This window comes from Rhamphochromis longiceps, linkage group LG20 (assembly GCF_057381845.1).
Source record: "Rhamphochromis longiceps isolate RC_006_pf linkage group LG20, R_longiceps_female_GT1.1, whole genome shotgun sequence".
Taxonomy (NCBI): Eukaryota; Metazoa; Chordata; class Actinopteri; order Cichliformes; family Cichlidae; genus Rhamphochromis; species Rhamphochromis longiceps.
Window position 1 is genome coordinate 29,162,974 of NC_140576.1, and position 288,358 is coordinate 29,451,331.

General features: G+C 44.0%; 6 protein-coding genes, 2 non-coding genes and 1 pseudogene across 17 annotated transcripts; 8 read left to right on the forward strand and 1 right to left on the reverse strand.

Moving 5' to 3' along the window:
• Positions 1 to 4,164: 4,164 nt before the first annotated feature.
• Positions 4,165 to 7,904, forward strand: rpl10 (ribosomal protein L10). Its single transcript, XM_085394036.1, has 6 exons — positions 4,165 to 4,292; positions 5,276 to 5,334; positions 6,043 to 6,150; positions 7,051 to 7,189; positions 7,273 to 7,435; positions 7,695 to 7,904. Exons 1-6 carry the CDS (start codon positions 4,270 to 4,272, stop codon positions 7,848 to 7,850), a joined length of 648 nt encoding a protein of 215 aa, XP_085250162.1. The 5' UTR covers positions 4,165 to 4,269; the 3' UTR covers positions 7,851 to 7,904.
• LOC146645570 (small nucleolar RNA SNORA70) lies at positions 5,447 to 5,579 on the forward strand. The gene has a single exon (XR_014909195.1). It is a non-coding gene; the product is annotated as a small nucleolar RNA SNORA70 (small nucleolar RNA).
• Positions 7,488 to 7,620, forward strand: LOC146645571 (small nucleolar RNA SNORA70). Its single transcript, XR_014909196.1, has one exon. It is a non-coding gene; the product is annotated as a small nucleolar RNA SNORA70 (small nucleolar RNA).
• A 2,033-nt stretch (positions 7,905 to 9,937) lies between the features above and the next one.
• dnase1l1 (deoxyribonuclease I-like 1) lies at positions 9,938 to 21,963 on the forward strand. 4 transcript variants are annotated; one of them, XR_014909088.1, is made up of 11 exons: positions 9,938 to 10,038; positions 10,141 to 10,270; positions 18,377 to 18,535; positions 19,056 to 19,144; positions 19,385 to 19,474; positions 19,557 to 19,669; positions 19,757 to 19,869; positions 19,954 to 20,111; positions 20,311 to 20,407; positions 20,572 to 21,075; positions 21,181 to 21,963. XR_014909088.1 is itself a non-coding variant. In XM_085394134.1 (11 exons), the coding sequence occupies exons 3-11, from the start codon at positions 18,386 to 18,388 to the stop codon at positions 21,185 to 21,187; spliced, it is 966 nt and encodes a 321-aa protein (XP_085250260.1). In that variant the 5' UTR covers positions 9,938 to 10,038; positions 10,141 to 10,270; positions 18,377 to 18,385; the 3' UTR covers positions 21,188 to 21,963. The 4 variants fall into 4 exon arrangements, 3 of the variants coding, with proteins under 3 accessions (XP_085250260.1, XP_085250262.1, XP_085250261.1); XM_085394134.1 differs by having other exon boundaries at positions 20,572 to 20,720; XM_085394136.1 differs by having other exon boundaries at positions 20,572 to 21,963.
• A 2,394-nt stretch (positions 21,964 to 24,357) lies between these two features.
• On the forward strand, positions 24,358 to 27,600 carry LOC146645573 (L-rhamnose-binding lectin SML-like). The gene is made up of 9 exons (XM_085394123.1): positions 24,358 to 24,471; positions 24,615 to 24,647; positions 24,733 to 24,783; positions 25,495 to 25,630; positions 26,340 to 26,446; positions 26,519 to 26,563; positions 26,666 to 26,798; positions 27,224 to 27,327; positions 27,530 to 27,600. The coding sequence occupies exons 1-9, from the start codon at positions 24,396 to 24,398 to the stop codon at positions 27,544 to 27,546; spliced, it is 702 nt and encodes a 233-aa protein (XP_085250249.1). The 5' UTR covers positions 24,358 to 24,395; the 3' UTR covers positions 27,547 to 27,600.
• A 5,388-nt stretch (positions 27,601 to 32,988) lies between these two features.
• prkcz (protein kinase C, zeta) lies at positions 32,989 to 132,431 on the forward strand. 5 transcript variants are annotated; one of them, XM_085392708.1, is made up of 19 exons: positions 33,228 to 33,527; positions 40,506 to 40,627; positions 45,510 to 45,599; positions 47,976 to 48,026; positions 85,662 to 85,747; positions 93,676 to 93,807; positions 95,207 to 95,297; positions 96,217 to 96,269; positions 96,399 to 96,593; positions 100,117 to 100,214; positions 102,673 to 102,759; positions 105,352 to 105,487; positions 105,603 to 105,690; positions 106,122 to 106,241; positions 110,660 to 110,739; positions 112,920 to 113,009; positions 118,103 to 118,255; positions 118,375 to 118,490; positions 129,466 to 132,431. In XM_085392708.1, the coding sequence occupies exons 1-19, from the start codon at positions 33,451 to 33,453 to the stop codon at positions 129,551 to 129,553; spliced, it is 1,953 nt and encodes a 650-aa protein (XP_085248834.1). In that variant the 5' UTR covers positions 33,228 to 33,450; the 3' UTR covers positions 129,554 to 132,431. The 5 variants fall into 5 exon arrangements, with proteins under 5 accessions (XP_085248831.1, XP_085248834.1, XP_085248830.1 ...); XM_085392705.1 differs by lacking the exons at positions 118,103 to 118,255; positions 118,375 to 118,490; positions 129,466 to 132,431 and adding exons at positions 114,887 to 114,954; positions 115,157 to 116,030 and having other exon boundaries at positions 32,989 to 33,527; XM_085392704.1 differs by lacking the exon at positions 118,103 to 118,255 and having other exon boundaries at positions 33,235 to 33,527.
• Positions 132,432 to 132,573: 142 nt separating this feature from the next.
• LOC146645575 (uncharacterized) lies at positions 132,574 to 142,845 on the reverse strand. 2 transcript variants are annotated; one of them, XM_085392709.1, is made up of 4 exons: positions 142,656 to 142,845; positions 138,168 to 138,315; positions 134,155 to 134,678; positions 132,574 to 133,307 (listed from the first exon to the last, which is right to left on the reverse strand). In XM_085392709.1, the coding sequence occupies exons 1-4, from the start codon at positions 142,772 to 142,774 to the stop codon at positions 133,235 to 133,237; spliced, it is 864 nt and encodes a 287-aa protein (XP_085248835.1). In that variant the 5' UTR covers positions 142,775 to 142,845; the 3' UTR covers positions 132,574 to 133,234. The 2 variants fall into 2 exon arrangements, with proteins under 2 accessions (XP_085248835.1, XP_085248837.1); XM_085392711.1 differs by lacking the exon at positions 142,656 to 142,845 and adding an exon at positions 140,667 to 140,716.
• An 8,965-nt stretch (positions 142,846 to 151,810) lies between these two features.
• Positions 151,811 to 218,317, forward strand: skia (SKI proto-oncogene a). Its single transcript, XM_085393742.1, is given in 8 exon segments — positions 151,811 to 153,111; positions 208,918 to 209,034; positions 211,874 to 211,989; positions 212,489 to 212,793; positions 212,919 to 213,253; positions 214,392 to 214,622; positions 215,278 to 215,399; positions 215,401 to 218,317. Coding segments are annotated over 8 exon segments (2,190 nt in total). The 5' UTR covers positions 151,811 to 152,205; the 3' UTR covers positions 215,459 to 218,317.
• Positions 218,318 to 262,965: 44,648 nt separating this feature from the next.
• LOC146645577 (uncharacterized) lies at positions 262,966 to 264,705 on the forward strand (annotated as a pseudogene). The gene is made up of 3 exons (XR_014909139.1): positions 262,966 to 263,215; positions 263,460 to 263,556; positions 263,806 to 264,705. The product of XR_014909139.1 is annotated as an uncharacterized LOC146645577 (transcript).
• The last annotated feature ends 23,653 nt before the right edge of the window (positions 264,706 to 288,358 follow it).

Sequence of the window (288,358 nt, forward strand, 5' to 3'; positions counted from 1 at the left end):
AACATCAGCACACAGTGTGTCACCTACCACACCCTACAGCAGCCACACCGATCAGTGTGTAATTTTGTGTGTGTGTGTGTATATTTGTATTGGGCATGTTGTGGGGACATACTTTATTTTTACACAGTCACACTGTGGGCGCTAAAATCCCTTTTATAGACAAACACCTAGTGGAGTGTTAGAGTGAAGCATGTGGGAGTCAGGGCCAGGGTCGGTTTTTATAAAAGAAGTCGTTCAGTATTTTCTGTAGTGATGGAAACATAACTGTGTCAGTGTGCGAGGGTGTGGTTGGCAGAATGAACAACTCGATAGTGTATTTCTTTATTTGGGTTGCCAAGAGAGCAGCATGTAGCCACGAAACCACAGAAAAAGCAATTGTTTTGACAACATGATTGTTGCCGTCTTCTGCTTGTTGCACAGTCCTCCTTATGTATTCTAATACAAACACACTAATAATTCACTGTATTTCTTCAGACTTTAAGCTTTTTACCTTTGGAGGAGTAGACAGAGAGAATGATCTGACTCTTGTGTCTGAAGATATGAGGCGGGAAACAGCATGAAAACAGAATTCATAGACAGAATATAAAGGACGAGCTGTGGCATCATGTTGGTTTGCATCTGAAGTTCAGTTTGCAGTGTGCAAGCTGCGACTTGCAATGTCCCTTGTGGTGATTGTGGCATCTTTAGCATATCGAAGGAACCATGAGGACTGTTGAATTCAGAAAATTGATTTGCAGTTTGCAAGCAGAGACATTATAGAAGAAACACACAGCACTCAAGGAATCCTGATTTAGAATCAACGGGGAATTCCACAACCGCAGACGGGGGTAGAATTACTCTGAAAGTAAGGTTTAACACGTCCCTTAGCTGAGGTACAAAGTCAACTTTTAAACATTTGTGCGTTTTTAATCATATGGCACAATCGTCTCCGAAGGGGTCGGAATAATATCTGGAATAATAAGATTAGTTTACTGGTAACTTGGTTGGTCAGTTAGTGGTCAAAGGCTTCACAGACTTCTGAACCTATCAGAACAGCAGTAATTCCTAAAATGACCCAGATTCAGCCAATGAATTTAGTTAAATGTCTGAGTTAGTTCCTCTTGTTGAGATATTTGAATAACATCTGATGCTTTGAAGCAAGTATGCAGTGGTGCCATCAGTGGTACGTTGCACTGGCTTTAGTCTTGAGACACTTCATGAGGTGACAAAGTGGCAACTTTTGAAAAATGAAGCCAGAGCAAAAATTATAGCAGAAATGATCATGCCTACAGCCTGCTCCAAAAAGAAGAAAAAGGATCTCTAGATATTTTCTCTGTTCATCATGGTAAATGGACTAATATTTATGTAGCACGTTTTACTACAAGCCTCAACACCTCAATCCACGGTGAGGCAGTTTATCTAACGTTCACACTCACACCCACGGGGAGATATTGGTCATGTTGGGGATCAGTTTACCGACCTTCTAATTCATAGATGACCCACAGCTATCCATAGCAGAACAACAGTAGGTTTCATTAATAACTTTCCAAAAGTTTCTCACACATGTGTGTCCACTCTTTAAATTAAATCTGTGCACACAGTTGGCTATTGTCACTGGAAGCATCATTTGCTTTGCATCTCGTTGGAAACTACGCCTCAGTGTGAGAGGCCAGGAGCTTTGTTTCTGATTGTTAGCACATATGTGCAAACTGATGATTGACCAGCATGGAAGGCAACCTGCTGCTGGCTGTGGTTTCTGTGCATTGTGTGTACACAGAGTTAGCATTAGCAAGTAAGCAAGCTACTGTGATTGATCATGGCAGCTAATGCTTCCTCTTATTAACCTCCTTGTTGGCCAGCTTTGATGCAAAACATGTTTTTGATAAGCCTGCTAGCATGTTAGAAAGAAAAGTCTCACTAACATGCTAATGAGATAGAAAGGATATCAGCTAGCACTTTCAAATTAGCATCTATGAGAAATCAGACTTTCAGATACTAATGGGAGCGAAGGCCGATGCTGGCATATGAACAGCCTGTTTAACTCACAAACATCATCTGTGGGTAATACAAAGAGTCGTCTTAGAACAGGACCATCAGTTGTATCAGTACTTGTACTAAAACAGAAGCACCTTTTTTATTTTGCAACCTGGGATGCCTTAAAGCCTGAAAACGACTGGTCTATTTCTGTTACAGTGTGTGTGTGTGTGTGTGTGTGTGTGTGTGTGTGTGTGTGTGTGTGTGTGTGTGTGTCATTTGTCACCAGAACGGGCACATACTGTAGCACCATTTTTGGTCCTTGCTCCTTTTCCATCGTCCCGCCGTCATCACTGGCCTTTAGCTCCGCCAGAGTCAGGAGCAAATTCAGACAAAACAGAATCAACATACAAGATAGAGAACTCATAGCTGACCTTCACACGAGGCTATAGGGGGATATCAGAAAGAGTTCATGGGCGTTTTTGAAAGAGTCACAAGGGAGTGGCAGTGTTTTGCCACTTCCTAAATACATCTACTTGCAAAAGGATAAAACTTTAACAAACGCCGTGTGCACATGATGAGTCAGGAATCTCACAGGCATGTGATAATGCCTGTACTAGCCTGTACGAGCCAGACCCAAGCATGACCAACCTTCAGCTGGTCCTGCACTGCTGAACACTCCTTGTTATGTCGAGTTATGTTGGAGTAAGACAAAAGCTCGGATTCCTCACATGCTTTAGCAACAGAACATTTGTTCTCTATTAACAAAACTTCAGATATGAGCTCATTGTTCCTTTTAGGAATTAGCCAAAGAAGGGTACAGTGAAGGAGACTCGAGACATATGGTATGATAGCGCCCCCTATTGGCCAACCGGCGGAATGGCCTTGGAACGTGCTGATTTTCACTACACACTGAGCTAACAGAATTATTGTTGCAGGTAAAGGATGTGCACGCCTTTTCACTGCTGATACATGTAAATAGATAATCTGTCTAGTTTTGTTAGTGCAGCGGATGTGATGTTGCACAGCTTCACTGGAAATGAAAACAGTTATTCCACTCTGTAGGTAAGTCTGTGACCTACTCACTGGCTGTGTTTACATTTAGATTTACTTCTGAATAAGTTTGAGATATTAACTGAAAATTTTTAACTTGTGAATTGCAAGAAAACATTTGTTCAGTGGCAGAAAAGTAAGTGAAAAAGTTGTAAGCTGTAGTTACTGACACTGGAAAGAATGCGTGTGAATGTGAGTGCCAGTGGTTGTCTGTGTTGACACACTGGAGGGTGCCACAGCCTGCCCTGGATGCAGTGGCTGCCCCAGAGGCCACCTCAGGCTGTCACGGATCCAGAGGCTGCTCCAGTGGTGCTCCAACAGCCGCCCCAGCTGGAGGCTGCCCCAGGTTGCCACGGAGCCTTTGCTAATTTCGTTTCTGTGCCAGCCTCAGACAGTATGAATTCTGTTTCTGCCAGGTCTCCAGAAACCTGATCTGTGTGCTTCCCAGTTCTCCAGGGCCGGGCCTTGTGTTTCCCAGCCAGCTTATTCAAAGACAGTTTAAATACTAAGAGTAGCAGAGTAACACTGTCAGACTTCCTTGAGACTTTTGCCCTGTATTTTGAATTTGATGGCAACAACATTTGAGAAAAAGTTTGCTACTGTGTAGCGTCTCCTCTTCTTCTAACAAAAGTCAGCAAATGTCTGTGAACTGAGATCAGCTGCTAGACTTTTGGAAGAGGACCACACTGATACCAAGTCAGACAATAGGCTGTGATTCTACAAATATTATATTTTCTCTGAGCACAGATAGATTTCTTGTTTAATCCTAATGTAATGTATTCCTGGCCTGTAAATCTTCTCTGATTCCATTTTAAATGAGTCTGGGCTCAGAGAAGATTTACAGTATGTTCTACTAAATAAAATTATGTTTGAATTAAATGTAGCTAACCCGCCTCATTGACGTTGCATACAACTACACTTCCCAGCATTCACTTGGTGTTCGTTAAGAGCCCTTAAATGAATTTTTACAACTGTGTTTTTAAATAAAATCCATATAGTAATCATTTATTGTTGTAATAAAACTACGCTGAAGCAAAAATAACGCGTACATGAATATAAAAATTTCCCTCGTGAACCATTCTGTCCATATGACAAAGCGGAAGTGACGTCTTCTTCCTTTCCTCCATTAGGTGAGTGCGTGGTGAGGTCGCGTTTTCTTCGGCTCTCCATCATACCGGTTAATTTAAAGCTGTTTTTTGACTTATCTTTGTCCAGATTAAGTTTAGTAACTTGTTTTTATTCGTTAATTTCCAGATTGCAACCATGGGCCGCCGACCAGCCCGCTGGTAAGTCATTTTCTGACCCCGTTTGAGCGAAGGGCCGAGCGAGTGTTTCAGAGGAAAATGGCAGCGGCTCCTGCTCGGCGCCATGTGCACGGTGCTGGCCTGCCCCAGGCCTGAGGAATAAGAATAAAAATAATAATATGTGCTATAAAACCCGGCGTTTCTGTCGTCCTACACTGTGAAGTCCATTTAAATGTTGTGTTCACAACGAGCGCCGTAAAGCAGTCCGTTCACGGGGCACGCTAGCACGGTGCGATAACAGTACAAGCTAAATGCTACTACTTTCAGCCCCAGCCAGAGTCTGTTTGGAGCCGTGAAGAGACTTAAAAGCTCCGAGTCACAGTTTATTGTGGTATAAAATAATTCCGTCACCAAATATTCTGACCCTGTTATAAGCCCACGAAGGTCACCTGACTGTGAGAGTCCTCACTGCGCGGTTTCTTTTATAAATAAATTGTTGGTTTTGATTTAACGTCTGTAAAACAGGAAATGTCCTGATCGTCGGTGTGAATCAGTTTGTGTTACTGACTCAAGGATAGGCTGCCGTATGTTCTCCTGTTTGTCCTGCTTTAAAACACCCGCTGGGAGAAGACACTTTTATATTTAGCTGTTAGTTTTAAATAGACGTGGTTGGGGTCAGACACACGTTGTTGCTATGCTTCAAGCAGGTTTCGCTGATGAACAATCAGATAAAAGGGATAATTGTCGTTTTATGAAGAATACTTGGTTACAGCGGTCTCACAGTCCCTGACAGGTCAGACATCACAGGATAAATGTGTGTCTGAACAGACTCTGGCTTTTTTAGTTTTTGTCTCATCTTTCCTGCTCTGACATCATAAACTCTGTGATTACAGTCAATCAGATGGTGTTACAGCTGCGTAGCCAGCATGTGATTGATGTGGTCCAGCGTGCTGGCTGAAGGGTTGTTAGATTGTCCACCTCTTACACTAAGATTCAGTGTTGGTGACGTGTGTTTCCTCTCACAGCTACAGGTACTGCAAGAACAAGCCGTACCCCAAGTCCCGCTTCTGCAGGGGTGTGCCTGGTACGTTCTCCATGTTTCCTGTTTCAGTCTGTAACACTTCAGTGGGACCATGTTCAGGTGACATCACGGTCACCCCTCTGGACCGAACTGTCACAGTGGGCTGCTGTGACTCCTGCAGCTTATTAAGCCGACCGGTCTCGCTGTGGTGCGGTTCTGGTGTGCAAAGGCTGCAGACACTGACTCTTTGGTTGTGTATGTCCTCAGCTGGGAGGTGCTGAGTGCTTTAAGGGACCACTGAGACAAAATGCTGCTGCTGTGTGGCTCACAATTAATTAGTTGGTCATCATTGTTTCATTTTTAAAGCTGCTTTTCCATTGGTACCTACTCAGATCGGCTCAGCGCGTTTTTCCATTAGGTCATAGTAGTACCAGGTACTATAAAGGTACCTTTATCGTACCTGCTTGGCCCGGGTTTCAAACGATCCGAGCAGGCAGTAAAATGTGATGTCATCAGACTGCAGGCCGCCGATTGGCTGGGCAGTAGCATCACGAGAGCGTCTCGTTCCCCGAGTCTGACGACGTGCCACAGGCCGAGCAGCAGGTATGTTCTCCACATCCACCTTTGTTGGAGTGTTCGTGTCACACGTTTATTCGGGACGTGTTGCTATGACGACAGCTGCGTCAGGTGACTCCAGTCGATCCGAGTAGGCTCTGATGGAAAAGCCCATGAGTTTCAGTGTTCTTATCCTTCCTCTTCTGTTCTCATCAGACCCCAAGATCAGGATCTTTGACCTGGGCAGGAAGAAGGCCAAGGTGGATGAGTTCCCCCTGTGCGGCCACATGGTCTCTGATGAGTACGAGCAGCTGTCATCAGAAGGTGAGGAGACCAGGAGCCACGACTAACACACCTGTTGGTAACGTGTGTGCTTCTTTGTAGGAGCACACTTTGGCCCGTGAGTGCAGTTTACTGATAAAGACAGTGAGACGATGGCCTCTGTGGTTAAAAGACCAGGTTGCTTTAAACGTTTTGTTAGAGGTGTTATAGCTGAATGAGCCAGTCTCGTTTTCCAGTTTAGATCACTGGCTGTTCCCAGTGTTTGTTCGGGGGGGGGGGGGGGGGGTACTGATTACTACTGTGGGAAACTATTGTATAGCTGTGAGATGTTTGTAACCTAATGTAACAGCTTGTATATTAAATATAAAAACTATCCTAGTATACAGCACACACACTCTCTGCGAGCTTTAAAGCTGCTCCATAAAGACTCGTGTATATGAGGAAGGAGCCAGTTAAACTGGGCCACAGCTGCTTACTGGCACCAGGAACGTTAAACTGGGCTCGTCACAGGTTCAGTGCATCAGGCAGATAGACTTGGTGCTAACGTGTGACTCGTCTGTGGAGGGTCTGCTGTATCACAGTGGGTAACAGGAGGAAGGCTGCTCAGCCACACCCTGAGCACGTTACTCAGTAAGGAAGCATGCACTGCTGCCTGCATGAGTACGTTACTGTTAGAGGATGCACTGAGCCTGGTAGCTGCAGTGTTGGGTCTTAGGGGAAAGTAAAGGTTCCAGGTTAGAACAGTAAAGTTTGTCTTGACTGCGTTCGAGTCCTGGGTTCAGAGAGACGTCAGAGCACAGCTCTCACTCGTGTGATGACCTCAGTAAGCCCCTCCTCCTCAGTTTGTCTGGCTCGTGTTAATGCTGCAGTCAGTCAGGGTTGTTGGCAAACACAAACAGCGGTGCCTATAACTTCATGCATGTTGTGCTTCAACCCCTGTAGCTCTGGAAGCTGCCCGTATCTGTGCTAACAAGTACATGGTGAAGACCTGCGGTAAGGACGGTTTCCACATCCGCATGCGTCTGCACCCCTTCCACGTCATCCGCATCAACAAAATGTTGTCCTGTGCTGGAGCTGACAGGTGAGAGGCTGACTGACCCGTAGCCCTGCTGCACTGAGCGCAGTCTGGCTCATCCTGTAATCCTCTTGTTTTGTGTCGGGCAGGCTCCAGACTGGAATGCGTGGTGCTTTTGGTAAACCCCAGGGCACCGTGGCCCGCGTGCACATCGGTCAGGTGATCATGTCCGTGCGTACCAAGGCCCAAAACAAGGAGCACGTGGTGGAGGCTCTGCGCAGAGCCAAGTTCAAGTTCCCTGGTCGTCAGAAGGTAAATGCTCCCAAAGCTTCTGCTGTAATAAATGTAAAGTGACGTGAGTCCTCTGCAGCTTATTAAGCCGACCGGTCTCGCTGTGGTGCGGTTCTGGTGTGCAAAGGCTGCAGACACTGACTCTTTGGTTGTGTATGTCCTCAGCTGGGAGGTGCTGAGTGCTTTAAGGGACCACTGAGACAAAATGTGTCTTCATCAGGGACTTAGTGTAAGTAAGTGTACTGAAAGGCTGAACCCATGTCTGTGCTCTCGCCCTCAGATCCACATTTCCAAGAAGTACGGCTTCACCAAGTTCAACGCCTGTGACTTTGATGACATGATGGCCGAGAAGCGTCTGATTCCTGATGGCTGTGGGGTCAAATACATCCCCAACAGAGGCCCTCTGGCCCGCTGGAGGGCCCTGCACGCAGTCTGAGGCTGCTCTCTGTGCCCACATAATCAATAAAGATGGCTTTGATTACAAAAGTGATGAGAGCGTGGCTTTGTCTTCATTGAACATGAAATCGCACATCAAGTCTGGGGGAGGTTTTCTAACGTGGTGTCCAGTTGCACTTGAGACTGGACACATTAATCTTACCACAGGTGTTAGGAGTTATACTGAAGTGTGAGCAGTGTGTGTGAGGATCGTTACAGATCCTAACCTCTATAACTGCATACAGTCCCACACTAACAGCTGATGGTCTCCTTCATGGGGCTCAAAGTATTCAGCCTTTAATTCTGTTAATTTACAGCTGAGGAAACACTGAACACGCTTTGGACTGTAAAGGTAACATGCTGAAAGCCTCGTCTGTCTTCTCTCTGCTGTCCCACAAATGACGTGAACAGGTATCCACATTCATTGATACTGAACACAGGTGGATGTTACCTTCTGACAGGTAACAGTCACGTGGAGCTGCAGCTGTACTGTAAACACCAGTTTAACCAAAATAAGAACAAAGTTGTAACATTAAAGAACAGCGGCTGAGTAGGATGAGTGCTCTGCAGTGATCAGACCTGTGACGTGTCCATGCTCTCAGCTCAGTTTGACTTGTTGCTGCGTTTCAGGTAAAGATCTTTAAATGAACTTGCGTCTGTGTTCTTATTGACGAGCTGCTGAAGCATCGGGAACAGCTGACAGCTAAACGTGTTGGCAAATCAGGATTAGAAGATAATCAAACACATTATTGCTGCCATCGCTGTTCACCCGTTGCCTACTGGTGGTGGTCAGAGGGCCCGGTGGCGCCAGTGTCCGGCAGCCTCACCTCTGTCAGTGCGCCCCAGGGTGGCTGTGGCTACAATGTAGCTTGCCATCACCAGTGTGTGAATGTGTGTGTGAATGGGTGGATGACTGGATATGTAAAGCGCTTTGGGGTCCTTAGGGACTAGTAAAGCACTATATAAATACAGGAAATTTACCATTTATTTATTTTTGGTTAACTTAGGGATATAATGTCCAGTAGGTGGAGCTACTGTTTCTGTTTTTAAGGAGACCAAATGAAGGTCCTGGTTCAGCGTCTGCAGCTCCCACCATAGCACCAGCTGTACTGCTGTATGTAGTTCAGTGCTCACTGTTGCGCTTCTCGTGGGACATTTCTGTGAGAAACAGTTTTTGCAGTACGTTTGGAGTCCGTAACGTTTGTTTTCATCCATCTGTTTGGCACCGGTGTGTCCCTGCTTCATCCAGGCCGACCTGTCCGCTGGAGACAGGAGGACAGTCTGCAGGTTCTCCCGTGTTTTCCTGGCTGGCTTCCTCCTACGGTCCAGAGACATCTGTTAGTGGGTGGGGCTAACTGGTGATTCTAGATTTCCTGTTGGAATCACTGGCAAGAAGATTACAAAGAAATGAAATCTAGTATGAAAGTTTGGACAGCGGTGGGAGTGGACACTTCCTTGCATTCAGGTGATGGCTGGTTTCACCTGTGTCTTTGTATGCCACAGCGTAGCTTGTGCCAGGTGTTGGACACTGGCTGTGAGACACAGTTCACAGATCCGGACTTGTGAGTGGGAGGACACCGTGTGATTATTCCACAGCTGGACTCCAGGTGTCATCCCAGATTCCCAGCAGGACACTGATCCGAGTTAGAAACGCTGAGGAGTGAACCACGTCAGGTGCCTCCACCTGTAAAGCTGTTCCTGTTTCAGGTTCCTCAGTGTTGCCCCCTGCTGTTAGTTTAACAGCCCTTTCTGCTAACTGACCAGATCAATATCTCTGAAGTGTAACTGACACGGTCCTAAGCTCTGATGAACAAGTCTTCTTTGAATGTTTTGGAGCAGTGTACACGTCTTTAACCTGCAGGCTGTCTTAAACTTCCCACACCTGATCTGTTCATCTGTGGACTGTTTGCCTCCTCACAGTAAATACTTAAGTCATATATGTGTAACCAGGCAGGTTTGTGGTTTTTTACTTTGAAGTATTCAAATGTTAATGTCTGCAATGATTTTCCTGATAAAGACTTGATCTCTGACAAACAGAAGAAAGTTTTTCACAGCAGCAGATCTCCTGCTGCTTCCTCCTTGTAGTCCCTCCTACAGGAAACAGAGTGGCGGGGGTAGCTTTGAGTTTCAGTCGAGAGACAGGAGTAAGAAGCGAACACACCCTACAACTCCAAGAAGTCCCAGAGCTGGTAAGCTGTAGTTTGACGACCCACAGAAGGAGCGAGCGAAGGAAAAGCCGTCTCAGTGGAGCGTGTGACCTGTAATCTGCTGCTGTGTGTTTATGACTACAGAGCTGCACTCTCCTACACACTAAGCTGTGTGTCTGGGTTCAAGACCTGACAGCTGGAGCTCACATTACAGCAGCTGGTACAGCCTGCTAGTACCAGAGGTGGGACCAAGTCATTGTCTTGCAAGTCTCAAGTAAGTCTCAAGTCTTTATCCTCAAGTCTCAAGTCAAGTCTCAAGTAATGTCAGGCAAGTCAGAGTCGAGTCTCAAGTCACTGGTGTAAAAGTCCGAGTCAAGTCACAAGTCTGAAACTTTGAATTTCAAGTCCTTTCGAGTCTTTAAAAAAAAAAACGAAAAAATAATGTTGCAGTTATGCTAAATGTAAATATTAGACCATGTAATTTTAAAATCTGTGTTTTTCTCAACACATGACAAAATAGTGAACTTAGAAAATATACACAAATTGTAAAATTGCACCTCTTTAAAATGCAGCTCAATTAAACCTAGCTCCAAGAATAATTTTCACCGACAGTTCTGAGATACGCTGCATGTTATTCTTGGATGCGGTTGTAGGACCAGCTTTAAAATCGCATGACAAAAATATCATACACATTAAAAAAAAACTGCATCACCAACGTAGCCTGGACAACATTTGCTAGTTAGATGAAGTTAGCTATCTCATCTTAGCATATTTATTTCAATTCAATTCAATTCAATCTTTTTTTTTTATTTTATAAATTTTATTTTCAGTCACAGCAGCATGTTAACAACAAAACATTGAACATACAGTAGTTTGCTGTTCAGTATTTACAATACCCCAAAAGATAACAGAAATAGAGAAGGAAAAAACAAACAAACAAACCAAAGAAACCCCTACAAAACAACAAAAAACAAACAAACAACAACAAACAAATAGAAAAATAAAATGTATAAGGGACATTCAGCGTACAGTTAGCTATGATAGCGATATAGAGATATGGTATCTGGTCATGATAAGGTGGTCATTTTAAATGTTTCCATGTACATCAAGAATGGCTGCCATGCCCTAAGAAATTTGGTGGTTGAACCTGCCAGTGTATATCTCATCTTTTCTAAATGTAAAAACCTCATGAGCTCCGCAAGCCACTGTTCATGTGTGGGAGGAGCTTCCTGCTTCCATCTTAAAAGTATAAGGCGCCTTGCGATAAGTGAAGCAAAGGCAATAGAATTCGAATAGCATTTTGGCAAAGTGATGTCTTGAGGTATCACCCCAAAGATAGCCGTTAGAGCAGAAGGCTCATATTTAACGTTATACATCTCTGACAGAGTGTTAAATATAGACACCCAATAGGTATGAAGATTGGGGCATGTCCAAAAGGTATGAAGGAGCGAACCTGTTTCTGCTTTACATCTGTTACACAGAGGGTCAGCTCCTGGATAGAACTTGGCTAACTTTTCCTTGGAGATATGTAATCGGTGTAGGACCTTAAATTGAAGGAGCCCATGCCTGGCACATATCGAAGAAGAGTGTACCCTCTGGAGAAAAGATTGCCAGAGCTCATCTGTTATAGTCATCCCAAGGTCTTTCTCCCACTGTGCTTTAAGGATGAAGAGAGAAGGAGATTGAAGATCTAATAGTATAGCATAGATTTCTTTAATCGCCCCTCTCTTATGAACGTTTATATTAATAATTTTATCCAAAGAAGTTTCCTCAGGTAGTTCCGGAAATGAAGGAAATCGACTCGTTACAAAGTGACGAATTTGTAAATAGCGGAAAAAATGTTGCAGAGGAACATTAAACTGCTTCAGGAGCTGCGTGAATGAGGCAAAAATCCCATCTACAAAAAGGTCTTTGATATTTCTAAGGCCATTACTTTCCCATATTTTAAAGGCAGAGTCCATCATGGAGGGTGGGAACATATGGTTTGAGCAGATAGGTGCTTTAATTGACATTAAGTGTAACCCCAACCTTTTCCTACATTGCACCCAGATTCTGAGCGAGTCATACAACAAAGGGTTACGTTTATAGGTGTATAGTTCTAATGGGAGAGCTGAACTCAACAAAGCTGATAGGCAAATTTTGCCACAATTGGATGACTCAATTTGGAGCCAAGCTGGAGTCTCTGTAGTAACATTACTCATCCAGTACAGCATATTACGAATATTTTCTGCCCAATAATAAGACTGAAAGTTTGGCAAGGCTAATCCACCCATTGGCCTAGTCCTCTGCATGAAATCTTTACGAATTCGTGGACTTTTGCCATTCCAAATAAATGCAGAGATATGCTTATTCAGTGTTATAAAATACTTATTGGGTAAGTAGCATGGGATACATTGAAATAAGTAAAGGAACTTGGGAAGTATGTTCATTTTGATAGAATTGACGCGGCCAATTAATGACAGTGGTAAATTGTTCCACCTCTGAAGATCTGTCTCAGTATTTTTAAGCAGCGGGACAAAGTTTCTTTCATAAAGATCTTTGTATGAGTGGGTAACCTTAACCCCCAGATAGGTCACATACCCTGATTTAACGCTAAATTGAAAACCTGAAAATGAAATCTTTCTGGCTATAGAGTTGACACAGAGAAGTTCACTTTTATGCAGATTTAACTTGTAACCTGAAATATTACCAAAACATTCAAAAATGGCAAGAGCACGGGGAAGAGAGCATAAAGGCTCTGACATATACAGCAGGAGGTCGTCAGCATATAAGGATATTTTGTGCTCCTGGTCACCTCTGAAGATGCCCTTAATGCAACTGTCAGCTCGCAGTTTAATCGCCAGTGGTTCAATTGATAATGCAAAAAGAAGAGGGGATAAGGGACAACCTTGTCTCGTACCACGGAGAAGTGGGAAATAAGAAGAGAATAACGAATTTGTTCTAACACGTGCCATAGGTGAGGAGTAAAGTAACTGAATCCATGAAATGAAATTAGGGCCAAATCCAAATTTATGCAGAGTATAAAACAGATAATCCCACTCCACCCGGTCAAATGCCTTCTCAGCATCGAGTAATAAGGCAATTTCAGGGGTTGTAGTTGACTTGGTGTGTAATATGTTCAAAAACCTGCGCAGGTTGAAAAAACCATGCCTACCCTTCACGAAACCTGTCTGATCTGGAGAAATTAACAATGGTAGATGTTGCTCTAGCCTGAGAGCAAGTGTTTTTGACAGTATTTTTAAATCTACATTTAAGAGTGATATAGGACGATATGATGAACACTCTAATGGATCTTTATAATTCAATTCAATCTTAATTGGCAGACTTCATGTCCATAAAAACAAGACAAAAAAAAAAACAAAACACACACACACAACACTCCCCCCCCCCCCCCCCCCAACACAAGGTATACACCATTAAATATATATATGTATATAAATAAGTATCTAAAACATTTGTAAAAACATAAAACCATAATATACATAAAACACAATTACTTAAAATAAATCAATAAATACACAAACACTTTAACCAGTGCTTTCTGAGACTGGATGAGTAACGGGAACCACTCACTGTCGGATCTGTGAGTGCTAAAATTATACTGTTACTCGAACCATCCAGTTGTTCTCTAAAATTGAACATTAGCTTCCTTAAAAGTGCTTTAAAAGTCCAAACACCCACAGCTACAAACATCTGGCTGGCACTACCACTTCTAGGTATCCTGCAAAGGATTCTCATCGCATCATTATATGCAACATGCAGCTTCTGCATGCTACATTGTTTGTAGGATGACCACAAGGGGGCAGTATATAGCGGTGTGCAATACGCTTTAAACAAAGCCACTTTAACTGGAAGTGAACAAAAGCTGAATTTGCGTGCAATAGTATTTGCCTGCACATAGAGCTTACACCGTTGTCTGTATATGTCATCATCATCATTCATTTGCTCAGTAATAAAGTGACCGAGGTATTTCACCTTTTTATGAACTTCAAGAGTTTTTTGTGCCAGTTTAAACAAAGGGAAATTTAGCTGTTTATCCTGCTTGGTTCTACATATCAAAACAGCACTTTTAGCAGCATTGTACTCAATGTCATATTGCACACCATATTCAGTACAGACATTAAGAAGATCCTGTAACCCAGCACTGCTTGGACTAAAAACAACCAGGTCATCTGCATACATAAGATGATTTATCAGTGCTTTACCTAATATACACCCAGTGTTACAGGCTCTCAGTTGTATGGACAAATCATCAACATACAAATTAAATAAAATTGGAGACAAAATCCCACCCCGTCTAACACCATTGCTGACACCAAAGGGGGCAGAAATACTGCTTCCCCATTTAACCTGCATGTTCTGATGAGCGTACCAGTAAGAGAGAATCCTCACGATGTACTGAGGAACTCCCCATCTCTTCATTTTATCAAAAAGTTTTCTGTGGTTCACTCGATCAAAAGCCTTAGAGGCATCAATGAAAGACATGAGGACAGATGAATTTTTAGCCCTGTACAAACTGACTATTTCCTTGAGTGCATATATGCACATGTCAGTGCCGTGCTTTGGTTTGACGCCAAACTGATTATCCAGAGAAGAGATGAACACACTAACTCTGTCAAACAAGATTCTTTCTAACACCTTAGATAAAATACTGGCTAGTGCAATCGGCCTGTAATTATCCAAGCAGCTCACTTTTGCAGCTTTGTCCTTCATAACTGGTACCAGTAAAATACACAGCATTGAGTCTGGTAATATGCCATGAATCATAAACCCAGTGAAACAGAGTGCTAAAAGAGGAGCTAGCCTTACACTAGCATGTTTTAAATGTTCTGCAGTGATGTGATCCAAACCAGAGGATTTATTATCAGACAACCTATGAATGGCTTCATATACTTCATGTGTCCTTACACTTATTGTGTCATTACTCATGTCAAGATTGTCCTCATATGGTTCACTTTTTATACAGTTAAACAACGCACTGTAATGCTGTCTCCATAATGCTGCAATGTTATCTGCCCCAGAAACACCTTCAACAGTTGATGGTAGAGATGGTTTACAGTTATTAAGAGCTTTCACCTCTTTCCAAAAATCTGCCGTATTATTACACAGCATTTTCCTGGCCAAAGAATCTGCTCTTAGCATTTGCTCATTTTTAGTTATAAAGCGAACAGCGTACTTATATCTGGCATTCGCACATTTTTTCTGTTCAAATTCTGGGCCTTGTTTAGGTCTTCCAGCCATGGCCCAACATTTATAAGCTATGCGAGCTTCATCATGGTACATGGATACATGTTCTTTCCAGCCAGGTCTGATGTTAGGTTTCTTATGCTTATATTGTTTATCAAGCAGTGTGCCACTTTTATACAGAGCAGTCACTATATCATCATACATGGAGCAGAGTAAATGTTTATGCACAGCATTCTTACAGTTGACATCTTTGCACAAAATAGCTTCTTTATTTATATGCATATTAATAATCATACGGTTCTTGGAGTGAGTGCATACACTCATGAAGTTTAGTAACTTCCGGTCACTGCAACAAGCCCAGGTACAGTTTACCGACGGATGGGTGCAGGACCTTGAAATGCACCGTGTAGAACGAAAGACCATCGTACGTATCATAAGTTTACCAATCTCACAAATCGTCGTCATAAATACACATTCCTTAACCGTTTATTAATATAACCTTTGAGCTCAACGGTAATTAATTAGTAGTGGAAATAATTTCTGGTTCATCACAGAAATGTAGCAGTGACAATAATACTGTATGCTGTAATCGTACTGGGCAATTAGTGATACAAAAAAACCTGTTTTATCCTGTGAATAAACGTATATGTTTTTGTCAATGTACCATAATAACATAAGCGAAACGCAATATTGTGTCAGGACAATTCACTATTTATGCACAATAAACACAATAAATAAAGGAGCATAGCGCCACAATTTCTGTTCAGCGCCAGACTTGCTTGTAACCTATATCACCAATTATGTTATGAAAATGACGTATTAACTACTAAAAAACACTGACCTTCGTGTAAATGCTTGGAGCAGACTAACCTGTGAGCTGGAGTGTTCTGGGACGTTATATTTGATCTTTGAATGGCTGCAATCCAGTCGCGTCTTTGTTACTTCGGAAACATGGTTTGAACAATTTCTCTTCAACGACGTAATCCGATAACAACCGATCTCTTTACCCGTCGGCTTCCCGTGGCTGTCATGTGACCGGCTATTGCAGTTAATAATACAACAGCATCTTGACATTTTTGTGTTTCTTTTTATCGCTGTGTGACTGATTTTAATTGAAAGCCTGCGTGCGCTAGTACCGCTTGCCACGAGTTTCCAGAATCCTTTGCGGTTCTACCCGTGAATGACGTCACATTTTCAATCTCTATATAATATGCATGTTAAATTTTATATTTGGGGTAAAATATCAAGTCTTTTCAAGTAAACCGGTTCAAGTCCAATTCAAGTCCCAAGTCATTGGTGTAAAAGTCCAAGTCAAGTCACAAGTCTTAGAACATTTTTTCAAGTCAAGTCTAAAGTCATAAAATTAATGACTCGAGTCTGACTCGAGTCCAAGTCATGTGACTCGAGTCCACACCTCTGCCTGCTACACACACGCTGTAGTTTCATGTGTTGTGCTGAAAGTAGACGTGTAACAGCTTTAGAGCTAACAGAGCTGAACTAGAGTCATTTCTCCATGTTTCCCATGACGTCAGGATCATTCCTGCGATGGTCACTGCTCCGTGTTTTCTGTTTGATTTTAGGATTTTATCATCTTGTTTTCTGGAGTTTCGCTTCTTGTTTTCCACGTTAGTTTCAGATGTGTGCCGTGGGTTTTCCATGATTGTTTCCGTGTGTCCTGTTTCATACTGACTGGACTGTTATGTTTGTTTGTTTTCCTTCATATTTCTCCTGTTTGGGTTTCTGGACATTGTTCTCCAGGCCCTGAGGAAATGATGTGGTTACAGTCGCTGCAAGACACTAAGAGCAGTGACAGACTGAAGTAACTGAACACCGTGGTCTTCCTGTCAGGGACTCATCAGTCCACAGATGTGATTGCACTCATTAATGCAAAACATCTGTGGCTGAGGGGGGACCTTGGACAGATCTGGACTAGTTTGGTTTCCTGAAGACGTGTCAGCTCTATCTTCAGCTCTAAGAACCTGAGTGGATTTGTCCCTTAAGAGGAACCACTACTGATCATGTGCATCATCTCGTGAGCCAAAGTGTGAATGTGTGGGTCATCATCAGCAGGGGTTTCGGGTGAAACCATCGTGACCAACAGACTGAAAGCTAACTGGCTATGTTATTTTGTCTGAAAGTAAATATGAGTGGACATTTTTTAATGAACACACTATTAATTATTTATGTGAGAACATTTTTAAGGAGCTGAAATGGTAACAAATTTAAGAAACACAGACAGAGGACACGGAGCAAACATCATCTCTGTGGGCAACAAGTGTTTACATGTGGACGGTTTTATACATACACACGATTGAACTCAGTTTGACCCTTTTTATGCTAGTGGGTTTTAAATAGATAATGATGCAGGGCAGCACTGTGGTGCCAGGGTTAGCACTGTTGCCTCACCAGCAGAAGGCCCTGGGTGGCAGTCCATCATCTGACCGAGGTCGCTGTGTGTTCTAGCTGTGCCTTCCTGGGTTCCCTCTGGCTCCCTCAGTCCAAAGACATGCGGCTTTAGCTTAACTGGAGACTGTAAATTGCCCATAGAACGGGTAAATGTGAGCCTCTGCATTGGCCCTGTGACAGGGTGGTGACGTGTTCAGGGTGGAACCCCCCCTCCCAGGTCACCTGACCTTAGATAAGGGGGAGAACAAATATGTGGTTCATGTCTAAGATTTATGCTAAAGCTATTGTTGGTCATCAGGAGGAATTGGAGAAGTGAATAATTTAAATTTCACAAGAAACAGGAAGAAACAGGAAGTTTCACTGCTGAGTCAAACCACGAGAAACAGGAATAATCACAGTTCATGTTTATGCACAAGCAACAACAGCCATTAGATTTGTGCTGGTTTGCTGTTTACTTCTTTTTATCAATTAAAATCATTCAAATTAAAAACCTTTTAGTTATACAACCCCAGCTCCAAAAATGTTGTTCCCAAATCAAACAGACGGTGAAACACCATTAGAGGAAAATATTCTGGATTTGATGGCAGCAACAAACTCCCGTCTTCTTTGCACCATCAGAGATGCAGTGGTCTGTCTCCTCTTTAGTCCACGTCTCAGTTATGTTCACATCAAAGCTTCCATCAAAAGTGTTTTTTTAAAACACCAAACAAAGCTGAATTTGTCCCGTAGCAGCCCTCAGCTCATGTGTTTCATCATGTTTCTCGATGGGGACTGTGCTTCCTTCCAGCTGTTGGCCATGAGTCTGTCTCTCCTCCTGCTGCTTGCCGTCCTCGTGGATGTGACCGATACTAAAGCTGGTTCAGATTTTAGGATCTGTGCCTTCAACACACAACACTTTGGTGAATCCAAGTCGAAGAAGAGTGACGTTATGGGGATTCTTGCCAGGGTAAGGTAAAAAGAAAGACTGGGTAAGAGTGCTTGTGTTCTTGTATTTGTCTCAAACAGCTGAGGGACAGTGTCGTGGTTCTTTAGTGGACGATAGTCACTACATGGCTGTAGCTAGTGGGGCCACTAACAAACTGACAGAATTACTCAGTGAATCAGTAAAAATGATTTGTTTAGAGAAACTTGTTTCCTGTTTGAAAATTTGTTCACCACATTGTGAAATTAACCAAAGCAACCAAACAAAGGCTATGAAGACACTTCCATGCATTATCATTTAGCACCACAAGGTGGCGCAGAGTCAATGCCAACGCGTTCCTTACTACATCAGTCGGAATGAACACGTTCTAATTTGCGCGGTGGTCTGGGAAAAGGACCAAAAAGAACAAATATAACAAATATTTTTAGGGATGCAGGACATTTTTATTTTATTGCAGGTGACCAGCGGGGCGAATAATGAGTGGCTCCTCTGTGTGTCCCACTCCCACTCACCTTTTCATGGCTGTGCTGTGTCTCCATTTCAGATCATCACACGCTGTGATGTGTGTTTGCTCCAGGAAGTGAGAGACAGTAGAGGAAAAGCTTTACCACTTCTGCTCGACTCCCTAAAACAGTGATTATTCATTTGCTTACACACACACACACACACACACACACACACACACACACACACACACACACACACACACACACACACACACACACAGACCAACCCCCACCCCCACAGACACCCACAGACACATGTTATTGCATCAGTTTGGAGGTGAGTGGTTTGGACTCTAAATGCTCAAACTTAGCGACTGACACATGCAGTGACTGCATCCCCGTCCCATCTGTGCTGTTTCACCCTCAGGTTTGACACCAAGTATAAATATGAGACTGTGGCCAGCGAGAGACTGGGCAGGTCTGTGACATACCAGGAGCAGTACGTGTTTGTGTACAGGTGAGCTACACCTCTGTGCACAGGACATCTAAGTGCAGGTATAGTGACGGAGTCTGGCTTCACTGAACCTGAATGTGTTCAGGAAGGAGACGGTGAGGGTCATGGACCAGTATCAGTACCCTGATAATAAACCAGGAGACGTCGACGCTTTCTCCAGAGAGCCATTTGTTGTCCGCTTCAGAGCGGACCGCACAGGTCGGTCCCCGATGCTTCCCTGTGACAGAATGGAAATATTGGTGTTGTTGGATGGATTCTCCCTCTAACCCTCATTTCCATCCTCAGCTATAAAGGAGTTTGTTCTCATACCTCAGCACACCACGCCCTCCAACACCACCAAGGAGCTCGATGCCCTCTATGATGTTCTACAGCATGTGAGAAACATGTGGAAAACTGAGGTAAAGACTATTTTGGCATTCATCAAACAGACAAGAAGTCAATACCACAGGTGTACATGGTGACCGCTGTGCTGTAATGGGCAGAATGTGATGCTTCTTGGAGACTTTAATGCGGGCTGTGGCTACCTCGCTAAGAAGAACAGGAAGAATGTGCGCCTAATCACAGACACGAATCTTATTTGGCTCATCCCAGACGACGCTGACACCACCGTGCGATCGACCACATCCTGCCCCTACGACAGGTAAACGCACAAAGCTTTGATTCAGGAGAGTTCCCAAGATTTTAGGATCCCTGGAACTTTTCAAGAAACAAAGTTTCCTTTGATAAAAGCTGATATGCAATATGTAAATGTAAGCAGACTATAGCAGACTTAAATGTGACCGTGTGAATGAAATAAGAGACATGAGTAAATGTGTGCTGCTCTCTGCTTGTGCCAACAGGATTGTTGTGAATGGGGAAACCTTTCACAGAGCCATCGTGCCTGCTTCAGCCAAACCGTTTAACTTTCAAGAGCATTACGGACTGACGGAGGAGCAGGTAACAGTCCACGCTCTGCATGTCTGTACCAGTGTGTGTGAACTGTACAGAAACACACACCTACAGAGTGTGTTAAACACGGTGTGCTGTGATTTTGTTACTGAAACAGATCAAACTCTGTTCATTTGTTGACACTGGCTGTTCTTCCTGTGTTTTTTATTCAGGCGCTGGATGTCAGCGACCATTACCCGGTGGAGGTCCTGCTAAAGGTCAAGGATTCCAGAGCCTTTCTTGGGGGCTCATCTATTACCAGTGGAAGCCAGTTTATGACTTTGTTTGTCCTAAGCCATGTTGCCTTTCAAATATTGACAAGGTAGTTAAATAATAAACCTGGAGGATGAGATAGGTCTGTGTTATAGCCAAGTTCATGAACTGATGAGGACATGCGGAGCTGAACTTTCCAAACATCCCTGATGTTGGTCTGCAGGTTAAAAAAGATAAAATTACACAACTATTTACCTTCAACAATATGGCTTTGACTGCAGTGTACAATGGCCGAGCTGTGTGTGGATGTGTATGCGTGACTTCACTGTTAGGCTGCAGATTCGCTCAGTTTATGGCAGCTGGACCCAAAGTGTTCAAAGATCAAATACACATGATTTCATCCACAGCACACAAAACTGTGCACACAACTGACAATGAAAGTTTCTCACCTGCTGTAAATATTTGTGAGTGTGTTTATGGTGTAAAAATCATCTGAGGCCAGGTTTGTTTTCAGTGCAGAGGTATGTGTAAACTTCATGTTTCGCTGTTTTCTATTTGTTTTTTTTCAGCCTTTAGTGCGACAGGACAGAAAGACGAGGAGTAAGACATGCTGCTCACGGCTGCAGGCTCGATTCAAACACAGGCCTAAAGGCCGTAAACTTTAGTGTGTTCCCAGGATGAGCGGGGGAGTTTCTAAATACGATCGAGGACACGCTAACCTCCTTTCCTTTCTTGTTTCTGATTGGACAGCCAAATTGGACTTTTCTGCTCCTGCACACACTATTAAACTATCATTGATTCCCATTATTGTGTCATGACCAGCTTCTTGAGATGTCTTCATGGACAGTTTGCAGATCATCATGTGTCAGACTGGACACTGTGGACGACTGCTCTGTGGGCTTAGATCCTGCCTGTGTTCTTACCTAGTGTCAGAATCCTCGGCTGTGCAGCAGAAGACTGTTTGACGAATTCTGAGTGAGAAGTTTACAACAGAGGTGCACAGCTTTGGTCTGCGTACAGAGAGCGTCTGTATGTGCTGCTGCTGCTCTGATCGTCCACATGTCAGCCACAGAGACAAAGTGAAAAAAGTGTGAAAACCTGAAAACTGTAACAGCTGAACTTCCTGCTGAACTCCGCTCCTTTCCCAATCGATCAGTATTAGACAGACACAGTGTGTCATACACGCCGAGCACAACCCAAACAGACATGCTTCATTTTTCTTGCTTAATATACAAAACAAAGCCTCCCAGTCTTTGTTTTATTGCAGCTACAGAGCTTGTCGTTTGTTACTCTGACATGAAAGTGTTGGCACTACATGAATCTGAAGTCGTAACTCTGATAGACCCTCACCATCATGTTGTACTGAAGCACACACAGCACCTCACTCTCTCTCTAAATCACACGTGCAAAATAAAATTAATCAGCACCATGGAGGACAACAGCAATCCCAGGCTGTGGGACACGTACACGTCATATAAGGTCACACCACGATGTCTGTAATCATGGAACAAAGGAGAAGTGTCCACAAACCCACTGTGTGCGTCACCTCATCCTCGGTCTGTGTTACTTTACAGTGGAACAGACACTCATATTACAGTAAGAGCACATATTATAACAACAGTAGTAACAATGTTTCAGACTGTATCTTTTGTGCCTTGCGGGTCGTTGTACTCATCCTGCTCTCTTCTCTCTCTCCTCTTTTGAGCACCATTTTTCGCTTTGCTCGCTCAACATGAAATAAAATGCTGCTGTGCTGTTTAACTCTATAAGACAAAACTGTCGCATGGTTGACGTCAGCAGGTCTGCAGGGATTTAGTCAAATTCTCAGGCAAAATTCTTTGAGGATCTAATTGTTTGAGGACCAGGCAGCAAGTTTAGAAGGTACCAGTACTATATTTCCCAGCATGCATCTGTGCCATCACAGCTTTCCCGAATAGGTGTATACTTTAATCAGTGTAGTGTAAAATATGTAAGGACAGATTTGAAAATAATCCTGATCAGAACAACGTGTGCTGTAAAAACTATGACACAGAGCAGAACTCTTATGATGTGGTCACTTTGCATTACACACTTATATTAACTGTGTTACGTCAGAGTCAGGCCTGGGAGTGCCCGGCTGACCTGTGGGATGTCGCTTGCAGCTGTAGCTGTGACAGTATCATCGTCATACCCTCCAAGCCTGGAGCTGTAACATAGATATTACAGCTGTGTTGACCTTTGGAAATAAGAAATACTTTTTGTATTTCTGTTGGCGTAAACATTAGAAGATAAGAAGAAGAAGACATTTTGTGTGTCTGCTGCATGAGTTTGATTTGTCCAGACTTTTGCATGGAGCTGAATGTCTCAAGTCAGATCAAAGGAAACGACCTCTATTTTTAAAATATCTGATTTATTTTTCTGCACATCAAACTGCCCTGAAGCAGTGCTGGCATGCACGCATTGCACAGTATCAGGGTTACAATTCCATGTTATTCAGCACATAGTGCAGACTGTGTGTTGCAAGGATCAGATTTACTGTCAGTGATGCTTGCGTGTGGTGGCAGCGTGCCTGTGTTTGTGCTGAGTTATCTGCTATTTGTGTCCTATTTGTCTTGTCTGTTTGCTCTTCTTCTTCTCTGTTTATTCTGGTATGCAATCCTAACGGCGTTATCTGTGACAGAAACAGAAGCACACAGATAACAGAAACAAACCTGCACACTTACATTTGGAAAATCTGCAGGTTTGTCTTTTTTCACTTTGTAAATTGTGTGTCAGCTAGTTCAGTATTTCCTGATTCACTGAAACCATGTGTCCTCAAAGATTCAAGATTCAAAGATTCAAGCGTTTATTGTCACGTGTACAAAGAAAAGCATTTCTCTGTGCAATGAAAGTCTTTCTCTGCTGTCCACACACAGATGCAGGTTAATATGTACAAACAGATCAAATAAAAAAAGCATAAATAAATACAACAGAATAAAACTGAGGTAGATATCAATTTCTCTACTTTGTGCAGACAATCAAACAGCATAAAGAGTAGTTTAGCTGTTGGCCATGAAATAAAAGCACAGCTTCTTCAGTGGAAACAGTATTTTATGGAGCCCATCAGCAAAAAGGGAATTAGGGCATCGTGAGCAGACTGATGTCAGGTTAATATATCAGAAGATAACATGTGAGTTCATTACACAGTTTCAGTTCTGAAATAAATGACTTTTTGAAGTTACAGTGAGCCAAGTGTCTTTGTTACACAGACCTGTCGGTCTATCCTTCAGGCCTGGGCCCTCTAACACATAGGGGTCCTTAGGGACTAGTAAAGCGCTATATAAATACAGGCCATTTACCACAAGAAAAATGACTAAATCCTGTTTTGCATGGTTGGATCTGAACAAGGTTCCAGGTCGAGCTTCAACATGCAACAAGAAGAAATGTTACTGAGACAAAACATTTTGCTGAGCATGCAATTTATTGAAAACAACATTTAAACTGAAACAGGCTGTTTGACAGGACCACACCTCCAGAAACCCTATAACCCCCCCCCCCCCCCTCCCCCCCAAAAAAACAAAGCAAAGGTCCAAACATGAACTCAGTAAAGAGCTCTACTGTTATCGATCACTTCAAAAATTCATTGCAGCACGTTTGATCCAAGCAGGACTGTATGTTCTTTGCATGTGTGTATAATCATGTCAAATCCTTCACTGGGCGAGCACCTGGCCACATGTTTGGGCACGTATCCAGCTGAACAAAAGTCTGGGGGGTAAGGTTTGTTTAGCACGATAAGATGAGACTGCAAACAGACTCAAAGCTATAAATGCTGCGTGTTTCTGCTGCAAGCATCAGTCTCACTGGGTCCCCTGAAACCATGCTCCGCCTCAGCAGCACGCTCTGTGAGTACAGTCAGCATTTTCTCATTCATGTTGTTTTCTAGCTGAAGAAGATTTCTTCAGTTCATGTATTTAAGGGTAAAGTATCACGTGTTTTCATATTTGGCCACATTATAAATTGAGAGTGCTGCTCCTTTGTTTTTCAGTGTTGGCAGCAGCCTGTCTGCTTGTTAGCACAGGTAAGTGTCTGCTAGTCTGATTGTTTCTCAGTGTGCTTAGTTTTAATATGTGAGTTAGACTAATTGCTCCATGTGTGCTTTAAAGGTGCGCAGAGAGTCATCACGTGTGGGAACCACGTCCACCGGCTGAGCTGTGGTAAGACCCAACCACTCATGTTTCTCAGCGCTGCAGTGTTTCTACGTGTTATTGTTATTTATTTATTGGGGACGAATGTCGAACACAGATCACATCATAGACACACAGTGAGGTACGAGAGCAGAAACACTCAGGACCGACTTTAAACCATGAGTACAGAACTCCACATGCTGATATCCAGCAGAAGCTTTACACCATAGTGTCCTATTCCTCCAGTTTTTATTCACATCTCTTCAGCTGCCTTAGAAAAAGTGTCCATACAGAAAGCCACAGTGGTCGTATAGAGCCAGGAGCCACACACGGTGGTACATTACCCCCACACTCTGAGGATAGGCGGGAGAGAATGGACGGGTGGATTTTAAACCCTGTGAAGTGTTTCAGCAAACATACACCGTCATTTACCGCCTGGAAGAACCTCCACACAACATTGCATCAAAACTAAATAAGTGGCACACATGAGTTTAATATAATCACCACTAAGTTAGATTTGGAAAACACGCCCGTTTCTTTAAGGGATCCTTGATTTGGTTCTATGAGTACAGAGTATGTAAGACAGGAATGACATTTGTGTTTGGGAAGCATACAAAGCAGCGAGTGAGCATCTCTGCAGTTTGTGTTTGTGAGTTTGTGAGGCTGACGGCAGCTGCAGACGTCCCTGGTTGGTAAGCTCTGTCGTTGCGTTTGAATACCTGCCTCTGTGATGTCCAACAGAAACTGGAGTGATTCGTGTCCAGGAGTCCATGTATGGACGAAGAGACCGGGACACGTGCAGTGGAGAGAAAGCTGAAGAGGTGGCCATCAATACTGCGTGCTCTCTGGAGGGTGCTGAAGACACCATCAGGACAAGGTATACGTCCCAATAACACACTGGTATTTGTTATCAATGGATGTCACTGCTGCTGATTACCACATATAGATATTTCTAAGTGTTATAGAAGATTACCAAAAAAGGAATTATGTCTGTTCTAACTGTAACTGATGCATGTTATGTTATCTGCCTGCGCATGAAGGAGCGTTAACCCTGACATATGAAACTGTGTATCTAAGTGCTTCCTCTTGAGATCGACACAGAAGGTGGTATTGTGTACATCGCCACATGCATGTGCTTAATAAATGATTGTTGATTGACTGGACCTGCTCTGAGTTTGTTTCTCAGCCCAACATCAAAGAAGTCGGGACAGGTCCTGTAGAATAACAGGGGATGAAATGTGCTGCATGTATAGTGTGAAACTTCAGTGATGTGAGAGATCATGTCTGGAAGACGAGATGCTTTTTGAAAAGTGAATATAAAAGAATCAGAGTGCCTTCTTGCTTTCATGGATAATGATCGTGGAGTAAGAAATGCCAGGTTATCAGATCCAGTGCAAAGCTGGGACTGCGAGCCTTTCGCCTCAGACAAAACAGACGATTTCACTTTGATGATATTTGTGGGGAATTCCTTTTACCTTACAAGACCCCATAATCACGTAGAACCCAATGAAAGACTGTTCTTCTCAGCGTTGGTGGGATTTCCCATGGTGCTTCACTGCTGACTCTACTTTCTATTATCTGTTCAGCTGTGACGGCAAGAAGGTGTGTGAAGTAACCCCGGCCATCTTTGCAAGAGATCCCTGCAATGACACCTTTAAATACATCCAGACCACCTACACCTGTATACCAGCAAGTGAGTCACGCACCTGCTTTAAACAGTAGGCTCTGAGTGCTCCACCTAATCTGACTGATGTTACTTTGGCAGTTCACCTGATAACCTGCGAGCAGTCTATGGTCGAACTGCAGTGCGGTAAGATCACGTGTGACCCGACAAACTTTGACGTGTCCTGATAACTGCCTCTCCAAGCACCCTTCTTCAGTTTTCAACAGCACGCACTGCTTTCTTTGACAGACCAGGGCCACGTCATCCACGTGTACCATGCTGATTTTGGGCGCCGTGATCCACACATATGCTCCTTCAGACGGGAGGCCTCACACATGGAAAACATCAAGTGTTCAAACCCCACTAGCAAAGTTGCTGAAAGGTACAGCTTTAACATTAATGTGACTTTTTACTGTGAGTGACCAACGAGATCTTAAACATGACTATGAAGTCTTTGGTCTTTGGCACTTTCCTCTCGTAGCTAACGACATATATTTCTGAAGCTAGCGGAGCTGAAAGTATGATTTGGGTGAGCTGGGACGTGCAACCATCACTTTGTGTTCACAGCGTTTGCTGTCCCCACACAGCCAGGGGTTATAGCCTGGGTTTGATCAGTGTTATTAATCACCAGTATTTGGATTTACATAATTAGTGTTGTACTTCTTTTGCACATCCACATCATTCATACACATCGTCTAGTATGAGAAAACAACAAACAAATGTGTCTTTAATTTGCATTGTCAGCTGGGGATCTTTACTACCTGCCTTTAAGTGTTTCATCTGCACTGTGCTGCTCTGCATCCACAGGTGTAATGGGAAACGCACCTGTTCTATGAGAGCAAGCAGTGGAATGCTTGGCGACACCTGTCCGCGTATGTACAAATACCTGGAGCTGACCTACAACTGTCTGAGTAAGTAGCTCAAAGGATGAAGAGTATGTGAACGGTTCATGACACAAGGGGAAGGAAAACCAGCAGCAGAGCCAAACAGGTGCTCAGTGATCCACCTGTGATGCCAACAATAACAGGCTGCTTTATTTAGCTTCCATCTTCATGTGAACTGTTACAGTGAACAGCCAACCACGTCTGACTGTGTGTGTTTGATCTGTTGCAGAATCTGTAGGTGCTTGAGAGGATTAAAGATCCTGCAGTAACAGTATCCTTCACTAAATAAAATACATGAAAAACAACAAGTTTCTGTGTGTTTGTGACTCGTCAGTGTTTTCATGTGTCCTCACATCTGTACAGAGCTTTCACTCACTGGGCCCACGTCCTCATTTAAGAACGAGAACAAACAGCTTGTAGAACTGGGGGAACGTATAGAGATGAGAACTAGAGGGGGTGTGTTTGGAGGCGTGGTCCCGCTCCTGAAATTCAGATACTTTATCTCCAATTTCTATTCTTACTGATCGCTCAGGTCAGAGGCGACAAGAGGATCAAAGTGAAGACATGAAATGAAAGTGAATCTTTAGTGCAACAACATGACATTTATAAAAATACTAGTTTTTCCTTAGCAGGAGAAATGATTTCTATTTACACGCAAAAAACTAAAATGAATAAAAAAAGTTGACCTTTTTTGAGCTATGACACAAGCAAACTGCTGCTGAGCACTCAATCAAGTTCAAACTACAAAAGAAACAGACGGGAGAAAAAGAGGCGATTCTCACAAAGCAGGTTTGATACAAACTTATCACAGTGTGTCAGCAGCTGGACTGAAAGTCAAAGAGAAGCACAGAGAGCGAGTCTGGGAGATCTGTCTGAGGACCCCAGAGGTGCCACGAGACCCGAGGACCTCAGTCTCAAATAAGACAATCGCTAGAACCCTGAACAGGAGCGGACGTGACAGACCAACAGGAGCTCTGACAGACTCGAGCATGCTGGACAAGCTGGAATACGGGGACGGTTGACTACCATGGCAGTGTTACACAGAAGTCTAAAGGTAATACTACCAGTAATAGCACTAGTACTAGAAGTTGATAATAATTGCCTTGGCCTTTGGTCATTATTTACAGGTATGTAAAAAACAACCCACAAGCAACAAAGTGCTAAAAATTTAAATTAAATGAACAAAATAAATGTATGCAAAGAAAACAAAATCCTAGCAAGGTTTCTGTGAGGGGTCAGCGGCTCCGCCCTTCACCCGTTTGCTTCCTTTTCTTCTGTCTCCTGGTCTTTGTCATATCCACTTTCATTAGAAACCATCAGATTCATGAAAAGAAAATTAGCTGAAATAAGTAAGTGATGAACATTATGTCACGATGAATGCAGAAATACAGACTCACAGCTGAGTTACACAAAGCTGGAGCCTTGTCAGTGGCTTTTCACTGAATAATAAAGAATGTGTGAGTCGGCACCCTGAGGTGCTCCTCATCAGGACCAACAACACTACACATATAACATACAATAAGATTTCCTTCTCTCACTGTTGGCTGGTACGTTTAGGAATATTAGTGAAATACATGAGATTAACAGAACGGAAACACAATCAGATCCATGTAGATTCTACCAAAACTCACAAACACCTGGATCACAGAGTCACCTTTTAAATTTGAATCCATATTTTAACCTTTGAAAAGTCTAAAACAGTCTGTTCTGCTTGTGTTTATCAGTGACATAATCAGTGGACAAAGCGCAAATAAAACATGCTGATCTATAATCTTTGTAAAAAAATCTGAAAAATGATAAAGTGAAACTGATTTGATGGGTGATCTATTAGTTTATTTCTAGTGTCTAAACAACATACTAACATTTTATTTCCTTTCTTTTCCCTTCATGAAATGTAACATGAATGCTGTTTGCAGATGTTTAATAATCAGTTCTTGTCGTCGTCATTCGTCCAGGTTTTACAGCATAAATAATTGATCCATACTGCAGACACCAGGTCCAGGTCTCAGCACCATCTGATAACAGAGCAGCCGTCTCACTGATGAAAAGTGAATCATCAGCTGAGGAGAAATGCTAACTAGCTAACAGCAGGCTAACAGTGTGTGTGCTAACTGCTAATCTACAGTGGGGCAAAAAAGTATTTAGTCAGCCACCGATTGTGCAAGTTCCCCCACCTAAAATGATGACAGAGGTCAGTAATTTGCACCAGAGGTACACTTCAACTATGAGAGACAGAATGTGAAAAAAAAATCCATGAATCCACATGGTAGGATTTGTAAAGAATTTATTCGTAAATCAGGGTGGAAAATAAGTATTTGGTCAATAACAAAAATACAAGTCAATACTTTGTAACATAACCTTTGTTGGCAATAACAGAGGTCAAACGTTTACTATAGGTCTTTACCAGGTTTGCACACACAGTAGCTGGTATTTTGGCCCATTCCTCCATGCAGCTCTTCTCGAGAGCAGTGATGTTTTGGGGCTGTCGCCGAGCAACACGGACTTTCAACTCCCGCCACAGATTTTCTATGGGGTTGAGGTCTGGAGACTGGCTAGGCCACTCCAGGACTTTCAAATGCTTCTTACGGAGCCGCTCCTTTGTTGCCCGGGCGGTGTGTTTTGGATCATTGTCATGTTGGAAGACCCAGCCTCGTTTCATCTTCAAAGTTCTCACTGATTGAAGGAGGTTTTGGCTCAAAATCTCACGATACATGGCCCCATTCATTCTGTCCTTAACACGGATCAGTCGTCCTGTCCCCTTGGCAGAAAAACAGCCCCATAGCATGATGTTTCCACCCCCATGCTTCATAGTAGGTATGGTGTTCTTGGGATGCAACTCAGTATTCTTCTTCCTCCAAACACGACGAGTTGAGTTTATACCAAAAAGTTCTACTTTGGTTTCATCTGACCACATGACATTCTCCCAATCCTCTGCTGTATCATCCATGTGCTCTCTGGCAAACTTCAGACGGGCCTGGACATGCACTGGCTTCAGCAGCGGAACACGTCTGGCACTGCGGGATTTGATTCCCTGCCGTTGTAGTGTGTTACTGATGGTGACCTTTGTTACTTTGGTCCCAGCTCTCTGCAGGTCATTCACCAGGTCCCCCCGTGTGGTTCTGGGATCTTTGCTCACCGTTCTCATGATCATTTTGACCCCACGGGATGAGATCTTGCGTGGAGCCCCAGATGGAGGGAGATTATCAGTGGTCTTGTATGTCTTCCATTTTCTGATGATTGCTCCCACAGTTGATTTTTTCACACCAAGCTGCTTGCCTATTGTAGACTCACTCTTCCCAGTCTGGTGCAGGTCTACAATACTTTTCCTGGTGTCCTTCGAAAGCTCTTTGGTCTTGGCCATGGCGGAGTTTGGAGTCTGACTGTTTGAGGCTGTGGACAGGTGTCTTTTATACAGATGATGAGTTCAAACAGGTGCCATTCATACAGGTAACGAGTGGGGGACAGAAAAGCTTCTTACAGAAGACGTTACAGGTCTGTGAGAGCCAGAGATTTTCCTTGTTTGAGGTGACCAAATACTTATTTTCCACCCTAATTTACGAATAAATTCTTTACAAATCCTACCATGTGGATTCATGGATTTTTTTTTCACATTCTGTCTCTCACAGTTGAAGTGTACCTCTGGTGCAAATTACTGACCTCTGTCATCATTTTAAGTGGGGGAACTTGCACAATCGGTGGCTGACTAAATACTTTTTTGCCCCACTGTAGCTAACACATTAAGAGTAGGAGGCACAGATTGATGCTGCTGTGTAAAACTATCATATGTGTCCTCCTTCACTATAGCAACACTGACATGCTTGTATTCATGTTCATTTAAGGAGGTGTCACTGGGCACAAGTGGAGAGGCAGGGAAGTCATCCACCTGCCCACTTAACCACAGTCAGCTGATTAATGGATGACTCAGTTTAAACTGGTCAGGCTCATTGGTGGATTTTTAAAGTTTTCATTTTCAAACTCTACTACTAGTCACGTTTATTTATTTCTAATTTGTAATGTTTGTTCCGAAGCCGTCTACCATATATCTGCTTGTCGATGTGCCTGCACAATAAAGACAATACTTATGTTTGTGTGAGATCACGTGTAGAATGTGCTGGAGTGTTTAATTAGAGTAGAAAAGGCCTGTCGTCCATTTAGTGAGAGCTGGTTGCCTTCTCTTCGTGCAGAGCTGCGTTAGATGCCAGGAAACAAGCTTAAAATGCAAATCGTGCCACGTACTACATCTGCATGGCACCATGCTGCAGCTGCGTCCTGTGACCTGTATGGGCTCATTTTGGAAAAACTCATATGGGTCATATTTGAGGGTACGAACAAACCAATGAATCCCTGTTTGAGGACTTTTTGAACCCAGCCTGAATGTTCTCTGATAGCATTTTATTTTGAAATTTCATAGTCAGTAAGTGCTATTAAACAGCATTTTGAATACAACTAAAAATCAAACCTCAATATCTTTTTCACTGAAAATCAACAAAGTCCATCATCCTGTGTCTTACTAATATCACATAATATCATCATCTTTAGATTGAACTCACCAAAGCTTATATTGACTGTTATATCTTATCAGTTTTGTTCATATTTTTTATCTTTATCTTGTTATGTCTGTTTGGTCTCTATCAGGTAATATCTGATTACTGTACTCTATCAGGTAATAATTTGATTTTGTAAAAGCAGTATAGATCTGGATGTGGGCCCAGGGCCAACTGCTCTTTACTTAGCCGTTCAGGCAGTGAATCCTGGTGTCAGACCTCACTAATTATTATTGTTATTAGTAAATTACTGACCCATGCAATTAACTCAGGGTGAACATCTTCATAGTCTGTCTGGAGCTGCAAACTCAGCTTCTCAGTCCTCACAGGTTTGGATTTTCATTTCCATTTTTTCCTGATATTTACGTCTCTGATCACTCTGATGGTATAGGCTGGCAAAACGACCAAAGTTGTTACTTTATCCAAATAATTATGGCGCTAAATGTGAAACAGTGAACTACTTAATAACTCGTGAATCCTCCATCCGCTGCTCGTCGGGGTACCCGGATGTCTCTCTCCTCCGCTGCAGCTCTTCTGGGGGACATCGAGGTGTCCCTAAAATAGCCACGAAACAATCTCCCCAGCGTGTCCTGGGTTTGGCTCAGTGTGCCCTTCTTATCTGGGAGGTGTCAAGGCGGTATCCTTCAGACGGTTACGCGGTCTGCGGGCTCCTCTCGGTGAGCAGGGGCAGTGTCCGTACTTTCAGCCTCTGCAGAAGGACGATCTGTTCTGGTTTTTGATGCACAAACACAACAGCTTCCCCTCTGGGCTCAGCACCGACCATTAAAGCATTACAGCGTCACTTTCCACACTTCATGCATATAACGTTTTTGCCATTAACCACTAGGGGGCGCTAAACACCATATTAACACGACTGGTTATGTCGGGTTTTTTCTGTTTGCCGGTACAGAGGTTGCCCTTACCTGGTGTGTACACGGATCACTACAGGGCCACCGTACGGATCGCGTGATACTGACCACAGTGTTAATGAACGCGTACATTTAATGTGATTGTTTATTTAAATATGTCGTAGGAACAGGCTGTAACGCTGGGAGATGAGAAGAACATATTAGAGTATTAGTTACAGTATTTGAGGATCATTTCTATGAGGAAAAACTGCATAAAAAGAGAACAGTAGTCATGAACCCGACCGCACACTGTCCGTATCCTTTCAGATTATTAGCACGGTGTTTGCCGGGACAGGCGGGAAGCCCCGGTAGGTGAACAGGTGAATTTAGATTACGGTAACCATAGTGAACCGGAAGAAAGCCCGTCAAGTGTGACCACACTCCGAGCTCGACCGATGACAGGTGAAGAGTTTTCCGTTTCAGAATAAGAGCGCTTCTTTAAACCTTGCGCATTAGCTTTTATTCTGAAAGCTGGGGCCGGAAACACCGCCGTTATTCACGGGACGTGACAGACTTCCCCAAAGTCCCCGATGTTACCTTAACGACAGAAAGTTTGAAGCGGCTCCGCTCGGGTTAGTTTTCAGCGCACTGGGCGTACAGGGTCCTCTGTCATCTGCGAGTGGAAACCACTTTCTATCCACGTATCACACAGCGAGCGTGGGCCTGTTCACGTAGACACGGGGGAGCTGAACTGTACGATGCATATGCTAGCGTCAAACGGATCCATAATGGACCTGAACTCGGAGTTTGTGAAGATTAAAGCGCACTACTGCGGGTAAGTAACTCTCCGTGAGTAAGTAGGAAACACCTGTGGAATGGACACTAACAGCTATTCAGCACGCAGCCTGGGCTTCTTGGAGCTCGTGAGTCAGAGAGGCTTTAGTACCTGTGGCACCTGTGTTTAACCCACTGTGTGCGTGAAAAATGACATCAGAGGAAGCTTCGAGAATATTTTTCACCCTCACATAAAGTCAGCGTTTGTGTTGATGATGGGCACATGTGGAGGTGCAGTGGAAGTGGGCCGCTGCTGGTTAGAGGTAGGTTTCCTGCAGTCATCTGTGGAATCACCTCATCACGCAGGAACAGTGTTTGTATGAACGAGGCAAGTTTATTATCGTGGAAGCAGAAAAAAACAGTCCGTGTACTATCACCATGACAGAACACGCAGATTACACGCCATGTGTATGTCACATATGATATCGAGTCCACAGTGAAAATCTCACGTATATCTGATGAAGCCTGAGTGTAACCTAATACTGACACACGTGTGTGGGACAGACTGGACTGGAGGTGTGACGTCCCGTCACGGAGGGCTCCAAAACCAAAAACTCAAAAGCTTTGCAGGATCTTTAGGTTGAACCAATTACATCTCCAGGAGGAGTTTGTTAGAGCACACGGCCTGAAAATGCCCCAAATGCTGCCAAAATGACACAAATAAATAAGTAAATAAAAATACATTTTATTTGAGGGTGCCTTAGATTAAAAACAAAAAACAAAACATCAAATAAAAACAAAGATTTGACAGTGAGTAAGATCTGTACTAAAGTAAACCAGTTTAAACAAGTAGGTTTGGAGCTGTGACTTAAATGAGGGAATCTATATTTCTAATGAGCGGAGGAAGTGAGTCCAGAGCCCAGCGACTGAAGCTCTGCTCCCACAGTGGGCAGACGAGCAGAAGGAACAAGATGAGTGAAAGCTCTGACAGAGCAGGAAACAGTGGAGATATGAAGCAGATCACACAGATAAGGAGGCCAAGGTTATGGATGCACTTTAATGTGAGGACTAAGATTTTACACTTTACCCTGGCTCCTATGGGCAACCTGTTGAACAGTTAGGGTGATATGGTCTCATTTATACTGACTGTAGTACTGGAGCTGTAATAATGCGCTATAATGGTTGCTGGCACATAGATGTGTCACCATCACACCTGCTCCATGCTTCACGGTGGGAACCGTGCATGCAGAGACCCTCCGTTCACCTTTTGGAACCCAAGATCTCAGATGTGGACCCATCAGACCAAAGCCCAGATGTCCACTGGTCTAATGTCCACTCCTCGTGTTTCTTGGCCCAAACAAATCTTTGCTCCTTGTTGCTTTTCCTGAGTCGTGGTTTCTCAGCAGCTCTTTGACCATAAAGGCCTGATTCACACAGTCTGCTCTGAACATGTAGAGATGAGTCTGCTACTGGAGCTCTGTGTGGCTCTAATCTGAGCTGCTGTTAATCTGTGATTTCTGAGGCTGGTCATGTCTATATGCTCAGCAGCAGAGGTGACTGCTGGTCTTCCTTTGCTGGGGCGCTCAGTGTCATTGTAGCGCTTGATGTCTTTGCGACTGCACTTGGGGAAACATTCACAGTGTGATCAGTTTTCCAAACTACTTTTGTGTAAATGTGGAAAACAACACGTGCTGCTGGTGACCTCGTGAGAGCGAGGAGCAAACACACTGCCATCTTTGCATTACAGAATCCACTCACAGATTTAGGTTTATTATTCTTCGGGCGCTGTTTCGGCTTCTTGTGCCTCCACCCAAACTGTGTTTAGGTGGAGCAGTCTCATACCAGAGACTTAGCAGTCTGCTATGTATTACGTCTTTCTCTTCAATCCTTGTTTATGTGTTCGTTAGCAAAGGCAGTGTTTGTGCTACACATTCATAATAATGTGATGGTCAAACATTAAGATATGAACAGCTAAAGTACAAAACTGTCCATCATGACAGCCCAGTGTCCAGACTTCGTTCTGTTTGACACTTTTTGAAAGATGTTTGGACGAAGCAGACGATACTCTGCTATGTGTGGTTCTGTTTTGTGTACCTATTACCTAATTACTTTGGTGTAACATGAGTATCAATAAAGACTTGTGAAAGTACAGCTAAAAGTCCAAAATGTATGCCTTCCTTCATATTTTCCAAAGCGGCCCAGATTGTTGACTGTGCCGGGTTGACTCCCGGCTGTTACACGCTCAGTGTACGACTTTACATTCCCAGGTACAGAATCCTGCCCCACACCTTACAACAAAGACACACTCAGAGTTTAGTTTCATTTCCTACAACACTTGGATTTTCTGATTGGTTAGTTTTAGTTTATTGCACATACCAATGCTGTTTATTTAAAACACAGCTGTGTACAACATATGTTCAGTTTGTGACGGAAAAAAATATTTACATCAAAATGAAACAACATCTTCACTCAAGAGTAAAAAAGTGCAATCTAAAAGTTAAAACATGAGAATCAGCATCGTAACGGTCGACGGTTAAAGCTAGCATGACAGCTACATGGCACTGGCCTGTGTCCTTAGTTTGTGGTTCAAGATGAGACGCAGATATGGGCAGCGCGGCGGTTAGCACTGTTGCCTCACAGCAACATCAGGCCGGGGTCTTTCTGTGGAGTTTGCTCTCCGTGTGTTTGCGTGGGTTCTACTCCGGCTTCCTCCCACAGTCCAAACTCATGCAGTCAGTGGGGTTAGTCGGTGACACTAAATTGCCCACAGGTGTGAATGGTTGTGTGTGTCTGTGTTTTAGCCCTGTGACAAACTGGCAACCTGTCCAGGTGTACCCCGCCTCTCTCCCCATGACAACTGGGATAGGCTCCACCCCCCGCGATCCTGAAGAGAATGGATGATGATGACTATATCACACTGTCCTTAGTTTGTGTTTGAAGATGAGACACAGCAAGTATTTATCCCATTAATCTGCTTGTATACTGCTGTTTCACTGAGTGAATGAGTGCTGGAATAACACAGTGTGCCGAGCGTATGCACCGGTGTGATTCTGCACACGGTGCAGCCTGGTGTCTTCTGCCACAGTGTGCTCCTGTGAAACCAGCGTGGCGGGCTGCCTCTGCACCGTCACAGCGTCTGTGTGATGAACGCCACAAACATCAGTGATGACTGTTTTGTAGACTAGAAGTTTCTGCTGCTCACAGATTTATTGTGTGCCAGGCTCTCTGAGTCTGAACCTGAGACACAGACACGCGTGTGGGGCAGGAGTCACCATAGCGACCAGTCGTCACACCTGTTTGCTGATGGCGCTGTCTCTGTTCAAAACTCATCACGTCTTTTCTTCTGATTCCCCGGTCGAGCCTACTGTCTTCTGACCTCTGACCCCGCAGTAGATGATTTGATGTTTTAATCTAGTTATCCCCCTTACAGGGGCATTGTGCTTAAATATGGATGTGATGAGTATTCTTCTGTTCTGTTGTAAGAGGAGATCCCGACCGAGTGACTAAACCATCACATGTTTCCTCTGAATGTCAGCACTGTTGTTGTTGTTGTCTCCAAACTCTGGCTCAGAAACGCTGCTCAGCTCTCGCTGTGTTAAAACCCTTCCACATATTTTTGGAGGCCTGTGTGTAAAGGAGCCAGTGGTGATGTCACCAGTGTGGTTCAGGTTAATCCTACCATTATAATCTTTAATCACAACGCTCTGAAATGATTTTCCATGTTGAGTTCAGACAGTCAGCCTTTCTCTGTGTTCAGCTTCCTGCCTGATCTACCTGCTGCACAGCAGACGGTTCAGGCCCAGCTTCACTCTGTGTTGGTGATAACCAGCACCAAAGAGCTGCTTCTGCAGCAACCCGTCTGAGCACGTTTGTTGCTACAGATGCATTTACCCAGACTCATTCTGCCAACGTTTGGGGCGGCGTGGGAGTGGAGTGGGTTTTTCCAGCACGAGTGGGAGTCAGGTGTGTAGCATCCACATACAGTCTTTGCAGTCTTTCGTGTTGTGCGCTACGTGTGAGACAGGCCAACTGGAAGATACCTTAATCTGATTTGTCCCAAATCGTTTTAAGTGTGTGTGTGTGTGTTTTAATCACTGAAGTGTGTCTTAAGCCGGAGCTGTTCTGTAAATATTGATATCAGGGGACAAACCAGTCCAGTGTTTCCCACTTCTTTTATCTGTAAGGCAACAATTCAATGTTTACCTGACTCTTTGAAATGAATCGTCCTAATTAAATATATATTCTTTTTGCTAATAACATTCCCTCTGCAGCATGCATAACTTTATGCAAATGATGTGAATGACATTCATTCAAGTAAGTCAGTGATAGTAAACAATAGCAAACAATATGAATAAGTAGGATGAGTGGAGGCTGTCAGCATCATGTCTGAGATGACTTACAGCTGCTGACAGATGTGCCGACCCTGCAGGGATCTGACTAAAACCTGGATTTATTTGAGTGGTATAACAACTTGTGTTGGTCTTTATGGAGTTTCCCCAAAAAGGTTCAAAGTAGAGAAAGTTTCTGTGAAAACTAAAGTCAGTAATGCAGCGTGTGATTGACCCAGCACACAATCACTGAGGTGTGTGAAGTGTTCTCATCAGTGGGGTCAAAGATCACGGTGCTGCATGTTTATGCTCTGATACATGACCAATCCCTGAGAGCATTCTTCAGTATGTTCACACAGTGCAAGGGTCAGCATTCAGCTAACCTTTAGTTACAGACTGAGAGAGTTTAATGCACATTTGGCTTCAGCTGTTTGAGTTTATTACAACAGCAGAGCAGGAAGGGTTTCACAGGAATACTGCAGACCAGAGTTCATGCTGCTCACATCTCCTCCTGTTCTGGAGACATTTTATATCATAAAAAACAACTTTTACTTATCGAGTGGAATTACTTAGCTACTTACTTATTAATGAGTTAATAACATTGTTATAGCAGTGTTTGCATTAATGCATAAAGAGTGAAGAGTGTAGTGGTAGAGACAGGAGCTGCTGCTGAGTGGGAAACAGCACAACAGTCAGTGTAAACAGCTCCCACTGAAAGCTCAGTGCTGCTCCTGCTGCAGGTGAATAAAACAATGAAACATTATGTAATTCACACAGCAAATTACCACACATTTTACTACTACTACTCCCAATAACAGTAATATTAATAACTCTACCAATATCATGTGTAATGGAAGGCAGTGCTAGAGGTTATATTTGAGTAAACGTTCCTTTCAGTTGAGTATATGTGTACCATGGGGAAACCTTAATCTCATCCTGCAACAACAGAAGTAATGTAATCGTAACTTCATAATGAAATGATTACAGCAGCAGGTCATGATGGAAGCTGTACAGATGTGGGTAAATACAGATGTGTAACACAGCACTCACTGGTCCTGGATCATGAACAACAAAAAGAGAAACACTTTGTTTGAGGTGCTCTCTCTGTGGGCTCCACCTGTCAGTGATTTTTAATGTATTTAAAGTTAAATGTTCTGCCTCACAGTTCCCACTGCTCTGCCTCCGTCTGTAGCTCTTGCTGATGATGTGCTGCCTCTCAGGATTTCACTCCTGGCTGCTTTGAATCCACATTAGTTGAATTAAAATATATAATAATTTCAGATTTTCTGGTAAAAAGAGAGATGCACTGTAAACTGTTCAGTGTGATGTTGGATGACAGTAATGCATTCACACCCAAAACTGTGGCACCGTTTAAATGACATTAAACACATTTTAATGAGAGCTGTTTAAAGCCAAAGAGCTTCTGGGTAAATATGAGCTAGCATGATAAACAAAGCGCGGTGTGTATGTGTGATGTAATTCCACGCTGACCTGTGTGTCGGCCGGCTGCGTGGAGCAATGCCTGCTGGGAAGCAAGCTGTCTGTGCCCCACCTCGTCAGAGTCCAACAATCACTGACCACAAACTGTTGTGCACACACACCCAGAAACCTGCCCGACACACTGCCTGGGAGCTGTCAGTGCAGCACCTGCTCACGCAGCTCTAACACACAGCTGACTAACTCAAGGTTTATTCTAACAGTGTGGCATGTGCAGGCTGCAGACTTTGCTCCAATCAGCAGCACAGCACTGAGGCCGATGTTTACACTCAATATACGCACCCTTATTTAATGCTGACAGCTGATAAGGGCTGTGAGGTCAGTGCTGATATGAAATCAGTGCTTTCTTTTTCAGGCCGACAGATTCAGCCATGCTTATTGGCTCGTACATGTCATCCATCGTTCTGTGGATTTATACAACCTTAGCACAGAAAGAAAGGACCTGTTGGGTTGAATATTTCCTTTTTGTTAATCTTGGCATTGGCAGAGAACATTTGGCAAGTTTTCTGTGGGCACAATCCACCTGCTCCACTCTGCTGCTCAACATTTCCCTACAAGCAGATCCATTTAACAGGGAGCTCCACTCCACTGGTGTACGATTTCTGCCAAGAAGCAGTGTTACAGCAAGAAATCATCAACCAGACACAAAGTGTTTGGGCTCAAGTAAAAACTGCCTGGAATAAGGAGGTGGTCCAGATCAAGGCAGCACTTTATTTAATGCCTAAAGGTAACAGATATTGTTCAGTACAGTCTGAAAACAGTTAAGAAAGAGAAACTTGGTGCTTATCTTTCTCGGCTGTGAGTGGATTGAGTGGGTGGTTCAGTTCACACCTGTAACACTTAGTGTGATTGTGTCAGTTGGTGCACCGTTAAGACAGACCTGAGCCCACAGTCCTGGGCCCACAGTGGATCATTAACTCCGCTGCAGAGGCCAGCCAACATCTTTCTCTCTGTCAGACTTGTCCCAGTGTAAATACCCTAAAACATTTAAGTTTAAATTTAAATACTGTATAAAACACTACATTTTCACTAATATTTGTGGGTGTTTAATTGTTTCTTTCTTTTGTACTACTTGAACACTAAAGCGGCCCTCCAATGAGACGACAGCTCCAGCCCCTGCTTTAAAGGATAACAGCTGATTGGGCCAAAGAGGAATGTCTGCAGAGGCGACAGAGCGACTGGGTCCTGACGTCTTTGTGTTTGTGTGCTTTCAGGGACATTTTAATCACAGACTTGGCTGCAACAGTAACCTTTGTGGAACTGTGTGAGGAGGTGAAAACCATGTGCAGTGTTGCCAGCCAGCAGCCCATCACACTCAAATGGATCGATGATGAAGGTGGGTGTGCCTCACAGTCAGTGTTGGGAAGGTTACTTTTAAAATGTATTCCATTACAGATTACAGAATACATGCCCCAAAATGTATTCTGTAACGTATTCCGTTACGTTACTCAATGACAGTAACGTATTCTGAATACTTTGGATTACTTAATATATTGTGGCGAGTTCAGACAAGGAGGAGACGGAGGTATCGTTTGGTCTTGCTTCCCGTGAGCTAGCCAGGGAGCACAGCCGTTTATTACATTTGCAGAAGAACACACTGCCACTAGCTAACTGCTCAGCGCGGCAACCACAACACACATAGGGCGCCCTCTGACCCCGGAAGGACACACCGTCGCAGCGAGAGGGCGTCACCCGTCACCATGGCAACATACACAAAACATAACTGTACAAGCAGAACCCCGAACAGCCCTGACCCGCTACAATATTATCATGCTTTTTACAACAACGTGAATGTACTATTGCTGTGTGATTTATTACTATTACTGAAGGTCCGCGACTCCGAACTGTAGTAAAGGGACCTCTGACTAATGCTGGGCTCACACTGTGTGATTTTTGGCCCATTTTGAGCCGATTTTTGAGTCGTGCGATCGTTTTGGCGATCGGCCCGATTTTGGCCTTCATCGTGCGTCGTGCATCGTGTAGTATACGTGGGGTAACGAGAAGCGATTGACACCTCACGACCAGCTCCCGATCATCAATCGCTTGGTCGTGAGGGTGTCACCGCAGTTTGCCACACTGCGCACGCGCAAACACAAATGTCAGCGAAAAAGACGGCGTAGCACGGCAGTGCAGCGTGTGATCTGGACACAAGCGATGGAGGCACAACCTGTAGAACCATCCGAGCCCTTTCGATGTGGCCTCACAAAATTATCACGACCACAACAACCGTGAAAATAGTTGGATCGACACTGCTGCTCAATCACAGCTGCCTGACCAATGTTTTTCATTAGCAATTTAGCAAAGTTGATGGTGGTGGTGTGTCTGTGTGAGTGAAAGACGGAGAGGGAGAGCGAGCGACAGAATTTCTGTTATAACCTTCATTTTTTTGGACGCACAGTGTGAGCACTCAGGTCGCATCAGAGCATCGGGCCGTATAGTGTGAGACCCTGCATCGTGACCTATGAACTTCTAACCCCTGCGAGTCAATCGTACAGTTTGAGCAGGAGCTGAATCGCGCGACTGAAAAAATCGCACAGTGTAAGCCCAGCATAATACGGCGGGGTCCCTGTCGGCTGGTAGCCGAAAAATAGCTCTACTTTGTTGTGTGGGTCAACTTTTCTTGCGACAGACAGAGAGAGGCGTTGAAAGGCTGCTCCAACGGAACTTGTTGTTTTCGGAGGAAAACACGAACACAGTGTACAGTCGAGTCTTAATAGCTTACTTACAACTGGGCTCGTCAGGCACTCTTCTTGGCTGAAGTGGTTATTATTATATTTACATGCTTCCAGCTCCCGTTTTTCCTCGATGACTGCTCGTACCTTTCCACTCCCCTTTTTCTCCCTCCTAGCGCTCACAGACACATAACGTGTATGGCAGTCCATTCTCCCAGCAGCACGGACTACACTGAACATGATGCTACATTCTTTAGAGCTATGCTTGTAGCATTCTGCCTGTTAGCTTAGCACAACAACAACAACAACAACGAAAAGGCGCTCTCTCACCCAGGAAACACACAGTCGCAGAGAGAGAGCGTCGCCCTGTAACCATGGCAACCGTAACGCTGCCGCCTGGAACAAAAGAACGTAGCTGTCAAACAAAACCCAAACAGTCCTGACCCGCGACAAAATGAAACAGGAAAGTACCCCAGTGTATTCCATTTATTTCAACAAAGTAACTGTATTCTGAATACCACCTTTTTAAACGGTAACTGTAACGGAATACAGTTACTCATATTTTGTATTCTAAATACGTAACGGCGGTACATGTATTCCGTTACTCCCCAACACTGCTCACAGTCACAGGTCCTCAGCCTTGTCATTGTTTCTGCACAGGCTTCCTGTCAGGTTTCACTTTACTTTTGGTTTCATGGCTGTAGGAGATAAGACCCCACCTATATTTTCAAACTACTCCACCTCTATTTTCCAAGCCAGATTCTTAGACTTCCTGTGAAAACTATAGGGAATTGTACATTCCTGTCCTTAGCTCTAAAATTCTGGAACAACCTCCCAGCCTCTCTTCACAGCCTTGACTCTGAGGCGTCTGTTAACATTCCCCACCTGACACATGTTTAGCCTGCATTGTTGCCATTCACTTTGCCTGGTCTCCTGGTCAGTTTTGGCTTTGTGGGCGTCTCCTGTAAAAAATACAAGCTGCTTATCAATCAAAACCAACTGATAAACAGACGAGTATTAATGATTCCAGTGCACAGTTTCATATTTTTGAAAAATACCCTGCACCCAGCCGGTTTGTCTGATAAGTGTCCCATGTAGCAGGGTACCCTCACAGCAGAGACTCTCTGGGTTGTGTGTGTGTCACATCAGAGTGTGGTGTGGCACTTGTTGCACTGAGAGCAGCATTTGTATGTGAAAAACACAATCAGTGATGAATGTCACGTAACAGAGAATAAAGCGGTGCAGGGCGAAGCATGTCTGTGCTGTGTTAGCTTAGACAGTGAAGTGTCCTATAAGAATGTCTCTGTTTATTGTAGAGAGAGACAGAGAAGGTCAGCTATTTCAATACCCTCCATTAAAGCACCATGGTTGGCAAAATCTACATGAAAACTGTTCCTGTGATAGGTGGAAACATTAAACTTGTGTCACCACTTGAGGCAAAAACACACCATCCAGTGCAAATAGGCTTTGAGACACAGCAGGTTCACTTTGATGATGTGACAGTATCCTGCAGCTCCTGGACAGTACCCGAGTTGTTGTTGGTAGTATTAAGTAGTTATGTTATGCTAGCATAAATGTCACACACCATGCGAAAGGCTGTCCAAAGACGCAGACTGACAATGCAGACTGTGCACAGAAGCGACACAGTGAGGAGCAAGTGGACTTTCTACAAGTTCCTGTGTTATCGTAACTTCACTGTCTGCACATTTCCCTCAAAGCTGTGTCAGGAAAATGGATCCAACATTTGTCACACAGTTTATGATGAATAAACCAAATAAATGTTGTTATTTTGTTTCAAGTCCACTAAGCCTCGACTACAATGGAAATACTCACAGTCACAGTGACTGATCATTAGCATTGTTACCAAACACACCACAGTAATTCAAAGAGATGCTGTCTAATATTGTCAAGATAAAAAAGTGATAGAAACAAAGACCTGTGACTTTTGTTTTTCCATGTTTGTCCTTGGAAATGAGACTTTATTTTTCTCCTTAATGTTCTGCACACAGCACATCCCATAATAACAAAGAAAATGTATCACAAATAAAAACACATCATGTACATGGATAGTCACAGTGTTTGCTTTGGAGCACCTCTGGCAGCACTTACAGTCTGAGGACTGGGTATGGCACTGTAAGCCTGGCTGTTTCCCGTCCTTTGTCCTCTCAGACTCCATCACGGGGGACGGGCAGCATTGGTGCCATCTTCACATCGAGTCTGGGCTCTGGCTGGGCAACATCACAATGTGGCTCCAGAGCCACATTGTGATGTTGCTGAACCTTTGTCCAAGGCCCGAGTGCTTTGGTTATCATGAAGGATGTGTGTGCACTGCTGCATTCATTTATTCTTTCTCTCGGCCGCTCGAACAAAAAAGCCTGATTGACAGAGCTCCAGAGAGGAGAAGCTTCTCTGCAGCACTCCACCAGAGTGACCGTCGGGGTTTTAGTCCGCTCCTTGAGTAAGGTTTTCTACTCAGATCACTCAGATGGGTGGGGTGGCCTGGGAACAGTCCTTTGTTGTTACAAAGTTGTTGCCTTTGTGGATATTGGCTGCACAAATGTTTCTTTTGCTTGATATAACTCAGAGGTGTACAGACAGGTCCTGGCACATCGTGCTAGATGGTTGAATATGGGGACAAGCAGAGTTAACCACTGGACTCCAGTCAAGTTGTAGAAGCTCTTCACAGATGAGACAGGATGTAACAACCTGTCAGTATGTCTAAAATGAACATGCTTTAATATAACTGTAATATTTTTGTTTTTCATTTTTAATCATTTGTAAAATAAGTTTGTAAGAATTTCAAGCGAGTTTTAAAAAAAATTTTTTTATTATCATTATGGGATATGTTGAATGTTGAGGTGAAAAATGAATTGAATCCACTTTGGAATATGGCTGTAGCATTAAAAATGTGAAGAAGTGAAGCGCTTTCAGTACTGTGCAGATCTTTGGCCACTATAGGAACAGGGCTGCACCCTTTGAGTAATTTGAATAACGTGATTATAAAAACACGCTCTGTAGCGCTCAGCTGTCACCATGTTGACGTGCGTTTCACCCACATTTGTGACTCAACATAGACTTGCAGGTTTTTCAACCAAAACACTGATCACACAACCGCAGCAGTGATGATGATGATGTAGTTTAACATGGAGTCCAGCTACACACAGCGAAGAGCAAAGAGGCGGAGGATGTTGTTATTGTGTTGTTATATTTTCTAAAATGGAAACCTATGAAGGATCTGTGGGATTTTTCTCTTTTGAATATGTATTATTGCTCAGTAATAAAAGTATTGTATCCGATTACTTAGGTTAGATGAAACTTTATTAATCCTTCAGGTGGGTTCCTCTGGGAAATTCAGTTTACTTGATACATTAAGGATAGATTACTCTATTACATATTACTATTACTCTAATCGATGGTTGCAGCCCCAGTCAAAAGTAAAAACTCCTGAGAACTTAAACTGAATTGGACTGTTAAACCTCGAACAGTCTGTAGTCCTGATCAGAAGATTATATTGATAAGATTGCATGCATGTGTTTGTCTGTGTAGGGGACCCGTGCACCATCTCCTCTCAGATGGAGCTAGAGGAGGCGCTACGGATTTACAGTCGAACCAAAAGGTCTGGATTACTGTTGCATGGTGAGTTTGGGAAAACTTTTCATTAAAGAGGATCTGCATGCATATTTCCAGGAGTAAACTACCGGTCAAAGGTTTACAACACCCCAATTTTTCCAGTTATTTATTGCAATTCAAGTCGTTCAAGTTCAGTGAATAGTTTAAAATGGTACAAAGGGTGAACTGCCAGAGGTTAAAAACAAAGGTAAGGTTACCCACAACTGAAAAATCACGTACATCTTAGAACAAAAAGGCCTTTTTCATGGGTTAACAATTTAATCTGTTCTGCAGCAATGGAGGTTGATCAAGCCTTGAAAGCTGGAGCTACTAATTCCTACAGCTGTTCCAACTTTCCTGGATTACTCCCCCCCCCTCCCCCCCTCCCCCTCTGTCTGCATTAAAGCAGTGTTGCAACACACTGTGGTACCATACGCTCGTCAGCATCCGTTGAACAGTGTTGTACTGCAGAAAGTAGTGTGATGGTACAAGAATGGGGAGAAAAAGGTGATTAACAATGGAAGAGAGAGACCATCATAACACGTATAAATGTCGGTCTGTCCTACAGAGAAACTGCAAAGAAAGTCAAGGTGTCAGTGAGTCCAGTTTCCTTCAACATCCAAAGGCTCAGAAACAAACTGTGACAGGAAGAGTTCTGCAGACCCAAAGATACGACTGAATCAGAGGACAAGTTTCTGAGAGTTAACAGCTGTGTGATGGGCAGCTCACAGGACAACAGCTTCAAGCAGCTTTACAGTGGTCGTAGTAAGAAAGTCTCAGTTTTGGCTGGGCCGTGAAACACCACCATTGGACTGCTGAAGACTGGAAGAAGGTATTATGGACTGATGGATCAACATTTGAAATCTTGTGTTCATCACACAGGATCTTTGTGGTCGAGTAGGTAAAGGATGGTTCCACAGTGTGTGGTATCAACCGTCAAACATGGAGGAGGAAGTGTGATGGTCTGGGGCTGTTTGCTGGATCCAGGGTCGGTGACTTGTACAGAGTGAGAGGCTCCCTGAACCAAAACACGTACCACAGCATTGTGCAGCACCATGCAGGACCCTCTGGTATGAGCCTAGTTGGTCAAGGCTTCATCCTACAGCAACATAAAGACCCAAAACATAGATCCAAGCTGTGCCAGAACTACCTCAGGAACAAAGAACAAGGTGGTGAGCTTGAAAACACGGAGTGTCCAGCACAGTCTCCAGACTTAAACCCCATCGAGCTGGTTTGAACTGGACAGAAGAGTGAAAGCAAAGCAACCTACAAGGTCCACGTTTATGGGAACTAACCCTACAGATATGGGAGAATATTTGATTTCTATTGTAGAAAGAAGCCACGACTGTCTTCAGCTGTTATATCTGCCAAAGAAGGCTACTCTGATGGGTTAAAGGTTAGAATACACTTTGGTCTATAAACTGATTCCATGATTTCTTTTTTAACTCCAATTACTTATTTGTGCTATGCTTTCATTTCAGAGTTCAATGAGACAATAAACTGCATCACTTTCAATAAAAAACTGGAAAATTTTGGGTTTTCTTAAACTTTTGAGCGGTAGTGTGTATTTTTAAGTGGTTGGATATTTTATATATTTACTAATTACCATGATTTTTAAAATGATAATTATAATATCTTCTTTTTGCTTTCACGAGTTAATGTGAGTTAATGTTTCTATGGTTTGTTCTGGTAGGAGGTGCTTAAGCATGGTGTTGGTCCAATGCTGGACTGCTGGACTGCTGGCTAGTCACCATTAGCCATGGAGTTAGCCCCGAGTTTTATTTCAGCCGAGTTCCTGTAGGGTCTATAAAACAGCTTGAACTTTGTTTGTTCCTGTTTCTTCTAACACATGCATCATACTTAAGTATTCAGGTCTCAGGCCTCTGAGTTAAGACTGACTGAAATAACATTGCCAGTGTAAGCTTACCTGTCCATACTGTAAATACTGATATCAGATAAGATTACTTAAATTTAATGCATGCCACACTGCTTTTTTAAAAACTGTATTAACGGGGTGGCTGTAGCTCAGAAGGTAGAGTCGACACCCGGCTGCCAAAAACCCTTGGGCAAGATTCAAACCCCAAGTGTCTGCATCCAAAGGAGTGTGAATGTTAGAAAAGGTATGAGTGGGTGAACCTGTTGTATAAAAGCCTGCGCTCAGAGCTCAGCAGGAAGCACTGTGTATGAACCCGTCCACTCTGGGTGGAAACCATCTCACTCAGGAGGAATGCTGTTTGACTCTATAGGTGTGTGTGAAAACAGACAAGTTCTGCTCGTTGACCTTTCACACGGTCTTTTCTTCAAATAGAAGTAATGACATTTTTGGTTCCATTGACAAAACAAACTGTGCTGCTTGGTATGAGGACAACAACAAATGTCTGCTTTCCTTTCCTGTTTTTCCAGTATTCCCCAGTATTCCAGAGCAGCCGGGAATGCTCTGCCCCGGAGAAGACAGTGAGTAAACCTGCTCTGCTTTCATTCTGTGAGATCAAGTGAGAGTGGATGTCCTTGGACACGTATGTGTCCACGTGACACAGATATCCAGTAGGATTGTCAGCGTTAACGTGTCATCACAATTCAAATGTGTAGCACATGTAACCCGTCTGGAGCGCAGAGTGACTCAAAATCCCTGCAATGACTCTGTCAACACATTTCAGGCAGTCTGGCCGAAGTTTGTCCGTGCTGCGCTGCAGATGGGTTAAAGATTCGAATCACGTTAATCCTGATGCTGCGTTAACATGTTAACGCTGACAGCTCTAATATCCACGTGTTCATTTTCTTTGTTTCCACAGCTGATGTGTGCGCTCTGTCTCAATAATCAGGTGTGTTGACCTGTTTTGCACCTCTTCTGTCATTGTTGTTGTTGCCCCTGCAGTTCCATCCCACACATGTGCGATTACTGTAGCAATAAAATGAACGTGTCCATCTCAGTCCATGCATGTGTGTTTCAGTGCATTGACACCCGTGTGTGTGCGTTCTGGTTCTTGTATACACTCTGATGGGAGTATAACAGGAACATGTTGTGCAGCAGTGGTGTTGACCCTAGATCTCAGTCAGAGCTGGTGGCAGTGGATTGGTGTGTAGAGCCAACCCAGTCCATATATCCCCAGTCCCAGTTTACCTGCTTCCAGACACCATGAACACCTTCCTGGGTTGAGTGTGTGTGCCCTGCCAGACTGCAACGTGAGAATATTTTAATGTTATGGCTAGGGATGGGTATCGTTTAGGTTTTATCTGATACCGGTGCCAAATCGGTACTTTTGAAACGGTGCCGGTGCTCAAACGGTGCTCAAACCGGTGCTTAAAGAATGGAGAACACAAAATTGGTCCAAAAACCTCTCATATTCAGCTGTTTTTTGTAAAAAGATAACAATGTTAGCCTTTTCTGCAGCTATGGGGCATATATGGTATCACTCTTGGCTGGAAGCAGTGCTTAAACAATGGAAAAAACACAAACTTTGTCCTAAACCTCTCATGTTTAACTGTTTTCCACTTTTTCTTTGGTCATTTTAGCCTTTTTAGCCAGGGTGAAGGGAGTATCTGCCATCAAACAAGAGGACAGCCGCATGTAGCTATGATGATGTTTGCTAGTTCACCTTACATGCATTAATGTAATAACGTGGTTAGCCTACTCACGCAGAGAAGAACGGCTGCTGCTGCCATCATCATCCGTCATCATTTCTGCTACACTGGCAGGGCTAGGGGCCAGGACTCTCCTCTTCGTGTTTTTGGGGGATGTTGCATAACAGGCAACCCACCCGCAGTAGATGTGCTCGGTGTGAGGTCTCGCAGCAAGCTATCAAATACGGCGCATTTCTGGGCTTTTTAAAAAAACGCTATGCGTCGCCAGGTGTTTCATCGGATTTGAGGTGTTACCTCCTTTGACAGTATCACAGTATCAGCTTAAAGCACTTGTTGCAGGCTGCTGAGTTTGTATATTTTGCTATGAAGTACAGCCAGACTTTTAACCGCTTCGCCTTGGGCATTTTTAATCTGTAGCTCTGCTTTAACAGAACGTACGTACGTACCTGGCCCCGCCTACTATCCTCGGAAACGTAAAATGATTGGCTAGAATCTAAAGTGTATCACAGCTCAGGAAAAAAAAGCACCGAAATAAAGCACCGAAATGTGCGCTGCTTTTCGGTCTGGTTACTACCGTTTATGTCAGAACTGGTGCCATCATGGCACCGGACACCGGTACCCATCCCTAGTTATGGCTGATATTTAATTTCTGTGGATTTTGGGCCTTCATGTAAGTCTGCAGGTGCAGGGCTCTGAACATCAAACACTCTATATTAAACTTCTTAAGGGTGATCATCAGCTGGTTCTTGAAGAATTGAGCATGATATGGTAAGCATGCCCATACGGAAAAGATATGTATAAATAGGGATTGGTATCGTTTAGGTTTTATCCGATACCGGTGCCGAACTGGTACTTTTGAAACGGTGCCGGTGCTTAAAGAATGGAGAACACAAACTTTGTCCAAAAACCTCTCATGTTCAGCTGTTTTTTTTTTTTGTAAAAAGATAACAATGTTAGCCTTTTCTGCAGCTATGGGGCATATATGGTATCACTCTTGGCTGGAAGCAGTGCTTAAACAATGGAAAAAACACAAACTTTGTCCTAAACCTCTCATGTTTAACTGTTTTCCACTTTTTCTTTGGTCATTTTAGCCTTTTTGGCCAGGGTGAAGGGAGTATCTGCCATCAAACAAGAAGACAGCCGCATGTAGCTATGATGGTGTTTGCTAGTTCACCTTACATGCATTAATGTAATAACGTGGTTAGCCTACTCAACGTAAATTACACACGAACAAGATTAAGCTACTCACGCAGAGAAGAACGGCTGCTGCTGCCATCATCATCCATCATCATTTCTGCTACACTGGCAGGGCTAGGGCCCAGGACTCTACTCTTCGGGTTTTTGGGGATGTTGCTAACTCCGGGTCCGATAACAGGCACCACACCCGCAGCAGATGTGCTCGGTGTGAGGTCTCGCAGCAAGCTATCAAATACGGCGCATTTCTGGGCTTTTAAAAAAAACGCTATGCGTCGCCAGGTGTTTCATCGGATTCGAGGTGTTACCTCCTTTGACAGTATCACAGTATCACCTTAAATCACTTGTTGCAGGCTGCTGAGTTTGCATATTTTGCTGTGAAGTACAGCCAGACTTTTGACCGCTTCGCCTTGGGCATTTTTAATCTGTAGCTCTGCTCTAAAAGAACGTACGTACCTGGACCCGCCTACTATCCTCGGAAATGTAAAATGATTGGCTAGAAGTGTATCACAGCTCAGGAAAAAAAAGCACCGAAATAAAGCACCAAAATGTGCGCTGCTTTTCGGTCTGGTTACTACCGGTACCCATCCCTATATATAAATCATATAGAGTTTGTATCTGTCTTGTGTGAAACTTGTATGAAAAGCATACAAGAGTGAAAACAGATATAAGATCCCTTGAAAAATTATATAAATGAAACTTGTATGTTTTGGATACTTACTAAAACAATATATGAAAGTAACGAGAAAGTGGCCACTTTCATGAGTAAATCATATAAGCCTTATATGATTCACTATATGAAGTAGGCCACATCTGATGCAAGTCTTTTATAAGTTTTTACTATTTCTTTTCCATATGGGTGGATTTCAGTAAGAAAGCACCTTAACTGAATCTTTTTGGTGTATGAGGGGATTTTATGGTTGGACTTGAGAAGCAGTTTGAGGTAACCAGGAGTTAAGAGTTTATCCTGTCCGTGTAACACATGCAGAACTATTTTAGACGTGTCGGTCAGGAAGCTTTTCTGCAAAGATGTTTCTGTGTCATTTGTGTTTTTGCTGAGTTCATGTGTGGAGTCGTCACCGCTGCTGGCTCCCCATCCCCACCAGTGTACTGTCAGGTTGCTGCTACACTCCCTCGCTGCCTATTTGCTGTGACAGCATGTTTCAGCAGCTTGTGTTGGACGCTCCTGAGTGTGCATGTGCAGAAAAGCCTGTGTGTATGTGTTTGAGGGGAGGTGAGCCCTGTGCTGTTTTCCTGTGCCATACCACTGGAACCGGTGTGAAGACACAGCTGTAGGTAGGTAATGAGGGATCTGGATCAGGGTCACACACACTCAGTTAGATCACTCTTGTGCTCTAAGCTGTGCTGGTCACACCCTGTGGACACATGTAATAATGTACATTAACATTGTACTAATTGTGGCTTCCTGTTTGGCTGTTTGTCATTTAACCCTCCTTAACGTAGTGCTGGTGTTGATGGGAGGAAACAAGGACTGAAGGACTGAGCTGTTTTCTCCTGAAGGGAGGAGGACAGAATAAGAATGAGGAAGCAGGGAAACATTGTTACTCATTAATGTTTAGACTGTGTCTGTTTTTCAAGGCAGACTCAGCGCTGACAGCACTAGTAGCTACTAAACTGAATGTACTGAAGCAGTTTTCAAGGCTTTGTTCACTTCAAATAAAATGCTTTAAAATAATTCCCAGTTTTCCGTTGTGGGACTGAGCCATGGACTTTGTTCTTGTTTGTCTGATTTATAATTATGTGTAGTTCTGTTCGGCATGTCTTTAACTTTGGTCCAGCCTACATTGGTTCTATGGTTTAGATATTCTCAAAAGGTATCACAGATTATTTCATACTTTTTAAGTATAGCGTTATTTTTGTGCCACTATTCTGAGCGCACGTAAAACAATTTGCAGGTGCAAGTGTTGCATTTTGAGGAGAATTTTATTTTGAGTGAAGAAAAGCTAAATTTGAGTGAACAAAATCCATTGCTGCATGCAAAATTGTATTTCAGTGTTTGCTATTATCCACACACACACAGTAGCAGCCCCTCTTGCTCAGTTTTTGCATTTGCGCTTGCTCGCAATGTGTTGCTTGCGCTCTCAACATTTCTGCCCGCGAGCGCTCAACTCTTTCTGTACACCATTATATTTGTGCCACAAAACCAGCCAATCACAGACTTGGATGCAAAACGGCCAATCAGATTTTACTCAAACGAGGTAGTGGCGGAGGAACACAGAGTGGCGGAGTTTGAAATATTACTCTTTCTGGGTCACAAAATAAACTTTTAAGAGATTTTCATGTGAGAATATTGCTGTGTAAACTGTGAGCAAGCGCAAATGCAAACACTGAGCGAGAGGAGCTGCTGGTGTGTGTGTGTGTGTGTGTGTGTGTGTGTGTGTGTGGATAAAAGCAAACAATGAAATACATCTTTTGCACGCAGCAATGAATTTTGTTCACTCAAATTTAGCTTTTCTTCGCTCAAAATAAATTTTTCCTCAAAATGCAACACTTGCACCTGCAAAATTTTTTTTTTTTACATGCGCTCAATTTTTTTTATTTTTTTTTATGCGCTCAGAATAGTGGCACAAAAATAACGCCATACTTAAGTAGTAATGTAATTGTTCTGCAACTCAACTCGCATTGAAAACTGTCACAAAGAGCAGGTGAGAGCAGCTGTCACTGTGAGGATACTGGTAGAAAGGATCACTGGGATCAGCTGGTGTTGCTCATCTTGTTATCTGCTGATGTTCATCCTTTGGCTTCTGAGCTGGAGTTTCCACATATTTAGCTTTGGGTTGTTTGCTACGAGCTTTGTGTTAGCATGCTGTATGTGCAGTAGCTCACAGCAATGGATGGCTGTTTGTAGTTTCATTACTTTATTACATGTAATGTAATGTGATTACATTAATAACTATTTTCAGTTTCTGGCTCTCTTATCAATCTCTAGCACTCTTTATCCTGTCTTCCTCTCATCGCTCGTGGTTGGAGATTTGGTGCTATATACAGTGGCTTGCAAAAGTATTCGGCCCCCTTGAACTTTCCCACATTTTGTCACATTACAGCCACAAACATGAATCAATTTTATTGGAATTCCACATGAAAGACCAACACAAAGTGGTGCACATGTGAGAAGTGGAACAAAAATCATACATGATTCCAAACATTTTTTGCAAATAAATAACTGCAAAGTGGGGTGTGCGTAATTATTCAGCCCCCTTGGTCTGAGTGCAGTCAGTTGCCCATAGACATTGCCTGATGAGTGCTAATGACTAAATAGAGTGCACCTGTGTGTAATCTAATGTCAGTACAAATACAGCTGCTCTGTGACGGCCTCAGAGGTTGTCTAAGAGAATATTGGGAGCAACAACACCATAAAGTCCAAAGAACACACCAGACAGGTCAGGGATAAAGTTATTGAGAAATTTAAAGCAGGCTTAGGCTACAAAAAGATTTCCCAAGCCTTGAACATCCCACGGAGCACTGTTCAAGCGATCATTCAGAAATGGAAGGAGTATGGCACAACTGTAAACTTACCAAGACAAGGCCGTCCACCTAAACTCACAGGCCGAACAAGGAGAGCGCTGATCAGAAATGCAGCCAAGAGGCCCATGGTGACTCTGGACGAGCTGCAGAGATCTATAGCTCAGGTGGGGGAATCTGTCCATAGGACAAGTATTAGTCGTGCACTGCACAAAGTTGGCCTATATGGAAGAGTGGCAAGAAGTAAGCCATTGTTAACAGAAAACCATAAGAAGTCCCATTTGCAGTTTGCCACAAGCCATGTGGGGGACACAGCAAACATGTGGAAGAAGGTGCTCTGGTCAGATGAGACCAAAATGGAACTTTTTGGCCAAAATGCAAAACGCTATGTGTGGCAGAAAACTAACACTGCACATCACTCTGAACACACCATCCCCACTGTCAAATATGGTGGTGGCAGCATCATGCTTCTCTTCAGCAGGGACAGGGAAGCTGGTCAGAGTGGATGGGAAGATGGATGGAGCCAAATACAGGGCAATCTTGGAAGAAAGCCTCTTGGAGTCTGCAAAAGACTTGAGACTGGGGCGGAGGTTCACCTTCCAGCAGGACAACGACCCTAAACATAAAGCCAGGGCAACGATGGGATGGTTTAAAACAAAACATATCCATGTGTTAGAATGGCCCAGTCAAAGTCCAGATCTAAATCCAATCGAGAATCTGTGGCAAGATCTGAAAACTGCTGTTCACAAAAGCTGTCCATCTAATCTGACTGAGCTGGAGCTGTTTTGCAAAGAAGAATGGGCAAAGATTTCACTCTCTAGATGTGCAAAGCTGGTAGAGACATATCCTAAAAGACTGGCAGCTGTAATTGCAGCAAAAGGTGGTTCTACAAAGTATTGACTCAGGGGGCTGAATAATTACGCACACCCCACTTTTCAGTTATTTATTTGCAAAAAATGTTTGGAATCATGTATGATTTTCGTTCCACTTCTCACGTGTACACCACTTTGTGTTGGTCTTTCACGAGGAATTCCAATAAAATTGATTCTTGTTTGTGGCTGTAATGTGACAAAATGTGGAAAAGTTCAACGGGGCCGAATACTTTTGCAAGCCACTGTAAATAAAATTGAATTGAACTGAATAATTAAACCTTGCAGCAGGTTACATTTAACACTGCTGTTAATGAAAGTGTGCCTAGTTTGTGTTCGTGCTTCTCCATGTAATCCTGCTGTTGTCAGAAGCTCTGTGGACACCTGAGACCTGACTTTGTGACTTTGTTCGGTGTGTTTTGCTCATTTGGTCGTCTTGAGAATTCATTGTTCCCTGCACAGATTTCAGGTTCCAGATGAAGGGGCTCTTGGGGATTGTTGGGATTTCCCTCTAATATCATGGGTCCTGCTATGGTTTGGAGCCTGAGTAAGATAAAGGAATTGGTTTGGATTAAATAAATCCATCCAGTGGCCGCTACATTAACACATAACAACTTTGGAATTCTACTAGAAACAGTCGATCATATTTGTTTGTCAAAGCTGAATTCGGGGCAAACTACGCTAAATTAGCGTTTTTAGCTAACAGTTACAATAAGCATAAAAGTTACTGTACGGCTATCATTTGTTAACATGACGCTTGTTCTTATACATGTAATACATTTATTACCAACCTGAGAGTTTATCCGCTGGTCATTTGACATGACGAATGACTTCTGAAGTCTTAATTCAGCTCAAGATGCTGTACATTCCCGTCAGTAACACTTTCGGTCCGCTAGTAAAACGTAGTTCTATTAATCTGCGCTCGATTACTCTTGAACCAGAGGATGTAAGTCCCAAAAAACTGAATTTTGGAACTGAAACTGAATGGTGAGAAGTGAATCTGAAATTATTCGAGAACTAAATTTCTAAAGGATAAAATGCAGTTTCAAAGCAAATAAATTCATTTTCAAAATATAAAATTCAATTTCAATTTAGTGATGATCATTTTCAAACCAATAAATTGAATTTCAAATTAGGCTAATTCAAATCCAGTTTTTAAAAGCATTTATTCAAGTTACAATTCAGATTCAATCTGAGCCATTCAAATATGAATTTAACTTCAGTTTCTGATGGCACAGATTTCTGCCCATACACCTCTCCTTTGGTTTCCTCTCAGATCAAACCTGGAAACTGTAGATGGCTTTCAGCGCACTTCCTTATAAAACTCCGTGGTTTTTGGTAAATTCACCAAAATGATACCAAGAAAATCCAACATGTTACTAATGTGAAGCTCTGTGCTGACAACAGATGAGGCTCTGCTTGAAAGCAGCTGGCTTTCTTTTTCTGTGTGTGTGTGTGTGTGTGTGTGTGTGTGTGTGTGTGTGTGTGTGTGTGTGTGTGTGTGTGTGTGTGTGTGTGTGTGTGTGTGTGTGTGTGTGTGAGGAAACAGACTCCCCTGTGTGCACACAGAGCGATGGAAGGTGGGAGGAGGCACTGAAATCCCGGATGATGTGCTCAGTGGATGGAGGCTGCCCTGCCTTGCACCAGATTCTGTGATAAAGCATTCCCCCTCACCACCACCAAGCCCTACCCATCCCCCCTCCCCTCCTCCCAGCACAAACCCCCGCACCACCCTAGCACCTCCCTCTCTCCGTGGCACCGCTGTCTGGCTAGGGAGGAGCCTCGAGTGCTGCTGCATCACAACATAGGTTGACATGAGATGTGGTGCGAGAGCGAGGGCGGGTGCATTGTACCGTACAGACATCGGCTCCAACACGGGCACTCGCTTTCCTCCCTGCTTCTCTGGTTTTTGTTCTGCCTGCAAAAGCCAAGAAAAAAAATGGCTGAGATGTGACTTCATCAAGGACGAGCTCCGCAAGCAGACGGGAGAAAGAGACAGAGCGAGAGAATCAAAGAGCCTTGTGAAGAGCAAGGAGAATATCTCAGAGGGAGGGAGGGGGGCGAGGAAATAATGAAATAAATCCCAGAGAGGAGAGAGAGAGGGAGGGATCGTCAGAGGGATGTAGCAGTGTGTATCCTCGCCAGCTCGCCACACACACATACATGAACACACACTCACAAACACTGAGCGTGGATTATGTGCTGACAGAGGAGGACAGAGAGGAGAAGGCACACCGGGCGGTGAGCTATCTTATCAGCTATCCATCCTTCCACCCATCCATCTTTCATCAGTCTGTGCTTCCATGTCACACCACAGAGACAATGGATCTGTGCCGAGCGTGTGAATCTTCATCCATAACAAGGATGTGTGATTGATGTCTGCGTTATAGCCAGTTGGGCCACGCACAGCAGGCAAGGACTGAATGTAAGCTGCTAACAGCGCTAGCAGGGCAGTGTTTGTATCGCAGCCACGAAGGGCCGACTGTGTGCCACTTAAACGAGAGGCTGCACCTGCCGACGAGGGTGACACAGTGCTGCTTTACATGTGAGTGAGGGCTTGCATTGTTATGGTGTCTGCTAGTGCTGCGATTCAGAGGTGTTTCAGTGACATCAACGTGATTTAATGGCAGCGATGCAGACTGGCACATCAGAGCTCTGTTCCACTGGATGCACTGGGATTTCTTAACCTAGATTGACTGGGAAAGCTAATCGTTTGTGACTGAGACTGTGTCTCTGTCTGACACAAATGTCACTGGTATAAAATGCAATAACAATTAAAGCTAGGATAGAAAACAGGGCAGTGATCAGTCTGTTGATGCAATGGGTGACCTTCACAAACCTGTCAGTGTTTCTCTCTGTGCCTTACACAGGATGTTTGCTCACTCCAGGATCAACGTCCTAAAAAGCCCCAAATCTCCATTTTCTCTGTGTGTATGTTGTCAAATAATGCGTGCACACATGCCATACAAGGCTTACATGACAATACTGGAAGTGTCTCTGTCTGTGTGTGCAGGAGCTTTATCAAATCTGAGAAAGTGAAATTGGTGACATCATCGGGGTTATCTCGGGTTGTAAACACACACTTGGGTCACAGTCTGTCTGGATTAAAGTCATATAGCAACAATGGTATTTGTCACCAGGTTGAGCAGCTGGGCAGAATGAGGATCCAAAGCAGCTTCATGGTGATCATGTCCTGGTATTTAGTGTCCACTGTGGACACCCTGCTGTGATGTTACCACTGGTTTCCCACCAGGTTGTTTCTTGGAGAGAAACCTGTCAATGTTTGAGGAGATTGTGGTGCAGCTGATTAGCAAGGTGCATCCATGTCATGTAGATAAAAGGTTAGCGTCCATGTGGATAGCATCTCCAAACCGCGGTGCTCATGGTTTAAAGGCACGCTCTGTGGGTGTTACTACAGCACGCTCTTCCTGTGCTTGATCAGTCGCTCGTACTTTGAATGTTTCTTTGCCCAAAGTGACGAGGCACTTCAGCGTTCAGCTTCTCCTTCCTTGGCTTGTTCTCTGCAGCGCTGGGGGGAGTATTACATCTCAGAGGCTATATCTGGCTCTGGAAACATTCTGGGCTTCTTGGGCCTTTAGTGGCTGTGCTGTATGCAACGTGAGTCATGCTGGATATTGATCCTTTCTAACTATTTCTGACTGAGTGGGACTGTGGCACAGAAGGTTTGTTGGAAGTTTCTGTCATGCGTGCCAGTTTTGCTGACTGGACACTGACCTATTATTAGCTCTTTATGGATCAGCTGAACAGCGTTGTCTATCAGCAGTGTAGCCACTGATATGTAATGCTACATAATAACAGATGTGCTGGTTAGTGATGTGACTGTCAGTATCATCTGTACCATGTACAACAGCTGTCTCCTGGTTTTCTTCTGGAGGGCCCATTGATACTGCATTATGGGGCTCCAGTCAGCCTGCAAGTGGTTAATCTGGTTAAACTGGCCCAGTGAACTGCTGCTTTAATATCAGGCTAACCGTGGAGTAGCAAACCTCTTCATGTTACTCTTCTACAATGAGTCCCTAATTTAAAGAGGGAGCAGCATCTGTGTCCAGTCTTTGTGTTGCCACACTGTTGTTAGAAGCTGATGCATGTGGCGTGCAGAGATGGGCAGTAACGCGTTACTTGTAACGCGTTACTGTAATCTGATTACTTTTTTCAAGTAACGAGTAAAGTAAGGGATTACTATTGCAAAAACGGTAATTAGATTACCGTTACTTCCCGTTGGAACGCTGCGTTACTAAAACCGAGATCTTTTTGCGAGAATGTCTCACGACAGTGACGTAAGCGAGTACGCCGTTAGTGACAACAGCTGTGTGCAGATCAACAGTGGATCACATATCGATTGTGGGAGAGAGTATGAGCGTGCAGCGTTTAAAGCGTGGAAGTACTGACCTTACTTTGAGTTTGATTCCATAAAAAGTGACAAAAACATTAGCGTCCGTTGTGCGTGGGAAGAAAACTTCTTTTTACAGCGATAAAAAACCCTAAACTTCCAAGCAAGCACCGAGTGCGCAACGACGTAATGCGCAACTGACCGCGGCACACCTGCACCAAGGTAAACCTCCGCCTACTGCAGTCCTGCTTTACAGGTGAAAATAGAGCAAAAGGACCGCTGAGTCTTTGACTTTATTTATTTTCTGCTGTGTTTTACTTGCATCTATTTGAAAGAGTGAGTGTAAACACAAAAAATATTTTATTTTATGTGCTGGAATGTGCAGAAAATAGGTTTAAATGTTAAACTAATTTATTCAAGTCAGAGAATGTTGCATATAATAAAATTTTTGCTTGATGCATAAAGTTAAAAGATTAAAACTGATAAAACAAGTTAAAAAAAGAGACGTTTCCATTTGATTACATTTTGTATGATGGATTATGTAGAAAAAGTAGAATTGGGCTGAAAGCTCTATCACTTTATCACCTATTCAGGTTGTAAACTGAATAGACACGAAAACACGATTTTTAAAAATCGTGTTTTTTAAAAAGTAACTAAGTAACTAAGTAATTAATTACTTTTGAAAATAAGTAATCAGTAAAGTAACGGGATTACTTTTTTGGGGAAGTAATCAGTAATTAGTTACTGATTACTTTTTTCAAGTAACTTGACCAACACTGGTGGCGTGTAATGGTATTGTGCAGCTACTGCAGTCCCAGCATGTGCACACACTTCCAAGTGTTAAAAGATCAGCGTGAGAGGATATGTGACAGAGCAGGCCACAAGCTAAAGGCTGTGTATTGGTCACTGTCTGCCTTTTATTACTTATTACTGAACCTTAAAGGCAAGGATGGCTCTGTCAGTGCTGGGAGGTGTTCTGTGCAGAGACCACAGTGTTTCCATCATCAGCACTTCAGATAACACTCCAATTAGAAATGCACACAGCACTCATCCTGGTCCTAATCACCATGCTGGTTGGCCTTTCTTTGGAGCCTTTCTATATACTGATTAGCATTAATATGTACAAACAGTGTCGAGTGATAGTCTGCACAGCTTTCACTGTTGATGTAATATAGTCCCTTAAACTGAGCCCTTTATTGTCCCAATGTATTATTTACATTATAATGAGGAATGCATTGATTTGGCTGAGTACTGGCATACTTGGGGATTACATCATCTCATCAGCCCTGGCTTAGGCAGTGCTTTGAAAATCCACTTTCAGCATACTCATTACTTGCTTTAAGTTGAAGTCACTAATGTAATCCTGTGGGATGCCTCAGCTCACCGATATAATCTGATTGCTCCTGTAAACTGATGTAGCTCCATGGCAACCCAAAAATAACGACTGGTTTTTACGCTATAGCTCATATTGGTAGTCGTTCAAGTCAAGTCAAGTGTTTTTATCTGACCAACTAATCCAGGTCATGTATGTATAGTCAAGATGCTTCATGCTTCTGACATCTTCATTCTACCAGCTGGAGTTTATAAAGTCCAAGAATATCAACAGTGAACACATCAAACTAAAGAGGCAGGTGAGTAATGTTTCAGCAGAAGTAAGTTGGAAAGGCAGTACTTCATGTTTACCTCCTCATCGTTTAGATGAAGTTTGCAGCCAGTCTGAGCCTCTGCTGTCAGACTGTATTTCAGCTGTGACAGGGTCATTATCGTGACCTCCACTGAAAGGAAACTGTCCTCTGTGCTCGCTGACACACTTCTTCAAAGAGTCGAGTGTGGGCTCAAAGCATAGGCGGAATCAGTCGCTGCTCCCTTTTTTAGCATCCCTGACAACTTCTTAAATACATGAACCAGGGTCATGAAATTCTCAGGGCTTAAAAACATTTAAGTTCAGTTCAAAACTGGAACCAAATCAGTTTTGCATGAATCACAATCTAAACCCCCAAATCATCTTTTCTGTGATCAGCTTTGCTCGTGGGCTGTTTCCTCATTTAAGTAGCAGGACTGTGCCACTCTAATGTCTAATGTGGCTTAACAGAAACCATCATTATCGCTTGTATTAATTAAAAAATTCACTGAGTGATCTTAAATCCTTCTTAAAGCCCCGACCCACCTTGGATTCCAGTGTTTCCCTCACAGAGTAGCATGTGTTGGTCAGTGATGTGTTATAGGCAGTACTGAACAAACTGCTTCACTTCAGAGCAACAGTGCAGCCTGATCTACCAGCACATTAGCTGCACCTGCAGCAACAGTTATAATAACGACACAAACTAAAGGAGGCTTTAGGCCAGAGCCCCAGCCTGATGTCACATGACGTCCTGGTTTAAAAGCTTTGGTCTTTTTAATGTCGCTCATTAGAAGCTGCAGCTGCTGAATGATGAGGCCAGGACTTCATGCTGTCATATTAAAGGACAAATGGTTTGTTGTTGGTGTGCCGGTGACAACTGTGAACAGGTTTGATACCAGATAGAAATATGGTTTAAAATGCTTGAGTGTTGTGAGGAGCTGTCGCTGGTGCAGCAGAAGGAATCCTGAAAAGATTAGGATGCTTTTCAAGCTCCTTCCCACAACAGTAGGTCAGAGCTGAGGAACCTTGATCGAAGAATTTTTGTACCTTGGAAACAAAAACAACAACTGCAGCGGCACACATTGTGCAGCCTGCTAGCTTTGTTTGTCCTGGCAGAAAGTAAGCAGGCTTTTACTAATAAATGCAGAAACACAGTTTAGCTGTTTAGGTGGCTCTCAGGAATCACTGACCCGTCCTGTACAGTTACCACATTATCCAACCCCTGCAGTTCATCGGATAATGCGAGTATAAGGAACACTTTCCCCACATCCATGGTGATAGTTTTAATGACCTAAAATCAAGAATTTTACTGTGCTTATCTGAGGGCAGCTGAATGCTGTTCAAACCTGGTGCATGGCTGCCGCTTCGTGATTCTTCTTTTCTTTGCATATTTCTCACGTATACATTTCACAGCTCATCTTAATAATAACAGCTAATAATTAAATGCAGAGTGGTGTGTAAACACTCAGGATACACACAGGACAACCTGATCCAGCTCTAACTGTACACTTTGTCAGAAAGTTTTAAATCTAACCTTAAAACCAGAGAGGGTGGGAGCTGGTTTATCAGAAGATGAAGGCTCTGCCTCCTCTTCTACTTTCAAAGATCCAGAAAGCACAAGTAAGCCTGTAGTGCGAGAGCGATGTGCTCTAATGAGGTGAAACGGTCATTAAGATAAGATGGGGCCTGATTATTTAAGACCTTGTATGTGAGGAGCAGGATTTTGAATTCTGGATTTAACAGGAAGCCAATACAGGAGAAATATGCTCTCTCTTTCTAGTCCCTGTCAGGACTCTTGCTGCAGCATTCTGGATTAACTGAAGGCTTTCAGGGAGTTTTTAGGACTTCCTGATAATAATGAATTACAGTAGTCCTGCCTGGAACTAATAAATGCATGAACTAGTTTTTCAGCGTCACTCTGAGACAGGATGTTTCTAATTTTAGAGATGTTGCACAAATGGAAGAACGCAGTGTTACATATTTGTTTAATATGTGCATTGAAGGACATGTCCTGGTCAAAAATGACTCCAAGGTTCCTCAGTGTTACTGGAGGCCAAGGTCATGCCATCCAGAGTAAGAATCTGGTTAGATACCATATTTCTAAGATTTTCAGGGCCGAGTACAATAACCTCAGTTTGATCTGAATTAAGAAGCAGAAAGTTAGCAGCCATCCAGGTCTTTATGTCTTTAAGACATTCCTGCAGTTTAACTCATTGGTGTGTGTTATTCAGTGAATGGATCATCGGCTTAAATCCAAATTCATCTGTGTTCTTGATGTAACCCAACTTTGACCATGAACCCCACAGTCACTGTGAACAGTCCCACACACTGCTTTGCTGTAGATTCATCAAAGTACAACTAACTAACTTATTTGTCCTTCAGTAAACGTTTTCCAACTCTAAGTGCAGTTATGTCTCATTGTCGTACAGTTAGCAAACACTGACAAACTTCATCCAAGCAGTTTGTGTGTTTGCTGAAATGTGCTGCCCACTTTAAGCCTCAAGTATCGAACTATAGATGATCCATAAATGGGACATTTATTCCTCTTTCCCTGGTGATGAAGGCATCAGTAGGATTGCTGTTGGATGTGTCACTGTGCCCACATGTTTGATGTTGGAAGATGCACAATGACATGGAATAAAAACTCAAATCTGTTAAATTGTTAAAGCAGGAAGAGTTTTGAAACTGTAAGGAGTAGAACATGCACGTATATCAGGAAGTAACAGTAATCAGCTGTCTGGAAAATAAATACTTTCCACCTGTTATCAGCTCCCGTTTGGGAAGTCTGAAGGAAATCTTGCAGTTTTTTCCAGCTCAGGACAAAAGTACCAGGTGATCTTTGTACATTGATTGCAGTGTGATTGCTCTGCACGTGACTCTGTGGGGTTTAGTCGATGTTTGATCGTATCTCCCGACCCAGGTGTGGACTTCTTCTCGAGCTTTGCTGTGGTCCGAGTGGTCGTAACGTTGTCATTTTGTCTTTGCTAGTTAAACAGTTGTTCTGTACATGGTTCAGTTTAAAAGCCCTGTTTGAAAAGAAAAGTGTGTGTGAGTGTAACAGTCACACATCACAGAGCTCAGCTGTCAAAGAGCAGGAGCCGGCGATGACTTAGTTCAGTCTGGGACGTGCTGAACATGAAAGAGAGGGTTAACCACATCAGTCAGTTACACCTCTGTCAGTCATACACCAAGCAGCTGCTCAGGTCAGACTCACACCGATCATTAAAATGCTCAATAAACAATATTCAGGTTTATGTTTCTTAACGTGCAGAGTGATAACGAAGTACAGTTGTGCCCAGAAAAGTATTCACTGTTATCTGTAATAAAATACAGTGACCTCTGATCCAGTAACAAACCTAAACGTGTGTCTTGTACGGTCATACGTGATGTTACATCACACATGTTCACACACTGTGATTTCTGGAACCGTTCCTGAGCTCATGCAGTGACTTACCTCACGTCTGTTTCTATGCAGTGAGGACCCGCCTATCACAGGCATTCACCTGGCGTCCTGCTGTTATACTATAGAGGACGAGCCAAACACTGAAACTGTCAGTTTTCTGTCACAGTTGCCACATCCCAACTGTTTTTAAAGACGTATTGCTGCCAGCAAATAGAGAATGAGCTCATACTTTTGTATTAATAAGTGTGTGTATAGATGGGTTTGCAAACATCTCTTCTCCTGCAGATGTTTATCAGTGCAGCTATTTAGATGTGGCTAAAACAACCTGGTTCAGTTTCGTCATGATGAAACTATTAATTGTACTTTGTATTATCTGTCTCTGTGCATCAGATCAATGAAGGTAACCCTGGCCATGGAAGGTGCTTCACATGCTCTCTTCAGGTTTTAAACTCTGACCTGGTTCTCTGCCGTCCAATCAAATGGATGGATTTCTGTATGAACTGATTTGTTAACAGGATTTAGAAATTTGATTTGATTACAAAGCTCGGCTGTTCTGAGGTTCATCGTCCACTCAGGAGGACATTCTGTGTAAGCTGCAGAAGCAACCTAACAGATATGTCACCGTTTATTTCAGCTGTCGCTCAGTTTGCTGTAGTTTTCTCTAATAAGGCAGCTGGATGTCCAGGCTCCACACCCACAACTCTGAGCACACCTCTTCACTTTTAAGCATCTCTAGCTCCAGAAATAGCAACAGTAGTTTAGTAATGTGTCAGGCCTCCTGCTGCACTGCAGCACACCCATATGTTCTCGCTGCTTGTTCTAACGAAGCAGCTGGGAAGCTTTCTGCCATTGATCTGAATGTGGAAGCGCCCCACATCTGCTTGGATGTATTTGATTTGCACAGAAGTGACATAATTTGTTACTATTTAAGTGCATGGAGCTGAATTTCATGCAGCTTTAATCATCTGGTCACATGTTGACTGAGACTAATCCAGAGCCCAAATATTATCAGCAGCTCAGGAACAAGAGCAGCGTTTGAATCTTTTCTTTAGATGGACTTTGTGTCCATTGTTTTGTAGTCTGTGACCGAATTATTCAGATGTTCAATATCAGTGTAATGCTGCCTCCTTAACCTGTTACTCAAGTTACACATATTCAGGAAAATTCAAGTGACAGATTTTTAAAGATTTGAGAGAATTTTGTTCATTTTGTGAGGACCGGTTTAAGACAGACTCTGAATCAGTTTCAGAGACACACTGCAGATTTAGCATGTTAAAGATTACAGCGGGTGAAGCCTGTGTGTTTGCTGGACATCTCTCGATCTACATCTATCAACACTAAAACGCTCTCAGTGGTAGCTTTGTTAGCGTGGACTGTGGCACAGCAGAGCACCATTGTTCTCTCTCCAACACACTGTAGCTTCTATACTTATCAGAATGATGCATTGTGGTGTCTGCTGAGACAGCGCTGGGCAATAGGACGTCTCACTGAAACACTGAGGATAAGCATTTGTTCTGATAAAGTTATTCCAATGATGACAGTAAATCTTATGATTTTTTTCAGCTATTTATTAATAAGTAGGGATGGGTACCGGTGTCCGGTGCCATGATGGCACCGGTTCTGACATAAACGGTAGTAACCAGACCGAAAAGCAGCGCACATTTCGGTGCTTTATTTCGGTGCTTTTTTTTCCTGAGCTGTGATACACTTCTAGCCAATCATTTTACATTTCCGAGGATAGTAGGCGGGGCCAGGTACGTACGTTCTGTTAGAGCAGAGCTACAGATTAAAAATGCCCAAGGCGAAGCGGTCAAAAGTCTGGCTGTACTTCACAGCAAAATATGCAAACTCAGCAGCAACAAGTGCTTTAAGCTGATACTGTGATACTGTCAAAGGAGGTAACACCAAGAATCCGATGAAACACCTGGCGACGCATAGCGTTTTTTTTAAAAGCCGAGAAATGCGCCGTATTTGATAGCTTGCTGCGAGACCTCACACCGTGCACGTCGGGTGGGTTGCCAGTTATCGGACCCGGAGCAACATCCCCCAAAACCCCGAAGAATAGAGTCCTGGCCCCTAGCCCTGCCAGTGTAGCAGAAATGATGAGGATGATGATGCAGCAGCAGCTGTTCTTCTCTGCGTGAGTAGCTTAATGTTGTTAGTGTGTAATTTACGTTGAGTAGGCTAACCACGTTATTACATTAATGCATGTAAGGTGAACTAGCAAACATCATCATAGCTACATGCGGCTGTCCTCTTGTTTGATGGCAGATACTCCCTTCACCCTGGCCAAAAAGGCTAAAATGACCAAAGAAAAAGTGGAAAACAGTTAAACATGAGAGGTTTAGGACAAAGTTTGTGTTTTTTCCATTGATTAAGCACTGCTTCCAGCCAAGAGTGATACCATGCCACATAGCTGCAGAAAAGGCACACATTGTTATCTTTTTACAAAAAAACCCCCAGCTGAACAAGAGAGGTTTTTGGACAAAGTTTGTGTTCTCCATTCTTTAAGCACCGGTTCGAGCACCGTTTGAGCACCGGCACCGTTTCAAAAGTACCGATTTGGCACCGGTATCGGATAAAACCTAAACGATACCCATCCCTATTAATAAGTGACTTTTATGTATATGTATATATATATATATATGCCTGTATATATTGTGCTATTCTTAGTTATTGTCTCTCTCTGTTAATGTTTGTTTATAATGGAGCACTGTAACAAAAAATGATTTCCCCTAGGGATCAATAAAGTATTCTGAGTCTGATTCTGATGCAGTCTTAAAGAATTACAGTGTGTGCTATTGTACACAAGAACATCAGGATGTTTTACCAAACAAATTCTAATTTTGGCTTGGCATCAGTTTATGGCCCCGTCAGTCCCAGTGAGACGATTAGTTACACTGTGTGAAGCCACCCTCGCTCACAGAGAGAATAAGCTCTTCCAAAAAATAACTGTTACGTACAAAACAGCTCATGTATAACCAACTGCAGGAGCCGCAGATACAATCGCTGCAAAATCAGTAAATAGAAGCTTAGTAAGGCTAAAAATAATAAGCTAGGAAACAGTCAGTGTAGCACTGTGTATGTTTAGCTGCATTGCGGTCTTCATAAGGACCTTGTTATCACCTAAATCCACTTGTGGCTGCTGTAGGCTGGGACTATACTGCTGTAGGCTGGCACTACACTGCTGTAGGCTGGTAGCTTCCTAGTTGACCTGCCTGCCCTGTGCCATGTTTTTAAGCAGCTGGCACTGTGAGTGTGAGCTTTACTTACAGTGGTGGCCTTCAAACAGTGCAGACACTGAGGTACTGTTGTTCCTTCTGTGGTAATGCACAGTGTCTACATGTGGCTACATTGTATTTCTGTGTCTCTTGTTGAAAGCTTTGGAAAAGCTAAAAATGAGACCTCAGTTATTATTTTTCAATTGAGCATCGTCCAAGTCTAGAATAGACTGTGAGCAGTGATCTGATGGTGTGATGCAGTAACTTATCGACAAGAAGGACACACCCAAATAAAAACATCTCCCTTTACCTGTTTAGCCTGCACTGGCTGAACAGCTGTAAATTATTATTACTGCTAGGGCTGGGCCATATTATACCGTTCACGGTAATACCGGTATAATGTTAGGCAACGATAGGAAAATGAAATATTGCGATAGAATGGGAGTAAAACGCGCATGCGCAGTGCCTTTGTTTTCATACGCACATGGCCGATTGTTGAGTGAAACAGATGAACCAGAATTGGTTTGTAAAAATGGTGCAACTTCAGTGATGTGGAACTGGTTTGGTGTTTGTCCGTCAGATACACGACAAAGCACATTTTTTTGCAGAACATGCAAGCGGCTGTCGTTATTGTAGTATTTGTCGGACTAAGATGCTCTTAAATCTGGGAGTAATCTGGGTCCTAAACTCCGTATGCTTCAGGTCAAACGAACACTGCAGCATCACCAAGAGTTAACTGTCTAAATTCTTTCATCTTTAATAAAACGATCAGCATTGCTGCTTTACCAGGTGTAACTATGAAGTTTAACTTCCAGGCATCCATGAAAACAAAATGTATTACATTTAACGGAGTTAGAAGTTAGCAGGAAGTTAGCGGAAGTTAGCGCGCTAGTTTCGCTAGTTACCTAAGCATGATATTGCATGTTCTGACTGAGAGTTTTCTGAAAAAAATCAAACGTACAGCTCTGCTATCACTTCCAACATAAATGAAGACAGGAAACTAAACAGCAGTGACGTTTGTAGGGTTACTGAAGTTGGGCTAGCTGGTATATAATTATATGCTACGTGCTCGCTAGCGACACAGCTATGTTAGCATAACATAAACAGTGAAGCTGGAGGACGAACACTTAACACTTTTCCACTTATAAAAGTTAACGTGAAGGTTCCTCATGGTTAGAGACAAATGCAATCACATGGCAGGATGCTGTAAACGGACCAAACTTCAGTCAGGAGAACAACTGAGATAATCCATCCACAATACGAGGTTAGTCATTAATATACTGCAACAACATGGGAATAGAGCAGCTGCCAGAGAATTCAACATTAATGAATCAATGGCACAGAAGTGGAGGAAGCAAGAAGAATGAGTTTAATAAAGTTTGATTTATCTGACTGCTTTGTTTCGCTTAATGTGCCTTATAATCCCGTGCACCTTATGGTCCGAAAAATACGTACTGCACACTGCAGTTTAATGTTGCAAAGCACCTCTTTTTAACTTCAGTGGATATTATACATGGTTATGCTCAGGATATGTCAGCCCATTTCTACTGGAAATGCCTTTTGGTTAAACTTTCAGCAAGGAATTTGCATTTGCACTGTTACATTTTTATAAAGCTTTAATGTACATAAAAACCAGTTTCTTGTTTAAGTGAAAATAAATGGAAGGTTGTCTTTTTGCGCTAGTAAGGTTGTGGAGTTGTATTTTGTCTCGCATCAATTATATCGTCAGTTATATCGTTATCGCAAATTTTCAAATATATATCGTGATAAATATTTTTGGCCATATCACCCTGCTCTAATTACTGCTATAGTAGATATTTATTTATTTATTTACTATGAGCTGAAAATGACAAACAACACTGTAGAAAGAGAAGCAACAAAACATGATGAAAACACCTGAGAACACATCAAACTGTACTACTGTGTATCAAAAGTTAAATTTCTTCAGAAAAATGTTCCCTGTCAGTGTTGAGCAGGTTAATCTTACTGCTGCGTGTGTTTAAAGATGAGATCATGTTGAAGACTTTATATTGTGTTTATAGCAGCCGTCCATAAGGAACGTGTCAGAGTACAATCAGCTGTTCATGAGTGTGACAGTTGGCTATCGATGTGTGCAGACAAACTGTTGCTGGGACATGGTCAGCTGTCATTGCTAATGTACTAAATGAGTTAATAACAGCGTTATCAAACTCCAGCTTCTCTGCATCACACACGCTGCCCAGCGGTTACTGTGTCACGCTGACACATCACTGAAGAACCTCCACTTACTCAGGCTGGCTGTGTTTCTGAAGCACAGACTGAGCTCACAGCATGCTGGTCTGCCATCAGCTTACAGTCAGAGAGCAGCAGGTTGTGCACAAACCACCAGAGAAAAAGTCGATGGCTTGCCTGCTTCTTGTTGTTCCCATGCTCATCGCTGCTGTCCACAGGATGCGTCTGAGGCAGCCTTCTACTGTCGGCCTACAGTAGCAGAACTATTCTCAGCTCAGTTTGGAGATTTGTTTTATGTTTTTTAGATGTAAAGAAACGCTCTCAGGCTTAATTGCAGTCAGATACTTTTGTGTGTTCTTGTGTCCATGCAGCTGTCCTAGCTTGACTATGTGATGGACAGTTATCTGCATATTCTGGTGAAATAGTAGCAAAGGGTACGTCCTGTGCAGATGGACACAGGAAGGGTCTGTATTATACAGACTAATGGCCAGACTGTTAACAGAACAGAATACAGAGGGTCACACAGCAGTGTCTCCTGGGACTTGGACAAAGCGTAACAAATAAAAAGCAGAGATTCAGTGATTCTGTTGATGTAAAGAAGTATTTGCAGTGACTTTGTGTCTGCTGATGTCCACATGACTGTCTGTGGGTTCCTGCTGTGGGACACAAGAACCTGCAGACCCTCATGTGGTAATAAATCTTCACCCCTCTGCTACCACAGGGACTTCTGGGTGTCATCCCATCGTCTTCCCACTCAGCCTGTATGACCCGGGTGCCGTGAAGCCCAGTGTGATTGTTTAGTACTTTGGTATGAAGTTCTAGCATCTGATGTTTTCCTGCTGGCTGCCCTCAGCAGTAAATCGAGTCAGAGCAGAGCCTGAGTCACTGTGAGAGCAGACAGATGAGGCTTGTACACACAGCCTGCCTCTGATTATGATGCACCAGTCTCTTCATATAAGAGCTTCCAGTCTCCAGGAGGGTTTTCATGCAGAGCCTGCCAGAGCTGATGGAATTGTGTTACTGGTTTTCATGCATGGACTGAAAAGTAATTTAACTGATAATAAGGCAGGGCTGAAGAACATGTTTGCTTTGATTTACCTGTGATAAGGCATCAGCAGCAAAGCCATATGTCATCATTTCCTGTGTGGAAGCCAGTGTCAGTAACAGGGGCTGTTCTTCTGTGCATCTACAGACTGGTGTTCACATGGTTACCATGGAACTGGAACCAGAGACCAGTGTGCTGCTGGGTCCTGAAGTACTGCAGTCAACATGTGTCTGCAGTCGAGTGCTTTCATTTAAGGAGAACAAACGTATTGGATTCAGGGTTCAGAATTAAAGCCATTTTTATAAACAAGAACTCCATTTTCAGACACTAAAAATGGGAAAACATCATTTTCAATGTAGGTTCTTGTTTGTTTGGTAGTTAACGACTCCAGAAACCATGAACATAAAAATTCTTTGTTTCTTCTGTACAGATGCCCTGTTGGGCTCAGATAAGTGAGGAACTTTCCATCTCTTTGGAAAGTCTTGGATGTTTTTGCAGTATGCTTTGATTCGTAACCTGATGTAGTAAACCTGTCTCTGCCAACCCAGGGAAAGATGGTCTCCATTGAGTGGTCTTCCTTTTGTCCTGTTAATGCTGCTGAACTGATGAGTGTTAACTTCTGGTAAGATTGGACCGAATGGTTGATTTGGTCGTTCTTGCAGATGCTACTAACTCTCTGATGGAATAATGATGGATCCTCATGTCCAGAGTCCAAGAGTTAGGCGAACCTTCTGAGACGGGCTAAGAAAAGATGGAGGACAGTAATGTCTTCAGTTATTAGTATGGACGAGTCACTGTGTATGTACACACACTAATAATCCCTGTTTTTAAACCGTGCTAAGGTCCAAACTGCAGGCTCAACACCGGCTCTTGGATGCTGAACTAATGTAATCAGCTGGTCTGTGTGTCGTTCAGTGGTGGGGAGCTGGTTTCCTACTGGTGCACATGGGAATCCCCTGAGTGGAGGAAACTGGAGTTATCAGTGTTTCGTCAGGGTCACAATCAGCAAACGTAAAACAAAATGTGTGATTCAGTGTAATGAATATAGGGAAGCTCACCTTTCATATAAAAAAGCCTTTTCGTTTGTCTCACTTGATTAAAGCCATTCTGGTTTTAATCAACGAGTGCTGTAGCTGTAACCAAGGCCACATTTCCACCACTGTAAACTGGATAAACTGGAACCACACAGCAGTTTATATAAGTTAGTGAACCTGAGTGATGCAACTCTGTGATCCTGCTAACACATGTCAGTGATTTCCCTCGCCTCTGTCAGTGCGCCCCAGGGTGGCTGTGGCTACAATGTAGCTTGCCATCACCAGTGTGTGAATGTGTGCGTGAATGGGTGGATGACTGGATATGTAAAGCGCTTTGGGGTCCTTAGGGACTAGTAAAGCGCTATATAAATACAGGCCATTTACCATTTATTTAGCTGGTTTAGAAATAACGAAGGCTGGATGTGATTCATGAACCTGACTGAAAAATGCTGATACATGCATCATGGAGCTCAGTTTGTCTACTATTAGAATGAGTTTGATGATCTTTGATGAATTATTTGGACCCAAGAATCAGACTGAAATGCAAAGTTTACACAGTGATATTAAGACGAGCGTGGTGAAGAGAACGACGGTGGCAGTCAGGCAGGTTTCCAGTTAGTGTGGGTGTGTGGATCTCTTACTTATGTTCTGGATGAAGACACCTGTGTAAAGCTTATTGAGGGCGTGGGCTGCTGTCCAGTGGAAACTGGCCTGTAGAGGTGGAGAGCAGGAGGCTGGTGAGAATGAAAGTGAGCAGCATCAGGAACGATGAACAGTGATCTGATTCAGACGAGCAGATGGAGGAACAGCTCCACCCAGGAGCACAGAGCAGGTGACGGCCGCCCATCAGTCCACCTGAAGCAGAGGACCAGAGAAAAAGAGCCCGGCCACCTCGAGGAGCAAACAGATGAATGGCAGGCTGAAGTTAGCTTGTACACTTGGGTTTTAAGGGGTATTTATTATCTTCTTCTTTTTTTTGGGTTGTATGGAAGCCCCAAACGCAATTTCATTGTTCTTGACAATGACAATAAATAAATAAATACTAATACTAAGGACTCAGTGTGCTGACTTCATGGTATGCACTGAGTTAATACTGGTTAAATATTAGATATGTTAATTCATCAGTTTCCCTGTGCAGAGCTGTGTTTTTGGAAAAGCTCGTCCAGTTTGGGATAAATGATATTTTGGCTTGTAGCTAATCACTGTTGAGGCTGGCACAGGAGGGTCAGTGTACGCAGGAGGGTCAGTGTACAGTGGCTTAACAGTCAGTCAGTGAAATCACTGTAGAGGGAGAACTATAGTCAACACTAAAGCAATAACCTCACTTCCTGTTTTATTTTGATAGTCTCTGTCTCCGTTTCCCCTTAGTTTGAGCCGTGTTCCCACCTGTGGTCTGGTTATCCTCAGTGTGTTCGTGTCCTCAGCCGCCCTCTGCTCATGTTTCCTTAGTAGTTTCCTTTCCTAGTTTCTTCCTGGTTGCAATTTTTTGCATTTCCTTTGAGCCTGTGGGGATGGCTGTCTGTCTCCGAGTGCTGCTCCAGTACACGGCTATAGACTGGTATAAATAAACAGCTGTGGTTTTAATGGGAGGACAGTCTCAGCTTGGACAACTCGCAGGTACAAAAATTGAGAAATGATTTAATGTGAATAGTTGATATCACTGTGTCGTGGTTGGATACGTGTTTGATGACCGGTGTTTCTAATCTCACGTCAGCCTGACAGAGGCTCAGTGACTCACTCAGCCTGAGACACTGTTAGAGACACATGGTTTTTCTAGGACACACACTCACCCTTCTCCTCCTTCAGATCAATAATCTATTTTATCTTTTGTAAGTGGAAAAGCCCGTGGTCACGGTCTTCTGGGAGGAGCGCTCTTTTTATTTTTGCTAACTGGGTTGGAAATAAACCTTTAAGTAACACAGCAGTTGTCTGATCCATCCAGAATTTGGGTCACGTCGCCCTTCGGATAAGAAAATGTTGTATTAAAAGCTGATGATTGAAGCTGTTTTGAACCTCTCTGACTGTTCTGCAGGAAACACATGATTAGAGCTTTGAGAACTGGGCCATTTCATATAAAGGCCCTCTGGGCTCTGTTGTGCTTGGATTTATGCATATTTGAAGCTTTTTCCTCTCTGACAGATCTGATGAGTTTCTCCAGGTACAGCTGATGAGTTAGGAGGCTCATGAAAAAACTGAAAGGGAGGAGTTTAGGTGCTAAAAACAAGGAGCGTGAATCAGAGTGATGGGAACCTGTTACCTGTTAGGTTTGCACCTGTGCAGTTGTTGTACATCATTACCACAGGGGCATAATGTGGGCAAAGTCCAAATCTTTAAGGAAACGCAGTCTGAATAAGGAACAGTAAGTGTTTGTCTTACATAAACTGGTTATCGCTGTCAGCTAACACCAACCTTGTTACTGATTTACTGCAGCGCTGCTGGTCACGTGTTTTGCTCTGTGTTCTACTCGCTGTTCTCGGTTCTGTTTCCAAGTCTAAAGACAAGAACGTTCCTACACTGGAAGCCAAGGTTTCAATGAAGAGACGCTTAAACCAGTATAGACACAACCATGTTAGACACTGACCACAGCTCTGCAGGAGGATTATTCCACAAGGCCTGGTTATTGTCTGTGTCCGCTAGTAAGCAGCAGTTTTGTTCTACAGGTGAAACGTGTGTAGTGTGACTGTAGATGCACAATCACAGCATTGCCAGCTGAGGTCTGTAGTGAGTTTGCATTGTTTTAAAGAACTCTTGAACTGGAGATCAACACCCATACACACATTACACACTGCCTTTAATTACTGGAGCCTGACAAACTGAACACACCTGAGTGTGACAGGATTTGAGGACACCTGATACACCTGAACAGTTCTACCTGTAGATCTGACTGACAGTAATAATGATGCCTACTGCTGACTGTGCCTGATATTTAAAAACAAGCTTCATTTATTATTCTGCTCACTGTAAAAATGAATAAATAATCCAGTGTTACAACATTGATTGTCAAACATGATGAAACACACCTGTTAAAGATGGTGGTGTATGATACCGCTGACAGAGGCCAGTTGTCACAGTCAGAGTAATCAGACTAAAGCTGTGCTGTGAAGGAAGTTGTTGTGAGTTAGTGACACACTGTTTCCTCTCCAGCTCGCAGGTGTGAGTTTGAGAGTTATTCCAGTACTTCTGATGTGAGGTTTTCTATTTGAGAGGAGCCACAGTATGCAGAGTGGTACACAGTGTTAATGCTGTGCGTCTGTATGTGATGACAGTGAAGGAATTATAGCCTTACATTCACAGAGCGTTCAGACAGACATGTGATGAAATACACACCCCGTTGCTCCTACTCTTTCACATCGTATTATAAATATTGTTTGACAGTTACTTTATAATTGTGTTGTGTAGATCCAGAAACATGTTGTTAGGTGTGAGGTGGTACTGTGCTCCTGCTCATCACATACAGCTGACTCTTTGTTCAGTTGTTGGTTTTTCAGCTTTAGTCAGAAACACAACAGATTTAAACACAAATAACTGTCATCCTGTTACCCCATCTAATACACTGTTACAAACTGGCAGGACTGATGACCCACATTACTGTTAACAGATGGTCACTCAATGCTACCTTAATGACAGCTTAACAGATAGCTAATATTGGGTAATGATAACTTTGGCTGCATCCCTGTCTGATGGATCAGATGGATCTGCTTTTTCCATCTGACAAAGCTTTGACGCTGGATGTGCTTCCTGGTGCAACCCTCCCAGTTATCTGGGCTTGGGACCAGCACTGGGAGTACACTAGCTTGTGTCTTTCCGAGCTAGCTAATAGCTATTGGGTAATTGCTAATAGCTGAGCAGCTAACATTACTGTGTGTGCTAGCCAGGCAGCTTTACTGCCACCTTGAGACAAAGTGTTGTGAAGCTCAGCTGCTTCAGGTGATGGTGAGGTGGTTTGCAGCTGGAGCACCACAAACACTGTTGATACTGATGGTGTCACAACTGATCATAATTGTGAGTAACTGAAAGTCAATATTTTGTTCTCATAACCCTGACTTCCAAACAAAACTTTGCTGTAATTGCTGGGGCGATCGTGGCTCAAGAGTTGGGAGTTCGCCTTATAATCGGAAGGTTGCCGGTTCGAGCCCCAGCTTGGACGGTCTCGGTCGTTGTGTCCTTGGGCAAGACACTTCACCACTACTGGTGGTGGTCAGAGGGCCCGGTGGCGCCAGTGTCTGGCAGCCTCGCCTCTGTCAGTGCGCCCCAGGGTGTCTGTGGCTACAATGTAGCTGTACATTCACAGTGTGTGAATGGGTGGATGACTGGTTGTGTAAAGCGCTTTGAGGTCTTTAGGGACTAGTAGAAACGCTATACAAATGCAGGCAATTTACCATGTAATTTAATAAAAATGTGTCTAACTTTTAATTCTGCAAATATCTAATTGAAGAAAACATCTGATCTGATGAATCTCCTGCATTTAAAGTGGTTGGCATGTCCCACTATTGAACTTCTGCAGTAAATAGTGTTAGCCTGGAGCACATCTGTTCAAAGGGCTAATCCACAAAAGGCTGGTCTCTGTGCGCCCACTGGGCAACCCCTTCAGCTGGCACAAACAAGCTGTACAACAATAGTGTTGCTGAAGCTAGCGTTGGCCAAAGAGAGCTAGGCTAAGCTGCTCTGCTAAGCAAGCTGGTTTCCAAAGCTTCACTCTGGGTTTCCCCATTATCTACCCTGCAGTGTCTCTTTCTTCACTGCATCACTGTTTTACTCACATTTATGTTTAATTTCTCTGTTCATTGCACCACATGCCTGATCAGGTCACTTTGCTTTGCTCTGTTGTTGTAGAAGTTCTGAACTCAGCATCCAGCACCTGATCTGGTCCAGAAGAAGCACACACAAAGGAACATTTGACCAAAGATTTGTGTAGTCTGGTACATTGTTGTGTATGTGCAGCGTGTGTTCCAGCTCTTAACATTACGAGGTTTCAGCAGCCTAATAATAAGCAATCTAATAAGCTCAACCACTGTATAGACTACGTATAAGACAAATGGAGGTTTGTATGAATATGTGTCCAAACAGACTGAGTCTTTGTAAAATTCAAAATCACCAGTCATTCAAACAGTAAAACAGTCATTCAGTGTCCTATGGTTTTTAATGACTTCATCAGTTTTAGCCCCCCTCTACTACCCCCTCTTCTACTACTACTCTTGGTGTGCTTGGATCAGTGTCCTGTTGCATTGCCTCACATCTGACTCTACAATGCTTTGTTGTACAGACGAGTTCATGATCAGATCCTGTGGTTGCATTCAAGCCCAAATCATCAGCGCCGTGCTTGATAGCTGGTTTGATGTGTTGGTGCTGTTTGTGGGGTTGCCACTTTGCAACACTAACCTGTGCTGCATGTTCTCTGTACTGAACAGAGGCGTTCCCCTGGCAACCCTTACAAAGAAGCCACAAACTGTAATATTGTATCGTATGGTGGCTGTAATGCTCGTTGATGATTAGTTAAGTCATTTGATTAGCAGCAGCTCGCTGCTCCTAAAGCTGTGGAACACAGCTGTGCTTTCTTCTTCTGCATTTTGACTTAGTGCAGCATGGCGTTATGATATTATAGCAGTAGTCCATTTGAGCTTATAGCTAGATGATTTTGTTTCATTATATGTAAAACCCGAGGATTTAAAGAGGGTGTACTTTTTGATTTTACCATAACTTTAGTCCAGCCTTCAAATCAAGAACTTCGTTAGCTTCATTAGCTTTGACAGGGTGTCCAAAATTAAAAGTTACTTTACAATCCTGTTTCTCATCAGTGTGAAATAAATAAAGCTGTGTGACAGTGAATAGTATTAAGTCATGTGAACAAAAGCTGGGTGATGTTAGCCTGTCCCATCCCAGCAGAGCGCCTCTTGTGCAGCTCGTCTTCGTTCAGAGTGGAAGCATTGCACTGACCGCTTCTGCAGTGCTGCTTTTCTAACACTGTGTATAACCTTTCTCCGTCACTGTGAAGGAATGCAAAAAATGTTTGCTCAGCCTCCCCTGGTGTTGCAACACGGGCAGGCAAGCGTGTTCTTATGGTGGACTTGATCGTGCTCACATGTGAAACACAGAGACTCAAACAGAGACTTAGTTCAGTCACAGAGAGGCTGTTACCTGATAAACGGTGTTGAAGCCAAATCACAGATGTTTTCTGTTTATTGCTCACATCCTGATACATCACAGTTGCTTTCTGAACACTATTTTCCTGTTGGATCAGCATACACACGTATGTTGTCTTCATGCTACAGGTGGAAGTGATCGTTCTCGTGTCTCAAGCCCAGCTGAGGAATCTGACGACATCGTCTTTGTTTTTGTCTCATTGTGTTTGATAAAAATGTTTTTGCACTGGCCCAGAGCAGAAAACTAACAGGGCTGAGCTCATAGGCTGGCCTCAGCGCTCAGGGCATTCACACACATATAGCAGCAGGATAGTGTTAGCTATTGGTAATGTTTTTACTCTCGTCTCTGAGAAGTTGTTCATGTATTTATTTTTCATGTGGCCACCAAGTAGATCATTTATTGTAACTCATTTTGTTGCCTCAACCTTCACCAGAAGCCTTGAATTTGAACGTGTGGCATTAAACAGAAAAGGGTCTCATGGTCTCTGTGAGCAGCGCTGCTGCTTCTGTGTCTCAGTAGAATAATAGTTAAAAGTTGTTTGGGGTCCACACAGTGATGCAAACCAACAACACGAAGCGTTAGAGCTGAACTGACCCAACGTATGTCCAAAGAAACAAACATTACTGTTGGCTGACCTTCATATAATGATCGTTGTGCTTTCAATAACTGAATAATTATCTTTGTCCAGCACAGTTTTGATCTCACAGTCCTTTTTTATGATGGAGTAAAATAACATTGTCACATACGCTCTTCAGGCCGTGTCCAGAATCAGGGCTGGAAGTGTCATGCAGGATGTGCTGCAATAGGCACAGTCACTAAAAATAGAGGTGAGCTTTATATTTAGGGTAAAACGTGTTGCCTGCAGAGCAGGGTGGTGCTGCTGGAGTCAGAGCTTGCTCTGCCATCTTGTGGGCAGCCAGCTGTAACTGCAGCGTGGGTGCAGACGGTGAAAAGCCTCAGTCATGTGATGTGATCCTTTCTCAGTGAGAAACATTTGATGCTCAACGGCAAGAAGGAATAGGAAAAATGGTGTTTGTATGGCACGGAGCTTCATTTGAGGTGACAGGAGGCTGAAGAGGAGCAGCCACAGGGGACTGTGGAGGGAACAGAGGAGGAGAACGCGGGGCTGTTCGCTGAGAGCAGGAGTAGGAGGAGAAAGGCAGCGTGAGGGAAGCAGCAGCAGGAGAGCACCATGAGATTCCCAGTATGAAGGAGCCGGAACATTCTGCTGGAGGGATGCTGCTCCTGCTGCTGTTCTACATTCGAGTCAAAGGTAAGGTGAGCGTGGAGCACATCGGGTCATCTGAGGCGTGTGCAGAGAAAGGTCGCACGAGGGCTGAGCGAAGGTGCCAGTGATGATGATGTCATTAAAGGAAATGGCTTGTTTGGATGTTTCAGCGTTTTAATCCTGGAATTAGTGGAATTGTTGAACACTTCATTTGGTTTCAGCGCAAAGACACAAGAACGAGATCCATCTCATTATATCAGTTAGAGAGAATAACAGGAAGTATTTTTAATTGAACGCCTCCCCTGTGTTGTTTTGCCGCGAGTATGGGAGTCTTTCTGACAGCCTCGTTCCCAGTACAACCAGTGTCAAACCCACAGTGTCTCCCTATCCTCAGTTGGGACCAGGAGTAAGGCTGTGTCTGTATTTCAGCTTTTTGACTTGATGGCTTTAGTTAAGTTCCCGTACACGCTCTACACGCTGTGTTCCTGCTGAAAGTCATTTATTCAGATGTTACGGCTGAGATGCATCACTGAGCACGACAGACTGAGCATCCGACTTTAAAACAGACACTTTGAAGGTACCGCTGGAAACGATCTGTGTTGTTGACTACGATGAGCATTTATAAGTTCATACATGCTTAAATTTGTTTCATAGGCTGAAGTTCCCAATCACACCATGCTCACATATTCTTTTATGAAACAAGAACTTTTCACAGATTTCTAAGGCAGCATGTTGGCGAGTGTTTGCTTTAACAGCAGAGGGTGCAGCAAACAAACCTGAGGACACGCCCTGCATCTGTGATTATCTCAGGATAAGATTCAAAGGTGGCTCCTGAATAAAAACTGCTCATACATAAATAATACATAAACAGTTCATATTGTCACAGTTCATTTGATTCCGTAGAAAGTTCGTATAAAGTTGTCCATAATAATCCCATAATAATAATGATAATAATAATGAAGATTTTATGGGACTTTGTTGTGTAGTTTTGTCTCCTTCTCTTCCAGCACAGTAAGTCTGTTGTGTTATCACAGACGGTCTAACGGTGTCAAAAACACCTCGGGGCTGTTTTATTGATCTGCTTCAGCTTCTTTGGGAGCCAATAATAGCCTCGCTTTATGTAACAGCCTTAAAAACTGGCAGCAGAGAGTAACTTGGCCCAGTCGGTCTGTATTTCCTGAGAACGTGCTCGCTGTGTCGCTGATGAACGCTGCTGCTAATTCCTTTAAGAGTCAGTGAAAACAATCAGTTTGACTCTTAAAGCTCGCTGTTTCCTTTTTTCTGCGCGAGTCTGAGGGGAGGGGTGGGTGTTGTTGGTAACGTATATGCTGCTACTTTCCTGTTAGTGAGAGGAACAATGTCTGGAAGTGAGTCAAACCCTTGTAAATGTCCTGTTCTGGAGAGATTTGGTAGTACCACCCTGCTCTCCTGCTCCACAGCTCGCTGCGTAAGTCACAGTATATCTCCGATAGGCTGTCTGCTCGTCTTCATCCCTCCAGTGGACAAGATGGCGGGACTGTGTGCTTTGGCCTTTGCATCTGGAGGTATGGTATCGTTTGATTCGCCTGCTCTGCTTTGCTCATTCACTTTGGGCCATTCTTACTATCACCTTGGCAGAAATGTGGGACAATGCAACACTTGTTCTCCTCAGGGGTATGCTGTACTAGGTCAGCTCTTTGAAGCTTTGCCAGTCAGTGCAAGTGAAGTGTAGCAGAGTTTACAGCACATTTGGGCTGTGAGAGGTCCTGTGATGGTTCTTTAATGGGAGGCATGGAGCTCTAACCACAGTCGACTGTTTGTGTTTCACAGCTGCTCATCTGAATTTTAACACCTAAAAGAACATGGATGAGACCGGGGAATCCCATTGGTCTATTTACCATATCTTGTGGTTAACACCAATGTTTGAGTTAAAACTGCACAATATCACGATGCTGACAGGGGCATCATGCTAACTCTCAGGTTAACATTACCCTCGTTCTCCAGCACTATGCATCTACTAGTTCCTTCAACAATACTCTTACTTTACCAAGCACATGATCTTTTCACTGGCTGACTGAGATGTGCTCCTGCTGTGTCCGAGGCTAGGAGTCGAGTCAGGCTGTCATTTTAAATTCAACTCAGTTCTTGCCTCAAGCCACTTTATATTGTAAGGTAAAGACCCTGCAGTATTAGAAAGCAAATCATTAGCAAGCAGTTGTTGACAGTGGGAAGGAAAAACTACCGTGTAAGAGGAAGAAACCTGCGGCAGAAGCAGGCTCAGGACAGAGGGTCGGGGTAGAGACGGGACAAACTGTAGGAGAGACGGCCATACTTTAACCGATTTATAAACACAGAGGAGCAAAGAGGAAATGCTCAGTGTATCATGGGAAGCCCCTCAGCAGCCCAAGCATATTGCACCATAAGTAGGGGGTTGTTCAGGATCACCTGATCCAGCCCAACTATAAGCTTTATCACACAGCTTTCAGTCTAATCTGTCTCCTGAATCCACACCAGGACCTGGTTCCACAGGTGGCCTTCACATGCTTACACGCAGGTGTATTCTTTGAAGCATCTCTTTTGGGGCCAGTGCCTTTAAAGAAGCCGTTTACATATTCGCAGCCATTGAATATTGATCGATTGTGATGTATTAGTTTGAGTGGTAGAGCCACTCTGTTAACACAGTAATCAAATACAGTGCACTGAGAATGAAAACACTGAAACTGAGAGTGTGTCCTAATGATCCTGGCCATGTCAGAGGGGACACGTGTCAGTGACACAGGCCCACACAGGATCTGAGTGGATAAAACATTCCCCCACAGTGCAGCTGTGGTGCACAGACACCAGAGCAGTGTTTGCAGCAGCCTGTAACCATCAGTCTTTCTACTGATTTATTATTATCCATCCATCCATTCGCTTCCGCTTATCCTTTTCAGGGTCGCGGGGGGCGCTGGAGCCTATCCCAGCTGTCATAGGGCGAAAGGCGGGGTACACCCTGGACAGGTCGCCAGTCTGTCGCAGGGCTAACACATAGGGACAGACAACCATTCACACTCACATTCACACCTAGTGGCAATTTGGATTATTCAATTAACCTATCCCCACAAGCTGCATGTCTTTGGACGGTGGGAGGAAGCCGGAGTACCCGGAGAGAACCCACGCAAACACGGGGAGAACACGCAAACTCCACACAGAAAGACCCCGGCCTGATGGTGGAATTGAACTCAGGACCTTCTTGCTGTGCGGCAACAGTGCTAACCACCGTGCTGCCCCATATTTATTATTAATGCTCTGATTATGAAGGTTCCCCCCGACAAGTCTGTATGGCACAAAGGAGGAAACTCGTGTGTTGAAGCTCCTTCTGTCTCATGGTTTTATCAACACACTGAGCTAATTGTTGCAATTTACCACTTTGCACTTAATGATTTAATCATACTGTATTTAGCATTGTGTGGGCATGTGCTGTGTGTTAAATCACACATAGGTTTCCTCACACGTCTCCCCACATTAGCATGTGGTGTCTCATCCCCATCTCCCTCACCCACCAGTAAGAAGAAAATAGTGGGTAACTATGGAAACACACTGCAGTGGTTCTCTTTTTCTTTGGAGGGCTTAAGAAGATTTAAGGGAGTTCACAGACAAAACTGTAAAGAGCGAGGCCTGTTTGTGCTTCAGATCTCCACAGCCTGGCTTCACACAGACCCAAAGCAGCCACAGCTTCTTGTTGTTTGTGCATTAAACATAGCAGAGTCACTCTACAGCAGGGCTACTTTAGTGACGCGAGGTCTCTGTGACTTCAGTTTTGCCTTTAATGCCCAGTAAGCTGGTCATGCTTTGGTGCATTTCAGTCCTTGTTTCTATGGTTCTCATGTGCAAATAGAAACGAGCGCTTCATTTTTGGCTTGGACGAGGCTCGCACCACACTGCACGCTTTAAAGTGACGTGCAAGCAAGATAGCTACACCAGCTGCTCATTAATCAGCCAGTCACATAGCTTTAAGCCTGTAAACATGGACGACCTGCAGAAATTCAAAGTAAACATTAGAATTCTGTGTGGCTGACCTCGACCATCCATGGTGACCACAGCGTGCCCATTTTATCTATGTGCACAGCATGCACGCCAGCTCCAAGGCAACAGCACAAGCATGCAGTATATGGAGGTGATGCACTGTCCCAGCTGCTGCTCTGCAGAGGTGTCAGCCCCTACGTCAGCTCAGCACTAAGAGTGGATAAGGATATCGATTCAGGAGTCACTGATCCACCTCGCTAACATCTACACCGAAAATCTGAGGAGTAACAGGGACTGAAGGAACAACTGGAGCAGCTGCACAGATCCCTCACACTGCCTGGCCTGTGGTAGAGGACCTTAGCCTGATGAACACACAAATACTGTTTTATATATTACACACACAGTGATGCTGAACATGAGAATGCACAGACGTGTACACGACGCAGAGTAGAAATCAGATTCAGCACCACGGTGAGGTCTGCTTTCAGAAGATTTATCGTCTGTTTGCACCTTTACTGACAGGTTCTGACATCCTCATGACAACATGAGCATGGGTTACCATGGCAACAGAGGCAAAAGATGTGTGAGTGGAGGACGTTATTAGGCCACGCCCATCACTGGAGAAACTAACTAGACTGGAAACCTAGTACAGATGGGGATGGGGGGGGGGGGGGTACACTGGGAGAGCAGCTAATGAATAATTAGTGAGAGGGGAGATGGTGATGCCACATGGCTGTGGCTCATACTGTGGTGAGGTGGTTGTGTTGGGTTGTTGGAGTAAACTGCAGGAGGCGACACACACAGGCTGTGCCTGAGGCTGTGTAACATGCTGCTGCTCAGCACTATGCTCTTTAGTAACAACTCTATGAAGTCTTATGAAGATTGAGTTTAATGAAATGAAAAGTAGTATTGTTCTTTTCAGTGAGAAGGTATCTGACCTGACAGGGACAGATCAGCTTTGTGGGTGTAAGATGTCATCATGCTTATTTCTGCTTTTGTTTTAATGAACTGGTCACAGGTAATATTCACTGGTGTAATGCTAACTGTCAGCATACATTTTGATGAGTTAATGACACTCATGGTGAACTCAGCCATAGTAAAAATGACTACAGCGTGTTGAGTGGTGTAGCAGTCCGTGGAAACGGTGTCGTCTTCTGACTAAAGGCTTAAATCCCGATGATGTCACCAGTTTGGAAGTCAGTGTGAGGACTGGATGGTGACTTTTTTTGTCTCTGGGTGACTCTGCTATTATTCCCTTGTTGGATGATGGTGCAGCCTGGATGGGTCTTTGGAGAACAGGTGATTTATTCTCTTGGCCGGAGCTGTGAGCCTGTGTTTGGCAGCTTCTAGAGCCACACTCATGGACACCTGGTACTAGGAGTGATCTGTGAGGCAACATATGCAAGTATCTGCACGAGGACTTTGTGCTCTTTGTTGGGGTCTTACCTGAGTCTCACCACAATCTTCATCCTCAGCTCAGCAGGTCCGTCTGTCATTGGTGACTGTGCATTAACCAGTCCACTTCTGCTCTGTTCTCCCAGGGCTGGCTCCATACTGTTGTTCCCACTGTGCTGTAGCTGTCTTCTATTATTACTGTTATTGCAGTGAGCTACTCGGTGCTTCTCACCCATAGCTGCTATATGCATATAACCCCTCTCACTGCGGTGGCTGGTATAGTAGCAGTCTGTGGTGGCCAATAATACGGTTTCATGTTTGGGGGTTGGAGTCCTCTTTCATACAGTATCAACAGTGTTGGTTTGAGTGAGTGTATCAGAGAGGATTCGGGTTGTAGGAGACCGCACTGATAAACAGGGCTTTTATAACTGGTTGTAACGTTTCTTTTTTATTCTTTCATAGTTTAGAGGATTTAGTATTGTTGATGTTATAAGAAAACTGCCCACACGACTCAGCTTCATGCATTATGTTGGAAATGTTAGCAGGTCGGTTTGATTACAAATGTGAGGACTTGTTGTTGTTGTTGTTGTTGTTCTCCAGTTTGGATACCAGAAGAGTTTCTCTGTATTAAGCCATCAACACCTTTGTGTGCAGCAGGTGAGGCAACATCTGACAAAGCAGCATTGTGTGAGGATGGAAGCACACATGACAGCAATGTGATGAAATAATCCTGCAGAGAATAAACACAAACAGAAGTCTTTATAGTGCTTCTTCATTCCATTCAATGAGCCTGATAATATTAATGACAGTGTGTCTGATAGGATTGTTTCAGACGGTCACACTATTGATGAGCCCAGGAAAGCCTTTGTAATAATGTTAAATATTGTTTCCAACAGCAGCAGCTCTCACACATCTAAATGAAGCAGCAGTTTATTTTTAGCTGACTGCACGGTCCTGTTATAAATAGCTTCACCGTCACAGTGTCGTCTGAATAAAAGGAATTATAAGGTACTGATGAGTTTATTCATCGGGTAAAACAAGCAGTGATGGAGGCGCTGAGGGAGAAACATGAAGGGAGGAGATTGAAGAGTGGTGAGGGAGGGCGTGGAGAAGGCAGAGCAGTGTGAGCTTTTACTGCTGTAGAGAAACCCGACGCTGATCTTCCCCCCTCGCTCAAACTCTGATGTTGTGCATGAAACCTGGACCTTTACCTCACTTTTTACCTGATTGTATCACTTTTTTCTTTTATCTTAGCTCCCCCTCCATCCCTCTCTCAATTAGTCCCTCATCATGCTACAGCTCTACAACCGTTTCCTCTCTCTCCTAGAATCGATCTACCGACGGGGGGCCAGAAGATGGAGGAAGCTCTACCGAGTGAACGGACATCTCTTCCAGGCCAAACGCTTTAACAGGGTGAGTGTCCTCAGGTCTTACTAATGCTCACTGGCACCTGAGGAGAACACTGGGTAACGGCTGCACTCTGCCTCGCTCAGGGTCATTCGAGCCACTGGAGATATATAATGTTAACCGTTGCTGTAGCCGTGCGTATGAACATCTGCCCTGTGCCAGTCTGGACTTGCAACATATGAAGCAAGTAAGAGGCGACAGATGTGTGTGTGTAGTTGCAGCTGGTAGAGCATCCGTTAGCAGCTTTGCCTTGTCTGAAAAAAGTATATTAGATTGTTTTAGTCACCAAATACTGACACTGGTGTTTGTGCTGCTGTATTTTTGGCCTCATGTGTCCAAAGAGCGTCCAGACGGGTCAGGCTGTGTTCAGGTGTGTTTAACCCTGAGCGTTACAGGGTGTGACGTACACACCTGAATGACAGCACCTAGCTGAAGCAGACACAGTAAGGACCGCTAACTACTGAAGTTAGTGGTGTTAGTGCAAGATGCTGCTGAGCGACGTGTCAGGAGGGTGAATATAGGCTCTGACCTGGACTGTCTATTACTGTGAAAATAAAAGGTTTAGTTGGGGAAACTGTTACTTTGTGGTAATTATTTATAAATATCATGATTTAGTGTGTTACACTGGTATGTTTGTGTCATAAACATCCTGCATTTAAATGATGACAGGTAACCCAGTCACCTCACAGCTAAGCTGTTTGAACACTGGTGCATAATTCACGGTGTCCTCGTTGTGGCTGGTTTCCTCATCTCAGCTCAGACCTGGAAACAAGTGGGTGTCTCTGTGTGGGATAGTTTTCCATTTGATGTTGCCTCAGCGAACATGATGATGAATGAGGCCAGCCCTGTGGTTTAGAGGATGATATTTGGTGTTCCTGTGTCAGGACAATATGCCCATGATCATGGAAATGTAAACGCCCTCCAATCAGTGCACACAGTTTCACAGACAGAGCTGTGTGCTTGTTTTCCTGGTTTGTAATCCAGCTTGGAGTGAGATGGATTACAGGGAAGTAGAAACAGTACGACGGGATCTAAACCCTGGGACCCAGACTCACCACAGAGACAGAACAAACAAACTCAAAACAAAACAAACTCTAAGAACTGTAAATGAATTTGACACTGCACAACTACCACTGGTTTAGGAGAGGATGAGCAGAGACAGGTCTCCTGCCTGGCTGCATAGAATGAAAAGCAGATGTGGAACACTCCCCTAAACCCCTCACATCTACCACCATGGCAGAGTGACGTGGGAGGAAATATTCCATCCACGGTCGTTTCCTGTCGTAATCCTGCTGAACTTTCTCCAAGATAGCCCAGTGTTCACCACAGCTGAACACTCAGCTGCTAACAGCCTGACAGCGATCTTTTCTCCACAGGGGGTGTCATCTGCCTGCATTTCTAGCTTTATCTTATACTCAAGTGCTTCTGGCATTACTGTGGCAGTGGTGTATAAAAGCTCACTGGTTTCCATGGTGGTGATAGTGGGGATATGGTGCAGAGGTCTTCCAGAGACCATCCAGGACAGAATTCCAGGATGTAAGATAAAAGCTGGTAGGATGTAGACTGAGAGGCACAATCAGGTGGGTGGGATAGTGTACAGGTGGTTTCATCAGATTCCTGGCACAAATCTCTCGATCCATTCCCCCCATCACTGGACCAGAGGTGGTTCCACCTTAGGTAGGCGAGCAGCAGCCGTGCTCCCATTCTTCACGACAGCCAGTGTCACAATGACCAGTTAACCTGACATGTGTGTCTTTCACTGTGAGAGGAAGCTGGTGTACCCCCAGAGAACCCACACAGCTGTGAAGATGGGAACATACAGAACCCACACTACACCAAGTCACGTTTACTTCTATCACAGCTTTAATCTAAAATGCTTTCAGTGACTCCACAGCTCTTACAGGTAATACCCATCCTGCCACGGTGACACGATTAAACCTTTATTAGAAGCCAAACATTACGCTGCACACATGTATTCACCAGCTGCCCACTGCTTGTCACCACTCAAGTCTTTTCCACATGTGGTAAATCAGTTTGATTGGACAGCATATTGAAAGCATCAGCCTGAGCAGTTCTGTGAGCTCGGCTTGTCATGGCTTCCAACACACGAGGCAGTGAGACACACAGCTTCACATTCCTAGTTTTACTGAACCTTCATGGGCTTTGTGGTGCATATTAATCAGGCATTTAACTAATTTAGCATACAAAGACTGTGCAGCTGTGGCATGTAAAGAGTGTTGTGTATAGATATTTAGATTTATAGATTGGGGCACATTAGGAAATGTACATCAAGTCAGGAGATGTTCCTGCTGTTTCCTTCATGAATTCATAACAGCAGGCGCCTGAATTGTTAAACAGCTGGCTCTCAGACTGGGACTTGTGTGACTGTTGCTATGCCAGCTCCCAGGATTGGTTACTGTGTTGTCCTCAGGATATAAATAAGAGCTGAGGAGAAGTAGGCCAAATTTCTCCTCCTTTCTCTCACTCTCTCTCTTTACATCTGCGTCCCTCCCTCTCCGTCTGATGTTTTCAGAGGCAAAGCTGCTCTCTGGCTCTCTCCCCTCTGACATCGTGGGCTGTCTTTAGCTCCTGTTTCCCATGTGATGAGGACGGCGTTGGAGGATGACTGACAGCGTCCTCTCATGGAACAAAATCCACACAAGCAAACACAAAACATGCTAGCTCAAACGTGAGAGGAGCATGTTTGTGACTGCTGGTTACAGATGTGTAAACCGAATCAGATGAAGTATATTATATTGTATCTTTAGCTTTCTAGCCTGGTCTTTTTCCCACAGTGACGTCAGTTACACTGGGCGTAATGAGGAGTGGGACAGAGAGTTGTTCATGGTTGACCTTTGTATCCTCAGTGAACAGCATCCATATACAGGACCTGCAGGTGTTGGGCACTGGGCTTAAAACAAAGCCATTTTCAGGCAGACACAGGTTTGCCACATGTATTCACTCATCTGCCTTCACATGCATATGAACTTGAGTCACACCCCATTGTTAATCCATAGGGTTTCATATATGATGGTGGCCCAACCTTGGCAGCTATAACAGTTTCATCTCATCTGGGAATGTTGAAGCTTTTGGAGTGTTTATGGGATTTTTGAGTGTTCTTCCAGAATCTGTGCGGTCAGACACAGCACACACGAGTGTCTCGCAGTCGCTGCTCTGATTCATCCCAAAGGTGGATGAGATCTTGGGTTGAGGTCATGACTCTGTGCAGGCCAGTCAGCTCAGTCATGTCTTTATGGAGCTGCTTTGTGCACTGGTGTGCAGTCTTAGAGGCCATCCCCAAACTGTTCCCACGAAGTTGGAAACATGAAGTCGTCCCAGATGTCTTGGTATGCTGAAGCATTTCTTTAAAGGAAACTGCTGACACACAACCCCACACGAAAATACCTCCTACACCAAACCTAAAACCTGGCACATGTAGTCAGATCAGCACCGTTCTCATGGCAACCGTCAAACTCATATTCACCCATCGAATTGCCAGATGGAGAAGTAGCTCAGGAGGTAGAGCAGGTCATACAGTGATCGGAGGTTGGGGGTTCGAGTCCTGTCTCCCTTGGGTTAGTAAGCACTTAAAGCCATAGAAGGAAGTGGATGGGTGAATGTAGCATGTTGTATTGAGGTGCTTTGAGCTCTCTGGGAGAGTAGAAAAGTGTTTTGTAAGAATCAGACCAGTTCCCATTTGTTACTCTGTGCTTCTGCCAGCTGAAATGCATGTGAGGCTTTGCTTTGAGCTCGGTGGTGTAAGGCTTGGATGGAGCTGCTCAGCCATGAAGCTGTTCTTCAGCTAATATGAAGGTCACGACCTCTGCATCCTTGGACCCCACTCTGTGGTTTTACGTGCCATATCACTGTCGCTGAGTTGCTGTCATTCCCAATCACTTCCTCTTTGTTATAATACCTCTAACAGTTTTGGAGTGTTTAGTAGTGAGGAAACTTTCTGACTGGACTGTTTGCACACGTGGCATCCTGTAACTGTACCATGCTGGAGTTCAGTACAGTAGTAAGGATGGTGGTTTCTGGGGCACATTATATTCTGTAAATGATGCTTTGCTGTTGTAACGGCCTGATTCTGTGCAGGTGTTATCAGTTATTTTGCTCTGATGAGTTTTCTTAAAAGCAAAGCAGACAGCACATCATTTCTCAGCAATATTAGGCCCGTCAGTGTGCGGGCACTCGCACGATCTGTACCACTGCCTGCTGGGATCAATCGATAAAGCGCCTTCTGCTCCTTAATCTGAAGCTGCAGGCAGCTGCAGGACTTTGGACCTCCACGTGACAAGCACAGCTCTGAGAGATGCTTCTCCCCTGTGCTGGTTTCTATCCCAGCTTATTCTGACTGGTTTATTACATGTTCTTAAAAGCTGGTGACCTCTCTGAGTCTTGGAAACACCAAATGCTGCCACGTAGATGACAAGAATACACACGAGTCATCATAAACATTGCTGATCATCACATTAACAGTGGCAGAGGCCAAGGTGTGGTTTGCAGAGTCAGTATGTTGGAGAAGAGTGGTGTGCACTAATACACCACTTACTGTCCTCTAATGTCCTGGAGCCTGACACTGCAGGGTTCCCCGTACAGCCACATGTATGTGCTCTGCAGCAGCGCAGAGCAGTGAGATCCAGCTAAGTCAGGGACAGCGTTTGGGGTGAGCCGTTCTGATGCACCAGAGAAACTAGAGCAACTTTAGTCAGTTTTACAGTGTTTCACTGTTCTGTCTCAAGGAGACTGCGTGTATTATCATGTACAGACGTGTACGTACACTCATCATGGCCATGTAATATTTAATCATTTAACCAGTGTAAATATGGGTCAGTTTTTTTGGTATTTTTATGCTGATGTCAGTCAAGGGCTGATATCCAGTCAGCGTACAGGTGCATCTGTACCTGTGATTATTCTCATGTTGGTGTTTGTATCATCCAAAAAAATCCTAAAAAGAACCCGAAGCTTAGATTTACATCGCTGTCAGGCTGGGTGTGGGTGAAAGTTTGCGCTTTAACTCTGTTTAGTGTTCGAGGAAAAGGACTTGAAGTCTTTGCTGAAGCATTTCCATGGTAATAGAGTACTGACTGGGACTTTGTTCTTTACAATGATGTCAGTACAGCCGAGCACACACTCTGCATCTCAAGTGTTCACTTCCCAGGGAGACGGTTTGGTGACAGCCTGCCCAGAGACACCGAGCAGCTTTGGTACAACTACACAGAAAGGACTCCACACCAAGTCATGTAACAGAGTAAACTTACAATAAGCCTTGGCCTGGCCGAGGACACGAGGAGGAAGGACGAGTCTGAGTTAGAGACACGTACATAAAGGGTGAGGCTGAGGTTGTGCAGTCCAGTTAGAAATCTATCGTATTAATAACATTACAAATCCATATTTTCAGCATGAAGTAGTGTCTGTGACCCTACAGGAACTCGGCTGAAATAAAACTCGGGGCTAACTCCATGGCTAATGGTGACTAGCCAGCAGTCCAGCATTGGACCAACACCATGCTTAAGCACCTCCTACCAGAACAAACCATAGAAACATTAACTCACATTAACTCGTGAAAGCAAAAAGAAGATACTATAATTATCATTTTAAAAATCATGGTAATTAGTAAATATATAAAATATCCAACCACTTAAAAATACACACTACCGCTCAAAAGTTTAAGAAAACCCAAAATTTTCCAGTTTTTTATTGAAAGTGATGCAGTTTATTGTCTCATTGAACTCTGAAATGAAAGCATAGCACAAATAAGTAATTGGAGTTAAAAAAGAAATCATGGAATCAGTTTATAGACCAAAGTGTATTCTAACCTTTAACCCATCAGAGTAGCCTTCTTTGGCAGATATAACAGCTGAAGACAGTCGTGGCTTCTTTCTACAATAGAAATCAAATATTCTCCCATATCTGTAGCAGAAGTTCCCATAAACGTGGACCTTGTAGGTTGCTTTGCTTTCACTCTTCTGTCCAGTTCAAACCAGCTCGATGGGGTTTAAGTCTGGAGACTGTGCTGGACTCCATGTTTTCAAGCTCACCACCTTGTTCTTTGTTCCTGAGGTAGTTCTGGCACAGCTTGGATCTATGTTTTGGGTCTTTATGTTGCTGTAGGATGAAGCCTTGACCAACTAGGCTCATACCAGAGGGTCCTGCATGGTGCTGCACAATGCTGTGGTACGTGTTTTGGTTCAGGGAGCCTCTCACTCTGTACAAGTCACCGACCCTGGATCCAGCAAACAGCCCCAGACCATCACACTTCCTCCTCCATGTTTGACGGTTGACACCACACACTGTGGAACCATCCTTTACCTACTCGACCACAAAGATCCTGTGTGATGAACACAAGGTTTCAAATGTTGATCCATCAGTCCATAATACCTTCTTCCAGTCTTCAGTAGTCCAATGGTGGTGTTTCACGGCCCAGCCAAGCCTCTTTGTCTTATTCTGACGTCTGGCTTTCTTGCTGCAACTCGTCCTGTCAAACCTGCAGCTCAAAGTCTTCTCTTCACAGCTGAAACTGAGACTTTCTTACGACGACCACTATTAAGCTGCTTGAAGCTGTTGTCCTGTGAGCCGCCTATCACACAGCTGTTAACTCTCAGAAACTTGTCCTCTGATTGAGTCGTGTCTTTGGGTCTGCAGACCTCTTCCTGTCAGTTTGTTTCTGAGCCTTTGGATGCTGAAGGAAACTGGACTCACTGACACCTTGACTTTCTTTGCAGTTTCTCTGTAGGACAGACCGACATTTATAAGTGTTATGATGGTCTGTCTCTCTTCCATTGTCAATCACCTTTTTCTCACACACTCACACACGCAGCATTTGAAACATTAGTATTAGATACATGTTGTCACACTTCCATGTTTCAGATTATCAAACAAATATTAACATTAGACCAACAGGAATAAACACAAACTGCAGTTTTTACACCTCAGCCATAAAAAGGTGTGATGTCATCACCCTCCTGGGTTGGCGGTGATGACATGTCTATGGCTACGTTCACACTGCAGGAAAAAGCGCATCAAATTCGACTTTTTTTGACCCTATGCGACCCATATCCCATCATGGTATGACAGTGTGAACAGCACACATCCGATATTTTCAAATCCGATCTGGGTCACTTTCGTATGTGGTGCTGAATCCGATACATATCTGATGTTTCAGAAAGCGACTGCTGTTTGAACGGTCATGTCGCATTAAATCGGTCTTTTACGTCACCGACACAAGACAGACGGCAATTATCAGCACTGGAGAAGATATCGTGAACGCTTCCTGGCCATCCGGTGAAACTGTTGGGAAGACAACGTTGGAGAAACGTGAACATTTAATTTGTATTGTATAATCTGCAGATTCTGACAGAAATCTGCAACTATCCTTTGAAGCACTGCTCCTCTCTAAAACAGCAATAAGGATGATTATTAGGCCATATGTAAATAACAAAATAACTTAAAGTAAAATTGGGAAACGTAAAGTCCAAAACAAGTGGGCCATCAGTCAAACAATACTGTTGGTCTGGGTGTAAACAGAGCGCGTTCTGTGTGACATCTTTTGCGCATGCGGGCCGCTTTGAGCATTCACACTAGAGCGCGTTTGCTGTCACATTTTATTTGTAGTGTGAACGAGCAGACAGCACAGTCTCCGTCTTGTTGTTTATGAAGACAGAGTTCTGTTGTTGAAAATGTCTTTTGATTTTCTCTGTTATAAATGAACGATGTGTATTTATTCTGTCGTGATAATAATTGTATTAAAATAAATACTGATTACAAACGTGGATGTTTGCAGCTGTGTTTGTGCTATTCAGCCATAAAGGCTAACTATGAAAATCAGACTCCTCATTTAAACGATGAAGAGTCTCATTGTCCGTCCTGTAGTGGCAAAGTTTGACTTTGACATATATGTTCTGCTAAAAAGGGTGCATGTTTTTGTCTTACAGAAAGCCTACTGTGCCCACTGTAGTGACAGGATATGGGGGCTGGGCAGTCAGGGCTACAAGTGTATCACCTGCAAACTGCTGGTCCATAAGCGCTGTCACAGACTCATCCCTCAGACCTGCCAAAGGCTTATGGTGAGTATGTGATTATGCCCATTAAATTGCACAGAGGCTCCTGTTGTCTGCATGGATCATTGTGAAAGCTTTTTCCCTCCCTGGACAAAGAACCGTTCAAAGAAACCATCAAAAGCCCAAAATTACCATGACACTCATATCAGTGAGGGGTGTGTGTAAACTGTGGACATGCAAAGAATAATCTTTAACCTTAGGTGCACTCAGTGATTGACCCTTCTTTGGTCATAGGTGGATAGAGAGCAGCTGTTACACTGGCCCTGTTGTTTAATCTCTTTAATTTGTTAGCAGTAGGCTAATAATGTAGAGCAAAAGTTAGCTAGTCAGTGTTACTGATGGGACTAATTATGTTCTCAAGCTGTTGTCAAACATTAAGGTGGAGGCCATGGCAGGGATTGTTGAACAGCTACTGCATCAAAGTCCCTCCCAACCAATCAGATTGCACTATTTGGGAACATTCAATCTCCTTTCCCATCAGAGTGAACACAGTGTCAGACCAACGCTGGAAACAGTGTAACAAGTAGTTGTTTTAAGTATCAGGTTAATATGTTAGAGCTCTCAAACTCTATATGTTAAACTGAAGTTTGACTCTCTCAGGGTTAATTCATTACCCGGAGTCATTCTGAGTCAGTCAGCTCTCAGTGTAAATAAAGTGAGTGAAACTGAAACCTCTTGCTTTGGGCTCAGCATACTGTGCTAATCTTGCGTCACAGTAGCACCTTTCAGGCCTCAGCATCAAGTGGAACCACACAGGTTCTGCACAGGAGCAACAACAAAACACAGCAGAACAGTTTGTCACAAATGTCTTTAAAATGTACTTGTGTTTGGTGTGTGTGCTGCTTTACATGAGATTCAAAGATCAAGTAGTGATGTCTTATCTTATCAGTGAAGCAGTTTATAAAAAGGAATTAAAATGGTTTTGAAACAGCTGAGAAACAACAAGCTAGTCTTTCAAACAAGTCTTTCTTCAAAGACCAGCAATATAGTGATATCCTAACTGATACAAAACAAGGACGGCGTGACCACAGACCAGTGTGCTCCACGTAGTCAATCCATTAGAGCGCTATGCAAGCTTCTGGCCAAACAGAAAGATCCAAAATTTTGACCCCAATCACCCAAATCCTGAGCAGAAAATCAATGCAGTCAATGGAGTATGTGCTCCGCGACTGTGCTGCTATCTTCACTGCCTTTTTTCCTGGATAAGATTAAATCCCTTTTCTGGAGAAACCCCCACACTTCATTAGAGCAGCAACATTTCTGCCCATGAGCTGAAATACAGACCTCGCCCTGAGCGTAAACATGAGCCATCATCCACTCGTCCAGGACTGCACAGCCATGACGGGATATCTGATAGGGCATGTTGCAAAGAAATGCAGGTGAATATCTGAAATCTTTTCTTCAGGATCCAGTCATGCCATCACAGAAGCCCCCTTCAGATGCCCAGAGTGCCGAGGTGGACCTTCCACTGGATGACACAGAGGACACAGATGGGAGTAAGATGCATTTCTTTTATATGCCACTGAGTTACCTAAGAAAGCTAATCGTTGTATGAGTGCAGGTTTCTTTGAGATCCAGATGAAAAAGGGAAACTCTGAACTCTGCTGCATTTTTATGAGACATAAGTCAGCAGAGAGCATGACGGGATCCTGGACACAGCATCCAAACCCAGTCCATGCACGTCTAGAAACTGTGGACTACATGTCCCAGTCTGACTGCATTCATGTCCTGGACTGTTTGGACTCTAACACATAGGACATTTAACACTTTTCACACTTTCTGATGTCTTCTGTGGTCCTTCGTAGGCGGTGAACTGACCGTTGGGTGGGCCCTAAGAAATGTTACAATAAAATACAATAGAGTGTAATTTTGTTTGAAATGACTACAAATATTTAGCATAAGAATGCATTTGAGTTTGTCTCAGAGTAACTGTGATATCTGTGGATAAACAGGGTGACAACATCTCTTTGAAAGTACACAAACTCTTTTAAATTTGAGAGTGAATAAAAAATAAAGAAGAGTGCTGTTCTCTACAGAGATGTGCGCCACTACACCAGTTTCTTTAGTGTTTCCTTAAACGACAGCTACTTGTACAATTTATAACTGAGGAGCCCTCAGTGGCCCCTGCTGTCATTTTACGAGTCCCCAAAGAAATGAGTACCAGAGTGGCTGCTTGGACCAGTGGGCCTGGTCTCTTGACTTCTCATTCGCTGTCATCACTTATGTAACTCTGAGATGCTTATGTGTAAACTTGTGCCCATGAGATGCTCTGGGGCCCCTTGTGGATTAGCCTAGTTTGGTAAGAACAGGGGTCTTTATTTTGTGTGCTCTGCCTCCCTCTGCTGGTTGAGGGAAAGAAAGCATTTGCGACAGTCTCCAGATGGTCATAGTTTGGTGTGGATCTGTGTTTTGCAGTACCGTTTTTACCACACAACTGTGCAGTGAATAAAGCAGAAGACGAGACAGAGGTAAGACCGACTCATTAAGGATAATACGCTGATAATGTAAAAGCTGCCCATTCCCTTTGAAAATGACTGTGTGATCATTCTTCTACATAAACTATGCTATTGATGCTATTCTGACCTCTGCCCCTGTAGGATATCAAAGCAGTAGTTGATGGCATCGATGGCATTAAGATATCCCAGGGACTGGCTCTCGGGCTGGCTGACTTTGACCTGATTCGAGTAATAGGACGAGGCAGCTATGCCAAAGTTCTGCTGGTGCGGCTAAAGAAGAACGAGCAGATGTACGCCATGAAGGTGGTGAAAAAGGAGCTGGTCCATGACGACGAGGTGAGAGCACCCGGAGAAACTCTGACTGTAGTACTTAAACCCCTAGAACCACATGAGTACTCGTTAGCAGTAATAGGTTTCTTGTAGCTGGTCACCAGGTTTGCACACATGTCAGGAGGGATTTTAGCACACTCCTCTCTATAGAAACTCTCGAAATCCTGCCGCTTGGCAGCGTGAAGCTTCACCTCCCTCCACAGGTTTTTAATTAAGAATTAATGTCTGGAATCTGGCTAAGCCAATACATGACCTTAGTGCGTGTTTCCTTTAGACACTTCTTTGTTGTTAGAAGACCCATCCATGACCCGTCCTGAGTGTCCAGTGGAGGTCACGGCTTCATCCAAAGCATAATATTTCCACCTGTGTGCTTGAGGGTGGGGTTGGTGTTCTTTGGTTCATACTCAGCACTTCTCTTCCCTCCAAAACACCGCAGGGTGGGTTGATGCCAAAAACCTCATTTCTTTGTTTCATCTGTCCGCAGCATTCTCTCCTGAGCTTTCTCTGAATCATTGAGATCTTCACTGACAAATGTAAGATGACACGTGCCTTCTTCTGAAGGTTGACTTTGCTGCAGGACTTCAGTTCATGGCTGTGTGTTGTGTTACCAGTGGTGTTCTTGGTGACTGTGGTGCCAGCTGCCTTTAGATCATTAACAAGTTTAGGCCTGGTTTTAGCATGGGGGGTCTAGCCAGGACCCTTACTGGATACTGGGTGGAAATCAAACTTGCGACTCCTGCTCCAAAGGTGTGTAGTCTTACTACTACCCTATCCAGCTGCATTCCAGCCTTAAGGAGGCTGACATTGGTTGACATTTGTTGGTCTTCCCATGGGTTTCTGTGGACAGGTGTGCTTTGTAAACAGTAGTTGTATTATATGTAGCGCACAGCTGGTCTGTGAGAGCCTGAATCCTCGGTTTATTGTAGAGGATCAAATAAGTATAAAATATATGCTTTACAACAATAGGTTTCTTGTGCAGCATCCCACTGACAGGCCTGAATTTACAATGTGACCACCGTGTGTTATACAGAAGACTGAGTTAGTGATTGAAAACATCAGAGTTAGTGTTTCTCACTGACTTCTGTACTATTCAGAATCAGAATACTTTATTAATCCCGAAGGAAATTAGGGTTAGTTAGTTTTACAACAGGCAATGCACCCCCTGCTGGACATTGGAGAGAATGCAGGATTTATACTGCTGTGAGTTTTCAGACCTGGAGGCTTCATCCATCTTCATTGTGTTGTAACAGTCCAGAACAACTGACTGAAAACATTAACCACCACAGCTGCAAGCGTAAAAGAAAAACAAGAGAAGGAAAACTACAAACATTAAACACTGAAGGTTTCAAAGATTTCTAAGCACAAAGACTGAGAAGTGTAATGTTTGCCTTCAGGAGGGGATATAACTCTATAAATCAGCCTACGTGGGGACAGCTGTTGCTGTTTTCCTTTTGAAATGCTTTGGAACAGATTTGGTAGACATTAGTAAATTCTTGTATAAAAGTGTGTAAACAGCAGCTTCAGCACCCAGTGATTTCCACTGAAGTCCACATACACAGATGATGTCAGGATCTGTGATGTTGGCACATCCCAGCCACGGACCGCTTTTTTCTGTCTTACATGTAGGGTTGAACTGGACCAGTGGTGGACAGCAGGACACATTTCATTGAGAATGTGGGGAATTTTCAATACTTCTGTTTATATTTTCTCGAATACTCAGAGGGCAGCTGGTTTTGCACGCTGTCTGTTTCATTGTTTTGACCTTGCATGGAGACAGCAGGGCTCTGGAGAGATTTAGGAGCACTAGACTATGTAACAGGTCAATATTCAGAGGAGAGTGGAGGGTAAAAGTTGGAAGTGAAGGGTGACGAGGAAACAGCGGGGAGGTATGAAAATATGAGAATCGGGATTGGCTAAAGGAAGGGAATGGAACTGAGCCAGACACTGGAAGGAAATGGAACAAAGAAGGGGAAATTTGGAGTGGAGGTGGCACAGAGCTGCTGAGGAGGAAGAAGTGAGTGGGTGACTGAAAGCAGCAGATGAAATCCGGGTATAACATCCTCTTTGCAGGGATGAATAACCAGATGAACATGAAGTCTGCATAAATAATGTTCCACAGGCAAAAACATGTTATATTCATAGAAACAGAAGCATTACAAGAGCCAAAGTGTCGTTTCGTTTTCCACGAGTGATGCCCACACCTGCAGCTTTCTTTGAAAGTGTCTCTGACACAGTCTGTCTGCATGGTACGTTAGCAGTACTGACAGCTCCCTGTCCTCCAGGACTGATCATAACCTTAGAAACAACACGTGACTTCTGTGGGTGGATTGTGGATACAATAAGACTCAGTGACTTTGAAATACTTTGAGTCAGCTCTGTTTTCTGTGTTACTCTGATTTCACTTCTTGCTCTCGACTCGTCTGGCTTGCTGGTCTGATAACTCAAAGCTTAGCTTAAGTTAACAGACTCTGATCACGTTCTTTAGACTCTGTGACTTCTCTGCCTCAAAAGTCATCAGGTAGTCCTAGAACATCGTAGCTGAAACATATGTTAAAAGAAAGACAGAGAGAGAGATTGGTAAGGAGGTGAGATAGGCCTGAATACAGAAAGCCTACTGACTGTGCTGTGGTTGTGTGATGAAAGTCCACTAGATGGCAATATTGCTCAACATATAGGCTGAGGACCAGCGTCCTATAACTACAGCATCGTCCATCATCTGACCAGCTCACGTTGTCCCACATGGACACGTTTTATTCCATGACAAAGTTTCACTTTCTGTACAAACAACAATCCACGGACAGCAGGAAGGTGATTCCACTGAGAGTCAAATAGTCTGAAATGTCAGACGTGTTACTATGACTTATTTTGCATAATAATAATAATAATAATAATAATAATAATGGCTGGATGCAGTAATGACTTGACCAAAAGGAATTTTGTATCACGGCACAGTGTACACACACCTGATCACAGTTTAATGATGCTTTAACTCCAGATTCAGAGTCCTCGCTGCAGGCAAAGCACTGAGCAGCATCCATGACATCCTGGGTACTCTGAAGGACTTCTGGGAGTTGGAGTGCTTTCAGCTGTTATTTTGTGACACCTGATTTAGAAAGGCGATTCAGTATAAAGGGTTGGATACGATGAGATGCTGATGTCACAAAATAATGTCAAATTTTGCAGCAAACACTGTAGATTGCATACCTGTAATAACGTCACTTACTATTGGCAGTATTTTAGTCCAAAATTACAAACTGTAGATAAAAGATGGACTTTGGGAAGTGAATGTAAGCCACTGTGGTTCAAGTGCCTTAAACCTGCCATCGTGTTAAAGGACAATAGAGAGCTCTTCTGTTTCCGGAGTTCATGGCTTGCACTCCATTAATCTCCCATTCTGTGTGTGAGGGCTGTTCAAACCAGTGACACCAGTGACCTGATGTATCTCCATCGATCTGTCTGAGAAAGCCTACTGACAAACCGATTGTTCCCACATTATCTGTCTCATGCTGTGTCTGTCTCATCTCTGCAGGATATTGACTGGGTGCAGACAGAGAAGCATGTTTTTGAGCAGGCCTCGACCAATCCCTTCTTAGTCGGCCTCCACTCCTGTTTCCAGACAGAAAGTCGGTAAGAGGATAAAGCTGACTGTGAGCGCTGTCGGGTACAGTGCTTTTCACTAAATACTCCTTTGACGATGGCCCGTTCTTACCTCAGTCTGCTGAAGTAAGCTTAATGTCTAACTTCATATTAACACACAGATTCAAAGTATATGTTCCAGCATACAGACACATATTTAGTCGTACGTCTTCCTACATGCGCACATTAGCTGTAAACTGTGGCTCACGGCTGTGAAGTATAAAAATGAGCTTTGAGCCGTTGTTTAAAACAAAGCACAGATTCAGGCGACCTGATAAACAGATGAAGGCTGTTCCTGAGTAGCTCCACACGTATCTGAAGACAGGTTGACAGTTTTCCAGAAGCTCCTCCCTTTTTTAACTTTGCGTAGTGAACTCTTCAAACTGCTTTCTGGGCCTCAGTGTTTAGTAAGAAAGCACAATGTTGTGGGTCGTTAGGGTTGTGTCACAGCAACAATGCCGCTGCACTCTGACACTGATTCAACTCTGTGTGATCTGTGCAGCGTCCAGCTCAAGGCAGCCCTGGAGCTCCATCATGCACCGAGGTCAAAGTTCAAATGAGTTGTAGTTTGTGTCACTAGGTTTACATTGTGTGTCTAAATTTACTGAATTGAAAGAGATTAGACATTGCGGTGTGTTTTCACAGTGAGGTCATTGTTGTAGTTGGGAAATAACCACGGCTCAGATTTGTAATGTGCTCCATTCAATGGTTCTGCAGATCTATTAAAACCTGTTCATGATGTGAGGACTAAAGGTACTGTTCACACTCAGGACTTTACTGTTTTCCTCAAACAGTGCTGAACCCAGCAGGGCTGCACCCATAACAGCCCTTCATAAAGATCACGTGACCAACAGCTGACACATCAAACAGCTGAACTTTTTTTTACTTTACTATTGTTTTTGTTATGATTTGTAATAAACACTGACAACTTCCCCAAAAGTTCAAAATCTATATAAGGACATTTTCATACATTCAATTTATTTATACATCACAACAACAGTCGCCTCAAGGTGCTTTATATTGTAAGGTAGATCCTACAATAATACATACAGAGAAAAACCCAACAATCACATGACCCCCTATGAGCAAGCACTTTGGCGACAGTGGGAAGGAAAAACTCCCTTTTAACAGGAAGAAACCTCCGGCAGAACTAGGCTCAGGGAGGGGCGGGGCCATCTGCTGTGATTGGTTGGGGTGAGAGAAGGAAGACAGGATAAAGACATGCATACAACATGCAGTGTCACATTTGTCCTCCACAGTATCATCTTAATAACACTTTAGGTGTTATTACATAAACGAAGCTGAATGACTTGCTCATCCAACCATTTCCGCATAGTCTCCTTTGTGGAGCAACACCCCTCCAGGCACCACCTGCAGCTGTACTATATTTCCTCCACAGTGACTCTCCATCATGAATTTTTCGGTGGGGAAGAGGAGGAAAAGACAGGCAGCCAGGTGAAGAGTGGCTGTGCTGGAAACACGTGGTTACGATGTAACATGCACATGCTGTGGAACTGCTCAGGTCGTTTGTGTCTCACCTCTAAACCTCGTGCACATATGAAGAGATTCACTCGTTGTGCATTGCTTTAATCGACAGTTGGTCACCAGAGGATAGCCCAGGCTTCGGTTGCCTAGGCAACCCACTAATGTGTTTTCTACTCCCTCTTATTATTGGCTCACATTTCAGTCGCTTCAATCGCTCGACTCCCATTTGTGAAAAGTTTATGTCAGGATCCACCCACGTCGTATTTCCAGCATCTTAATACTATCACGATACTACCTTAATACTATCACAATACTACCTTAATACTGTCACAATACTACCTTAATACTGTCACAATTCTACCATACTACTGTCACAATACTACCATACTACTGTCACAATACTACCTTAATACTATCACAATACTACCTTAATACTATCACAATACTACCTTAATACTGTCACAATTCTACCATACTACTGTCACAATACTACCATACTACTGTCACAATACTACCTTAATACTATCACAATACTACCTTAATACTACCTTAATACTATCACAATACTACCTTAATACTATCACAATACTACCATACTACTGTCACAATTCTACCATACTACTGTCACAATACTACCTTAATACTATCACAATACTACCTTAATACTACCTTAATACTATCACAATACTACCTTAATACTACCTTAATACTGTCACAATACTACCTTAATACTATCACAATACTACCTTAATACTATCACAATACTACCATAATACTATCATAATACAATAATATTTTATTATTGATTAAATAACATCAAACGGGGCTTTTGAGTCAAGGTGCATGTTTTCTTTTGATATAATGAAGACCAGCAAGAAATGCTCTTTTTTAAAATTTGCATAACGTTCATATTGAGAGTATTTGATGTAACGTCTGTTCATAAATGTTCTCGCTCTGTTTCCAGGTTATTTCTAGTGATCGAGTATGTGAACGGTGGGGATTTGATGTTTCATATGCAACGACAAAGGAAGCTCCCGGAAGAGCACGCAAGGTAAACCTCCAGATGTACGCCAGCTTCCAGGCATTATCCACATAAAATATGGTCCCTGTCCACAATGTGAGAATCTTTAGAGGGTACATGATGTTTAGGTGTACTCCCACATGTGCATTATGAACAGGTCGCATGTTTGAATGAAGACTGAGCAGCAGCTGATTCAGTCTGAGGTGGTAAATGAGGCCTCTGTGATAGCAGGATGACACTGAAGTGGGTACACTTGATTTTGGTTACACTGACATGACACAGAAAACCCATTTGTACAATTGTGAACAATTTTGGGGTAAACGACTTCCAGAAGGGTCAAACCATTGTATCTGCATCCCTGGAGCGGAGCAAGTTCAGGGACAGCATAACCTATATTTTCACGTAGCCTCAGTTTACACGCAGGAAATCATGAGGGCTGCTCTGGCGATACAGCCATGTGTACGTGCAGCATTGGGCCGGTTCAACGCACGGCTGTGCAGAGCGGGCAGACTCATGTTCAGCTGTTTTTGTGAAAAGTGTTGTGAGTATTAGACGTCAGAGCCCTCAGGTAGGAGCTGCATGCCTGAACCACACCAGATCAGCGGTTTTCAGGACGGTCTACAGATTCATACTGGGTGTGTCTTCTTTTAAACACATATGTTTGAAGATATGCTTCATAGGATGCTTTAACAGGTCTCAACACTTTTACCCTCCTTTTAAAATATAATGAGCACCCATAATTCATTGTGGCTGTCTACTCGCGGGGCGCTCCAGCTGCGTCTCTGATAAATAGCGGATCAAAGGCTGTGTAATTTACAGAGGCACCGTTGGACCCCTATCAGCTCATGCAATCTGGATTGTGGAGGCAGTGGCTGTATATATGCAAAGCAGCATGTTAGTTACTCATAATGATGGTACATATTCATGAGCAGCGCTCTTAGAGAGAGAGCCCTGCCACATTCCCCCACGCCGTGGGGGAGGCGGGCTGGTGGGCAGGGGATTGTGCTGCTGATAGGCCATAGCTTCCATCAGTCTGATGGCAACAAAGAAACAACAGCGTACAATGGAGGCTGTCACCGTGAAAATGTGGGGGAGCGACGTGGGATTTCTCCACTGCAGTCTTTTGCCTCAGTGTTTCACAGATTTATAGCAGCAGACAGCGAGAGGCTTGTCAGGTTTAATGAAGGCTTATCTCCTAGAGACAGAATACACACAACCTACACATGGAGAGAAAACATTTGACTGACTCACCGAAGAAGCACTCCAAGTACATCTAATGATGGCCCAAACTACAAAGGCTTTATAGACTAGCTGTCATAACAATAGCCATAGTAGAAGAAGAAATGTTTGGCACGAGGAACATGGTCTCTTTAATGTCTGTTACTTTGTGTGGACCCAGGAGTCAAAGCGTATCAGAGTATTGCAGGTGCTTTGACACATGCTGACCTGTTAGGAGCCGTGGCCTCAGAGAGGAGTGATGGTACTGACAGACCTCCGTCTGACAGGGAATAAACTACACCTGTGAAGTGGGCCTTCATGTACACACAGCTGGAGATACGGCCACTACACAGTGGCTTTGCTTTTGCATGAAACGCACACACACTTTGCAAATGTGACGCACAAATTCAGTTACGTCCCAGTCCAGGGTGTCCTCTCACCCAGTGACAGCTATCAGTAGTAAACAGTAGTGTTTACAAAGCCCACTGTAACACGGCTGGAGGTGTTATCGATGGCTTCTTTAGATTTCTAAGAACTCTGGCAGCAGCTGAGTAAATTATATGCAAGGAACGAGGACAGAGGCCACGTGGGGACGTCCTTCTCTGGGAACTGTAAACTGTACTTATCTGTCCCAGGCTCTGTTTGGAGCATGACACCAACATTTAGCCAGAGCTATAAAAACCAGTTTTCATTAGTTCTATAAGACAAACAAAGAGTCCTGCAGCAGATGCTGAGTCCCACTGACGTGCACAGCTGTTGGGAGGACATGTCTTACATTTCTGCAGAGGTGAACACTGCCTGCTGCAGATTTGAACCTGCTGGACTTTTGTTGGTCTTTCAGCTTTTTAAAGTTTCAACCAAAACTAATGAGTGTTTGTGTCTTCAAGGCCAAATCTTCACAATTCCTACATTATAAGAAAAAAGGAGAACAATAAAAATCCCAACAACTAATCAGAAACAGGAAGAGAAACAGTCATTTAGTCAGGTTAGATATAGCACCGCAGGCATTAGTGCACTGAGGGCCGTTTTGCATTGACCTGGCCCCAAAACACACACAGGTTAGAAATCTAACAACCTTCCTGCTGCGTCTCTTATTTTTGTAAAGTAAATGTGTGGATGCTATCAGGCTTTGGAGAGCGTTTACATGCGCCCTCCAACCCCGTGGTTCACTTAAGTCTGTTCTTATGGCTGTAGCACGGGTAGCTTCTGTAAATGTAACACAAACGCTCGACAGCATCACAAGCAGATGCTGGAGAACGATTCTGAACGATTGAGACGAGTCACTCTTAGTCACGGTCTGTAAACATCGATTTGCGTTGTCACTAAATCCATGCAGCTGTGCAGGAAGGATTTGAACATGTTCTCATGTGCGAGTGGAAATGTTCACCTCTCATCTCGTCACAGATTCTATGCTGCTGAAATCTGCATCGCTTTGAACTTCCTACATGAAAAGGGCATCATCTACCGTGATCTGAAGCTGGACAACGTGCTCTTGGACCACGAGGGACACATCAAGCTCACAGACTACGGCATGTGCAAGGTAACAGAGTGCGGGCAGCTGTAGCATTATCAATAATGCATTAGGTCAGTATTGACTGGAAGGTCTAGCGCGCTCTTGTTGATCTCTCCAAACGCTGCTGTCTTCTACTTCTTAGGAGGGGATCAGACCAGGTGATACCACCAGTACTTTCTGTGGCACTCCAAACTACATAGCGCCTGAGATCCTGAGAGGAGAAGACTATGGTGAGTACAGGAGCAGTGTAAAGGGTTACACTTTGACAGTCCTACTAAATCAAGCCATTCACAGACTATTACAAACTAATATGTGCTGCCTAACAACATTTCATGTTATACATGTGAATGTGTTTAATTGGTCCAAATGTGCTCCTGTGCTACCTTATTAAGTAACATCATAAAAACATATATGTATGTATATGATACAGCAGTAACTCCTGCATGTGTGACATTTTCTGTGTGTCTTTAAATCTCTTTCTAACGTTAGCCGTGTGTCAGCCTGTCCACACTGCAGTATGTCGTGTTGTGTGTCTGTACATGTGCGGAGCCATGTAGTGTACCAAACACCACAGAGACCTGACCTCTGTTCTCAGCTCTGGTTTGTAGCTTATTGATCACATGTCACATCCAGTCTGAATGTGATGTCATGTTCATCCCAGGCTTCAGCGTGGACTGGTGGGCTTTGGGCGTGCTGATGTTTGAGATGATGGCTGGAAGGTCCCCGTTCGACATCATCACTGACAATCCTGACATGAACACAGAGGAGTACCTCTTTCAGGGTGAGCCAGACCAATGATCAATACTGACTGTTAGACTCAAGCCTGTTGTTTAAGGAGATATCACTGATCATCATCAATAATGACTCAGTCTACAGATTACAGGGAGCTTTTACAGGTCGAGGAAATCTAATCTGCACTTTGGCTTTTTGAATTCTTTCGACTTAATGACTCCAAAATAAAAAAGGGCTGGGTGAGTTTGAATATTATAATATAGTGAAATGAACAGGATTGATGCCCTGCTGCAAACATGTGCACTGATGTGTGTGAACGACCCACACAGAGAGCCATTGTTGTGGTTCCAGCTCTCCTCTTATGTTCGCCGCTGTGTCGTAGCCCGGAGCCGGCTCTCTCCGTGGCTTCCTCCACTGACGCAGGCCGGAGACCACGCCCCTTACACAACGTGTGCAATCACACTGAGGCTACTGTAGAGGTTCATGAGCATGTTTGCTAACACGCTGTGTCATAATCAGGAGGTGTAAATCTGATGGACGGCGGTTACTTTTAAAGCGTCATGAAACAAAACGAGCGGGGGTGCAGTTTTATCTGAAAATGAAGATCTCATCATCTGTTAGAAGAAAATGAGTAAGGTGCACATCCTGTTCATTGGTAAAAGTCAGGGCACACGAGAGCTTCCTCCTGTAGCTGCTCACAGTCATTTACAGTTTGAGTCTAAATCTGCAGCTTTTTGTTTTGACGTCCGTTAAACTCCGTTCTAAATCATTTCTAACTGAAACTGTGTGGGGGAAGAAGATCTATATGTTTCTATCAAGCTGTGCTCAAACTGGCACTGGGTAACAAATCAAAACCAGTGCAGCACACACAAAACACCAAGAGAAGCTGCAGTCAGACATGTTTTCATGCAGTTTAGATGCAAATGATAGAACTGCATTCATGTTAAAGTAATCTTCCATCCATCATAATCTTATTTACAGTGTTTCAGGTTGTGATTTTTATCTCTTGAAGAGGTGTTAGTTACTTCCCTCCGATGCTCACACCTGATTGCATTTCTCTTCCTATAAGGATAAGGATGCACAAATTCAGCCTTTCCAAGCGGAACAAAAGGATTAGCATTCAGAGAGCGACATTCTTCTATACATCACAGTGTCATCATCCAGCAGTGCAGTAAAGCTGTAGCAAACACACATTCCCGACAGAGTAAACAACAAGTTCTTTGCACGTTTTCAGACGTGTGAGTCCTCATTTTACATATATATGTATATGTGTATATATTTATATATATATATCTCACTACATCGTAAACCTGTTCCTCACACTGGTACCTGCTCACATTCTCAGCATCACGTTGCTGCTTTCACTCTTCTTCATGGCCTGCAGCATGTTTGCAGTGCTCATTAGTAGAACTGAAGTACACACAATGACAGCACTCAGAATACCCACTGCTTGTTACTGAACTGTGCACAACTTAAACTTTTGTGCGTAATGAAGCGATCCACAGTCAGTCTGGTCATTAATCTTCGCATGCAGACAGAGCAGAGTGCTTCATCATGGTGGAGTTTTAGCAGATCTTTACAGTGTCCCAGATCTTAAACTCAGTGACAAGTAGAAGAAGTAGAAGTCAGCAGAAAATAACCTTGGTGTGATCACATGTTTATAATAGAGAAACGTCAGGAACTTCTACTTGCATGTGTTTCCTCGAGCCATATGGTCTCTTTACATAGCACGAAGCCACCCAGACTGTCCTCTGTGACAGAAATTCCTCCATACTACACATTGTGTCAAAGGAGCATAGTGCGGCACCACAGCTAGCATCTGTCACCGTCCTCCTGGCGGCCTTACCGGTACAGCAGCAGGTTCCTGGATCAATGCCTGCCAATGGAAACCAACCCTTCACTATAGGAGCTCCCAGCCATATGCCGCCGAGCTAGACTGAGCCAGGCCTTACTCTGGGTATCTGTGCACCTCATGCTAACCCTGGAGCTTTAGACACTCAGAAACATTTGATTCAGGAATCAGCCACAAGGCTGTATTCACAGCTAACATGTACAAGAACTGAATGTAATGGTTAAATCTAAACCTCAGACACGTGTAACGTAAAGCTTGCTCTGTACTTTTAAAGCTGAAGTGAAAATAAAATGGGCTAATACAGCAGACTATCTGTCTGTTAAAACTGGCCAATGGCAGCCACCCCCCATGTCAGTTTGGCTCCAGCTGGCATTCATCAGCCGTCTCAACTCACTGTTTTCTAGCAATATCTGAAATTTTTTCAGCAGAACCAACGCAGACAACAGAGAGAATTTACTGGGCTTTCTCCTTTACACTGAAAGGAGGCGTCATGGTTTAAGACTGGCTTCAGAAAGACAACTGTGTATACCAACAGGATAGCAACAATAAATTAAAAAAAAAAAAAAAAAAAAAAAAAAAAAAAAAATATATATATATATATATATATATATATATATATATATATATATATATATATATATATATATATATATATATATATATATATATATATATATATATAAGTGATAAATGATGTAGTTTACCTTCATGATATAACAACAGTTTCTGTCTGAAGAAACAAAACCAAGTAAACACGTCCATGTTTGAAGCAGGTCGGCTGCCAAGATTAAAAGATTATTAATATGTAAACACAGTGACAGAGAGATCAATCAGGCACAACATTATGAGCACTGACAGATGAGGTGAACAACACTGATTATCTCTCTGTTGTGTCTCTGATATGTTACTGGGAGCAATTGAACATTTTCCCAGAAGTTTGATTCTGTTCATCTGGACGTTCTCAGTGGGACAAACGTTTCCTCATCATCAGGTGACTTCTTCAGTCTCAGCTGACTGCAGCTTTCCAGCCTTATAAACAGCACATTTGCACAATGACTGAAACCAGCCCACTGATTAACAATGGGCTGGGAGGTCAGTTTATGATCATTAATATGCAAATTGATCAAAGCCCACTGATCAATGTCCATGAGTCCCATTCACACAGAGTTGGGGAATGGCTGCAGTCACAGCATTGTAAGATGGTGACAGATGTACCCCTCCTCGATTCAGAGATGGTCTTTCCCTTTTCATGTAATTGGCCTCCTTCTTAAAAAATGACATAAACCAGAAATGTTTATTGTTGGTAACATTTATAATTCTTTCTAGTTATTCAACAAATCATGAAAAGGTCAGCACCAGCAATTATTTGATTTTGCTGACATGTTTTGTTTGTCTTAGCTCCGTGGTTGCCAGGGAGACCACGAGCTGGTTTACTCCTAGTGTCGTTTCCAAGCCTCGATAAATATGGAGGGTTGCATCAGGCAGGGCACCCTGCCAAAGCAAACACGTCTGCCATCAGAAATGACATTTGCATCCCTGGAGTAAAGAGTGCCGCTGATGCTGTTGGCCAGCAGTGTGCCAGTGGGTAGGTGCTACTATTGGCTTTGAATGCTCGGCACACTGATACCCATGTTGACTGAATCAGGTCCATGCTAATTTGCTCAGATGGACCCTCCACCTGTAAAGGCTGCAGTGGCATTCAGGTCAGGATGCTCACAACGACCCCTGAATGTGCAGCCAATGAAACTGGCCCGTTATTCTTGCCAAGGTTTTGTCATTAACGTTGGCATAATGATTGCGTTGTAATGAGTTTTCCCACTAGCAACTGGGAGTTCTCCTCTCTCTAAGTGTCATGACTCACCTGATACTACCTGTCTGATTGTTTCTACTACAGCTGACCATCAACTTTAATCACCTGGTCAAAGGCACAGCACCACACAGCAGTATCAGATAAATAAGACTTTATTTTATAGATGCACAACAGGACAACTTTCATTTCTCACATCAGATCTGCAGTTCAGAGCATCAGCACATCTCAAGGTCAACTTTACTGTCAGTTCTGTAATATCTACACAGGATAAGCTCCTTAAAGGCTCTGCTGTTGTGATTCTGTGCTGCATAAATAAAACTTGAGTTAAGTGGAACATCGAGCTAGTAAAATACCCGTCTTTCTAGTCACAAAACACATCTCTCCTCTTTTTCTGTTTGCCTTGTCCTGGGTGCAGATGTCTTTTGGGTTTAAGAGAAACTGGATCTCAGACGATGAGTGTTCACGCACACTGGGTTAAAATAATAATAAAATGGGTGAATAGCATGTTTAAAAAGGAGCTGTGATGCAGTTCTTCATCTCTGGATTTGGGTTTTGAGGGAGAAACTGTTTTTACTGCATTTTGTTCTTGTTAGCTGTGGGAGTCTCAAGGCTATTAGTAGACCACAAAAAGTGTGAGAGAGAGAATAGAACAGTGTCCTCTGCATCTCCGCCCTTTCTCTGCCTCCCACGCAGCAGACACAGTCACCCACAGGCAGGTTGGACTGTGAATCATTCTCCCTCCTCACGATTGTCCTTTTAATTCACTCGCTCTCTCTTTTGTTGCCGTCCTTCTTTTTGCCAACAGTTATTCTCGAGAAGCCCATTCGGATCCCAAGGTCTCTGTCGGTGAAAGCTGCCGGCGTGCTCAAGGGCTTTCTAAACAAGGTGAGACAGTCCCTCCCATAAGCACCCTCTCCTCCTGCGTGCACTCTGCTGCTCACTGTGTGGGATTATAGCCCATGCTCTGGGCTATGTTACAATGTAGGCCTCAGTGTTTAGTTCTGAGTGGACAGTTGTGCCTCTGTTATTTTAGTATTTACACAGTACAACTCAGTTACCCAACAAAGGATATGTGGTAATCCACTCGAGGGTTTCTTGGCACTGGGGTCAGGACCGTGCTGGATCACTCGACTTGGAAGAACAACAACACAGACTGCTACTCCTGGCAGACTGGTTGTTTCTTATCATTGAAAGTGGACGATAAAGAGCGTGAAAGTGACACAGTAATCAGATTACTGCTGGGATAAGCAGCACTTTCTCACATGTAACACTGACAGGAACTAGTTCACCTCAGACCCACTCTGATGAGGGAAACTTCCAGCATGATTTCATTTAGAGAGCTGCCTCCACAGAAGCAGCACACACGATAACAGTGAAAGCACCAAAATACAAGCTGAACTATTCACACGACGTCTTTGGACCAGGCTGCTGCTGCTGCTGCTTAAAGGCAGGCACCTCTGTCAGGCCAAGAAAACTTTCGTCCATGTGTGAAACTGAATGTAGTGACCTAATTTCACATGCTTTTTAAGAACAGCATCATGTCTGTGCACTAAGTACAAGGCTAAAGCCAGGAGTGAAAGCAGGCACACCACAGACCCAGTGGCAGTCTGGCCTGAGGCTGACACATAGTGACAGACAGTCACGCTCACATTCACACCTGCAGGCAATTTAGAATCTCCCATTAACCTTTTCCTTTTAGCCAGAGCACTCAGCAGCAGCACGTGCAACCTCCACGCAGGAAAGAAGGCCTCGGATAAAACCACAGCTGTTTCAGCACAGCTTTACCTTATTTAATAAGTTAGGATGGGGTTAGCTTACCATAACTGCAGCAGGGTCTTATATATTAACATGGATACAGGAATTTGTCTGTTTTTTAAAGAAGTGATATTTAAAATGATTGTGTTAGCAGAGTGTGCTAGTTCACAATGGAAAATTCAATTCAGTTTTATTTATACAGCATCAAATTGCAACAACAGTTGCCTTACTTTATATTGTAAGGTAGAACCTACAATAATACACACAGAGAAAAACCCAACAATCATATGACCCCCTATGAGCAAGCACTTTGGTGACAGTGGGAAGGAAAAACTCCCTTTTAACAGGAAGAAACCTCCGGCAGAACCAGGCTCAGGGAGGGGCGGGGCCATCTGCTGCGATTGGTTGAGGTGAGAGAAGGAAGACAGGATAAAGGCATGCTGTGGAAGAGAGACAGATTAATAACAAGCATGATTCAGTTCACGGTAAACTGGTCAAGCATAACCCTGGATGACCATGCTTTATAAATGCAGAGGATTCATCATCTACTCTGTATAAAAGCTCATCTGAGCGCCATGTTGTTACTCACAGTTTATTTTGACATATTTGACCATCTTTGATAAAAGCTAATTCTCTTGTGACCAGAGTCAGGAGTGTACACACCAATCAGCTGAAGAGCCAGGTGCTCCACTGCAAACGTCCAGACAAGATCCCTACTCAGCACTTATTGTTTGAACCTGAGATGCTTTGGTTGCAGTGATGCAGAATAGCAGAAATAAATGTGTTGTAAGCACACGAAACTTTCATTTGGTACAAGCAGCACTGTGGACTACAAGTAAGAGTTGATGACTGTAGTTTCCCCCTCTGCTGTGATTGGATAGCTGGATAAAAAGTGTCCGTGATGGATGCATCACTTTACTGTGGGATATTTAGACAACGAGAAAAACCACGTGCACAGGAGGCAAAGGTGTCTTTGGTTAAAGACCAGGTTACAGAACAATGACCGTTACTGCATTTGAGCCTGTGGTTTAATTTTTCCACGTCCTGTTTAAACCTCTGTATGTCACCTGCATGATTGTTGTGATGAGCAGAGCACAGGGAGGCTGTGCCACATGTACACATACCTTTGTAGTACTTAATGAAATTCTTGTTGTTGTCCTCAAGACAGTCATTTCATGTATAGTTCAACATTTGAATGATAATAAAACATAATAATTGGTCTTTTTCATCACGCTCCTGGCCGTTCTTACAGTATGTGTACTACAGCAGCTTCTGTTGATGTTCCTGACCAGCTGTTTTGGCTCCAACAGGATCCCAAGGAGCGGCTGGGTTGTCAGGTCCAGACAGGCTTCACAGACATCAAGTCCCACACGTTTTTCCGCAGTATAGACTGGGAACAGGTAAGAACTGAAGTCTGAGTGAAAACGCATCGTTGTGTATTAAAGTTATTTCATCTTAAACACAACATACACACTGCAGTCTCACTATGATTTCCAAATGCATGGGCTTGGAAAGGAGCAGTAAGGGAACAAATCTACTCGGTTACTGCAGTCTTCTATTAAATCTCCTGCTTCGGCTATCATCAGCATTTTTAACTGATTTTACATAAAGTCATTGTATGGAGCTCTTGGACAACTGCTGGTAAAGATGTTTTTACTGGTTTGCAGCTTGTCTCACTCTCTGCCTTTGGTTTCAGATCAGTTCCTGAGATGGTTAAGAAAACAGTTTTCTCAAGATCAATATAATCAATACTGTTCTTCCATCTCAGAGCTGTAATGTGAAATGTTATATAAAAGTACTACAGTCACCCAGCCACATGGAGGTGACAAGCCAGTGTACTCCGAGTGCCAAGGTCTGATGATATGGGACCGTGAAGAATGAGATTCCTTTACCGGATCATTTGGGATCCAAGTTAACAACAACTGTGTGTGGTGCTGGGAGAAGCATGGACGTGAGGATAGGGACTGTGTCACACAGACACGACCATGACTTGTTGAGTGTTGTTAGTGTGTGTGCTCAAGCTCAGTGTCAGAAGAGAAAGAGGAATACTGGGGTGGATGAAACGGTGGAGAGAGGTGATTTAAGCAACTAACTATAAGCACTATATAAAACTGACTTGAATTGATTGGAGCAGACTTCAGTGGACACCCCCAAACAATCACAGCAGATGGCCCCGCCCCTCCTGTGCCTGATTCTGCCAGAGGTTTCTTCCTGTTAAAAGGGAGTTTTTCCTTCCCACTGTCACCAAAGTGCTTTCTCATAGGGGGTCATATGATTGTTGGGTTTTTCTCTGTATGTGTTATCGTACGATCTACTGTACAATATAAAGTACCTCGAGGCGACTGTTGTTGTGATTTGGCGCTGTGTAAACAAAATAGAATAGAATTACATGTATGTGAAGGAAACAGAGGTGATGAGGAGGTTTCTGCTTGTGGAGAGAAATGGAGACAGACAGATGATAGTAGACAAAAAGGACAGAAACAGCTGCAGTAAACACACATTTGAAGAAGAGGGGGAACAATAAATGACTTATAAGGGTGGAGGAAGGTGCACACAGGTAGACTGTATCTTATGTTGAAAGTGCATTAAGAAAGAGATGTGAGACTGCAAGGAGCAAATCTTCTTAGGCAGCAGTGAACAGTCTGTAGGATGAAACCAAGAAGAGGAATAACAAGTGAAGATAAAGCCAATGATTAAATGATGGAAGCTGAAGAAGGAAAACTGGAGACAGGCTCAGAGTGGTAAGAAAATATTATGTATATTTGAAATGGTTAGGAAAACTGCTAAGAAGGTGTTTGGTGTATGTGGAGGAAAGAGGACAAGCAGAAGGAAGTATAAGTATTCAAAGGACGAGGTTAGCAAAGGAAAAGTGGAAAAGTCAGGAAGATCAAAATAAACAAGAGACCAGGCGAACAGCAAACAGCTGGCAAAAGGAAAAAGACTTACAGACAGGAGACAGTGGACTGTACCATACCACAGCACTTTATCCAGCACTTATAAAAACAAAGCCAATGAATGGAGACAGGTGGTTGGTCCAGGTGAAGCACCTGTGGAGAAAGAGCAGCTCTTTTGACAGGATTGTTTAACATAAGCCTGCAGTCAGAGGAGGCTCGAGCAGTGGAGGAGCGAGTGGTGGTTCTGATCAACAAGGATGATGTGCAGAGTCATACCATGAAGGTGTGGGGAAAGAGCTGTTTCAGCGAGCTTAGGAAGAGAGGTGATGGCTGTGTGCTGACAAACAGAACTACACATGTAATGTCTGCAGATTTCTTCACAGCTATGTTTCCCCGTCCCCCCACCTCCGTCTCAGACCCACGCTTCCTCTTCTCCACTGTTCTCAGGAGGGTAATTACACTTTTCTGTTGTCTTAATTTGAGGTTTAACAAACATCTACTATGAAAATGGTGATTTCAGGGAGTGTCCACGCGGGGCTCGAGATAGGAATGGTGTTGCACAATAACTGGGATTCAAATAGAAGCATTCTGTTTGTGGCTACTCTCATAACTCTGATGAAAATTACATGTGTGCACTTTATACATACTATTAGAAGACATGATACCTGGAGTAGTGAGACGGGAACTACCCCGGAGGCCCGATGTCGGAGGCCCGATGTTGGAGGTCCTTACCATGCAGACTGGAGGCTGACGGTTTTCAGCGGTTTCATTGGATGATACATGACAAACAGCAAACACAGCTGTGTTGTCAGTTTCACGATGGTGCATATGGAAATGTTGATCTCTAAGTATCACATTAAAAAAAACTATGTATCAGGATATTTTTTTAAACTTTTTAAAGTCTGTGTGTCTGTCTGTGTGCACACCAAGGACACAGTGGGTGATGTGTGGAAGCAGAGCTCCTGAGCAGAGTCCACACAGAGCAGAGAGACAGCGAGCTGAGCGAGCTGGAGAGGTAACGCTCTCTGCCCTCAGACCTGTCTCAGGACCTGACAGGTGTGGTGTACCACCACTGTGTTACCACATATTAATATTCATCACATGTTTCCTGAGGGAAGTTTTCTCTCTGTAACACGTCCATTCTCCACAGTTCTTTTATTTTAGTCCAAGGCCAAATGTGAAGTTAGAAGTAGTGAGCAGCAAAGGCTGACACGAGACCCAGGTAGGTGCCCAGCTACTGCTGTCACAGCTCCTCCCACATTTCAAAGGTTCGATGAAACACAGAGGGTCTCACAGCCGTGGGGTCCCTTTGTCTCCAGCTGTGGACCAACAATGCAGGACGTTTCTTTGTGGGACGTTCACTGATAAAAAACAAACCAACAGTAAATGAATGGTGACTGGCCTCCCTGATGTTGTCCTTCTTGTTTTGGAGAATGATGGAGAGGCTGAGAGCAGCACTCAGACAGCGAGCGTGGCACACCGTCATTTTACACATGTGAGAGAGAGGTGTGACAGCTCGTCACTGACACTAACGCCTGCACACACACACACACACACACACACACACGGTCAGTGTTGTGATCTCAGGCACCTGCACAGCCCTGACGTTCACTGACCTCTTTTATCTTCCACTGTGGTCTCAGGGACACTTTTCCCACACTTCAACATGTGTGTAGTACTAATGTTTCAGATCCTGTGTGTGTGTGTGTGTGTGTGTGTGTGTGTGTGTGTGTGTGTGTGTGTGTGTGTGTGTGTGGGCTCACTCCAGGCTTTCACTTCATTACCAACACACAGTGATTAAGCTTGCCCAGCAACACATCAGAAAGAGTGGGGAAAGTAGGAGGAGAGAGGAGAGCAGTGTAACAAGATAAAAGAATGGAGAATGAGTAAGAAAGATAGAGGCGAGAGGAGAAAGATGGAGACAGGATGTGAGGGGGTGAAACTGACAGAGTGTGTAGGTAGGCGCCGAAAACCTGAAAAAGAAATGAACAAATAGAGAGAGAGAGAGTGTGTGTGTGTGTGTGTGTTTGTGTGTGTGTGTGTGTGTGTGTGTTTGGGAGAATGTGGGCAAATTTGATGGATAGAAAAACATACAAAGTGAGTTATTTGGTGTTTATCTGTTTGAAGCTGAAAACACTTTGAACCAATAACATTAGAGAAGTGCATCAACTACTAAAACAAACACACACACACACACACACACACACACACACACACACACACAGTAATCACAGCTAAGCACCACAGCTGGCTGGTTCCCAGGATTGACCCACCCTGTGATCAGGGCCAGGTTTTTGTGAGTCCAGGTCCTGAATGTAAGGCCTACAGACAGCTGCCTGTCACATCTGTAATGTCTGTAATGTTCTTCATCTGTAATGTTTTTCACACCACCTGGTGTGGAGAACATGCCCTCCACAGAGTTCCTATGATGGGAAACCGTTTGTTTGGCTCCTGTATCAGGTCATAAAGATGGTTTTTAATGCAGTGGAGGTGACAATAGACTCATTCTTGGAGAGGAGCTGCAGTTTCCTGCAGGCTTTTGGAAGTCTGGATTTCACATGGTGTCAAATGTTAAACATCGAGATTCTCTTGTAGGTACATAACACCAGACACAGTGTGTAAAAGTCTTGGATGATTCAGCCTTTACAAGGAGCATCATCATCATTCAGACTCCTCCCACCAACAGTAAGCCGGAACCATCTGAACAGTGGTAAGGCTCAATCAGCCCTCCTCGAACAGTCCACCTGCTCAGAGTTTTTCAACCACACCAACACAATTGACGCTCATCACCCTTCCTACACACCACATTTAGCTTCTGTGATTCTCTGTTTTAAATGAAATCCCACTTGAAAGATCACCATTTTGACTCAGTGGAGGTGAGCAGCAGCAGTGTCTCAGAACACAGATGCTGTGGGTTGTGCGTCCCCACTGATCCAGTGTAGACATTAAAATACTTTAAAATAAGAATACAACTTTTTTGGCAGAATAGCTGGAGCTCATGTTCACTGTGTGAAGCATGAGGCTGGGCACACACCTTGATCTATGACATCACGTAATATGGTCATTGTTTAATGTTCAACTATAAGAAAATGGTACCCGTGGTCTGGCACAGCCTCCAAATCCCAGATGGTCACATCTATTTTAGGGCTTCTTTTCACCCAGCTTTCTAAAGAGAAAACAGTGAAACGCAGCATGACGAGCGAAGCTGGGTACCTGTGGTTTTTCTGTGCCCGTCTGACTTCATTGTGTTCTTAGAAAATGTCCTCAGCGCACATTTGAACAGGATGAGGGACGAATGTGAAACCATGGAAACAAATCAGACAAAAACTCTGGCTGAATCACTCAGGCATAATTATTCTGCTGCCTCAACCTTCTTCGTTCTGTTGTTTGGCTTCATCGCTACACAGAAATACAGCAACACGAGCCCAAGCTTCTGTTTCACTGTTTCACATCTGGCCAAATGTTGGTGCAGATGTGTTAGAATATGTTTGTGCTTTCACGTTACCTATTCAGTGACATCAGGCTATCACACACTGATGATGGATGTCAAATATGTGCCATTAAGTCCTTTGTCTTTTTGGTGATTTTGATTCACACAGAATCACTCACTGGGTTTTGCTCTTTGCCTCGCCCCCTCCCTCCCTGCCTCCCCGGGACCAAGTGGACATGTCAGACCCTACCAGGGGCTGTTTCCCTGGATAACACAGCTCCCAGGATCAGAGGGGACACATAAACTCCTCCACTGTGGAAATGTGGGTGTGGGGGTGTCTACACTTGTGAAAATGTGCCTTTTTTATTTGACTTCATGGCTCCACTCTCAGTGAGTAAAAGCAACTGTTATATGTAATACACTCTGTTTGTTTTCACTCAGCTGGAGAAGAAAGAAGTGACGCCGCCCTTCAAACCTCAAATCTCTGATGAGTACGGCCTAGAAAACTTTGACACGCAGTTTACTAATGAACCAGTGCAGCTAACACCAGACGATGAGTAAGTACTGCTTTTCAGCTCAAACACAGCCTTTATTAAAGTCAAGCTTATGTGAATAAAGTTTCATGTGTGGAACTGCACGTCTGTCTTAACGTAAGCATGACTGTTGTTTTGTCAGTACATGATGATAACTCTTTACTGTGATCAGTTACTGCCATCATCAAGCACTCAGAAGAACTGTATGGAGGGTTCTCACAGATAACTCCATATTTTTGTTCTTGGACTCCCTTAGAGTAGCTTTGCATGATTCCCAGTTCAGAATAAGTCTTTGTTTTTCTTATACGGAGCATTCAGCGCTGTGTGCAGCAGTGAAAACATAATAATATCACAGCTTAAACACAGGTTGTCCTGTGTCTTTGTGGATCATACCATATGATAGACGGAGTAACATATGGTTCAAGGTGTGGGTGGGATTACATCGGGGTCGGCTCTGAGCTCCTCTAGTTTGCAGCAGCAATAGACAGCTAGTGAGGTCACAACTATCCATAGACACTGATGTTCCCAAAGGACAGTGGGATCTGCCAGAGCAGGGAGCAGGATCAATCAGATTCAATTCAGTTTTATTTATACAGCGCCAAATCACAACAACAGTCGCCTCAAGGTGCTTTATGTTGTACAGTAGACCCTACAGTAATACATCAGTCATATGAGCAAACACTTTGATGAGGGTGGGAAGGCAGCTCTTTATGTCTTTAAGACATTCCTGCAGTTTAACTAATTGGTGTGTGTTATCTGGGTTCATAGATAGATAGAGCTGGGTGTCATCAGCATAGCAGTGAAAATTTATGCTATTTCTTCTAATGATACTGCCAAAGGGAAGCATGTATAATGTAAACAGAATGTGTCCTAGCACTGAACCCTGTGGAACACCATAATTAACCTCAGTGTGTGAAGAGGACTCTCCATTTACATGCACAAATTGAAGTCTATTAGATAGATATGATACAAACCACTGCAGCGCAGTACCTGTAATACCTACAGCGTGCTCTAATCGCTCTAATACAGGTGGATGAGACCGTTGAGAGGTGGAGGTAAGATCTGGAGAGAGAGGAATGAAAATCAGCAGAATATGACAGAATAATGAGTGTGAATGAGACAGAGGCACGGGCAGCTACAAGGAGCAGAGAAGAGTTTAAATGCCTGTAGTCAACCATCCAACAACAGACAGAAGAAGAGCGTGCAGGCAGAGTGGAGTAGGTGCAGATGAGTATCATGGGTGATTTGTGAAAGCAAATATTCAGAAGATGGTAATGAGCTGGAGGTGGGAGAGATTCACTGGGATTGACCGGGATGGACAGGATTAGAAATGAAAGGAAGAGGAAAGATGTAAGTCCCAGGACTGCTGCTCCTGTGTTTCTCATACAGATGTGCAGCAGCCACTATAGAGGTGTTCAGTGGAGACAACAGTCCATCCTGTCCTGGTCACACAGAGCCTAAAAACAGAGCTCACTCTGTAACGTCACACAAACACTGGGTGGACCATCTTCCCAACAGACTCCTGCATCCAATAAAGAATGCCCCCATGTGAGTTTCCAATGTTGGGGGGTTGTTTTGATTAATGCAAACATGCAGCTCCAGGATCTGAGTGGAGCCCTTGTTTAAGGCTGAACTTTGAAGAGAAAAGGCTTAAAGATATTACACAACCACGGACACACTGAAGGAACACATCATCCTGTTTTCCTCTCTGTGTCACTAAATAGATTCCATAAGGCTTTGGCAGCAGATCTATCCCAGCCAATGTTAGAAAACATCATGTTGGTTTGATTCTCGATGCTCCAAAACTTGAATTTCCCCTTCTGAGGATTTATGGAGCTTGTGATCATGATGGCAGGAACACAATGCCTTTATGGAACGGTTCACATAAGTCCGAGTTGATAATACAGACAGAGGTGTTACTGTCTGGCTGTGACAGTTACATGGTGGACTGACTAAAGGCTCTTACAGGATGGAGTAAGACGTTTGTGCAGCAACAAAAAGCCGAGGTCACCAAAACCAAAATATGACAGTGCAGTATTAAACAAAGTGTCACTGCAGAGTAGGAAACCCTGTCAGCATGTGTGATCGAGCCACACTTCAGTGGCCTTGGTGACTTTTTTCGTGCGTCGGTGTACACTGTGAACGGTTTTCCTGGAGCATGTGCACTGGTAGCATTGTTTCCCTCCTAACAGCACTGCTCTTCATTACTGTTTCCCTCCCTGTTTCCTGTTGGCATCTGTCTTTGTTTTATGTGAATAACATAATGACTATGTGCACTTTCTGAGCTTTATAAGCCTGCTGTTATTCAGCACAACTGTTGCTCAGGAGCAGAAGCCGAACCGATAATTAAATCCTTTAGGCACCTTTAAATAATGGGATCTCTGATAGCATGACGACAGACTAAGAAGCCTTCTAAAATAATTGGATCTGGCACACTGCTGGACTGTGTAATTTTTGTTTGCATGGACATTCAATTTTCAATTCAATTTTATTTACACAGCACCAAATCACAACAGTTGCTTCAAGGAGCTTTATATTGTACAGTAGACCCTACAATACTACATACAGAGAAAACCCAACAATCACATGACCCCCTATGAGCAAGCACTTTGGCGACAGTAGGAAGGAAAAACTCCCTTTTAACAGGAAGAAACCTCCGGCAGAACCAGGCTCAGGGAGGGGTGGGGCCATCTGCTGCGACCGGTTGGGGTGAGAGAAGGAAGACAGGATAAAGACATGCTGTGGAAGAGAGACAGAGATTAATAACAGATATGATTCAATGCAGAGAGGTCTATTAACACATAGTGAGTGAAGAAGAAACACCCAATGCATCATGGGAATCCCCGGCAGCCTACATCTATTGCAGCATAACTAAAGGAGGATTCAGGGTCACCTGGTCCAGCCCTAACTATATGCTTTAGCAAAAAGGAAAGTTTGAAGCCTAATCTTGAAAGTAGAGATACAGGGAGTGCAGAATTATTAGGCAAATGAGTATTTTGTCCACATCATCCTCTTCATGCATGTTGTCTTACTCCAAGCTGTATAGGCTCGAAAGCCTACTACCAATTAAGCATATTAGGTGACGTGCATCTCTGTAATGAGAAGGGGTGTGGTCTAATGACATCAACACCCTATATCAGGTGTGCATAATTATTAGGCAACGTCCTTTCCTTTGGCAAAATGGGTCAAAAGAAGGACTTGACAGGCTCAGAAAAGTCAAAAATAGTGAGATATCTTGCAGAGGGATGCAGCAGTCTCAAAATTGCAAAGCTTCTGAAGCGTGATCATCGAACAATCAAGTGTTTCATTCAAAATAGTCAACAGGGTCGCAAGAAGCGTGTGGAAAAACCAAGGCGCAAAATAACTGCCCATGAACTGAGAAAAGTCAAGCGTGCAGCTGCCAAGATGCCACTTGCCACCAGTTTGGCCATATTTCAGAGCTGCAACATCACTGGAGTGCCCAAAAGCACAAGGTGTGCAATACTCAGAGACATGGCCAAGGTAAGAAAGGCTGAAAGACGACCACCACTGAACAAGACACACAAGCTGAAACACCAAGACTGGGCCAAGAAATATCTCAAGACTGGTTTTCCTAAGGTTTTATGGACTGATGAAATGAGAGTGAGTCTTGATGGGCCAGATGGATGGGCCCGTGGCTGGATTGGTAAAGGGCAGAGAGCTCCAGTCCGACTCAGACGCCAGCAAGGTGGAGGTGGAGTACTGGTTTGGGCTGGTATCATCAAAGATGAGCTTGTGGGGCCTTTTCGGGTTGAGGATGGAGTCAAGCTCAACTCCCAGTCCTACTGCCAGTTTCTGGAAGACACCTTCTTCAAGCAGTGGTACAGGAAGAAGTCTGCATCCTTCAAGAAAAACATGATTTTCATGCAGGACAATGCTCCATCACACGCGTCCAAGTACTCCACAGCGTGGCTGGCAAGAAAGGGTATAAAAGAAGAAAAACTAATGACATGGCCTCCTTGTTCACCTGATCTGAACCCCATTGAGAACCTGTGGTCCATCATCAAATGTGAGATTTACAAGGAGGGAAAACAGTACACCTCTCTGAACAGTGTCTGGGAGGCTGTGGTTGCTGCTGCACGCAATGTTGATGGTGAACAGATCAAAACACTGACAGAATCCATGGATGGCAGGCTTTTGAGTGTCCTTGCAAAGAAAGGTGGCTATATTGGTCGCTGATTTGTTTTTGTTTTGTTTTTGAATGTCAGAAATGTATATTTGTGAATGTGGAGATGTTATATTGGTTTCACTGGTAAAAATAAATAATTGAAATGGGTATATATTTGTTTTTTGTTAAGTTGCCTAATAATTATGCACAGTAATAGTCACCTGCACACACAGATATCCCCCTAAAATAGCTAAAACTCAAAACAAACTAAAAACTACTTCCAAAAACATTCAGCTTTGATATTAACGAGTTTTTTGGGTTCATTGAGAACATGGTTGTTGTTCAATAATAAAATTATTCCTCAAAAATACAACTTGCCTAATAATTCTGCACTCCCTGTAGTCTGTCTCCTGAATCCAAACTGGCAGCTGGTTCCACAGAAGAGGGGCCTGAAAACTGAAGGACATGTGGGTGTTGGTGGCGTGCTACACACAGCTGGGTTTTTTTGGGCTGTTTTTGGTCTTTCAGAGTGAAGTTGTAACATGCGTTAAACCGTGTTTAAGAACAATGCGTGCCCACTGCAGCACCACATAGCTCATGCTCCCTCCATATTTCATATACAGTTTATGTGGAATTCAGCAGAATTTTACAAAGTATGGCTGAAAAACCTCTAGATTGTGTAACTCCTGGAGCTGTCCGCCTGCCGGGGGTCTGTCTGTCATGGCTTGTGATAATCTGTACCTCCGCAGTGTCTTGACTTGGAATTCACTCCAAAATAAATGACGCCCTTCGTGCTGTCACTAATTGGTATTATCACTGCAGAGCTGTTGACTGTGCTGCACTTGGCGGCCTTATTACATGCCCGTCATGATCTGCACCCACGGCAGATGTCTTTGGGAAGCATCCAGTTTGAAGTTTGTGCTGTTCAGCAGATATCAATGTTCAAAACCAGCCTTGGAGTGGCTGAGGCTCGCAGCTCATTAAAGGGCTGCAGCGAGATGTCTCTGAAGTTCATCCCAGCTCGTTTGTGTCAGACTTTGATGACGGGAGTCTGCGACTAACTCTTGGGAAGACGATCGTAGAAGAGGTCCAAATGGTGCAGTGGTGAGAAGAGGGAGAACGGGGTGGGGAGCACGTGACCAGTTCAGCAGCAGAGATAGCAAGTTGGCATCAAAAACTGCAGCACGTCAAAATAAGATGCACGGCTCCTCCCTGTGTCTCGCACTTTATCTCCCCACCCCCTCCTCTTCCCTGTTACCAAGGAGAGGGGCTGACGTTGCCCACTCTCGCTAGGAGGGGGTGATGCAAAAGCTCTCCAGTCTCCCCTCTCTCCCACTCATGATGGCTTTGGCACAAGAAGAAAGAGAAGTGAAAGCCATGAAAGGAGAGAGAAGGGTAAACCCTCCATGTTAGAGATTTACATTGCGACATTAAAAGCCAGGATGGCTGGGGGCCCTCGGCAGCGTGTGAGAGGAGTGCAGGAGAGGCTTTCTGTGCCAGCTCCCTATCTTAGAAAATGGCCAAGCTCTGCCTGTGCTTAGGAAACGAGGCCTTTGTCTTCACTAGCCTTGATCCTTAGTGATGGATTTCAAGAGCCTGAATATATAGCAGCTAGGACTATAGTACTGCTTTAGTGTGGCACGTCCTCACAGAGCCGGTGACGTGTTTGCAGCAGCTCACTTTTTTCGTTAAATCCTTTTTTCCCGTTCTTGGATGAACAGATCTTTCCAGACTTGTGCAGTCATACTCTTCACTACGTTACTTTGCATTCACTGATGCTGCATGTCTGTCTGTGATGTTCACTGGCAGGTGTTGCAGCTAGTTTCATTGTTTTAGTAATTGCACGAATAATTTGAATCATGCATGTACATCCAGCCCCAACTGTGTGATGCTGTTGTATCATTATGGACTAAATCTCTGATATATTCACTTCATCTTCACTTACATAACGCCAGCTCACAGTCACCACATCGTAGCTAAAAAACCCCAACAATCAGACAACCTGCTATCAGCAAGCCCTTGGTGAGTCCACCTATCTATGCATTGAATTCAGTGCCACAGGGGGAGAGCCAGGTACACTGTGGACAGGCTGTCAGTCTGTCACAGGGCTAACACAGAGAAATAACCAGGTGCTCAGCACTGATGCCTCGCAGCAAGAAGGTCCTGGTTGGAATCCACCATCTGTGTGGAGCTTGTATGTTTTCCTCGCTTCTTTCCGACTGATGTGGCTTTCTCCCACAGTCCAAGATGAGCAGTTATTGGAGGTTAACTGGTGATTGTAATTGCATACATGTGTGAATGTGAGTGGTTTGTCTGTCTCAACTCAGGGGCAGCCATCTGCCACGAAAAGGAAGACTTTGAAATTGTTTCATTACCACCACCTTAAAGCCTTTAATAAGGATAAACTGGTCATATTTCAAACTGTGAGGCTCTTCTGTCCTGTCTCTGCTCTCTCCCTCACTTACCAGCAGGTCGCACTGGATGGCTGCCACACCTGAGCCTGGTTCTGATCAACTTCCTGTTTAAAGGCTGTTTTTCCCTCCTACCTTTGCCGACTGTTAGCTTATTACAATAAAGCGCCTTGTTGTGAATTGGCACTATAGAAGCAAAACGGAATTGAATTAAAATGTGTCTGACACGACTGTGAGTGTGAGAAGACGATGCAGGGTTTTGAAATTCACACCAAAGGTGCCGCTACTCAAAGTTTGAATTTCAGTGAGCTCAGCCTCAAGGTCAGAGGTCAAGCTTTCTGAAACTCTTGTGACTGTGATAACTGAAGCAGGAAGTCACCAAGGACATTCAAATGTAACTGTACGCACAGCTACGTGGAGGCTGAGGGGTAGCACCTGTTCACACACTCACACAGTGTGATAGATGCATCCAGGGCAAGTGTAAGAGTCAGGGTGAAAGAGTGTGTGTGTTTGTGTGTGTCTATGAGGCTTATAGTAAGAAAGTATTAAAGCTGTGTATATGTACCACTGTGTTCACTGTTAAGAATTAAAATGGTTCTGAGGGTGGGAGGAGATTCAACTCAATAATGGTATGGATGATGATAATGAAGTCGCACATAGTGTAATATACCTTTAGATCTGAGAAAACGAAACTCTTTTACTGGGACATTTACTGGGATATTTGCTTTGGCTGTTTCTAAAATGAAGTGTGGCTATCTAAGTCACCACTGTCAACACGACACATTCTTACTCCGCTAAAAGCACTTACAGAGTTGCACTTACAGAGCTGCACTACAGAGTGGTCCACTGATCTGCACTTACAGAGCTGCACTTACAGAGCTGCAATTACAGAGCTGCACTTACAGAGCTGCACTACGGAGTGGTCCACTGATCTGCACTTACAGAGCTGCACTTACAGAGCTGCACTACAGAGCTGCAATTACAGAGCTGCACTTACAGAGCTGCAATTACAGAGCTACACTTACAGAGCTGCACTTACAGAGCTGCACTTACAGAGCTGCATTACAAAGCTGCATTACAAAGCTGCACTTACAGAGCTGCACTATAGAGCGGTCCACTGATCTGCACTTACAGAGCTGCACTACAGAGCTGCACTACAGAGTGGTCCACTGATCTGCACTTACAGAGCTGCACTTACAGAGCTGCACTACAAAGCTACACTTACAGAGCTGCACTTACAGAGCTGCACTACAAAGCTGCACTTACGGAGCTGCACTTACAGAGCTGCACTTACAGAGCTGCACTACAGAGCTGCACTACAGAGTGGTCCACTGATCTGCACTTAGAGAGCTGCACTTAGAGAGCTGCACCACAGAGCTGCACCACAGAGCTACACTTGCAGAGCTGCACTACAGAGCGGTCCACTGATCTGAATGCCAGCCCACATCACCGATGGCTCAGCTGCTCCATTTATAGTTGGGGAAACATGTCCAGGCCACACCGCAGCTTTCATTTCCCTAATGGAGACAGCTGTGTGAATTACAGCTGGTAGTGTACACCTGTAAGTATGTGCATTAGCTTAGTGCTCAGCTACAACTGTGACTGAGATGGACATGAGACAAATTTGAGGAAACGATGCAGACATAAACTTGAGCAACACGTTTGTATTTGGCTGTTTCTAAAATGAAGTGTGGCTATCTAAGTCACCACTGTCAACACGACACATTCTTACTCAGCTAAGGCGTGGACATAGCGTAAAAGAGTTCATAGTTTATTTTATTACTACCTGTAATTTATTGCAGATTACTTGTATTTGCTTAATTGTTTACTAAATGTTTGAGGTGTGAAATAAACCGCAATAGAGCAAAATATGGGTGTGTGTGGTTGGAAGATGTGTTTGTGCGGGGGGGGGGGGGACATTTTTGTTGTAAAACAAAGGGGGGCCTAGCAAAAAAAGTTTGGGAACCACTGCACTAATCAAAACTTTGAGTTCAAGTTTTGGCCAAACTGAACCCCAGAGGCTCCTCAGTTCCTGTGAAACCTGTTTGTGTGCTGTGATGATGGTAAATCTGGCTCGATTCAGTCATATGAACTTCTGGATCAGTTCTGCAATGAAACACACAAAAATGCAATTCACAGCTGAGGTTAGTAAGGTTAGTATTGAAGAATTGAAGAGTATTGAAGAATAACCTAATGTAACCTAATAACCACTGATCTCAGCCCACATCAGCTGATGGCTCAGCTGCACGTTTCCACAGAGGATGTGTTTTTGAGCTGTGTTAGCCTCCACACTGCTGGTTCGTTTGATCCTTCCATCCTTGTAAGACGATATCCATGACATGATGTCAGAAAAACAAAAACCACTGTGCAGATGAATCAGGAGCTGGCTGAATGCTTTATGTGTTTGTTTCTTCCACTAACGAAGGAATAATCTCAGGTGGAACTTTATAAACTGTGGATTAGGAGCAGCTGGGTAAAAAAAATGCAGTCCCTTAGCAACACTACCGCCTTCTCCCTACTGCAGCAACAGGCTGTTTACTCGTGCGTGCGTGTGCGTGCGTGTGTGTGTGTGTGTGTGTGTGCGCGTGTGTGTGTGTGTGTACATGTGTGGTTGTGTTGGCCAATGGAAGGGAGCGGGGCATGGTTAAGCTCTTGCCGAGGGGAGGCCTCTTGCTGGGAAAGGCCAAGATGTTTTCTCGCTGCAGACACGGAGCAGGGGGCTTTGAAGTTAAAACAATAGACACGTTCACTGGTCCTCTCCCTGCTCCACCAGGTGGGTGGGAGTCTCACTTTAAGGGCCACCGCTTTGTCAGATAGCTTGCAGATCCCACCCACAGAGAGCACCAGGACAAGTGAATGAAACGCTATAGTGTCTTTGAGTGTGCAGACTGGAATATTGATGAAGCAAATATTTTCTCTCCATCTGATCTCATGTGAAGGACTCGCACTGTAGGAGTAGGTCAAGCAACAATAACGCCATTAGATTTAGAAAGTGGGCTTTTTTGTTTTCAAGTTTCAGGGAGAACGAGGAGGCAGAGTGAAAGACCACAGAGGGGGAAACACAAAGGAGAGTGGAGAAGGTTTGGGAGACGACCAAAACAAACAGTGTGTTCAACCAATGTAAATGGTTCTTTTTGCTGACTTGGAAAACGTGAAAGCGTTACCAGATGGAGACGAAGAGGAGAGAGTGCAGAAAGAGCCGTGGACACACTGATCCACAGAGCGATCCACAGTGTGATCCACAGACCTGCAGTCTTTCTAATGAATCCTCCAAAAACAAACCTGATGTCATACGTCAGCATTTTCCTTTAAAATCATTTTCAGCAGCACGACGTTTATCCCAATCAGAGTAAGAACAGCAGGGCATGTTTCAGATCTCTGTTACGCTGGTGTGGGCACTCTTCTGTCCACACACTCCCCACCCTGCTGCAGCCTTCACCTTATAGGACAGGCTGGCACATGGACAAATGCCAAACTTTAGGCATCAAGGTCAACAAGTGGCTCAGGCCACTTCATTAGGTAAACCTTGATATTAACAGCTTGGACCTCGCTTCATCCTCACAACTCTGCTAATTCTTTGTGCATTGCTCAGATGTGTTGGTCCATATTTACATGATAGCATCACACAGATGCTACAGAGTCGTCATGGTACACATTTCAAATTTGGTCATTGTGGAATCCATTTGAAAGGTTCAAGCCAGTTTAAACTAGTTCAGGCTGATCTGAGCTGTGCCAAAAAACTGTCTTCCACACCACATTACACCAAGTGCTGCTACAAGGAAGAATGGATCCATGCTTTATGCTGATTAGCATTTTGTGACCATTGTAGCAGAAATGGAGACTCAGCAGACTAGGCAGCGTTTTTCTAATCTTCTATTGTCCAGTGTTGGTGAGCTTATGTGAACTGTAGCCTCAGTTTCCTGTTCTTAGCTGACAGGGGGGGCATACACTGTGGTCTGTGCTTTCTGCTCTGACCTCTGGCATCAACAATTTGTGCCGAGAGAACCGCCGCTCACTCATATTTTCTTTTTTCCCTCAACCATTCTCTAAAACCAGAAAGATGATTGTGTGGAAAATCCCAGAAGAGCTACACTTTCTGAATTACTGAGTCAATCACCTTGCTACATTCTATCATTTCAATCATTTCTTAAAGCAAATTTAGTGGTATTTGTATCAGTAGGTACGTTCTACTGATACCTGCACTGATTGCCAAGAAAATGAAAACAGAACCATAACTCAGTGGGTACAGAGCCTGAAAATGTTCTAAACAATGGTCTGCAATTCAACATGGACATTCCCCCACCCCTCCAAAAAACATCATTTTACTTCCTTTAGATTCCAAACCTGGAAAAAGATGTGGTGACGCTCACCTGAGAGACGCCAGGAGCAAACCTGGTTTACTCTCAGTAGCTCTGTGGTAAAACAAGTCCTCTAATTGTTCTTTCCATCCTTCTCTCCTCAGGGACGTCATCAAGAGAATAGACCAGTCCGAGTTTGAGGGATTTGAATACATCAACCCCCTGCTGCTAGCCACAGAAGAGTCTGTATGAAGGAGAAACCAGCGTCGTCCTCCGAGCTGCTGTTCAAAAACAGAAACAAACAAACAAACTTGCAAGCCAACTCAACTCAGAAAGGCGACAACAAGGAGGAAGTTCCCCCTGGACCTGTCCACAAGGCAAACGGGAGGAGGGAGAGTTTTTCCCTGGGGAGCCGGACGCCGGACTACAGGAACATTCCCTGACTTTATGCTGTCTTCTCCTTTTCTTTGTTTGGTCCTGTTGTCCCTGTCAGTCCATCCTCGTGTCAGAGCAGGACTGGCTGTGTGAGCGTTTCATTCTGTGCCTGCCACCATCAACACGTTTCAGCCCATCTCACGCCCTGGATGAATACGACGGCTCTACGGAACAACTTTAAATAATTTTACGTGCAATTTTTTATTCTTCTTTTTTTTTTCTATCTTGGTAGGGGGGCCACGCCTCACACACACAAGAATGTACAATGACAAAGGAGAAAATGTTGTTATTGTGTATTATGATGTAGCTAGTGAATCCAAAATTGATGCCTTTTATTGATGCAAGCGGCACATGTTCCTCCATAACCACAAACTTTTCTTTGTGTTCTGTTGTTTTCACAAACAAGGGGGTGACAACTTTTTATTTAAGAAGTGCCTCAAAGATCAAATGATTTCCCGTGTCTCTGACTGCACCTCTATCTGTTCACCTGTTACGGCTGCAGCAGGTAACGCAGCTGAAACTCTGCCAGGGTATGTCCGAACTCTCGTCCAGCGTATGGAGCTCGCTAAGCTGCCTCAGTCCCCACACACAAACAAACCTTCTTATTTTTAACGAATCGTTCAAATAATCAACATTTCCTGTGAATGTGTAATTGACACAAGCAGCTGGGAGGAGACCTGACCTCTTTCCTTACACATGTGTAATTGTAATATTTCCCAGTGAAGGTCCGCGTTATCGTCACATAGGTGAGGAGCAGCAGACAGACTTGGCCCATGCCTGCTGTCAGACGTTGGCTTCAGCTTCCACAGTAAATGCAGCTTTGGGTTCCTCCTCACCAGGTGCTGCTGCGTGACCATCTGTGTGACCTGCTGGGGGAAACTGGTCACCGTTTCCTTTATGTGCTCACTGTGTGGTTCCATGTCTACAGTGACCTGCTGCAACGACAGCTGGAAATCTGTTTGCAAGTCTAAATGAAATGGGAGAACAGCAGAAAAGCCATGAGAGCTTTTCCGTGGTTTTCACAGACATTAGTGGGTCTTCCCTGTGTGGGGGAACAAAGCTTTTTTTGGGTTAAATTCCAGGTGTGTTACTTTGGAGTTTGTCTCGACGCCCAGTCAATCTCAGCAAAGGCCGCCCTCCCTGAGCCTGGTTCTGGCAGAGGTCTGTTCCCATTAAACAGGCGTTCTTCCTCCCTACTGTTGCCAAGCTCTGTTTATAGAGGATCATCTGATTGTTGAGGACTATGCCTACAGTACTAGAGATACTGTAAAAAAGTGCCCTGAGACAACTGCTGGGGCGCTAAAGAAAGAAAAGTGGGTCATTCCCAGTCTCAGCTGTAATGTTGTGGATGAGTGTTAGTCAGGGGTTGGAGGATTAGGTCACTATTATAATTCATGCCCTCCATCATGCAGCTGCTGGTGCACAACAGCTATAAAACCAGTACGAAGCCATGAGTTTGTCTTTACTATATAATGAAGTTTTCAGGACACTTTAACTCTGTATACTGCCTCCTTTTATACACAGCAAGCAACATATCAGTACCTAACTGAAGCTTTGATGTTTTAATGCTGGGACATCAGTGAGCACACATTCATGTCTCCAACACAACTCAGTGCTTCTGATGCAGGCTGTGTGTATCTGCATACATGTTCTTCTGAGGGAGGAGAAGCTCTCAGTTAGCTGTTTGTGATTAAACTTGACCCACGCTAATTTAATACCCTCATAATAGGATTAATTAGCTGATCAGTCACAGGGCCTCAATTAGCTGCAGGCCCTGTACAGGCAGGGAGACGGCGTAATGAAGTTCCAGTCACAATGAAAATACACACCTCTAATCTAAAGAAGCATCCTCCTCCTCCAACCCCGACACTCCATCTCACAGACTGTATTTTATTACCTGCACACAGGTGATACATTAGTGATGCTGTTTTTCCCCTTAAGGGACCAATGGATAAACTGGAAGCTCTTGACTCCACCTTACAGAACATGAAGGCCGCTCAAACCCCATGAAGGATTATTGAACTACAGTTCTGCTTTTACATAATGCTGGCCAGGTCTGCTTCATTTAGCTTCATCGCATCTTTGTAAATATGTGTAATTATTAAAAATCAAACTGGTTTTCTGTGAACCGAGTCCTTTTTTCTCTCACTGACGTCCTTTATTTGTGCCGACAACAGCAGGAAGATCTGTGCAGATGCTATAGATTTCTATGCGAGTGAACACTTGGGCTCATACAGCTCCTCTGATCAGCCCTCAGCTCTGTTCATGCAGAGAAGCACAGTCACCCTGAACCTAACGATACTGGGCTCAGTCACACTCGGTGAAAAATGATTTGCCCCTTCCTGATTTAACAAATAATTTAATATTAGACAAATAATCTGAGTATTATATTATTTATTTATTAAGATCTGCCTTTTGTGAAAAGGCAGGTTTGCATAAGTGGTTGAACATTAGCTGTGGTGTCCCACAAGGTTCAGTATTGGGTCCCAGACTGTTTCCTGTGTGTATCACTGACATGTGTAGAGTGACAGACATACTGAGGTTTGTTGTGTTGCACATGATACAGCCGTTCTTGGAGGTTGTCAGTGAAGAAACTGATAAATGTTGGTTTGATCAAAAAGAAGTTCTCTTTGAATTTATCCCAAACCAAATTTATGTTGTTTGTAAATTAAATTGAGAAATGTATATAAATGTGGAACTAGATGTTGATAAGGTATCCACTGAAAAGGTCTTTCCTATATGGGAACCACATAACAAACAGGTGTGTAACGAGATGGCAAACACCATCGGGATTTTGGGAAAACCAAGGCTCATCCTAACCAATGAAAGACTGCACACACTGTTACTGCCATATTTATATTATTGTGGTGAACTCTGGATGTTCCCCACAAAACATATACACAATGCAAAAAGAGCAGTAAGGATCATACATCATGTACATTTGTCCAGTAAAAGCACTGCTTGCACCTGCTCCCTGGGACTATAGATACAGCAGCTGGAAATCCAGGCAGCAAGAATCAGGACTGAATGAGAATAGTCAGGCTCATGTGTTACACTGCAGTCACACCATCAATGCAGAGAAATGAAGAACGTGACATTGTAGAACTGCATTAGATAGCTGCAGAGTATACCAGGGTGGGTGACCTTGCGAGCACAGCTCTACTTGTGTGGGTGTACGTGCACTGCAGTGCCGTCATGAATGAAGCCGACCGGATCATCTTGAACTCAAAGCTAATAAAGATTACAGTTACTTTTACAAGAAAAAAAAGACACAGGTTACAGTGTCTGTTACTGAGTTTTAAAGTAAAGTGTACACTCAGTACGACTAATCAGCCATGAAAACATGGTGTGCTCGTGCACCGAAGAAGTTTCCTCATCTCACTGCAGCTCAGTCAGCAGAGTTCTCTGCACAGGCTGCTGTCTGCACCGTGGTCCTCCGTGCGATACGACCCCGGAGCAGCAACCGGGCGCCTTGTAGACCGTCGGCATCGATTCAGCTTACCAGGTCATGTCCACATTCATTTCAGACAGACAGTGGGCCAGGTGACCATCGCAGTCCATCTGGGTGAACCTGGAGAACCAAGAACAACTAGACTGTACTGGATGTGGTGAACTGGACCTGACTGAACCCTGGACCTCTCCATCTGTGGGCACCACTTATGCAGCAGAATCTGGACAACTGTTTGTTTGGACCTTGTGCTGAAACTGCACTGCACCTCAGACAGCATATAAACATTTTTATATTTATGTAATTATGTCATGTTGATTCTGACATGAAAGCAGAGGTCACGGGATGATGCTATGCAAGACCTGCACAATAAAAACATATATGGAAGTTCTGCTGTAAGGTAATGTTGATCCTTTGGAGGCTGGGCAGTCAGCTTTGTGATGCTGTCACTTTTAAACCTCTAGAACATAGGTGTCAAACTCTGGCCCGCGGGCAAAATTTAAATTACTATTAGAGCTGGCCTACTGGTATTATACAGCTAATATATATATTGTCTAGTATTAAGCTTTGCTTGTTCCATATTCAGTTTTTCAGCAAAACTTGTTTGAGTCCATAAGAAAAGATTCATTCTTATATCTGAAGGAATAAATATATTTCAATAAATATTAACGTTAGCCCGCGACTTTGTTCCAGTTTTGAATTTTGGCCCATTGTGTATTTGAGTTTGACACCCCGACTCTAAAACTTAAACTAGTTTGTTTACTTGTCGTTATCCATTTAACTAACAAGAGCTACACACACTGAAAACATCTAATTGGTGACCAGCTTCAGCTGGATGCCATCTGGCTGGTCGCTGATGTCATAAAGAATCATTAAAAAATAAATTAATAAAAATCAGCAACAACGCACAAAGGAAAAAAGTCCCTATGCTGTTGTGAATGAAGAAAGAAAACACCCAATCAGTTCTTACCCAGCAGGGAACACTTGGAGACACATGGGACAACTCTGCAGTCCTCCCCCTGCTCCTCCATCTGCTCCTCTTCCTCCATCTTTTTTGCCGCACCCCTGCACCTCCTCTTCCTTTTTAGCTTCGACCTCATTCTGCAGAGGAACTCTGTCAGATACCTTCACCCAGTATGTTGGAAGCTTCCTACTGACTGGTCCAGTCGCTTTCCTCCCCTCCTCCTTCCCAGCACTGGAAAATCCTGGTGATGGCAGCGCCTCCACCCAGCTGTGCAGGGACGGCCGCCGTGTTTTGCTGAGGGTTTGAGGAGAGTGAGTGGAGCTCTCCATGCTGTGGGAGCACGGGCCTCTGACAGGTGGCTCTGGCACCGTGCTGGTGTGTGCTGTGGGGTCCTCCGGGGAGGAGCTGAGCCCGACAGGATCTGGGATCTGTGACGGTCTCAGAGAAAGATGAGACGGTTCAGGGAAGGTAGAAACCTCACTGCTGAGGTCGCACCACCCCTGTTCCTCCACCCAAAGTCCCGCAGGTCTCTAAAAACAAGGAGAAAACAGGAATAAGGGTCTGACAACGGGTGTGTGGAACTTCAGCCAGTCATGCGGAGCGTGCTGTGGACAGTTGATCTTTGGATGATTACATGAATACACAGGTGTGTGTGTGTCATGTAAATGTTCCTCACCAATGGAAATAGGCCAGCAGCTCTAACATTATAGAAAAAAAAATTACAATTAGTTGTTTAGGTGTCATTTTGAATGTTTTAACCAACCAAAAGTCCAAAGATATTAGTTTCATCATGATCTACAAAAGAAGTTACATTTCCCTATATCCCCTTCAAAAAGGAAAAAAAAGACTTTATTCTATAGTGTCAGTGTTTAACTAAGTGTTGGTTCAACCTCAAGGGCTCAAAAATGAGACAGAAGTGCCAAACAAATACGCTTGCTCTAACGGCCACCCTGGAGAGCAGCTCTGCAGGTCCTCCATCTTCTGATGTCCAACTTTACAGCTGAACTAAGGATGTTTAGTGCCTGGTGTTTCTCAAAGTCAGGGGTGTGGTTTCCCCCTGGTAACAAGTGTTACTATACTTTGGAAGGAAGGGGCACAGCAGCTTTAATATAAGCTATCATCCATCCTTTAACTTCACTGATTGGACCTTTTGAACATTTGAATAGATTTAGCATTTTAATCTGACTCTTGGTGTACGAGAACCACCCCCTAATCAACTTCATACACAACCAGGAATCCCACACTTCTCAATAAAGGGGTTGATATAGTTGTTCTTGGAAAAATTCAGTTTTCATAATACAGTGCTTAAAAACATCCTCCTTCCAACACTCAACAGCAATATTGCCCAAACTGGATGAGTTCCTCTCTTTGGGAATCTAAACCTCCTCCACTGGTTGCTGACCTTCCCATCAAGTCATCTTTAAGGTCTTCCATACATGCTGAAGAAGCTCTGGGCAACATTTGTAGACCTAACATACAGTGGGGCAAAAAAGTATTTAGTCAGCCACCGATTGTGCAAGTTCCCCCACTTAAAATGATGACAGAGGTCAGTAATTTGCACCAGAGGTACACTTCAACTGTGAGAGACAGAATGTGAAAAAAAAATCCATGAATCCACATGGTAGGATTTGTAAAGAATTTATTCGTAAATTAGGGTGGAAAATAAGTATTTGGTCACCTCAAACATGGAAAATCTCTGGCTCTCACAGACCTGTAACGTCTTCTGTAAGAAGCTTTTATGTCCCCCACTCGTTACCTGTATGAATGGCACCTGTTTGAACTCATCATCTGTATAAAAGACACCTGTCCACAGCCTCAAACAGTCACACTCCAAACTCCGCCATGGCCAAGACCAAAGAGCTTTGGAAGGACACCAGGAAAAGTATTGTAGACCTGCACCAGACTGGGAAGAGTGAATCTACAATAGGCAAGCAGCTTGGTGTGAAAAAATCAACTGTGGGAGCAATCATCAGAAAATGGAAGACATACAAGACCACTGATAATCTCCCTCGATCTGGGGCTCCACGCAAGATCTCATCCCGTGGGGTCAAAATGATCATGAGAACGGTGAGCAAAGATCCCAGAACCACACGGGGGGACCTGGTGAATGACCTGCAGAGAGCTGGGACCAAAGTAACAAAGGTCACCATCAGTAACACACTACAACGGCAGGGAATCAAATCCCGCAGTGCCAGACGTGTTCCGCTGCTGAAGCCAGTGCATGTCCAGGCCCGTCTGAAGTTTGCCAGAGAGCACATGGATGATACAGCAGAGGATTGGGAGAATGTCATGTGGTCAGATGAAACCAAAGTAGAACTTTTTGGTATAAACTCAACTCGTCGTGTTTGGAGGAAGAAGAATACTGAGTTGCATCCCAAGAACACCATACCTACTGTGAAGCATGGGGGTGGAAACATCATGCTATGGGGCTGTTTTTCTGCCAAGGGGACAGGACGACTGATCCGTGTTAAGGACAGAATGAATGGGGCCATGTATCGTGAGGTTTGAGCCAAAACCTCCTTCCATCAGTGAGAACTTTGAAGATGAAACGAGGCTGGGTCTTCCAACATGACAATGATCCAAAACACACCGCCCGGGCAACAAAGGAGTGGCTCCGTAAGAAGCATTTGAAAGTCCTGGAGTGGCCTAGCCAGTCTCCAGACCTCAACCCCATAGAAAATCTGTGGCGGGAGTTGAAAGTCCGTGTTGCTTGGCGACAGCCCCAAAACATCACTGCTCTCGAGAAGAGCTGCATGGAGGAATGGGCCAAAATACCAGCTACTGTGTGTGCAAACCTGGTAAAGACCTATAGTAAACGTTTGACCTCTGTTATTGCCAACAAAGGTTATGTTACAAAGTATTGAGTTGTATTTTTGTTATTGACCAAATACTTATTTTCCACCCTGATTTACGAATAAATTCTTTACAAATCCTACCATGTGGATTCATGGATTTTTTTTTTTCACATTCTGTCTCTCATAGTTGAAGTGTACCTCTGGTGCAAATTACTGACCTCTGTCATCATTTTAGGTGGGGGAACTTGCACAATCAGTGGCTGACTAAATACTTTTTTGCCCCACTGTATGCCTGGAACAGATGCTGAGCAAGCTGCCTTGATCACCTCCTCAGCATCCTTCAAAGTGTCCAGGAGGACACCAATCACTTCCCCTATGGAACACTTCAACCAATCACTTTGCCCGTTTCCGGGTTGGCAATGAAGGCTGCTCGCTTCCTGGCTCTCTCTCTCTCTCTCTTCCCCTCCTGTTCGTTTAAACCAATTACCACATATATTTATAAATTATATCTATACAGACACACATCAGTACAATACAATGCAGTTTATGGATGCAGCCTAATTACCAAGCTTGTTAGTCTTTTCTGACAACTTCTATGCTCCTGACACAATGAAACATGTTTGGGGTTCATACATTCATACATGGTGGCCTTATTTTACATCCTATCTAGTACAGCATCCTTTGAGATGTATTTAGGAGTGGGTCAAGACATGGATACAGAAATATACTGCTCAAAAAATGAAAGCAACACTAAGAAAACACATCAGATCTCGGGAAAAGAACAAATTTCTGACAGTGGCGACTATCAAACGAAAAACAAGACAAAGAAGATGTTAACGTCAAATGGCTTTTTGTTTGTACTGTATCATAGTGACATCTCTATAATGTGCAATGCATCACAATAAAATATCACAATGATTGAAATGAACCCCTGAGGTGGATAATTCCCACCCCATCTTCTCCACACTGCCTACTGAGAACTTGCAACATCACTATGTTCTCCCTGTTGTCTCCAAGTTGCACAGGAGCATCACAGCACACAGGCTCCTGTGTCTGACAGAGAAACTCCACCTGTCAGAAGCCAGTGGACACGCTGTCATACAGAGTACACAGCAGGAACACTCTGGAATATTAGAACTGTGAACATTTGGCACTTTGTGTGCTCGTGTCTTGTTGGGAGCTTCATCATATTCCCTGCAGGAGCTGTGTAATGCAGTAACATACCGCTGCAGATGCATGTGGAAGATCAGGAACCTGGTCCCAGAGCTGCTCCTCCAGGCATGGCAGAGTAGCCTGGAGCGTGAATGCCCACAGGCTCTCCACAGCAAGCAGCTGCTGTCTGTTCCACCACGCTCCTGCAGGAAGCGTCGGCCTGTGAAGCAGATCATCCACACTGTGAACTGCTGCATTCTCCTCACATCGCTCCTCATGCATGCATCTCCATACAAACCATCACTAAACAAATACGACACAACTTTGACTCGAATGTTTCCACACACATTTGTTATTTTTCCATTTATTAATCAATCAATCTGTAGGAATTTTTAGTCAATCAGATTATTTCTGAAGCTGCTCTTTGATCTGGTGCACACTGCAAACGAAACAAAACAGATTTAATAACACAGCAAAGCTTCACATCAGCTGGTTTTTAATTAACTGCATTAAAAACACCTCACTGTAAATAGTTGTAAGTGTGCCTTTTTACTTTGTTTGTTTCCATTAGAAAGAAAATTCAATTAAAAATGTTGAATTTTTACTGGTTACCAAACTCCAGCCATCACATCAGACACTAAAAAAACCCCAACAGACTAATAAAATACCAGAATTCCACTCAGCAAAACTAAAACATAAACAAGGACAACAAGTCATATTTTTTTCAGTGAAATAAATTTTCCCCAAAGGCAGCAGCGGTGAAATCGAGCAGACAGTCCGGTTTAATGATGCCTGGATGACATCAACACGCTCCGATGTCTCAGCCTCGAGCAGTTAAATGGATACGAGCTGTCACATGACATCCATAGACATCACAACCACGCCATGCAAAAATACCTTTTAACACAACCTTTTTGGAAGTATTGAGGCTCTTCAGGATGTGAGAGGACACTTAATGTGTCGCTGTTGTCTCTTTCTTGAATCGTGACCAATGATAATATACAAACTGATACTTAGTTATCTTTGTCTATGGAGCCACAGATGACAGCTGGTTAAACTACAGACACGTCCTAAACACCTATAATTTTCTTCTGTAAAACTGTACTATTGTTGTTATTGTTCTCTGCCCTGAAAGCCTCAGTGTCGAACCAGATAATCTGGATGACCTCCACTAACACTGACGTTTTCTAAAGCAGTTTTTGAGCAGGAAATGTGCTTCACGCAGGGCTGATATCTATCATCTTTGTGAAACGAGAAATATCCTGTCTGAGAATAATGCTACATTAGACGCAGAAACAGGGGCTAGAAAAACAGACGATTTTTCCCACCCTGGCTTCTCTTCTTTGTTTTCCTGTTAAATTCTGAATGTAATGTAAAATTCTCTCAGACTAAAAGTAGATCAGGGAGCAAAGCCTTCAGAGCCTCTCTCTACTTTTACGATTACACCCAAACTTGCTTTCTTTGGATAAAGCTTGCAGCTCAGACGTGACCCTGAGCCAGCCCTTCTGCTGCAGGGCTCAGGGTGCGAGCATTCACTCGCACCCATACAAATGCAGGTAAATGGCCTGCATTTGTATAGCGCTTTTCTAGTCCCTAAGGACCCCAAAGCGCTTCACACTACATTCAGTCATCCACCCATTCACACACAGTGATGGGATACATTGTAGCCACAGCTGCCCCAGGGCAGCTGTGGCTACACTGACAGAGGCACTGACAGAGGCACTGACAGAGGCGAGGCTGCCGGACACTGGCGCCACCGGGCCCTCTGACCACCACCAGTAGGCAAACATGGGGTTAGTATCTTGCCCAAGGATATTTGGCATGCAGCCAGGAGGCAGCCTGGGATCGAACCGACCTTCTGATTAGTGGCTGACCTGCTTTGCCACCTGAGCCACAGCCACCCCAATGTCAATAACTTCTGTCTTCTCTTATTTCTGTTTTGTCCTTGTCCCCCAACACATCCCCCTCCCTGCAAGCCTTGCTGTGGTTTCTTCCCATTAAAAGACAGACTCTTCCTCCCCATAAGGGCCCAGTGCTTGCTCAGAGGGGATTGCTGGGGTCTTCTCTTTAACATAGGGGGTGCAAACCTAGTCTCGGGTGCAGGGAGGTGCACATCACGTTACAGCAGAGTTTAAGCTCTGTGGTTATGAAATACTTTGATTTAACACAGAAGGAGAAATTTACATTTACTGTAAAAATCAAACAAAAGTAGATCGTTTTACTGACTGGAATTCTGTTGCCTGTTTGTTTAGTAAAACTCATTCATTTAACTTGGATCCCGACTAGTTCCGTTTAATTTGAGAGTGTTAGTAAAAGAAGGTTTGAGTGGAGCCTGCTGTCGTTACAGTAACAGATCTCAGTCCTGTCCTCCATGAGGACCGCTCAGTCATTGAAGTCTGATAACAGGTTGGCAGCATCATCAACACATATCTAAAGCCAAGCTATGGTACCGGAAATGCAAAAAGTCGGATCGGTGCATGGTTACTTCAAAGAGCTTTCATATATCATATATTTCTCATTATTATCATCTTATGTTTGACTCTCCTACAGGCCCAGGTTGTAGCTACATACAGTTTATTCCAGGCAGCAGGAACCGTTTCGACCATAAACAAAAATGTGCCTTTGTTGCTCTTTAATATGGAAGCCCGTTTCCGCCACTAAAAAAAAAAAAAAGCTAGTATCCATAACTCGAAATTTCGAGTTATTTTCTCGAAATTTCGAGTTATTATCTCGAAATTTCGAGAAATATAACTCGAAATTTCGAGTTACTTTTCTCAAAATTTCGAGTTAGCTCTGCCAATCAAAAATATACGTGAATGAGGTCGCTTTCTTGTTACCCGGAAGCATATGGCGCAGGACCGCGCACTCAAAAACGGATCCCAACAAATTAAAGTATGTTTGCTGATAGTAACACCATGTGATTCAGCTAATAACACAGGGATTTCATCATTTGTGAAGCCAGGCTGAAAACACTCAGCAATCTGTGCATTCACGACTGGATGTAATACCAGTAGCTTAGCTGTAGCATTTGTAGCTGAGGGCTTCAGCTTCCGGGTAACATGGAAATGACGTCATTCACGTAGATTACTGATTGGCAGCGCTAACTCGAAATTTCGAGTTGCTTTTCTCAAAATTTTGAGTTAATATGTCGAAATTTCGAGATAATAACTCGAAATTTCGAGAAAATAACTCGAAATTTTGAGTTATGGATCCTTTTTTTTTTTTTTTAGTGGCGGAAACGGGCTTCCATACTTTAATGAGCAGAGTTCAGTGATTCGCGTTACTCGGCTTGCGTTGCTTCATTTATGGGAGGAGCTGAAAATGATGACGTCCGAAGCCTCGCTGCCCGGCTGTACCACGTGACTGGTTCAGGAAGTGGTTCAAACTTTGCCGCGAGCTATGACAGCGATATAAACCCCGCAGACTTCATTCAAAATGTGGGTGTTTGATGGAGAGTTGCGGTTAGTGAGAGTTTGGAGACAGTTTGGAGGTTTATGAGAGTGAGGAGAGAAAGTCAGGAGAGAATGGAGCCAGCTACGAAGAGGAGGATGTCCTCCCCTGTGTGGGAACATTTTGATCTTATTCCTCCCAACAAGGTATGTAAATTTCTATAGAAGATGTATTTTCATAATACTGATGGTGCAATACAATTTATGTTAAGCTGTCTTTACTTTTGTACAAGGTGAAGTGTTTGCTATGTGCCAGGGAGCTGGGATATAACAACAACACCTCATCCATGCTTAGGCACTACAGAGCTTTGCATGAGAATAAGGGGAACACCGATTGTGGAGCAAGACCAGGTGAGCCATCAAATGCCATGATAATGTAGCATGCAGTAATGTTACTAAATGATATAACAATATTATACAACTGTAATAAGTTACGTGTGTGATATTTATATTTGTGCTTTGCTTTTATTGTCTTTCCTCAGGAGAACAATCTCAAATAGATGAAGACCTGGTTAGCATGGTGATTGAGGACTCCCAGCCATTTAGCATTGTGGAGGACAAAGGATTCAAAAGATTTGTTAAATCATTAAATCTCCCCACTAAAAAGTTCATAATCGAAAATTTAGTTTTTACAGAATAAAATGTGAACAGGCAGGACTGAGGCTCAAAGCCTCAGTGTGTAGCTGTCCATACCTCAACGTTACTAAAGCACAACCACTGTCCACACCCCAACCACACCTCACCTCACAGTAAATGATCATTTCCACTTTAAGCATTTCCAAATAATCATGTTCCATACTGCCAGTATAAATATACACAGTATACTGCATCACTACAATATACATGTTTTACACACTCCTTTTGTTGTTGACATTTACAGGCTGTGTGCAAAAATGCCACACTCTTCAAATTCATGCCAACTAATATTTTCACGTCCAGTAGGTGTCCTACTAGAGCAAATGAAGCTTCAAGACGCTTTGCGCTGGGGTGAACCAATTGGATGAAAAGCTTCAGTGCTTCATGAAGCTTCATCTGCCCATCACTACCGTTAACGGCCCAGATTGTGTTTTCTCAACCTTTAAGGTAAAGTTGTCGGTGCAAACACACTCACCCACCGCTCTTTGCCGGGTTGTTGCTGGACGTTGTCGGGCTCCTCTTCGGTGCTCCCCCGGAAGCTTCGACCGTTGACTTCTTTCGCTTCAGTCTGGACTTCAAGTGATTTTCTTCCATATCTGCGTTTCACAACAACTCACAGCTCCCCGCCAGCTATTCTAACAACGACTTCCGTATCCCGCAACCTGACGTCACTCGAGTACATCCAATCAGCTACGTCTCCCACGAGAACTCGAACCAATAGAATTCTACAACGATAACGGAGCAGTCACGTGAAAATCCTGCACGAACTGATACAGAAGTGATATCAGGGCTCGTTCAAAGATTTCTTTTCTTCTTAGTGGATTTCACAGATTTATGAATTTTAATAATAATAAAATGTTCTACTTTGGCTTTACTTTAGATACTGAGAGAGGGAAAAATATGGATTTGAAGCTTCACTGACGCTGTGGCACTTACATCACTGGCCTCGGATTAAGTAGTCTTAACTATTTAGGGCTGGGCTAAGCTGGGACTTGTAGAACATGTGTGTTTTAAGTGGACTGGACCAGCATACTGTTTTTACAAATATTAATGGCATAAAAAGAAAAGTTACAAAACTTAATGAGACAGGTAGTAATAGATATGTTGTTTAGAAGTACTCTGACTCAGTAAGACCCAGAGAAGAATAACATACATGTGAGATTTTTTGATTTTTCAGCACCTTCACACACCTTATGGAAAGTTATCCACATCCTCGCATACATCATTCTAACTGTGGAGACAGGGATGTGTGCAGAAACATGGGAGCTGTCATGGTTCTGGGGCTTTTGAGCTAGCATTTCGACTCATGCCTTTCATGCCTTTTTGTGTTACGATGTTCTGGTTTAGGCTTCAGTTAGTTCTGTTTCCTGTTTAGGTCTGTTTAGGTTCCTCCCAGGTCTGTGTCTTCTCCACTATGTTGGTTATGGTGTCGCACCTTCAGTGTTCGAGTCTGTCAGCTGTGTTCGACCTAGCTGTCACGTTCTCTGTATTTGTTCCCGTGTCTCATCACCCGTTTCTATTTCCCCATCACCATGTCAAGTCTGTGTGTTTCCTGTTTGACTTTGACAGTCTTGTGTCACATGTTCAGTTTGCTTCCGCCTGTCTTGTCATTATGTTCCAGGTTTCATGTTCAGGGCGTTTTCGTGTTTAATTTGAGGTTACTCAGTTTTTAGCCTTTGCCCTTTGTTTTGTGTTTTTTCTACCAGCCTTATTAAACGGCTCGCTTTCTGTTAAAACCAAGTTCTGTTCCACGCGTCTGCTTTTGGGTCCACACCTCAACTTCACACGATCTGCCTCTGCTAATCGTGACCGAAGCAAAGCACAAACTACAGGAAAGAAAATGGACAAATTTCATGGCATGACAGAAAAAAGACTCGTCCATGAATGGGGGGGCGAGCTCACTGAGGTGGTTAAACAACTCTTTGTTGGCAGGGCCCCTGGGGTGAATGAGATTCAGCCTTGGATGTTGTGGGGCTGTCCTAGTTGGCACACTTGTGCAATGTTGAATGGCGATCTGGGGCAGTGCCTTTGGATAGGCTGAAATGGAGGTTCCCATCTTTCATAAGGGGGTGCTCACATCACTCAGCTTCCCTGGTAAGGTTAATGGCAGGGTACTGAAGAGGAGAGTCTATCCATTTCATTGTTTACATGGAGAAGGCTTTAACCACTTGGGGAGAGTGGAATATCTGGTCCATTATTGCGTGCTCTTTAGTCTCTGTAAACCAGAGTGAGAGCCTGGGCTGCAGGCTTTACTGCAGCAGACTGGGTTTGTTTCCGGTGGGTACTAAACTTCACATAGGCTGGTGTGTGGTGGCCTCATAAAAAAGTGCTCTGTTGTGACTGTAAGACACAATGAGTTCTTTAAGATATAATAGTCTTTAAGGTATTTGTCAATAAACCAGCAGGAGCAGATCCACGCGGGTCAGTTCAATCAATCAATCAATCAAAATTTATTTATATAGCACATTTTTAAAGACCGAAGTACACCAAAGTGCTTTCCAGTAAAATCATGATATAGATAAAAATCACAATATAAAATATAAATTACAGATATAAATAAAATATAAAATAATTACATAATCTAAGTGCAAAGCCAGATGTAAATTACCCTAATTCGCCTTGAATGCCAGGTTAAACAAATACGTTTTTAAACGTGATTTAAAAGACTGAATGGAATCTGATGCGCGAATATGAAGAGGAAGCGTATTCCATAACCTGGGTGCAGCAACGGCAAAGGCACGGTCTCCTCTGGTCTTCAGCCGAGACCTAGGTTGCACTAAGAGCAGTTGGCCCGATGATCTTAGTGCTCTCTGAGGGCTATACAGACAGAGGAGATCAGCTAGGTAGTCAGGTGCCATATTGTTTTGAATTTTATAAGTAAACAATAAAATTTTAAAATCAATTCGGTATTTAATAGGAAGCCAGTGTAAATTTGCCAGAACAGGGGTGATAGAATCGTACTTTCTAGTGCCGGTCAAGAGACGTGCTGCGGCATTTTGGACCAGCTGCAAACGCTGAAGAAGAGAAGATTGTAGGCCCAAGTAGAGAGAATTACAATAATCCAGTCTTGAAGTGATGAAAGCATGAATGAGTTTCTCCAGATCTCTGTGTGGTATGTAAGGTTTAGCCTTAGAAATTAGGCGTAGTTGGTGAAAGCTGGTTTTTACCACAGTAGAGACCTGTTTATCTAGTTTGAAGGAACTATCCATGAAAACTCCAAGATTCCTAGCAGCATCAGTGAGGTGGTTAGCAACAGGCCCGAATGTGCCAGTCAGTTGTCCCAGAGGCATATTTCTATCAAAAACAATAATTTCTGTCTTCTTTTCATTTAAAGTAAGAAAGTTACGTGATAACCAGTCTTTGACATCGCTCAGACAATCAAACAGAGGATGTAGTGAAGATGAAACATCCCCAGTCAGGTGGAGGTAGATTTGAATATCATCAGCATAGCAGTGAAAAGAGACATTATGTTTTTCAAAAATGGAGCCCAAGGGCAGCATATACAGAGAAAACAACACAGGACCCAATACCGAGCCCTGGGGCACACCACAGCGAAAACGGGCAGAAGAAGAGGAATATTTTCCCATCATGACAGAGAACGACCTCTCAGAGAAATATGATTTAAACCAAGATAGAACATTTCCTTTAAGGTCAGTTGGCATTGTTGTCCTTAATGCAGCTGGCAGAAGGTCAGCTCTGTTAATCTGTGCTTATTAAAAACGAACACTGGAAATGACAAGTGAACTTGATAAAAATCAAAGGGATCTTTGGATTTTTACAGCTTGAACAAAATGAACCGTTCAGATTATGTGAGCCTATAATAACCTATTCTATGTCTTCACTTCATGGTCATACGGTCAGGACGCAGAAGGCAGGCAGTGAAGGAAGCCCAGAACAGTGGTCGGCCCCTATATGGCTTCATACCTCACCTGTTTACACTCATCCTGTTTTTGCACTGTCGTGTCCAGAGGTGGCTGTTGCTTCAGCTGTCAGATCTGTTGTCTCCATCATGTCCGTTTGGAAAAAGCTGCACCTGTACTTGCAATCTATTATTAGTCGTCAGTAAGACTGCAAGACTCCACTAGTCATAGTAAGGACATGCCCAGCTCTGTGCTACACTTTGTCTGTTTTTGAACTGATATTGTAAAATAAGCTTAAACAGCAGCGCTTAGGAAGGAAAATCCTCGTTTCACAAAATGTTTGTAAGCTTTAACAATCCAGGCAAACTGTGTGATGTGATTATGACCTGATGTGACTTAAAGCATCGATCAAATGGAAAAGCAGCCTTTGAATGCATGACCTAATCACCAACACTTAATACACTAACAATATTGTGTCAGTCTTGCTCAAGGATTCATTCAGTGCAAGATTACATCATAAGAAATGTTACTGTAATCATGAGACTTTGTTCCTTTGCTAGGACACACATAAAGTGGAAACTTGAAGTGGTGGGACTTTCTGAGCCTTTTATGCTTTTGGCCAGAGGACAGGGACCAACGGAGAGCGGCAACAATTATGCAATGGAAAAAGACGAGGCAAAGCTGGACTGAATGAAAGGAAAAGCAAAGAAAGGAAAGAAGACAGCATTATTCAAAATAATGGAAAACAGAACTATGTGAAAACTTGCTACTTTAAAATAAGATGAGAGCTTTTTTTGAACTGGTTCCCTGTAAGATGAGTATTGCAGAAAGACTTCACGATGGTTTTTTCTACCTCAGCCACAGAGGGGGAACACACAAAGCAGGGCTGTGGACCAGGACTGTGGTACATAGAAGTAACCCGGCGCCTGGAAAGAAACATTATGTCACTCCTCACACATGATGCTGTGTTGTGCTCGGCTTCCATAGAGACGATGAGGAAGCCTCAGCAGCAGCACCAATAGTTTGGAAGGATACACCGCCAGCAGTTTTCCTATGGAGTGATGAAAACATCGCTCCACAACTAACTATTCACAGCTTCTGATCGATTGTAGCCAATTGTAACAATTCCTCTATTATCCTCATTTGCAGCTCACTCTTTTTTTCCCTGGGACTTCACAACAACAGCTTTGGAGTCACAGTTTAACAAAAAAACTCAATCTGCCAACTTCTGGACAACTGCTAAGAGGCAGCCCCAGGGACAGCGCAGAGTGTACACTATGACTATGAACATTTCTATCTAAAAAGACACTGTTAGTATGTTTGATCAATAGTGTGCTGCGTACATGCTTTCCCCCTGCTGAATGTGAGGAAGAGTTGCTCACTGGAGTCTTTGGGTTAGCTGTTCCACATCTAGGAATACTTCTTGTTCGATTGGGGGATCTCATGTGAGAGTTTGCCCAAGTACTTGAGGACTTGAAGAAGCGTATCACTGCATCCATTAGACTCTCTTATGGGGATCCTTTGGGAGTGCTTAGTAAGGGCTTGGTTCACATTGGCAGCAGTGAGTTAGATTTGTTGCCACTGAGCCAGCCTAGTGTCTGTAATTTATCATATGAATACAAGTTCTTGGCTTAGCTAAGAGTATATCCAGTTCTGGCTACTTGGGCTTGCGTTTAGCAGATGATGTGGTCCTGTTGGCTTCACTGAGTAGTGAACCCCAGGTTCCACAGGGGCAGAGTCACACTACTACATGTCAAACTAGGGTTCATCGCTAGGAAAGACTGGATTGCATGTCTCAAGTGGATGTTTTTGTCTCAAGTGGATGTGTTTTGAGTGTCTTGTGGCCTTGAGGAAAAAGTGGGCTGTGAGGTTGATGGATGTTGCAAGTGCAACATCTCCAGTGATGTGGTATTATGTAGAGTGCAGATGTGGACCCAGATACAGACTGGTTTACAGAGTTAAAAAAACAAAAACACAAACCTTTATTTAGACAAATGGAAAGTCTGACAGCACCAAGTAACAAAATCCAACAAACTCAAACCAGAAGACACAGACAGGAAGAACCACAGCGAGCAAACAGCACGACACAACAAAGGATGGAGACAAACCAACACCTCACATACACGAATGAGGCAATCAGGGGAAATGGACATGATACAGTTGTAACTAATGAAATGAAACATAGAAATAAACTAAATACAAAGCACAGGGACATGTGACTATCAAAATAACATGGACGGTAATAAACAAGGAAAAATAACAGAGCGATGGAGACTTAATTAAAAACAGGGAAGACAGGAAAAACAAAAATAACAACAAACTACAACCATGAACATAAACCAGATTACAAACTTACAGGGTTACTATAAATAACAAATGTAACCTATAAAACAGATAAGACCAAAGTTCTGGAGTAATACCTGAAAAGCAAACTTAAGAAACAAGCTATATAATAATACACAGAACTGGAAGGATCAGAAAAGAGAATCGGTAACACAGGGTAACAGAACCAGGACCATTAATATTAATTTAGATAAATACATTCATATATTAAACTAAACTGCATGGTCTCTGCCCCCCCCCCCCCCCCCCGTGATCTATTTCCGTGGCCCAACTGCTGGTTATGCAACAAATATGCAGAAAACTAAGAAATGAAGAAGGATGCAGATATTTTGTGATGGCACTATAACCGTGAGGAGTGAAAGAGTGGAACAGAAACAGAGTTGCTCGATTCATTGTGGGAAGTTCCCCCAACAGCCTCAGACTATAATAACATAACTAAGAGATGGTTGAGAGTCTATGAGGTGTATGCTCTATCAAAAAGGACAGTTTTAAGCCTAATCCTTAAATTAGAGACATGTCTGCCTCCACAATCCAAACTGGAAGCTGGTTCCACAGGAGAAGATCCTCACAGCTCAATTCTGTCTTATTGCAACTGATTTTTCACATGCATCTCTCAGTCCTCCATAGCTCATCTCCAGCTGGTGCAGCACACAGCAGCAAAGCTGGATTTTATGGGTTAGGCTTTCTTTAATCTTCTCCCCTTTATTTTTGGCCATAGTTTGCAACAATGCATGCATGCATGTGTGCATGTTGGAACCAGTGTCTGTTTTTATGGCTGATTGTGTTTGCGGTTTATGTGTCTGTATGTTTTAACATGTACACTTACATGTTTTTTTCTTACCTCGTTATTTGAAACCTGGTTCCATATTACTCCAACATTCACTGTAACATTATATACACTGTACCACACATCTGCTCCATTTCACCATTGGTCGTCCAGACACTTTATCTGGAGGCAGCCTTTGGAATTGGTTATGCCTACGTTCCAAAAACATGGAATTGCAGCCATGACCGTGTGAGGAAAGGCTGCCGTCGTTCTTTGGGGTTTTCTGGATTAGTCCTGGGAGGAAAGATTTTAAGCATTAGCTCTAAGCACTGTCTCAGCTCTGTCAAAAATAACCTGCTGAAGAGCGTGCTAGTGTACAGCACAAGTTACCATGGTGATGTACCCTGATAAGAAGCAAGCCACTGTTGTGACACTGAAGGTCTGAATTCGAACTTACCTCACTAACCACATATGAGTAAATGATAATCACAGATGAGCTCGCTGGATGTTTGGGGGGGGGGGCAAGCACTGCTTGCTGGTAAGAACATGAATCATTGAAAATGAGGCTTGGCACACACTCTGCACTGTCTAACAGCTTTGGCCTTGATAGAATGAGAAGCCTAAAGGAAACAAAACCTTTGTATCTCACTTGAAACTGTTGGAGAGAGAAGACAAAATCCACACACAGCCAGTAAACACAGTCTGCCAGTATCAGTGCCACAGCTGTATGCTGCTGAGAGGATGGTGTCCTGCTGTTAAGATATCTGCCATTTGTAAGGGCTGGAGCCCAGACCTGTGCCTCCAACACCTCAGGTCCACTGGCTGCACACTGTATAAAGGTTATTTTAAAACTTTACACCTAATCAGTCAACGGTGGGGCTGTGTCTATTAACTCACCCCATTCCTTTTAAAGCCGTCTCTCGCTGTATTAACACATACAGTCAAAGAGCACAGATGACTGTGCAGTCATAAATCTCAGGTTCTGTCTTGCTGCAGACAGCACACTGAGATCCTTGACCCCCGATCCTGCCATAACGTTGCAGTTACAACACTGTGTGGGTAGGGGACGCCACAGGAACAGCAAACTCGTACTGGAGTTGAACTTCGACTCGGACCCCCTGAGGTTGAGCTTGTATGTTTGAATCAGCCATTTATTTTTCTCCTCTTCACTTGTTATAGCAAAGTTCAGAGAAAACAAAGAAGTCAACCGTGCACGGCCTCTGTCTATTTATATGATTGGTATTTACAGATCTGATATATTAGGCGACCCGCTACTTAAAGCAAATATGAGAAAAGTTTTAAATGTAGCTACAATTGAGATGCTGAGAGCGCAGGTACACGTTCAAATGTCCACTAACAACTTATTATAGCTGGTCTGTGGAAAAAAAAAACTCTAGCCATTTCATTAGCAGGATGGTTTCTCAAGGTCGCCAACACATGAAACTTGTTTACTCGGCGCCTCTTGCCAAACAGTTTTAACACATTCAGGCAGAAGGGAAAATAAATGAACCGCAGTCAGCCGTGCAATTTGCGTTTCCTCTTCCAAAGCTAAATTTGTCTTGTCTCGCAAAACACCACCCATCCTCTTTCGATTTTTTTCTCTGTCTTGACAGCAGCCGTGAACCAAATGATTCACATAGACGCCCAGCTCTTCTGCTAGGTTCAGGGTACACGGGAAATGTGGTAAATACGAGCACTCCTAGTTTGCGTGAAAATTCCGTTCCCGTCGGGGTTTCGTCGGTGGATTACTGCACCGCTGCTGTAAACAAACTGCATGTTGAGTTAAAATGCAGACAAAAGTTGGGGAGAAATTGGTCACCAATGTGTAAACTGTGTGCTCCAGATGTTTACCCACATTATAATATAGCAGCAGTAACAGGATATGCTTCATTGGGTTTTAAATAACTTAATGATAATAATTTTTAAAATGCAAAAAATGTTATTATGCAAAAGATTATGCAAAAATTTTATTAGCAGTCTAAAAATCATTCAGATAAAGGTATATAGTAATAATAAAGGAACAGAGTACAAAATAAAAAAGTAAATGCAATAATATTTTAAAATATTTTACCTTTTCTCTCCTCCGCTGCCTATTGTGTTGTAAATTTCATTGTTTTTCTGCAGTTTGTGTAATGTATGTATGGTCGGAAGCGGTCCTGTTTCGCTGCAGGCAACTGCAAGTGACAAATAAAGCTTCTTCATCAAAAGAAGAGTCTCTCCTTTAAGATCCAACCATGCAGTCAATCTTATATTAGACTGTATAGTCACAGCTTGGGGTGCCACGTGGTAAAGAGAACAACATTTCGCATCTACGCCTTAGAAAAAGTAGGAAAACGGCCTGTTCAACGGCCTGAATGCGTCATTTTCTTTGCTTTGCTCAGTTCGTTTCTTTTTCTTCTTCAGTTCTCTTTTCTGTGTGCACGTGTGCGCGTGTACGTGCGGGGGGTGGCGGCTTGTTCCTGGAAGAGCCCAGCCTGCCTGCAGTGTCACTCACATTCCTGGCCGGGATTCAATGACTGAGCCAGACACACAAACGCAAAGGGAGGGGGCGTGTGAGTGAGCGCGCGACAGAGAGACCTAGACGGAGCGCGAGGGAGAGCGAGAGAGAGAGACACGCGCACTCAGACTGGGGGAGAGAGAGCTCTCGCGAGCGGACTGGCTCTTCAGACTTCTCCTCTCCGCGCAGTCAGAGTGAACTGCGGGGGCAAACGGGGTGGATGTTTCGTCCTCGACAGCGGAAAGAACCTCAAATAAGGATTTTTACATTTCGTTTTCAAGCCTGACAAACGGAACTTTTCGCCTCGGTGGAGTTTGGAAGCCGTTTTTTCTAATATGGACAGTCGGCTCACTGCTACAGGGAGCGACTGGTCGGTGTTGACTCACACACGGGAATAAAACTGCAGCTGGGACTTTTTTCCTGGATGGTTGATGAGGCGTTTCGCACATCTGATCAGCTCTGGGACGCGGTGGATTTACCAGGTTGAAGGACGCCTAGCTGGTTGTGATTCCCGGTCGACCGTAGGAAGGATTTACGCATCTAAAGTTGCAGGAAAAGCATGGAGACTGTAAGTCGGCCGAGCTTCCAGCCTCATCCGGGACTGCAACAAACTCTCAAGCAGTTTCACCTCAGCTCTATGAGCTCGTTGGGTGGACCGGCCGCTTTCTCTGCTCGCTGGCAACATGAGCTGCTCTTTAAGAAGGACGGGAAGGAGCCCGAGCCGGTTCTGCAGCATCTGCCGCCGCCCGTGATGCCCGGCCCGCTCTTCATCCCGTCGGACCGCTCCACGGAGAGGTGCGAGACGGTCCTGGAGGGAGAAACCATCTCCTGCTTTGTGGTCGGCGGGGAGAAACGGCTGTGCCTGCCGCAGATTCTCAACACGGTGCTGCGGGACTTTACCCTGCAGCAGATCAACTCCGTGTGCGACGAGCTGCACATCTACTGCTCTCGCTGCACGGCCGACCAGCTGGAGATCCTCAAAGTCATGGGGATCCTGCCCTTCTCAGCGCCGTCCTGCGGTCTCATCACCAAGACGGACGCAGAGCGGCTCTGCAACGCCCTGATCTACGGAGGCGCTTACCCGCCGCGCTGCAAGAAGGAGATGAACGGAGGCTCGCTGGAGCTGCAGTTCACCGACAGGAGCTTCAAAGTCTACCACGAGTGCTTCGGCAAGTGCAAAGGCTTGTTCGTGCCGGAGCTGTACACCAACCCGAACGCAGCGTGCATCCAGTGCATGGACTGCAGACTAATGTACCCGACCCACAAGTTCGTGGTGCACGGCCACAAGGCGCAGGAGAACAGGACTTGCCACTGGGGCTTCGACTCGGCCAACTGGAGGGCGTACATCCTCCTGGGCGAGGATTACACGGAGAAAGAGGAGAAGGCCCGCCTGGAGCTCTTCCTGGACGAGATTAAGGAGAAATTCGACTTCGCCAACAAGTACAAGAGAAAAGCATCATCCAAGGTAAGCTGGTCTCCGAGCTCTAACTGTTGCAGCTTGTTATCCGCCACCCTTCTCCTTAACGTTAAAACGAGCGTGGGTCACCAAACTTTAAACATGACCGAGCAAACACGTTTCAGGAGTGGATGCTGAGCCTGACAGTGTCTGGAAACTGCTGCTACTGTGGTCTTACTAATTGGGCGTCATCCAGCAGCGACAACAATATGCCTCTGGTGGCAATAAAGCCATTATCTGGCCGTGAAACACCTTAAAGGGTAGTAAACAACAGTTGTGAGATAATGTTGTCACTTCTTCAGAACACTGTGGTTCAATGGGTTGCTGTCTGTGACTGTCTCTATCTTCAGTGGGTGAGCTAGACCTGACTGTTAGTGTGACAGACAGAGCTGGTATCATATGTGTCATTTTACTTGTCTGTGGTTTAATCAGTGCTGATGTCATTTCCCCCTCTCTCTAGTCTTATCCATGTTCTCTTGTGTTCTTGTTTGAACAGTCCCAGTAATCAGGTTTTAGGTTCTGCGCACTTTCAGTGGTCACACACCTCCAGCCTCAATCATCAGGTTTGTTTTTCTGAGCTTTAAAGCTGCATGGAAAGACTCTGTGTTAGCTTTGGTGTTTGCAGACTGATCCCACCCCTGTAGGGGGAAAAGGGCTAGTGAGCCCATTTGCATGAACTGTTACACATGAATGGAGCTGATGAAGCGGGGTTTAGAAGTATTGTGGTGGAAACATAACATGATCCCAACAAAGGGAAGCATTCAGCAAACATCAGAACCCCTCTACCAGGCCAGCCAGCCACCTCTGACAGGGCTCCTTTTGCCTACTCTCCCTCTCCTCGGTGGACTTGTAGAGCAGAGCTGAGTTGTTGATGAGGCTCAGAAAGCAACAGCACAAGTGTTTACAAGAGTTTTCCTCCACTCCTCCACTGAGGCTTCTTTCAGAAAAACCTGCCAAAGAAAGGGAGATCAGGGAGGCCCTTGAAGTCCTGAAGAGTGCCAGAGTCCTACCATGCACGGTGAACACACACTCTTGGCACACACTTTCATTCAGACTTGAGTGGACACACCTCAAGGAGCTCCACTTTCAGGGGGCTCTTGTGTTTTTCCAAGTGCTGACGGGGCGCCCGAATGTTAAGCTCAAGGCTTGTTTGAAATGCTTTTTAATTCAAGCCCTGCCCCCGAGCATCTGAGGGACTGCACACAGGTTGAGAAATATTGTTGCTCTCCTTTTTCTCAACACATTTGGGCACAGCTGAGGAAACGTTTGTGGAGGATGTCGCCACAGCGCCTTACTTTGAAATGCGTCACTGTTGTCAAAGGAGGGCAGCTCAGTGAATATTAATAAGACTGATAGAAAAGTGTCGGCAGCAGTCTCGCATAGCAGACAGACACAGGAAGCGATATTGCCACACTTCCCTCCTTGCAGACGCTCTTTTGAAAGCTTCCTCCTGAGACGAGTGAATCACAGAGTAAAAAAAGCTGTCCACATTTAGCAGCGTGCCTCCAGTTGTGGAGAAAGTGTGAACTTGAAGTTCACTTTTCCTTTTTTTGTCTTGTAGGATTCATACACAGTGCAGGCTGCAAAGCACAAATGCATTGAAGCGTTCCACGTAGGTTGGGGAAGGTTTTCCTGCGCAGGCCGGCCCCAGATTGCCATGCCAGGCTTCTGCTTTCTGGCTGGCACACATAATGAGTGGGTTTCCACATCAGGATGTGGAGATAAGGCTTGTGGTTGCAGATTTAGTGTGACACTAACTTTATAATTTGGCCTCACGATGACGTCGGCTCTGCACAGTCTGCCTGGTTTAGAGAGATATGAGGAGTGAGGGTGGCTGTGGTGGATGGTGGTGGGCAGCTGAAGCTCGACTTGTGCTTGGCTTTGAAAAAAGTTTACCTCAGACTTTTTTGGTTTGTTTGGGTTTTGGCACCTTCCTACGTGGAGAGGGCCGTCCTCGGGCTTCTTGGTTACTGTATTATTATTATTGTTGCTTCATCAGTCTGTGCTCATGTTGCAGATGTGCGCCTCCTCAGAGTGGTGAGCATGTGTACACGACTGTTGTAACTGGTCTTGAGCAAAGCATGTGTGTCTGCTGAGCTTTCAGGTTCCTCCTAAAGTGCTGGGATGGGATTTGTTCAGAGACAGATGTGCACTAAAAACCAGCCAGAACAATAGCAGAGGCCATTTTGCGTCGATGCTCCACATATGCTGCGTTGTTGTGCTGACAACCAACACATTCCTGCAGGCTGTTTCCACGTGTGGCTGAGGAAAGGCTCAAACCAAACCTACGTAGGGTTGGAACGCACAACTGTCGAGTCTGAATATATCCTTCCAAGTCAGGGCACTTCTTAAATCTCTAACGTGCAGAAGCCAGCACTTCCCTTTCTGCTGCCCCCACCCTGCTACCCCCGGTGCTTGGAATATCTGGCCTCCAGCTGAAGGAGCTGCTTGTTTCAGGGGAGACGTGGGGCTGTGGTGGTGGGGGCTCAGAGGAAGTGAACTCCCACAGGGGATATAGGCCCATGTCCTGTTTCATATGCAAGGCGCAGTGCTGGCTAAGCCTGCTGACAGCCAGCCATGTCCACACAGCAGACAGAACAACAGCTGGGAGCTGTGCGTTTCAGTGGCTGTTCAGGGAATATTTCCATTCTGATCCTGTGCAGCAGTCTGCAGTGGAGCCCGACTGTGTGGCTGTTTCGGTCAGTTTGTATACTTTCCTATTTTCCTTTTCATAAAAAGTGCATTTTGTGCCCTGTGCTGGGAGAGGACACCAATTCAGTCAGGGCTCTGTAATGAGTTCTGCTGCTGTATTAAAAACTATATTTTGGGCCGTCCCATTAAAAACACGACTAACATGATAGAGTCGTGTCTCTGGTTCGAGCTGTGGGTCAGAACAGTGTTGGAAATGAACCACCTCACTGTGTGAATGGTGCTTCAGTCTTTGCTTGAAGGTATGGAGCGCATTCAAAGACAAAAGTATTCTTCACTTTCTAAGAATATTTAAAAAGAGTGTTTCATTCAGGGTTGCTGCTTTCTTCTTCTATGCTGGCAATGAACAACAAAAAGCATGTGTTTTGCTCTCCTATATGGAAAAACACATCAGCGATGAATCATTGTGCTCCATGACAAAAACTCTGAGGACCAGCCATAAGATGAAAAGTCTGTTTCCACTGCAGCTGCTCTCAGGACAGGCCTCTCTGTGGGAGCAGGGTGTACGGCTGCTTAGGTTTGCTTGGAACGTTTCTCAAAAGGCTGCGACTCCAGCGGTGGTGGAAATGAACTGGGTGCAGTGATTGTCTTCATACAGCACGTCTCCTTGCTACAAGCCGTTTGTATCAACAGTTTTTAACTTTTGCAAACAAAAGGACTTTTCTTTCCTCGTGTACGGCTCGACTGTGCACAGTCCTGATTTCTGATTATCAGGTATTTCAAATAGGGCTTCAAATTTACAGAAGCTGTGAGATGTTCAGTGGCAACACGTTACTTGAGTAAAATTTGATTGGATTCACAGCTGAGAAGAACTATTTCTTCCAACATGTGAGAAGTGAAATCTTCGGTGAAATACACAAAGAGCAGTGGTGCCGAAACTCGGCGCTGCAGTCATATCTCTGCCTGCTATGGACACATACTTGCTTTAAGTCAATAAGTGTCTGCCTGTCCATTTCAAGAAGATGGAGGGGTGAAAAAACAGCAGGCCAGATAAGGTTTGTGCGTGGCTGCATGCAGGTCATCTGGGAAAGTTTGAATATCGGTTTGACGAGCCAGTAGCGTGCGTGACAATCAAGTGTTTCCTTCCCGTCTTTGACATTCCTGTGAGAATATTCCGAGCCGTATGATAACACAAGCACACACGGCTGGCTGTGGCTGCTCTTATGTTTTCAAAAGACCATAAGTGTGTCTCATTGGGATTATAGCACAGGTAAGAGAAGAGCCAGTGACCTGATCCAGGTGTCTCGTGGGACAGAAGCTCTTTCTCAGCCAGATGATGGAATTTGGTGTCTAGTTTGACTGTTAGCCACAGCTGATGGTAGGTAACCATAGGCATGTTTGTTTAATAAGGTGGTCTGTGAATTATTCATCAGCATAACTGGACGTGCCCAAGCAGCGCGATCTCCCCTGCAGCTCCTTCCCCGGTAGTGTTTACATAGGTTGAGCTGTGAAGAGGGGACAGTGTTAGTGATGTGCTTAAAAATAAGTTGGTCAAAAGGTTTGACAGTTTTTTGGTCTTTAACATCAGAGAATCAGGCAGTCAGGCTTCCTCCAGTCCTCCTGCTGGTGAGCTCACCAGTGCTGAATGTTGAGACATGTCACATTTTATTCTTACAGGTTTTTCAGTAAAAAGATTTCAGTGTGAGTCTTACAAAGACAAGTGAACATTAGTCTGATGCACTGAAGCCTAACCCAGCACCTGGGTGATGTTAACTGAATGGTGCAGCCTGTCCACACTCTGTGTATGGAGTGCATGGATGATTAAAAGAGAGTCATATCTGTAAAAGTTTTTTTCCCATGTCTGTATAAAGTGCAGAGGAGGATGCGAGATCAGGCTGTGGAGATAATCTGATGTGTATGTAGGACATGCGTTTCCATGGAAAATTCCAATCTTCTGCCGTCTTGCTGTCTTTCCTAAAGCTTTTCTTAATCTTTGACAATAAACGCCGCGATCGTTGGTGAGGGATGCTGTCTAGATGGATCCAGGATGAACTGCAGTCCGACGGGAGGGGGGAGGTTACTTTCTGCTGTGTCAGACCAGGAGCAGCCTTTGTGTATGATAGCAGCCACTGGCGGTACCCCATCCCCCCTCATGCTGTTTGTAGGGCAGCTAGTATTGCATGACCTTTCCCTCCCCAAATAAAGAGGTGACCCGCCTCACCCCTCGCCTCTCTTGACGACCAGTCGGCCAATGGCGTGTGGCTTAGCCGCTCCCACGGGGCAGATGGCTGTCTGATGAAGGCAGCTAGTCTCACATACTATCAAATAAATGAGATCCACCGTGATACAGTAAACTGAATGCTGCACAGTGGAAGTTGTGCTCGGATGCATTTCAGATTTGGCTGCAAACTTTTCCACAAAGCACACATGGGAACGTGTGAATAGCAAAAGCATCCCTTTGCCTCATTTGGAGCGCGATGGCGCACAGGCCCGGTCGGGTCTATGATCTGCTGTCATGCGAGTGCGCATGTGGACAAATATGTGTTCTTGTTTTGTGCCTGCATCAGCTGTAGGAGGAGATTAACATGAGCTCAATGCCTACTCATTTCCATCTCCATCTGCCTGTCTCCCACAGTGATGCTTCCCATCCCTCCCCCATCCCAGCCACACATACTGAGCTTAGACTTCCACACAGCAACCCGATTCCACCCCCGCAATTCCTTTTAAGTCTTATAAATGATACAGAAGCCCAAAGAATCATACGTTCACGCATTTACAGCCTTGCAGCTCTCTAACACAACATCCACAATGTCCTCCTTTAAGATCATGTCACGAGCCAGTGGTCCAGCTCAGTCCATGGGATGAGTGCTAGCTCATCTCCGGAATTATCTCAAAGTTTGGGAAGGACAGGTAGAGGCAGATGCCGGGAGATTGTCAATCTAATAATAAACAGTGCTAATCGTACGTCTGATCGAACGGGCACAGTTCCTCCGAGCAGGAGCTGCCAAGTCAACTAAGCAGCAAAGTCTCTGTCAAGTGGATGGGACAGCACTGAGAGACTTTTATGTTTAAGAAGCAGAGCAGCAAAGCTTCATGTTTCTACTCTGGCTGAAAATATGTAGAATAGCATCGTCGTCCTTTTTCTTTACACTGCTCCAAAAAATCCCACTGAAAGAGACGTCATGTGACTCACATTCATTTCTATTTGAAATTCTTAAATCTAGTCCACATTGTATGCACTACCAAACTTTACAGATAGGTTTATAATGCTAAAAATAAAGCTGATTGACCTTAGCCATCTTTTGTTTGTCCTCTCCATCATGGTGCACTCTGTTAGTTGGTGAGCTTGATTGTCTGTCACCAAAGGGGACGTTAAATGTTCTGAAATGCAGTAACAGTATATCAGCTTTCCAAATAAGCATTTGTCCAAAGCAGTCAGACCAAAGAGAGAGAAAGGGCGTCAGGTATACTTTCTATTCTTAAGAGAAAGGCTCGGTTCTTGGAAATCTCTTTTTCTTTTTCACTCTTCAAGGGATTTTTTTTTTTTTTTTTGGGGGGGGGGGGGGGGGGGTGCAGAGGTGGGGAGGGTGGGTGCACTGGTTTGGCCTCAGCCATGTGGAAGGGCAGCTCCCAGGAGGTTGGCGGGGTATTGTTGTGGAGGTATGGGGTGGTGTTTGTGTTATATGTGTGGTTTCGGGGCAGTTGTCCACTGGCTAGCTATTGTCACATCCTTTGTGACCAGTATCAGCTGTGGATCTGTTGCTTTGAGTCCCATCCCCCTTCATTGCGGGGATCACTGATCCCAAAGTGCCTGACTCCCCCCTTCAACCCTCTGTCCCCCTGTTTTTCATCTTTAGTGGTAGAAAGCAGACAGTGTGGACACTGTCTGCTTTCTACCACTGCATGTGGATGTTAAGAGACATTTAGCTTCCTTTGAACCAGACTGAAACTGGTTTTTGGTTCCAGCACTGCTGGTTAGGGAGCAGTGGGCTCTGGTGTCAGGAGGCTAACGCAGGTTTACTACCGAGTGACAAAATGTAATTATCCTATCATATCAGTCTGCTTCTGATATCAAGCATCCAAATGATTAACATTTGGATGCTTGATATTTGTTATCATGGGTGCTTAAACCTGTGTGTGTGGATATATGTGTGTAGGTAAGTATGTGTGTGTTTGTTATTGATTTTAATTACATCTCACCTTCTGCCTGCAGATGGAAATGAGCTAAAACATCATTTATCTTTTCTATCATTAAATGCTTCCTGTCCTGTCTTTGTTCAGACACATATTCCTCACCACACAGCCCGTCTACTTCTGACATTTGATGGTATTTTTAGTCATTTGACTAATTTAACAGATAGTTGGATAAACAATAACAGCAATCTGATGAAAGTATGTGCTTGTGAGAGATGAGGGGGACACGTTGGGTGAAGGGCCCGAGGCCCAACCAGAGACAAGTCGCTGCAGGAAGGACCGCGTCTGTAGGACAGGAGGCGCACAGGCGAGGCGTGGGGGGAGAGCTGCTGTATGCATCAATCAAACCCACTTTATGGAATGACAAACAAACGTGAGTCACCCTTTGTGTAAGACGCAAGTGTTGCACTTTGTTTGTCTCACACTGAAACAAAGTCTGCTAATAAAAGACAGAAAGCGCCGTCTTTGTTTCTGGATGCACCTTTTTGATCCCTTAAACTTCACCTTTGTGAAATCAAATGGCAGCTTTGCGAGAGAAAGCAAAGTTGCGAAAGTGCGCAGCAGACTCGAGTGCACGCGCATGTCTTTTCTCAGAAATGGTGTGTTTCCTGGCTGCACGCAGCACAAACACATCTGATCTTTACTGTTGTTTAGTCTGCTCTGAGTCATTGTGATGTCTAGCTGCTGTTAGTTATGTTAGAGCTGAGCGAGTTAATGTTAAACAGGATTAATTGGCACGGCGGTGAACTTTGACTGACCGTTCAAGTGTTCTCACGCTTTTATAAGAAGTGCTGCTTCATCAAATGCAGCCATCAGTGGGTTTGAGGTGAAACCAGCAAAGAAGCTTTGGGCTGGTTCGATTTGCTGAGCAGAGACGGGAGCGCACGGCCGGGCAGAACAGGACGACACCGCTTCGGTAACACAGTTTATAAAGTGCAGCCACACCTCGCCTCAGTTTGTCAGGAAGTTGAGGTGGAAGATGGATGTGTGCGAGCAAATTAGGGCCTCTTGGTAGAGGCAGTCAGGGGTTCGGAGGCTAAGGTTACTCCTCAGGAACCGAGTGTTGGAAACAAAGGCTTTTAATGTGCTTATCAGGCCGGCTGGGCTGTTCCTGCTTTCCAAGTCACCAATCTCCTGAATGAAATCAGCCAGCCTCACTCTGGCAAATGAAGGAATGCTAAATAAAACAATATGCTGAAAGACGATCCCTCCTCCTGGCACCGATGCCTGCTTCTCAGGTTCAGGAAGCCGTCTCCAGCCAGGCCCAGACTTGCTCCTCTGCTTCAGCCTATCTCATTGATTTTGTACGTTGCACACTTCCTTTTACGCACTTCTTGCTTGTGTCTTATTGTAAACGTGCATACGGCTGTTTAGGCATCCTCTTTCTGCATGCACACACGTGTGAACGCGCTCATTCCCATCCTGCACAGCAGACAATAGACCTCTCGAAGCCCTCTGCTTATAATTAATGTAATTGTAGATCTCTGAGATGAGGTAATGCATTGCATGTGTAACACCTCCGGGCACAGAGGCGTTACTCTCAGCATCTTCTTTCATAGAAACGCTGCCACGGCTGTCTGGAGCAGCAGCACATCTGTTTATTTAAACCCCGCTGCAGCTTTTATGCTGCCGCTCAGGTGTGTGTCACGTTTGGACAAGTGTGACCTCTGCTTTAATTATCCCCTCTCACATGTGCAGAGGTCAGAGCTTCTGCAGCTGAACCTTGCCACGCCACCTCCACTCCCACTCCCATTCTTCCGCCCACTCATCTCACAGTTCTCCCTCTCTCCCTGCATGAAAGCTGCTTATCTGTATGTTTTTTTAGAGGATTAAAGTAAGTGTGTGTGTGTGTGTGTGTGTGTGTGTGTGTGTGTGTGTGTGAGCACTTGTAGTTTGCGTAGCTGTCACACTTTTTCCCCACCATCCCACCAGTGTAGTGTCAGTACATGCTTTCTAGGACTGTGCTTGTCTACAGCCTGTCCTGTGGGGTTAACACTGTCACACAACAACGTGATGGGCAAAAACAACCGGCGAGACAAAATCACGAAATTCCCACAAATCACTCATGCTGCCTGGGATATGGGAAATCTGTGACAGTGTATCTTCTTCTCCCTGGCAGCATGTCTGAGTGTCGATGTGGTTTTTTTTTTAGAAGTGGTTACAATTTTCTAGTTGTAAAATGTGAGGATGGTAGATCTGATCAAAGGTGGTTTTCAAGGAAGACTTTATTTTTCAAGGAAGGTTTATTCTGGAGCTGGATGCTATCTGATGGTAGAGGAAACCCGGTGTGACACAGGCCAGCGTATGACTCTCTGCAGAGCACAGGTCTGTGTGAGCCAGTCTCAGCACAAGGACAGAGTCATGAGTGCTCTGTGTTTTTGAGTATAGTTCTTTCTGTTAACCTGATTTGAGCCCCGTCTTGTGCTCCACCAGAGCTCCGCTGCTCGTGGCCAAACTGTCCAGCTGGGGAAGTGCAGTGAAACATCAGATTCCACTTCCTGCAGCGATCGATACGTTTCAGGTTCAGCAGGTGCAAACGCTGCTGAGACATAACGCAGCACAGTCGTGTTCTTGTCCCTCAGCTCCAGAAGCCCAGAAGAAGACCTGGTTGCAAAGCCCTGATGGGCAGCTCATTCAACCTTTGAAATGCCAAGAAGCACAGTTATAGGGCTGCCACAAACGATTATTTTGATAGTCGACTAGTCACCGATTATTTTTGCGATTAGTCGACTAATCAGATCATGCATCCATTGGATGTAAAACGTACAGCTTATTGCACCAGCAGCATCTGCTCTTACATAACTATCATTAGCTTACAGCTTTAAGTGTTTAAGGTATGTGCTAACTAAAGACAAGATGATAGTTTATTAAATTTTAATGAAATTTGCAGATTGTTTCAGTGAAGTTTAATAAACTCCTTGCTATCTAAAATATAACAGGACACTGGAGTATATTCTCGAGCATCTCACACTTCTGATAATCAGCTGTCTGCTTGATGTTTATTCAGCTGTGTAAAAACTATAACTTTAATCTCAGACAAACCGATTTACTCAGGAACAAATAAAACACTGGAAAAAGCCAAACAATAACATTTTTAAGTTATCTAAGTGACTTATATATGTTTAACCTGAGTAGCGAAAGATGGCGGTGGGTTTGAAAACTATTTGCTGGGAGTCCGGTGTTCTCACGGGCTCTAGTGAGCCTTGCCCCCGACTAGCTGTCGAGCTAGTGGGTAACAGACGTCTCCGAAAACGTCGGAGCGCTTTTGAAAATATGTAGTCTTGATAAACTGAGCAGATATTTGAGGTTTACACAGCTACATTCTCGCCTGAAAATATGTTAAACATTTATTTTGTGACCCAGAAAGAATAATAAGAGTAATATTAAAACTAACTAGCTGCCGCCATTGTTGGAAACTGAGCTGGGCTGCGCTATGAATTCTGGGACACAGCTTCTTCTTCTTCTTCTTCGGGGTTTAACGGCAGCTGGCATCCTTGTACATGCAGTGCTGCCATCTTCTGTTTCAGTCCATTATTACACTCTTAAATCCTACTACTTATTCCTGCGTCTTTTGGGATCTTACAAAGCTTCAAACGACGCGTCGACTATTAAATTAGTCGTCGACGATTTTGATAGTCGACGTAATCGTGACTAGTCGACTAATCGTGGCAGCCCTACACAGTTCTCCGACGTTTTTGTACAGCTGACTCAAAGGTTTATTCTGCTAAATTCCTTCTCACATCATCCAGTAAAATCCTCGTCCTGTCCTTCTCTTCTTCATGTTGTGAATCAGAGAGGCCCGTGGAAGGGCTAGACTCTCCACCCATCCACCACCCTCCCCAACAGGACTAATGAAATGATAGCTCCCTGATGTAGATGGGAGTAGAAGTGAAGGGATGACCTCATGGCCACCTAATTGAGATGGAGTGACAAGCCGGCGGCTAATGTGTCCATTAGAGCAGAGACCAACCTGGTGAAAGAGACAGAGGGCAGGAAATGGGACATTTTTAACATTTTTGTTGTCTGAATTCAGTCTCATTATCATTGGCTTTAGCTTTTTAAGCTGATAAAAATGTTGCTGCCAGCAGGGAGGAGCATCGCTGGACTCACTGGACTGTAAAGACCATCCACTATAACCCCGTCGACTCCATACGTTGATGTAACGCACAAACAGCTGTAAGGGACCCCTCTGTGGCTCCTGGCCCGTGTGCGCTCATCGCCGGGGTCAGAGAGGTTGCTGATACCAGAGTTTGCTGCACCTCGTCAGTGTGATGTTTGTAGACAACAGGCCAAAGCTCAGTGATGGGCCCCTTTGTTCAAAATGAATGCACATGTGTGCAACCGAACCTGTGCGATGTCCCTCCCACTTCCCTTTTTCTCAGTACAGAGTGAGGGTTGAGCGGTGTGTCGGCTGTTGGCCACAACAACTCAGCAGACTGTTAGGGCAAGCGTCTACCGCAGAGCCGTGGCAGGCAGCGAGCCTTAGAGTTCTGGTTTCGACACCACACTGGCTTCCTGTGGCGCCTCCGCCCTGCTGTCGGAAGCACCGTCAGCACTCCTCATTTAACTGTCTCCTATGATCACTCTGTTGCTCCACAGTTTTGGTCCTGTCCCATCATGTTCACAACCAAAATTGCAGCAGGTTATCTACTATCACTGTTTGCTTTGTAGTAACCCTCCCTGTGTGAACTGAGGAGTGAGTACAGCTTCATGCTGTCACATTCTTATCAACGTGTGTGATAAAAGAAAGCACGGAGCCCGGTTAAAACAGTCAAACTGAGTGTATGGGTTAGGATCAAATGGAGTGGAAGTCGAATCCTTCCTCACTCACATCCAGCCCTTCTCAGTCTCCACTGGAAATCATGTGATTTGGCTCCAGAGCTCAGCAGTGGAACAAAATGTCCGGCTCCAGAGTGGAAAGCACCAGTACGTGCTGGCGTGAATCTGAGGCTGCCCGGCTCCCCACACCAAACCAAAAGAGCCTCTTTGTGTTGTGGCCTCACAAAGATGTAGACTGAGCAGAGCAAAGAAAAAAGTAGTCCTCTTCAAGATAAAAATAAACAGCAGTGTCACAGCCAGGGGTGGATGCAGCCTCCTACACGCTGTCCAAGTAAACGGGGCTGTCACGACTAAGAGCCACTGGAGAAACTGGAGGAAAACTGGGGAAGGAAGTTTTCCATGACAGTTGAAAGTGGCCACGTGGTGGGCTTCCCCTCACTCCTCCCCGTGTGTACAGAGCTGAACTCTTTGCATTCTGGTCAATGGTTTTCATCCGATCCTTGTTACATATCTGCACAAACTGCTAGCTTCATATATCAAACGCGTCCAGCAGGGTTTTAGTTAATCTGCTCGTTTAGTCAATCTCATCTTGGAGCCCCAGGTGATCTGATGATGAGCTCATTTGGTTTTTATGTGTAATATCATCTCTGTGTGCTCCCTTCACCAACACTGTGGAAACACTGATTTCACAATCAATCAGCAGCCACAAATATCCTCCTCCTGTTTTCTCTCATGTAAGGATCGTGATGAATCAGTGGAGCCACACACACACGCGCCCAAAAACGTCTCTGTTGCAAATGTAGGCCATAGGTGGAGGTGCAACATGAAACTATGGCTTTAAACTCATTATGAGTTTCACCACGATGACAGTATGAGTTGTCACCTTGACTGGTGCACTGTTGCTATGACCTTTGACCTTGGATCCCTGACATCAGCGTCGCAGCCCTGGTGCGACCCTCTGTTGTTTCCATCGTGCTAAACTCGCTGAGTTTGCAGAACACAACGAGACCTTGTAGAGCCGGAGTCTGTCCGAGCGATTTAATGTGCAGTGGGAAACGACTGACGTGACGCCATCAGAGCGGTCAGCTGAGAATCATCATTCTGTCCCAAAACGGTGTCATGTGGTCGTTTGGTGCGATTGCCCGTCTTCACTCAGCGTATTTTGCTGAAACAACAGTCTGAACCATGAAGAAAGTTCAGCTACTACTGAAACAAGATGGCCTGTGATGTTTACAAGCTTGAGCATGTCGGTGTTTCTGGGAAAAAATAGACGTAAGAATTAATTCAGGTGATTCATTGTTTAGTCAAGTTGTCAGCCCTTGTACTGAGACAGCCACTGAGTATCCTCCTGTCTGCGTACATGTTACATGTCTCTGTAAAGCACTTTGAATCACCTTGTTGTTGAATTGTGCTATACAAATAAACTTGCCTTGCCTTGCCTTGCCTTACATTAAAGTCATTGTTTGTCCTGTTTGATGGTAGTATGTTCCTCATCCTGCTGATGGATCTAGTCTGAGTTGAACCGGCATATGGTGAAATGTTTCCGTCACATGACCTCCTCAGGTAATTGCGCTGCAGAACAATGACAAACAGGGATAGTGTTTTCAAAAGAAATCCTAAACTCATGACCATCAGCGCCTCTGGCAGTCACAAACTGGAATCCAGATGCAATCTGCAGACTGCTCCATTAACCCTGCTTGGACCGGCCTGTGTTTGCTCTTTGTCCCTCTGTACAGTAGATCTAATAACCTTTGTCTCGAGGCCTGAGCAGCTGTGTGGTGTGACACTAAACACAGGCAGGGCTACAGCGTGTCCTGTGCTGGGGGGGGGGGGGCTTCCTTTTCCTTAATGCTTACTGCAGCATGAGGTGACGAGAAGCACCAGACTGCTTCCACACAGCATTTTGGCCTACATTACACTGACTGCTGCGGCGGCTGAACGTTGATGTGGTTGCTAAGCGAATGCAGCCTTCTAGGGCAGAATCAGGAACTGGCTGGCTTTAGTGCCGCTGCGACACTGTGCATGCACGAGCAGTGCTGGAGCAGTGCATCTCCAGAGGAACCTCGTTAAGCTCTGGATAATTCCATTTTAGTTTGGATTAGGATCGGTCACACAGCCCCAGGGTGATGCCGTGTTATTTTAAGCACATTTTTGATAATGATATTTATGATATAGAAAAACATACCAAACTAATGTATCAGTTCAGCTTCAGGCTGGCAGCATTTATTAGTACAGAGAGCCTGAGGGCCGTCCTCCTCTGTCAGTGAGCCAACGGAATGATATGGCACAGCTCTTAATTTATGTTGTGCCGTTTCACAATAACAGTAATTTCATGTAGTGCTTTATATTATAAGGTAAATACTACAATGAGAAAGAAGCTCTGTGCGCTGTCTCTGTGCAGAGGAGACTTCCAGGTGATTGGTGGGAGGAGCACAGAGACATAATCCCAGCTGGATCTCCTGTTTATGTTCATTTAAAAGTACTTATTTGTTTCTCAGAGCTGTAATTATATTTCTTAGACCGGATGAAGTCATTGAAACAGGTCATTTCAGCCAAAGTTGGTGCACTTATTAGTTTAGGAAGACCACACCATAGTTTATTTATACAGCACAATAAAGACAACACATGACTGCCCGAAGGGCTGGACAACAGAAATATAAGGATGGGCTGGATGGCAATCAGGGCCACGACAAAGGGTTTGTGATATTCAGCTGAAAAAGCACAAACACTTGGACTAAATAGTTGCTTGTGTTTTGAAACCTAATCACTAAATTATAAAATTCCCACAATCGGATCTAAAACCCGGCGTTATACTGTGACCTCATGCTCCTTGCAGCGGCATTAGACTCAGAGACCATGCTCCAGTGTCACACTTCCAGTGTCTTGTTATCGAGTCGGGTCTCTTGTGGTGGACTAGTCAGCTGTCTGTCCAAACCTCCCAGGGATATGTTGAAGTATGTCATCTGCATACAGGGAAACCTTTATATTAATATTCCTCGCATCTTCATTAGTGCAGCTCTCCAACCTTGATGGAGCAACAGTGGAGAATAATTGGATCATCCACGTCATGCATGTCGACTGTAGGGACCACAGACCTGCAGTGAGAGTTGTCAGATGTTATAGAAATATAGCTCTCCTTGTGTATGCACGTGTCTGTTTGTTCATCGTGTCACCTGCTTCTAGTGTCCTTACATTCACACGTACGTCACAGTCTGTGGGACCCAAGCTGGTGGAAGTCCATCAGGATACTGTGTGGATATTAAACTTAATTAAGCTTCAATGAAGCTGTGCTGTTTGCAAAAGTGAGGCGTGCATACCTTGTTTTTTACAAGTGACTGATTAATACATAGAAAAGCAAAAGTAATCATTCATTTTATGGCTGTGGCTCCATGGGGTGAGGGTCTGTTTGTGAGATTAGACCTGTGACAGTGAAACACTTCTTCAAGCTCAAATAAGAGTCTCAGCAAACCTTTGACACTACATACTGTATATAAGTCGGTTTACCTTAAGGCCCTATCCACGGTGACTTCTGTCTCTGTGTAAGGTTGCAAACAACAGATTTCCAAAATGTTGCACTGTACCTTTAAGTGGTTCTTTGCAGCAGCGTATAACTTAGCGGAGCCGTGCAGAAGTGAGCGTTTCTGCAGAGCGTGGATGTGAGGGAGGCCTCTGACCTGATTCTGGCTGAGCATCGCGTGCCTGATCAGAGCTTTCTCTCTGCTCTCTCATTCAGCCGTCCACTCGCTCTCACTCGCTCATCCGTTCTTCTGTTGCAGTCTATGTCTTCTCCACATTATGATGTGCCCGTGCAGTGCACTTGAACACACTCTGTAGTGCGCTCACTCATACGTACGCCCACACGTGTGGTTCCATAGGCTCCCAGCACGCTTACTTCAGAGAAGCGAACAATTTCACAGTGGCTGTACGGCAGACAGAGCAAGAATGGCAGCGTCTGCCTCCCGTGCTGTTCCACTGACGGGAATAACAGAATTTCCATATCTGGGTTAAAGTTAAGAAAACAGGACATCCTGTTTTCTATTTTAGATATCAAACCACAACATTTTTTCTACTCTTTTAAAACAAACTCTAAGAAACATGGCGTCTTTGCCAAAGATGAATGAAAACTGTTTCCATACAAAAGCATCTTGGTGGAGGAGTCGTGAAGGCCCAGTTTGTGTTGCTGAAGGGTGCCAGCGTGGATCACAAGACGTAAATACTTTGATTTCCATTTTTCTGAGCTGGTGGAAAGACGACGTGCACACGCTTGTGTGTATGTGTGTTAATGTGTTTGTGTTGTCACAAACACATTAACTGCATGTTAGAACTCATGCAGTGTTACCGAGGAGTCAGGAGCAGCACGATGCTGAGACCCAGGCTGCTTTCAAGCTTGGAGTCCTGCTACCTTCCTGTACTCGTACTGCATTGTGTTGTAGAATGATAGAGCCCATAAATACCCTTTAGAAGATATGCTGCTCACAAAAAGGAAAGGAACATTTTGAAAACACAGATCTGAAAGAGAAAATAATCACTCTAAATGTCTGTGCTGATATGGGTGGAGTAATATGTTAGAAATAAAGGACCAATGTGAATCAGGCTCCATGATGCTGGGAGGAGCACTGGGCCCACTGGAGCGCCGTTTCTGAATGTTTGGTCAGAGTCATTCACACCAGTCATCTGTTGGAGGTCATTTTCTAGGCCTGTGGCTGTGACCTGTTCCTCCTTTCACAGAGGAGTAGGTCCTGGTCTTGCTGACGGGTTAAGGACCTGTCCAGCTCTCCTGTCTCCTGGTCTTGAGACTGCGCCTTCTGGTAATGGTGCGCTCTATCCTGGAGATGCTGGAGGCATTGCCTCGTGCTGTCAGTAGTGACACTGACCCTAGCCAAAGTCAAATGTCAGTGTCCACCTGCTTTCTCGGTTCTCCTGAGAGTTGGTGTAGCCTCCAAACTACAGGAGCGTTTGCTGACGCCCCGTTGGAGCCTCATCATGTTTTCTCTTGCCGTTCTTATCAGTTTTAGACGTTTCACCAACACTAATGCACCTCTGTGGGAGGCTCATCACCATCGTTTGCACCTACTCGTACAGCTGACCTACTTCACAAAGCACTTTAACAATATTGTGAAATATTGTCCATGTGGTGATTCATACCTCCTGGTAGTTCTTTTTGGCAGGCTTGTGAGGCTGGCCATGCTGCTCAGGGGGAGAGAGAGAACAGACTGCCACCACTGCTGCGTCTTTAAAAAACTCTCTCCAAGCTGCTTTACAGATTACCAGCACTGCAAACTAGGTAATCACCCCTCAGCATGAGAGGGCTTATATACACCAACTGCAGTGTACCTACAGTTCATGTGCAGTGCCACTCGCTGCTTTAATCGCATTCTTGTTTTTGTTGTTTTGGTGTCGCTGGATTGCGAGCAGGTGCTGTTGGTACTAAACGCTCTAAAGGCGCTGTGTGTTGACCAGATCAAACATGTTAGCATTATAAAGCTGAGCGGGTGTAGCATGACGGGTGGAAGTGTCATGCTTACATGTGAACCTGCCTTGAAGTTCAAATCTGTAATGCTTTGGTTCTGAATCAGCAGAAAGAGCTCACAGAGGGGGAGCGTGGGTAGGTACTGTCCACGCCACACCTCACCTGTGCAAATCTGCGCCTGAACATTATGAAGTCAGTAAAATTGTGTGCAGGAGTTTCACAGCCTAAATTTGCAGGAAGTGTTGAAATTCTGCACCACAGTAAGTGAAAAAAGGCCCTGCAGAAACACATACATGGTAAATAAGGCCTGTAAAGTTGACAGCGAGTCATCTGTGTCCTGCAGCTCACAATGAGGAAAAATCCAAACCAGATTAGATGCGTCCTTCGCCAAGAACACGCACAGACCACCTCCGTTTGTATTATTTTCTCTTATTTTTCCTTCTTAGCAACCATTCTGGCTCCGGCAGGAGAAGTGATTATGGTGGTGGTGGCAAATTCCCAAACAGAGGAAAGCAACATAGGAGGTTTTTCTTGGCTTTGATGTTATGGAAAAATGTAGCCAGTGAGCGTTGGGGAGGCAGCCAATGGCATTGTCCAGCTGGAAGCATGTTCTCCAGTGCACCCCACCTCTCCTGCAGGATTTTGCAATAGAAAAAGGAGAAAGTTTCATATGCAAAGCTGGAGATGTGTGGCTCTGAAACCAGCTAATGTTGCTCCTATGGGTAGAAGTGTCAGACCTGGGTCTACATGCAGAAGGACAGATGTAACACTCATCTGTAATCCCAACACTGCATCAGGTCCTAATGTTGAAGTTTGGAATAATAAGACTGTCATGAAGAAGCAGCAGCATTATAAGGTACAAAGAGGGAAAAAGTCCTGGAAAAAATGAATTTTAATCGAGTTCTGGCAAATAAATTGCGTGTTCTAGTGACAACACCCCTTCCTCCAGTGTTCCTTTCTCAGCTCATATGCTTTCCATCAGGCAGAGCAAACTGCATGACGTCAGTGTGTGTGTGTGTGTGTGGATGCATGGGGAATGGCAGGGAAACCAGTCCTGCTTTCCAGATGTGAGAGCAGAAAAGGGAAATGAGGAGAACAGGCCGGACAAAAGAGAGCGCAGCAACACAAACAGACTGTCGTCAGCGTGAAGAGTCTTCTGGTTCCAGGTTGAGTCGGTCCTGTGGTCAGGTAGGGGGTGTGTCCCCTTCCACCTTATTTAGCCTCCTCATATCTTAGCCTCAAACCACAGTTTCCTCATTTGCTCACTCTGCAAAGGAATCCATTTTGTTAGCACTGCTGTGTGAACTTTTTCTTCGCTGACTTGTCTCCAGAACAAACTGCTCCTCGAAGGCACAGCAGCTTCTCTCAGTGGGCTGCAGTGACCCCTCTCCAACCTCTGCAGGACTAACTTCTGCTTGTTAAAGGTCATTTGGATGTCCTTACTTCTCAATATACTCTAAAACCCAGATACAACCTTCCTGCACCTTTCCCCAGTTTTGCAGTTTTGAGTGATTCAGAGATTGATGCTAGTCTAAAGGATCTTTGCTGTTTCTCTGTGAGGTCGTCAAACATCTGTGGCCTGTATGCAACACGTGTCTCTATCAGGCCACATCATTAGGGCTCCTAACAGGGTGTGGCCTAGGCAGGGTGGTGCTCTCCGCTCCCTAACACAGCAAACAGCCTGTTAATCTTTGTGATAAGCACAAAGTGACAGAAAAGAAGGACAGCTGTAAGTTTGCATGTTGGAAGAAGTCCCGAGGTTCTTCCTGGTGACCTTTGCCCTGTGGAAAAGAGCAGAAATCAAACAGCAGCCTGTGTGAGTGGGCCTCTTCAGGTGACTCGACTGCAGTGACTAGTCTCTGTGGTTGGGGCCTTGCTGTCTTAGATGTAGGTTTATAAGGCTCAAGGTCAACTGGTCACTATTTTACAGGGTGTGGGCTCGTTCACAGACTGCCCCCTCACTGACAGCAACAAAGCCAGCCCAGCTCTTGTACTGGTTAAGAGTTCTCGTGTGTGCTCAGACGAGCAGCTGACCTCAGCGCCTGCTGTAGTAACCTGCTGAAGCAGCTGCGAGTTACAGGGAGGATGTTGCTGTAATGTTCAGCACATCCAGTTTCCTGTTTTACTGTCTGAGAAAGTGAAGCGACTCAGAGACCTAAAATAGCCGACGTGCACAGACACGCTTTTCGACACTCCTGTACTGTCTGCTTCCACTTTTCTGACATTTTCCCACCATTCAACATCAGCGTTAGTGTCATCACTTTTGAGGCCTCTGATAGGTGCGAGGAAAGGAAATGTGAGCGTTTTTAGCACCACAAAGAAGAAACAGTCGGTCTAAGTGCAAAGGTAATTTTCCAGCCCCCCCCCATCCTGTAAACCACACAGCATGTAGAGTACAGCGTTCCTGCATCTGGACTTAAAGCACCTCACACAGAACAAACGTGAGAGATCTCAGCTGATAAAGTTCCTGAAGTGGAGCTGAGTGTGCTCAGTGAGGGAAGCACTTTTGTCCCGATTACAGATCATTCATTTAGTTGCAGAGAAGGTGGAGACCACATGCTAGCTTTCTCTAACAACACAGGAGAGCCTGTGGGGAGAGGAAAGACCCCCCCCCCCAACCCACACCCCCTTCTGTCTATTGTCTTAGTGAGTCCTCTGTCCTTTCAGATGAAAATGTGCCACTTTGCAGCCGGGGCTTCAAATGGGTTAAGCAGAGAGACATTAGCCAGACAACCACAGGGAAGTGAGGGGGGGGGGGGCAAATCTTCTTAAGTGATTAATCACCATGTGAAAGTGAAACCCACTGAGGGATTGCTCCACCTCAACTTAAACTACACCTCCTTTTGCTGCTGTTTTTATTCCCACAGAAGGCAGTTGTTGGTTCAGGTCTGGGACACAGACCACAGCGTACTTTTATTTTCTCATGCTTTTGTCTCCACATGTATGAAAAGCAGTGTTTAACAAAATAAGATGCTGACCCACACCTGAGGAACGTGCACATAGCAGCGTTGTGTGGGGTTGTAGGAGCAGCTAATTAGGCCCTCAGTGTGAAAAACAAATACATTTAGACCAGTTTTACCCTTATTACCTCATTAGGGGGTGCAGTGAAGGAGGTGCTCATATGCGTGGAGAGCGATGTCGGCGGGCCTGTGAAATGCAGAGTTTAGGAAAAAAGAAGGAAGTGGGGCAGATTGTGCCAGGCAGCTACAGCCTAGCTACAGATAGTCACGGCCGTGTGTTAGTAGCTAATCCGTGTGGGTGCCTGTGCTCTGTATGCCCCATTAATCATTCAAGCACCCACATGCAGGTATGTGTGGCTGTGTGTAAGAACCGGGGCTGTGGTTAAAGGGGTGTTTATAAAAGCGCTGATAACCAGGCGAGACGCCTCATCCCCTCACAGCTCTGCACAGTCAGTGTGTGGCGACGTTAGCTGGCTGTGCACTGCAGACGCTGGCAGCATGCTTACACGTCCTTAGTGAGCGTTGCACTGAGCCCCTGATAGCTGTGGCGGCTCCTCTGCGTGTGTTTGGTCTAACACTTGCTGGGAAGCTGTCGTTGCACTTACAGTAACATAAAGTGTTGTCATCAGCTCCATTAATATTATCTCACTTCATCTGTTTGTGTCAGCGCCACACCAACGTGTGTGTGTGGCACAGAATGTGCGCTCAGATAGGCGCTCATGTACTAACACTGTGTACATGGAAGTCTGCAGGAACCGTGCACCTGCTCCTCCAGCGTTCCTTCTTCTTGTGGTCTTTGTCTTTTTTCTTCTTATCTTTGTGGTGCCATAAAGAGAGCGGGGAGGAAAAGCTGCCTCTTTCTGGATTCCTCCTCAGACACTGTTATCGAATGATCTTCAGCCACGGCGTCCTTCTGTCCGTCTCACTGCACTCGGTCCAGGTCACCTCCAGGTGTTTCCTTAATGAGAGAAATGTGTGTGTACGCCGATGACCTCGTGGTTTACCCTCAGTCTGATTGACTAACATATGTGAGCGTGAGCATGTGCCGTGCACGTGCTCGTGTTGGTGAACGACAGCAGCACACTGAGCTGATGTGAGTGCACACATTAGCTTTCATATGTGCATGTGACCGTGAGCAGAAGAGGACGGATGTGTTTCTGGTGATATGATCTCACTGTATATTCTGAGCATATATGCATTCAGTATGTATTACAGATAACATGGAAAAGATTACGTGTGCTGGTTCATTTCAGTGGAGCTGGTTTACTTTCATGTGTTTAGAGCCCACCAGGGTCCCAGACCTGAGTTTGTGCACTTCCTGTGGGGAAGCACAGATGATGAGTGAAATGAATCATGTACATGCTGCTAATGAGGATCATTTCACTTGGAGTGAAATTAAGCTCATTTTGCTGGATCCCCCTAAATGACCACTTTGTGAATCAATGCTTTATTATGCAATTAGTTTGCACTGACTTCCCCTTTTTTGTCTCCTCTTCTCTTCCATGGCTGCCTGCTGTGTTCCTGCTGCTGTCCAACTACAGGTGAGTGTCACTGTCTGCTGGTCCCCTGCACATCCATCGTCACACTCAGCACATTAGTGCTTCCTTGCATCTTTGCAGTACTTCCAAAATGAGACCCATCCTGTCTCTGAGGATGGCTCTTTGACTTCTAGGCTGGCTGCTGTGCTTCATTATTATCAGTTTGTTCTCAAACCTCTGTGAAAAACCTTCAGTTAAAGGCTGCTTCAGTGAGAGTCCTGACAGGCAGAGCATGTTTCTGCTGTAATGGCTCATTTTCATTGGCTCCCTCTTGAATCCAGATGCAGCTCCTCAAATACGAGGTCAAAATCTCTTCTTAAAGATGCTCTCACCCCCCCCCCCCCCCCCCCCCCCCTTTCACAGGCAGCTGTCTGATTGTTGGGGTTTCCTTTGTGTTACTATGGGATTTTGGGCTCTTTAGCTTACAGTATAAAGCACCTTGAGTGCTTGACGCCACTCGTATGACTGCAGCCTTTCATGCGATGGCTGCCAGTAGAGCTGCAGCCCTGGTTAGTTGTGTTACATGGACTGCATACTGGTAATTTGATGGCCCACATCCACCTTTCAGATGCTGTAAACTGAGATTTGTGTGGTAGTTCTGGGAGGGAGGAGCTGCAGAACGGGCTGGGGAAGGGTGCGGTATTGAAACCCCCAGCGCAGACCGACTTGGGTTTAACCAAAATGGCCGCCCGCCACAGGCCTCTGTGAGATGGAGCTGGGTGTAACCACATGCTTCTGCTATCTACCACGGTTGCACTGGTGCATGCTGCAACCTACAAACTGCAAACGTGCACACAGCGAGGCAGTGCCTTTGTTCTTACAAGCTTTGTTTCTCAGCTACACCTGCTAACTTTCACTTTGCATCAGCGCTCCTCACAGCCAACAGCCGCGACTAACTGAAATCTGTTATTGTGTTTCGCTAATTCAGCTCTCGTTTTATACAGTCTCATCCATCCCGAGCAGCACGCTGCTCCTCACCATCCAATCAGCAGTTTGACAAAGAAATCTTAACTTAAAGTCTACATTGTGTGTTTGTTTCAAACTCATTCGCTGCATGTTCACTGAAGAAATCTATCAACATCAACTTCTGTACTTAGAAAAATCCAAACACTGGTGAATTTCCAGTGTATTTCTGGATGGAGGTCACCAGTGGTGCTCTGCAACATTATTTTACTACTGAAACTCTTTTTTTTAAAACTTGTTTTGCCTGTAACAGCAAAAAAGGTAGATGGTGGTGTTTGTTTTTTGTTGCGGACACGGAGGAGCGATGGATGTGCATCACTCTTACAAACAGGGAGGGGCTTAGAGGCCCTGACACACAGTCCAACTTCTCATCGTCTGTTTTACTCTCAGCCAAAGCACACTCTTTGTCTGTTGCTGCTCACATAAACACTCGTCTTCTCACACCAGCTCTTTTCCATATCTTAGTGGGTGCTCATCAGCGTTACTCCTCAGCAGCTCTGTACTCCATCCAGCCCACAGTTAACGCTGATAAGTACTCTGTCTTACTGTATTACAATGGCAACAGCAGCCCCAGCATGAGGGGGGCTTGTGTTAGACCTACACACTGAGCACTCTGACCTGTTGGGGATTGGTGGGTTCAGAGAGCGACACACACGCCCTTGCAGGTTTCTCTGTCACTCAGCTTCCATTAATTTTTAATCGCTTCCTCCGCCTGGCGCACAGCTCCACTTTTCACTCAGTGAGCAGAAAGGAGGAGGAAGGTCTCCCCAGCTGAGGAAGGGGGAAGGAACGATAAAGGAGAGAGGAAGAGAGGAAATGGCAGCCAAAACTGCTTCCATGAGTCAGATTTGGCTCAGCTCCCCACTAGAGCCTCGTTTATGAGCCTCGCTTCACTCCCTCCTCCCTCCTCTTTCATACCCCGGCCTTTCTCTCTGCTGCGTTCGAGCATATTCGCCTTTATCGCTGTCGGTGTATAAATGAAGAGGAGAGGGAACCCAAAGCCTTTGATGAAGCGCAGCAGAGTTTCAGCACACTCAACACTTCCACCATCGCTCTCTCCATCCAGCCTTTCAGTCTGTCCCTCCTTCTGCCTCTAAATTAAACATCAAAGGGAGAGCCTCCACTAGGTGCACCCAGGAATGCCACAGCTCCTTCTTCCCTTCTTTGAAAGTCTGGGTGTGGAATGCATTTCACACCCAATCTAATCCCCGTCTCCTGCTGCCTGCTCCTGATGGTGTGCCATCTCCAGTTTTCAAGTGTGTGTGTGTTTGATGTGGCCAAAGATGCTCTGAAAAAAAACAAGTCAAGGTTGACTCGTTTCCTCGAATTAGGGCGTATTCTCGTTTATGTCAACGCCTGCAACGGCTGCAAACACACAACAAGGAATACTGTAATAAAAGGTAAGGGTTGGGGTAAAATGGTGAAATACTCATTGGCAACTGATGCTCGACCTCTAATTAAACTCCATATTTGGCCAGAAGTACGTGTTAAGCAGACATCTGTTTTCTGCTTTGTTGGCTACGCTAATTAAACTGGTGTGAGATGAAGGAGGTGTGCAGCTCCGAGAAGGAGCGCGAGAGAGCTTTCACAGTACATTAGTGCAATTTACTGAACACAGAGGTGGAGATGGAGAGAGATTCTCATAGTGCTGATCGGATGGAGGCAAGGAAGATTACAGCATGGAAGGGTTGCAGTCTAGGCCCATCCCACCGGTCCCACTGTTTTTATTGAGACCCTCATCAGAGACTCCATCCATCCATGCATCCATCCATGCATCCATCCATGCATCCATCCATGAAGAGAGAAAGAAATTCATGGACGAGAGCAGATTGAGGAGATTGCAGGAAGGTTGGAGGGTCAGCTGAGAAACCAAACAGCCAAATTAGAGTTTTTCTTTCTTTCTTCTTCACTGTGAGGCTTTGGTGACACAGCCCAGATACTCACCTTTGTATGTGGGAAATATGCTGAATGTTCATGAAGGTACATTTTGTTGTTTTGGGGAACGTTGATTAAATAGTGATCGAAGGTTTGACCTATTGTTCACATTTATTCCCACCAGCAGCAGTCTGTTTATAAAAAAGGTCAAAGTAATGTTGAGCAGAGCTGGGTTCAGTCTACTGGTGTGGCCTTCCACAGCACTTGTAGTTCCCCCCGTGGAAATCTGATTGCCCACTCTTTACCTTCAGGGTGTCTCATGGCTAAAGCTGCTCTGTGTTGTGCTTCAGGTCAACCTGTGTATGTAGTATGAAATGCTAGCATGCATCAAAAATATGTCCTTTTGACTAATGCTTGAGGAAGATGGCTGAACCGTTAGAAGCACTGACTGGACATTTCAGTTTCTTCACCTTGTGTGAACACCAATAGGAAACAAAGCCACTGAAGTTATGTGTGAAATCACCCTCAGAGCTGGTAGCAAACAGTCTCAGCTATTGCAAACTCACTTTTGATTGTGTGGTTGCACAGAGTGTATCCATGCTGCTGCATGATACACTCTGCCTTCTCTGATTTTAGCATTCAGAGTTGGTGCAGGAAAGCAGAGGGGAGAAAACAAAGACAAGGGCAGGAAGGAGGAAGAGGAGCAGGAGAGACAGAGCGCTGGCTCTTTGCCATGCCCTCTCAGCATGACCTTCCTCGTAAATAGCTCATCACCGCCTCCAACCCGGTTCCAATGGGAGGAAGATTGAGAAAGCTGAGATGATTTAAGTACCACAACAAGGCCCCGTTTTATTTCTGCAAGTTGCCCTTTTTACCACAAAAAAGACAGGTGTTGGAGCCGCTCGTGAGTGTGAGTTGCATGCAGATTGCACAGGCATCCTGATTGCCCTCCAACCCCCCAAGCTGCAAAAGACACACAAACTGCCAAGTAAAAATGCCATTTTTCTACTCAGGACAGTGCACACAGTGAACTGCTGCTGCCTCCCAGCTCTGATTAAACGATATGACATTTCTAAGGTCACAAGACCGAGGACATCTTCCAGACCTCATTTGACTGTTAAATAGAGCAGTGTTGCAATTAACTATTCCATAAATTGGTTTGCCAAATTAAATTGGCAGAGTGTGACATCAATTCTCTATGGAGACGGGCCTTTCCCTACATTTTACTCTATGCAGCCAAACAGATCAGTTAGTGTAAGTCAAAGCTAACGCGCTGGACGAGACGATGTTGGCGTAGCGTTACACCCAGGTACCGGTGCCACAGGGGCCCGAGCTGTTTCTGACAACCAAGCAGAGGGCGGTGGTGAAAATGAGCAAGAGAGCTGGAAGCTTTCTAACGTGGCAGTACAGCCTCCGTCCCTCTGTTGCCTGTTTGTCACTGGGGATGCAGTCACTGCCGGCCGAGGCAGATGGCACGTGGATCGTGAAAGGGCAGCGCTCACCAATCAGCACCCGTCAGCCCAGCAGCACCTACCCCGGTGCCACCTGCTCCTGGTGTCTGCTTGACCCTCGTGCCTGCCACACACAAACCCACGTAATGAAAAACTCTCATTTTCTATTTTCATGCCTTCTTTGTGTTAGCCTTTTGTTTTTTAATGAAAAGTTAAGTCTGTCAGAAAAGAGTTCAGTCACGCACACGTTTCCGATCTGTGCTGCATACAGCTCTGAAAACGTCTCTTCTAACTGAAAGATTTGTGCACGTGAGCTGGCTGTACGTGTGTGTTTTGTCTCTGAGTCTCACTGCACAGCTTTATTATCACAGCAGTGAATGCTTGTTTCCTTCAAGCTCGTCATCTTCATCATATCTCTGCACAAAACAGCTCCAGCATGTCAAAGACGACAAAGGAGTTGCAGGGCTGCAGTGTGGCTTGTATACAGTAAAGTATACGATGTAAAGAAACCGTGCAGTGACTGCTGTTGTGAACTGGCACTATATAATTAGAGCTGAACTGAGCTGAATGGTTCACAATCCTCCTTGGCCATATGATACTTTTGTTTTTAGGGACGGGATGGGGCCAGCGGTGGAGTCAAAGCATGCCAGTCTACTGTTTCCACCCTCTGTAGTAAGGACATTTAACTGGACCTCTGTTAATCCTGGACACAGTTGTTCCATACTCCACTTCATTTATCAAAAGTTTCCTCATAATGATCCTTTTGTAAAGCTAACCATCGAATGCTCTGTGTGATCCAGGTCTAAGCTCCTGCAGGACCTACTGATGCAGGCTTGTGTTGAAGATTTCTGCATCTGCAGCAAGTCACATCTGGGAAAGCTGATTTTTTTTACAGTGTAATGAAATAATCTCAATCCATTTTAAAGCGTGCTGTGCACAATGGCTTTTAGAGTCCTGTACCATTTTAATAGATGAAACAATATTGCCAGGGGCTCTGCAATAGTCAGAAAAACAGCTTGGAGGATTCAGACAGAAACCGATAGTGCTCACCACACTGGTATTTTTAAGAAGCGAGGGACATTTGAGAAACCTTCCACCGTCCTTCCCCCTCGCACCAAGCCTTTCCCTGCTATAGTCTTCATTAATATTCCTTTTAATGAACACTAGTCGTGCATATTTTTTCCCGTAGCTGCAGGACAATGCATGACTTTAAGTCTCCAGCGTTTTCCCCAGTTTAATTTTTACAAGTGTGGGTGTTGATTACCTCAGTGTGGGCCTTGAATGAGCCTGCTTGTTCAAAAACAGATGTGGTGTGTTCTGCGGTGCTCTAGCAGAGAGAATGAGCTCATTGTTTACAGTTGAACCTGGTGCTAATCTTTTCTGAAATGCTCACAGCTGCCTAACTGCACCCCCCAGCCAGTCGTGATATGGCCCCACCCACCGATCCACCTCCCCCCCCCTGTGTGTGTGTGTGTGTGTTGGCTTTGGAAGGCTTCAGTAGACCAACTTGGCGCCTGATGATGATGATGAACCCACCCACCTCCACTCAGAGCACCATCAGCTCCATCCCATTGCATTCCCCAAATCTAATCTGCACAATGAAATCGATCAGCGTCACTGCTTAGTGCAGCCAGTGCAGACCTGCCAGTGCTGTGCCGCCTGCTTGATCCCTCCCCGGTGCTTAGGTGGGGCTCACATGCAGCTGTGGCTGTAAAAATGCGTACGTTCGGTCAATTTTCGGCCCCGATAGCTGCGAGCTGCGGCTGCAACGATAAACCTGTGAAACATCCCGGCACCTGTTTGTTATTTATCAGTGCAACACAGGCCCACACGTTCCAGTGCTGCAAGTCATTTCACATGACTAATGCAGTTAAATAACACAGAACTGTTGGCTTTGTAGGCGACTGCATAAAAAGACACATGAAGCCAGATAAGCAATGATGGTTGTACTCCTCCCTTAATTGGCTTAAGCACTCTTATCAGTCTGGGTCCATTAACACCTCAGCTTCCTTTAAACTGACCACAGCTATCTGAGTCCATCCTGCTTCCTGCTTGTAAACTCTGCCCCTGCAGTTACATCTCGTCTGAAGACTCATGTGCGGTTTTAACTTAACAGCATATTTGTTTCTGTTTTTCTAATGCTGAGCCACAGATGCACTGTCCTGATCTCTGTGCTTGCAGCACTGTGGACAGTGTGCTGTGAATCTGCACGCTCCTGTAGGCAGCATGTAATAATATTTCAATACTTGTGGGACAGATTATAGTTTAAATAGTTTAATGTAGGTTGACTTTATAATGTTATTAGAGCTTTTTTTAAAAAAAAATGTGTCACACAATGTTTCAGACCAGTTTTAATGTTATATTACGTACAAAGTACAGAATGCAGTTTGTCAAAGATGATTTCATTTATTGAGGATCACCTGTCCCTCTGTGAAGAAGTCATTACTAAACCTAATAACTGCTTGCACCACCCTTGGCAGCGAGTGTTGCAATCAAGCATAACTGCTAATGAATTTTGGCCCACTCCTCTTTTCAGACTCGTGTTTGGAGCAGAAACAGCTTATTTAAAGCATCTCAGTCAGTGTGTTTGGTTGTCTGACACATTAAAGTTTGACGATTAGACAAAAACCAAGAAATGAAGAAGGAGACAAAAACTTTTTCACAGCACCGTGTTTGTGATGAACGAGCTGCTGTTGGCTGCATGTGTGCTCTGCAGCTGCAATCTCACTCCCTCATGTTGGGAGGAAGGAATGAAGAAGTGGAGGAAAGGACTGTTTGCTTTTGCCCCCTTTCCCTTTCCCCTTCCCCCCGACCACACTAACTTTATCCCCCCCCCCCCACACACACACACACACACACACTCGGCTTTGTTTGGTGTTCATATGTAGGGGGCTTATCGCTCTGTGTTGTATTTGTGAAGATAAAATTAGCAGACTGTACAATGATAAGTAAAAGAGAGTTCAGGAGAGAGCCTGAGAGAGGAAAGAGAGACACCTCTGGGGAAGCACAGTGAGTGGAAAATGTCCACCAGTTCCAGCTGGTACACTCTGGACACAACACATTTATTTCCTTTGTCCTTTAAGAGAAAGACAGATGTTCCATCTTTTTACTCTTTAGCTTAGGCTTTTCCCCTCTGCTCGTGACCTTTCGCAGTCTCCCAGTGGGAAAATGAGTTTGGATTTTTGGAGCCAGTGCTGCAGCCACCAGGCCTCGTGTCAAACTGAACAAATGTGGTAAAAAGGACTATTTGCATTAGAAGTTTAATAAATGACAAGCAGGAAGTGTCTGTATTGAAAAGTCCCTAAATCCCCCATGTGTCACATTGTTTGTACCAAACAACATATAGTTGGTGCATTAGACCTTCTGGCAGGATGAGAAGAAGCCGCCAACCTTACATTTGTAACAGTTTGTTCTAATGACTCATTTAAAAAGGACAAAGGCTAGCAGCTCCCTCAGTGTCCACAGAAGGTGGAAGGTTGTCTTAAATTTCATGTTTTCCCTGTTTTACCAGGATATTAAAAAAATCCAGTTTACTCTTTGTTTAATTGGAAATCTCAAAGCAGAGCTGATTGATGTCAGGGGGAGATTTTTAACCTCCTAGGACCTGGCGTCCACATATGTGGACATCACATTTGGGGTTGTTTTGACCAAAATACAAAATTTTGCTCCACAAAGGCCTGATATCCACTTACGAGGACATTATGCTGCCACTGCTCTATCGAAATATGTCCTCATATCTGGATCTCATTTCTCTCAGAAACAAAAATCAGGTAAAAAAAAAATCTGGTAGTTCTTTGTTTTTACATTCATCAGGTCCCAAATTAAAAATCGATGACATGAAAGAGTTCATGCTTTTACAGGTTAAAGTGATCATCCTACAAACCAATCACCAGCCTACCTTACCATAAAGGTAACTATGGACACAATATTTTATGGCGATCCAGAGCTGTTGGTCAGGCCTTACATTGTGGAACCAGTGTGAGCATGAGAAAGACAGCTGGGTCCACCAGTACCAGTAAAGCCCACACAGCCAAACACAATGAGCTCACTGAGGGGAGGGCGCACTGAGGAGCTGCGGTGCATTGTGTTTACCTGATAGAATGGAGATTACAGCCCAGGAGACTTTATCTCACTGAGTTTCTCACCATAGAAACAACAGCCCTGCAACATTCAATCTTTGATTTGAAGGAATTAGTTTCTATTTTTGTTCTTCAAAGCGACACATGAAAGTAACTGTTGCCCTAAAAACACCCACTGTGATATGTGTGTCTGGGAATCTGGTCTCCTCGGCCTCAGACATAACAGATCAGTGTGATGTGAGATTGGAGGAGGAGGGGGGGTCACACAGTTTACCAAAGCAATTATGTAACTATCATGGCTGCAGACGTTGGGGAAATAAGAAGGGTGGAAAGGACAACAGAAAAGATCTGGTAGTTCACATAAATGTGTATGCAGAAGGAGACAGACTACACTGTTAGAAAGAAACATAAAGAAGCTGAACAAGGACCCATTAGCTATAAAAATAGTGTCATTCTGCATTTTATTCCCCCAAATTTCTATTTTCTAGATCTACTAGATCTAGGTTTCATAGTCAGTAAATGCAGCTTGGAGCTCTGTCAGTCTTTCATTTGAAGGAATTGGTTTGAAATGAAAGATTAGCCTCAAGCTAAAGTCTCATACCCCTTGTAGTAATATTCACTTGTTAGGGACAGATGGGACGAGGGGATGGCACATGGTGTTTAAGGATAAGGAAGAGAAGGGGACGTGTTAACAGACAGCTGATGGTCCACGAGATTTTCTGCCACCGACCTTCTCTCTGCCTCTCGTCTGAGAGTCATGTACACTTTTCCCATAGGCACCTTCGGCAGGAGTCCTCCCTCCCTTTCCTTCCTTTCTCCTAGCATGGATACACCAGTTGCTTGCAGGGTTGTCTCCAGGCAGAGAAGCTGGTTGTCCTCAGTGATAGGATGACCGGGTGCCCTGGCGCTGGCCACTGTCAGCTGAGTCTGTGTGTCCTCCTAAGAACACACTGGATTTAGTCCTCCTAAATCCAGTCACATGGACATGACTGATACTCTTTGCTGTTGGTGGTTTATAATAATGTGAACAGTTTTCTGGCATCACTGATGGTGCATCTCCACGTACACCGAGAAAGACATGGAGGCAGGAGCACCAACACTTCACTGCTGTTTTTTCCACACACGCACACACGCGCACACACACACACACATGCACACGCACACAAACACACACTTGCACTGCTCTGGCCAGGAAACGCCGAACGTCTTGAGATTCGTCATTTGTTCCATCTGGCAGACACAGTGGAGGGTTTGGAGAGGGCTGAGGAAGGCTTACATAACTAAAACAAATATCTGACATTTTCGGGGATTACATCATAGGAATGGGAGCAAATTGGTTAGATTTTAGTTTTGCCTCGGTGCCAAGAAGGTGCCAGACTGTGTTTTTAGAACAAGATTGTTGTTAAAAGAACAGATTGATCTCATAGCAGCGCGTTTTGATTCGTCGAATCATCAGATTACGTCATAGACATAATAGTGTCCTATCTCAGCAGGTTATGTGGATGGGCCTGGGACAGTCAGAACAAGTCATATTAAATACAAATATAAAGTCTCCATCTGCAGAAATGTTTGGGGCAGATGTATGTGACTGCTTTTGTTTTATGTCAAACTGCGTCTGGCTTCAACACCAGAATGATGTCAAAAATGTGCGCAGCCTGGCCCTGACCCTCCTCGTCCTGTTGGAAGTGCTGTGAAGTGAAGAGAAAAGGCTTTTGCACACACCGACTGAATGATTGATTTTATTTGGTCTGTTTGTTGAGCCCAGGCTTGGCTGTGCTGGTGTGTTATGTCGGTTTCTATGGTGAAAAACACAGGCCATGCCAGACTCTGAGCAGTACAAGGAGTGAAAAAAAAGGGAGAAAAGCATGTGCAAGGACGGGCGGGCGGGGGGGGCGAGGGAAATTTGAGTCCAAGAATTCAGAGGGTGTGGATTCATGGCGAGGATGACACGACAGATAGAAAGTATACAGTGGGGCAAAAAAGTATTTAGTCAGCCACCGATTGTGCAAGTTCCCCCACCTAAAATGATGACAGAGGTCAGTAATTTGCACCAGAGGTACACTTCAACTGTGAGAGACAGAATGTGGAAAAAAAATCCATGAATCCACATGGTAGGATTTGTAAAGAATTTATTCGTAAATCAGGGTGGAAAATAAGTATTTGGTCAATAACAAAAATACAACTCAATACTTTGTAACATAACCTTTGTTGGCAATAACAGAGGTCAAACGTTTACTATAGGTCTTTACCAGGTTTGCACACACAGTAGCTGGTATTTTGGCCCATTCCTCCATGCAGATCTTCTCGAGAGCAGTGATGTTTTGGGGCTGTCGCCGAGCAACACGGACTTTCAACTCCCGCCACAGATTGTCTATGGGGTTGAGGTCTGGAGACTGGCTAGGCCACTCCAGGACTTTCAAATGCTTCTTACGGAGCCACTCCTTTGTTGCCCGGGCGGTGTGTTTTGGATCATTGTCATGTTGGAAGACCCAGCCTCGTTTCATCTTCAAAGTTCTCACTGATGGAAGGAGGTTTTGGCTCAAAATCTCACGATACACGGCCCCATTCATTCTGTCCTTAACACGGATCAGTCGTCCTGTCCCCTTGGCAGAAAAACAGCCCCATAGCATGATGTTTCCACCCCCATGCTTCACAGTAGGTATGGTGTTCTTGGGATGCAACTCAGTATTCTTCTTCCTCCAAACACGACGAGTTGAGTTTATACCAAAAAGTTCTACTTTGGTTTCATCTGACCACATGACATTCTCCCAATCCTCTGCTGTATCATCCATGTGCTCTGTGGCAAACTTCAGACGGGCCTGGACATGCACTGGCTTCAGCAGCGGAACACGTCTGGCACTGCGGGATTTGATTCCCTGCCGTTGTAGTGTGTTACTGATGGTGACCTTTGTTACTTTGGTCCCAGCTCTCTGCAGGTCATTCACCAGGTCCCCCCGTGTGGTTCTGGGATCTTTGCTCACCGTTCTCATGATCATTTTGACCCCACGGGATGAGATCTTGCGTGGAGCCCCAGATCGAGGGAGATTATCAGTGGTCTTGTATGTCTTCCATTTTCTGATGATTGCTCCCACAGTTGATTTTTTCACACCAAGCTGCTTGCCTATTGTAGATTCACTCTTCCCAGTCTGGTGCAGGTCTACAATACTTTTCCTGGTGTCCTTCCAAAGCTCTTTGGTCTTGGCCATGGCGGAGTTTGGAGTGTGACTGTTTGAGGCTGTGGACAGGTGTCTTTTATACAGATGATGAGTTCAAACAGGTGCCATTCATACAGGTAACGAGTGGGGGACAGAGAAGCTTCTTACAGAAGACGTTACAGGTCTGTGAGAGCCAGAGATTTTCCTTGTTTGAGGTGACCAAATACTTATTTTCCACCCTGATTTACGAATAAATTCTTTACAAATCCTACCATGTGAATTCATGGATTTTTTTTTCACATTCTGTCTCTCACAGTTGAAGTGTACCTCTGGTGCAAATTACTGACCTCTGTCATCATTTTAAGTGGGGGAACTTGCACAATCGGTGGCTGACTAAATACTTTTTTGCCCCACTGTATTTGCAGCAGAAAAGAAGCTGCTCTGCTGTTGCACAAAGCCAGTGTTTCAGTTGCTCCTTCTTTGAACCACCGCAGCAAACCAAGACTTCTGAACGCTGTCAACAAACTGAAGCTGTCGGCTGTACGTCGTGCGTTATTCCACCAATAAAGATGGCGAATCAGGTTCATATGTCTGCCCTCACTGAAGCTGAGCAGCCATGCAAGAAGCAAGCGTGTATAATGAGCTGTCAATGAATACAATCACTGTCTGGAGGATTTCTATAATCATTTGCCTGTTTTGTGCAAATCGATGAAGGGAAAAAGTTGGTGGCTTTGATTTCTTTTCAAAATAAGAGAGCTCAGCCTCGTGGCGGGTCAGGAAGTCAACACGTAAACTTAACATAACCATACAAATTGATTGCAGTGCACTGACAGCGTGTATCAACGAGCCATGGACAGCATGTAAAACGTGTTCTCCTGACTCTGCTGCTCTCTGCCGTGCTCACGCACTCAGGCGTTGTTGCGTCACGCCTGAAGCACTTACAGTGCATGGAGTGTATGTGAAAGTGTTGTATAAATCCCAAGCCTCCCACACACCCCTGTCTCCACTTAACTGGGCGGGGTTTTTTACTGTTAACTGTTGACTATATTTTAACTTTTAAAGATGGGGTAAGTGAGGTAATCTGAAGCACCATGTTCAGTGGCTTGCCAATATGCCCCAATGGGCTAACATGACCTGTATCAAATGCTGGATGATTGAAAGGTGAGCCTGAGAAGGAAGGGGAGTGGTCAGTGCTCACGACCTCCTGTGTGTTGTAGTTTCAGTCTCCTGTATAGCAGCAATCTCTGCTGCCTTCCACAGAGAAGAACCATCTGTGCTCAGACTAACAACAATGGGTCGACCGGTCACTTTGATATAACAGAAGAAAATATAAACATCATGCAAGACACTTCCACTCAGTGTAAACTGTTGTGAGTCCCTTTCGATCCAGTTTGAGCTTCACTTGAGTCCAACAGCACTAATCCCACTGTTTGCTCTGAACAAAGCTGCTGCTTGTGTATGCCATTTCCCCTCCATGAATGAATGATGAGGCGCATTAGTGCGTGCTGACATGAGATTGATAGTGAGTGAATAAGTGTGTGTGCGTGTGTTTGTGTGTGTGAGAGACAGAAACAGAGCTGATGTTTGCTGTGTCAAAGCTGGATTGATGGGGTGCTTTTTATTAATTAGAGGGAAGTGAGTTAAAGGTCAGCTGTGAGCGTCTGGCTGCGGATACAGCTCTGCTGATTCCTTGGTGTGTGTGTGTGTGTGTGTGTGTGTGTGTGTGTGTGTGTGTGTGTGTGTTTCTGTGTGTGTGTGTGTGCACGTCATGTCTCTGTCTGTTATCAGTTCATCCATTGCCAGTGGAGCTTGTGGTATGCAGCTCACCTGCAGTAAAAGCACTCCCACACACCAAACGTGCCAGCGCTCACACATGGTTGGTGTGTAGACACACTTTAATCCAGGGCTGAGGTGGCCCCGCCCCCTGTGCTTCCTGCTGTGGGCAGTGTGTCTGTGTGTCCGCTCTCTGAGGTCGTTCACATCAGGATCTGCTTTGGCTCAGTATTAACAGTTTAGTCTACGCTTCTCTGGCAAAGCCGCGGGTTTGCTGGTTGCCATGGTGACGGCTCTGGTCCTCTGCTGCCTGATTAGCTTCCTCCATCGCTCACTGCCAGTAAACAGTGAACTGTGCTTGACTCTGGTAACCCACATTGATAATGATGGATCTATTTATACTGTTAACGTTGTTGGCAGGTCCCCCTCACTGGGACACGTTTGGGGGAATACTACCTGTGAGCTTAAGAACTACTCTTACACCATCCTGTTATTGTGGCCTAATCTCTGGATGGATGTTACAGCAGTACTGAGCTACTTCTTCACCCTCTTCAAGCTTTTTTTAGGTATGTTGGATGGCAGCAAAGGTAGGTCAGTGAGACACAGTAGCCAACCTGGTGGCAGGTAACGCGCTGAATAAAATAAACTAAAAAAATCCTTGTGCCCAGTGGGAGCAGCAGGCCTCACTGACGTGAACCTAACCCTGAAGTCGATTCATTTCTTAGCTGCAGCCCTGCTGTCATTCAGCACACCAGCCAGATGGTTAGTCGTGTGGTATTTCCAGATCTAAAACTCCTGTGACTTCAGACCTGTTTGCTAGTCATAAGGGCATGGCCCTAATCCACGTGCAAGTGTGGAGCATCTGAAAGCATGGCAGTTAACACATCCCACTAAACAAACTGGTGAGACAGCAGCCAGTCTGACGTTCCTGGTGTGTGTGCGTCCACACTGGGGTTTCCTGTTTGCTGTGGCAACAGCAGCGTGCAGCAGCGTGCAGCTAGTTGTTTCCAGGTTTGCTAATGCACTTCATTTAACTTTCATCACCTGCTGGCACAGCCTCACACCTGGATATAAACAGGCTTCTTCAAGGTTGTAGAGACAAATCCCAAAAGCATGTGTGGGTTTGTAGGATCCAGAGAGAACTCCTGCTTCAGCCAGTCTCCTCGCTGAGCTCTTCTTTAAGTGAGTGTTCGAAACTCCAAGCACGGCCACGTTTATAGTGACTCCCCCAGACTCTCACACTTGATGCTAAACCATTTAATGGAGACAGATTCCAGTGAGGGAAGAAGATACGCCGTTGCCCACACACACAACGATTACATCCTGTCAGTTATTTCTCTTGTTTATTTCTGGAAGCTTGCACGTTGTTTCCTGCTGTGGAGACGTATGTGGCTGAAGCACTGACCTGGAGTCAGAACGAGAGCCAAACCTGGGATGGCAGGTTGACCTGGAGAAGCTGCTCTCTGAATGACCCCAACATTTAGTGGCCAGTTGGCCTCGCTGTGAGCCATTTGGTTTTATTTCCAAACGTCCCTTTGTTTTTTACGGCGTCCCTGCTCGGCCCGTCTCTTGTTGTGTCTTTGCCATCCCCAACCCCCCAGAATGTGGCAGAACAACAAACCCAAATAGTGGCTATAAACTTCAGACTTGTTTATGACGCGGGTCTGTTTGCTCACCTCTCGGTGAACTCCACCAACAGACACCACTCTTCCCTCTCGTTGGAGCACAGAACAACATGACCCCAACTTCACCCTGTCCACTCTGCCCTGTGGACGACTTCAGTGTCTTCACGCTTCTGTCCAGCGTTTAGAGAGACACTGCCTCTGTTCCCTGTGGTTCAGTACAGCTTTGGATCTAGGTTTCCTAACAGATAATGTAAAGTAACTTAGCCTCTGACAAGTTTTGTCCAAGTTTCCAGTATGTGGAAGTCCAGTAACCATGGCGATTCCCTGAGACCTGTGAGTAATCACAGCCATATTTGCTTTTCTTACCTTTGTTCCTTTTTCCTGCTGCTCTTGTCAAACACTGTATTTAGACAGAGTCGTGTATAAATACATGTTGTCTGCTGAGTGTGTGTTTGATGGTCCACACTGGAGCTTGATTCAAACACCAGGGATGGCCATCGTTTAGTGTTAGCACCCTGAAATTACTTCCAAGGTTGTGGCGCTGGCTCTGTTGAGGCTGGCACATTCATTGTGTGAATGTGTGTTACGGGTGGAAGTGGGGCACTGAGGCTAACAGCAGAGTGGCAGTTAGTGTTCTCACCAACACACAATGTTCCCTGACAAAATAAGGAGACAAAACTGCGTTCGGTCCTGTTCTTTGGTTTTACTCAGCTTTTACTGCCAGTGCAGGTCGAAGTCAGATTTCCTTTTAGGAGTAGGAGTGCGTGTTTCAGCAAATTAACCTGTACATGTATTTTTTTTACTGGTCCTGCACCAAAAACTTTACTCACCCACCCAATAGGACACAAACATGACGTCACATAGAGCTCACATTTGAACTCTGTGGTTTCCAGACTCTCTGCTGAAATACCGGCCCTGTTATTTAAAGCTTGGGCTGGTCCTGCAGTACAACAGTCACTAGTAGGGATGTCAAAAACCATCAGTACACAGATATTAGTCAATACTAAGATTAATATTGAATGGTTATCATCATTGGAAACACTTCAGAAGGCAGTGCTGCAGACACACAGCTTCTCCCCTCACTAAAAGATCAAGTAGCTAACATCTCTGCTACTCAGCAGCAGGAGCACTGTTTCTTTAATACGTCCTTTAATTCAACATAACTAATGGCACACATAATTCACACTTAATAGTTCATTAAATTAATTTTATTTACATGTGAGGAATTGTTTGTTGTAACCTTGGTTCATTCGTAGGTTTGCAGATGTGTTTTACTTTAACGATCATCATCTGTAAACTGAATAAAACCTCTAAACTTCATCTAAAATTGTTACTTTTTAAAATAAAGTTAACTTGACTTTTTATAGAAATGACCTGTTGGTCATTATTTTTGCAGGTTGGGGTGAAAATGTTCTCTGTGCTGTCAAAAATTAAATTGTCTAGTGGTATCGTCACAGCCATGGTCACTAACTTTATCCTCAGTTTCTGCCTTGACACTGACATTCTGCTCCTGTGGTCCCTCTCTTCTTATAACACCCAGCTCATTGGTTTGACCTGAGCATCGTTTCCCTCACTCATCGATTGAAGCCAGTTTAGGGTAACTCTGATTTCTGTTGAGCCAAGTAATCTTTTGTCTTCTTTTCTCCTTACACTCATATATTATAGATGTGACAGTATTTGTCTCAGTTTTCTGTCTGTTTGGATCAGCATGAGGTTTGAGCTTAGCTTTGAATGTGATCACAGCCCATCTGTCGCTCGTCTCTGGGACTAAACTGGATGCAGTGCAGCACATGAGGCAACATACAGTGGGGCAAAAAAGTATTTAGTCAGCCACCGATTGTGCAAGTTCCCCCACCTAAAATGATGACAGAGGTCAGTAATTTGCACCAGAGGTACACTTCAACTGTGAGAGACAGAATGTGAAAAAAAAAATCCATGAATCCACATGGTAGGATTTGTAAAGAATTTATTCGTAAATCAGGGTGGAAAATAAGTATTTGGTCAATAACAAAAATACAACTCAATACTTTGTAACATAACCTTTGTTGGCAATAACAGAGGTCAAACGTTTACTATAGGTCTTTACCAGGTTTGCACACACAGTAGCTGGTATTTTGGCCCATTCCTCCATGCATATCTTCTCGAGAGCAGTGATGTTTTGGGGCTGTCGCCGAGCAACACGGACTTTCAACTCCCGCCACAGCTTTTCTATGGGGTTGAGGTCTGGAGACTGGCTAGGCCACTCCAGGACTTTCAAATGCTTCTTACGGAGCCACTCCTTTGTTGCCCGGGCGGTGTGTTTTGGATCATTGTCATGTTGGAAGACCCAGCCTCGTTTCATCTTCAAAGTTCTCACTGATGGAAGGAGGTTTTGGCTCAAAATCTCACGATACATGGCCCCATTCATTCTGTCCTTAACACGGATCAGTCGTCCTGTCCCCTTGGCAGAAAAACAGCCCCATAGCATGATGTTTCCACCCCCATGCTTCACAGTAGGTATGGTGTTCTTGGGATGCAACTCAGTATTCTTCTTCCTCCAAACACGACGAGTTGAGTTTATACCAAAAAGTTCTACTTTGGTTTCATCTGACCACATGACATTCTCCCAATCCTCTGCTGTATCATCCATGTGCTCTCTGGCAAACTTCAGACGGGCCTGGACATGCACTGGCTTCAGCAGCGGAACACGTCTGGCACTGCGGGATTTGATTCCCTGCCGTTGTAGTGTGTTACTGATGGTGACCTTTGTTACTTTGGTCCCAGCTCTCTGCAGGTCATTCACCAGGTCCCCCCGTGTGGTTCTGGGATCTTTGCTCACCGTTCTCATGATCATTGTGACCCCACGGGATGAGATCTTGCGTGGAGCCCCAGATCGTGGGAGATTATCAGTGGTCTTGTATGTCTTCCATTTTCTGATGATTGCTCCCACAGTTGATTTCTTCACACCAAGCTGCTTGCCTATTGTAGATTCACTCTTCCCAGTCTGGTGCAGGTCTACAATACTTTTCCTGGTGTCCTTCGAAAGCTCTTTGGTCTTGGCCATGGCGGAGTTTGGAGTCTGACTGTTTGAGGCTGTGGACAGGTGTCTTTTATACAGATGATGAGTTCAAACAGGTGCCATTCATACAGGTAACGAGTGGGGGACAGAAAAGCTTCTTACAGAAGACGTTACAGGTCTGTGAGAGCCAGAGATTTTCCTTGTTTGAGGTGACCAAATACTTATTTTCCACCCTAATTTACGAATAAATGCTTTACAAATCCTACCATGTGGATTCATGGATTTTTTTTTCACATTCTGTCTCTCACAGTTGAAGTGTACCTCTGGTGCAAATTACTGACCTCTGTCATCATTTTAAGTGGGGGAACTTGCACAATCGGTGGCTGACTAAATACTTTTTTGCCCCACTGTATACGCTACAACTATTCATCGAGTAACTCCAGTGACTATTCTTAAAGAAAAACTCCTCCAGGAAAGATTTTAGCTTCAACGCTTCATTGAAACTCTGTAGTGCCCAGTTATTACCTCGTTAGCATTTCACCCATGTGTGCAACCAAAATGTGACCTGATGTGTAAAGCAGAGAGGAAACACAGAAACCTGTACTGGGAAAAAACTCACTGAAACCACCTGTTCAACAAACTGCAACATGTTAAAATACAGAAGCAGTGTAACTTCCACTGACAGAAGGAAAACACTTTCCTAAATGGAAACCAATGATCAGTCTGTTCTCTTTCCCCATTAATAGCAAACACATTTCTAACTACTTGCCTGATTAATTGATAGCTGCAGCTCTGCAAGCTACACACCAGCCAAGGACACACAACGCACACTCTTATCCAGCCATAATAAAAACAAATGACACATTGTATTGAATAATTCATGCTAATGCCCCTGTGCACACATGAATAGGTGCACACGTGTTCAGCAATGCAATAGAGAAGAGGAAATGTGGGCCACTGCCCTGTGTCCCAGCAGCTGACTGTCCAGGCCCTGATTATTAAAGCACGGCATTATTCTGATGCTATCGATGGAAAATGAATTGGCCAACAATTGATTTACAGTAACCCCCTCACCCCTCCCATGCTGTGCCTCGGGGAGCCTCTGGTGCTCATTGATTTGTGCTTCCTGTGTCTGACGGGGTCTAACATTAACCCAGGCTACACTACGTCAACATGTCACTGCTGATTTCTGATACGGGCCCTTTAGTGTCTGTCACACGAGCTCAGGGTGAATCATCTGTGAAAGGCACAGGGTGCCAATGTTGGACCTACCAGATCTGGTACTCTGTGGCCCCAGAGATACTATAGATACCAATGTGTTGCTCTGTCTGACAGTAGAGCTGGGCGATAGAACGATAACGATATGTATCGCGATATAACTTTTACTCGATAGAGAAATTAAGCTATCGCGATAGACCTCGCCGCTCTTGTCCTCAAAAAAAAAAAAAAAAAAAAGGCCAGCCAATCCAAATTAAGTAGCGCAGAGCCAAACCAATCACAGCCGCAGCGTCACGTCGCGTGACTTGTTACGTACAGCACAAGTGCCAAGCCGCACGTGTGTTTGTTTGGGAAGCAGCCAGCGCGTAATGGAGGAAATGAGTGTGCCGACTAGAAAAATCAACCGAGCGTGACCGAAGAGAAAACAGATGATGGTTCCAATGCCGGAGAGATTGTCAAACGGAAGAGCCATAGAAGTTCCGTAGTGTGAAGGTATTTCGGCTATTTCAAGTCTGACAAAAAATAGAGTAGCGTGCACTGTAAATTGTGCCGAAAGCAAGTCTGGAAATACAATAAACTGGTGCATGCGTCACACTGTGCGCCACGTTATTGTTTCGGTGAAATGAATTTCTACAATACTGTTACTGTTAATTCTACTCTCTGCAGTGTTTAAATGCTTACATATACACACAGTTACTGTCCGTCCACACATACAACTCGGTTCTGCTTCTATGCCCCAGTTTTGTTTACTTTTTCCCACCGAGGCTTCTAGACTTCTGATTGGCCAACATTTCGGCACGGTTAGGAATCTAGCGCCACCTGCTGCTTTGGCATGTTCATAGCAGCGTTTTCCTTCATTTCTGCCTTTATGTGTGTACGGGATTATTTTTTAAAACGAAAACGGAAAATCTCCGTTTTCAAAAATACCCGTGTACGTGTGGACGTAGCCTCAGTCTCTGACTGGAAGCGCTAATTCGTCATTCGGCTTTTGTCAGACTAAAGTAACTGTTAAAACTGTTTGAAAAGCTAAGCTATACAACAAGGAGAGATTGAGAATTTCCTTTTAGTTCTCAGTTTATTTGATATTGACAAAAGTTAGTCAGTTTTGTCTGTTCTTCTGTAAAACAAACTAAGATTTATTTTTAGAATTAATATTTTGTTTCTAAGTGGAATTGACAATTTAGTCTGTTTCATTTGTTCTATTTTGAAACTTAAACGCTTTAGCGGCTGCCTTTTGTGTAGTTTGCAATATTTGTCTTTATTTATCTGAAAAAGTCTCATGTTCCTTAAGTACATCTACCCTGTTGAACTTATTATGGGAAATAAATATTTAAATAAAAACAAGCTGCTGATTATTTCACATTTTACTTGTGAGCAACGGCACATTTAAATCTTACAAATATAGTTATTTGGCTTATATCGTGATAGATATCGTTATCGCCTGAAATGAAAAAAACATATCGTGATATGAAAAAATCTCATATCGCCCAGCTCTACTGGACAGTAAAACTTTAACAGTGCCTACAGCAGTGCAGTGGAGTTAGCTGCAGGTACGACGGTTGGACTCGCTGATTAGGAAGAGGAAAAAGAAAGCTCCCAGTTTGCTCCCACAGGCACAACGTCATTAGTGATGAGTGTGCTGTCGCGAGCGTTGCCATCACGTTGCACAACTGGAGTGCTCGCTAACAAGCCGGACCATTACGCCTGCAGTCCCTGACTGGGCCAGCAGTCACCGGGCCTCGCACTGAGGTGTGATGTTGGCATATTAAGCACACGTCCAGCTGCACACATTTCCTCTCAGCTGAGTCAAAGAGGCTCATTGGAGAGTCTGTGACCATAGCCATGCTATAACTGTCAGAGTTTGACTCTTTAAAACCAAACTACTGTTACAGCTGCAGATGGAAGTCTTTCACACTGTAGGATGAATCTGGACATAAATCTTGGCTTGAACTCAGCTCATAATGTGTAACAGGCACCGTTTCCTGCTGTAGCACTGCAGGAACATGGCGGCTGTCTCTCCTGCCCCCGAGACACTCACTTCGCTCTAGGAGGACGTGACCTAATGTCTCTCGCTGAAACACTTCTCGTTTCTCACCTTGCAACTGCGAACTTCTAGTCTGGCACACTTCCGCTTACATAGATGTCTCTTTGGCCCGGTTCATCGCCTCTGCCCTTTTCGCGGTTTGTAAGTTTGTAACTCATGGAACTGATGTATTAATGCAAACTGTGTGTTACTGTAAGGTCTTACAGTGTAGAGCACAGTGGGACAGCTGTTTTTATTTGGTGCTATATAAACCAAACTGAAATGTATGGAGAAGAGTGCTGTGCTGCAGCATTTACTGTGTGATGGCCAACTGTCACAGGAGATCAGTGGTTAAGCACTGTCTGCTGTCACAGGTACATGACTGCACTGTGGTGGGAATAGAAGCAGGAGGGCTGTCTTCACCGTGGACCAGCAATAGAGGTGTGCTGGGAGAGACAGTGTCTGTCCTCTGTGTCTCAGAGAGGAGAGACATCGTCTGTCCTCTGCGTCTCAGAGAGGAGAAGCATCGTCTGTCCTCTGCGTCTCAGAGAGGAGAAGCATCGTCTGCGTCTCAGAGAGGAAAGACATTGTCTGTCCTCTGCGTCTCGTGCGTGGGATGGAGCATGTTCCTGGTGTAATCTTGACACGTTACATTGCTGTGTGGAGATTTGTTTGTGCCTATGGAGGGAGGGTCGGGTTGGAAATAATGCATGAGAGCAGCAGTGAGGACTGTGTGTATACCACACAAAGTAATTAGTCTCTAAAGTTCCTGGCAAACATTTTCTGCAGCCTGTATAGCTTCATATTTATATTGTGCATGTAGGCACTTGCATTTTACACAGCACACTTCATTCACTTAACCCTACCACACCCTGACTGTGCTCTGTCTCTCTACATAATGACACTTGAGGACCACAGCTTGCATTTCAGCAGCCAGCATGTGTAAAAGCTTGTTTCTCCACATCAGATGATTGGCTCAGTGTAGCGCTCGTATTGACCGAGTATGTCTGCAGATCCATTAGTGCGACTGTACTCGGGCCCACTTAATGCCCAACTACAACAAACACTGCCATCAATAAATATAGCCGCCTTTTTATGCAGCGCACAGTGAGCTGCTGTCTGCCTGTGAGGGCGGTTTGTCTAAAAATCAGGGCCTCTCAGACAGCAGCCTGGTTAGGAGAGCGGCTAGTCGCGGTGTCTGAAACTGGAGGGTGTGCATCATCCTACCACGCACACAGGAAGCGAAGGAACGAACGTAGCTTCTGCCCATCTGATTTTTGAGTAACACAAGGGTTCAGTCAGTGGGCAAACAGCAAGATTATCCAAGAACCAGCATGGCTAAAGGGGATTTGGCGAGCTTTGCTTGTGTTCATCTGTGACTGATGCAATCAGTTCTGATACTTTTGGGTCAGACTATTTAGAGCGGCGACCCGGGTCCCTCGCAGCCTGGACCCTTAATAGTTGGATTAGCACAAAGAACCGCTGAAGGGTCAAAAGGCAAATATGACACATTCATTACACTTCAACATGAATTATTAGTTGCTCTCAGACTGTGTGAGAGCATTACAAGGTTCTTCTATGGACACAGTCTTTGATATCTGAATTTCAACCCGTTTCGATTTATTGTATTCTAAATATTCTACTAGTTATGATAATGTTGTAAGCAAGCTGTAGCTGCTATAGATGACTGATGGACATGCAAACTGTGTCATAGCTGCACCATAACAACCTGAATGATATTGTGAGGCGGCAAAGATCATCTGACACAGGGCATGTGTGCTGTGGACTGTGGCTTTGTTTGAGCCCATCCTGCTGATACTCGATGAGATGGGGATAACTGTAAAGTTAAGTTGGAGTCACATCCACATCCTCTCAGTGATGTAAACGTTGAGGCTAGATTACTTTGTTTCTCGCTCATTCGTTTGAACCTCGTCTCTGTGGCAGCTTTTTGTAATCCGATGTTTGACTAGCACTGGACTCACTGCTGACCTCATCTGATGTCCACCCCTCACACACTCCTAATCACATCGCCACGTCTGACTCTCACCAGGTCACTCTTAAGGGAAAGGTCAGCCCGTCCGTGACGAGGGCTGGATCTTTGTGTCGTTTGTTACTGCAGCTCGTCACTGCTGTTGAATGAGAAACATGATTGCAGTATAACATGCACCCATAGTCTGTGTCATCATCACACATACATTTCTTGTCATTTCTTCAAAGCCGCTGAGTTTCCTCCGGCTCTCCGACCTGAGTGTGGTTACGGCTCACACATCGTTACATTCACACCTTTCATTATCCTCCAACTCAGCATATCAGCTTTGCTGTCTCAAGTGCCAGAGGCTTGTTTATGTGATCAACAATTCATTTACAGCTACTGAGTCACAGCAGACCACTCCATCTGCAAATTATCTCCCCGTGAGACGTTTTATTTATATTAGAGCTGTGCAGTGTAAGCATCGAGCCGACTACACACCAGGTTCACCAGTTCAGCCTGTGTAGCTGTTGGTTATTCAGCTCATTCAGCATTTGCTTTATATGTGATCAGACATTGCTATTTCTTCCATACCCTCCTTGTTGCAATTAAAAGTGAACTAGAACCAGAAACAAGCACATTTGTGAACATTGTAACTCTTGTTAACTATTACATCATGTTTAATAATGAATCTGGCCTGAACGTTTTTGATGTAACTTTATTAGGGTTCATTTCAGGCCTCACAGCACAGTCTCACAGTTTTGATGAAGAGATCTGGTCCTCTGTCCAACATGTGACCGAGGCACGACCAGTTCTGCAGTTCACTAAAAGGTTGTTTTTCCTCTTGGTTACCGTCTGTTATAACAGCACATGTGTCATTTCTGACAGGTTGAACATGTCAAATGAAAATTATGCATTGTAGATACAGTGAACCTGTGAAGGCGGCCCATTGATGGCTGTGTCCATGTAGCAGAAGCACTGCGTGTTACATGTGTGCAGTGATGGCAGCTTTCAGTGTCTCCAGTGAGGTGGCATCTGTATCGGCCCCGCCTCCCTGCAGCTAGAGGAGTCAGTGAAGTAGAGACAGGAAGTGCAAGAGAAAGGTTAAGACTGTAATTGGCATCTGTCCTGGTCCTGGTAGTGCAATGCACCAGGGACAAAGACTTTATCAGGCCTAATGATGCCTGCAAGATGATGGGAGACTAACTGCGAGCCCCCACCCATGCTCCTCTCTGACTGGAGGATCCACAGACAGCAAACTGCCAGCTCAAGGATACATGCTGGACTCACAGTGATGTCGAATTTTAACGTGACATAGATCCAGACAACACAAAGCTTTGCCAAGTCCTTCAGATGAGGGAAAACGTCCTGCAGGAACAATGTGGTGCAGAGTTTGGGAGCACCAGGTTTGTTCTGGTTGTTCGTCTTGGATCTCCCTTTAGAAGACCAGAGGCTTTGTTTTAGATGTTGGTTATGATTTATCAGTATGACTTGTCTCTGCAGCTTCACTCTGCTGCTGCAAGCTCCTTCCCCCCCATTATTAATGATTTTTAACATTATTTCTCAGAAAAGGAGGTGAGGCGGTCATATTCAGCCTCCATGAAATTCTTGGCATTCCCTCTCATACGATAAGCGCTCCATAGGCACAGTCCATCTGTTAGCCAAGTAGAGACTGACAGGTACAGTGGGGGCCAGGTTCTTTCTTTGAGTAGTGAGTCCCTCTGTTGCTGCTCTGCTGTCAACACTACAGCAAACTAAATACTGTGGAAAGACCTGCCTGCTCCTCTCCCTGCTTGTCAGTGTTGAAGGTGACCTCTATGAGGTGTAAACAATAACTGTCCTATTAAAATTGTGGAGACCTGTGTCAACACCCCGGATCACCTGAACCCATCGCTCCCACTGCAATGGGTAGTGTAGTTGATGCAGACAGGCCCCAGTTCTGGGGACTCCACCGGACGCAGAGCCCCAACACCAGTAACCGATTCAACCAACACTGAAGACCAAAAAGGCAGACTGGCCCCAGTCCAAGACAAGCCACTTCCCCAAACCGCCATCTCAACGGCTCCCTCTCCGACTGTTCCCCGAGCAGCCAAAGGTTGCAGATCGCTCCCGCACAGCCAGAAAATCAGGTAACCTCGGGCACCAGGGCCCCTTGCCCTGCGCCTGCACCCGCATAGAGGAGGCCAGCCACCTGGCCCTGTGCCAGCACCTGCTACCACAAGCCCCCCAGGCCCCACATCCCAAGACTGCAAGGCAGCACCCACCCCAGCCACCAACCACCACCAGCCGAGGCAGACGCACAGATGCCCCAAAACGGCAGCTCTCCAGCCCCCAGGAAGGCACCAGACTGCCATAGCCCCAGAGACCACCCCAGCCACCTGCAAGGACCAGAGGGTGACTGCAGCTGACCACCCCCAACTAAGTAATGGAATCAATGAGTGGGGACCAGATGTGCCAGGCCAGTGTCAAAGCTGGACGTTTTTTTTTTTAAACTATGGACCCCAAAAAGGTCCACGATATCATCTCTGGTCTGTGGAGAAGCCGTTCCACAGAGTGTGACATAAGTGTGTTTTCAGTCAGCTGCATGCTGCCATGTTCAGTGCTGCAGAGATTCACGGTGACTCTCACATTATTACAACAGAGCTGCCAGCTCTGATGCTTGAGAGTGGGCGTGTTTTTACTTATTCATAAACCTGTGCACACTGTGTGTATTTAGGAGTGTGCAAATTATTCTGTGTGTGTGTGTATGTGAGTGCTTTAACATGTGTGTGGCTGTCACATGTTAAGGCATGTGCTACAGTCTGAACGGAGGCACCCAGAATGCCTGTTGCTGTTCCAGTGCCAGTAATTTGGAAAACCACTGTGTGTGTGTGTGTGTGTGTGTGTGTGTGTGTGTGTGTGTGTGTGTGTGTGTGTGTGTGTGTGTGTGTGAAGGAACAACTTCTTGCACACCAGTCCAGTTAGCAGCAGTGTATACACACACACACACACACACACACACACACACACACACACACACACACACACACACAGTGCTACTTATGAATTTGCTCAGCCATGTGACCTTTTCACTAGCGACCTCAGCCCTGAGGCACACTACACACCAAGCAGAAATATGATGTACGCTCTGCATTTCCCATTTCTGCAGCCTACACACAGACACACTCCTGCCCTCATTACCCATAATTCACATCTGGCCATCTTTAAAATGGGACAGCTGTTTCATCAGCACATTCCTCCTCGCTCTTCAACCTTCTCTTCCGTGCTATCCCACAGTTCTCCAAACACAAGTCTGGCTCATCATCGCCTTTGACAATCAAGCTGAGATATGAGAACAGCTGATACTTTACCTGAAACATCCTCCAGCTGAACAGTCTGCAGCTTGTACAGGTTTAAATTTGTCACCTAATATCATAGCATAATAATCATTTAGACGTCTTTGTGTGAAACATGAAGTGCATACATGCAAACACTCACACAACCGAGGAAACGCCCACTGTGTGACATCATGTAGCCCTGCTGTAGGGTTCTTTTCTCACTTTGTTAACAGGAGCCTTGATAAGTTACTAAATGCCAGTCAGAGTCACTGTTGTATAAAAAATGACTTGAATTAATTTTGCATCTTTTGATTCACATTTTGTGACATTAATAAATGGATGGACTGGCTAAGCATACATATACATACATAATGTAGGCTGTGATGGACACGCTGCTAAAGGCAAATGTAGCATAGCAATGGACCATACTTTAAATACATTTAGAGTATGGGGAGAAATGTATAAGTAGTTCCACAAGTCTTTGTGCTTGCTAGCACATAATGTCCATAATTTGTGGTTCTGCCTCTCTGCATCACAACGATATTTTGGGCATTTTTTGGTTTCTTTATTCTGAAAGAGCTCGATGTGGCACCGTCACACACAAAGGAATTCATGTGCACGCTCAAGAAAAGAAAGAGATAAAACACTTTTGTATTACACAACAGTTCACTGTCAGTCCTTCAAATCCAACATGCAGCATCAATGCATCTGCTAACGTTAGCAGTAGCAGTTCCCTCTGAACTGCAAAACTAAGGAGAGAATAATAAAGCACAGCTCTGGAAATACCCATATGTCTGTGCTTACCCTGACCCCCACCTTTTCTCTTCTATCTCCATCTTAGTTTTTCTTTCTCTCTCTGTGTTTTGGGGGGTTTGGCCCCACTGAGAGGATGGAAAGCTAATCTGCAGCACTCTGTGGCTCAGCGGAGCTGGTCTCTCACCATTCCCACGGAGAGAGTTGCCAAAGCAAATTTGGCGACAGGAAATGGAGACCCCTCTCCCTTCCTAAAGAGTGTAAGAGTGTGTGTGTGTGTGTGTGTGTGTGTGTGTGTGTGTGTGTGTGTGTGTGTGTGTGTGTGTGTGTGGATCTGCACGGCCTCCAGGGCGCCAGTGGGAAAGGCCTGCATACAACACAATACGTGTGTTGTCCTCCCTCTCGTTATGCTTCCTCTCACAGTTATCAGTCTTGTCATGTGAAACTGACAGTTTTGGTGCTCTAAATGAAAGCTTGCCCTCCATGAGGTGTCACAAATCTGTCAGTTTATAGGTTTTTATGACCTATTAAAAAGACTTGGTGGTTTTAATTTTACTGATGTGTGTTTGAGACGGAGGCGCCACGTTCCCTTTAGAGGGTCAGGTGATTTTGAGACTCCTGAAATAGTATAGTTCATGTCTACAAAGGACATGAACTAGGAGGATGTAAGTATGTAATTTAACCATTATATTTGGCCTGTTAGTGTTGTACAGGGGTTGTATTGGTTAGTTGCTACAAGTGTTTGAACTTTAGACCGTCTCTGGGAAGTTGGCCCTCTGTTTTGTCTACTAGCCTCTCAGGAGTCTTCCTGGAAAAGGCCTAAAAACAACTACAGACCTGCTGCCACATCTTTCCTGGGAAAAACATGTCCATTTCAAATAAACAGAATCGTCAGATCTAACATTGGGTCAAAGTTCCAGGAAGAAGGGGTAACTGGCAGTGTAGAAATTTCACAGCTGATGGGGTAAATGATGTCTCAGATGGGGATTAGGGCAACACGTCGCACAATGTTGCCTCACAGCAACAAGGCATCTGCATGGGTTCTTCTTCCCACAGTCCAAATGCATGCAGTTAGTGGGGTCAGGTTAATTGGTCACTCCCTGGGGCAGACTGGTGACCTGTCCAGGGTGCTGCTCCATGGTAGCTGGGATAGGCAACCCTGATGATTGGAAGAGAATGGATGGAGGGGGGGATTAGACTTTATAATCTCCATCTGCACCGATGTCCTGTTTAGCCTGGTTTGACTGCACTGTTGCCAGTTTACATTGGAGCAACTGCACATGATGGTAGGCTCGAGCAGACTTCATAGAAGGATAATAGGAGGGAGTCCTTGGCCGTCGGTGTCAGTTGTCCTAGTCTGTGTTTATATCCAGCGTGCATGGGCCTCCTCTCTGTATACAGCTGGTAGTTGTCTGTTACCCAGTGAACTCAACAACTTATTACTTGTTCCTTCTAACTCAAAACTTCCCAAAAAAAGAAAAACTCAGTTACTTATGTGCTGAGTGCAGGAGAAATGACTTTGCACCACATCAAAGTGAATATTAGATGAGGCCATTTCAAGTGGAGTCAGCAAACCAGTTCATGTTGAAAACTGCACCCCAGCACACTGGGAAGTCTTGAATAATAAGAGTGATCTGATGCAGTGCTGTAATTATGTAAAGTGTGTTTCTGTTTACTCCATAGAGGACAGAGGCACGATTGTTCTCTGTGACCTGTCGGCCAAGGAGGTGATGGTGGGTCGAACTACCAACCAAAACTGAAGCTCAGCGTGTGCGCACACACACGCACACTGAAACACACGCACACTGAAACACACGCACACTGAAACACACGCACACTGAAACACACGCACACTGAAACACACACACACACACACACACACACACACACACACACACACACACACACACACACACACACACACACACACACACACACACACACAGTCTGCACACAGAGGAGTTCACCTTCACATATCTCTTGAATAAAAGCCACTTAGTGAGATTGTTTGTTCATCCAGAGCCAATGAACTGATCCCAGAGCATCAGGGTCCGTCCTTTTTATTTGCATCAAAAATGGAGCATGTTGTCTCACACCTGTTTGTTTCCCCAGCATATGTTGGGTTTTGTGGCTTCTCATGTACAAAGGAAGCTAAGCTCCCGCTTTGTCTTCAGGAAGAGCCCCTCCCTTTCCACTGCAGCGGGCCCCTTAGCAAGACATGCAGCGAGGCCAAAGTCAGGTCACAGGCAGGGTGCGGCTCCTGAGCGAAGGAGAAGCAGAGTTATTTGCCCCTTTCATGTCAGCCTGGCATGTGGTGGATTTTGGGTTAGGTGACCTGTTTTGGTTCCTTACTCGTGCAAGCTGTTTGCCTCTGATTCATCTGCGGTCTGACCACCTGATACACAGTCAAAACAGAAATCACAAAAGGAAATTGATTTTCCAAGGAAACGCACAACATTCAGCACAGTTTAATGCCTGCACTAATGTTTGTGTATGAGTCAAAAAAAACCACTCAGTGACGTTTTCTTTTTAATGTAACTGTTTAGTTGAAGCCAGCTGTCAGGTTCTGTGAGGCTGTGCTGCAAGTATGTTTCTGCGAGGCTCTGTTTTGCTCGCTTTTCTCTGCAGCTGGAATCTAACTTGTTTGTAGAGGACATCCTGTAATCTATGACACAGGAAACGCTCTCAGACAGATAGACGAAAAGAGCTGGGTAGGTGGGTGGAGGTTCAGGGGAAGACGAGCAAGAGGAGGGAGTGGCAGCAAAGGAAACAATGTGGTGGTGACAGTGGGCTGTCAAGAAAGAGCGTGTGCGTCCGCCGTGTTCAGTCATGGTTTTCAGCAGACGTCAGCAGACAGGATCGGCTAGTGTTGCTCGTCTTGTCGGTGTATCGGAGCATGCAGGGAATGATTAAAACAAACTGAACATGTTTCTGTAGTCAGACTGATTCTGTGTTTGTGAGTACAACACAAGATGAAAGCTGTGCTTTCTTAAACACTGGGATCTTGCTCTAGCGTTCCTTTTCCATCTCAGATTGTGCCCAGCTTCACAAGTATATATGTTATTTAACCGTTTAAAGGTCAGTGCAGTGAGAGTGTAGCAGTGTCAGTCTTGTTAAAAGTTTCACTTCCCCGTTTGTCTTTGCAAGACTTATGTACGTTTTTAAAGAACTGAATGTCTTTGCACAGCGCTCGTGGTGCGGGGGATTCGGTGGTAACCTCGTGGTCATGCTCTTTTCAGGATTTTCTTCTCCATATATGTGTAAAAATGGTTTACACACAAAAGTCTGACAAAAAGATTCTATTCATAGAGACAAACGGCGATGGCCTGCAGACACAGGAAGTGAAACTGAGGATTTTCAGACAGACTTAAACTGAGAAGACTGCTCTCACTCCACCCTTCCTGTCTCTGCCGCAAACACTCCTAACAGAGATACACACCCACCACGGCTCTGCCAGACACATGCTACGGACAGACCTTTTCAACATATGCTGCTCCGTGACTCGATCCTTTGTGCGATTCCCGTGCGAGGCACATCTGACAGATCCCGGCCTGTACACCACTCTGCAGCTCTCCTAATAAAATCATATCTGACTTTCAATAAGAGCCACTGCCACCCTCTCGATATCGCAGTAAGGCCTGTGCCTAGATAATACAAGCACTGGAAGGCAGTACATAGACGGTGCACTTTCGACACGTCTAACACGCCCTGCTTAATCACAAAGTCTTATCTTAGAAGTGTGACATCCTGTCTGCTGTGGAATCCACGCCGGATCATAAAGGGAGTGGGTTTGCTGCAAGGTGCACAAGTGTGTGTGCACGCTTGCATACTTTGGCACGTCTTTGAACTCTGACTTACAGCACCCTGTTGAGCACAGCGTCTTATCTGGAGAGGACTGTGAAGTTTCCAATAAACAAGATGTGTGTTGCTCACATCTCGGTCAAGGTCTCGGTGTTTGCTCGAAGACTCGTCATTCATCCCACACAAGCGTTTCGATAACGTTTACTCTCACGTATAAAGATGATGTCAGAAATCAAACTATAATAGGGTTAGGGGGGTAGGGTTGGTGTAGTTGTTGGGTCTGCGCTTCGACAGGCATCGCTGGTTTAGAGACTTATTCCTCATGAAGAAAGCAAGACAATGACACACACCGTGACGTCAGACACAGTAGTAAAGATTACACCGGTGCTCACTTTTGGACTGAGAACCAGTCCCACTGACATGCCTCAAACAGGAATTTCCTGACTCTTTGCCTCCCGTTGTTCAATCAACGAGACATTCAGATTTCTGCATCGCTGAAGCACGCAGGCTCAGCTGCCGGCTTTGTTGACCCTGTTCCTCCCGTGTGCCCGTGATTACCAGGACCGTATGGAGACCGCGGTGTTGGCAACTGTTAATCCACGAGACAAGGACTGGCACGTGGCACGGAGACTTTGCCCAGAGCCAGAGCTGTCTGCCACCCCCCTCTCCCCCTCTCCCTCTCAGCTGCAGGCTCTAGCCGCTTGCCTCTGGCTGCTCGGCTGCAGTCAAATCTAGGACACGTCTTGATCTCTTGATAACCCACAATCATAGCGACCAAGACTCTTGTGCGCTATTATAGGGGTTTTTGTGTTTGTTTACCTTCTATGAAAAATGGTAATGTCCTTATTATTGTGTGAGTGTGGGACTCCAGTATACTGTGGAAGCCTGTTTGAAAGGTAACATAGTATTAAATATATGAGTGGACACAAAGTGTCAGAGCTGGTTCAGGGTGCTTACCCACATGTTTGCTGAGTCGTGCCATATTTAATGACATCAGTCCCAGCCTACACTTGCTCATCTCTGCTACTTTAACTACCCTCACCTGGCCACAGGTTCTTGTATCTCCTCCTCGTTCTGTGTTTGTTCTCATGGAGCTCTGTTCTGGGCTCCTACTCGATGCTCTCCATAGAAGCACATGGAAGGACAGGTTTACAACTGACAGCAAAATGACAGCAGATAAAAATATTAGTTAGAATTAATGGAAAAATTGAAGCTATAGTTGTGCTGATTGAAGTGCTAAGGCGGTAAAAAGGTGATAAATGTGTGTGTGAATATATTTGTTTTTTACACCAGAGCAAAGCCTAGTTTAAAAAAAAAAAAGCTATTTGGACCCATTTTTTTAATTAAAAATGCTTAAATTTGCAGTTGATATATTAACAGTCAGTGTAATGATGCCATGAATCACTCTCTGTTAGATAGTTTAAGGTTCTCTATCAAAGAGCTTAGCAAACAATAGGAATACAAAACCTGACTGTACGTTGGTGCTTGCTGTACCTTTGAGACACTTATAGAAAAGACGTCTTTAAACAAGCTGAGCGCTGAGCGTGGTTTCTCATTTAAAGGAACCACAACTGTGTTCCTCTGAGACCCGAGCCTCCAGATAACAGTTCCCTTACACCAGCAGACCAGATAATGAAGGCTGCTTCAATGCTGTGACGCTGCTATGGAAAGTCACGAAGTCTTACGTCAGGCAGATCGAGGCCAGCTGTCACATCGGCAGACCTCAGTGGTATTTGATCGTCTGGCCACTTTCCTACGAGAGCAGCTCTGATTACACAGACATGTGGCAGACGTGACACACTGCCAACAGTCGACAGAAGCAGCGTCCAGCCCATTACAAATGACCACCTGTTGACATCACGCAGGGCTGCTCTGTGTGATGGTGTAAAGATAGTGCTACTCCTGCTCACATCGCTGATTCTCAAGAGAAGTCCTCACAGAGAAAACCACAGTGAGAGAGTGCATCTATCTCCGATGATAAGGATTTTGAGATCCATACATTTTATTTTAGGTGCCTGCCAAAACATTTAAGCTATGCATAAATGTTAATGGTTTGACGGAGCCGAGGCAAACCTGGCTACATGTGACCTCCAGTCCAAGCCGTGACCTCAACAAAGTCCAGGACTAAGTTCAGCAGTCACTAAGAATAAAATAGGCTTCCTCCATGTCCTGTGCAGAGCCATGAAGTGGAGCACACTGTCCGTGACGCCTACTTTAAGCCTGCTTAGTGTGACAGTAGGTCAGTCATGAAAACGGTTTCACCAACCTCAGTGTCAGGAACCTCGAGGCCACAGGGCCACAGGGCCGGGCAGTCTGTGGCTCCTGGAGCTGTGGCTGCTACTGAGTAAATACTCTACAATTAAAACAGTCTTTATCATATTTAAAGTCTAGCTGAATGCAATCTGTTCAGTCACTGTAATCACTCGGTGTGTGTGTGTGTGTGTGTGTGTGTGTGTGTGTGTGTACTAGTGACAGTCACAGCCTAGAGAGGCTGAGGTCATAGCCACAAAGTCAGCATAACGGGGAGGAAAAGAAACAAACCCCTGCTTGTCTGTCTGTACGGGTATATCGATGGCACACACACACACTCATACCAACGAATGTGTGAGTGGGAGGGTATTAACATCTTCATGGAGACCAAAAATTGGTAGTTTGCTATACTTGTGGGGACAAACAGCCCTTGTGGGGACCAAAATCCCGTCTCCATGAGTTTGAAGGCATTTTTGAGACTCAAAATGTGGTTTTAGTGTCAGGGTTACAATTAGGTTAGGGTCAGGGTTAGGCCTCCATTTTTGATGGTTAGGGTAAGCAGCTAGGGAAAGCATTATGTCAATGAGATGTCCCCACAAGGATATAAATACACACATGCGTGTGTGTATATGGATGGCGCACACACACACACACACACACACACACACACACACACACACACACACACACACACACACACACACACTCTCTCTTGGCTGCCTCTGAGCACATGCCCTCACATTGGTTACTCTGTGACACATTGCCATAAAGCGGACTGTGAGGTGTGTGTGTGTGACCTTTGCCAGAAATAGAACGACACACGAAGAGTAAGCGGCACACCTACATTTAACTTCAGCCATCGGAGACCCCTGCTGGCACTCCCCAGTACAGGCTGCTCAGTTCACTGACACTGGAGTGATGCAGACATCGGCATGGTCTGATTGATCCTTTAAACACACCTTCTTCTGTTCTCAGGTGTCCGATCCCATCCCGATGAAAAGGTCTAAACATGACGACCTCTCATCACAAACTCCGCTGGCCGACAGAGCGAAGCAGCACGACTGGCTGCAGTCCTTGCCAACTCCCAACAAGGTCAGTGTCAAATCAGGAGAACATGTTGGTGATCATGATGCACGACATGACACGTGATGTCATGTGAAGATGAACGGTTTGCTTTCTTTCGCAGATTTGTCATTTATCTGTTTCAGATCATCAAGCTCATTTTTATATCAGACACATAACCAGAGTGGAGAAAAAGTCCAGTTTTCATTCTGCTCTCCAAACTTCCTGGTCTATATGACGAAACCTCAAATGTTTGCAGTAACTGTGCAGAAGTGCTTTAAGTCAGCCACATCGGACAGTTTTCGAGTATGAAGTTTAATTTCAGAGTGAAGTGTGCTCTTTGACTTCAGATCCACACTTCATTTTGGGAGCCTCGACCTGCTGGTGTCTTGTGGAGTATTGACCTGCTGCATGACTTCAGTGTGCTTGAGGTTCACCTGAAACTGGCCTTTTTCTTCTTTTTATTCAGGCATGGCTTTGCCTCACAGCGCTCCCACTGGTGACAGTTTTCCACAGGTCTCTTTCTCATTGTTGAATCATGAATGCAGCCTGAGGCAAATTAGGCCTGCACTTGTTCAGATGTTGTTCCCCTTTCTTTTCTGAGTCGATGATGTGCTCTTTCCTCTCCTCGGAAGGTCCAGTACTCTTCCAAGTTTTCCACATGTGTGGATGCAGGCTCTCACTGTGGAGCCTCAGAAATGACTTTGTGTCACAATCTAAAGAAAGAACTGAGAGTTCAGGGTTGGATAGCCGTTTTTCTCTTAATGAATCAAATCAAAAGTCAAAATGTTGTATTCACCTCAGTCGTCTTTTTCTACTACTGACATTTGTGTGACGATGTGAAACACGTAACTGACAAATATGCAAAAACATGTGAAATCAGGACACACAGCACTATCTTTAGATTTGGCATGCAGTGCTAATGGTGGCCACGTGCTGAGTGACGCTTGGTTGTACTGACCCATGTCCAGTGTGTCCAACACAGTAACACATTTACACCAACAACTGAAGTGACTCATTCTACTCTTTGTACCCAGAATAAACGGCAGCTTTCACCATAAGAACAGGAGGGAAATGTTCTGATACCAGTGACACCTGTCTAATATCCATGTTTCATATTTACATTATGTCAAAATGAAATTTTGGGAATATTAACCTTGTGCAAACAAATATTTGTTCTTTTTCTTTGAACATCCTAAAACATTTACAGTAACTTGCAGCTGTAACATGGTAAAGTTAATAAGTCCTAATAAAGTTGTGATTTTTCAGAAGTAAATAAAATCTCATTAACTGATGAGTGCCAAACTGCTGTCACGACTGCTGAACAGTCCACTGGTGTAATTTCACCTCCCAGTTTGGAGGTTTGACCTCAGAGGAGTTTCTACAGTGTTCGAGGTTCATGGAGATTCTCAGAGAGCAGAGATCGCTGCGACACAAACCTGTCAACACTGCGACCGATTTTTCTTTGTGTGTTTATCTTTTCTTTCTCTTCTCCAACATATCAGAGTCCATTATTATAGTAAGCCAATACTAGTAAGAAAAAATCATATTAAATACCATGAAGTAGAAACAAAAAGCCGTCGTCCTCACCCACAGCCAGAGAAGGTTCATAGTGTAAGTGGGCTCCTGTTCTTGTTGTAGCAGTGGACCTGGGACTGTGAGCAGGAGTTTACATGATCACAACAGGGAACAGTTTCTTCACTGCATATTGTTGTTATGGCCAAGTTATAAAGATGTTTATGTTAATATTCACACGCTTATCGACTTTTCCTGTGAGCTGATAGTAAAAATGAATACATTTTATGTAGTTTTTTAATGGTTAGTAGTTGTGACCAATGGGAATGTCCTTGTTCAGTGTTGGTCAAGTAATTACTGATTACTTCCCCCAAAAAGTAATCTTGTTACTTTACTGATTACTTATTTTCAAAAGTATTAATTACTTAGTTACTTAGTTACTTTTTAAAAACACGATTTACAACCTGAATAGGTGATAAAGCGATAGATCTTTCAGCCCAATTCTACTTTTTCTGCATAATCCATCATGCAAAATGTAATCAAATGGAAACGTCTCTTTTTAAAACTTGTTTTATTAGTTTTAATCTTTTAAAAAATTTAATTACATGCAACATTCTCTGACTGGAAGAAATTAGTTTAACATTTAAACCGATTTTCTGCACATTCCAGCACATAAAATAAAATATTTTTTGTGTTTACACTCAGTCTTTCAAATAGATGCAAGTAAAACACAGCAGAAAATAAATAAAATCAAAGACTCAGTGGTCCTGTTGCTCTATTTTCACCTGTAAAGCAGGAGCAGGGTAGGCGGAGGTTTGCCCTGGTGCAGGTGTGCCGCAGCGGTCAGTGGAAGAATCCTCGAGTTTCTCTGTGAATTTCCCATTACGTCGTTGCGCACTCGGTGCTTGCTTGGAAGTTTAGGGGTTTTTTCGCTGTAAAAAGAAGTTTTCTTCCCACGCACAACGGACGCTAATGTTTTTGTCACTTTTTATGGAATCAAAGTCAAAGTAAGGTCAGTACTTCCACGCTTTAAACGCTGCACGCTCATACTCTCTCCCACAATCGATATGTGATCCACTGTTGATCTGCACACAGCTGTTGTCACGAACGTCGCACTCGCTTACGTCACTGTCATGAGACACTCTCGCAAAAAATCACGGTTTTAGTAACGCAGTAACGCAGCGTTCCTACGGGAAAGTAACGGTAATCTAATTACCGTTTTTGCAATAGTAATCCCTTACTTTACTTATTACTTGAAAAAGGTAATCTGATTAGCCATCTCTGTCCTTGTTAACCCTAAACTCTGTGGCTCAGTGTAATTTCCTCACTAACTTGAATCACTTTTGTTCTCCAGGGGCTGAACTGCATTCAGTCCAGGCAGAGGCCCTCAGCTTTCAGACCCTGGTCCCCCCACATCTCTGCGGGTGATAAGGAGCCCTCCAGTAACCCGCTGGCTCTGCTGAGAGACAGGTGAGAACAGCACCAAGTCCATTATAAACCTGAGTTCAGTAGATGTGCGGTCTAAGGGAAGCTGCTGCTCATGAGGATGGCAGTTGCTTCACTTAGCTGGGTATGTGGAGCTCCCACCCAGAGGAGTGCTCTCTCACTTGTCTGGGTGGGCTGGTGTCACAGGGGTCAAGTCTGACTGTTCCACAGCTTCCCACACTCTACCATTCACACACATTTGACACACTCATGCCGTGGGCACCCACTTGGCACAGTGCTGCCAGCGCAGTCTGCAAAATATCACAGATGATCTGGCCCAGTTTCTCCTGAAGTGGGAGGAAAGAGCTGCGGGCGCTTTGACTGTTTCCCAACGCGTTTGGCTGCTGAGGCTGTTCAGATTGGACTGTGTAACACAGCAGTAACAATCCGTACTATTGGATCTCTGTCTTGATAATCGCGTAACCTGGATTTAGGTTATTGTATGTAAAGCAACACGCGTCATGCTGGTCTGGTTTCGTTTTAGCTTCTACAATTACAAGACCCTAGAGAATGCAGTGGCCCCCAACGTCGCCCTCACTCCGCTACCACTAGGCAAGGTAGGGCCTCTGTCCCCATCGATACCCAGCACTTCCTACCCAAGTGGAAGCGAACCTCCAGGTGAGGGCGCACACCCCAACACCAGGCCTCGCAAGAGGAGAGCTACCGAGGAGCTCCAGTCCACAGCACATGAAATCCCTCGGCCTGCTTCCTCAGCAGCCTGCAAACCTCCGCTGCCTCAGGATGACAAGGACTCTGAGGTGGAGATCGAGGTGGAGAGCCGCGACGAAGGTAAGAAACGAACGCTTTAACGATAATCAGATGTGTAAAGGTTGTTTCATTGTTTGGCTAAATACATGTAGCCCCGGTCAGGTGATCGTTTCATCCTCTCTCATCTCCATGGCCTTTTCCAACAGCTGTTTCGTCCATGTCCTCCCTGTCGTCGCCATCTTTTACCTCATCCAGCAGCTCAGCCAAAGACTTGAGCTCGCCCGGTGTCCAAGGTCCCATCTGGACTATCGCGTCAGCCGAAAGCACGGCACCGGCAGCCACATCGGTGGCAGCACCAGCCCCTGTCACCTCTTCAGAGTCGGGCCTGGAGTCAGAGCTGGAGAGCCTGAGGCAGGCGCTGGACAGTGGGCTGGATTCCAAGGAGTCGAAGGAGAGGTTTCTGCACGAAATAGTTAAGATGAGGGTGAAGCAGGAGGAGAAGTTGGGATCGGCCCTGCAGGCGAAACGAAGCCTTCAGCAGGTAATCCTTGTTGGAAGGCAACATGAGTATTATCCTAACTTTTGTGTATTTGCATTAAATACAAAGTGCCAAGGTAAAGAGTGGAAGCATAGGTAAATGGGAACTAACACATTTGCATTGTGTGACATGAAGTGGACTACCCTACAGGGGCCGTAGATTTAAATTTATCACTATGACTTGTGTTTTGGCTTGTTTTAGCCGTCCTTAACAAAAGCTCTACACTCCACAGAGTGTGCACACACAGGAGATTCACTGAGCTTTAGTAGAAGTCACGGTCGTTCCCCACAAAGCTTAGCATGAGTTGGCAAATGATAACAGTGGCAGCGGATGTTGCTGCAAAGGGAAAGGCCAAACTTCCATTTTTATTTTTGGACCATTTTTGGCAGAACAGAGCCGGTGTGGGTGAGCAACACAAGATGCATGCAGAGAAAGAAAAGCAGCCAGACGCCAGTCTACTTTCACTTTCCATTAGAGCTTAGTGCATATCCATGTCCCCCACAAGCTAAACCAGCAGCAGAGCCTCTGCTCTCCTTCCTCCTGTGTTTAGCTCAGTTCATCCTCATAGCTTTGTTTTCATTTCAAGTCTCTGTGAAATACAGGCTGTGATGGGGATGGACTTTTAGTTGTCACTGTAGGAACCAACAAAGCTTGATGACAGATAAGTTAGTCCCAGCTGCTCGTTTCCCATGAGAAGGCGATGGGCGTGTTGCCACGGCACAGACTGACTCTCTCTTAGAGATTTAGAGGAAGTAAACCCAGACTCTGTCAGCTGAACTGGCTTAGTGTAAACACTGACACTGAAGTGTGAGCAGTTCAGAGACAGGACTGTGACAGGCAGCGGGGCGGGTCACGTTCCTACGATGCTCATTTAAGATGTTGTTTAAGCTCTGTGGGCACTCCGAGTTTCTCTCAGTGACGCATCCATGTCTACGGACATAGTTTAGTTCATTCCTTTTATTGAAAAACGTGCCTGTTTGGAAGACAAACAGAAAGACTGTAACATTTGAGACATTCAAAGACAACATATTCTGCTTTAGGACAGAATGCTAAGCAGACCCAGGACCAGCCGTAACTCTGAGTTTGAGCGTGAATGGTAAGAGGCTGCTAACCCCCGGCTGTTGTGTTCTCTACTTTGAAGGAGTTGGAGTTCTTGCGGGTGGCCAAGAAGGAAAAGCTGCGGGAGGCGACTGAGGCAAAGCGCAACCTCAGGAAGGAAATTGAGCGTCTGCGAGCTGAGAGTGAGAAGAAGATGAAGGAAGCCAACGAGTCAAGGATCCGCCTGAAGCGGGAGCTAGAGCAAGCCCGACAGCTGAGGGTCTGTGATAAAGGCTGTGAGGCTGGGCGACTCCGTGCAAAGTATTCTGCACAGGTGATGATTCAGCTTTCAAATCCCGTGTGTAATCCCTGTGAGCCAAAAGATCAGGATGTTTGCTTTAAAGAGCACAGATAAAAGAGGGACAGCCACTGTTGTTGTTTCAGTTCAGCTTTCAGAGATTGGCAGTTCACTGCATTCGTATTCTATGAGCAAGCACCTGGTGACAGGATGTAACCTGCTGAGAGAAACTTCTCACTTCCGGAATATAGGATCAATATTCCAGGGAGGCGACGTCAGCTCTGCTTGTGAAAAGCAAGATTCAAACCAACTGACTCCTTTGGGTGTCTTTGAGTACCAACGCTACACACCTGTGTCAAAATTAAGCCGCCCTTTATTCTGCATCACTTTTAGCTTTGTTACAGTTTGAACAAACTTGTTAAAGCATTGGCTGTAAGCCTCGCTCGTTTTAACATTGACTCCCACTTGGAGCCACTGCCAAGTGGCTGTTTGAGGAAACGCAGGAAACTTCCAGGTCGTTCATTCTTTAGCCCTGAAACAACATTTTTACAGTGTATTCTTATAGTTTTTTTGAGTACATGAGCCCAGTTAGTCTGAGTTGTGTAGAGTGAGGTCGGTGCTTTTGACTCCAGACCGTTCTGCTCTCCTCTGCTGTACAGTCCCAGCTGATTTGTGCCCTTGCGTTTTGCAGATCGAGGACCTCCAGATGAAGCTGCAGCATGCCGAGGCCGACCGTGAGCAGCTTCGAGCCGACTTGCTGCACGAGCGAGAAGCTCGGGAGCACCTGGAGAGGATGGTGAAGGAGCTACAGCAGCAAATCAAACAGTAAAAGAGACGGGACACCCAAGGACATTCCCACTGGTGACAACTAACCAAGCAGCCAGCCTTACAGCTGAACCTTTTCCATTTGCCACCATGATCGCCACCCCACGAGTCCCACAGGTCACCCGCATCACACCACTGTTCCTGTGCTTGCCCCTCAGTTTACTGAACACAAAATGTAAGACTTCAAATGGAGACACAGAGAAGAATGGAGGAGCGTTGTCCTTGTGCATGAAAAGTCTAGTGGTACCGTAGAGGAATGACTGGAAGCATGCATTTTCTGAAGCACTGACTTTTGCACCTCTGAACTCGTAGAACTGAAAACTGGAGCACAGTGAACGGCTCTGTAGTGCTGAGTGCGGCTGTGCCTGGATTTTCCTTCACAAGGACACAAGGAGAGGCTGTAGGACTGTGATATAAACTCATAACAATATAACATCAACGTGTGCACCTGCTGGGAGGTGTTACAATGACGTGGCCAGGAGGGAAGGCCTCCACCAGCGCCTCCTGCCACGATGAACCATAGGAGTCTGAAGACATTATAAGCTATTTAATAGATTACATAGCGATATGTAGAGTACACAAAGAGCGTTTTTCTGTTTTTCTGTGCTATTGGAGGGAAAAATGAACAAATGGACTTCCCAATGTGCTGCGGGGGTTTGTCAGGGAGCCATCGCAGCCCATTGGGGCGACTCCCCAAACACGATAGGATATGAAAACATGGCAAATGATTTTAACATGAAAGATTAGGTTTGGCTTTGTGTTCAACAGGCACATTTTCCATTTCAAATGAAGCCTCAAAGATGATCCCTACCAGTCACTTGGTGACGAGTTTTTAAACGAGCTCTTTTATTGGATGCTCTGCATACACTCACATACAAGTCGCATTTTATTTGAGTGTTTGAGTCCTGAAGTCTGTAACACACTCCAGATGTTTTCGTGCCGTCGCAGTGGGCTGGGTGGTTGGTCTTGTCCGTAACCACAAAGTGTTCATTTGAATTAAAGTATGTACATATAAATATACCTTTCTTTTTTTAAACTTTACAATAATGAATCGCACTTTGTCATGAGGTGAAAACAGCCCCTCCCCCATCGTACTCCCACTATTTTCAGCAATCTTTCTTTGAAAGCATCATCTTATACGCGACTCCTACCATATAGCATTTTGTTGATTATATGCATTTTCAAAAGAATATTGCTGCTCTGTTTTCATTAGGAAAGTATTGTAAATAAGCAGGAAGCCGGCGTTGGGCAGCAGCACACTCTCCAGTCTGACAACAGGAGCACGAACAAACGTTGTATTCAGAAGCCGGAGGCTGTGAATCAGCCGCCACACTGTGGATGCAATACAATCAGAATGTACATTGTGTTGATGCTAGTTTTCCTTTAATTATTGATGTTGTTTTAAATGTGAAAATATTTTATTATTTGTCTGTTGTGTTGAAGTTTTTACTTTCTAAAGAAGAATACTTCAAACTAACAGTTCTGTTCACATTTTTAATAGAAAACTAATTTTCTTTATGCATGAAATTTGACAGCGTTTGCCATACTTATAGTCAGTTATTGGGCATTGATACTGTACATGTAAGGGTTTTATTGTGTTATGCAATATCAAACAATTTGTCTTATTTAGAAATGTTATTAAAAAAAAAGCAACACGTGTATGTTGTTCTTAAGAGAAAATCAAACTTCACACAAAGAAAAAAACTAATCAATGCTGGAAAACCTAAAGTGCCTGAAGGAGGGCCAAAGGTTTCCAGAGCAGGACAGGTGATGCTGAAGCTGTCAGAGGGAGGGGTGTCACATCAAGCCCCGCCCTCGCTCTGCAGCTCTTTATATCAGTATTCTGAGAATCCACCAGTTTACTCATGTTTCCCTTTCAGCGCAACGAACAAACTTCACAATCCTAAAAAGCTTTGGGCGCTTTTCTGAACGATTGCTTTCCTCGCCCCGTACTTGAAATCAATTATGTGCACGCTGTGGCAAAAAAGCCACCTGCTTTGGCAAATTGTTACTCTGGGTTTGGCAGAGCTGAAATTGGTACATTTTGTAGTTGTTTTTACGAAATAGCTAATGGCCTTACAGTGCTTGTGGTTTTCTACAAAAGAAGGAGACAATGACATTTGGCTTTTTGTCCTCCTGACGTTTAAAAACACATTTTATTTTCTAAAGAACCATTTTGCTAAACGACGGCAGCAAAGCAGCAATAACAGTCCACATTAGTATACTAGCCAGTGTGAAGAGTTGAATAAGAATTTACAAATGTAAATATTTTTTCATTTACGATATTGTAATAATATATGTACATGGTGTTTCCTTTTTCAAAAACTCTTTTCTTACAATAGCTGGTGGGGAGTTTGTTTTTTTTAACTTTGTGTTTTAACTGAGATGTTTCAAAAACAGTTCATGCATAAGAGAATTTAATCTTCTTTTTTTTTTTTTTTTTTTTACTGTAGTCTTTATATGACATGACTTTTTTCACCACTCATGAATTTTTAACAGTGTGTTTGGGATCAGCTGACCTGCAGTACAGGTCGCACACAGCTACACCTACTATATCACCGTGCTGATTCTTTTCCCTTCATCCTCATGTATCTTTTTAGCCCTGTGCTGCTGCTAATACTATATACAGTACTAGAAATATTTTTATGTAAGAGGCGAGCGCTCCCATGTATTAATGCCACACATACAGTATGAAAAGAGGCTTGGCTTATTCATCTATTTCCTTTATTTTCTTGATTCTTCATGCCTTTCTCTTCCAGCGCCACTGTTCCCTTCTCTAACGATACAGATATATTGTAAAGGAAAGGACTTTATGAGATTATGTTTGAAAATAGCTATGCTTATATACTACAGTGACTGAATGTACAGTGTATAGATGCATTACCACAAATAAAGTTGTTTGTCCAGATAGAACGACCTTGCTTCCTGTTTTTGGTGCCTTGTTAGCAAACAGCTATTATTTGCACTCAGTGCCTTTTTTGTTTTCAATTCTGACCGATGGATTCAGTGCAGTTCACAAGGAGACTGCAAGAATACCTCGGTCTAAACCTTGGTGTTGTAAAGTGGAAATACACATATGTCTGGATTCATGTGTTGATAGTTCCTACTATCTGTGTGTTCCAGTAGAGAAGAAAAATAAAGTGTCCTTTTACCATCAAAGAAAGTTGTGAAGGAAAAAGAGACTGTGGAGAATCAAACTGCAGTTAAGATGGGCTGCTTAATAACGTGGCTGTCCATGTCTTTACCATTAAATGTCCTCAATGCAGACTACAACAATCTTACATGTGTGCTTCTACCGTGTTGTTTGGCACCGCCAACTGAGCTGTAGTTTCAAACCGTGACGCTCCATAAGACCTCTGCTTTGTATTCTTCAGAGACGTGCTTCACCCTGTCGTCTGCATGTTTATGTGGATTCTCTAATGAAATTTGAATTGATGATTGTGAAGCTGGTTTAAACATTCAAGGATAAAGTGCTTCTGAACCACTAAACAGTCCAAATGTGGCCTGTCGTGTAGGAGGTCAGTGGGACTGCGCAACACTTTATAAAAGCCATTTAATATAAAGATACATAAGAATTATTTTTATCTGTGAATTTAAAGCTACTGTAAAAGACTCCACCTAGAAACCTGGACTTTTGGTGGGGCGGAGCTATGGGGGGGCAACCCCTTGCTGTAGATCCACCCGTTCCCCGTGCCTCGGCTGCCCCCAACTTTTATGTCCTTAAAATACTAATTATTGGAGATACTGATACAATAAATAGTGTTAAAGTGGATATTTAGTTTGCTGAATTTACATATTGGGGATCTTCACTGAAGTAGGATGTGCCACCCTACTTCCCTGTTGCCCTTCCTTTGCCCCCGTGCTATCCAAAACCTCTAGATAAAGCAAATAAAGAAAGTAGTCCACAGCTGGGGATTGATCACTACAACAAAGCGTCATCTGGCATGTCCCTCGCTTTCAGTATGACTCGAGTTATTTTGAAGATATGAGTAAGAGTTGGATGTGAAACTAGAAGCTTCTGCTGTTTATGTGCTGGAAAGACAAAATAAACAAACGTGAGACTCGTTGGTTTTATCCTTCTAATCTCTAATTACAGGATTGACAGAATCAAATGAGCAAAAGAAGCAGCTCAGCGCGCTCCAACCAGAACAAGTTAATTAAAAGTGTACCGTGGCCATAATGATGATGAAACAAATAATATACACAGAGCTTCTGTCAGGTAAAACAAAGCTGAGCTCTTCCAGTGCAGAGGACGCTTTCAGCATCACTGAAACACGGCGTTCTTCTAGTTTCACCTTCTGATTTCTTTGTGTGTGCTGATGTGGTTTCAGGGCAGCTTTGGAGATGCCTCCGTAATTACTATGAAAATCTTAAAAAGGAAAAGATGAGCTACAAGCACTGAACTACACAGGAATGTGCACTTAACGCCCACTCAGTCTTACAGCATTTGATGTAAACATTCATTAGTGTGTGCACACAGCGGCGTTACACAGATGTGTGTATACAGTATATGTTAGCCGCAGACTCCTCTCTCTCTGCTCAGTGGAGGTTTGATGAGATTTACAACATATTCAACCTTCAAATGTTGCTTTTAACTTCATTCTGTGGCAAAATCAAGACAATAGACGCAAACACAGACTCAAGCAAAGCAGTGATGAAACTGAAGTCGTCTGCTACTTCCAAACAAGGCTGCTGTACTTCATCAAACTCCACGTTGGCCCGCAGTATTTCTAATGACCACTTGGGGCAGGGGGCAAAAATCAGTCAGTCAGCCCCACAATCTTTCATATATATATATATATATATATATATATATATATATATATATATATATATATATATGGAACACGAGAAGCTGGAGAAATACCAAGGGCTCAGAGAAGAGCGAGGGTGAAGGTAACGGTGGTCCCCGTGGTAATCGGAGCACTAGGTGCGGTGACTCCCAAGCTAGGCGAGTGGCTCCAGCAGATCCCGGGAACAACATCGGAGATCTCTGTCTCTGGATCTCTGTCCAGAAGAGCGCAGAAGAGCGCAGTCCTGGGAACAGCTAAGATACTGCGCAGGACCCTCAAGCTCCCAGGCCTCTGGTAGAGGACCCGAGCAGACGCGTGCTGGGTGTTTTTTATATATGTATATATATATATATATATGTGTGTGTGTGTGTGTGTGTGTGTGTGTGTGTGTGTGAAAACTGATTTGGAAAAGTGTTATTTATATTTAGTATCCTTTTTGCTTTTCAGTCTTTCAAATACCAAAATTTGCACTAAACTTTATATTTTTGTCCATCTGATTTTCTCATTTTGAAACATTAAATCAGATGTTATGATCAGTTACTCAGTACTCAAGCAGCCTTTTTTACTAAATACTTTTTACTTTTACTTGAGTAAAACTATGTTGAGGTAGTGGTACTTGAGTACATTTTCTGGCTGCTCTGCCCTCCTGTGGTTGAGTCTAACAGGCGCACTGATGCAGGCAGCTGTGGCTGAGAGCCTGCTGCTTGGTCTCACCTCCACTCCACTGCTTACTGCATTCACTAAACTGGATCTCTCTCTCTCTCTCTCTCTCTCTCTGTGTGTGTGTGTGTGTGTGAGGGTGTGTGTGTGTTGTAGAACATTGTTAATGGAATTATCTGAGTCTTTGATTTTATTTATTTTCTGCTGTGTTTTACTTGCATCTATTTGAAAGAGGGTAAACACAAAACTTGATTTTATTTTATATGCTGAATATGCAGGAAATAGGTTTAAATATTAAACACATTTCTTCAAGTCAAAGACTGTTGCATATAATTAAATTTTTGCTTGATGCATAAAGTTAAAAGATTAAATTGAATAAAACAATTTTAAAAAAAGAGACTTTTTTAATTGATTCAATTTCATATGATGGGTTATGTAGAAAAAGTAGAATTGGGCTGAAAGGTCTGTTGCTTTTTTACACATTCAAGTTGTGTATGATGTTTTTAAAAAGTAACTAATTATTTTTGAAAATAAGTTAAGTAATGGGATTACTTTCTTGGAGAAGTTATCAGTAATTAGTTACTAATTACTTTTTTCAAGTAACTCAGATTATGACCCATGATTATGACAGAGAGCCCAGGGATTGAACCGGCGACCCTCCGGTTGCAGATGCGATTCCCAATCCCCTGAGCCACGGTTGCCCAAAGTTCCCAAGGTTGTGTGATTAACTGACAAAAGTCTTTTACACATGAAGAAATAGAGCAGCTCAGTATTTTGTTTCCATCAATAATGCCATTTAGACTTTAATAAAAGCAGATATTGTGCTTCGCTGTTTACCTGTTTGATGTTGAGAGAGAATACGTTCTTTTTGTCACTGAAAAACTTTTCAAGGAGCTTTTTTGTGAAAAAACACAATTTAGATATCATCCTGTTGTTATGCACAACCAAAGGATGCCAACCTTGAGCAAAAGAAATAGCATCCTGTAAGCAGATTTCTATATGAGGAAGCTTGTTGTCAATCAGGAACATTTATTAGCTTCAACTGAAGCATTTAGCATTCAGTCTTTATGAATAATGACAAATTACTGACCTGAAAACTCAAAAACTAAATAGTTCTTAGAGCAAAACCCAAATACTCCACATAGCTCACACAAGCCTCAGACTCCTCCCTCTCTGTACAGTGAGACATTAGGCTGCTTGGAGGCAGTTTTCTGGATGCTGCTTCTGCCGTGGCCCATATCTTCAGAGTGATGTGGGCCTGGCTGTCGGACAGCTCTAAACTCCTTTAAACCAGCGGCGCTATCACTACACGGGACTATTGACTGACCCAAATACAGCAGTCACACGAGGAAGAACACCCCGCAGTTAGCTCATTAGTCTCTGGAGCATCTCTGCAGCTTTCTCACTCTTATTCTGCCCCCCCTGTTTCCTGCTATTTTAAAATGTACAGTCAATCAAGGAGTCGTGTTTAATTTATTAGGTACATTTTGAGTATTTTTTAAATGAAACAGATAGGTACAGGGCACATACTGGGATGTCCTTAGCATATACATGTTTTAAAAAAATGGAAAGATACATGTTTATGAAACGCAAATGCATGGACAACACAAGAATAATACACAATATCTCAGTAACTCACCAAAAAACTGTTAATAACATACACGGTATGCCTTCACAATCTCTTGAGTCAGTATTTACTGACAGTATTTATTTGACCAGTTGATCAAGTTACTTGAAAACAATAATTAGTTACTAATTACTGATTACTTCTCCAAGAAAGTAATCCCGTTACTTAACTGATTACTTATTTTCAAAAATAATTAGTTACTTTTTAAAAACATCATACACAACTTGAATATGTAAAAAAGCAACAGACCTTTCAGCCCAATTCTATTATTTCTGCATAACCCATAATATAAAATTGAATCAAATGAAAAAGTCTCTTTCTAAAACTTGTTTTATTAGGTTTCATTTTTAATGTTTTGTGTTTACACTCACCCTTTCAAATAGATGCAAGTAAAACACAACAAAAAATAAATAAAATCAAAGATTCAGCGGCACTGAGTCCTGTGGCTCTTAAGTCTACTGTCACCTGTTTAGAGTGGGCCGGGTGGAGGTTTGCCCGGTGCCACAGAGGTCATGTCGGTGGGGGGGTTTCTCTGTGAATATCACATTCCCGTGGCAGCGTTAGTGATATCTCTGAAGAATACTGGAGTACTTTGTAGCTTTTTCATACACATCTTTGTCATTTCTTTGCAGTACCTCAACCATAGCTTTGTCCAGCTCATTTTGAGCTGGTTTCTGTATTTTGGTGTTTTTGGTGCTGAGGGACTACAAACATTTTTTGTGTGTATGTTGCACCTGTTTGCTGTCATACTGGCTATGAAAAGGACAGCAGCAACTTATAACAGAAATAAAAATCCACCATATTGTGTTGATGGTTTTTTTTACTGGTCTAATGGTTGTTGTTGTATCGCACACAGTGCATTAATAAAATCGATGTTTGCATTACCAATAATAATCCTCCTCACACAGGGTGATGATTTGTATATCAAATCCAACAGTGCCAGTTTCCATCCTTTCACCTCTTTCTTTTTTTCTTTCGCCCTTTTTTAGTGATATTAACAAGTGGCTGGTCTGACAGCAGGTTCGTTCTGAGTCTTAAATAGTCAGGTGTCTTGGATTTATTTTGTATAAGAACATAAAGGGTGCTTACCGCATCGTTAAATGCTTCTATAAAATATTTGGTGTTATCAGGAAACATTTGTGCGATTTCTCTGGGATTATTAAACAAAATTGTTCACAGAAATCGCTCTACTGGATTTTCCCAAAACGTTCTAAACAAGTTTAAACTAAATAAATACAACTTAAATTCCTACTTCACCAAATCCTAATATTTGGTGAAAACATTTTGTACTTCTACATTATTATTATTATACATTATTATAACTGTTCTTGTCTGGAGGTGGAAGGATGTTGTTGCAAAGTTTATTTAGTATTTAGTATTTATTTATTTATTGTCATTGTCAAGAACAATGAAATTGCGTTTGGGGCTTCCATACAACCCAAAAAAAAGAAGAAAATAATAAATACCCCTTAAAACCCAAGTGTACATATTTAACCCAGTGTGACTCCAATGCAATAAGACAATCCTTAGCAATAATGTTCGTAGAAATTCAGACAAAGACCTGAGAAACATGACAAAATACAACAATGCAACCCATTCAATATTATTGTACTGTGAGATATGATATCAGATATGATAGTTATCTATTTAAGAAAGAGGGGGGGGGGGGCAGGAGGGGGAAGAGAATAAAGATATGATGCACCAATGCAGACCAGTTCATTGCTATTAAGAAGTTGGATATGGTTATTGTCCGTGAGAGGGGGGCAGAGAGTTCAGGAGCCTCACAGCCTGTGGATACAGGCTGTTGGCCAGTCTGGATGTTCTGGCCTGTATAGACCTGTACCTTCTCCCTGAGGGCAGCAGATGGAAAAGGTGGCGCGCAGGGTGATGTTGGTCCCGCAGGATACTGTGCACCCTCCTCAGACAGCGAGTGGGGAAGATATTACTGATCTCTGGCAGACTTGTTCCAATAATTCTGCCAGCTTCTTTCACCACCCGCTGGAGTGCTTGCTGATCGGCCTTGGTGCAGCTGGGGAACCACACTAGAAATCCATACGTCAGAACGCTGCTGATGGCACAGTTGTAGAAGTTCAACATCAGAGATCTGGGAATGTGTGCGCTCCGCAGTCTCCTCAGGTAGTAGAGGCGCTGTTGGGCCTTCCGTACAACTGAGGTGATATGGTTGCCCCAGGACAGGTCCTCGGTCACAGTTACCCCCAAGAATTTAAAACTGCTCACCCTCTCCACCGCCTCACTGCCAATGAAGAGAGGCAGATGGTTGTTATGACCCCTCTTCCGGAAATCTACAATGATCTCCTTGGTCTTTTTGGTGTTTAAGACCAAGTTATTGTCGTGGCACCATGACTCTAGTTGTTGCACCTCTGTCCTGTAGTTTGTCTCATCGTTGTTGGATATAAGTCCGAGCACTGTAGTGTCATCTGCAAACTTAACAATGAGATTGGACGCGCAGGAGGAAATACAGTCATGGGTGAAGAGAGTGTATAGCAGAGGGCTCAGGACACACCCCTGAGGGGCACCGGTGTTGACCACAAGGGTGGAAGAGGTGTTCTTACCCACTCTGACACTCTGTCTACGGTTAGTGAGGAAGTCCACAATCCAGTTGCACAGAGAGGAGTTAAGTCCCAGTTGGTGGAGTTTGGGACGGAGTTTGTATGGCCGGATGGTATTAAAAGCCGAGCTGTAGTCTACAAAGAGGAGCCGTGCATAGGTGTTCCTGTGTTCCAAGTGCTTCAGTAATGTGTGCAGCACTGTGGCGATCGCATCCTTGGTTGACCGGTTCTCCCTGTATGCAAACTGGTGCGAGTCCAGGGATGGTGGAAAAGCAGCTCTGATGTGTTTAATGACCAGTCTCTCCAGGCATTTGGCGGGAATGGGGGTGAGTGCCACAGGTCTGAAATCGTTCAGACATGTGACATTTGACTGTTTTGGCATGGGAACGATGGTTGCTGCTTTGAAACAGGATGGTACCAGTGAACAGGAGAACGAGGTGTTATATATAGAGGTGAAGACGTCCGCCAGGTCCGCAGCACAGTCTTTTAGCACCCGGCCCAGCACTCCATCCGGCCCGGCCGCCTTCCTGGTGTTAATGCTCCGGAACACACGCCTCAGCTCATGAGTGCTCAGGACCGGAGCAGGGTCGGTTGAGGGGAGAGGGGACAGGACAGGGTCGGTGTTCTCCCTGTCAAAACGGGCATAAAAGAGATTTAGATCCTCAGCCAGAGTAGAACTGTCGGCTGAGGGTGATGGTGTTCTTCTTTTGTAGTCCGTGATAGCCCTGATGCCCTCCCAGACCTGCCTTGGGTTTGTGTTGTTCTCAAACCTGGCCTCGATACGCCTCCTGTGCTGCTGCTTGGCAGTCTTGATGCCTCTTCTCAGGTTGGCCCTGGCAGCACTGTATGCCTCCTGGTCCCCGGATTTGAAAGCGTTGTTCCTTGTTCGAATAAGTTGTTGAACTCCGTGTGTCATCCAGGGTGGATTATTAGGGAACACACGGAATCGTTTCCAAGTTGTTACATTGTCCACACAGAAACAGATGTAGTCCAAGACAGTGGAGGTGTAACTGTCCAATGCGACACGATTGTCAGTGTCCTGCACCTTGAATACATCCCAGTCTGTGCAGTGGAAACTCTTTATATCTCTTATGTGAAAATGCTGGTTATATAAAGGCTGCCAGCAGGAGTAGATGTGGAGCAGATAATCAGGCAACACGCTACATTTGTTGTAAACCACTTGAACTTTTATTTTTACAATTGAATCATTCTCTAGATGAAAACTTTTTTTTTATCGTGCTTAAAAGTATCAGAGACAACAACCACATGCGTGTCTGTTTTCTGGTTTACTACAAAATAAGTTTTGCTCTGCTTTGTGTGATACAGATAGCATTTTGGACCCCCGACACAAATTCTGTGACCTAATCCTCTCCCTCTCCACAATATAATTCACTGATCGCCCATAAAGGGTCCCAAAGGAGGAATCCACTCACGTGTTAATGACGTAACTATGATGGATTCAGTATCAGTGTATATTACATATTGCTGCAGTTTGTCTAGGAAATTGTACAGCATCATTCTAACATGAGCTGTAGTCATGACTCCCAGAAAAACAGACATCCTTCACTCCACCAACTCTACAGCATTTTGTATGGTTACACTGTAACCTTGGTTCTCTGAGTCTTTGTCATGATGTGGATAATTCTTTATGACCTGGCCACGCCCCACAACTTACATATAAAACAGCTGTGCAGACGTGAAACCGGTGCTGGTTTGATCGGAAAGCGTCTCCGAGCGGCCTGAAGGTGTAACCTTGGTTCTCACTTAGAGAAACAAGGTTACAGTGTAACTTCCATTACTCCATTACATATTCCATATGTACCAGGTAATTCTTTAAGACACCCCATCAGGAGACAATGCAACTGAAAGCCCAGAGTGAAAGTATTCCAAACGAACTATTTACAATTGTACATATACACATGCAACCCCGGTCAAGGCCCTGCCAGATGCAAAGGCCGAGCCGGAGGCGGAGGCATCAGTCTGCTAGGTAGCAGTAGCTCTGAAGGAGGATGACAAAGTGTCACCGTGTCAAGTAGCAGGAGCCCCAGGGCCACTGGCACGCTGGAAGTCCTGCCATAATGGGGCGTGGGGATCAGCCTTCTGCGTAGCACCAAGTAATAATAAGTAATAATATTTATATTTATTATTGCTAAAATAAACGTCCATGATTGTTGTCCATTTTTGGGGCAACTGTGGTTCAGCGGGTTGGGAAGCTCATCTTGTTACTGGTTCGATCCCCTGCTCTCTCTGTCTTGGTCTTTGTGTTCTTGGGCAAGACACTTCACCTACTGTCAGTCTTCCCCCGGGCAGCTGTGGCTGCAAATGTAGCTTGCCTCCACCAGTGTGTGAATGAATAGTGGAATTGTAGAGCGCTTTGAGGGCCTTGAAAAGCGCTATATAAATGCAATCCATTATAATTATTACATACTATATGTAATCTCTGATTGTGGATTTGGTTTGGTCTTTGGTTTGCAGTACTCTCAGTCTCTGAACCTGCTAACACACACACACACACGCACAAACCCAAACACATCTGTTTTGTGACACATATTCAGCTGTCACAAAAACGGGGGTGTTATGAGCCAGCGACAATACTAAGAAAAACCTTTAGAAGATAAGATGTGAAAACACTAACCTCCCTCCAGCAAACACGCAGTAAGCTTGTTCTCAGGGTGATCGATAAATCAGACTTTTTATTTTTAAAAAACAAAGAAAGGCAAACTGAATAAACCATGAAGTCAGACGTTTATAAATAATGCTATCCTTGTGTTTCTCATCATTTCTGAAATCCATATTAAAAACAATGTCTTGTGAGTTATTGTGTTGCCCTGAATTCACTGGTGAAAGTGAGCTGCTCTCCACGTGCTACTTTATATTGAGAGTGGGTATGAATTGTACAAAAGGAAGGTATACCCGGTCAGGGCGGATCCTCTGTTTACAGTCATATCTGATTCACAGAATAGGGGAAAACTTCATACTCTTTGTCTTATCCAGTAAAAAACAAAATTGAACTATAGTAGTTCTAACAGCTGGAAATGTACCTATTAATGATAAATAGATTAAACGCCTAAAATTCAACATTCAGGTAGAGGTCTAAAAACAATCAGGAATATCACTAATAATGCGTGTAGCAGTCCTACCTTTCAAATTTAGAAATGTATGCAAATATAATATAAAAATATACACACACTTTATTCTCCATAAATTGAGATGGTAAATGGTCTGATTCTTATATTTTGCTTATATTTTGGAGGATGTAAGTTATGAAGACAGGGCCTAAGACTAAACCTAGGGGTACACCAGAAGTGACCGGGAAAAGACGTAAGTGGCTTGATTTCAGTTGAATAAACTGGGAGCGGTCAAGGAGATATGATTGAAACCAGGCTAGGGGTGTGTCAGAGATGCCGAGAGAGGAAAGTCTGCTTAGAAGGACAGAGTGACAGATGGTGTCAAAGGCTGAGCTCAGATCCAAAAGGACGAGGATGGTGAGTAGACCAGAGTCAGCTCCGATTAGAAGATCATTAGTGACTCTAAGTAAAGCAGTTTCTGTACTGTGACATGAACAAAAACCAGACGGAAATCTCTCGTAGATGTTATTATTAACCAGGTGTGAATGAAGTTGAGTTGCAACTACTTTTTCGAGTCTTTTAGAAATAAAGGCAAGGCGAGGCAAGCTTATTCATATAGCACAATTCAACAACAAGGTGATTCAAAGTGCTTTACAAAGACACTAAAAAACAAAAACAAATAAAAAGCATGATTTAAAATTGATAAAAAAAACAGTAGATAAAATCAGAACAGTAGATAAAATCAGAAGTTAAAATATAAGTTTTGAAATTTAAGCTTAAAAGTGTGGATTTGGTGTTTTATTCAAATGCAGCTGAGAACAGGTGAGTCTTGATTGGTTTGGTTGATAATTTATTTCAACATGTGAACAATATACAAGTACATTTAGAAAAGAAATAAGAGAGAAAAAAAATACTATACAAATTACATACAAAAAACCATTCTGATTAATTTACATGTTGAAAGGGAGTGGGAGTCTTCAACCTGGATGTAAATAAACTGAGTGTTTCAGCTGATCTGAGGCTTTCTGGCAGTTTGTTCCAGATAAATGGAGAATAAAAGCTGAATGCAGCTTCTCCATGTCTGGTTCTGACTCTGGGAACTGATAAAAAAACAGGATCCAGATGACCTGAGGGATCTGAAAGGTTCATACTGGGTCAGGAGGTCACTGATGTATTTTGGTCCTAAACCATTCAGAGCTTTATAGACCAGCATCAGAACTTTAAAGTCTATCCTCTGACGGACAGGCAGCCAGTGTAAAGACCTCAGAGCTGGTCTGATGTGGTCTTAGTGAGGACTCGAGCAGCAGAGTTCTGAATGAGCTGTAGTTGTCTGACTGATTTTTTAGGTAGACCTGTAAAGATGCTGTTACAGTAGTCAAGCCTACTAAAGATGAATGCATGGACTAGTTTTTCCAGGTCCTGTTGAGACATCAGATCTTTTATCCTTGAAATATTCTTGAGGTGATAGTACCCATATGGAAAAGATATATATAAATCTTATAAAGTTTTTATCTGTCTTGTATGAAACTTCTATGAAAAGCATACAAGAGTGAAAACACATAAGATCCCTTGAAAAATTATATAATGAAACTTGTATGTTTTGTATACTTACTAAAAAAATATATGAAAGTAATGAGAAAGTGGCCACTTTCATGAGTAAATCATGCAAGTTTTTACTATTTCTTTTCCATATGGGTAAGCTGATTTTGTTATTGTCTTAATGTGTTTAGGTCAGCATCCATCACTACACCTAGGGTAGATTAGAAATCGGACGGAGGTTGTTAAAGTTGTTAGGATCTGAGGAAGGTTTTTTCAGTATAGGAGTGACTGAAGCAATCTTGAATAAGGAGGGAATGATACCGGTGGTGAGTGAAGAGTGGATGATAGCAGAGATGAGTGGGAGTAAGGAAGAGAGGCAGGATTTCACAAGTCCTGTAGGGACAGGATCAAGATGATGCGGAACTTGATGTTGCGGAACGAGATGAGATGGGTTGGCTTGGTAGAACCAAACAGAGAGTGAGGTTAAATGAAAGGAGGAAATGGTCAGTTATGGGGATTTCAGCAGCAGAAAGATTCAAGGGAGTAAGACCAGAACAGCAAGTCCAAGGTAGACTAGAGACCGGGGGTTGACAGCCCCATCAGGGTTCCTGCAAGGGCGGCGAGTAACAGACCAAAACAATTTAATTCCATTGGAGTTGTGGAAAATCTCCGGCGGGGCAATTAAAGTGGTGGGTGGGTTCTTTTACATTTTGACAGAAGCCAGTTGAGTCTAAAAATCACCCACAATAATTATTTTATCTGAGCTGAGCACTAAATCAGATAAAAAGTCTGACAGAGAGAAACTCAGTGTAAGGCCCAGGTGGACGATAGATGATAACAAGTAAGACTGGTTTCTGAGCAGTGTTGGGTAAGTAATTATCACCCTCAGACTAACGGGCAGGTTGAACGGACCAATCAACAGCTGGGGCGCTTCCTGAGGTGCTTTGTCTCCGCCCAACCGTCGCTTTGGCCTCGTTACCTGTTGTGGGCTGAGCTGTCCCATAACCTTCACGTCTCTTCTGGCACCGGTCTCTCGCCCTTTGAGGTCTGCCATGGTTTTCATCCTGCTGCTGAACGGATGGTCCGTCGCTGTCGTCAGGCACCAAGCAGCATCGTCGCCGCCACCGCCCGGGTCATCCTTTTCAGCCGGGGGATCGCGTCTGGCTCTTCACGAGGCACCTGCGGCTCCGCACGGAGTCCAAGAAGCTCGCTTCCCGGTTCGTTGGCCCGTACGAGATCACTGCCCGGCTCAACCCCGTGACTTATCGTCTCCGGCTTCCACCCGCCTTGAAGGTCCATCCGGTTTTTCACGTCTCGCAGCTTAAACGGCGCGTTACTTCTCCGCTGGCGCCCCCCTCCCCGGCCCCGCCCCCGCCCAGGTTCGTCGATGGGGGCCCTGTCTACACTGTCCGGCGGATCTTGGACTCTCGTCCCCGGGGTCGCGGGGTCCAGTATTTGGTGGACTGGGCTGGCTACGGTCCTGAGGAGCGCTCCTGGGTGCCATCCCGCTTCGTCTTGGATCCCTCCCTCATCTCGGATTTTCGTCGCCGCTGTCCTGGACCGTCGGGTGCCGGTCTTCGGGGGGGGGGGGGTCCTGTCAGCCGGTGATCAGCTGATCACGGGGCCGGGTTTAACCCACCTGTTCGCCGCTCAGACATTGTTCTCTTCATGTCAGGAGCTGCGAAACCTTGCCGACGTCAGTCGCCGCCTGATTCACCAACTGTGAGTGTTTTTCCTCTCGACTCTTTTTCTCATCCCGGCTCCGCTCGCTCTCCGTCTGTAACGCCAGTTCCGAAGCCCCGCTTCGTGCACTGATCGTTACTAGAATAACTGCGTGTCTGTTCCAACCCACCGCTAGCCTTCGCCGCGTTTGGGTCTAGCCAGCACGCCACACGGGCACGCCGAATTACTGTGTGTAATCCGCCCGATCGTGATAATAATAAATATTTTTTTAAAGACGAAGACTCTACAGTACGCAGCAGTAGCATCTCTTCCACAATGTAGCCTGCAATCGTTTTTTTAAGCTCACCTTTTTAAGCACCTTCTGTGCTGCTGAAGTAAAATCACGTTTTGCCTGCTTAGCAGGAGTTGCCGCGGTGTTATCCATGGATGATGAACAAGGATCACTCAGAAGTGTTCGTCTATGCTCTCGTGTCAGGCGCTTCAGTAGATTACTCGTGCTATTAAAAGCGACCGATAGTTTTTTCTCCCAAGGACATAGCTTACACAGTACTGTAATGTTCTTGTCTGCTTGTTTCAGAAAAGTGAAGAGACGGAAATATGTCCATTTCATAAAACAGCCACTCGCTTCAGCCGAGTCCGACATCTTCCGCTTTAGAATACGGCTATGCAGCAAAGTGGCGCGAAATGACGCGCACCTGCACTACAGCGATGTTAAAGCGGCAGAGTTTACTTTTACCTTTAGAAGATAAATTATTGAAATTAAATCATGATATTCAGCAAGTTTAATTCTTTTACAATGTAACGCAAGTACATTGTAAGTAACTGTAATTAAAATACCTAAAAATGAACAGTAATCAGTTACTCTACTTTTTCAGTGGAAAAGTAATTTAATTACAGTAACGCGTTACTTAGTTACTTAGTAACGCGTTGCACCCAACACTGTTTCTGAGTTTCACATTTGGGGTGGACAAGGCTAAGCATCAGGCTTTGAAATGAGTTAAACGTCTGTCTGGGTCTTTGGTTGATTAATAGGCTGGTCTGGAAGATTGCTGCCACACTACCTGTCATGAATCGTGGTTTGCACACAAGCAAGACCCAAAAGTACACACAATACGCTTTAATGTGGGCAAGTTCGAGTTTTATTCATACAACGAAAAGCGACCCGGGACAGCAAAGAAAACCAGGAAAGCAAAGGAGCACACGGGAGCCATGATCGGGACCGTTGAAGGTTGCAACAGAAAGGGGAAAAGGTTACTAGAGTGCAGGAGAATGGGAAGACACTATTAGGCAGGGCTAAGGGAATCTGGCTTACAATCTGAGCCGGACCTTGGAACCCAGAGAGGGGAGTACGTCCGTGGAGGGTAAGTCCAAGGAGGCAGAGATGAGAACAAGTGGGCAGGAGGACAGGCAAGTGATTAACACAGCACGTCGGATAGGAACCTGAGAACACAGAGGTAAAAGTAGCACAGCTCATGCGACACTAAGCATATAAAGGTTCAGCGGGGAGCCAAGTTACCACTGTGAAGTGAGTGACGGACTGGCGTGGAGCAGCCGTCTGTGCGGGGTTAAATAGTCCTCCACCAAAACTCTTGAGATGAGATGCAGGTGTGACGTGGTGGCCCACTCGAGGGTGGGCCGCCACGGTTTTGGGGGGTAACAGGAGGATTCTCATTCCTGGTCCCAACTCTGAATAGTCATAATTTGTCCATATTTCTAGAAATGAGAGCTGCTCCATCCAAAGTGGGATGGATGCTGTCTCTCCTAACAAGACCAGCTTTCCTCCAGAAAGTTTCCCAATTATCTATGAAGCCCACATCGTTTTTGGACACCACTCAGACAGACAGCAATCTGACTTTGCTGACATTGTTTTGGCAAAGTTGCACACTGATTCAATATTGATTTTAGTGACCTCCGATTGGCATAACCGGGTGTCATTACTGCCGATGTGAATTAATTTTACTGAATTTACATTTACCCTTAGCCAGCAGTTTTAAATCTCCCTCAATGTCACCTGCTCTGGCCCCTGGAAGACAATTGACTATGGTTGCCAGTGTCTCTAGCTTCACATGTCTCAGAACAGAAGAGCCTGCATTCACTGGGGCTTCAATTGCAGGTGAGAGGAAGCTGTGAAGACTGACCTTGTATTTCTCAATCTCCATTGAAAAAGCAGAGACAGGAGGAGGAGGGAGGAAGGGAGGGAACCAGCTCATCTTTCTCCACTCGCCCTACTTCCTCTTTGATCACCCTTCCCCCCATCCTTCAGTTATTTTTCTTCCCCTCATGTTTTACGCCTACGCCAACAGTGTGTTGTGTCTTAGTGCATTCACTCCTCAATGTTTCTGTATGTACACAAATGCACAAATCCAAATTATTGTATTAAATGTACAAATGAAAGAAACAAAGCCATGCAGAGTGATGCTGGGGGGCACACCAGCTTAGCTTCATCAGAGTGGTATCGACTCCCCTCCCTCAACTTGTTGTCAGCTCCCACTATGCACACAATGGAAGAGATGTAGCGCCCAGCACAACCACCAACCCCTTCCTTGCCTTTCTGGGCGTTGTACTAGTCATGTTGCCTTGGTAGAGCCCCTGATTCAACCAGCCTCTCCTGAGACTAACCTTTCTGCAGGAAATATGCATCAAGCTTTACTCTTTTTGAAAAGGTTTTTTGCTGTTTGCCTTTCCCTTGTTCACAACTCTCCTGAAGTACCCACATGTGACGTGCTTTGTTGTTGCTTCTTTTTTTTTTAAAGTCTCTTTGTTACAGGCTTGATTTGGATGCCTACACCAGCTGTGTATCAATGGTCATCCTTCATACTAACCCTGCCATTAGCTTCTCAAGCCTAATAAGTTGACTAACCATGGTGAGAAATTGTGGCATGCAGCAGGGCATGCATGACTCACCCACAGGTGCACATAGTATTTATGAAACGATGCCCACACGGGCTTTGATGAAAGCTGCCTACTACTGGTGGCGCCCTGTTGGTTAAGTCATGCTCTTTGAGGACACACCCCAATCAGTATCCACAAAGCTTCAGCTGCACAACTCTTTGAACACATCCTTGAGTACTTTGAGCTGTTGGAGTAATGAATCATAAGTGAGAGACCCACAGTTCCTTCAGAGTGGGCATGTCCTGTGTGGTTTATTCTGATTCTGAAGCATTTTCTATTTAGAACGTTTGGACTCCCTGAGTCTGGTGAACTGCGAGACACCACAGTGGACATATTATGTCTGAATATATATGTGTTCCCCACACAGCCTCAACAAACAAACATAATTTGGTGCATATTTATGTCACAGAATGAGACAAATTATGATGCAGCATTTGTACATTATGTTAATGATTGTCAAGATAAATGTAAGATGCTGAGTTACACGAGTCAGAATATAGTTAGCCTAGCTTATCATAACAGAACACAAGCAGCTACCAGAGGGGTATACTATGAAGAAAGTTCAACACAGCAGGGATTTCTTTGTGTTAGCTGGTTTGACAAAACCTAAACCTGGGATCATTTGACTCTTCTGCACAAAATAGATACTGCCTCCTTCTGTTAAGAGGAGAAGGTTTCTTTTTGAGAATTAAAAAGAATATAATGAAATTTAGTTCTTGGCCAAATCAAGTAAAATATACTTGATTCATTGAATATTATAAGCAGGTTCAAGAACAGTGGCATGGGAGGCTGTCTGACAGTTGCCTGCCATCACCTAATTATGCCTTCTTATTTGAAAACATGAATATTCTGCAACAGACTGACCACCTATCTTCTTGCCCTGTAGCAGCAGAGATAGCCTCCAGCCTCCCTATGACCCTAAACTGGATGAGCATCAGAAACAGTATGACACTGGGACCAAGGAATGTGGAGATATGAGCAGAGCTGTGGCTAATAGCAGGGAAACTGCAGTAAAGTCACAGTCAGCCCAACAAGGGAATTTGCTGAAAACTAAATGCAAGAGCAAGAGTAAATGTCTAAACTGCCATAAGATCACACCAGATACCGTGCGCTGGCATGCTTCATGCAATGAAGCTGCCACAGCGATTCATTCCTCTCAAACCATCTCCATTGGGTTTAAGTCGGGTGACTGTGGAGGCCAGGCCATCTGGTGCAGCACTCCATCACTCTCATTCTTGGTCAAATAGCCCTTTGGGGTTATTGTCTTTTTGTAAAATCAATGATGGGATGGCATGTGGCTGCAGGATGGCCATGCTGGTTCAGTGTGCCTTCAGTTTGGAATAAATCCCCAACTGTGTCACCAGCAAAGCCCCCCCCCACACCATCACAGTGGGAACCATGCATGTAGAGACCATCCCCTCACCTTTTCTGTGTCACACAAAGACACAGCAGGTGGAACTAAAGAGCTCAAATTTGAACTTATCAGACCAAAGCACAGATTCCCACTGGTCTAATGTCCATTCCTTGTGTTTCTTGGACCAAACAAATCTCTTCTGCTTGTTGCTTTTCTTAATATATTGATGCATGCTCAATCATCCAGGTAAGGAAATCCCCAAAAGGTGATTCTGTTCATCTGGACGTAGTGTTTTCAGTGGGAGAAACATTTTGTCTTGGATGAGTGAAAACGCTACATTCAGATGAACAGAATCTACTTTTTGGCTTTTCTTTAGTCGTGGTTTCTTAGCAGCTGTTTGACCATAAAGGCCTGATTCACACAGTCTCCTCTGAACATGTAGAGATGTGTCTGCTACTGGAGCTCTGTGTGGCATTTATCTGGGCTGCTGTTAACTTGTGATTTCTGAGGCTGGTGACTCGGACGAATTTATTCTCAGCAGCAGAGGGGACTCGAGGTCTTCCTTTTCTGGGGTGGTTCTCATGCTAGGCGACTACATCATGAAGCTCATTGAGAGAAGGCCAAGGGTTTGCAGCGCTGTCAAAAAAGCAAAAGGGTGGCTACTTTGAGGAGATACTGAGGAAAAATATAAAAAATATTTAGAGTTATTTATTATTTTTTTCTTTGCTAAATAATTCCATATATCTTGCTTCATACATCTGATGTCTTCAGTTTGTATCTACAATTTAGAAAGTAGTACAAAATAAAGAAAAAACAAACTTTTGACTGGTAGTATATTAGACAGCTTTTTACTTACTACATTTTTAAACAAATATCTCTACTTTCTACTCCTTTCATTTTCAATTTAACATTTAACACGTTTGAGGTGAGGTATTTTATTTATGTCACTTTAAACCTCCAATCAATCTGATTTTAGCCTAAACAATAATAAACGAAAGGCAGTCCTGTTTGTGTATTAATCACTGGTGGATGTCACATCCAAAAAGAGAGGAACGAGGCAAAACTATGTGTGTCAGAGGTTAAAGTGTGCCAGTACTTTTTGTTTTGTTTTTTGGCACCATAAGGAAGACTGGAGGACTTCAAGGATTTTTGATATGAAAGGAAGGTTGGAGATTGGCCTGTAATTAGCTAAGACTGCTGGGTCTAGAGATGCTTTTTAAGTAAAGGTTTAACTACAGCCTGTGAGGGCCTGTGGTACATAGCCGATTATTAGAGATAGGTTGATCATATTTAAGATCGAAGAATTAATTAATGGCAGGACTTCTTTGAGCAGTTTTGTAGGAATGGGGTCTAAAAGACACGTTGATGGCTTGGAGGAAGTAATTGTTGAAGTTAACTCAGAAAGATCGACTGGAGAAAAAGAGTCTAACTTAACATCAATGGTACTAAGAGTAGCTGTAGATAATATTACATCTGTAGGATGATTACTGGTAATTTTTTCTCTAATGATAAAAATTTTATTTGTGAAGAAGTTCATGAAGTCATTACTAGTTAACGTTAAAGGGATTGTTGGCTCACAAGAGCTCTGACTTTTTGTCAGCCTGGCTACAGTGCTGAAGAGAAACCTGGGGTTGTTCTTATTTTCTTCAATCAGTGATGAATATGTAGTCGGATGATAACAAAGAGAGGGAAGGTAGTCAGAACGGAGGGGATCAAACTACCAGAAGGCAACATTGCAGACATAGAGGACAGCTACAAGTACCTGGGGATCCCACAGGCAAATGGAAACCACGAAGAGGCCACTAGGAAAACTGCAACCACCAAGTACCTGCAGAGGGTCAGACAAGGAGTCAGCTGAACAGTAAGAACAAGATCTGGGCTATCAACACGTACGCCCTGCCCGTGATCAGGTACCCTGCTGGGATAATAAGGTGGCCAAAGGAGGAGATAGAAGCCACTGACATCAAGACCAGGAAGCTCCTGACCATGCATGGAGGGTTTCACCCCATATCCAGCACCCTGAGGCTGTATGCTAAGTGGAACGAAGGAGGCTGGGGACTGGTGAGTGTCAGCACCACAGTCCAGGATGAGACAACGAACATCCACGAATACATCACAAAGATGGCCCCAACTGACCGAGTGCTCAGTGAATACCTCAGGCAGCAGAAACCCAAGAGAGAGGAGGAAGAGGAGGAACCATCATGGAAGGACAGGCCCCTGCACGGTATGTACCACCGGCAGATAGCAGAGGTGATAGCAGAGGCACTAATCATGGCAGCACAGGAACAAGCTCTGAGTACAAGATCCATAGAGGCTGGGGTCTATCACACCAGGCAAGACCCCAGGTGCAGGCTGTGTAAAGATGCCCCTGAGACAATCCAGCACATAACAGCAGGGTGCAAGATGCTAGCAGGCAAGGCATACATGGAACGCCATAACCAAGTGGCCGGCATAGTGTACAGAAACATCTATGCTGAGTATAACCCTGAGGTCATTTAAATGAAAATGTGATTCAGTTTCAACCCGAGAGACAGGAAAATGTATGTTTATTTATTTATCATTATTCAAATCAGACAAATACACATGTCAATTATTGTGAAACTGGCTGGGAAAGTGAATACAATGCTAAAGATACAGATGACATAGTAGTGGAATGAAAAAAGAACCTCCAAGTTCTTGTCAATTGCTTTTATAATGACTTAAAGTAGTATAGGCATCCAGCTGGATATAAAATGGCTGACAGTAGCTCTCTATATGTATATATTTCTATGTGCACATAGATATATAGATAAATATGACCTGACCTGTTTGCAATATGTAAAATCAGTGGATCTATGTAAATGCAGTCTTGTGGTGGCACTCAGCGAAACCTTTTTCACTCAAATGATATAACCCTGTAAGACTTTGAGCAGATGCATGGATTGAACTTTTACACACTGCTGCATGTATTGTCCAAATGTAACCCATGGCCTGCAGTTGCCTTCAGCTTTTTGAATCAATATTTCAGCGTGTTGAGGCGTCTCTCAGCCTCCATCCACCTGGAATGCTGCCAACACCCAGTTTCACAACCCACAGTCCGTGGCTTCTGCCCACACACATTCACAGGAGCAGAAATCATCAGAGTGATTGCAGCTCTTTGTATTGTCTTGCCAGGTGGATGAATACTACCAAGCCATGTGAAATATAGCCTGTCAGCTTCAGAAACTGTTTAAATAATTTACACCATCATAAAATGAAAAATACTAATTTGCCTTGTTCAACAGTAGTTGGTTTTGCTAACATGCCTGAAAGGCAGGTAACGTTCAGTAATCAAAGATCCAGTTTATGTGGAGGTTAGTGAGTTGTATTCACATAATTATGTTCTCCAGCTTAGCAATCTTTGACCTTCTGATTTAAAAATACATTCTCCAAATATATCACTGACTTTTAAATCTCTTTTGCCACTACTAACTTTGTTGTCAAATCCTGTCAGTTCTTATAATGGAAGCAGTGCTATTTACTGCAAATTAAAAAAATACAGTCTCGATATAAAATCATCTGATGTTAGGTTTGAGCTAACATATGGAATTATGTTTATGTCATAAAACATAATCCAAGCAAATAATTTTATTTCATGGGTGCAACTGAATTCCTCACTACTAAATTCAACAGTACACACCCTCCTTTGAGCTCCACCTCCAGACAGTCAAAAGTACGTTTATATGTAGGAGGATTTCTCTGAGAGCTACACGCCAGAGCACGAAACTGTAGCAGCGCGTGCAAAGCAGACACTCTTGCTTGTGCAGTGGATTCTTTGTGTGCGCGGCTGCTGACGTCTACGTGTTCGGGCTGATTAACTTGATTACGCTCATGAAATGAAATTATTTTTTTGCTCATGTATTTGTTAAGAATAATGAAAGCCAATGAAAGTCATGCAAGAAAGAGAAGAAACATTTTCCATACTTCAGAAAAGCAAGAAAACCCCCACAAAGAGCCACAAAAATGATCATTAGATCATGAAACAGTTTCTACATAAAAGTTTTGACATTGTTCTCCAGCTGTGGTAGTGTGTGGCTGTTGTTGTTAGGAAGTGCTTTTACCATGCTGTTGATTGTTTCCTGTTAACAGAGAGTTCTTCTCACTGTCATGAAGTGCTGGCTCATAGGGGATTTCGTGGTCATTATGACTGGGTTTACCTTATTATGTAAAAAGTCTTGAGGTGATAAACAGTATTAATTGTCACCTTAAAAATAAAACTGAACAAAGCTGAATTGAATTCATGTTAAGGTAGATATTCATACATGCATTAACATTCATATGAACGAAACAGACCCAGAAAAATGAAATTATTCACTCACTTTACAAGGAAAGCATGAGCTGTTTCATGCATTCAGTGCACCATTTACATATTTTTATGGTAAAATTATAACAACAATTTATTTGTTATGGTCAAAATAATAAGGTTTCTTCCTATTAAATGATCATATGAGATGGTAAGGCTACAAAATCCTCCAGATTCAAATTAATATAAACATCTCACTTCCGAGGGACTAACTAACGTTGTGCTTTCTTTAGCACATTTACACATGTGCAGTACTAAAGAAAGAAGAGCAGGGACCTATAATTATACAATAATTATCCATCACATTTGGAAAAATGACACATTTGTAACTGGAGATGATGAAGAATTTTTTTAATGTGCTTCTTCATATAATTGGATAGAGTTTAAAAAAGGGTTATTGCTACAGGAATTCATACTGAAAGCATTACGTGTATACTTAAATCAAGATGCTGTCAGCCTTATTAAAAAGTTCCTGCTAAGCTGCAGCACTGTTACAGCACAACTGATAAAGGAATTTTTTTCCTTTAGACATTATGTTGTTTATCTGTATTGTTCATCCTGTAAATGTCATAACCTTTTGACTAAGGTGGAACTGTTATTGGCATGCTGTTGTTAACTGTCGATGTTGATAATGGACCATCACATTTTCAAGAATTCAAGACTTTTCGAGATGTTGGCATCATCACTGAAAGATGCACAGTACTGTAAAATCTGAGGTGGCAAATGGGTGTGCAGTCCTGTGTGGCTTGATCTACAGCAGGGGCGTCGAACCCCAGGCCTCGAGTGCCGGTGTCCAGCAGGTTTTAGATCTCACCCTGGGTCAGCACACCTGAATCAAATGATTAGTTCATTACCAGGCCTCTGGAGAACTTCAAGACATGTTGAGGAGGTCATTTAGCCATTTAAATCAGCTGTGATGGATCAAGGACACATCTAAAACCTGCAGGATACCGGCCCTCGAGGCCTGGAGTTCGACACCTGTGATCTACAGTAAAAGTTTGACTTGTCCTAAAGACCTGCGATACACATTTGAAAGAGATAACTGGATTGGACAAAACAAGTCCACCACTAAGGTCCACGTCCTCAGCAACAGACTACATGAGTTAAGTCATCTATAGCAGACAACATGGACCTGGAGTCGGGCTTAAGTTAAATCTTAATCGGGCAGAGTAAAAAACTTTGTGTTTGGAATCTGGACAAAACAATCAGTAACCTCAAGGATTTAGGTTAACTGTTATGAGTGAGCTGTTTCAAGTTTCACCTGTGAACGGTTATTACCACAAACAGTTTTCTGAAAATTCTGGGGAACAAAAGCAATTTAAAAAAGAGACACACTTTTGAAGATGTCCCAACTGTAAATGCTAACATGCTCTTTTTCTAATTGTTCCCCCTGTGGCTCTATAAACAGGTACAGGAGTTACTGTCCTCTGCTGCTCCCTTGTTAATGCCAACTATAACTATCTTCATGTTTGTTTTGCTGTTGTATGTTCACATTACTGTTAGCTGATTTTAATTCTTATTGTTAATAAGAAAACAATAAGATCACTGATGTAAGGCTACCATTTGTTGGTGTAAGAAACAAGAACCAGAGGGTGTGACAGAAGAATCTTTTGTCATATTTAGAGTAGCAGGGTATGACCATAAACCTTTCCAGTTATTTAAAACACAGTTTTACTAGTTTGAAGGGATTCAGTGTGGGACTTTAATCAAAGGACACATTAGGAAGTTTTAGTTTTTGGATTTCAGTCGGTAAACATAGCATGTACAGTAACAGCTCTGTTTCTTAACATCCCAGTTAATGTAACGCACCATGAATAACTGTTTAAACCTGAGATTAATAGAGCTGGGCAAATTAATTACTGGAGTGAATATTTAAATAGAGAAGATACAGCCCACAACGAACATAACCTCACAACATTAATAATGAACATTTGTGTTTTGCAACTTTATCATGTCAACTTAACTGAACCTGTTGTCAGCAGATTCAACACAATGTTGTTGTTCTGATGCCTTGTAGTGCCTCACCTTCCCAAGCTCTGAGATCATCATCAGGTCAGAGTGTGCTGGTGGCCCCACACACTCGATTTAAAACTGGTGGTGATTGGGCCTTTCTGGCTGTGGAATTCTCTCCCACTGTTTTTACGCTGACTCCCCTGATTCTTTTAAAAAGACATTTTTATAGAGACAAGCTTTCAACTAATTTGTTGTTTTCATGTTGAATTTTAGTCTTTTACATTGTTATATGTTGTATTTTTATTCCTTGTATTGTGAAGCACTTTGTGACTTATCTGTGAAAGCGCGGTATAAATAAATTTTACTTACTTTATTGTCATCATGTAAACGTGACTGTTTAACCCACACATGCAATAAAAACATGAGTAGTGTGTGAATTAAAAGGTTTGAGAACTCACACAGGCCCCAGTTTTTCAACATAAGACTGATAACAGAACAGCAGCAGTGACAATGATGTCATCATAGTTTAATGTGGCGCAGGAGTCTGTATAAGGCACGTAAATACAATTAAAGGGTTTATTTATTGTTACAGAGGTTGTACAGAATTAAACTTCAAAACATTGCACTTGCTAAAATTAAAACCAATGAATAGTTCATTTTGAAAGACTGTGTTTTTTCTCTTTTGAATAGTTGTACTTGATAAAAGCATTACTCACAGTATTAATCAATGGAATAATTGACATAAATAATCAATAGTTGCAGCCCTACAACTTAGCTAGATTTACTTAAACCATATAATTACAATTAATTGTATATTACTTTTGCAATTTAAAGAACTGAGTTTTGTGGAGCTGGTTGCTGTAACTTGGCTCAGTTGGTAAATGGCTGTTATATTCACACCCTGAACCATGGCCACCGTGCCCCAAGTATCTGAGAGACAATCTCACGTGCTGGAGTCTCATCTATGTAAGAGATGCCCAAACACCTCAGCAGGCAGCCATCCAGGAGGCATTCTGGTCAGACGCCTGAATCACCACAGTTGGCTCACAGTGGGAACAGCTGAGTCCAGACACCCTTCAGAGACGGCTCTTTTTATCCACTCAGATCTTATTCTTTGGTCACGGATAGCTTGGGGCCACATGCAAGGACATGAACATAGATCAACCAATAAAATGACAGGTTCACGGTCATGTTTATTTCTCTCTGTCACAACACACCAGTACAATAACACGACAGATGCTGCACTCCTCTGGTTTTGAAATATGGCCTCAGATTTAAAAGGCATGGCTCTAATATTTTTTCCCTGGATGGGTTAGGGTCATGTTACTCTGAACACACCGAATTTTACAGTTTTCACACAAAGACAAGCTCTCCTGAAAAAGTTGATGTCACCATGGCTAAATGAAACTGAAGAGGTAAACCAACTTGATCTTTGGATGCAACAAAATAGAAGAATGAATCTGGTTAGTGATTACTGTGGTGAATCATTCAGGTATTGTCTGCGTCACTTCATAGCCAGTTTGACACATGCACTGTGGCCATGACCATAACGAAGAAGAGCCGTTGTCACAGAGGGCCAGAGGCTCACCTGTTGGGCCAAGTGCGGAGATGGTTGAGTGAACATGAAGTACAAGTATGCTTGCTGTGAGGTTCATGTCTAGGAAAACTAGTATGGAGGTTTAAGACAGGCACAGGGCGTGGCTTGTAACAAGTGGTTGCACTGAGGAGAGGGGACCAAAAGAGAACTCCTCCAGGTGTACATATGTTCAACAGAGGGGTATAGCTTACTTTGCAGGTGGAGTCAGCGATGCTTTGAGGGGAGAAGGCGATATTCCCGGTGAGCCGAGTGGAGAGATGATGGCTGCCCGGAGTTCAGGTCAGCCATGTGCAGGCCTTCTTGCAAGAAGGCAGGCAGGTGTAAGATTGGAAACCTTCCAGGTGATGGAGCATGAACAGCAGTGAGTGTGGGTGGGTGTCTGAATAGCGAGCTGAGCCGAGGAATTGAGCCGTGACATGACCAGAGAACTGAAGCACATGAGAACGAGGTAAGTACACAGACTAGAGACAAAAGCATGGAGCATGGGAGCCTGTTACCAACGCAGTTTAGCTGATGAACTGGCGGTGAAGAGACGACAACGCTGGTCTTAAACATCTGCAGCACATTGCTCCAGATTAGCTCCAGGTGAGGTGATGACAGCTCCGCCCTGGCACAGGCACAGGAGAACGTGGACTCACCTGGACTGTGGATTGTGGAAATGTAAATGTCTGCGTAACTCTGATTTCTGGTTGTGGTAGTGTTCTCCAATCTCATTGGGCAGTGGGTGTGATGTGGGCTAAAGTTTATCTTAAAAGTTTATTGACTCCTCCACGCACAGGGCACAGGGCACAGGGCACGTCACACCATAAACAGTCCCACCATAAACACTGAGTAGGAACCCAAATTACCCAACAAAATGTTATAAGAAATAACTTAAACGTTTTAAAGAAAATTATAAAGAGAGATAAGTGATAATAAAGTAATTAAATAGATAATAAACTCAAATGTGTAAAATCATGAAATAATTTAGCAAAACCTAGTATGCAACATCAATTTATACTATAATTTAAACATGGCCAGCAAAATAAATACATGTACCATAACTAAGATTACATCTGTATCAGTGAGACCACACTGATTTTACAGTCAGCTCTGCCACACAGTGTCTGTAATAGTCGACTGAGTTAACCAGAACGGTCTAGACCAGTCTAGATACTGGTCGGGCGTTTGAGAGTCATTTGTGTCCAGTACTTTCCATCTGCTGCTATTTCAGTAATGAAAATGCTTCTGAAATGCAGCTTAGACAGATGGATTCTCCAGTCAGTTCATTTGAATAAATTATACAGATTTATAGCAGTTGTTTCCTAAAAACAGTAAAAACATGAAATGAGCTTTCGAACCCTTTAATTGACACTGTTGTGGCGCAGTGTTGTCTGCAGCTCCGTTGCAGAGGAGGGGTGCTGCAGACAACACAACACAAGTCAGAGCAAACCCACTGCACGGGTTTGCTCTGACTGTGTGTGTTGTAGGTTCATATCTGTAGATACTAATGTGGTGATTATTTAAACATATTCAGTATTCACTTATGTGACTTAGTTTAAATCAGAAACCTATACTTTGAATGTTACTTTTCAGTGGTGGAATATAATTAAGTGCATGTACTTTCTATTCTACTTCAGAAAGCTACAACTTAGAGGTTGTGTGGTTCTGTCTCTCCTTCACTATATTAGATGTTTTATTTATATGCATGTAATGTTGTATATGACAGCTGTGTACATGAATATAAGTAAAATTACTGATTTGTATTTAGTTAATCAATTTTTACTTTCTCTGGGTTTTTTGTTTGTTTGTTTTTTATTGTTTGTTTCTAGAAAAAAAGAGAAGAACTAGATCGAGAGTGTGCAACCTAGGTCATACTTTATATATATATACGATACATATATACTATATACAGTATACTATATTTTAAATAAATCCATCTGAAATTGCAATTCATTTTATTTTATTTCTGTGTGACTTTACAAAGAAACATTCAAAAGGCAAACTCTTCTTAGGAGAAGGATATAATGATGAGGATAGTTTCCTCCTCTCGTGCAGATAAATCTGCATCCAGCACTTACTGCTGATGCACAACTCTTCAACTTAAGTGGTTTTTGTTGGCATCATTGTGATTCTTGTACTTGGCACATTGATTTTGCAAGTAGACAGTTTACTGTTATGCAAACTGTTTTTGTTCCTTCTTGCGATTCAGCACCAGATATACGAATAATAAATACATTTCACATCATACATTACAAAATTATGGGAAACTTAAAACTTCATTTCAAGATGAATATTAAATGTGAAGCAAGATGTTTTATAGGCTTGTTTTATTGTAAGGTTATTAAAAAATCGTACAAAAATAAAGCATAAAACGTTATTTCATATATTTAAAAATGTTATGAAATAACACCAGCTACAATAGTGGCAGTATACTTGTTTTCTTGTTCAGCAGAGCAGTATCAAGTACTTTTTTCTATATGAAAATAAACGTTTTAATGCAGTTAAATCAGCCCAGTGTTCTATTTTTCTTACTTTGCACAATGTTTATATGAGTAAATTTGGAGGTCATAGCTGCTAGCTGTCTGGGTAACGTTGTCATGGGTCTGTAGCTCGGTCTGCTTAGGTTAGGGAAAATATTTAAAGTAAGTAACAGGTGTTTCCCCGCCTTACTGAAGGGCTTATATTTCACTAAAAACTATGTGATATGCATATCCATAACTATAATTATTATTGTAGTTGATATAAAAAAAACACACTGTGTGTGCGTGTTTCATCTGTATAGATTTTTTGTTACATTCTTATCCTACCCTACCCGGCCCTTTCTTTTGCTCTACTAATAATTCAGTTTCAGTTTATTTCCCACAGTTTTTTAAAAATCTGTTTCCTTATGGTTCCAAGCGTTCTCACCAATCTTTGCATTTTATTATTATCCCATAGCACTTGTTTAATCAGCTACCATCTCTCTTGTGGACCTTTTAATGTGTAAGTCTCAGGTGAACACAGCCCTGCCATCCAGCACTATCAGCAGCAACATTGTACCATCAGGTAAAACAGGCCACGTCTGCTTTGCTTTGTCCCCACCTGATGGCAGTGATATAGTATGATGCGATTCCATGTTAGACTCTTGATGAATGTGGATTGTTGTTATTCAGCCTGTGCCCTTTTTTTTTTTTTTTTTTTTTAAACTCTGAGCACTCACCCCTTCAAACATCTCTGCAAAGCCCTACTCAGAAGATATGACATCCAGTAAGACGGGGGGGGCAACAGATCTAAAAGTAAGGTGAAGAAGAGATACAGGGTTGTTCTCTTTTGTTTTCTGAGGTGAACAGTTCTGAAGATTGAATCTAAAGAGGTCACAGTTGAAAAATTGAGATGCCAGAGCAGGGTCAAATCTTTGCCCAAAACTGTGAACCTGCAAATTGGTTTTGTATATTTTTGGCTTCTTGGCTGCTTATTTCTGCCATATTAAATGGTTGATTCAGAAAGATTTCAGTTTACATCATACTTCCACTGGATGCCCAGGGGATACTGTTTTCCTGTTGAGTGATTAGTGTCAACTTGCAACACGTGGATAAGTGCATCTTCAGATCTGGTTGTGCTGATTGTCTCTCCAACCTCTTTTCTACAATTATCATCAGCAAACAGCAGAGAGAACACCCTGTTTAAAATCTGTACTCCCCAAATTGTAGCCAACATGTTAACTGTCCTACCAGGGAGGACAGGACCACATCTACAGCAAAATCAAGCAGACTTACAAAGCAACAGCCCCCCCCCACCTGGGACAATCTAACCACCTCTCTCTGCTCCTCATCGCTGCCTATACCTGCTTTGGGAAATAAACTCCTCCAAGCACCTGGGCCATTAAAACATGGCCAAATGATCCTACAGGACTGTTTTGATCTGACAGCAGGTCCTGGAGACCAGCCCGCTGTGCTCAAAGCCTGTGTTCACCAGGTTCTTTGACCTCTCCCTGACTCATGCCACCATTGCTAGGCCTCCACTGTCACGCCCAACTCCAAGAAGCCTGGAATAGACAGCCTCAGGGACCACAGACCTATAGCCTTCATGTCTGCCGTCATGAAGTGTTTTGAGCAGTAGTGTCTAAGCCCATTAGAGACAGCTTCCTCTGGGCTATCTGGACTGTTAACAAACACTACCGCCCACCAATCTGAGCCATGTGTGAGTAACCCTCATCACTCAGGCCACTCACACATGGACTTTACCAAGTCCATTGCACTACTTCCAAGCACTTTGCAACCTGTGCTTCTAACGCATGCCTTTCTATTCTGCCTTCTTCCTGTGTGTATATAGCTCTCATGTTTCTTATTTATTCCTGCTGTCTTATTTGTATTTTATACCTGCACAGTTGCTGTGGAGCACCCACAATTTTGTTGCACATGTACAATGAGAATAAAAGGCTATTCTATTCTATAACAGATCAGAGCAAAATGAGCATTAGCTCAGAGTAGGCTAATGAGAAAGTATAATTCAGGTTATTAGATTATTATATGGTGATGTTTTCTAATATTATTTGATTTTGCTTTTGTTTTGGTCCTGCTAAACTGCTTTCATAGAAATGATCACAATTAAAGTTTAAAATAGTGGGATTCTTTTTTTGAACCTTTAGTAAATAGAGAAGGAAAAAATCTGAGTATTAATCTTAATGAATGTATATGGCTCCTACAGGTTGATCCAGCCCTTTAAAAATAAAAGGCCCTTGAGGCCTACTGTCCAGGCCCCTAAAATGATCCAGTTAATTGACAAGTGCACCAATCGAGGGGGGAGCTTCTGTCAACAGGTGAGAATTTTACCTGCAAGGCTACTCAAGTTTTTGCTCATCTTATCAGTGGAAGCAGGCAAGACATCCGGTCTTCATGGTAGGTAGTGCAGGGCGAGTCACCTCACCCACATTGGCTCCATCTAAACTCATTGCCTACTGGGTGACAGACATAGGATCAGAGTTTAAAACATTCTGCTGAACCAGACTAAGATTTGTACTCTCCCCTAGCCACCTTCTTCAGGTCATTGGAGGGTGGGCCCGAGACGTTCCCAAACCAGCTGAGAGATATAATCTCCCCAGAAGGTCCTGGATCTGCCCTGGGGCCTCCTCTGGTTAGGATATGGCTGGAATACAACACCTAGGAGGCATCCAGAAGCATCCTAGTACCATCCTAGCACCATCCCAAGCAGGAGCTCTACTCTGAGTTGCTCTTGAATGGACTGGACTGGTAAACCGACAGCTTTGTTTTCATGCTTAGCTCTTGCATGAACAGTAATAACACAGAGAAATAAATTTAATTGCATTAGATGTTTTTGTGTGTTCAGATCTATATTGGAGATGTGGATAGGAACTGTCATCTCATTAATATAAAATCTTAATTTAGCCTCATCACACGTGTGAATCATCAGCAGCAATCATTAGCCAGTTTTTAACACCAGCTCAGACTTCCACTCTCTCCCAGATTGTCTGCTACCTCAAATAAATTTTGAAGGCAATTTACTATTTAAATTTTAAATAGTAAATTGCCTTCCATGTTTTGCTTATGCTTTGTTACTCCTTGTGTTAATGCTAATCCCCTTGTGCCTCTGTTTCCTTACCTTCCTGCTCTCCTGCTCATGCCTAGCCCTGGCACTTAATGTTGAGTCAACTTTAAATAGTAATTTGAACCATCCGTACATTCTCTTCCACTTACCCATATCAAGGTTGTTGGGTGGGTCAGTTACCACAGGGCGAGATGTAGGGTAAACCCTGGACAGGTCACAGGGCTAACACACATATTTGCCACCTAACTTGTCATTGCCAATCTCTGTTAATGAGATGGCACACCGGAGTCTCTTGAAACCCCTTGTTTGTGAATTTTTGTAAAATGTTTTGTGGCAAACATATATTAGGTCAGCGTGTGCTCTTCTTTCTTCTGCATGTCAAATGTAACAGTTCTTTGAGAAAAATCACAAACATCTTCTATATGTGTAATTAGGGCTGCTCAATTAATCGAATTTTAATCACGATTACGATCTGGGCTTTCAAAGATCATTAAAAATGACTGAGCCGATTATTAGCACCTCCCTCGTGCTTTACTCTCGCGCTGCTCCGTGTGGCAAATCGAGCGCACCTCTCTGCATTTTGAACACGTGTCACAACAATTAAGAGGACCCGAGGGAAGCTCGGAAAGCTAAGCAGAAGTTATTTGGAGAGGAGAGTGACTGCCGTTGGTTGAAAAGAGAGGTAAAAAAAAACTTCAGTGGTGTGGAAACATTATGGGTTCGCGGAGTCAGATGTGGATCAAGTAGACACAGTGTGTAAACTTTGCTATGGTGTCGTAGCTGCACCACAGAGCAACACTGCAAAGTTCACTAAACATAGATGTTTACATTTTTCATTTATTTCTTATATTGCAAACATTTGCACTGTTATCAGTATTTGCACACTATTTTATATTATTTTTTTAAAGTCATTATTCAATACATTGTTATTGTTAACCCTTTAAAGCCGGTCAGAGCAGCACGCTCCGTTTTGCGTAACTAGTTTTAAATCCTTGTAGAACCGGAACCGCGTAAGCTAGCGCAATAATTTTTTTTGCATATGAAACCGGAGTTGTTGTACTTAAATCTTATGCCATCAGCTTGTCCTAGGTCACGGTTTCCTTCCACATATAGCTTTGCAAATATTGCATAAAAAGCGCTTGCAGGAACAAAAACATAATATTCCAGAAACAGGCTTTGCCGATCCTATCAGCTGTTCGTAACACTTCCCACATTGAAAAAGACGTCAACGCAAACTATCGCATGTCCGCCATTTCCTGCCCGAAACCAGAAGTGACGTCATTTTCGCAGAAAATGTAGTTTTTTACTTGTAGGCCTTAAAAGCCTATACTGGTCATGTTTGACTTTTCTGAATAGTTTCTGGGATGCTTAGAACTTCAATTGCACTGCTGGAAATAGTTTATTTTGATGCACATGCTGTTTTCTTTGCAAATTTGCATCACAGGATTGTTTTTCGTTTTTCCTGCAGTATATAAAAATTGCTGTATCTCCAAAATAAAACTATCAAGACACTCAAAATAAATTTCCTGTTGTTGTAAACTATTTTTTACAATTTTTTTGTATTTAAAGTTTTGAGGGATAAACCTCTTAAATTTCTCCAAGTAGAAATATATGTAAAAAAAACAAAAACGATTTTACATTTTTTTGTAGTTTTTTGCACTTTTTTGCAATTAATGTAGTTACTATGGACATAATGCATACATATTATTAAAATATGGCCTATAACAGTTGTATTGATGTATAGCAACTTGAAATGCTCCCACAAATGGCACTACAACATGTAAAAAAATAATATAAGCTCTGGTGGACTTGGTTCTATGGTAGGTCTTAAAGGGTTAAATAAATATCGTCAAATAATCGAGATCTCAATTTCAGTGAAAATAATCGTGATTATCATTTTTGCCATAATCGAGCAGCCCTATGTGTAATGTTGTCGATTATATGTATTAATTAGAGAAGCCAAATTTTGTTTTATAACTATTTATTTCTATCATATATGGGAAATGGACTTGTTCTTAAATAGCACTCTTCTACTCTGCTCTTCATATAACACGCCTCATTCACTCATGCAGTTATTTCTATACCTAAGTGCTTTTTAGGAAACATTACACAATGAAATTTGTGTTTAGTCTAGAAGAAATAGTACAAGTGTCACGGTCCGAGGTCAGTGACACACTGCTTTGCATTTTTGAATTATTACATAGTTTTTGAGTTCATGATTTATCACTGCTAGTCTCCTAGTTTCTGTGTTGTGTGTACTCTGTGACTTCCTGTCCCATGTTTCAGGTCTCTATGTTCTCTGTGTCTCCTCAGTCATTGTGTTAAGCTTATGTGTCTTGAGTTCAGCCTATGCGTTCCTGTTTTACTTTGATAGTCCTGGTCCTTTATCAGTGCAGTCTGCCTTACTTCCTGTGTCTCATTATGTCAGATTAATGGTAAATGGTAAATGGACTAGTTCTTATATAGCGCTTTTCCACTCTTCTGAGCACTCAAAGCGCTTTACACAACTTGTGCATTCACCCATTCACACAAGAACAACTGACATTCATACACATTCATACTCCGATGAATGCATCGGAGAGCAATTTCGGGTTAGTATCTTGCCCAAGGATATTTGGCATGCAGACTAGGGGAAGCCGGGAATCGAACCACCAACCTTCCGATCAGTAGATGACCTGCTCTACCACCTGAGCTACAGCCGTGTCTCCCTCCTGTTCCCACACTAGATTTTGTTAGTGTTTTCAGTTCCTCCCTTAGTTGTTGCTTTGTAGTGTTTTTTGTTCTTCCTTTAAATAAACACCCACTTACAGTTTAACCTCCATCTACACCTCTGTTTTTCTGCACTTGGGTCCACTCTCCATCATCTCCACACGCTTTACCTCACAAACTGTGACAGTATGATCCAGCCACAACATGGACCCAGCAGACTTCGAGCTGTTTGAGTGGCTGGAGGCAGCTTTAGCCCAGCTGGAGGAAGAGCTCCGCTGGAAGCCATGGCGCGTCCCTGACTATGAGCGCATTTTCCACGGGACTTGGCTGGCTCTCAGAGATCCCAGGAGCTGCCGAAAGCCCCCACCATTTGCTCCGCCTGCACCTAAGCCTCGGCCACTTCAGGCGGGAATCCTCAGCATTTCTTCAGATGCACAAGCACCAGCCTCGGCGTTGCCGTTCTGCACACCAGAGGCTCAGCTGTTCACCCCGCTGGCTTCAGGAAGCGGTGCTCACACCGCCGTCATACTAACCCTGCTGAGCAACCTACGGCCGTGGGTGACAATGACTGTTTTCTTTTTTCCAGACACCTCCCAAACCCACACACAAATAACTATACTCTCAATCCAGAAACCTTTGAAATATCTTTCTTGGATGAAGAGTTTGACTGGGAGAACTGTTTTGTTCTGTTCCTCTCCAGAAGGTAAAACACAATCATTTTTCAAAGACTGTTAACTTAAACTCAAAGACCCGTTAAATTAAAGTCTGTAAGCCATGTTCCTGAGTCAAAGACTGTGAGTTCAGGTTCTGTCAATTCAAAGACTGATAGTTCCAAAGACTGCCCACCCAATGGCGTGTCCACCCCGCTGGACACGCCACCCAATGGCGTGTCCAGCGGGGTGGCCTGGGGGGGCACAGGCCACCCCCCCAACCAGACTGGCCACCCCAAAGGTAAAACAATAAAATTCAATCAAATATCAAATGTACGATTATTATGTTTTCACGGTGAAGCTCAGATATCCGAGTGTAAGTGAATGCAGCATCGGCTTCTGCGCTATGTGCATGGTTAGCAAAGGTAGGAGAGCCAAGCACGAAAGACGGCACTGAAGGAAACAATTTTTCGGTGAAAGAAAATGAGGACAGAATAAATGTCCCGGTAAGTAATATTAAGTTTGTTGAGTTTAGTAAACTTCGGTGAAATTAGAATACCAAGGAAAAAATAACACTTAAAGAATTAATTCAGCCGACGAATATTTCAGACAGTATGCTACTGAGGGCAGCTAACATAAGAGTTATGAGTTATAAGATATAATCTAAGTCGTAACATTGCTGTATGGAGCTGCAGATTTGGTTGCAGGTTAACATAGCTGGACTGGCCATCGGGCATACCGGGCATATGCCCGGTGACTTATTTTTTTATTTTTTTTGTAACGGCATGAACAATGAGAGGTGGTGGATTGGCCAGATGCAGGTCGATGTGTAAAAATAACTCAGTTGTTTGGTGGTGGCTATGGCGGGGCTTCCACAGAGGCAACAGGTGGATGAGGTAAGGGGAGGCAGGAGGAGAGCCCCGAGGCGGCCACCAGTCCGAGTGTCAGGTGAACTGAACTTCAGGTAAGAAGTTATGACCTGCAGTCTATCTGGGTCAGATATAAACTAAGTTTAGGTGGATTTTATTTTCGTTGTGCTGACTTTTTACCGTCAGTTGCAATAACTCGTACTGCGTTCTAGCCAGCTTGATGGAGTTTTTAGGTGGGTGGGTTCTATGATGTTACTGATAGTGAACTTTATTTTATTCATAAGGTTAGTAGAGTTGCCAACGGCTCCTTAAAAAAATGGAATGGTCCCTCATTCAGTGAAAATATTACACGTTTCGTATTGAGCTGAGAAGAGATGCAGTTTGTCCCGGACTTTAGCTATAATGGAAAAAGACACAAAGCTGGAGTTATTCTGTCGTTATGCTGCACAGCTGCCTCTTCTTCTCTCATTCTCTCCCCTGCCTCTCCTGTTGCTACTTCAATCATGAAACTGATCAATGATCAGCTGATCAGCTTTTCTCTCTCATTTATTTATTGCCCACTTTGCGCCAGAAAGAGGAAACCAGCAGATGTCGCGCTAAACAACAGCAGCACGTTTAAGCTTGATCAGCTGTTGTCAGAATTTATTTAATATTAATTTCTAGTATCAGCTGATGTTTGCTGGAGCCACAGCTGTAAAACTGCTGGTCATTATGTCGGTTTGGATATGTGGTGAGAGGGAAACATGAAGATGAAACCAGGAGATGTCCTTACTGAATCATCAGAGCTGAACAGGTGATGGAGAAACAGGTTTACCTTTTAGGTGACATGAATGAGTTGAAGGGAAGTTATGAACTGTTTCTGAGAGACAAATAACACCAGGATCCTTTTCTAAGCAGCTGACAGCTGTTAACTGTGCAGGGGTGGATCTAGGAAATTTTTGCCAGGGGGCCAGGTAGGGCATTAACAGGGAAAGGGGGCACAAAGAAATACTTTTCTTTCTTATTCTCATTTAAAATACCTCGCTTTTATTAAATAATTATCTAAATCTTACAACCAAAGATTTTATCTGACGTAAAATGTATAGAAATCATACATATACCAACAAGACAGCGTACATCACTGTCACAACAGCATTTATTTTCATTCAAAGGCTTTATGGCTTTAATACCTGTTGGGCCGGTCTCTAGTCTAAATGCTCGATTTTCTGTCCCGGTCCAGCCCTGCAGGTTAATACTGGCAGTGTCACCATGCCAGCTGACTGTATTTCATCATCAGCCAGTGTTGTTCTTGATCAATATTACCAAAGTTTACCATAAGGCAGCATAGAAAGTATTTACTTGCTTTCAGGTTTTATTCAAATATTAGTCTTTTCAGTTGTTTCCCCACTTTTTCCCTGTTTCAAAATCAAACACCAGTTTGTGAAAAGATTATCTTCTTTTTTTAACAGGCAGATAAAGTTTTGCATTGGCTAATTTGTCAATTGTTTGTTACAAATGTTCGTATTTCAATATTAAAAAATGTTTTTGCCCAAAACATATGTGCACTATATGTCAGTAAAAATACTATGCAAATATTGCTGTCCTTGAATGCTGAGTAAACACTGACAAAGCACTGATTGTATCTCTTGTACTTTATCAACGCAGTATCTAAAAACTTTGCACCGTAGTGGTTAAAATCTCATTCTAATAAGAGTTAAAAGCGCATTCGGTTATTAGGTTTACAGGATTATTGAATTATGGTTAATGGTTGGTAGAATTTTTTTTAAACATTATCTGCCAATTACATCTGCCACCCTTCTCCAAATCTGTGCCCCTACCTGGCCCCCCAACAAAAATTTTCTAGACACGCCACTGTGCCCACCGTGGTGAAAGAAGTTGAAAGCCAATTTCTGATGAATCAGATTTTCTGAGCCTGCTCCTCTGCCTCTCCATGGTCCTGTTCCCAGGGTGGCTGTGGTCCAGCCATCCCCTGCACCCCTATCAGTTTCCCGGGTGAGGAGGCCTGGGGCTCGGTTGGTCCTTGCTCTGGTTTTCAGGCCAGCTGAGGCTCTACTAGTCTCTGCACCTGTACCAGCTCGTCAGGTGGGAACAGCAGCTGCCTAGCTGTTGCCTGTCCCGGCTGGTTCAGGGCGGCCGTGAACCAGCTCTCTCTTGCACCTGTACCTGTAGCTCTCTCCTGCACCTGTGGGAGTGACTGATGTCCGGTCTGCCCCAAAACCCACACCAGTCCCTGAGGTGAGGCCAGCCAGGACACAGCTGACCTCCGCACGCATACCTGCTCCTAGGGTGGGAGCGGCTAGTGTCTGGTAGGTGCCTGTACCCGTTCCTGTCTCAGTTGGAGGTGAGCCTGTTCAGCAGTTTCCCCTCACTTTAATCACCAATTCAACCACCACTACAACCACCATTGCAACCTCTACTTCAGTCACTAGCTCAGTCATCAGCTCTGTTACAGCCTCAGTCACCTGCTCAGCCACCTGTCCAGCCAGGGGTCTCTGCACCTGCTGGTCCTGTGTCGCCTCAGCCAGGGATCTGCACACCTACCGTCTGTTACCACTGGGGGCCTTGGTGAGCTTCTCCGGCACTCCGCGGCTTCCATGCAGCCATCTGTTTACGCTGGTGGCTCTGGAGAGTCAATCCAGCTGTCCATGTTTTCGATGCCGTCTTCTGTCTCTGCTGAAGACTCTGGAGAGTCTGTCCAGACATCAGCTCCACCTGATGCACCTTAGAACACACATCAACACTACAATGAGCGGGTGGAGGGAGGTTTGGAGTCTTCTCTCACCCCCATTCTCTGCGACCTGCTGGAGCGGGGGGGCTAGGAGGAGGAGTTGGCCGTCCGACTGCAGTCTGGAGTGTGGGGCCTCCCTGCTGCTGCGGAGTCGGGGCGGTCTGCCTCCCCCCACCGCAGGGAAAAGGGTAACACCACCTAAGTCTGGGTGCAGTTCCCCCCTCCAGGGGCAAGGGTACCTAGACCCGGTTCGTAGAGTACGCTTGGGGAGTGTGATCGTATGTACAGTGTCTCTTTATGTCTGTCTCCATGTTGGTTGAGTGTGGAGTAAGTGCATATGAGAGCATGAGGGTGGGAATGGATGTTTGTATATGTGTGTGCCTGTATGTCTGTGTCTATATGTCAGGTTATATGTCCCCAGAGAGGCGCCACCTCTCTGGGGACATCTCAGGCCCTCCAAGGTTTGGAGGCCTATCTCCCCCTACCACCACTTCCCCTGCCAGTGGCGGACTCCCTCAGACATCGGTGCGTTGGTGGTTCTTTGTGTCCGGGGATGGGCGTCCAGGTACACACCGGCTCACTCCTTGGCGGCCGCTTATCGGGGCCTGGAGCCTGGGGCTCGCTCGGGCCACTTCGGAGGTGGGGTGCCCCCGGCCTCTCGGCCTGGGGCTCGGTCACTCAGGCACGGCTGGCTGCCGGCGGAGCTCACGGGCGCGTCACTGCAACTCCCCCTGGCTTCTGCTCCGCGGCTGCTGAGTGAGCCCTCATCTGGGACTCTCCTCAGCTCTTTCTGGGACAGTGGCGCAGCTGCCCCTCTGTTGGTCTTCCTTGGTCTCTTGTGTTCTGGGGGCCTCTGGATGTCTGGAGTTTTGATCTCCTCCATACCTGCTTCATGCCCTGGAGGACGGGGCTGTGCCCCCCCCACACCCTCTAGCAGATCATTACATGAAGGAACCTTTAAAAAAAAAAAAACAAGCGCGTCATATTCCCATATATCATTGTGATGTTGTTTATTCTATTACTCTTGTTCTCTTCTGCTTGTTTTCTTTTTTCTTAGCAGGTGATCCAGGTGATTGATATATGCATTTTTTTTCTTTTTATTTTTTTTCTGCCCGTTCTGTTGGTTTTTGTTTTTTGCCCTTCTCCCCCGTCCCTCTTCTCAGCTGTTTTTCTTTCCCTCTTTCTTTCTCCCCTTCTTTCCCCCAGTCAAGTCTGTCCCGTATTCAGTAAGTGAAAATAAAATAAACAATAAAAGGTGAATCAAATGGACCATTACGGCAAGGCTGGGATGGTCAATTTGGTAAAGTAAATCCGTTGGGCATCTTTCTTTGCCTTTAGACAACAATTCTGATGGCAAAAGAGCCAAACGGGACAGGCAAGAAAGGAAAAAGAAAAAAAAAGAAAAAGGAAAAAAAAAAGACATCACCTCCACCAGCTATTCAACCGTCAGATCAATTGTTTGCGGCGGCCACGCCACCTTTGGATCAACTGTGTGCGGCAGCCATGCCACCGTCAATTCCACCACCTGCAACAGCCATGGTGCCGGCGTCCATGCCCTTGTCTGGCCTTGCCTCGTCTGGTCCTACCTCCTCTCCTGCAGCTGTCATGCTGCCATCTGGTCCTGTGCTTTCACGGCCATGTCCACGTCCAGCACCACACCATCGCCGGCCACTTTCCAGGCCATTGGCTGAGGATCTTGGCCATCATGGGTGGCTTCTTGAACTGTTTCTACGCCACCACTGCTTTCTGCGCGGTCAACCTCTGGATTTGGTTCACCCACGCCACTGCCGCTTTGCACATGGCTGGCCTCCAGAACTTCTCCGTTGCCACCGCTGTCTCCGCAGTCGGCCTCCAGAACTATATCTGCACTGGTGCTTTCCACACCCTAAAAAATTATTCAGGGGCTTAGTAAATATCATTATAATTCTAAGTTAGATGACCTTGATTAAATCTTTGAAAATCACAAAAGTGTTATCTTGAGTTGAAAATACTGAAAAGAATGCTTAAATTTTCAACACCAGTTTTTGGTTGAACTGAGCTCTTTTGTTCAAGTTTATTTAAAAGAAAAAATTCTGTATTTGAAACACAGGGTGCATTATTTAAATCTACTCAATATATCTCATAGAAAGTACTCAAAATAACTGAGACACTGGTATTCATACTTATCATTGTCTTTAACTTTAATTATTAATGGTTCAAAATCAATATAATTTTGTCCCCCAATACTAACTTAAAACTTTGAGTAAGACTAATGACCTTTGGCATGTACCGCGCGCGAGGAGCATGGCCTCATGGGAGATTTTCTGCCCGTTGAACGAGACAGACACACATCCACTGCAGACTTGGTAACGTTTTCAGGTAAGTGACCAATTCTTGCATTAGCTGTCTTTATCCACACCGTTCTTTTATAACATGTTCTGAAGAAAGCGTTTGTCATGGTGGCTCACTTTTCGCAGCGTGTTTGTGCACGTTAATTTAAGTTTTCAACCCGTCTTCCAGTCAAGGTGGCGGGAAACCGCGCCCTTTTATCCTTTTACGTTCTGAGTCGCTATCTGCGTTCCGGGTAATTTGACCGGAATGTCCCGGTACCAGCGACCTGACCGTTTAATCGGGGGCATTTTAGGAACCACGTGAAAGCAGGTGTGCTCAGACATTTCTAGAAAATGGCCCTGTTGAGTCGCGGTGCGGGAGCTGCGGTAGTCATGCGGCCTGACTCACTCTGTCAGGTTGTTCAGGTGATGAACAGACGTCATCAATGGCTTTGGTAACTAAGAAGATCTGCCCGCGGAACAGTTCATAGCAGCAACCATGCTGCTTAGCTTTCTTGTTCTATGTGGGGTCTTTCAGAGCATATAAGACGCTGCTTTCAGCTTTGTCCCGAACAGGGCCAGTTTTTGAGAGAACGCTGAGAGGACCGCCCGGGTCAGCAGATTACCTCATCCAGGGCCGGTCCAAAGTACTATGGGGGCTTAAGTAAATTTAGACTCGGGGCCCTACTTCCTTTCAGATCCCAGAAAATAATGAAAAAAAAAAAAAAGCTTTGGTCCTTTGGGTCAAGCCAAAAGTACCATCATTTCCAGTATAGTTACTCCCAATTTACATAAATAAATGTTTATTTCAATCCAAGTTAAAATTTCTTATAAGAGATTGATGTTATGGCAGATTACTCAGTGACATGTTTTGTAATGATAAAGTTTTGATTTGTATTTTTTCAGCACCATCTTCACCACCAGGAGAAAAAAATCTGCATCAACTACAAAGTAAAGCAGGTAATTTTACTCAGAGGACTTGATGTGTTAAATTTTGGAATGATATGATATTGTTTTATACAAGCTGAGTAGTGGATGGTGATACCACCTAAATATTTATACTGGTTTTGTGGTGGGTCATACAAATGCCAAATCTAAATTATGAGAATTTTTCAGTTCAGTAAATATATTGATGATTTCATGGTCTGTCATCTAGTGTCACCATACTATCTTTTTATTTATACAGCGTGGTGATGTGATTCAGATTATTTCAATGTGGTTAAGTATTGTACTTTGTTCCATGTTGACTTATTTGTAAGTTGTATCCTCCGCCTGAATTGGTAGTGAGTATTGGTTATTCAATCAGTTAATCATACAAAAACTGTGTAAATATGGTTATACACCATTCTGTCATCTTCATACTGTGAGACATATTTTCTCACAATGTTTTAGGTCACAGGTGATGAGATGGCAGTGTAAACTCTGCAAACATGAGGAGTCATCAAAAGTGTCACTACTCAAACATTATCGAGTGAAACATGGTACATTTGGTCATGGCTATTCCATACCCTGTCTTCATTTGAATTGTCCTTGCTCTTTTAAGACATGGGGTGCCTTAGGCTCACACTTGCCTAGGTCTCACAGTTCGCATGAAACGGAAGAGTGTGAGGTCCTTCCAACTATTAGATGTAAAATCTGTGATTCTTTTTACCTGGATCCTTCTGGGAAAATGACCTAATACATCCCAGAGTACTTGGTGACACTTAGCCCTTAACACCATATCGTGTTGAAGGCAAGAAAATGGTGTCAATAAAACGTCACATTGTTTGTTAGTGTAAGGGGAAAGACTCAGATACCCCCTTTCTTTTTCTTGTGGTTTTTATTCTGCAGATGGACTCCGTTGCCTTGAAAGTAATTTTTGGACAACAGAGTGAGAAGCTTGTGCTCTCTTCTGGAATACCCAGGACTGTTGAGGAGTTGCATGAGACAGTGAGAGAGACATTTGGGCTAGTTGAGGATTTCACATTGCACTATTATGATGACTCATTTGGAGATTTCTTTACACTTCATTCTCCCAACCAAATCAAAGATAGGGGTACAGTCAAAGCTGTGGTCATTCCATCAGTAGTGCTTACATTGATTCCTCAGTGTGAAAATCCCTCAGATGTAAGTTCACTGAATGAAAGTTCAAGCTCTTCAACCTATAAAACCACAGAGGACCAAACAGATGGATCATCTCTGTCTTCAGACAACACTGTCATACTCTCCCCTCTTCAAAGTCCTCTGAAGACTACATGGCCAGATGAAATTGTCATTCCACTTTTCTCTGTGGCAACAGAGACTGTACTGAAAAATGCCAATGAAGTCTTTGTTCAAAATGGCACTGTGCTGAACAATACTTCAGTCAAGTCAGATATAATGGAAAAATTAGCTGATTATATGTACAGCTACACAGCCTACCCTACTGGCCTTCAGTTTGGAGAAGTGGCAGAGGCTCTGGTCAAAAAGCACCCATGTCTGACAGAGCCAGGCAGTCGTAATGGCTGGATGGGATGGATGTATAGTCTTAAATACAAGATGGGAAATTACAGGTCAAAGTTACGAAGTCTTGGAGTTCCAGAGGTTACTTGCAACTCACTGAAGAACAAGCACCCTGATGACAAGGCTCCAGCGAAGAACATAAAGAAGGCGCGGAAAGGAGAAGTGCTGTTTCTGCCACACTATCCAGGACAAGATGGTAAAGAACAGCAAGAGCTGGAGCGACAACAACTGATTGAGGAGTATAAGAAGAAAAACAGCACAGCCGTCAAGGATTTAATGTGCAAAACCTTTGCACATAGAAGACATGATATTATCAGCCAACAGCTGAGTGTCAGCGACATCAAGGACAGATGGCCGGCGTTGTTTGACGTCTCCCAAGTAAGTGAACATTTAAAGGGATATCCACTTGTAAATAAAATTTGGTCTGTTAGATCCCCCATCATAAGATAAGTGAGGAAAAACATGTTGCTACCATCCTAGTGATTTTGATGATCTTGCAGCAGCCAGGTTGCTTTAATTTGTCATAAGACTCTAGAATCGCTAGGAGTTTGAATCAAAATGAGGAATCTGAATCAAAACCAGAATGGTTCTAATCGAAACCATTCCCAAGCCTAGGGAACAATAAATGCTAGTAATTTCCGTTCACTTAACTTGTTTTAGGCTAAGCTAATGTAACCTGACTGAAGAATGACTGGGCTGATTGCAAAGTGCCTTTGTCTCACTTATCTAACTCTGGAGCACATAACGACAGACTAGATTTTACTGAAGAGTAAAGAGTGAAGAGTAATTTAATATTTTTATGAAACGTTGGCTACGTATTGTAACCCCAGATTCTATGAGTATAGGCGCAGCCCTTTAAGTGGGTATTCCCCTTGTGAGCGCAGCACTGAAGTATTTTAGTCCACGCCCACCTGCTGTGTGGGCCTCACCCTGGTCCTAGTATAAGTTACGGTGAGACCAGGAAATCGGCTCTACCGTTTTTCTTCAGCCAGCCAGAAGATGTCCAGCGAGACCATCCGTCTGTGTCCATCCTGCTACATCATGTCGTATGACCAACATGCCGTCTGCGTGGGCTGCCTCGGTCCTCACCATGCGGACCTCGCCCTCACACCTTAATCCTATTGCTGCTCCTGTTAGCTCCTCCCGCCAGAGGAAAAGCAGCGGAGGTCAGCCTTTTTCAAGGCTGATACTGAGGAGGCGTTCCCGCTAAGAGAGAGGTACTCGCTGGAAGAAGCCATCGAGTTCTTCGATGGTGGGCCGGAATTGGATGATTCCACCCACCGTGAGGAAAACGGCAGTGGTGGCAGCTCCACTGCCTCCGAGCTGGGCAGCCTGGCGACAGAAGGGAGGCGGATGAGCGGACGCTCATCCACCCCTGGCCTTCACATGTCGGCGAGGACGCCGCTCCCAGTTGTTGGTGCGCTGCTCCTGGATCTGCCTGGCATCATCCAGGAGGCAGCTGGTGAGAAGGGACTTCCCGTCCCTCAGCCTGCTCCACCCCCATCGGATGATCTGGAGGGAAGGTATGGCTCTGCTCACTCTCGTTGCCCAGATCCCATCTGGCCTCAGTTCCCGGCGGTGATGACCTACCTCTCTGAGGTAGCAGCAGAGCCAGCGAAGATTAGAGCGCCGGTCTCTACCTAGGGCTTCACAGAGGGCTTCACAGACCGGAGTTTTCCGCCTGTTCCCCCTCTAGAGCCGAGCCTCGCTTCAGTTTTCGGCACCAAAATGACCAAGGTCGTTGGACAGCGACCGGCCCATCCCGCCAAACTTGACCAGCTGATAGCAAGGTTCACTGATCACGCACATCAATGCACTGTTCTGTCAGCTGCAGTGACTAACAACACTGCCTCGCTAGCGTTTGTCATCTCCAGGAAGGTGGAGGAAGCAGAGCTGCCAGAGGAGCTGAAAGGCTTTCTCTGTAAAGCCGCTGACACGATTCTGAATATGTGCGCCACTTCAGCGGTGTGTTCCTCTCGCATCGCTGCCTGGCAGACGATGGTTCAGAGGGCAACCTGGCTCCGCCTCTTCGCTCCAAGATTATACAATCTCACAGGGAAATAGTGCAAGCAATTCATAACATAAAATTTAGAAGCTTAGTGGAAGATAATACTTTATGTTAAGGCTTTAGTCTGCATACTGAACAACTCCACTTATATGGATTTATGTCTGGATGAGTAAATTAATCTTTTGCATGTTAGAAAATAAGGTCCAGGTTGCAAAAAATGGTAGTTCCACTTAAAGATTTTTTTTTTTGATTGAATCAGAATTTTGGCCTTCAGATTTTTTGTCCTTGGTTTTTTGTCCTCTCCCATCCAGGTCAGTGCAGAGTTTCATAGGATCACGACCCTGAACCTTGAACCAAAGTTCATGTCATCGTTGGACTTGTATTCATCCAAACTCCTGTCCTTGTTTCAAGCCAAGAAAGGTGCTGCTGGACAACGCGACAGGGCACAGTTAAACCTTCTGCTTCAGGTAAGGAAGATTGCATTTTCTAACCACGAAAACGTTCCAACACAGCATTGAAGAGGCCCTTCCACTAAAAACGGCTTTTCTTAGGTTTCTGTTCAATATTTTAGCTCCACAGGTGTTCTTACCTTGATGGTGGGTGTGAAAACAGGTCAACAACAGAAAAAAAATAGTTATGTTTAAGCTAGAAATGGTAAGTCATGTTTTAAATGTGCAAATTTTGCCTCAGTTGAGACTTCCTGTTTTACAGAGTGGAAATTCCATCGAGAAAAAAACGAGAAGTCATCATCAGATGTCTCATTGACCATCTGGGAGAGGATCCAAGTGCCTTAATCAAAACCTTTGAGGTTGGTGCACTAAATCTGTTTTAGGAATATTAGTAGTTTATTTTAGCTTGTGAGATCATAGAAAAGTTTTAAGATACTGTTCTAAAGAAAAAAAAACACTTCAAAGCATACAAAAGAATAGCATTTGCTCAAAGATTTTGGAGCACAGTGTCCACATATTATGAGTACCGGTGATGTCATACAAATGAAACTTTTTGTTTCAATGTTTGGAAATATGTGAGCTTAAAACAGTTGTTTCTCTTTTTAAAGGACGGTGCTGATGCTGTCTTTGTTGAAGAGGCTTTGGCTGAGGAGGTGATGAAGATTTACCTGCTGCAGAATCAAGACAGGTCAGGCGAACCTACTGATGTGGGTATTGTTATTGAAGGCGTTACTGTTCTGGGCAAACTTGGGAATCTGAGCAAAGCCTGTTGCTATCTTTTGGGACTGTGCTATGCTCTGGATCTGAAATACCCCAAGAATTTCAAATGCACATTTGAAGCATTTCAAAAAGTGTTCATGGAGCTGGATCCAGGAAACCTTTCTGTCAAGGTTCAAAGACTGAAAAATGACCTCTGTTCATTGTAGACAAAATTTCACAGGGCTGTTCTTAAAGTGTTAGACTTGTTAAGTGACATGTAATGCTCATCAAAAGGTTCAGTTGCGGCATTACATTGTGTTGACATTCCTGTTCATAAATAATGTTTGTACCATAAACTGTGTTTTTGTATTAACTTTCCAGATTCACATTAAGGTGTAAATGGGAGAGTATCTTCTGTATGATTTTTTTTTATTTTTTATTTTTAAGCGCAATCCTTTTTGAAACCTTTTTATTTAAATTCTGGATGTTTTTTGGTCACTCTTTAGTTATAATCTTCCCAATTTTTTGGAATCAAAATAAGATGTTCAAAAACTATGTCACAGTGCAAATGTTTGTTTGTTTTTTTTTTTTTTTCAGGATTTATGTTTTTTTGGGATCTTAATTTTATTTTTGTCATTTGACCTTTTCTGAAAAGGTAAAGCACTGCGTTCACTTGAGCCACTTTTATTCTTTGTATGGCAGGTACATTTTTCGTGTTGTTAGCATGAATATGCCAGTTTTACAGAGTTTTATCAAGCATGCCAATTTGGATGCAATTTTATTATATAAGGCTGTTGTGACTGAAATTTTATCCAAGTTTTATCCACTGAATGTAGAACAGATTTCAGCTCACTGTGTTCAGAGAAGGAATCTGCAAAATGTGTGATTCACAAAAAAGCTGTTTAAAATAAATCATTGTGAACAATGTTGAACTGACGTGGTTCTTTTTTCGTGTGTGTGTGTGTGTGTGTGTGTGTGTGTGTGTGTGTGTATATAATAAACACTTAACTTAAGCAAAAACGTTAATTACAATTAACTTAAAAATATTAAGTAAATTGAACCATTATTTAAAAACAAATAATTGTAATGGTGTAGGTTAAATGTGCCAAGCATTTCAGCATTTCCTAATTAATATTTTATGTAGTTTGAACTTTTGGTTACTGTTGTTTTAACTTACATTTTCAATTGTATTTACTCAATTTTGTATGTTACTGTAACATCTTTAATTGTTCATAACAACTTATTCCATTTTAGTTGGATTTACTCAATTAATAAGGTGTATTTAAGAGATGTGATTGTTTTTGCATTTACTCATTATTTTTGAGTGTAAAAGTGTTGCACCAAAATATTTAAGTAATTATCAGTTTTAGTTCTTAGAGTGCATGCAGCGGCCTCCTGAACTGTGTTTGTGCTGTCGGCCTGTGGGTCGGCCGCCCTGAACCGTTTATAATTTTTTTGTTGATGATCTGATGATGATCAAAACCATTAAACCATTCAAAAATATTGCTACTGTTCAATTCAAATCTCAGTGTTGTGCAAATTAATAATGTTACAAATTTGGTTTTCAAAGGCAACAAACGGACAAAATACACATAAAATTACATTTGGTGTAAGTGTATCCACAATAACCAAGACCTGTTAAACTAGTACATCCACTCAAATTTGACTAACATTTATTATGGTTGGGTGGTGCTCAGACAAGGACCACGTACATAAAAATACATATACATAAATGCTGTTACCTATGAGTCAATTGTAACTTTGCAAAGATAAACAATTGCTACTTATCTTTGTTGTGACCTAACATGGTATAGTTACAAAGTAAAAAGATCACTCAAAGTGAAATATGTGATAATATCCTATTATGTTTTTAAAGGCAGTGTGTAAACCAGCATATTAAACAGATTAAATATGCTGATTTTATTTCCTCTATGACGTTACATCATATTTCTTTCTTCTTCTTTGTGCAATTCTCTGACTGTAAACCTGTAAACTCTAGACTCACTGTGAGACCTAGTTTCCAGTCATTGAGTAAATGGCTGTATAATTAGAGTGACAGAAGGTTTTATCACATAGTCCCTGTGCAGGCTGTGACAGCAGGCTACTGTGGGCCACAGAGAGGCACAGGCCCTTTGATGAGCAGTTGGAGGATGGGGACCAGCAAACTCTGTGGCAGTGTGGGAGGATCAGTGATTCTTGATGAGGTAGTTCAATCGCTTTTGCTACTGAGAAAAAGAACTGAGTCACAGGAATAAACTCACATCTGACAGGAGACGGACAAAAGGGGAATATAATGACTAAACTGCAGAATGAAAGTCCAAAATATCTGCAGAACTAAAACATTTGTGAAATTTGTAAAGATATTGTTACATTTATATTATTATTTTTTTTGTGACTCGATGAGAATGTAACATTTGTATACAAACATACTGACTTTAAATGATAATCCATGAGTTATTTTTCTGGGAATTTGCATCAAAAACATTATAATTCAAATATAATACATATAATCATCCAAATAATTGCAACGCATCTGTACTTACACCAAGCTTTAATGGTTGGGAATCTGGGCTGCTGACCCTGGGCAGTATACTAATCATCTATAATCTCAGGTCAACTACAATGTTCAGGCCCAGAATCACACAGTTTCAGTTTGTAAACGAGTCCAAATGTCTCATCAGATCTCAGATTCTTAAAAGTGATTGGCAGTTGATGCTACAACCAAGACTTCCCAGCTCACAATTAACACCACCCCTGCTTAAGAACAGAAAACATATTTATTAAAAAGATGAAGGATGATAGCACAACAAGAAATAATTGCACAAAATATGAGACATCATATAAGTACAGTACTCTGCCTTACAGAAACCTGGTTGCAGCAAGATGATTATGTTAGTTTAAATGAATCAACACCCCCGAGTCATTCTAACTATCAGAAACCTCGAAGTACTGGCTGAGGGGGCAGTGTGGCAGCAATTTTTCATACCAGCCTATTAATCAACCAAAGACCCAAACAGACTTATGCTTAGTCTTGTCCACCCCAGCTGTAAAACTCAGAAACCAGTCTTATTCGTTATATCATCTAAAATTAAAAAAAAAAAAATTAATCTACTCTAATTCAATCTAAAATTAGAATGCAATAGATTTTTCTAGCGTTTATTGGACATAGATTGTGTTGATAGACAGGAGAAAGTGGAGAGGGAGAGAGAGAAAGGGAGAGCCTACTGTTCCATATGGACGCCTGCTCACTTTCTCAATACTGAAATTCAGTTTCATGTATATATAGTGTTCCACATTAATCCAAATAAGTGCTCTGAATCCTTTTGTAGATGGCCCCCAAGTGGTAAGATTGGGTTCTAGATTTGGTCAAATGCAGCAGTGAGATACAACAATCTAACTATAAAATCAGTCTGTTGTCTGAAGCTATATGGTCTGTGCATTGTCTGTAGCTTTCACCTATGCTGTTCCAAGTGGAGGAGTTCAAGTATCTCGGGGTCTTGTTCGCGAGTGATGGGAGAAGGGAGCCGGAGATCGACAGACGGATTGGGGCTGCAGCTGCAGTAATGCGGACGCTGCACCGGTCCGTCGTGGTGAAGAGGGAGCTGAGTGTAAAAGCGAAGCTCTCAATTTACCGGTCGATCTACGTCCCTACCCTCACCTATGGCCACGAGCTGTGGGTAGTGACCGAAAGAACGAGATCGCGGATACAAGCGGCAGAAATGAGCTTCCTCCAAAGGGTGGCTGGCCTCTCCCTTAGAGATAGGGTGAGAAGTTCGGCCATCCGGGAGGGGCTCAGAGTAGAGCAGCTGCTGCTCCACATCGAAAGGAGCCAGCTGAGGTGGTTCGGGCATCTGACAAGGATGCCCCCTGGGCGCCTCCTGGGTGAGGTGTTCCAGGCATGTCCCACCGGGAGGAGGCCCCGGGGCAGACCCAGGACACGCTGGAGAGATTATACCTCTCGGCTGGCCTGGGAACGCCTTGGTATTCCCCCGGATAAGCTGGAGGAGGTGGCTGGGGAGAGGGAGGTCTGGGCCTCTTTGCTTAGGCTGCTGCCCCCGCGACCCGGCCCCGGACAAAGCGGATGAAAATGGATGGATGGATGGATGGATGGTAATCATAGCAAAGATAAATCATGTAAATCACATTTACAGCAATAAAAAAGGATTCATAAATAAACAGTGTGGTAAAGAAAGGAAAGCAAAAGCCTTATAGGTTAATTGATTGCTAAAATGAGCAAGAATTAGCAAACATTAGAAGATTAGCTGGGTTACATGCTGGTTAGCACTGCTGTCTCACAACAGTCAGTTCAAATCCACCTTCTGGCCGGGGACTTCTTGTGTGGAGAACATTTTGCATGTCGTGCCCCATCTCTCCACATACTCCTCCCACAATCAAAGATATTCAGTTAGAGGGTTTGGGCTATTTGTTGATTCTAAATTGCCGATAGTTGTAAATCGTTGTCTGTCTCTTTGGATTAGCTGTTTGACAGACTGCCAACCGGTCCAGGGTGTACCTGGCTTTCGACCTATGACAGCTGGGAGAGCCGACTTTTTTGTAATTTGTTTAAGTGGTCTTGAGCAATAGTTTCCAAAATATAGGAAAAAACGCTAATGATAACACAATTTTTTAAGGCATAAAAAGTATTTTTCTACCAACAAGTTGGTTTCCAAAGAGCTATTAACTGAAAATTGTCATATCTCACCATGGTGTGTAGTGTGTCTTTCAGAAAACTGAGCGATTTAGTCAAGTAGAGGACAAAAGATGTTTCAGATCTAAAAAAAAACTGCCAACAGTAGAAGAAGAGTATCTGGAAGTCTTGCTTATGAAATAGGAAAAAACAGACGTGACACTGGACCTGAGGGATATATCTGACCATCTACTGTTTGCTGAAGTGATCATATCACATCAGTGGAACTGTAGGTGGCCAAAGATTAATTTCCACACAGTACATTAATGATCAGCACAATCTTCAGCATCTCATACATGTAGAATCCATGGGCTGCGGTGGTCCTCACTGGGCTCTCGTACTCTGGGGGGGGTGGCTCTGGATGTCTTGGATCTCCTCCATGCCTGCTTCATGTTCTGGTGGGGCAGGGCTCCCCACACCCACTATTAGACAGTTACAGTTATGAATGCATATCATGCATTATTAGTACTGTATGCTACTCAGTGGCATTCAACGTGTATTATTTATTGTTATTTATGCTTATGTTGGTTGATGCTTTTGTTTCCTTGCTGTGTCATATTCTTTTTGCTTGTTTTTCTCAACAGTTGGTAAAACAGATTATCAGTGTCTTCTGTCTCTCTGTCACTCTTCCTCTATTTATCTTTCCCATCTCCTTCAATTAACTCTTTTCCCAACTTCTTTTTCCTTCTTCAGTCTCTTTCCCATCTCCCGGTCCTGTCCGTTCTGCCTGTAATAACGAATAAGCTAATAAACTATGACAATCAAGTGTACTAGTATAGCAAAAGGTCCACTTGGGAAAATAAATCTGCTGGCTGTTTTTCTTGGCCGTCAGACTTTAATTCTGATCGCTCCAGTTTGGATAATAAATAAATAAATCTCAGAGCAGGCAAAAAAAAAAAAAAAAAGAAAAAAATTACAGTAAAATAATTTAACATCCAAAATAAAATCAGGATGTTTGCAGAAGCCATTGCGCTCTTTAACAGCACTTGCAAAAATACTTTTAAAAAAGCAGTTTTCATAGTGGGGCTGATAATTCTGTCCTCAGCTAATGTAATATATCATTCTATATAACTAATTCATCTCTGTGTGATAAATTCTTTACCGCTAAAACAACTTTGAGACCCCTCGTCTTCTCAATTGTCAGTGAGTTTGGTAGACTGGAAACCTAACCATGCTGAGATAAGCAACTTGGGGCTTGATGGGTAAAAAACTATGAGTAGTTTCTACCTAGAATGCACTGTGTAAAAGTAGTTCCCTGTAAATATAATTCATATTTACATGATTCATATCTGTCTGAAGCTCCTATGGGTAAAACAGCTTTCATAGTACAGACCTTGTTTCATACTTAATGACCATCTGAATAATAAGTTATTCCACTGTGCTGATTTGCACACACTGTATTATAAGCATTAAGTAAGGATCAGTAACAAATCATATTCCTTACTGCCCAATTGGCTGGATAATTGAGATTCACGTGCAGTCGGGTGGTCCCCCCCCTCCACACACAATATGAACTCTATTTTAAAGAAAGGCACACATAAAAGTCCCATTCTATTAAATCAAATGAACATGATATGGTACAGATAAATAGAGGGTCATACTTTCACATCTTAGTTCCTGTAGTATTACAATAATGATTCATTCTGAAATGAATAGGATACAATTGATTTCATAGATCAGTCAGCTCTGCCCACTCTCCCATCAACAGCTGCTTCTAGAGCACACGAGATGAAATTAAGTTGAAAATTTTATTGATTTTGTATTTGTCTTCTGGTTGAGCAAACATCCTCCTGGAAATCAAGAGCCTCAGTTTACCAGTTCAGAAAACTGCAACCACGTTTCCTCTGCATTGATCAGTTCTACATACAGGGAGTGCAGAATTATTAGGCAAGTTGTATTTTTGAGGAATAATTTTATTATTGAACAACAACCATGTTCTCAATGAACCCAAAAAACTCATTAATATCAAAGCTGAATGTTTTTGGAAGTAGTTTTTAGTTTGTTTTTAGTTTTAGCTATTTTAGGGGGATATCTGTGTGTGCAGGTGACTATTACTGTGCATAATTATTAGGCAACAACAAAAAACAAATATATACCCATTTCAATTATTTCTTTTTACCAGTGAAACCAATATAACATCTACACATTCACAAATATACATTTCTGACATTCAAAAACAAAAGAAAAACAAATCAGTGACCAATATAGCCACCTTTCTTTGCAAGGACACTCAAAAGCCTGCCATCCATGGATTCTGTCAGTGTTTTGATCTGTTCACCATCAACATTGCGTGCAGCAGCAACCACAGCCTCCCAGACACTGTTCAGAGAGGTGTACTGTTTTCCCTCCTTGTAAATCTCACATTTGATGATGGACCACAGGTTCTCAATGGGGTTCAGATCAGGTGAACAAGGTGGCCATGTCATTAGCTTTTCTTCTTTTATACCCTTTCTTGCCAGCCACGCTGTGGAGTACTTGGACGCGTGTGATGGAGCATTGTCCTGCATGGAAATCATGTTTTTCTTGAAGGATGCAGACTTCTTCCTGTACCACTGCTTGAAGAAGGTGTCTTCCAGAAACTGGCAGTAGGACTGGGAGTTGAGCTTGACTCCATCCTCAACCCGAAAAGGCCCCACAAGCTCATCTTTGATGATACCAGCCCAAACCAGTACTCCATCTTCACCTTGCTGGCGTCTGAGTCGGACTGGAGCTCTCTGCCCTTTACCAATCCAGCCACGGGCCCATCCATCTGGCCCATCAAGACTCACTCTCATTTCATCAGTCCATAAAACCTTAGAAAAATCAGTCTTGAGATATTTCTTGGCCCAGTCTTGACGTTTCAGCTTGTGTGTCTTGTTCAGTGGTGGTCGTCTTTCAGCCTTTCTTACCTTGGCCATGTCTCTGAGTATTGCACACCTTGTGCTTTTGGGCACTCCAGTGATGTTGCAGCTCTGAAATATGGCCAAACTGGTGGCAAGTGGCATCTTGGCAGCTGCACGCTTGACTTTTCTCAGTTCATGGGCAGTTATTTTGCGCCTTGGTTTTTCCACACGCTTCTTGCGACCCTGTTGACTATTTTGAATGAAACGCTTGATTGTTCGATGATCACGCTTCAGAAGCTTTGCAATTTTGAGACTGCTGCATCCCTCTGCAAGATATCTCACTATTTTTGACTTTTCTGAGCATGTCAAGTCCTTCTTTTGACCCATTTTGCCAAAGGAAAGGACGTTGCCTAATAATTATGCACACCTGATATAGGGTGTTGATGTCATTAGACCACACCCCTTCTCATTACAGAGATGCATGTCACCTAATATGCTTAATTGGTAGTAGGCTTTCGAGCCTATACAGCTTGGAGTAAGACAACATGCATGAAGAGGATGATGTGGACAAAATACTCATTTGCCTAATAATTCTGCACTCCCTGTACAGTATACTGAAAGCTCAGTGAATGAATGGCACGAGTCACTGTCGTCTTTAGCCTGTTAGTGAGTGATTTTAGTAACATGTAATACTGAAACATCCTTCAGCTTATGAAATCAGCTCTTAATAAGAATCACAACAAGCTCCTTCCTGTTTTGTACCAACAAAGTATTGTGATGATCATGAGGATATCCTAAGCAGCAAAACTGCATGGCACATTTACTTTTTAAAATATTTGTTAGGTTTTCATTCTATTTTGTTTTAATTTCAGAATCAGAATAATCAGAATCAAAATACTTAATCCCTAAGGAAATTATGTCGTTCTCATTCCTTACTTTCATTTCAATGCCTCATTATGGGATGCGCCTCCCTGCGTATTCCTCAGAAGCTTTTTTCTCATTCTGCCAATCCTGATTAGGTGGTGATCGTGATGACCATGCATGACCAGGCAGAGCCACCCACCCTTTAATAGCTTGCGCTATTACATAGTTGTTATTCAAAAACCTGTTGTCTTCTCTATATGGACTAGTCTCACCAGGTCTGCTTGTGTTGCCTTGGGCTGGAACATGCCCAGCTCGCAACCAAGGCCTCCGGTTCATGTGCACATCGTGCCCAGTTCACCATGAAGAATCTCTGACGATGGCTAGTGCACCAAGCTAGCCTGTCAGGAACAGACCCCTTCTTGCCCACAGCCAACACCGTGGCCGATGGTGGTGTCACAGAAGCTGAACAGCGGGCTGGCAGCAGCTGGGGCTCTCAGCTGGACCTAGCAGGGGTGGCTCCACCAATGCAAGACATATTGGAGTTGGATTACGAGGATGATGATGAGGATGCCTCAGAAATCCTCTTATCCGACGACAAGTATGAAGATGAAATGTCAGACTAGCGCCCCTATGACTGCTCTTCAGGAGCAGAGGGAGCAGACCAACCTCTCATGGTCCTAGCATGGATATGCAAAATGTGTGCAAATGCACTTAATATCCTGTGGCATAACGGAGTAACTGAGACCACTAGATGATGTTATGAGGGGAAGAAATTGCCCCAGTCTACCAGAGCGGTGAAGCAATTACTCCCAGTCTTTCCAGAGCTGCTGGAAGAGGTAACCGTCTCTTGGAAGGACCGCCCGTTTAGCAGCAGAAGCCCCATACAGGGCACTTCTTCTTTTGAGGGCATGGAGAAGCAAGGCCTACTCAGTAAGTCCCCCATGGAGCTGGTAGTTGCAGTCCACCTCTATCAGCAGCTGCCTACAGCCTCCTCCAGGAGCCCCACACTCCCGTCAAAGGTAGACCGCTTTCAGTCCGCCATGACTGAAAGGCCCTACAAAGTGGTGGCTTTGTAATGCACTGAATGTTTCCTCCATCCTAGCTGCTACCAGGCAGAGCTATGTGAAGCCATGAAGACTAGGCCCAATCCAAATGTGCGGGGCGAGAATACTGTGATCACGGACATTTGCCTCCACATGCGGTACTGCATAGTCCAAGCCACAGGGAAATCTATGGGGAAGATAGTGTTGCAGAAGCGAGCCAGATAGCTCAACCTGACAAACCTGTCAGAGAGGGAGAAGGAGGACATTTTGGACATGCCGATCGTGCCTGACTGCATTTTTGGGACTGCTCTGGCTTCCATGCAGCAGAAATGTGAGGCGAGGAAGAGAGAGGATGAGGCTCTCAAGCTCTGCCTCCCCCGGAAAATCGAGCCAACACCTCTTGCACCTTTGCACAGGCAGTTGCCCGGCCTCCCATTCAGTTCAGTTCAGTTCAACGGATGAAGCTCCAGCCACCCCATGGCCAATGTTGTAAAAAGCCTAACACCCTGGGCATGCTCAGTGTTAACCAGATGTTTCAGCCATAGTCTGCCACTAGTGTTGGGGGCAGGCAGGGCAGGGGAGACACAAGAGGCTGCTTCTTCTCTATCCCGGAGGAGAGTGAGATGGGCAACGCTCACAACTTCAGCCTGGGAAGACAATATCATGGGGCTACAGGCTTCAGTTCGCCGTGACTCCACCTCCTTTTCAGGGCGTATCACATTCCAGAGCACAGGGAGTCTGCTCGTATTCTAGAGCAATATGTATAGTCAGATCAGAGTCGAAGTGGCTTTTACTCTTGGTATTTTCTGGTCCCTAAACGGGGGTGAAACGGTCTTCGCTCCATCCTGGAAATGCGGGCTCTGCATGGATTTCTCAGAAAATACAAATTCAGGATGCTCACACATGCATCTCTGATATGTTTAGTGCGCCAAGGCGACTGGTTCACTTCAGTCCACCTGAAGGATGCATATATCCACATTCCCATTTACCCTCCACACAGGAGGTATCTGAGGTTAGTTTTTCGGGGCTTTTGTTACAAATACACAGTGCTGCCTTTCGGTCTGTCGCTGAGCCCCAAAGTATTTGTTCGCTGGACAGGAGTGGCAATAGAGCAGAAGTCTATTGTGGCTATGGAGGCGAGGCTTCCACACAGACTTCTGTTGTCATGAAGCATCTGGCTGACCTGGGCTTCATAATAAACACTGAGAAGAGTGTGTTGTCTTCAGTACAACATATATCATTCCTCAGGTTATCTCTGGACTCGATCACATTTACAGCCCGCTTGTCAGAGGAGAGAGTGAAAATGTGCAGAGCTTGCCTCGGCCTTTTTCGCCCACACAAAGCAGTTTCCTTCAGATTATCCCTTTGGCCACTGGATCTGGTGGTCCAGCTTGGCCGGCTGTTTATGAGGCATTTTCAGCACTGGGTGGCTTCTCTCCCTGTGTATCATGGTGCATGGATAATATTGGTAAGAGGGGAATGTGCTCTGGTGCTGGTGTGCCTAAGGTTGTTGGGGCATGTGTGCCTATTGTCCTGTCAGCATTCTCCCCACCCCCTTTCTCTTCTGAAGAAGGCTGCATACACTGTGTCCTGTTTGAATTTTGCATGCATGCAGGACCAAGGATTTTCTGAAATCCTTTTCAGGATTTTTCTTTCGTGGGCATTCATTTATAAGGGTAGGGATATCAGTTAGCAACGGCTCTCACATTGGATTGGAGGCGACTGGAGGCGATTGCTCTTGGTTACACAAGTATGGGGTGGCAGGGACCAGATGGCCTGCAGGCTCACTCTACTTGTGGTCTGGCAGTGTCCTGGGTATCTTGCCCAAGGATACTTGACATGCAGACTGGAGAAGCCTGGAATTGAACCACCAACCTTTCTATCAGTAGGTGACCTGCTGTACCTCCTGAGCTACAGCCACCCCACGCTTGAGATAAGCTTGTCTGGCAATGCGGGTAACCTAAAGTTACTTACACTTGCTCCAATATAATAAGAACAGCAATAGACTGAAAAAAATTAAACAATACAAGATATTACGAAGTTACCAAATATAAGAACAATCTCTAATGTATACAAATAGCTGAATTAGAAATATGCAGAACATTACAGAGATTAAATATATATGATTGACATTTTACCAGCAAACTGTAAAACTTTGTTATTTGTTATTTTCACTGTAGAGGATGTGCAAAGGGTTTAACTTTTGCAATCTACATTAGACGAAGGAGTTTTACAGGCAGATGGCCACAGCCAGGAATGATTTCCTGTGTCATTCAGAGGTGCATTTGGGCAATCTCAGTCTCTCATTGAACGTGCTCTTGTGACTGGTCAGCACGCCGTGGAGTGGTTGGGAGGTATTATCTAACATTGCCCTTATCGTGGACACTATCCACTTCTCTGACACCACCTTAAGGAGGTCCAGCTCTATCCCCACAATATGGTAAATGGCCTGTATTTGTATAGCGCTTTACTAGTCCCTAAGGACCCCAAAACGCTTTACACATCCAGTCATCCACACACTGGTGATGGCAAGCTACATTGTAGCCACAGCCCCCCTGGGGCGCACTGACAGAGGCGAGGCTGCCGGACACTGACGCCACCGGGCCCTCTGACCACCACCAGTAGGCAACGGGTGAAGTGTCTTGCCCAAGGACACAAAGACCGAGACTGTTCAAGTCGGGGCTCGAACCGGCAACCTTCCCATTACAAGGTGAACTCCCAACTCTTGAGCCACGATCGCAATATTACTAGATTTTAAAAGACAGCAGCTGCCTCAGAAGATAGAGAAAACCTACTGCACTCTCTTCCAATTCTTCGGTCACATGGTGCAAACAGAATCATCTGCAGCTCAGAGTGACAAAGTCATTAGAAAACTTCTGATGATGACAGGAAACAAACTAGTACTCAAATTCAAATTCAAATTTTATTTGTCACGTACACAGTCATACACAGTACGATATGCAGTGAAATGCTTGGACAACTGCTCGTGACCTAAAGAAAACAAAAAAGGAAAAGGCTATGAATAAGATAGGAAATAAATATGAAAAATTAAAAAGGGAAATAAATATGAAAAATTAAAAAGGGTAAATTTTACTAGGAAGGAATAAAATATAAATTAAGGTTAAAAAGGAAATAACTGTACAACACAAATTAGAATGAAGGGTAAATTTAACTGGGAAAGAATAAGATAAAATATATAAATTAAAGTTGAAAATAAAATAACTGTACAACAAAATACACAATATAGAACTATATAAGAATGTATGAAGAAATATAAATACATATATACACATCAACACCGTGGTGAAAAAGGCCCGTCAGCGTCTCTACCACCTCAGACGCTTGAGAGACTTCCAACTGCCCTCCAAGGTGCTCAGGAACTTTTACTCGTGCACCATAGAGAGCATCCTGGCGGGAAACATCTTAACCTGGTTCGGAAACAGCACCATGCAGGACAGACGAGCTCTACAGAGGACAAAAAAAAAAAAGGACAAAAAGTTAAAGTATGTAGTAAAAAGCTGGAGCAATTGAAACAGGCAGCATGCTTTTACAGTTTCTTTAAAAATATTTTACTTAACCGTTTTGCATTTCTTTCATTTAGCCCCATTAAATTCCTAAATATTTCATAAAAGATAAATAAAGAGAGCCTTGCTCTCCGAGAGATCTCTCCTGTTAGAATGAAGTTCTTTTTTCCATTTCCAAGCATAGGTAAACATCTGATTGTTGGAGTCTAATATTTGAGTATTTTCAGTGTTAATGACTAAAGTGAGATGACTTGATTAATGATGATTAATGTTGTGAACTATTTTTTAATATAAAATATGTAACTTTTAAAAGCCTGTATTAATTTTATATTATTAAATTAATGTAATTAATTAATTATTAAATAATATAAATTATTAATGTATTAATTTATATTATTAAATTAAAATGTAATTTATATTTATATTTATATTTACATCCCATTATGAGGACATCTTTACTTTAATTATAAATAGTTTTAAATAGTGTTAGTATTAGTAAATACTGTTACACAAGTGCCGTTAAATAGCAGATTCAGAATTACCTTTTGAGAGCGAAATATACAGAAACTCTTAAAGCTGCTGGTTGGGGCGACCGTGGTTCAGGGGGTTGGGAAGCTCATCTGTAACTGGAAGGTTGCCGGTTCGATCCCCCAGCTTTCTCTGTCCTAGTCTTTGTGTCCTTGGGCAAGACACTTTACCCTGCCAGAGGGGCCGATGGCGCGATATGGCAGCTTTGCTTCTGTCAGTCTGCCCCAGGGCGGCTGTGGTTTTTCTCCACCAGTGTGTGAATGTGAGAGTGAATAAATAGTGGAATTGTAAAGTGCTTTAGGTGCCTAGAAAAGTGCTATATAAATGCAATCCATTATTATTATTATGGAAAACGAGGAGGAGCCTGAGTGTTAAAGATGTCATACCTTTAGTTCAGTTGATTTCTACATATGTACCAGAATCAATAATCAGCACCGATTAAATATTAATGATTAACAATGTACTACACCAACAGAGGTCGATCATCTTGTTAATAATTTTACCTCCTCACTACGTACGACTCTGGATACTGTAGCTAAGGCCTCAAACTAAGGCCTCAAATCAGAAGTACCTGACTCCGTGGTATAATTCTCAAACACGTAGCCTAAAGCAGATGACTCGTAAGCTGGAGAGGAAATGGCGTGTCACAAATTTAGAAGATCATCATTTAGCCTGGAGAAATAGTTTGTTGTTTTATAAGACAGCCCTCCGCAAAGCCAGAACATCTTACTATTCATCACTGATTGAAGAAAATAAGAACAACCCCAGGTTTCTCTTCAGCACTGTAGCCAGGCTGACAAAAAGCCAGAGCTCTTTTGAGTCAATTATCCCTTTAACATTAACTAGTAATGACTTCATGAACTTCTTCACAAATAAAATTTTTTATCATTAGAGAAAAAATTACCAATAATCATCCCACAGATGTAACATTATCTACAGCTACTCTTAGTACCATTGATGTTAAGTTAGACTCTTTTTCTCTAATTGATCTTTCTGAGTTAACTTCAATAATTACCTCCTCCAAACCAGCAACGTGTCTTTTAGACCCCATTCCTACAAAACTGCTCAAAGAAGTCCTGCCATTAATTAATGCTTCAATCTTAAATATGATCAACCTATCTCTAATAATCGGCTTCATGTAAATGGAGAGTCCTCTTCACACACTGAGGTTAATTATGGAGTTTCACAGGGTTCAGTGCTAGGACCAATTCTGTTTACATTATACATGCTTCCCTTAGACAGTATCATTAGAAGACATAGCAGACATTTTCAATGCTATGCAGATGACACCCAGCTCTATCTGTCTATGAAGCCAGATAACACACACCAATTAGTTAAACTGCAGGAATGTCTTAAAGACATAAAGACCTGGATGGCCACTAAGTTTCTGCTTCTTAATTCAGATCAAACTGAGGTTATTGTACTGAAAATCTGGCCCTGAAAATCTTAGAAATATGGTATCTAACCAGATTCTTACTCTGGATGGCATTACCTTGGCCTCCAGTAACACTGTGAGGAACCTTGGAGTCATTTTTGACCAGGATATGTCCTTCAATGCACATATTAAACAAATATGTAAGACTGCGTTCTTCCATTTGCGCAACATCTCTAAAATTAGAAATATCCTGTCTCAGAGTGACGCTGAAAAACTAGTTCATGCATTTATTACTTCCAGGCTGGACTACTGCAATTCATTATTATCAGGAAGTCCTAAAAACTCGCTGAAAAGCCTTCAGTTAATCGCTCTCGCACTGCAGGCCTACTTGTTGTTCCTAGAGTATTTAAAAGTAGAATGGGAGGGAGAGCCTTCAGTTTTCAGACCCCTCTTCTGTGGAACCAGCTTCCAGTTTGGATTTGGGAGACAGACACTATCTCTACTTTTAAGATTAGGCTTCAAACTTTCCTTTTTGCTAAAGTATATAGTTAGGGCTGGACCAGGTGACCCTGAATGCTCCCTTAGTTATGCTGCAATAGATGTAGGCTGCTGGGGGATTCCCATAATGCACTGGGTGTTTCCTTTCCAGTCACCTTTCTCACTCACTATGTATTAACAGACCTCTCTGCATTGAATCATATTTGTTATTAACCTCTGTCTCTCTTCCACAGCATGTCTTTATCCTGTCTTCCTTTTCTCACCCCAACCGGTCGCAGCAGATGGCCCCGCCCCTCCCTGAGCCTGGTTCTGATGGAGGTTTCATCCTGTTAAAAGGGAGTTTTTCCTTCCCACTGTCGCCAAAGTGCTTGCTCATAGGGGGTCATATGATTGTTGGGTTTTAATCTGTATGTCTTATTGTACGGTCTACCTTACAATATAAAGCCACTTGAGGCGACTGCTGTTGTGATTTGGCGCTGTGGAAATAATATTGAATTTAATTGAAGTGTGGGTAATTATCTTACTATACTGACACATTTTGGCATTTTTACCATATTTGTAAGTAACAATGATAATAGCACAAATAAAAGGTTCTCTATTTTTTTTCAGTGAAGACAAAGAAGGACTTGGGTGAAGCCTTAGTCTCTGTAATTGTGGACTGATGACCTTTCAACTTTGTGGAGGATAAAGGCTTTAGGAAATTTGTGGCAAAATTGGACCAAACATGTGTATTTGGTAATCAAGTATGACAGCAGTGTTAAATTTATTTGTGGGGGTTTGTGTCCACCAGAAGCCTACTAAAGTGAACCTTTTTGTGACTATAAATTGAAACCTGACAAGACTGGCTCGACCTTTTCTACTTCCTGTTTCCACCCAGACAGTGCTGTGTCCTTTCTAAGGAAGCAGGTAAAAGTCCTATATTTTCTTTTGATTTTTTTCTGGTGATAAATAGGTTAATGTGTTTTCTTTAAGGAATGTTCTGTTTGTTGTTATGGCTGTGTGGGTGTGTCCTAGCTATCTTTTTAAAAGTTTGCTCTGGTGAGCGCAGTAGGTATTTTTTTCTTGTGTAGGAAAGTGGATTTGATGCTAATTGCATCAGACAACAGGGTGTTGTCTGCGCCTCTGCTGCAGAGGTGGGGCAGTGGGTTCGGTGGCCAGTGCCAGAAGGCCAGCAGAGCAGCTGGGACTGATTGGTTGTGATCAGCCCTGCCATTTCGGTTACTACTTGGGACTGAAGAGAGGAAGGTTGCGCCAGGAACTAGTCTGTTGAAAAGCTGCACAGATCGACTTAAAGTGCTAAATAAAGTGTAACCAGCGTGATAAGAGTGTGTACGTGTGGGTTCTTCGTGTCTCAGTGGTGCCTAAACCCAGTCGCGGGATGACAGATCCGCTACTGGGATCTGGGTGCTGGGAGTACTGGCAACAATACTTGTCTGTGGGGCCAAGGAGGCCATTTGAGGATGCCCGCCAGGTGATTATCAGGGCCTGTGGAATACGCAGATGCTTCCAGGAGGGACAATTGGGGCCAGGCGGCTGAGTGACGTAGAGGCCAGGTGGCTCCAATGGGGGAGGCTCGGCTGCTAGATGTGATCCTCTTCAAGCGGTTTGTGGAAGTGCTCCCAGCAGGAATGGCGGAGTGGGTCCACTGCCACTGGCCAGCAAGCCTTGACATGTCTGTGTCGCTGGCTGAAAACCACCTGGCAGCTCAGCCAGTTTAACCACTGGAGCGACCACAACCTAGATGCACCGACAACTGGCACTCCTGACACTGGTACCCAGCCCAGAGGAGGCCAACTCACAGACTGCAATGCAAATGCTGAGACACGTGTGTTGGCGGTGTGGGCGGAGGCAGAGTGGGTGGAAATTACGTATGTGCATGGGGACATACACAAATATATTATTTTTACCGCTGCATATTAAATACAAGGGTAAAAAGCACAGTGTAAAGGCTGCACTTAGCTCACGCCTGATGGAGCCCTTAATTCTGGGTTCAGATTGGCCGGGGTTTAAATAACCTGTTGGAGCAGTGTGTGAGGATGTGGTCGACCTTGAGTGGCATGTAACGTTTGCTTTTTATTTTTTCAGTAAATTATTCAGTGAATTTACTAAATTCACTGAATTCCAACATTTTCCCTTTCTTTATAATTCATGAACATCATATTTTCAGAACTCTTTTTGAACTGCTTTATGTTTGGCTTCAACTGCGTATTCCACAGCTTCACTGCATGCACAAAAGCTCTTTCTGGTAGTACGTACCTTCACAGCTTCGAAGTTACAAAAACCCCTTAAATGATAACTTCCTTTTCTCAAAAAACATACTCTGAATATTATGTGGTAGTTCATTATTTTTTGTGGAACCCGCAGGGGGTGTTGGATTAAAGAAAACCTGGAGGAAGGTCCAAGCCCAGCAAAAATGGGATTCAGTAGGTTCTGGAAAGGAGAGTAAAGCTGCAGACGTTGGAGAGATTGTCACGGAAAAATTTGCTCCAGTCTCAGGAACATCAGCAGCACTTGTACAGCAAAGGGGCTAGACTTACATCTTCATGCAGTGGAAGTCAAGAAACTATTTTAGATTAAATTAGTTTGCAGAAAATGTTGGATAAATGTATTTTTCCCTGATCAATTCCATTACCTGGCTGGGAGTGGTCAGCTGTAGTCCCATCTGAGTGGCTGAGGGTGAACTCTGGGTCTGCAGAAGTCTAGTCTGCGGGGTAAACCTCCATATCCTGGTTCTAATGATCCCTAGTCTTCTTTGCACAAAGGCATCTGCAAAGGACAATGAAAGATGCACAGTGAGATTTAAAGCATGCTTCATGAATGCTGATTGGCCTGGAGAAGGTGATTGGACTAGACCCGTGATGGCACGAACAGCTTGACAGTGTGGGAAAGTCGGAGTGATACGGCTTAGATTTAACTGGCTGCACCTGGGAGCAGGCAGATGTGAGACCATAGATCTTCCTTATTGAACTTACATGTAAGCTTCATAATATGGTTAAGGCCATGGTGTTGTATGCTTGAAGCATACAGTCAAAAATCCAAGGTCAACCAGACATATGTGGATTTTGGAAACAGTACTTTTGTTATGCTACGGCAGGGGTCAGCAACCTTTAACACTCAAAGAGCCATTTGGACCCCGTTTCCAGGCAAAAGAAAACACTGGGAGACGTAAATACTTTTTGACATCTAAAATGAAGATAATACTGTATATATTGTTTTTTACCTTTATGCTTTGTGTGAACAACTAAGGTGTGTTGCTTATGAAATCCATGAAGTGCTACAGAGAAAATTACATTTTATTTATGTAATTAACACATTTTGGACTCTTAAAGAAATATAACAAAAGGAAAGACACCAGCTGAACTAAAATGATCCATGTAGCAAACAAAAACTGTTATATCTCCTTTGGGCTTTTGGAGCCTTGACCTGACTTTTAAAAAATAATTGGGAAAAAAAGCACTATTCTGCTAAAAAATGAAAAATAGATATTTGCAAAATTCAGCCTAAATATGTATTTTACCTGGTTAATGTGTGTGGCGGGGCGTCGTCTGCAGCGCCGCTGCAGGGGAGGCGGACGCCCCTGAGCTGCACCCGCAATCACATCTCTCCGCCATAACGTCTGTGCTATCTATGCTGTCGTGTTGGTATGTGTCGGGCTGTGAGCTGAAAAGCTACAGCCGGCTGTATGTGTACAGCAAACTGTGTGTGAAAAGTGGTCAATAAAGAGATGGTATGTTTACAATGGGACTTCTGCTCCTGAACCTCTGCGCACAGCGTCTGCAAATCGGGACTGTACAAAGTCACTATCATCTTTACGCAGGACTGTAAGCTGTCGCTGCAGGGGAGGCGGACGCCCCTGAGCTGCACCCGCAATCACGTCTCGCCGCTCATGCTGGAGAACAGCTGCTGACATAATGTGGATCTGAAGATCCATAATTGGCCTACCTGGGGTTGAAAGTCTCGATAAATGCACGGCGTTTCGGCTGGTACACCGAGTGTGAAGCTTATTTTGAGCGATGAAAAAAATAATAGAATATAATTTTATTTTTATATTTCAATATCACAATAATCTTCCAATTTAGAACTACAAGTTAAAAAAGAACTAACATAAATAAAATACACTTCAGCTAAATACTTCTAATTTATCAACCACGCGGAGCCGCACTATAAGGACTAAAGAGCTGCATGCGGCTCCGGAGCCGCAGGTTGCTGACCCCTGTGCTAGGGTAATCTGTAAGAGCTATTTGCACTTATAAAGAATAATACTCAGACTTCTACCTTTACTGTTTTACAAAAGTTGAAAAGTAAATATTCTACCAGGAAACATTGTTGAAGGAATTTAGCAGGACCAAAGCAATAGCAATGGCAACTGTTTGTTCTCTTTCAAACATTCGTTTCGGTGTCTCACTATGGGGAACGCTCTCTCAGCGTTGTCCTCAGAAGCCTCTATATCATTACTCCAGCCAGTATTGGCTGGCAGTCGTGACGCTTGCGTCAGGGAGGGGCCACCCTCCTCCCTATAAAAGGGTGTGACGCAGCGTCACCCGTCATTCAATTTCCTCTTCTCGCTTCTTAGAAACCTCATCTCTCCTGACTGTGAACGTGAGTGCTAGCTTAACTGTCCACGTGAGCAAGCTAACACCTTGGTCACCAGGTGCTAGCGCGGCTTGCGTTTCGAGTCACCTGCTCTTCACCACAGAGCCAGGTCGGAGAGTGTGTTAGCTGCCAGCATGCACCTAGCACAACAGTTAGCTGACCAAGCTAACTGTCTTTGCTACACACGGTCACCAAGCCAAGTAGCACAAACGCTAGCCACCACACTAGCTAGGTCATACTAGCTCACCATAGCTACCCGACCGAGAGAAGAAAAAAAAAAAAAGATCAGCGTTAGCCGTCCAGCCATTCCAAGCTAGCTACACCAAGCTTTCTTAATATAGCAGACTGCAAACCGCTGCCCAGAATTTGCCCCTGCGGTTGCAAAATCTCAGGTTCAGATACACATGACGCGTGTGTGATGTTCCTCGGGCTGCAACACGCCCAAGCGGCTATTTCCACACCGGGTATAAGCGAACACTGCGCTCGCTCCACCCTGGGGTGGTTGTAGCTCAGGTGACAGCAGGTCAGCCACTAATCAGAAGGTCGGTGGTTCGATCTCAGGCTGCCTCCTGGCTGCATGCCAAATATCCTTGGGCAAGATACTAACCCCATGTTTGCCTACTGGTGGTGGTCAGAGGGCCCGGTGGCGCCAGTGTCCGGCAGCCTCGCCTCTGTCAGCGCACCCCAGGGCAGCTGTGGCTACAATGTAGCTTGCCATCGCCAGTGTGTGAATGGGTGAATGACTGAATGTAGTGTGAAGCGCTTTGGGGTCCTTAGGGACTAGAAAAGCGCTGTACAAATGCAGGCCATTTACCATTTAAAAAGCCTTTGTCGAAGGCTAGCCCGCCAGGCTAGCCTGTCGACAGTGTTGCCAACTCCTCAATAAGGAAAATCGCTATTGGTTCTCCTAAAAGTCGCTAAATGACGTCATCGCCTAATTTGCATAATTGGTCATGCTAATCTAATTGTAACCTATGTTGTTGGAGAGAGAAATAACATCGTGGAAGAGACATAAAGTGAGTAAAAAACATCCTAAATAATAATAATAATAATGGATTGGATTTATATAGCGCTTTTCAAGGCACCCAAAGCGCTTTACAATACCACTATTCATTCACTCTCACATTCATACACTGGTGGAGGCAAGCTACAGTTGTAGCCACAGCTGCCCTGGGGCAGACTGACAGAAGCGAGGCTGCCATATCGCGCCATCGGCCCCTCTGGCCAACACCAGTAGGCCCTGAGCCACGGTCGCCCCGCATTCCAACCCTGCTCCTTTACCCGGGCTTGGACCGGCAAAAGTGACCCGAAATAGGCACTCTGGTGGAGTTATTTTGTGTGTGTGTGTTTATAAGTAGTTTTAAACCTCGTTATCCACAAAACAGCATAAGAGTAAAAGAGTAAAAGAAGAACTGACTGTGTTACAGCACCCGCTGCTTGTTGAGAGTAAAAGCGATACGCGCTTTCACGTCTTTTTTTAGCGACTTTTTTTAGAAAAAAAGTCGACTTTTTTTTAGAAAAAAAGTCGCTAAGGGGTCTGAAAACTCGCTAAATATAGCGACAAAGTCACTAAGTTGGCAACACTGCCTGTCAAAGAAGGACCCAATGCTGTCTCCAATCGGCCCACCGATGGAGCACAATGAGACCGCCACACCAGGCACCAGCTTGGGCGACGAGATGGATATCGTCCTCCCGCTGGAGGATGATGCCGAGGTCAGCTGCGAAGCTATGTTGTCTGATTCCCTCGAGGCTAATGACGAGCTACTCAGCGAATCCTCTGAGGGAGCGTCGGAACATCTTGTCTCGGACGAGGATGACGACGTTTTCTTTGCCCCCTCTGGTCGGAATTCTGTGACACAAGGGGCCGATTGTCCCGCGGCATGGAGCTATTTGACGTTGCAAAACGGGCAGCTGAAAAGCTGGCAATCCTATGGCCCGCGGTGACAACGGAGACCTCCACCTCACGATACGAGGGTAAAAGGCTCCCCAAAGCAAAGTGCACTACTAAGCAGGTACTGCCGCTTTTGCCCAAATGCGTGGCCGAGGTCACACGTTGCTGGGCAAAGCCATTTTCGTCACCCAACTCCGTGAAGGGGGCGGCGGCGTTTGACTGCGCTGGAATGAAGGAGAAGGGCATCTACCAAATTCCCACAGTGGAGAATCTGGTGGCTTCTCATCTCCACCCAAACCAGAAACTTTCCATGTCATCTGGTCCGTCCCTGCCCTTCAAGGCCGAACGCCTGCAGTCCTCCCTGGCTGACAAAGCGTATAAATCGGTTGCCACCACTACGAGGGCATTGAACGCCTCATCGCTCCTGCTAGCCTACTCGGCGGAGCTCAAGGACCAGGCTGCTGCGAACCCGGATGCTAGCGAGCTGTGGGAAGAGCTGGGCGTAGTTATGGACCAGTGTCTCCACCTCACTAGAGCAGCAGTACAAGCGGCGGGCAGAGCCCTCAGCATCATCGTCCTACAGGAGAGGGCAAGATGGCTTTCGGACAGAGAAAAACGTGACATTCTGGACGAAAGCATCGACCCCGCTGGCCTTTTCGGGACCGCTGTTGCCACCATGTAAAGACGGTGCGAGGAGAAAAAGAAAGAGGGAGAGGCCCTGCAGCTGTGTCTCCCTAGGAAGACCCAGGCTGCGCCCCCGCCTCCACCCAGTCGCCGTAAGTTCGCTCAGGTCACCAGCCGTCCAGCCGGAATGCCGACGTTTAAAATCCCTCGCCGCCCAGCCCCACAGGTCGCGGCCCAGGGTCCCCTAGGATTGCAGAACCCTAAGACCCACTGGCCCAGGAAACATTTCCCGCATGCTGCCGCTCAGGGTGGCCCACCACCAGCCAAGCAGTCGGACCGCAAGAAGAAGCGGACTGCCTAACATCCCCCACGGGGAGATCAGAGCCGGACCAGCCCGGGCTCCAAGTTCACTCCAGGGATCAGTTCCGGAGCCCGTTCGGAGAAGTGTGTTCTGCCTCCACCTTTCAGCGCCTGGGACTCGAGTTGGATCCCAAAGAGTGCATTTCAACAAAGAGATGATGAGACACTGTTCAGCTGAATCAAGCATGTCAGTCTCACAAAACACACTGTTTATTAACTCACCCGTTGCATCTAGGCATGTTGCCAAGGGCACGGGAAAAATGTGTGAAAAACACAGAAAGTATGTTGAAAAACATAATGCCCCCACGCACCCAAACACCACCGGGGTTGATTCCCTCTGTGGTGTCCGGCCCCATAAGCGCTGGTCAAGCACGGGCCGCCCGTGCATGCGCAGTAGGGTCTGGCCCGAAGGACCAGTTTCCGCCACAAGAGGGAGCCAGAGCCCCGTCTACTGTGGAGTGCTGTCAGCAAGAATAGAGAGATGGCGAGCTCTCGCTGCGCCAGAATGGGTTCTGAGGACATTAGAGCGAGGCTATCGTTCACAATTCGCAACCACAATTCCCAGCTAAAGAGTTGGGATCCTGTGTAAGACATAAATAAAGCTAAAATACAAAGGTTTGGACACCGTTTTGCATGTTTCCCTACTGTAGGGGTCTCTGCAAGCATACAGGGCTGTGGGAGGGTACAAGATGACAACTTTGGAATTCTACTAGAAACAGTCGATCATATTTGTTTGTCAAAGCTGAATGCAGGGCAAACTACGCTAAATTACCGTTTTCAGCTAACAGCTACAATAAGCATAAAAGTTACTGTACGGCTATCATTTGTTAACATGACTCTTGTTCTTGTACATGTAATACATTTATTACCAACCTGAGAGTTTATCCGCTGGTCATTCGACATGACGAATGACTTCTGAAGTCTTAATTCAGCTCAAGACGCTGTAGATTCCCGTCAGTAACACTTTCGGTCCGCTAGTAAAACGTAGTTCTATTAATCTGCGCTTGAACCGGAACCGGATGTAAGTCCCAAAAAACTGAATTTTGGAACTGAAATTGAATTGTAGAACTGAAACTGAATGGTGAGAAGTGAATCTGAAATTATTTGAGAGCTAAATTTTTAAAGGATAAAATACAGTTTCAAAGCAAATGAATTCATTTTCAAAATATAAAATTCAATTTCAATTTAGTGATGATCATTTTCAAACCAATAAATTGAATTTCAAATTAGGCTAATTCATATTCAGTTTGTAAAAGCATTTATTCAAGTTACAATTCAGATTCAATCTGAGCAATTCAAATTCCAATTTAACTTATTCAAATTCATTTTTTTTTTTTTTTGCCTGTCCCGTTTGGCTCTTTTGCCATCAGAATTGTTGTCTAAAGGCAAAGAAAGATGCCCAACGGATTTACTTTACCAAATTGACCATCCCAGCCTTGCCATAATGGTCCATTTGATTCACCTTTTATTGTTTATTTTATTTTCACTTACTGAATATGGGAAAGAAGGGGAGAAAGAAAGAGGGAAAGAGAAACAGCTGAGAAGAGGGACGGGGGAGAAGGGCAAAAACCAAAAACCAACAGAATGAGCAGAAAAATAAAAAAAAGAAGAAAAAAAATAAAAAAAATGCATATATCAATCACCTGGGTCACC

Bases quoted from the DNA above. Each gene is read 5' to 3' on its own strand.
- dnase1l1 (XM_085394134.1), top strand. From the start codon at position 18,386: ATGAGTCTGTCTCTCCTCCTGCTGCTTGCCGTCCTCGTGGATGTGACC. The intron at 19,670-19,756 runs GTCGGTCCCCGA...TTCCATCCTCAG, and splicing joins CTTCAGAGCGGACCGCACAG to CTATAAAGGAGTTTGTTCTC. The intron at 20,408-20,571 runs GTAACAGTCCAC...TTTTTTATTCAG, and splicing joins ACGGACTGACGGAGGAGCAG to GCGCTGGATGTCAGCGACCA.
- LOC146645573 (XM_085394123.1), top strand. From the start codon at position 24,396: ATGCTGCGTGTTTCTGCTGCAAGCATCAGTCTCACTGGGTCCCCTGAA. The intron at 24,648-24,732 runs GTAAGTGTCTGC...TGTGCTTTAAAG, and splicing joins CTGTCTGCTTGTTAGCACAG to GTGCGCAGAGAGTCATCACG. The intron at 25,631-26,339 runs GTATACGTCCCA...TTATCTGTTCAG, and splicing joins GAAGACACCATCAGGACAAG to CTGTGACGGCAAGAAGGTGT.
- rpl10 (XM_085394036.1), top strand. From the start codon at position 4,270: ATGGGCCGCCGACCAGCCCGCTG. The intron at 5,335-6,042 runs GTACGTTCTCCA...TGTTCTCATCAG, and splicing joins CTTCTGCAGGGGTGTGCCTG to ACCCCAAGATCAGGATCTTT. The intron at 7,190-7,272 runs GTGAGAGGCTGA...TGTGTCGGGCAG, and splicing joins TCCTGTGCTGGAGCTGACAG to GCTCCAGACTGGAATGCGTG.
- LOC146645575 (XM_085392709.1), bottom strand. From the start codon at position 142,774: ATGGAAGAAAATCACTTGAAGTCCAGACTGAAGCGAAAGAAGTCAACG. The intron at 138,316-142,655 runs GTGAGTGTGTTT...TCTGCTTCACAG, and splicing joins AACCCGGCAAAGAGCGGTGG to GCCGACGCTTCCTGCAGGAG. The intron at 134,679-138,167 runs GTATGTTACTGC...CCTTGTTTTTAG, and splicing joins TTCCACATGCATCTGCAGCG to AGACCTGCGGGACTTTGGGT.
- prkcz (XM_085392708.1), top strand. From the start codon at position 33,451: ATGCATATGCTAGCGTCAAACGGATCCATAATGGACCTGAACTCGGAG. The intron at 45,600-47,975 runs GTGAGTTTGGGA...CTGTTTTTCCAG, and splicing joins GTCTGGATTACTGTTGCATG to TATTCCCCAGTATTCCAGAG. The intron at 105,691-106,121 runs GTGAGTACAGGA...TGTTCATCCCAG, and splicing joins CCTGAGAGGAGAAGACTATG to GCTTCAGCGTGGACTGGTGG.